At 43.2% G+C, this 288,358-nt stretch overlaps 2 protein-coding genes across 2 annotated transcripts; one reads left to right on the plus strand and one right to left on the minus strand.

Moving 5' to 3' along the window:
- Nucleotides 1-11,700: 11,700 nt before the first annotated feature.
- Nucleotides 11,701-168,730, plus strand: STX18 (syntaxin 18). The gene is made up of 11 exons (XM_030191179.1): nt 11,701-11,908; nt 43,892-43,959; nt 78,644-78,759; nt 95,936-96,013; nt 102,826-102,892; nt 106,099-106,214; nt 116,042-116,130; nt 126,621-126,679; nt 139,116-139,185; nt 163,118-163,198; nt 166,883-168,730. Exons 1-11 carry the CDS (start codon nt 11,756-11,758, stop codon nt 166,976-166,978), a joined length of 993 nt encoding a protein of 330 aa, XP_030047039.1. The 5' UTR covers nt 11,701-11,755; the 3' UTR covers nt 166,979-168,730.
- Nucleotides 168,731-169,501: 771 nt separating this feature from the next.
- NSG1 (neuronal vesicle trafficking associated 1) lies at nt 169,502-215,329 on the minus strand. Its single transcript, XM_030191180.1, has 5 exons — nt 215,099-215,329; nt 214,621-214,780; nt 212,894-213,010; nt 173,740-173,850; nt 169,502-171,220 (listed from the first exon to the last, which is right to left on the minus strand). The coding sequence occupies exons 2-5, from the start codon at nt 214,747-214,749 to the stop codon at nt 171,020-171,022; spliced, it is 558 nt and encodes a 185-aa protein (XP_030047040.1). The 5' UTR covers nt 214,750-214,780; nt 215,099-215,329; the 3' UTR covers nt 169,502-171,019.
- Nucleotides 215,330-288,358: the final 73,029 nt, after the last annotated feature.

Consider the following 288,358-nt stretch of genomic DNA (forward strand, 5'->3'; position numbering starts at 1 on the left):
CAAATGGAACTTGCTCTGAAGAAAAGGATGTTGTTAGTGGAGTACCGCAGGAATCGGTCCTTGGGCCGGCTGTTTTTAACATCTTTGTGAGCGATATTGCAGAAGGGCTGTCTGGTAAGGTTTGTCTCTTTGCAGATGATACCAAACTCTGCAACAGAAAAGACACCCTGGAGGGTGTGAATGACATAAGGAAGGACATAGCGAAGCTGGATGAATGGACCCATATTTGGCAACTAAGATTTAATCCCCAAAAATGCAGGGTCATGCGTTTGGGTCACAAGAATCCGAGGGAACAATATAGGGGGTGAAGAGCTTCTGTGTATGAAGGAAGAGCAGAACTTGGGGATGATTGTGTCTGATGACCTTAAAGCTTCCAAACAGGTAGAAAATGCGACGGTCAATGCCAGAAGGATGCTTGGGTCCAAAAAAGAGGGATGACTAGCAGGAAAAAGGAGGTGATAGTGTCATTATATTAGTCTCTGGTGAGGCCCCATTTAGAGTACGCAAATACGAAAGTGCAAAACCCCTACGAGAGAAGCTACACTGGTTACCACTCAAAGAACGCATCACATTCAAGGTATGCACCCTAGTGCACAAAATCATCCACAGCGAGACCCCAGCCTACATGGCGGACCTGATCGACCTACCACCCAGGAATGCTAAAAGATCGTCTCGCACATTCCTTAATCTTCATTTCCCTAACTGCAAAGGCCTAAAATATAAACTAATGCACGCAACAACCTTTTCCTATATGAGCACGCAATTCTGGAATGCACTGCCACGGAACCTAAAAGCGACCTATGAAGTGACCAACTTCCGCAAACAACTGAAGACACGTCTCTTCGACAAGATATACCACAAAAACCAAAACTTGTGAAATCCCGACACATATCTAGTAATGTAAAGAATGCCTTATGTCATGTTATTATCTTGTTTTCCATTACCATGCTACCCAAACTACTTCTGTAACATCAAATGTCAATTCTCCTCTCATTTCCACTATCCATGATTTATTGTAAGCCACATTGAGCCTGCAAAGAGGTGGGATAATGTGGGATAGAAATGCAATAAATAAATAAATAAATAAGTACTGTATGCAGTTCTGGAGACCGTACCTACGAAAAGATACAAACAGGATGGAGTCGGTTTAGAGGGCGACTACAAAATTAGTAAGCGGTCTTGAACACAAAAAATATAGGGAGAGGCTTATGAACCTCAACATGTACTGTATACACTGTAAGAGAGGAGGGAGAGAGGAGACGTGATAGAGACGTTTAAATATGTCAAGGGCATTTATGTACAGGAAGTGAGTCTTTTTCAACTGAAGGGGAGCTCTGGAACGAGGGGGCATATGATGAAGTTAAGAGATATTAGGCTTAGGAGTAATCTAAGAAAGTATTATTTCACGGAAAGGGTGGTGAAGGCATGGAATGGCCTCCCAGCGGAGGTTGTGGAGTCAAGAACTGTGTCAGAATTTAAAAAGGCATGGGATAAGCATATGGGATCACTTAGGAAAAGGGTCAGGGGTTACAGAGGATGGGCAAACTGAATGGGCCATATGGCCTTTATCTGCCATCATCATCTACTATAATAAAAAGCACCTCCAATGTTCTGAAGCTGACTCCGTGGCAGTGAAGGGTTTGAAGGGTTCGTTCTGCCTGCTGTATCCATCTCCTTTCCTGACTTTTGTGTGCTTCTTGGTTTGTCACAACCAGCAGTGACCAATCACTGGAAGGGAACGCTGCAGAGTTGCCAGGCAAAGGAACGCAACGTCACATACATGAGGGTGTCGTCGTCCCTCCCTTCCAGTTCCAGGCCCTTTCCCTCCGAATTTTAAAAGTCATCTTCACTTACCAAGTCGGGTTTATGGCGCCCATCAGCAGCGGTAAAAGGCGTGCAGGCTCGGCCCTTCTCTCTCAGCTCTGGTCTCGCCCTTGCGGAAACAGGAAATGAGGGCGGGACCAGAGCTGAGAGAGAGAGAAGGGCCGAGCCTACACACCTTTTACCACTGCTGATGGCCACCGTAAACCCGACTTGGTAAGTGAAGATGACTTTAAAATTTGGAGGGAGGGGTGCTGGAACTGGAAGGGAGCGAAGGAGGAAGGGAGGGACGACGACCCTGGAATTGGGAGGGATGGGGACCCTGAAATTTGGAGGGAGGAAGGGGGGAACCTGAAACTCAGAGGGAGGGAGGGAGAGAGGGGGGAACCTGAAACTCGGAGGGAGGGAGAAACCTGAAACTCGGTCCCCTGGAACTCAGAGGGAGGGGATGACCCTGGAACTCAGAGGGAGGGAGGGAGGGGATGACTTGTCATTTTAATTACTGTTATTAATAGTCAGGGCCGCAAAGAGACTGAGCTGGGCCCGGTGTAGGGCAGCTGCTGCTGCCCCCCCCCCCCCAGGACTGCTACTGCCGCCCCCTCCCCGGAACTGTCACATAGCCAGACCACAAAAATTGGGGAGGCCAGAGCCCAAAGTGAGGGAGGGCACATTTTGCCCCACTTCCCTGCCCCCCGCTGCAACTTCACATACTTGGCTGGTGGGAGTCCATTTTTTTACGTGTCCGCTATGCGTGTCTGAAAATATTTTTTATTTTTGGACACGCAGCGCTAACCGGGCGGTAATCGGCAGTGCACCCTCGTTGATGATTACCGCCCAGTTAGCGCTTGAGACCTTACTGCTAAGTGAATGGGTGGCGGTAAGGTCTCAGACCCAAAATGGACGCGTACCAATTTTAATTTTGCCGCACGTCCACCTTCATCTCAAAACAAAAAGGCATTTTTTTACAGGAGCACTGAAAAATGGATCTGCGCACATCCAAAACACGTGCCTACACTAGTGCAGACAATTTTCAGTGCACCTTAGTAAAAGGACCCCTTAGCTGCTTAGTTTGGCCAACAATTCAGTTAAAGTTAATTAGTTAAAATTAACCAGTAATCTGTGCCACTCAGCAGCATAGTAAAAAATGACCCCTTTTATATAGTACTGTCCTTTAGTAATTGAAGTACTTTCATCCTACTATTCTGGAGAGGTTTGAAAGAGACAAAAAAAATCAACAACAAACAAAAACATGCACCTACATAGAGATGATGTTGGGCGTTTAATTTCTTCTTATTTTTGTAAACAAGGGCTCTAATATGCTGTGCATTTGCCACTTTCTGAGGAGGGAATGATAATATGCCAGTGTTAAATTAGATCAATCATATCTTTATGCCTTTCTACCCTACTTTTAGACATTTACAAAAAGAGTAATTTCCTCATCTACGAAGTTGTCGATTTGATTCTGCATGCAGTCCAAGTAAAATGCATGAGGGATTGGCTCAGGGATCCTGGAAGCACATACAAAACACATTTTTTCCGATCTGATGAAGAAGGGCAACCTTCGAAAGCTAATCAGAAGGTGGGGCCAGCGCAGAGGAAGCAGTCGCAGCAGGCAGCATACAGATAGCCTTGGCAGCGCGCAGAATCGCAAATCCAGAACCGCTGCAGATAAGCAGCAGAAGAACGAACAAAGATGACAACGGAGCCGGAGGGCAGAAGTAGCGGCAGGACGGAGACGGACCCGGTGCCGTGCAGCTCTGCTCAGCTGTAGCGTTAGACTGCAGCGCTGCCCGAAGGGGAGGGAGGGGAAAGAAGGCCTGTAGCCAGCGTGCCAGTCTGTGGCTGAGGAAAGGGAGGGAAAAAACCTGTGTGTGTGTGTGTGTGTGTGTGTGGTGGGTGGGGGGGTCGGGGAGAGACAGGAGCACTGTTGGGATGAGGGAGTGATTGTGAGACAGAGTAGAAGTAGGTGGGGGGAGGGACGGAGAGATGCTGCAAGGGGAAAGAGAGGGAAAATTGTTGGATATGGGTGGGATGGGGAGAGAAAGGGCATGGGAGAAGAAAACGTGTTGGATATGGAAGTAGAAGGGAGAGGAGAAAGAGGGAAGATGGATCCAGGGAGCGAAGATAGAAAATGGATGGTAGGGAAGAGAAAGGGAAAAATGCTGGACAATGGGGGAGGGGAGAGAGATAGGACAGGAAGATGCTGGTGGTGGGAGGTAAAAGAGATAGGGAAATATCAGGCTACAAGGGTGAAGAGGGTAGAAAGAGAATACAGATGCTGGGCTGGAGGGAGACACTGGGAATGGTAGAAAGTATGGGGGAGAGGCCCAGGGAGTGGAGATGGCAAGGAAAAAAATGAGAGAATAGTGATCACAGGGGGTAGAAATATGGTAATGGTGTATAGATCGAAGATGGAAGGGAATGGAAAGCTGCGGAGAGAGATGGGGAATGGGAGAGCTAGTGGGTGAAAGGAGATGGAATTGTGATAGATATCTGAAAAGTAAAAAGAAGGAAAAGATTTTGGCCAGTCCTGGTTTTGGCCTCACATCTCAAAGCATTGTGGGCTTTGTAGTGCCTGATTCTGCCCATTGAAATCAGTGCTGCAAGTCAGAAATCCAGGACTAGCTCACTTTTGGACTGATACTAAGAAAACTTGATTAATGCAATTCTTTATACCATGGTATTCCAGTGCTTTGCAACTCAGTCAAAATGCAACTAGCTGTCTCCTTACTGGATACAAATGGTTTGACCATATGTCTCTACACTTCAAGCTCTAAATTGGTTTCCCGTAAATTATAGTATTATTCAATATAAATTATTTTATTAGTACGTAAAATACTCCATTCAGATATGCCCCTATATTTGTTTTGTATGCTTATCCCGGCTGTTGGCATACATGAGACATAATCAATTTACTTGGATCAACTAATTTTACCATCTGCCTTATGCACCACGTGGAGTGCATGGGACAGTCTTGCTTTGCATATTTTGGCCCTCACTACTAGAATTCTCTCCCAACCCAAGTTATGATGTGAATTGAATTGTTGCAAATGAAAAAAATGCATTCAAGACCCACACCTTGCGAAGGATGTAAAAAGAATTAAAGCGGTGCAAAGAAAAGCTACGAGAATGGTAAGGGATTTGCGTTACAAGACGTATGAGGAGAGACTTGATGACCTGAACATGTACACTCTGGAAGAAAGGAGAAACAGGGGTGATATGATACAGACATTCAAATATTTGAAAAGTATTAATCCGCAAACGAACCTTTTCCGGAGGTGCGAAGGCGGTAGAACGAGAGGACATGAAATAAGATTGAAGGGGGGCAGACTCAAGAAAAATGTCAGGAAGTATTTTTTCACGGAGAGAGTAGTGGATGCTTGGAATGCCCTCCCGCGGGAGGTGGTGGAAATGAAAACGGTAACAGAATTCAAACACGCGTGGGATAAACATAAAGGAATCCTGTTCAGAAGGTATGGATCCTAAGGAGCTTAGCCGAGATTGGGTGGCAGAGCCAGCCAGTGGTGGGAGGCGAGGATAGTGCTGGGCAGACTTATACGGTCTGTGCCAGAGCCAGTGGTGGGAGGCGGGGCTGGTGGTTGGGAGGCGGGGATAGTGCTGGGGAGACTTATACGGTCTGTGCCCTGAAGAGGACAGGTACAAATCAAAGTAGGGTATACACAGAAAGTAGCACATATGAGTTTGTCTTGTTGGGCAGACTGGATGGACCATGCAGGTCTTTTTCTGCCGTCATTTACTATGTTACTATGTTACTATCTATTTACCTCGGCACATGAATCATCATTACCCCAGGACTTGATGGGTCAGTTTAGCTAGTGAGGTTTCATGGCCCTTCGTTTTACTTGTTTTTCTTTTTTCTTTTCTGAAATTATTTTTCTGATTGTAAACCACTCTGTTCTGCTGTACAGTTTGACATGTAGTAAATCAAGAAATAAATTAAACTAAATAGCTTTGAAAATTGCCCTCCCTTTGCATAAACTGCAGGCACAGGCAGCTCCTTGTGACTCTGGGCAAGTCACTTAACCCTCCATTGCCCCAGGTACAAATAAGTACCTGTATATAACATGTAAGCTGCATTGAACCTGCTATGAGTGGGAAAGCACGAGGTACAAATAAAAAAAAATAATAATAATAATAAATTAGAAATACTTGCATTTCAAACCTAATGCTCTGCATTAGAGGAAGAAGTTTAACATCAGCCAAAAGACTACTTTTGAGAAGACTTTTTATTTATTTTATGAGATTTGTACCCCACATTATCCCAAACAGATTCGGGTTCAATGTGGCTTACAATCAAGTAGAACAATTAACAGCAAGTTCAAGTTCCATTAAATATACTGTTAAGAACTTGTGCTAATGCACTGTAGTAACAAAGAATGTAGTAGAATCAGCAGGAAGACTCTGATGAATCAGTTACTTTTGTCAGTTAGAAATGATCTTACCAAGTGAGTTTTTAGCAATTTGCAAAATATGAAATAGTCAGTCGCTTGGGAAGGGGACTCCACCTCTTAGTACATTGGTAAGAGAAACCAGCATTGTGAATTGTTTTATATTGGAGTTTACTGCAATTTGGGAAGTGTAGAACAAGGAAATCTCTAGAAGAATACAGTGCATTGCGTTTTGGCAGTTCAATGAGGTTCTGCATATAGGATGGAGATATGTCATATATTATTTGATAAGCAAATACCCATAATTTGAATGTGATGCATGCATTTATTGGAAGCCAATGTAATTTTAGTAGTATGGGAGTTGCTTTAGAATAGCAGGGACCCCTATGTAATGGAAAAATAGCCTAGTGGTTAGAGCACCAGTCTTGTAATCCAGAGGTGGCTGGTTCAAATCCCACTGCTGCTCCTTGTGATCTTGGGCAAGTCACTTAACCCTCCCTTACCACAGGTACAAACTTAGATTATAAGCCCTGCTGGGATAGAAAATTATCCAGTGTACCTGAATGTAACTCACCTTGAGATACTACTGAAAAAGGTGGGAGCAAAATCTAAATATGTAGGTTTGGTCTTTATGCAGAGTAAAAGAAATCTGAAAATATGCTATCAAACAAACAAGACCTAGAGCCTGTCCTCTTCACATTTATGAAATCTATTAAAAAACATGAAACACTTTTAAGAACTTGGGGCTCTTTTACACAGGTGTGGCAAACCTACCGTGGGCTTGCCATGCACCAATTCAGCACTACCAACGGGCTACTGCAGGAGCCCAGCAATAGTTCCTTCCCTCCACCATGTGCCATTTCTGGCGCTTGGAAAAATATTGTTATATTTTTATTGCCAGGGGCTTACCTGGCAGTAGCAACGCTGCACGGTTACTGCCAGGTTAGCACAGGAGCCCTTGCCACCTCCTAAATAGGTGGCGGTAAGGGCGCCTCCGGGAAATGGCCGTGTGGCATGTGTTTAACTTACTGCACGACCATTTCCTTTTTTCTTTTTAAAGCCTTATACCCACTGTGGTAAAAGGGGGCCTTGGCATATGGCAAATCCATGCGCCAATGCCACCACAGGGCCCTTTTTACCGCAGCTTGGTAAAAGGGGCCCTTAATTTACCAGAAGCAAATTCCAAACTTTATTAAACTGAATTATCTGAGTTTTTCTTAACACATCTTGGGGCCCTTCTTTACTAAGCAGCAGTAAGCACTAGCACATGCTTCCTGCGTGCCAAAATGCACTACCATGGGTTGCGCTCAGGTGCCCCGCGGTAGTTCGAACATCTACACATGCTTCCCCAGCATTAAAAAATACTTTGTATTTTATAGCACTGGAGGCACGTTTGGGGAGTAGAGAGTTGGCGTGCCCAGCCCTAATTGGTTAGTGCAGCTACATTATCTCACACTAACCGATTAGCGCATGGTTAGCATGTGAGCCCTTTCCACCCAGGTATGTAGCCAGACCTCAACATGGGGGGCTACGAGGTGGGGAGCACATTTTGGCCCACCTCCACACCACTGCCGCCTCACATACCTTGGCTGGTAGGGGTCCCCAACCCCCGCCAGCTGAAGCATTTGACCAGCACTGGTCTCTGCCACATTGCCTGCCCTGCTCTTCCCCTCATGTCGCATGCAGGCTTGCTTTAGTGAAACTGAGCATGCGCGATTTCGCAGACAAGGTAAGGGAGCAACAATGATTTGTGTACCTGGGAGCAATTATATGAAGTCCACAGCAGAACCCCCTAAGGTGCCCCATTGCTCTCCTAGGTAATCTAGGAGACCAGTCTGCAAAAATGCTGGCTCCTCCTACATCTCAATGGCTTTATTTTCTACAGTTTTTACGTGTGCATTTTTTAAAAAATGGCTTGAAAAGATAAACGCACAGAGCACAAAACCTTGTTACAAACGGTATTAAAAAAAAAAAAAAGATAGACGTTTTGATTTTTCAAAAATGGTTACATTTGCTATTCGGATTTGGGATGCTTAGCTCAAAATGTCCAAAGTCTGACTTAGATGCAATATCAAAAATATCCCTCTATATGTATATCTGAAGTCTCATGGACAGCCTGATTTACCCCACCTCTATGTAGGTTGATTAGACTTCTTCCAGATTGCTTAGATCATCAGATTCCCACAGGTTAATACTTCCTGCACTCAAATTTGCCCATCTAGAATCAACTAGGTATTCAACCTTTCATTTCCTTGGTCGGCAATATAGTTTCCCTGAAACTGTTCTCTTGCAGATCAATGATGCTTTCAGAATGATGAAGTAACTGAAGAAGGCAGGCTTGGGAACCTGCAGTGAAGTAACTGAAGAAGGCAGGCTTGGGATCTGTAGGGGTATGTCCCTGTGTCTCCCTTGCTGGTCTTGGCCTATTCAAGCCTATGACATCTTGTTACTAGAAGATGACTGCTGCAAACCTCTGACCTGCACATCTCTGTGTCAGAGTCAGCTTCAGTTTGTGGAAAATCACTGACAGGCTTGCTGAAGCCAAGAACACTCTGTGCTCCAATTATTCCCCTTCTATCTCGGAGATGATGAGAAGGGAGGCATGCATGGTACCAGAAGTTACCATTTCCAAGGTCACAAAGAAAAAACAAGAGGATAATTGGTATCACCTGACCGAGAGGCGCTGGAAGAGCGGGAAGAGTTGGGGAGTTAGTTAGTTGGAATCCTTGGAAGAAGGTGGAGGTGGAAAGAAGACCAGTGACCTAAGAAGGTCCACAAACTGATGAACTGTGTATCTGGAAGAGTACTCCTACAAGGTGTGACCTGTGCCTTTGCTGACTGCTGCAGAGTGCCTGTCGTGGCTCTGACGAAGACTCGCTGATCTCTCAGCTTGAGTCTGGGAAGTAACCTGTGCTACTCCTGAGAGGCATCCCCGGAGGTTGCCTGGTGAGAGACACAGTGATCTATCTCCTATTAGTCTGGGTTAGCGAGTGGTGATTACCTGAGCATAAGGCTGGTGTTAGTCATAACCTTGGTCGGGAAAGAAGCTGCTAATTACCATACTACCTCGTAACATAGTTATTGCATTCTAATCAGTTGTGCAAGTTTACCAAGCAACCAGTAAGAAATGTGTGTAGTGTGAGAATATAGTTGTAAGAATTACTGCCAGTATTTTTGTTCAGCCAAAGCTTTGCCAAATTTCTATTTTGTATATCTTTTTTTTATATTATCCATAATAAAGCTAATATATATATCAGCCTGATTTCTCAGCTCTCTCTCTGACCGAAATAGTGGCATGTAGGGCCATAGTCAAGGTTTTCCCCCTTCCCCTAGACAGAGGACAGAATATTTTGCTTGCGGATAGTTCTGTTGGGAAACCTTGTTTCAGGTAATTTATTATCTGGGAAATCCGCCTACAGATCCTACAGTAAATAAACCCACAATCAGGCTTGGGATCCTGCAGTAAAGATACCCACCCTTGGATGTTACTGCATGGGTATTGGGCGTGGCCCCTATGGCGATGGGGATGCTGGTTTCAATGTGATAACCAGTAATGGCTCAGCCATCATGGACCAATGCAATACATCGCACACACAAAATATAACATACTTTGACCTGAGTAAATGGCTACATAAAGGTGGCATTGCAAAACAAAAACATATCAGTGTTGTAGAGCACAATTTTCTCTTTCAGATGATACTGTTCACAAGCTGATTCAGTCAGACTCTTTTTTAATAATTGACTTTGAACTTTGGTACATTTTACCATTTGCGCTGACAGTGCCAACTTTGAAGAGATCCTGCAGGGTGGTTATAGATGCTGGTTAGTTGCAAATCTGGCAGTATTATGTCCAGCACAAGTATAATGCTTGTTCAAAATTTCAAGTCCATATCTTTGTTTGCATGGAAGTAGTTGCGGTCCAAATATGTTCCGATGAGTCGCGACCAATTTTGATGCACACTTTGAGTCAACTTGTTTGACTGGATTTTGCATCCATAATGATAAAATGTATTTCATCGGAATTAGCATCAAAAACTGTACAGAATTTGAATTTTTTAGCCATTCTTATAAATGTGTTTGGATTTTATTAGACCCCCCAAAATGGCATTTTGGCAGTGGCGTTCCTAGGGGGACTGACACCCGGGGTGGATCGCCGATGCACCCCGCCCCCCGGGTGCAGCGACCCCCCCCCCCCCGGCGAAAGAACCCCCCCAGGTGCACGCCACTGGGGAGGTGCCATGTGCCTGTGCGCTTCGTTCGTTTCCATGCTCCCTCTGCCCCGGAACAGGAAGTAACCTGTTCTGGGGCAGAGGAAGCACAGAACAAACGTAGCGGACAGGCGCGCGACACCCCCCCAGCGGCGTGCACCTGGGGCGCACCGCCCCCCTTCCTTGGTATGCCACTGCATTTTGGTAAATGTCGCACGGTCATGGACTGACAACCTTTCAGAAAAGGGGATCTAGATCTGCAACTATTGCAGTTAGAGACCTCAAATTTTGGGAAACTTCGTTTAACACCTGACTTGCGCAACAGATAAAATTTGAACAAAATTGGAGAACATGATGGTGGGAACTTTTTTAAATTTTAGACCACTTGGCATGGAATGACCCTAATGTGACTTTGTGAACATGGGACTATTGTAATTCTTTGTATGGAGGTCTAACACCAAAACTGCTTCATAGATAACAGTTACTTCAAAATACAGCAGCAAGATTAATTCTGAGAGCAGATTTGAGTGAGTGACTCCTCTTCTTGATAGATTTCACTGGCTTGTACTTCATTCTCATATTAGATTCAAAATTGTTTGTATGGTTTTTAAAAGTCTGGCAGGGCAAAACCCAGTTAGTCTTTCAAAGTATTTAATTTTATTGTTTACAGGGCAATGTTCTTTCTGCATCTACTATTTGGGGGTAAAAGTTTGGAATAACATACAGCATCAGATTAGGTCTATTCAATCGTACTTATTATTTAGGAAGCAGCTGAAGGTTTCAATGTTTTCAGATATAAATTTAGTTTAAATTTATGAATATAAATCCCGTAATTCCATTTATTGAGTTGCTTCATTTCTTGTAATCCGCAATGAATCCTTTTTGGAGATATAGCGGAATATAAATTATGAATAGAATATATGTTATGCAAATTGTTATTCTGCTTAGTATTATTAGTAATAGACATGATCTCATCCTTTATACCCCAGTATGTTAGTGCCAAAGACTCATGATGCTTTTGCGTGCATTACTCCAGAAACTCTCCGACGCTATCACGTAATCCCATACTAAGAACCTATCTTCGTGAACTGCAGCACTTCTCCGGCTCCTCCCCTGGAGGAGGAGCAACGCTGAGGCGGACATCCCCAGCTGGCAGGCGCAACCAATGACTGGGGGAAAGAAGGAAACCGGAAGAGGGGAATGGCGAATGGGAGAGAAGCTTCTCGCTCGAGTTGCTGACGTCATAGCAGCAGACGTGGAGACTGGTGGTGGTGGTGACGTGTTGTGTAGGTGCCCACGCGCTGGAAGCTGGTCGCTATGGCGGTGGACATCACATTACTGTTTAAGGCCAGCGTGAAGACTGTGAAGACCCGCAATAAGGCTCTGGGTGTGGCGTTGGAGCCGGCGCGAGAGGAGCTCTTTCGCAGGAGCCGTGACAGGGGCGAGTTCTCTGGCAGAGCTCGGGACGTGGTGAGTGAGAAAGGGAGAGAGACTAATCGGGCCCCCGATTGTCCCCAGCATCAGCTCCAAACTGCTCGAGGCTGAGCCTTGGCAACCGTGCCCTGAGCTGCCGCCCTTACTTTGCACAACGTGCTAACGACAACCAAGAGAACCGCTTTGTAAAAACTAAAGATAGAACGTATCCGGAAAGAAGTTTTCAAGATTATGAAAGTGGGAAATTAGTTACTACCTGGGCTTGTTTTCTGTGCCGTAACATGCAGCCGGTACTTTACATTTTAAGGGACACGTTGCCTTGTTTTCACCTGGGATTTTTAACTGGTCTTGTTTGAAACCGATGGATTTTATTAACTCTAAGATGTTTCTTGAGTAGTGAGTTCTTAGTTACAAGTTAGAATTTTGCAAATGCAGGAAGATAATGCCCTGTAGCTCAGTAGAAAGGTGAATTAGTATTTGTAATTTTTTTTTGACCGATGTAATGAGTCATGTGCAATAATACTTTTTGGATCCCGGTACAATTTCTATGCAAATTGATGTTGCTTCAAATCATATCTAATGTAGTAGAATGCACACACGTTTCATTGGCAGTTGGTACACTGGCCCACACTTCCATGCACATTCTTTGCACACGCAAGATTATAGATTGATGATGATAATGCATGGTTTTCTTTATGATAATTGGTAAATTACTGCAAAGCTCCTTAACAATGCTTGTGCTAGCAGTTAATACAAAGCAAACTGCATGTTACATGCGTAACATGGTTTTGTAAAAGGGCCCCTAAGAATTCCAAAAGAGTCTACATTCAGATGAGTGGAAAAGAAGAGCAATGTGGTTAAGTGGAGAATAAAATTAGATAGTATGCTTCAAGTCAGCAGTCTTTATTGGCTATCCCTTCTACACAGAAATGATGTCTGGATAAGACTTAAGAAATTAAAAAAAAAAAAGAATCCCACAGTAATAGCACAAAATCGATGAAAGCCCAGAAACATTACTGATGTAGCAGAAAATCATGAATAATCTAAATAGAGGACCTTCATAGAGCTTCAGACAATCTGTCTTGATCAAGAGCTCAACTCTGGTTCATATAATTTGTCCAAAACACTTTTCAGTCTATACAAAAGTGACAGTTCCAAATTATCCAAACAATTGAATACGAAAACTAGTTCAAAATCTGTGAATCCAGAGCAGTCAAAATTTCACTTCTCATCATTTTTATGGAGTCTGTATCCAAACAGGTCAGCTGTATCACAGTTATGTTCTCACTATATTCCTAATATAATAATATTTTGAGCTTAAGAGCTTTGCATCAAGGAAATCGTCAAACAAGATCATCAGCCACACTGTGACTCTCCAAAAAAAAAAAAAAAGTGCTTCACCAACGCTTAAGTCCAAGCAAATCTGAAAATCAAAATGGCATCAGAATATATATTTATAGGAAAAGGTTTGAACCTGTGTTACTGTATAGTGAATCTCCCACCCTGTCCCACTAATTTCAAAGTAGAAATAGTACATTAATTCATAAGAAACAGAACCTCACACGTCCCAGTAGGGATAAGTATCAACAGTACTAATACATCCACTACTATTCTAGGGAACAGGGTAATATCATTGGTTCTTATCAATCATGGAAAAAGGAAAAAAGAATCAACTGCAAAATCTCAACCTTAAGTAGAAACGGGTGGTTAAAAAAAAACAAAAACCTTTATTCCAATCAAACCAAGGGACAAGTGAAAAATTCACTCAGCAGTAACAGAATCCTGGAGTAAAGACAGACCATGCTACAAAACTTCCAAAAAAGGCTACCCTACTGCCTACTACATCATAAATTTGAAAATATCCCCCCCCCCCCAAAAAAAAAAAACAAACAAACAAAAAAACAGGGGTTACAGAGAATCATCAAAAAATATTTTACATGGGCACTATATAACCATTATTGGAGCCTATAAATATGGAAACAGCTAAGTCTCAGGTGGTTCCTTGTATCCTGAAATTCTCCAATAGGTTGTCTCAGTGTCTATAATCAGGAAACACTGGAGAGCAGACAAATTATGTTTTCCAGGATTAGCATCTTATGATATCTTTTGCCCATAATCATAGTTTACAAGATAGACTAAGCTTTTCAGATGTATGGACAGTTAAACAATCCAACCAGAGGCAACATGTTAAATGCGGCCACTGTTCTATAATGATTGAAAGTTCTGTTTTTACCTTGAAAAACGACACCCAGATCACTTTACAGCATAACACTACATGTGATTCAACTAACATAGTGTACATATTTCGTTGCACACTACACGCAAATTCAAGATGCAGGTAATAGAACATCGTCATTGTATATCCCAAATAAAATTGGAAGCACCGATGGCTAAACATTGTCAACAGCTTAAGCATCAGTTTGAACATTTATGGTGCATGATAATTGATCAGGTGGTTATGAGTAAGCGAGGGGGGGGGGATGTAAAAAAAAAAACTACTTTGGCACAAAGAGCAGCAATGGATTTACAGATTTGAATACGGTGAATCCTCATGGATTGAACAGAAGTACTGAGTGGAATGCCTATTTCTAAACAATAGGGGGTGGTTTGGTTTAAAATCACCCCCTGTTTTTTTGAATTGGACTCGCCGGCTGGCTGGTGATTGGTTAGCCAGCTGTCTCAGCTCTTTAAATTGTGGGCGTCTGTTCTCTTCCCAGCGCCATTTTTGAACCGATGTGACATGTTGCAGTCTCTTCCCCCTTTTTTGATCAGAATATATATACAATGCACAGCCATCAATCAAGTTCAAAACAACCAATCCAAGCTAAAATTATACCAGTGAATTGCCCTATAGTTCTAAGTTCAAGCCCACTAGTTGTACACTACACAGTTTATGAATTCAGAATTGCATTCTCTAATGGATTTGGTGGGAATGGTCCCCTCCCTCAAAGTGGGGAGGAGGGGGAAGTGATCTATAACATGCCACCCACGGTTCTCAAGAGTCTTTCAAACAAGAATATTCCACCAGTGGAGCTGAAGCAGTTTTATTATTCATTATACAACTATGTTCATTAAGATGCATTCTCGTAATTTGACTGGTCTTGCCCACATATTCAAGCTTACATGGGCACAAGTTATAAATAACAAATGTAGAGTTAAAAGATATATTGTTCTCTATATTTTGGATAAATCCAGGATGGTCCTTCAGTTGTAGAGGTGCACCATGAGCTTGTATACAAGCTATAGTTAAATATTAGCATGTTCTTCAACCCTTTTAAAGATCCTCCTCTTATAATATACTAAGGATAGAAATATTGGGAACTGCTGACCTATACTAAGCCCAAGATAATTAATACATCAGCCCAGAAAGAGAAGCAGAGTTCTCAACAAGTCCCTCAACCAAAGTCTTCCTGGGAGGGTAACAAGATGGTGCAGCAGGACCAAAGGAAAGCATATTAGTAGGTATGACTAAATTTCACCTTCCTTAGTGTCCAGCTGCACCATCCTGTAGGATTGGGATGTATTCAAGCACAAACTCGCTGGATGGAGAAAGACAAGGCCCCTCGATAGCAGCTCTGCCAAAGTCTGACGAGGCTCTGGCTTGCAAATCCAGTCCATAATACTTTTAAAAAAGAATGGAGTAATGATCAATTTGCCTCTGTATAGATATTCTCTAGCTCGGGCCTCCACCCAATGACATCACCTGAGCATGAGTCAAGTGCACTTGCAGGCTGGAAGACACCTGTTTATTCCTGCAAATATAAGCAGCCTCACTGGCCCAAATGCCCTGGCATTGCAGGTGAGCCACAACTATCATCACCTTGGAGAAGATGCAACGAGAAGTCACCAGACCAAATGGAAGATCCCAAACTGAAAGTGGCAAACTAGGACATAAAAGCAGAGGTATCTCCAGAACCAGGCAGGTTTTTCAGGGTGGGGTCTTTTCGTGTCTCCAAAAGAATTTTATACCCGGTTGGGCTGCAGGCTCCAGATCTTCCCAATAAGAATGTATCAACTTGAATAGGGGGCAGATTTTCCCTCTTCAGCCATGAGTGGGCCTGTATTATCTCTGATTAATGGGCCCTCAAGGTGGTCAAACGGATCTATGCCCTAGAGTTTTCTTGTCCGGTGCCCAATGTCTTTTATGTTCTTGCACTGTGATTCAGCTATAAAGCAGAAGGAAGTTGCACTCACTTTGCAGCGCCTTCTGGATCCAGGAGCAGTGGAGCTAATGCCCACTGTGAGGCGGGGGTAAGGGTGTTAATCTATTTCGTGTCTCAAAGAATGGAGATTCTTGACCTCAGAAGAGTAAATGCCTCCCTCAAAGTTCAGTACTTTTGAATAGAGACATTTCGCTCATTAATCGCTTCAGTCTGTCTAGGCGAGTTGACCTCCTTGGATCTTTTGGAGGCCCTTCTACATATTCCAGTCAAGGTGGACCACAAATGCTACCTCTGCTTTTGTGTCCTAGTTTGCCACTTTCAGTTTTGTGCTCTTTGGTCTGGTGACTGCTCCTTGCATCTTCTCCACAGTAGTTGCTGCTCAGCTGCGATGCAATTACAGTTGAGTAATTTTATTTCTATTCTGCTTAAACCGAGGCAGACTACATGATAACATACACAATTAAAACATCAAACTACAAATAAAAGATCATTCAAAAGTATAGAGAGTCACGTTACAATGAAATATTAGAAATCAGAAAGATTACAATAACAGAAAAATTGATATACATCTATGTTGACCACTTGTACAGATAGTGTAACAGATGATATTTTAGAACTCAGTAACTGTCCTCCCAAAGTACTGCATAGTCAGCCTACAGTGGTAACCACAAAATGCCTCAGTAGATAGTGATATGTTAAGCTGCTTCTTGAACAGCACTGTACCCTCTATAAACCTAAGAGCACTGGGTAACTTGTTTCACTGAGCTGCATCTACAGTTGAGAGAGAGATTTCTGTGTTATGCAAAGATTGATCGTATCAAAATCTGCAGAGATGTTGAGCATAACCACAAAATATAGAAAACAGTAGTCACGTGGCATCCAAGGTAGACAGCTGAAGTGTTTTTTACAGTGATATTTTACAAGACCTGTGTCGATAAAAGTTCTGGTAATCTACCATTTTTTGCTTACATATTTGCTTGATATAATACCATCTTTTCTTTCGCTTTTGTAATTGCTGGTAACTTGAGGAAGAAATTCTTTAATATTTTGCAAGGATAGAAGGTTCCAATGATTCATTCTTAAGCAGCGTTCGAACTATCATAATTTCAGTAGGGCAGGCATTTTCCCAGCACTGAGAGATGAATTTATTAATTGTGTAAGGTCTGGGACAGTTTCCCTTTCAGCTGCCCTAACTTTAAAGAGGAACAGGGATCATGTTATGATAAAGTTGTTCTGTCTGCTTTCAGCAGCCATGGTCTCCTTCAAGCAGTCGTCTGAGCATTTGAAAATAGACATTTCACTCTTACAAAGCAGGAAAAGGCTATAAAAGAAATCTCTAAATGCTTTCAGCTAGCAATTTCAGATGTCAGGCATTGTTTAGAAATGAAAGTTTAAGTTCAGCTATTGATGTCAAGAAAAGATCTGAAAGACCAAGAAGAATCTTTGGTAGAATTGTCACAAAACTGTTCACATCTGCAAACAGAATTTATAATTGCTGCAAACAACCTGCTGAACAGTTTAGCCAACTATAGAGTAGTTCAAAGCTGCGCTGTTCAGCACTGTATACAAGGGTGTTCTAGACGTGAGAATTGTCAAAAGGAAAGCTTTTCTATAATCTCTTTACAGAAGTCATTGTCTAAAGTAAAAGAAAAACAAAGAAAAAAAGAGAATAAAAACAACAAGAACAAAAAACATCGAGCCTGAAATTTTAGACTGATGAAAAGTGGACTAATCAGCCACAACCAAAAGGGGAGACAAATTTAAAGAAAAGAATAGCTTTCTAGCTGTTAAATATGGGGGAAGATCTATTATGCTTTGAGGTTGTGTGTCAGCCAGTGACATTTTTTGTTGTTGAGTAGAAGGAAGAATGGCTTCAGTTAAATATTCCAAAATTAATGTGGGATAGTGTAGATCATTTTTTGATCTGTTTTTTCACTCTCTCCACCTATTAAAAAAAATATATCAACCCAGTTGATACAATATATCAGTGTTGTAGAGCACAATTTTCTCTTTCAAATGATACTGTTCACAAGCTGATTCAGGCAGACTCTTTTTTAATAATTGGCTTTGAAATTTGGTACATTTTACCATTTGCGCTGACAGAGCCAACTTTGAAGAGATCCTGCAGGGCGGTTATAGATGCTGGCTAGTTGCAAATCTGGCTGTATTATGTCCAGCACAAGCATAATGCTTGTTCAAAATTTCAAATCCATATCTTTGTTTGCATGGAAGTTGTTGCGGTCTGAATATTGGTCCAAATGTGTTCCGATGAGTCGCGACCAATTTTGATGCACACTTTGAGTCAACTTGTTTGACTGGATTTTGCATCCATAATGTTAAAATGTATTTCATCTGAGTTAGCATCAAAAACTGTACAGGATTTGAAATTTTTAGCCATTCTTATAAATGTGTTTGGATTTTATTAGACCCCAAAAATGGCATTTTGGTAAATGTCGCACACTTATGGACTGACAACCTTTCAGAAAAGGGGGTCTAGATCTGCAACTATTGCAGTTAGAGACCTCAAATTTTGGGAAACTTTGTTTAACACCTGACTCATGCAACAGATCTACCAGAAGCTCTCTTAACTCCACTGGAAGGGAGACATCCATCTCTTCATGTATTGTGGCCTCTATGCTGCCAGGTCCCGATAAGGATTCCCCTCCTTGCTCAGGGTGAAATCCATAAACCCCAAGACACCTGTCCCTTCTCCCCTCAGTTGAGTCCAATGGGTTCCAGTTCTCCAGTCCAGGACCCTCATGGGCCAATGGGGTCTGGTTTCCCTTCTCTTAAGGTTTTGAAATAAGTCCAATTCCCCAGGTATCTATTTTAAGCAAACTATATGTTAATTAGTCTTCAGTTCAATCTCCCGTGTTTCTCCTTCTCCGCATTCCCCCTGACGATATTGAAATCTCCTCCCTGGAATGGGTTAGTCCTCCCCTGCCACCTCCTATGTAGTCTTCTCCAACCATCTGCTACAACCCCAAGCAGGGTCCCAGGTGTTAACCCTAACTGTGGTAGTAAGGACTATACCCAAGTTGTTTTCTTATAGGCAGTTGGCGTTAACCCTTCTGTTCCAGGAGACACTTTCCCAGTGATGGGATATAAATCCCATCACAATATTTCAGCAAAACAATCATCTAAAACATACCTCAAAAATCAACTATGAAGTACCAACAGAAAAGAGAGAGACATTTTGGAATGGCCTTCATAGTTCCCAGATTTCAATATTTGAAAAATATGGGGAGATTTGTGATGCAGTGTATGCAAGGAAAAATCAAAATATTTAGTTCTCAGAATGAAAACTTTCTGCAAGGAAAAGTGGTGGGAAAATGCCAAAAGCAAGAATAGTGGCTCAGCAAACAGCTCTACTTCTTAACCAGGGCATCCACCTTCAGGAAGACCTAAAACTTCTCAGCCTTTTTAGCAAAGGCATAGAGATGCTCAAGAGCCCCAGCCACCCTGAGGGGACCATCCAGGAACTCCCAGTAAGCCATCATCATGTAGATGAGGGCCTTATGGAGTGGAAAATGCTTCGGGGCCCATTGTCAGAGGCTTAAGGATAGCCAAGGCCCTCGCAACCTTGACCAACAGACAAGACAGCTCCTCACGACAAAAAGTTGTAGCCCATGGGACCATTCTACAGCCTCCTGACAGGGAGGGTCCTCATAACCAAACCCTAAAACAGAGTCCCCACCAATCCCCTTTGGACCCCCTACCAAAAGGATGAGGGCTAGAGCTAGGATTGGGTCCCAAGAGGGTACCTAAAGGGCCTGCTTAATCATCTTGAGTCAAGCTCTGCAGAGGTACTAGGGGTGAGCAGTAATGATAAAGCCTGTCAGATGATCAGGGATTTATTCTCTCGTGAGTGGATTGAGAGAGGAGGGAGGATTCTAACTGCCAATTTGCCTTGACAGGAACACTGAGAAATGTGTCCTTAAGAATAGCCATACCGGGTCAGACCAGTGGTCCATCAAGCCCAGTATCCTGCTTCCAACAGTGGCCAATCCAGGTCACAAGTACCTGGCAGAAACCCAGATAGCACCAAGATTCCATGCTGTAATCCCAGGGCAAGCAGTGGCTTCCCCCCATGCCCATCTCAATAACAGACTATGAACTTTTCCTCCAGGAACGTGAACTTTTTAAAACCCAGATAAGCTAACCGCTGTTACCACATCCTCCAGCAACGACTTCCAGAGCTCAACTATTCTTTGAAAAAAAATGTTTCATCCTACAGTATTTGTTTTAAAAGTATTTCCATTTTGATTTTAAGGGGGGAGGGGAGGAGAACAGCACATGTAAAATGCTCACTGACAGAAAAGATACTGACTGAATGAGCATATTTACATACTATAAAATTAATCCATTATCCCTCCTCAGCTGCTGGTTCTACAGACTGCACAGCTTGTACCGGCCAGCATGCCCTAGAATGCGGCAGCCACACCACACAAGGACTTGCCTGATTGCCTTGGCCTTCCTCGGTCCAGGGTTCCGGCATATCGTCCCTGTCTCTCTCGGTGCACCTAGAGGGAAATTTCCTACTTTAGTTCTTTACAGTAGCATTAGCCTCTGACAAAAGGCACAAAGCTAGCCAGGCCAATTAAAGTTTTTTTTCTATATATGTACTGATGAAACAAACACTTTTGGATAGCCTGGGAGCTGCAGGGAGGCGTCTGTAGGGAGCGGTGAACAGGCAAGAGGGGTGGGGGATGGGGTCCTGCTACCCTCAGGCAAGACCCTGCAGGACTGAGCCAGAGCTTTAGATAGTGGCATTAAGAAGTGTTACTGGGACTGTGACCTGGGAGTGGCTGTTAAACTCAACCTCGCTGTGCGGCGGTGGCCAGTAGAGCAGGAAGCAAGACCACGGACAGGAGCACCGTCAGCACGACCTGCTTACTACCTGCTGAAGCTAGAGAAAAATACTGGATTGTTTCAATGACCACCTCTGTTTATGCCGGTGATATCACTGGCAGAATCCTTTACCTCCACTTACTGGTAGGAAGGGATAGTGCCCATTTGGGCAGAACGGTGGAGCTGATTTTGAGAAAAGTAATTGCAGCATGCTGTATGCAATTATTATGCAAATTACTACAGCATAAATATCGTGGCAGTAATTCACAGCTCATTGTGAAATGCCACCCTTCTTGTCAGTGTGTGAGTGGTGATTTGGATCATGCATCGACACGAAGGGTGACTTTTAAAATTTTTATTAATTTATTTTTTAACAGTAAGCCGTTGACATCCTGACCTAGCCTTCTGCACGGGCCTCTATCTCTGCCCCCAACATAATCCCTGGCAGTTTAGTGGCCTTCAACTCCTGACTGTGTTTAGAAAAAAAAAATTCCCAGGTGTGTAGTGGCACGTCTCCTGATTCACCTCTCCCCCGGTCCATACCTTGAAAGGAGGCAGGAACGATGCCCACTCACTTCTACTTCCAGCACCACCTTATCCCTTGTGGTGCATCCTGGGTTGCCTCAGTCAGTCATATAAGGTCCCCCCCCCCCTTATTTGGTAGTCTCCGCCTACTGTACTGCATGGTCATGCATTTGCCATTTTGAATGATGGCAGCACTGGAGGCAGAAATAGGTGGCCATAACTCCTGCCTCCTTTTAGGTATGTATGGGAAGGGGGTGGGGGTGCCACTACACCAGGAAACTTTTTTTTACAGTCATGGCAGGGGGGGGAGTCGTGTGTGGGGGAAGGGGGGCACTAAATGGGAAGTTTTGTGTTTTAATGTGGGGAGCAGGGGGTCAAATTGGAGGGGTGTGACGTGCCCTTGATTACCTGGGAATTTGTTTTAAAGTAGAAGGGAGGTTTAGTGTGTGTGGGGTGGGAGATGGTGCCACTAGACACCATGGGCTGATGCAGAAAGGGCAGGGGACTCAGGTCAGGCTATTCTGCCCTGGCCCTGATAAAAATATTCTTAGCAGAAACCATGTGCCAAGATATTACTATTCTTTAACAATACAGAAAAGAAAACAAACGGCTTCCCATGTATTCATTTGTGCGGCTATGTATTTTGCATGAGTTAACACCTGTGCTTAATCCCTTTCTGCATTGCTTTGTGTGTACAACCCACATACAACATTGGTAATCATGTGGTTAGTCTCATGGTAGCTTTCTGCACTGACCCCTTAGTTGGCTACAAGAAACATTTGGAAGCTGTTGTTCCTGGAAAGATGTACTAAGTGAAAGAGCGTCCAAACTTTTTTTTTGCATTTCTATATTTTGTGTTCTTATTTTGAATCTAAAAAAAAAAAAATCCAGATAGTAATGCTTGTTTCAGTCAGGATAGCAAAACATAAAATATATAGGGCCAGATGCACTAAACTTAACGAGCTAGCAACGTGGTTTTTAAACTGGTTCTAGCCAGTTTACCATGCAAGTAGTAAACCGGGACATGCACAAAAGGGTTCTCCGAGCCATTTTCCTGTCACGGTAGCAGCTAACGAAAATGGAATGCAAATGAGCCAACTACTATTATAGTGTGAATATGCACTACCGTTTCCGACCCCATGCACTGTGGAAAACCTAAAGGGGGGGGGGGGGGCTGCTATGAGCAGGACCCATGCAGAGGACGCCCATCGCAAAAATCGGAAGAAAAAAAAAGCCCAAGTGCTCGGCAGGGACGTCCTTTCAAGTGCCTAACACTTGGACATCCTTCACTCAAAAAAAAAAAAAAAAGGACGTCCCTGACGAACACTTGGGACATTTTTTTTCTTCAGATTTTGTGATGGGTGTCCTTCTCTTGGACGTGTTTTTCTTACGTGCTGGAGAGAATCAGGGATTGGGACGTGTGAGGACACCCAAATCAAAACTATTTGGATGTCCCTTTCGATTATGCACCTCTAGGTCTCTCTCAGCCAATCACAGCATGTTTAGCTGTCACTGGTGTCAGCTAAACGTGCTGTGATTGGCAGAGAGAGACCTGGAGGTGCATAATCGAAAGGGACATCCAAATAGTTTTTATTTGGGCGTCCTCACCTTGGTTTTCTCTAGAACTTCGGATCCTTAAACGCAAAGGATGGAAACTGGAAAGATGGCAGCATAAATCTCACCTGAAGACGGGCTTAACTGTAGGAAGCACACGACAATATATCGTCAAGCCTTAACAGCAATCAAAAACAAGCAGCTGTTCAGTATAGTAAACAGCCTACTGCAACCCCCGCAACAGAACCAGCCTGCCCAGACAAATCTGAACAATGATTTTGGTGCATACTTGCCAACAAATTAAGTCTCCACCAGGATTTACAGGCAGTCCCACCCAGTCTCCAATCAGTTAACCAGGAGTGCAGAAACTAGCCCCCTCCTGACAGAGACATATGGGATACTTTTAACCCATTAACAGAGGAGAGCCTTGACAAAATCCTAAGAGACCTTTGACCAACTACCTGCTCCCTCGACCCCTGCCCATCAAAAATAGTGCAGCAGGCAAGTATGGGCCTCATAGAAGGAGCCACAAAAATTGTGAACTCCTCTCTTTCTAATTGGCAACTACCAACAGCATTAAAAAAAAGGCAGTGGTTCACCCTTTGCTAAAGAAAAACAAACTTATAGAACAAACAATGATTGGCTAGAACAGAGAAACTGGCTAGATCTGTGTCAATCTGGATTCAGACCTGGTTATGGAACATAAACTGTCCTCATATCCCTACTAGTTGATCTTCACAGAAACTGAGACAGGATTTGCCTCTGGGTTAGTACTGCTAGACGTCTCCGTAGCTTTTGACACTGTAGATCATGATGTCATGCTAGCTCGACTGGCAGAAATAGGTATCAGTGGAGCAGTACTTGCTTGGTTTTGGTTCAGATCCTAGTCAACAGTCCATGTTGTTTGGCAGCACCTCATCGCTACCATGGGCACTGACCTGTGGAGTACCAGAAGGATCGCTACTCTCACCTATTCTGTTCAATATCTACCTAAAGCCACTTGCCAAGCTGATTCGGTCAAGGGACACTCGGTTCTACATCTATGTGGATTATGGTCAGCTACTCATACCCATTGAACCTTACTTACCTACAGCCCTGAATAAACTGATTACCTAACATCAATTCAAGAATGGTCTAAACACAACAAACTTGCCTAAACCCAAGTAAAACCGAGCTTCTCTTGGTCCCAAATAAGTTGATACATACCTCACATTAAAATCTCTTTTGGGAAGTACGAACTCCCCCTCAAAACACAAGTCAGGAACCTTGGAATACAATTAGATAAAAGACTTACTCTGGTTCCCCAAATCCAAGCAACCTTCAAGAGCTGCTTCTACTATTTGCGAAAATTACACTGCTTTCTCCAAGCAACCTTCAAGAGCTGCTTCTACTATTTGCGAAAATTACACTGCTTTCTCCAAGCAACCTTCAAGAGCTGCTTCTACTATTTGCGACAATTACACTGCTTTCTCCAAGCAACCTTCAAGAGCTGCTTCTACTATTTGCGACAATTATACTGCTTTCTCCAAGCAACCTTCAAGAGCTGCTTCTACTATTTGCGACAATTACACTGCCTTTCTCCAAGCAACCTTCAAGAGCTGCTTCTACTATTTGTGACAATTACACTGCCTTTCACCAAGCAACCTTCAAGAACTGCTTCTTTTATTTGCGTAACTATGCTGCCTCCATCCTTACATCAAGAAGGCAAATCTTAAACCAGATGTGCATTCCATGATAACATCAAGACTGGATTACTGTAATGCACTCTACACTGGTCTGACTACAAAGGGTCTGCACCAACTCCAGTTGATTCAGAATGCTGCAGCAAGACTCAGAGAAGTTGCAAGCGACGTGACTACATTAACCGTTTTTGCAAAAACTTCACTGGCTACCAGTACAATACAGGGCTAAATTTAAAACTCTGTCTGATCTTCAAGGCCCTTGGAAATGGGCCCGAGTACTTGAAGAACAGGATGACCCTCTAAACACCTCCAAGGACATTTAAGGTCCTCCCAAGTGGTATCCCTAACTCCACCCTCTCCAAAAGACATTACAAGCGAGCCTTCTCTGGATTAGCCCCCACACTCTGGAATGCACTCCCTGAAAGGCTCCACTTAACATAAGACCATTCAGGAAGCAGGTGAAAGTTTGGCTCTTCAAGTAGGCCTTTAATGGAAGAAGTAACTAACTTGTTAGTCTCGCTGACATACACAAGGAGTGACACAGACTGCACATACTGCAGCAGGACATGTCTATCCACTTCTACCCTACTGAGATAACATTTTATCATCTCTCTGACTTCATTTGCAACTTTCTTTCAAGTAGTCACATTATTTTCTAACTCCTCTTACTCTTACCTATCTATATGCTCCTCCTTTGCTTATACCTTACGCTATTAAAATGTATTATGTACTGTTGACGTAAGTAGTGTACTATACTGTACTTTGAATATTTTTACTGTTGTAATTTTCTATTGCTTATGTTTGATTTAGTCTTACTGTACACTACCTTGTGTGAATTCTTTCAAAAAAGTGATACGTAAACCCTAATAAATAAACTGGTTGAAAACATACAGTATGTCTTTATTTGCAAGCATGCTGTAATACTTGGGGGCTCATTTTCAAAGCACTTAGCCTTCCAAAGTTCCACAGAAACCTATGGAACTTTGGAAGGCTAAGTGCTTTGAAAATATGCCTCTGTGTGTACCTTATGCCTTGTTCAGTACATAATGCTTTAAACTGGCTTGGGAACTGGAGCTTGCAGTTGTGAGTCTGGAATGCCCTGTAGATGATTAAGTTGTGGTCAGACTTTGGAAAAATGATAAAATTCTCAAACTATGATTTTATAAACAGCTTACAATAACATTTCTTTATGTTTAACAGTTTCTTATAGAAAACTGATACTCTCTTGAGGCATTGATTAAAGGTAAAACATCAAGAAAGAAAAAATATTAAATTAAAGCTTCACTTAGAATGTTGACAGTTGGCTTGTAATATTAAACAGATGTGCTCTCGCTCACTGATGCTCTTCATTTCAAACCTAGTTTCAAAGGTTTTTTTTTTCATCGATGGCTACAAATTTTTGATCATGGCTAATTTTGAATCCTTTTGTTTTTATTCTTTCCATCCCAACAGAAATTAGAACTTTACTAAAGAGTTGAGAATGTCTTTCTGTTCAGGAACAAAATAACTCTCTGAAAATTTAATGGAATGGGATGAAATTTGCCATGAGGGAAAAACCAATGGAAGACGCAAGTTCAAAATTGGTCCAAATCAGATTTGGGATTCTAGAGAGATAAGCCTCCCCGCCCCTCCCCCCCCCCCCCCCCCCCCCCCAAAAAAAAAAAAAGACCCAGTGTGTTTCTATGGGAGAAGTTCCAGCTTCTGTAGCATAGAAACTGGTAGTGAAATGTGACAATTTCAGAACAGGGCAAGGCAGTTTAAAAGGTGGAATTCCCTATTCTTCCAAATTTCCAGACTAACTCACCCTCATGCTTAAACCCTCCTAGTAACAGCCTCATCCCTAAGTACATCATAATCGCTTGTAGTCTGCCAAGTTGTCAACCTTTAGAAATAGGATATTGCATAAATGTTCTGTACTGGTGTTTTCATTGCCATCTGACCCACTCGCTGTCCACTAAGTAGAGTAATTTCATAAAAGACCAGTCTTCATGGATGATGGAAAATGCCATATTGACTTCAACATGTAATTAAACTCTGGAATTCGTTGCCAGAGAATGTGGTAAAGGCAGTTAGCTTAGCGGAGTTTAAAAAAGGTTTGGACGGCTTCCTAAAGGAAAAGACCATAGACCATTATTAAAAGGACTTGGGGAAAATCCACTGTTTCTGGGATAAGCAGTTTAAAATGTTTTGTACTTTTTTGGGATCTTGCCAGGTATCTGTGATCTGGAATGACCACTGTTGGAAACAGGATCCTGGGCTTGATGGACCTTTGGTCTTTCCCAGTATGGCAATACTTATGTACTTATGTAACAGTGTTCTGTTTCTTCTCCTTTTTAAGACGGCTATACGTAAACCAAATAATGGAAATAAATACAAATGACTTAACCATAGCAGGTTGAAAGTCCTTTTTTTTTTAAAATTTGTTTTAATGTTATACTGCAGTAGTAGGAACTAGCCGTTGACATAAACTATGAGCATACCTTTTATGCAGTAATATCATTGAACTTTAAGTTGTATTCCTTCATTGACATCAGCTGCCATGTATCCACTAGCAAAATACTATTGGAATTAACAGCAAACAGCACACTGCAAAGTTTGTTTTCTTGAGCCAGTTGGCACATAAGGCAGATAACACATCTTCCACGTTTATCGGTCTAGTTTCATCAACTGTTTCTGAGCAATTGAGGATGTTGTTTGATGCCACGTCTATCTTGGCCTTCCTGGATCTCGTTTCCCTTCTGGTTTCCAGTTCACGGCTTGCCTTGGGCTATCATTCATTCTTGGCAGGTGCCCAAACCATTTAAATCACTGTGTTGTTGTTCTATCTTACTAGCTGTTTAGTTGTTTCTTATCGCTTTGGTTTTAACCTTAACTTGACACTTGACATGAAGAATTCTTCTTAAGCAGTACAAATTAAAAGTCTAGTCTTTTAATTTTTTTGTTTTGAGAGTTTTCATTTTAACTACCGCGTTTTTCACTGTATAACAGAGTGGTATCACAGTGCTGTTATACACATGCATCTTCGTTCAAGTTGTTAGCTTCATATTGTCTCTTACACAGTCTGTTCATGACTCTTCTGATTTTTATTTCATTTTCAGTTAACAGACTTCCTAAAAAGGTGAATTCTAGGCACTTTTTTAGTTCAACATATTTTTTAAATTTCATTGCTATAATTTTTTAAATTATTTAATTTATCTTTATTCAAATCCCCACACTAGGCATCATACCTGGGAGAAACAGGCAACTATCGTTGCCTTTGTGGGCTTAGATGCACATCAACTCTGCAGCATTCCCAATCCCAGGCAGCTCTAGCAGATAACTGGCATGTACTTAAGTCTTCTGCACTCTAAAATATAGTGTTACAGCCTAAGTCATATGGAGGGGCATAATCGAACGTCGCCGACGAAATAGATCGCCGGCGGTGCTACAGCTGGCCGGAACCGTATTATCGAAAAAGATGGCCGGCCATCTTTTTTTTTGATAATACGGTTTAGCCCGGCCAAATGCCAGAGTTCGCCGGGGTTGAGATGGTCGGTTTTGTTTCTCAGCGAAAATTGGAAAAAAATGCCGGCCATCTCCAACCCGGTGACATCCAAGGCATTTGGGCGTGGGAGGAGCCAGCATTTGTAGTGCACTGGTCCCCCTCACATGCTAGGACACCAACTGGGCACCCTAGGAGTCAGTGCGGTGGACGTCAGAAAACGCTCCCACATGCATAGTTCCCTTTGGGTGCTGAGCCCCCCAACCCCCCCCCCCCCCCCAAAACCCACTACCCAAAAATGCACAACACTACCGTAGCTCTTAGGGGTGAAGGGGGCAACTACATGTGGGTACAGTGGGTTTTGGAGGGCTCCCATTACCAGCACAGGTGTTACAGGTAGGTGGGCGATGGGCATGGGTGCGCCTGCCTTAAGTGCACTACGGTGCCCACTAACAGTGCTCCAGGGACCTGCATACACACAGGCCTCTAGGACTTGTTGCTGCTGTATAACCTTGGCACACCAGTTGACACCTGAAGTCTAATCTGTTTGAAAAAGTCCTTTATTTGATTAAGCACGTTTACTCACAATTAAGCACGTTTACTCACAATTAACTGCAGATCAGAGGTTGTGCCCCACTGGCAAAGAGTCTCCCTGGTACTGAGATTAGCAGTAGGTCAGAGCTGGCAGAATGGTGTACAATGCCCTCTTTCAGCAACATTCAAGGTAATAACTAAGTTCTCTAACGTGGGTAACACATGAAAGGGATCTAAAATTGGCTTACAAAAATGGCCACTACTTCATGGACTACCGGAAACAAAACAGGGCACACTCTGACCCAGTTAGCAGGGGGAAAAGCACCATGGGAGTAGAGCCCACTTCCCTACACGCACCACAATGCATTGCTGATGTGACTCTGCAGTGCACCTAACAGAGAGCCACATCATAACCATGGAAAGGCTGTTAGAGGATAGAACACATTGTGCTCTCATGGAGGTGGGTACGGCATTTGAGGCTGGCATAGAGGCTGCCAAAATATGTTTATAATTGTGTTTTGTAGGGTGGGAGGGGGTTGGTGACCACTGGGGGAGTACGGGGAGGTCATCCCAGATTCCTTCCGGTGGTCATCTGGTGAGTTGGGGCACCTTTTTGAGGCTTGGTCGTGAAAATAAAAGGACCAAGTATACCCGGCGAAATACTGCTTAACGCCGCTTTTTTTTCCATTATCGGGGAAAGCTGGCCATCTGGTAGCCACGCCCATGCCCGCCCATGTCCCGCCTTCGCTAAGCTGCCAACACCGCAGCTTTTTAATATATATATAAATGATTTAGAGATGGGAGTAACTAGCGAGGTAATTAAATTTGCTGATGACACAGTTATTCAAAGTCGTTAAATCGCGACAGGATTGTGAAACATTACAAGAGGACCTTACTAGACTGGGAGACTGGGCGGCTAAATGGCAGATGACGTTTAATGTGAGCAAGTGCAAGGTGATGCATGTGGGAAAAAAGAACCCGAATTATAGCTACGTCATGCAAGGTTCCACGTTAGGAGTTACGGACCAAGAAAGGGATCTGGGTGTCGTCGTCGATAATACACTGAAACCTTCTACTCAGTGTGCTGCTGCGGCTAGGAAAGCGAATAGAATGTTGGGTATTATTAGGAAAGGTATGGAAAATAGGTGTGAGGATGTTATAATGCCGTTGTATCGCTCCATGGTGCGACCGCACCTTGAGTATTGTGTTCAATTCTGGTCGCCGCATCTCAAGAAAGATATAGTGGAATTGGAAAAGGTGCAGCGAAGGGCGACTAAAATGATAGCGGGGATGGGACGACTTCCCTATGAAGAAAGATTAAGGAGGCTAGGGCTATTCAGCTTGGAGAAGAGACGGCTGAGGGGAGACATGATAGAGGTATATAAAATAATGAGTGGAGTGGAACAGGTGGATGTGAAGCGTCTGTTCACGCTTTCCAAAAATACTAGGACTAGGGGGCATGCAATGAAACTACAGTGTAGTAAATTTAAAACAAATCGGAGAAACATTTTCTTCACCCAACGTGTAATTAAACTCAGGAATTCGTTGCCGGAGAAAGTGGTGAAGGCGGTTAGCTTGGCAGAGTTTAAAAAGGGGTTGGACGGTTTCCTAAAGGACAAGTCCATAAACCGCTACTAAACAGACTTGGAAAAATCCACAATTCCAGGAATAACATGTATGGAATGTTTGTACGTTTGGGAAGCTTGCCAGGTGCCCTTGGCCTGGATTGGCCGCTGTCGTGGACAGGATGCTGGGCTCGATGGACCCTTGGTCTTTTCCCAGTATGGCATTACTTATGTACTTATGTAACACACCCCCTTGAACTTTCGCCGGCGAAGGGACTGGAAAGCGCGCTGTCAAAAATGCCGCTTTCGATTATACCAATTTCGCTTATTTTAAGAAATCGCCGGCCATCTCCCAATTTATGTTGGGAAATGGCCGGCGATCACTTTCGAAAATAAGCTCCATGGTCACCTGAAAGCAGTGGTGTGTTGGTAAATTTTTAACAACAGGCTCTCTCCCCAGTCCACCTCTGTGACCCCCAAAATTGCAGAGCTGGCAATAGCCGGGGAGGGGGGGGGGGGGGCAATGCATTACTCTCCAGGAAAAAAAATTAAATGATCCCAGGTTCCAATCTAATTCATTTTAATATGGGATAAAATGCCATAAATAAGTAAATAAATATAAACTTTTAACGTTCAGCACCTGATTCTCAAAGTGGACATATTCCAAACACTATAATGAAAATAAAATTATTTTTTTCTACCTTTGTTGTCTGGTGATGTTGTTTCTCTGATCATGCTGGCCCAGTATCTGATTCTGCTGCTCTCTATCTGTTCCCTTGACTCCGTTTCCAGGGCTTCCTTTCCATTTATTTCTTTTCTTTCCTCCTTTCTTCTTCATTTCTGGTCCTCTGCAGACTTGACTGTACAGTGGATCCAGCTTCTGCCTATTTTCTCCATCCATGTGCAGTTTCTCTCCTCACTTCCTTTTCCCTCATCTAATCTTCCTCTATCTTTCCTCCATGTCTAGCATTTCTTCTCTCTCCCTTCTCTCCCCTCCATCCATGTCCAGAATTTCTCTTGCCCTCCCCTCCATCCATGTCCTGACTCTCCTGTCTCCCCCGCCCCCCTCTATCCATCCATACCCAGCAATTGTCTTCTCTCCCCTGCCCCCCTACCCATCCATGCCCAGCAATTCTCTTCTCTCCCCTGCCCCCCTCTATCCATTCATGCCCAGCAATTCTCTTCTCTCTCCTGTCCCCCTTTACCCATCCATGCTCAGCAATTGTCTTCTCTCCCCTGCCCCCCCTACCCATCCATGCCCAGCAATTGTCTTCTCTCCCCTGCCCCCTCTACCCATCCATGCCCAGGAATTGTCTTCTCTCCCCTGCCCCCCTCTACCCATCCATGCCCAGCAATTCTCCTCCCTCCCCTGCCCTCCCACTCCCAGACATGTCCAGCGATTGTCCCTCGTCCCCACCCTCCCATCCATCGTTTTTTATTACCTCTCCATTGAAGCGCCGTGTTATTTAAAGCCCTGCTGCCCGTCTCCAGCCTTCCCTGTTTGCTTCTGATGAGTTCGTTCGTGCCCTTAGTCCCGCCTTCTGGCGTCATACTCTGCTGCCCGTCTCGTCTTCCGCCATGGTCGCTTTACTCAATACTACCCCTCTCCTCAAGTCGCTTCACTGGCTCCCTATCCGTTTTCACATCTGTTCAAACTTCTTCTACTAACCTATAAATGTACTCACTCTGCTGCTCCCCAGTATCTCTCCACACTCGTCCCTCCCTACACCCCTTCCCGTGCACTCCGCTCCATGGGTAAATCCTTCTTATCTGTTCCCTTCTCCACTACTGCCAACTCCAGACTTCGCGCCTTCTGTCTCGCTGCACCCTATGCCTGGAATAAACTTCCTGAGCCCCTACGTGTTGCCCCATCCTTGGCCACCTTTAAATCTAGACTGAAAGCCCACTTCTTTAACATTGCTTTTGACTCGTAACCACTTGTAACCACTCGCCTCCACCTACCCTCCTCTCTTCCTTCCTGTACACATTAATTGATTTGATTTGCTTACTTTATTTTTTGTCTATTAGATTGTAAGCTCTTTGAGCAGGGACTGTCTTTCTTCTATTTTTGGGCAACACTGCGTACGCCTTGTAGCGCTATAGAAATGCTAAATAGTAGTAGTAGTGGAATGTTGTATTTGGTGAATTGTCCTATGTTTTGAAATAGATTGAATGCATTAATTATTGTGGTGGGCTTCCTAATCGGGGGATGGGGGTGTTGGAGGAGGACCTAAAGGTGTAGCATATTTAATAAAAGGGAGAGTTTTGGAGGGAAATATCTTTCCTTCTTTATGTGCCTTCCAGAAGCAGCCTAAATGCCCGGGAGCCAAGGGGCTCAGACCTAGTGGAGGATTTGAGAGCTGAACAAAGGCTCTGACTAAGGCCCATGGCAGCAGCAAAAAGGGAAGTTTTTCCCCTAGTTACCCGAGTTCCTGCTAGAGAATGACATGGGGATAAAGTTTGTCCCCGTCCCCACGGGCTCTGTCCTCATCTGTACAAGCCTCAAACACTTATGATTTAATATTTAAATCTTTTTATTTAAAAAAAGGAACTATATTTTGTACAACTGTTTATAAATCACAAATAGAAAACAAGAATAACAATGAGCAACAAACTACCCCAAAGAACCCTAATCCGCCTTGTTAAAATGGCCAGGAGTACAAAATACAACCCACTCTGTATGCCCTATTCACTGTTATGATTTTTTAATCTGTGGATGAATAATGTCATCAACAGTCTCAGGTTTTCTAGCTGTCCTGTCTTCCATAGTCCTTCCCACAATAGAAATGTCCTTTTCAGCTTGGAAAAGAGATGGCTGAGTGGAGATCTGATTGAGGTGTACAAAATCCTGAGTGGTGTAGAATGAGTAGAAGTGAATCGATTTTTTTTTTTGTTTGTTTGGGTTATTTATTTATTTTGCTCTTTCAAAAAGTGCAAAGACTAAGGGACACTCAATGAAGTTACATGGAAATACTTTTAGAACAAATAGGAGGAAATATGTTTTCACTCCACAAATATTCTAGAACTTGTTGCCAGAGGATATAGTAATAGCGGTTAGCATGTCTGGGTTTGAAAAAGATTTGGACAAGTTCCTGGAGGAAAAGTCCATAGTCTGCTGTTGAGACACACATGGGGAAGCCACCGTTTGCCCTGGGATTGGTAGCATGGAATGTTGCTACTATTTGGGTTTCTGCCATTTACTTGTGACCTGGATTGGCTATTGGAAACCAGATACTGGGCTAGATAGACCATTGGGCTGACTCAGTATGGCTATTCTTATGTTCTAGAATTCGTTCTGGTAGCAGGAATGCACAGGAGACCCCCATGCCAGTTTTAGCCAGCACTTTTGTTTGTTTTTCTAAAAAAATCAAACATTGTCGTCTGCATTAGGGAATGACACGGGAACAAAGTTTGACCCTGTTCTCAAGGGCTCTGTTCCTGTCCTCATATCATTCTCTAGTTCCTGTCTCCCAAGAACTAGTAATAGATGTAAGGAACAGAAGCCCAGAGAACTGTTGATGATTGATCCTTACTAATCTAACCCAGCTAAGAGGAAAGATATTGAGATAGGAGAAAGTTACCTTAAAAATGGTAAATGTTTGTGCCAGAAAGTGTGCCTACCTGTAAGTGCTAACATACAGCATGGAAACCTATACAGCTGGTATAACCAAATCCCAACTGGAAGGGATTGGCCACAGGGAAATTTTACTTACACTGGGACTTTTATTAGCCTCCATCAAGGATTTAGGGGTTTGGAATTCTGAGCAGGGAGAATGCCACCTGTCCTGCTGGGGACCTGCTGCTGTGTATATATTTTATGTAATCAGTGGGCTTATATATCTAGGTTGCAACACTCAAATTGTACCATTTAGTGCCAGGCTTCCCAATTCTGGGCTGAGGATCCCATAGCCTGTTCTAGTTTTATGGATCTCCACAATGAATTTGCATGAAGTATGTTTGTATTCATATGTAGACGTTTCTTATATATATTCATTGTGGTTATCCTGAAAGCTGGACTGGCTGTGGGGTGCCCTGGATAGGTTTGAGAAGCACTGTTTTAGTGTTCATGTCTTGGAGTTGGAACGCCTAGGGATTAGGGATATGTATTTGTTTGAAACAATATGGGAAAGATCAGTGACATTTCCTATGTTTTTTTTTGTGTTCTGCCTGAAACACAAAATCGCCCCCCAAATTTTGTTTTTATTTTGTTAATAGTGTGTATTCTTCTGAAAGAGGGCACACTACTAACAATACTGTTCTTGTAATGAAAAAAAAAAAAGAACTGAACAAAATGAAAACTTCTGTAAATATGGAGCAAAACCTTTTGGATTTGACACCCCTAGTAGGGATATGGAGAAGAGAGTTCCCTAGTTAGCTGTCAAAAGCAAGCACCTTTCCAAATAGGGCCATCAAAAATTTGTCACCACTTAGAGGATGGCCCTTAGAACTTCTCTGTGAGAAGGCAATCAGAACAGCCAACAGACCAATGAGAGCAGGTGAAGCCATGAGGAGGGTGCTAGACTGCCTCAGTTCAGGAATTCTCATGCCAGATGGCCCTGGTCTATATGATCCTTGTGAAAAGGAAGCGATTGATGCCATTTCTCATTTAGAGCGACAGCAAAGGGAAGATATTACACAAAGTGCTCAGCATGCTTTAAGACTTGCTGCTTTTGGTGAGCTTCACAAAGTGCTGGGGACGGAACCACTGCCCACAAAGTTACCCAAGAGACCAAAAAGAAAAGCTCCAGTAGATTATACGGGGCAAGACTGAAGCAGAACAATAAGCAAGTTTGCCTTGATCCCAAGTTAAAGTGGATTCAGGAATACCTGGAGAAGGCTTTAAGCAAGTAAGAAAGATCACAGGACGTACAGCTAAAAGCATACAGCAAATGAGAGGGCTTTACGTAAGGGGTGTCCTTCACATTATGGACAAAGTAAGAGATGAAAGTTAAACTGTGATTCCAGATCCCATTGTACCGACAGAGCCTTATTGATCATACAATAAGCACATTGCAATATGGTTTGTTATAAAAAGGTACATTGGTAGTTGAGGGAAACCTTCACATTTCTTTCATAATTTTTCAATGAAATTATGTAGTCTCTTATAAATGTAGTTAAAAGAAATCTTAGTGTATTCCTATGCCTTACTACATTTGCTTGTTAAACTACAAATATATAGTAACATAGTAGATGATGGTAGAAAAAGACCTGCACGGTCCATCCAGTCTGCCCAACAAGATAACTCATATGTGCTACTTTTTGTGTGTACCCTACTTTGATTTGTACCTGTGTTCTTCAGGGCACAGACCGTATAAATCTGCCCAGCACTATCCCCGTCTCCCAACCACCGGCTCTGGCACAGACCGTATAAGTCTGCCCCGCCTCCCGATCTTGACTAAGCTCCTGAGGATCCATTCCTTCTGCACAGGATTCCTTTATGCTTATCCCACGCATGTTTGAATTCCGTTACCGTTTTCATTTCCACCACCTCCCGCGGGAGAGCATTCCAAGCATCCACTACTCTGTGAAAAAATACTTCCTAACATTTTTCTTGAGTCTGCCCCCATTCAATCTCATTTCATGTCCTCTCGTTCTACCACCTTCCCATCTCCGGAAAAGGTTCGTTTGCGGATTAATACCTTTCAAATATTTGAACGTCTGTATCATATCACCCCTGTTTCTCCTTTCCTCCAGAGTATACATGTTTAGTTCAGCAAGTCTCTCCTCATACGTCTTGTTCTACCATTATCATATAACCCATGTTCCTTCTGCTATGCTAAATGTATATTTTCTCCACTATTCATGATGTATTGTAAGCCACATTGAGCCTGCAAAGAGGTGGGAAAATGTGGGATACAAATGCAACAAATAAATAAAAATAAAAGTTAGTTCCTGTCTGTGTTCTTTTACATACTTTGCACATGAAGGCCGAACCTGGGAGCTAGTTATACTACTACTTTTTGTTCAAAGTGTTTCTGGTTTTGGCAGAGTCACTTGTGAGCTATACGTTGCTATTGATTTTTTTTTCTCATTTTGGCAGAACTTAGAATAAACAATTATAGATTTTTATTTATGGAAATTAGTTTATGAATATGAGTGGACTGCGCCTTTTTAGTGAGCTGTTGTCTGTTTTTTTTCCGTAGTGTTTAACTGTTATGCTATATTTGTGTGTGTGTGCAATCCTGCTAGAGCAGAAACATCTAAACTGTCAGTGTGCTCAGCTTATATATGTACAATAGTAAATGTTTTCAAATAAAGCAATGCTACCACATCCCCCTACACTTCCTCTTTCCCCCAATAAACTATTCTGATATAAAACAGAAACTGAACAAGGTAGCAGTTTTGATGTTGAGATTAGAGGTAGCCAGGCTGACTGTCTCCTAGCTTTAAGCGCCCTCCTACATCAGAGAGCCACCTTGGCCCTATCCTATTGTTTAGATATCGCTCTTTCTTTAGAGTTTCACATTACTAGAGCAATTGGTCTGTGTGACCCCACTTAAGAACCTCAACTTTGCTTTGGAAACTTGAACTGAGTGTTGGACCCTTAGGAGACAAATCATTGCAAAATGAAGCAGTTGTCATTTTGATGGATTATTGTAATTTGACCACGCACAGAAACACAGCTAACAGCACCGCCTGGTGGAATAAAACCTAGTTCAGCAATAGAAACTGAATTTCACCTGAATTTGATATGGACAATGCCTGTCCTTGAGTGTTGCAGTATGGACTGCGTTTTATAATGTACCAAAAGAATTTGAGCTAAATATGACTTGCATCTGTTTGATTTTGGTTTGTAAAAATGAGGATAGTTTTCTTAGACATATCAGTTAACCTGTGATCCTAACCACTATGTCTTGTACTTAACTGAGCTTTAGGTGTGCTTTTGTAGGAAGATGATTCATTTATACCAAACAGCTCCCAGGAAAGTTTTGGGTATTAATATTTCAGTTTAGCTATGACCTGGGGGGGGGGGGGTCTGGAATGATTGCATATTACCTTTTCCCTCTTAAGAAATGAGAATAAAGTGGACCTATTTTGAATCTTTTGGTTTTAACTGGAATTTTTGAGAGTTACACTGAAGATGCATTCATACCTGCTACACTTATTTTTAACCTAGTATTGGATTCAGTTAGAAAAAAAATATCTAAGAAACTTTCTATCATAGAGATGTTCCTTTTTGTGATCTCTAATAAGGATCTTTGTAGGTAGATCACTAGGGCAAAGAGGAAGACATTTCTACTTTTATGACCAGTACCACTTTAACTAAGGGTTTTAAGGGCAATTCTCTAAAGGGCAACTAAATTAAAGCGCCAGTTGTGCACACCAGTTTATAGAGGGCTGTAGTTCTGCAAGTAAATGTTGTCACAAATTGGCATTTACATGCATATGAGCTAGACACTATTCTATAAAATGACGCACTAGTTGCATAGTGTGTAACAACAAATGGGCTGTGCCAGTGGACGAAGAATGGGTGTGTCGGCATTCCACCTTGCAATGTGCGTATCTTATAGAATAGTATCAAATTCGCCAGCTGTTGACCTGGTGTAGTTTGTGTTGCTTAAGTTTTTCACACTGAAGTGGTTGCACTGCTATTATTAGGCTCGTCTTAATGCGTTATAGAATTGATGCTAAGCACACATCTTTGTTGTGACTAACACTTAGGTGCCACTTTTTATGGAATTGCTCCCTTTGTTTTTAGTTGCATTTACATATAAATGTATAGTTATATAGTAAAATGTGAAGTATGTATTTTATGATCTGACACACTTAAACTAGCTTCTTATCGCTGAGTCCTGTCCCAGTGTTGTGGTGTAGAGTTGCCCACCCCCTAAGCCCCCCATATGTTAGAAGGAGGAGGGTCTAGCACTCCCTCCCTCCTGCAGGCATCATCTCAAAATAATTGCAACCTGCCTGGTTCATCCTGGCTTAACTTCCATATGGAAGTTGGATGCGCTGGGCAGGATTTAACTTCCATATGGAAGTTAAGCCAGGATGCACCGGGTAGGGTGGTGCCTGCAGGAGGGAGCGTTAGTCCCTCCTACTTCTAAGGTACGAGGGTTTTGGGGGGTGGCCAATGCTAGACCACCAGGGCTAGCCTTTGGTGGGCAGGAGTTCAGGTTGGTGCGTTTGGCACCTGGAAAGGGTCCCTGGAAAGGGCCCCACTGGACCACCAGGGTTATATGTTTGGGGGGTGAGTGATCTGGTGGTCTACTGGACCTCCAGGCCCTTGTGCTTGGGGTTGTGGGAGGGCTGGATTTTTATGCTAATGGAAGGGGTCTCACCATTCTTGCTAATGCTAGCTCTGAGCTGGCATAAGGTTTGCTGCAGGAGCAGCACTCTTGTTTGGCACGCTGCCCACTGAGCTTTGGGGAGGAGTAGTGATGACCTTGTTTAGCAGGCATTTGCATGCAGTTAGCGTTCAGAGCCACGAGCTCTTTGTTTCATGCGCTCACCGGCTCTTAACATCCCACAGGAGCTAGTCTGGCGCTAATGACCTCTAGCGTCCACATTTGCTTCTGAGCATCTGCTCATAAGAGTTGATATTGAGCTTGAAACTGAGGGGGGGGGGCTGTTGCATGCGGGAAGGGTCATGTGTTCTCAGAATTTTCTTTGGTTCGGAACTCTGAGAGAGTTCCATCCGGGTATAGGTGGATGATGTCATCCACTTGTTTGCCTGATTTTATCTTACTTTCTACAGAGACTACCTGATAATAGTTTGGCAACTTTGCTTTTTTTGAATGAGCCTCTATTTGCTTTAATTTCCCAGACACTTATTCTAATCATTCCATAACTTATGGCACTTTTGAAAGCAAACCTGTACCAGGCAAAGATGTTAATATAGCAGCTTTTCTCAGGCGGGCAGGCAGTCAGGCAGGTGAACAAAGTAAAACCATGGAAACTAATGCTTTTTCCCACCCTGTTGCAGATTGGGTCATTGATCAGCAGAGTCCAGAGAGATAATTAAGTGATGCTCACCTTTTATCCCTAGAGAGCCAATTCAAAAAGAAACTCTTAGTAAAAACCATTGCTGTGCTTACTTGATATCTCAAAAATGTGTAAGTGAAAATCTTAATGAAGTACTACCTGTCTCAAATTAAGTGTCTCTAATATTTAATTTGTTTCATACTTTAGAACATGCTGTTTCTCTCAAGAGTGATTGTAGAAATTAAGGCTAGCTATTAACATCATTGTACCGTAATGTACTATTTTAGAAGTGTGATGATTGTATAAATATCTTGGTATTCAGTGTCAGTCATTTTAATGTGAAGAGCCTCATTAATGACGATTCCTCATTAAGTATGTTGTAATGAAAAAAAATTCTACATGTACATATTGTATGTTGAGGTAGATTCTTACATGAGAAATCAAAACTACCACAATTGTGTTATTATTTTTCCAGAAAGTAGTGTAGCAAAAAGTTGTAGGTGATAATCTTTCTTTGGACTACTTTCATACATTTCTCACTATCCAGTAGATTTCTTCCCTCCTTTGACCTGATGAAGGGAGTGTAAATTTTAAAAGTTAATCAGAACTGTATTAAGGTGGTCCAAAAAAAAAAAAAAGGTATTGCCTCCACCTTTTTTAAATTTCTCTTTGTTTTCTGAGCAGTTGCTACTTCTATAGAATAAACTTATGTTGCCATCTGGTGGCACATTTTGACTTTCAGCTCACTGGTACTCAGTCTTTTCTGTTATCATGGAATCAAAAGCCTTCTTTTAAAAGTATGTGGGCCATTTCCTAATTTTTAACATTCTGTTCTTCACTCTGGTCTGGGGTATCTGCTGAAGTAATTTTTGAACCAGGTCATCAATAGAAATAAAACATGGAAAAGAAAATAAGATGATACCAACTGAATACATTTCTTGATTAGCTTTCAAAGGTTGCCCTTCTTCGTCAGATCGGAAATAAGGTCATAAATCATGATGCTGTCCTGAAAGTAGGACAGTTTGACCCTATATTTTCCCCATTAATATTTTTTCTGTTGTGTTGAGGCCAAACTCTGTTCAGTCTATGTTCTCAACAGCTTCCCTAGTCTGACTGATCCAAGATGTTTAAGCCTGGCTTAAGATTCAAGTCACCCATTCCATTCAACATCGAGAAGGAAAATCTTAACCCAGTTGTGCATGCCATGATAACATCAAGACTGGATTACTGTAATGCACTCTACAATGGTCTGACTACAAATGGTCTGCACCAGTTGATTCAGAATGCAGCAGCAAGACTCATAGAAGGTTGCAAGAGACGTGACCACATCACACCATTTTTGAAAAAGCTTAATTGGTTACCAGTACAATACAGGGCTAAATTTAAAACTCTATATCTGATCTTCAAGGCCCTTAAAGGAAAAATGGCCCTGAGAACTTGAGCAGGATGACCCTCTACACACCTCCAAGGACACTAAGGTCCTCACAAGGGGTATCCCTAACCACATCCCCTCCAAAAGACATTACACGATATACCCCCTAGCAAGCCTTCTCCGGAGTATTCCCACACTCTGGAATGCACTTCCTGAAAGGATCCGCTTAACACAAGACGCTATCTCTACTTCAGAAAGCAGGTGAAAGCTTGGCACTTCAAACAGGTCTTTAATGGAAGAAGTAACTAACTTCTTAGTGTGTCTGTCTCTCTCCCTCTCTCACAGACACACAAAATTAGTTCCTTTATTTTCTAACTTTTCTTTCTCTTACCTATCTATATGTTCCATCTTTGCGTATACCCTACACTGTCTATTAAAATGTTCTATTACGTATTATGTTGACGTAAGAAGTATACCATGCCATACTTTGAATATTTTTACTGTTGTAATTTTGTGTTTATTTGATTTATTTTTACTGTACACTGCCTTGAGTGAATTCTTTCAAAAAGGTGGTAAATAAATCCTAATTAAGTCCTAGTGTCTTGCATATTACAGCACTGCTGCTAAATTATTGGTTTAGCTTTCTGTAATATTACATATTTCAAAAAAGTGTAATATTTATTTAGTTCAAATTGTACATGGGAAAGCCCACAGCCAAGCAAGAAAAATCTTTTCAAGTAGTGACCAAGTAGCAGTAATCCAAAAAATGACTAAAATGTCCAAAATAGTGGATAATAGTCAAAAACTATATTTTCTATACATAAATCCTCTATTAACTCTTATAATATTTTTCACCGTCCAGGAAAATAAGCTGGTCAAACTTTGCTCAGTGATATGAGTCCCAAAACAGGAGTCAGTCATTGTACTTCCTCATCAGTCCATAATCACTTGCTCTATTAGCCAATGTAACTTATATCATTCAATATCTTTATTTCATGTTAGTTCTTTCAATACTAATATTAAAATTACTTAGCTTTAAACTGGGGAAATGGTGCAAAGGAATAATATTCAATAAAGATATCAAATGATATGTTATATTGGCTAGTGCCATGTCTTTGGCTGGCACACACGGTGGCATTGAACTATTCTATAAAGTATGTGCAAGAATAGAACGCCCTTGACATGCCCATGCTTCTCCCACTTTAGTACCTCTTTGCATTTACATGTTAGAGAAGTCTGGTACTCTGTTTATGGATTAGGGATTACGTTTGTTACGCATGTAATGACAAATTAGTGCCAATTAGTGCTTGATAATGCCAATTATTGATAATTATCACCAATTTAGTGTCATTCATATATATAATATATATTACTGGTCCTATTCTATAACTGCGTGCTTAACTTTGGGTGCCATTTATAGAATTTGGGGGTTAGTGCATAATTTAGGGACCCTTTTGCAAAGGCACGTAAGGGCCTACGTGCATCCAGCACGCACCAAATTTACATTACTACCCGGCTACCACATGCCCCAGACGGTAATTCTGAATTTGGCGTGCACCAAAAGCACAATATTTTCTATTTTCTACTGTGGGGCGCTTACCTGGTGGTAAACGGCAGTGGGTGTGCGCTGCATGCTTACCGCCCAGGTAGCACGTGAGACCTTACCGCTAAGTCAGTGGGTAGTGGTAAGGTCTCAGGCCAAAAATGGAAGCGCGCTGGTTTTCATTTTGCCGCACGTCCATTTTTCTGCTCCTTAAAAAGGCCCTTTTTTCAGGATGCAGTAAAAAAAAAAATGGCCCAGCAAGTGCTCAAAAGACGCGTTCGCACTGCCGCTGGCCACTTTTTGCCGCGGTTTAGTAAAAGGGCCTCGTAATGCCTAACTGTGATAACATGGCTCTGGCTTGACACTGAGTGCACGCTATTGCACGTGCTAATGGGCCAATGCTCAGAACTCCTGCGGTAAATCAGCAGCATAGAAACCATACATCTGGAACAGCGCAGAATCCTAGTTCCCCAATGCTGAAAGGAAATGGTAATTCAAATTTTATGTGCGTTGTGAAACCAAAAGCAAGGGAAGAACTTGCTTGGTGCATATGCAGAAGAGTTTTGCGGTAAGGCAAACCTAAAAGTGATACACACATTGGCATCTGTTTTCTGAGCCTTTAAATATAAGCATTTCAAAATGTTTTTTTCTTGGAAGGCTTATATTTTTAAACGCAGGAAACAGGTGCCAATGTGTGCTTGCACACGTTTGTCTCTCACTACCAGTTCTTAGGGGCTTGCACAGGCTTCTTTCTGCCTCCAAATAATATATAAAACTGGTAGATTTTAAAGAAGGAATCATGAGGAGTGGAGGAGTAGCCTAGTGGTTAGAGCACCCGTCTTGCAATCCACAGGTGGTCAGTTCAAATCCCACTGCTGCTCCTTGTGATCTTGGGCAAGTCACTTAACCCTCCATTGCCTCAGGTACAAACTTAGATTGTGAGCCCCCCCAGGGACAGAGAAATATCCAGAGTACCTGAATGTAACTCACCTTGAGCTACTACTGAAAAAGGTGTGAGCAAAATCTAAAAAAAATAAATGAGAAATTCTCTCTTCAAACACCTTGACACCTGCACCAAGCTGGTGGTGTTTTTTTTTTTTTTTTTTTAGTGTTAAGGTGGCTTTGTTTTGTGCACTGTTCTCTGAGCATTGGGAGGGAATAGGAAATGATCTCATTAACATCCATTTGATTACATTAGCATGCAATTTGTGGTAATCTTTGGCGCGCATGTTGTCTCCTGCGCTAGAAACTCTGAGCATTCTGTGCTCACTAATGCAGGCATTAGTCCGGTGCTAATCGCCTCTAGTGCCCGTGTTTGGTTCAGAGCTTCGGCCCATGTGTGCATAGCATGGAACAAGCATGGGCTATGCCTGGCGTTTGTTAGGCTCTGTGCACCTTCTTTAGCATGTTGCCGTTATTCCTTTCCAAATAAACATTGGGGATGGTAGATTCAACACCAAATAACTGCATGAAAGTGCAGATTGCAGCTTTCAATAAGGTGGTATGAGCTTCAAATTGTGTGGGAGATTGGAGGAAATAGATGGACATTGCCAGTCAAAATAAAACAAACTAGAATTCATGGATAGATTTTGTCACAAATGCTAATAAATATAAGTAAAACAAAACATGGACTAAAAAGGCTACCACATCACTAGTCACAAATGTGGACAGTTTCTTGATTTTTAGATGTGTACAAAAAGTATTGAAAATTTCAATTTGAAATCAGTCCTCTATAAATTTGTACAGGGCTCACAGGGAAAAGTTATTGGTGGGTGCAATAAAAATTATGGTCTCTGTGATTAACATTAGTTTGTTTTTATTTAGATTATTAACATTGGGAAGTTGAAAGATTTTCTTCTGGAACACAGAAAAGATTACATTAATGCCTGTAGGTAAGGACATTTTATGTACAGTTTTTGTTTGCTTGGTCCATGGATTCTGCTCTTTAGTACTGTAAATTATAAATTCTTTCCAGTTCTGGTGAAATTTTTATAATCTAGTGAGTTTAACCAATGTTCAGAATTCTCTGTCCTGCTGAAGTGCCAAGTTTGCCAGCTACAGTATATGAACCTGAGTCAGATGCACTGAGCACTTTTTCTGTGGACAGAAAGTGAAGAAAATGCTGTGGTACTTCTTGACTTCCTTACAAATTCTAAAAGTCCTGTAGAGACTTTGTTAGCCTGCCTTTTTTTTTCTTCTAGGCTGTTTCCAACCTAATTCCACTAGATGGCACTGTAACTGTTTTTGGGAGTGTGTTGACAAAACATTGGCAGTGGTGGCATAGCTAGAAGTGCATAGAAAAAAAATGAACAGTCTGTTTCCCCCAGTAATTGTCATTCAAAAGCACAGTAGCTATTTCAAATGCATAATCCTTCATGCCAGTGTTAGCAGTAGAGATGATTATTCTGAGAGTGAGAGTTTTGTCTTTATTAGTCCCCATATCATCCATTATTAAATTGTTTCAAGCAGATTTTCATCTGAACAAAAAAATAGTTTGACAGCTTTCTGATTTGAGATATTGTACTTTAGGGTGTCGGTGACAATGTGCTCAAGGGGCAACATGATAGAAAGAATAGCCATGGTGATATGGCATGAAATGTGTGACAAGGATAATAAATTTCCTTATGAAGTCATATTTTCTTGGTCAACAAGCAGGATTGAATTGGGTACACAATCAGAACAACTTTCCCAGAAATAGAGAAACATTCTGAACCTATGTGGCCCTTCCCACATTTAGCAGTTTGTTGTTTCCACTTTTGTGTAACGCAGACAGTCCTGGAGTAACCCCTTGACAGTCAGGTTTTCTGGATATCCACAATGAATATGCATGAAAGATTTGCAGTGTATGCAGATTGACTTCATGCATATCCCTTGTGGATATCCTGAAAACCTGACTAGCAGGGGGGGGGGGGTGCTCCAGGACCAACTTGGGAAACACTAGTGTAACAGATTTGAAACCTTGCAGTCTCTATCTCTGAGTATACAAGGACTGCAGATGCATGTTGTTGTGAGCCCAGAGAAACTGCCTCATTCAATTCCATAACCACTATAAAGTGGATAAGAGGTTCCTAAAAGCACAGGAAAAATATTTTAATGCAGAGATCAGCTGACTTTCTTCAGTTTAGTAGTCCCTCCCATTGCTTTTGTAAAAGGCAGTGTTATAACCCTTCAGTCTGTGATGATTTTGGATGAGACCCCTGAACCTAAGATGCAATTAATTTTAGTCTATGGTGTGGAATTTTCATGCTCATCCCTTCTGTATTGCGGTTTTTGTCTATTCTTCCACTTTGTTTTGGGTTTGTATGTTCTGCTTTATTTTGTTCTGCTTATTGTTTGCTCTGTTCCCTTAGTTCTAAATTGCATTTATGTGTCTTATTGATTGAACTGTGGTATACAAATATTCACAACAACAACAAATAAATATATTTGAAGTGGACTAAAATTATTTTTAAATTCCACCCAGCTTTTTGTTTCTTTAGACCCTACTAGAGTAGTGGATGCCACCATCAAACCTACTATTGTGTAAGGTGTTCTTTTCCAAAACAGCAGCATATTGCAGCAATGCAGATTTCTTCCATGGGGGCTGATCAATAAGTGGAGTGGAGGAGTAGCCTATTGGTTAGTGCAGCGGGCTTTGAGCCTGGAGACCTGGGTTCAATTCTCACTACAGCTCCTTGTGAACTTGGGTAAGTCACTTAGCCCTCCATTGCCCCAGGTACAAAAATTTAGATTGTGAGCCCTCTGGGGACAGAGAAAGTGCCTGCATATGACAAGTACAATGCTGTGTACATCTAGTAGCACTATAGAAATGATTAGTAGTAGTAATGCTATGAGCTGTGACATGACTCTCAAGAGTGAAACCTGTCTGGACTGGCCAATTAGACAATGGGCATTTGTTGGTGGCATCCACTACTCTATTTGGGTCTAAAGAAACAAAAAGCTGGGAAGACTTTAAAAATAATTTTACAGCTCTTCGCTCAAGTGCAGCACACAAAGCCTGACTTTCTAGCCCGCCAAACTTTTCCTAGATTTGCAGGTGGATCAGCCATGAGCAAGGTTTGAGTATTTGTTTTTATGATCCTACTCGGTGGTAATGCCAGCAGGGTTCCCAACCACCACCTGCAAAAGAGGAGAAAGGAAAGGGAGGCAGAGGGAACACTCTCTCATTCACCCACCTTCCAGGCTCTTAGGAGGCAGATGTTGGAGAAGGGAGAGAGGCAGATTATAATTTCTTTTGGCTATGACATTGTCTTAATTTCCTAAAATATTATTTCTCCGAGGACAAGCAGGCTGCTTGTTCTCACTGATAGGGTGACGTCCACGGCAGCCCCTCCAATCGGAATCTTCACTAGCAAAAGCCTTTGCTAGCCCTCGCGCGCCGATGCGCACCGCGCATGCGCGGCCGTCTTCCCGCCCGAAACCGGCTCGTGCCGGCCAGTTTTCTTTTGTCCGCACTCGGTACGGTCGTGTTTCGCCGTTCGTGCCCCGGAAAGTTGACCTCGCGCGTCGTTTTCGACTCGTTTCTTCTGAGAAGTTGAGAAAGTGTTTCGGGAAGACCCTTTTCGGTTTTTCCCTTCCCGTATTTCGAGCTTTTCGCCCCGGTAAGTTTTCTTTCGTCGTCGGGGTAGGCCTTAGTTAGGCCTCAGTCGAAATTTCTTCTCCCTATTTTTGTGGTGCCAATTTTCGCCATTTTGAGTTTTGATCTCGCCAGCGTGATTTTTCCGCCCATGACATCGAAGCCTTCCAGCGGTTTCAAGAAGTGCACCCAGTGCGCCCGGGTAATCTCGCTCACTGACAGGCACGCGTCGTGTCTTCAGTGTCTGGGGGCTGGGCACCGCCCTCAGGCCTGTAGTCTGTGTTCCCTTTTACAAAAGCGGACTCAGGTAGCGAGGTTAGCCCAGTGGAACATTTTGTTCTCGGGCTCTTCGTCGGCATCGGCACCGGGGGTATCGAGTGCATCGACGTCTTCAGCGTCCAGACCTTCATCCTCGGCCGCCAGTGCATCGAGTGTATCGAGGCATCGACCCTCTGCATCGGCGCTGAGACATCAGACGACTGTATCGACGTCGGTGGTACCGGGACCTCGTCTGCTGATGTCGTTGGACGGTGGTGCTTCGTCTGGAGTGCAGGTGAGGGCTGTCCATTCCCCTGCTGGTGGCGGTGAGCCTTCGGATGGGTCTCCCCCTACCCTGAGGGCTCCTGCGGTACAGCCCCCCCGAGACCGACCTTCTTCGGCCTCGGCCCCGAGGAAGAGACGGCTGGATTCTACGTTCTCCTCGTCGGTGCCGGGAAGCTCCGGTGACGTGCTTCGTTCCAAAAAATCGAAGAAGCATCGTCACCGGTCCCCTTCCCGTGTCGGCACCGAGAGCTCTGGGTCGCCGAGGGAGTCGGCACCCAGCAGGCATCGGCACCGAGAGGGCCGCTCACCCTCTGTCCAAGAGGTGTCGATGCGCTCCACTCTGGACAGCCCGGAACAGCCTCCACGCCCGGAACAGACTCTGACATCGACGCCTGCATCGACCTCCATGCCTTTTTCTGCAGCCGCTCTGAACGAGAGCCTCCGGGCCGTTCTCCCAGAGATCCTGGGAGAGCTGTTGCGCCCTACCCCTCCGGTACCGGGGGTGCTTGCGCCACCGGTACCGTCGAGCGTGGCGCCGACTGGTCCATCGCCCGGGGTGAGGTCTCCGGCGTCGGTGCCGCGTGCGGTACCGACTGCGGTCGCCTCCCAGGAAGGCTCCCCGACTACGTCGGCGGAGGGAGCTTCGCCGGTGCGGGCGAGGGAGTCTACCTCTCGACGCTCCCACCGTGGCCGTGGTTCCACGGAGTCGAGCCGGGCACGGTTGCAGACACAGGTTCGTGAACTTGTGTCTGACACCGAGGGTGAGGCCTCGTGGGAAGAAGAGGAGGACATCAGATATTTCTCTGACGAGGAGTCTGAGGGTCTTCCTTCTGATCCCACTCCCTCTCCTGAAAGACAGCTTTCTCCTCCCGAGAGTCTGTCTTTCACTTCCTTTGTCCGGGAGATGTCTACGGCCATCCCCTTCCCGGTGGTTGTGGAGGACGAGCCAAGGGCTGAAATGTTTGAGCTCCTGGACTATCCTTCTCCACCTAAGGAAGCGTCCACAGTACCCATGCATCATGTCCTAAAAAAGACATTGCTGGCGAACTGGACCAAGCCATTAACTAATCCCCACATTCCCAAGAAGATTGAGTCCCAGTACCGGATCCATGGGGACCCAGAGCTGATGCGCACTCAGTTGCCTCACGACTCTGGAGTTGTGGATTTGGCCCTAAAGAAGGCCAAGAGTTCTAGGGAGCATGCTTCGGCGCCCCCGGGCAAGGACTCTAGAACCTTGGACTCCTTTGGGAGGAAGGCCTACCATTCTTCTATGCTCGTGGCCAAAATTCAGTCCTACCAGCTCTACACGAGCATACGCATGCAGAACAATGTGCGGCAGTTGGCGGGCTTGGTGGATGCGCTCCCCCCTGAGCAAGCCAAGCCTTTTCAGGAGGTGGTCAGGCAGCTGAAGGCGTGCAGGAAATTCCTGGCCAGAGGGGTGTATGACACCTTTGATGTTGCGTCCAGGGCCGCTGCTCAAGGTGTGGTGATGCGCAGACTCTCATGGCTGCGTGCCTCCGACCTGGAGAATAGAATCCAGCAGCGGATTGCGGACTCGCCTTGCCGTGCGGATAATATTTTTGGAGAGAAAGTCGAACAGGTGGTAGCGCAGCTCCACCAGCGGGACACCGCATTCGACAAGTTCTCCCGCCGGCAGCCTTCAGCCTCTACCTCTACAGGTAGAAGATTTTTTGGGGGAAGGAAGACTGTTCCCTACTCTTCTGGTAAGCGTAGGTACAATCCTCCTTCTCGACAGCCTGCGGCCCAGGCTAAGCCCCAGCGCGCGCGCTCTCGTCAGCAGCGTGCGCCTCAGCAAGGCCCCTCGGCTCCCCAGCAAAAGCAAGGGACGAGCTTTTGACTGGCTCCAGCAGAGCATAGCCGACATCCAAGTGTCAGTGCCGGACGACCTGCCAGTCGGAGGGAGGTTGAAAGCTTTTCACCAAAGGTGGCCTCTCATAACCTCCGATCAGTGGGTTCTTCAAATAGTCCGGCAAGGATACACCCTCAATTTGGCCTCAAAACCTCCAAATTGTCCACCGGGAGCTCAGTCTTACAGCTTCCAGCACAAGCAGGTACTTGCAGAGGAACTCTCCGCCCTTCTCAGCGCCAATGCGGTCGAGCCCGTGCCATCCGGGCAGGAAGGGCTGGGATTCTATTCCAGGTACTTCCTTGTGGAAAAGAAAACAGGGGGGATGCGTCCCATCCTAGACCTAAGGGCCCTGAACAAATATCTGGTCAAAGAAAAGTTCAGGATGCTTTCCCTGGGCACCCTTCTTCCCATGATTCAGGAAAACGATTGGCTATGCTCTCTGGACTTGAAGGATGCCTACACACACATCCCGATACTGCCAGCTCACAGGCAGTATCTGCGATTTCAGCTGGGCACACGTCACTTCCAGTACTGTGTGCTACCCTTTGGGCTCGCCTCTGCGCCCAGGGTGTTCACAAAGTGCTTGGCTGTAGTAGCAGCGGCACTTCGCAGGCTGGGGGTGCACGTGTTCCCATATCTCGACGATTGGCTAGTGAAGAACACATCCGAGGCAGGAGCCCTGCAGTCCATGCAGATGACTATTTGCCTCCTGGAGCTACTGGGATTTGTGATAAATTATCCAAAGTCCCATCTTCTCCCAGTGCAGAAACTCGAATTCATAGGAGCTCTGCTGGATTCTCGGACGGCTCGCACCTGTCTCCCAGAGGCGAGAGCCAACAACTTGTTGTCCCTCGTCTCGCGGGTGCGAGCGTCACAGCAGATCACAGCTCGGCAGATGTTGAGATTGCTGGGCCACATGGCCTCAACAGTTCATGTGACTCCCATGGCCCGCCTTCACATGAGATCTGCCCAATGGACCCTAGCTTCCCAGTGGTTTCAGGCTGCTGGGGATCTAGAAGACGTGATCCACCTGTCCACGAGTTTTCTCAAATCCCTGTATTGGTGGACGATTTGGTCCAATTTGACTCTGGGACGTCCTTTCCAAATTCCTCAGCCACAAAAAGTGCTGACAACGGATGCGTCTCTCCTGGGATGGGGAGCTCATGTCGATGGGCTTCACACCCAAGGAAGCTGGTCCCTCCAGGAACGCGATCTGCAGATCAATCTTCTGGAGTTGCGAGCGATCTGGAACGCTCTGAAGGCTTTCAGAGATCGGCTGTCCCACCAAATTATCCAAATTCAGACAGACAACCAGGTTGCCATGTACTACGTCAACAAGCAGGGGGGCACCGGATCTCGCCCCCTGTGTCAGGAAGCCGTCAGCATGTGGCTCTGGGCTCGCCGTCACGGCATGGTGCTCCAAGCCACATATCTGGCAGGATTATGCAACCTCACGAGTGGTCGCTCAATTCCCGTGTAGTGCGACAGATCTTCCAGGTGTGGGGCACCCCCTTGGTAGACCTCTTCGCATCTCGAGCCAACTACAAAGTCCCTCAGTTCTGTTCCAGGCTTCAGGCCCACGGCAGACTGGCATCTGATGCCTTCCTCCTGGATTGGGGGGAGGGTCTGCTGTATGCTTATCCTCCCATACCTCTGGTGGGGAAGACTTTGTTGAAACTCAAGCAAGACCGAGGCACCATGATTCTGATTGCTCCTTTTTGGCCGCGTCAGATCTGGTTCCCTTTTCTTCTGGAGTTGTCCTCCGAAGAACCGTGGAGATTGGAGTGTTTTCCGACCCTCATCACGCAGGACGAAGGGGCGCTTCTGCATCCCAACCTCCGGTCCCTGGCTCTCACGGCCTGGATGTTGAGAGCGTACACTTTGCCTCTTTGGGTCTGTCAGAGGGTGTCTCCCGCATCTTGCTTGCTTCCAGGAAAGATTCCACTAAGAGGAGTTACTTCTTTCTGTGGAGGAGGTTTGCCGTCTGGTGTGACAGCAAGGCCCTAGATCCTCGCTCTTGTCCTACACAGACCCTGCTTGAATACCTTCTGCACTTGTCCGAGTCTGGTCTCAAGACCAACTCTGTAAGGGTTCACCTTAGTGCAATCAGTGCATACCATTACCGTGTGGAAGGTAAGCCGATCTCAGGACAGCCTTTAGTTGTTCGCTTCATGAGAGGTTTGCTTTTGTCAAAGCCCCCTGTCAAGCCTCCTACAGTGTCATGGGATCTCAATGTCATTCTCACCCAGCTGATGAAACCTCCTTTTGAGCCACTGGATTCCTGCCATCTGAAGTACTTGACCTGGAAGGTCATTTTCTTGGTGGCAGTTACTTCAGCTCGTAGAGCCAGTGAGCTTCAGGCCCTGGTAGCCCAGGCCCCTTACACCAAATTTCATCATAACAGAGTAGTCCTCCGCACTCACCCTAAGTTTCTGCCAAAGGTTGTGTCGGAGTTCCATCTGAACCAGTCAATTGTCTTGCCAACATTCTTTCCCCGTCCTCATTCCTGCCCTGCTGAACATCAGCTGCACACATTGGACTGCAAAAGAGCATTGGCCTTCTATCTGGAGCGGACACAGCCCAACAGACAGTCCGCCCAATTGTTTGTTTCTTTTGATCCCAACAGGAGGGGAGTGGCTGTGGGAAAACGCACCTTATCCAATTGGCTAGCAGATTGCATTTCCTTCACTTACGCCCAGGCTGGGCTGGCTCTTGAGGGTCATGTCACGGCTCATAATGTTAGAGCCATGGCAGCGTCGGTAGCCCACTTGAAGTCAGCCACTATTGAAGAGATTTGCAAAGCTGCGATGTGGTCATCTGTCCACACATTCACATCTCATTACTGCCTGCAGCAGGATACCCGACGTGACAGTCGGTTCGGGCAGTCAGTGCTTCAGAATCTGTTCGGGGTTTAGAATCCAACTCCACCCCCCTAGGCCCATGTTTGTTCTGTTCCAGGCTGCACTCTCAGTTAGTTGGTAAATTTTTTAGGTCAATCTCAGTTATGTCCTCGCCGTTGCGAGGCCCAATTGACCATGGTTGTTGTTTTGAGTGAGCCTGGGGGCTAGGGATACCCCATCAGTGAGAACAAGCAGCCTGCTTGTCCTCGGAGAAAGCGAATGCTACATACCTGTAGAAGGTATTCTCCAAGGACAGCAGGCTGATTGTTCTCACAAACCCGCCCGCCTCCCCTTTGGAGTTGTGTCTTCCCTAGTCTTTGTCTTGCTACATATGAGACTGGCCGGCACGAGCCGGTTTCGGGCGGGAAGACGGCCGCGCATGCGCATCGGCGCGCGAGGGCTAGCAAAGGCTTTTGCTAGTGAAGATTCCGATTGGAGGGGCTGCTGTGGACGTCACCCTATCAGTGAGAACAATCAGCCTGCTGTCCTCGGAGAATACCTTCTACAGGTATGTAGCATTCACTTTATTGACTGTCTGGCCAGACCTCAAAGATGATTATGCTACCCCAACACACTTGGCAAATCTCCACGGGGGCTTCGCCTATTCTCCTACTCTAGTCCTCTTAGTGATTTGAAATTTCATATGTCTTCTGAAAAGTTGGTCCCCCTGGTTTAGGTCTTCCTGCTTGTCAAATTCTGCATGAAATCTATTTTCTTCTTGCTAGAGTCATGTTGTGCGCTATAATAACCAATTTGGCATGCAATCATAGGCTCCTTTTGAATTCATTCGAATGGGTGAAGAAAAAGTTTTACATAATGAGTTTTGGTACATTTTGGCTTTTGAGATTAGTTATCACAGAGTAAGAGCTGGATTAGAACTTGGAAAGAGATTTGATCTTCTTTTCTTGTGAGCAAGTGAGTTTTTAAAACCTGGTGTTACCAGCACCAGTCCTTATTTGCTGCAGAAATATGTTTCTCTGGGGACAAGCAGGCTCTAATATTCTCACAAGTGGCCGACGCTGATCCGTGTGGCCCGGCCCAACATTTTGCCAAAGTAAAAAGTAGAGCTTTGAGGAGTGCAAGCTACACTCCACCTCACATTTGTGAGTGCCTTCTCGCCTGTCACGTAAACACAATCTCAGTTCTCTTTTTTTTCCGCGTGAGGAGAAGGTGTGCTTTTTCAGCCTCTCCTCGCTCACCCAGTTCAAAAGAGCTTTTGATGCCTTTCGGCTATTTTTTTTCCCTTAATTTTTGTTGTGTTTTTCTTATTTTTTTCCATTTAAACCCGGCCTTTATTTTCTTAGTTGTATTTTGCCTGGGTTTAAGTTTCCTTGTTTTTCAACATCATAGGACTGTTTTTTAGGCCTTGACTCCAGTCTGGTTCTTCCCTTCTTTTTTTCTGTAAAGGAGAAAACAAAAACCAACAAAGAGTGGAGAAACTGGATCCGCTACATAGATAAAAATAGAAGAACAACAAAAAAGTAGCGAGATCAACACGACACTCCCAAGACACCATGGGTACGAGCAGGGCTTTTTTTGTGCCGGTACGCACCGGTACGACGTACTGGCACCTTTTTTTCCCCCTGGCGAGTCCTGCACCCTTCCTCTCACTCCCCTACTTACTACTACGTCGGACTTGACAGCATGAACGGTGCAGGCAGCGATTGAGAGAGGCTGGCAGCATCATAGCTTCCCTCTGCGAGTCCCGCCTATGCGGAAACAGGAAGTTGAAACAATGTAGGCGGGACTCACAGAGGGAAGCTCCGATGCTGCCAGCCTCTCTCAATCGCTGCATCGTACGCGCTGCTGAGTCCGACGCTGGCAGCCTTTCTAACACTTCGCTTGCAGGCAGTGGAGAAGGAGGATGGGCTGGGGGAAGAAGAATCGCTGGACATAGGAGAGGGGAGGGCAGGGGAGAGAGGAGAATCACTGGACATCGATGGCAGGGGAGAGAGGAGAATCGCTGGACATCAGGGGAGGGCAGGGAAGAGAGAATTGCTGAACATCGAGAGGAGGGGAGGGCAGGGAAGAGAGAATTGCTGGACATGGATGGGAGGGGAGGGCAGGGACGAGAGAATTGCTGGACATGGATGGGGGGAGGGCAGGGATAAGAGAATTGCTGGACATGGAGGGGAGAGAGGAAAATCGTTGGCCATGGATGGAGGGGAAGGAAGAGAGGAAGGAGATGCACATGGATTGGAGAGCAGGGAAGAGAGGAGAAATGCTGGAAATGGATGGAGAGGGGAGCAGGAGATAGAGGAGAATTGCTGGACATGGATGGATGGAGGGGTTGGCGGGAAGAGAGGAGAAATACTAGACTTGGATGGAGGAGAGGGGAGAGAGAATTATTGCTTTATATGGATACAGGGGAAGGAAGAGAGGAGAAATGATGGACATGGATGGAGGGCAGGAGAGGAAAAAGAAGAAGATACACATGGATGGAGATGAGGGGAAAGGGAACAGAGGAGAAAAACTGCACATGGATGGAGAAAATAGGCAAAAGCTGGATCCACGTTATACCTCCTCCAGTCAGTTCCACAGAGGAGGACCCAGCTTTTACTTATGGATGTAGGGCAAGAAATGAAGAAGAAAGGAGGAAAGTAAAGAAATATATGGAAAGGAAGCCCTGGAAACGGAGTTAAGGGAATAGAGAGCAGCAGAATCAGAGACTGGGACCAATATGGATAGAAAAACAGTCACCAGACAACAAAAGTAGAAAAAATCATTTTATTTTCATTTTAGTATTTGGAATATGTCCAGTTTGAGAATTTACATCTGCTGTCTTATTTTGCACTGGGTATACTGGAGCTGTAACATATTACAGAAATTATTTATAATGAAAACAATCACGTTATTTTTTTCTCCTGCACTAGTATAATATTTTCAATGATGTCTGTTTATATGCGCCATGGCTGGTATAATGGGTGTGGCTAATGTGGGTTTAGCTATCATACGGGTGGAGCCATATGTGGTGACCCCGCCCATAATAAGTACCGGCACCTTTTTTCCTACAAAAAAAGCACTGGGTACGAGTAATAAAATGTTTTATTAAATGAATATTAAAAAAGACTCTACATGGGTAATGACTGATAATAAGGTTTTTAAAAAAAAACAGAGACATTCCGGTTTTTTTACAATTTTATACTGTTATTTATTTCATGGTCCATTTTAGAGTTTCTTTAATTTCATCTTATTAGTCATGTGATTTACAGTTTCTTTGGATGTTTATCTTTTCAATGCATGGTTTTTATGTCTCTTTTTTAAAAAAACAACCTTATTTTCAGTCATTACCATTTATATGATTGTTCTTAAGTTTTATTCATTTTTGTGTACTGCTATTTATATGACTGTTCTAGGTTCTATTTATTTGAATGTATTATAATTGTGTATACCTCTTTTGACTTGTAGACTTCTGAAGCAGGTGTTTTTCACCGAAACATGGCTCCGTGTCGAGTCTTTTTTAATTTTCATTTAATAAAACATTTTATTACTCGTACCCACGGTGTCTTGGGAGCGTCGTGTTGATCTCGCTAGTTTTTTGCTGTTCTTTTTTTTTCTGTACAGTGCCCCACCAGCTGAAAGGAGACGGTCTCCACCGGAGAGCCTTTCATTCCCATCTTTTGTCAAACAAATGGCTGATGCCATTCCATTTCCTTTAGAGTTGGAGGATGAGCCCAGGGCCAAGATGCTCAAGGTCCTTGACTATACATCTACTCCTAAGGAGGCTGTGACCTCACCCCTCCACGAGGTACTCAAGGAAATCCTCGGTCCCTGTCTTGCCCAAGAAGATAGACACTCAGTATCAGATCCCTAGCGAACCTGAGTTTGTTAGGCCTCGGTTGCCTCACGATTTCTTGGTGGTGGAGTCCACTATCAAAAGAGCCAGGAGTACTAGGACTATGCCTCGGCGCCCCCAGGCAGAGAAGCTAGAACCCCGGATTCTTTTGGAAGGAAAATGTACCAGGTTTCAATGCTCATCTCCTGTATACAGTCTTAGCTCTTCATGAGCATTTACGTACAAAACTCGGTGAGACAGCTGTCACACTTGATGGATACGCTCCCTCCGGAGCAGGCTGAGCTTTTTTGCCAGTTGGTCAAGCTGCAGAAGGCGTGTTGAAAGTTCTTGGCCAGGGGCAGTTACGATACTTTTGATGTGGCATCCAGGATCTCTGCTCAAAGTATAGCAATGTGCATACTCTTATGACTGCTTGTTTCTGACTTGGAGCATTCTGCTCAGCAGAGGTTGGCGGATGCTCGTTGCCGGGGGGATAACGTTTTTGGAGAGAAGGTTGAGGAAGTTGCTGACCAAATCAAGAAACACACTGATACCTTTTCTTCTGTCTCCTGCCGGGCGCTTTCTGCATCAACCTCCTCATCTAGGAGGGGTTTTGGCAAGTCATGGAGCGGTCTCTACTACTATTCTAGATGTAGACACACTCCTTTGGCTTGTCAATCTACTCAGGCCCAGCGTGCTCGTTCACATTGACAGCGTGTGCCTAAGGTCCCTACTGCTCCCTAGTCAAAGCAAGGGACGAGCTTTTGACTGGCTCCAGCAGAGCGTAGATGCAGTAAAAGTGTCTGCCCCAGATGACTTGCTGGTCGGGGGGAGGCTAAATTTTTTTCACCAAAGGTGGCCTCTTATAACCTCCGACCGGTGGGTATTTCAAATAGTCTGTCTCGTATACACCCTCAGTTGGCTCTCAATTGAAGAAATTTGCAAGGCTGTGATGTGGTCTTCAGTCCACACATTCACATCACACTGCTGCTTAGAGCAGGATACCCTACGTGACAGTCAGTTCGGGCAGTCAGTATTGCAGAAGCTATTTGGGGTCTAGAATCCAACTCCACCCTCCTAGGCCCATTTTATTCTGTTCCATTCTTCACTCTCATTCAGACTGTATATAGTTTCAGGTTAATCTGTAGTACGTCCTTGCCGTTGCGAGGCCCAGTTGACCTCTGGTTGTTGTTTTCAATGAGCCTGGTAGCTAGGGATTCCCCACTTGTGAGAACTATAGGCCTGTTTGTCCTCAGAGAAAGCGAAGATACTTACTTACCTGTAGCATGCATTCTCTGAGGACAGCAGGCTTCATATTTTCACAATCCTGCCCATCTCACCTTGGAGTTATCTCCTTGGTTATTTTTGTTTATTTTTTGCTTTAGTATTAAACTGAGGAGACCGTGTTCGTGTGACAGGCAGGAAGGCACTCATGCATGCATGGTGGAGCAAGCTCTACCTTTTACTTTGGCAAAATGCTGGACCGTGCAACACGAATTGGCGTCACCCACTTGTGAGAAATGAAGCTTGCTGCCCTTGGAGAATACCTGCTACAGGTAAGTATCTTCGCTTTTTTTTTTCAAGATGTCCATGCTGTGTTTGCATATACTTGGTTAAAGAACCAAGTTAACATGAGTATTTTGTAAACTCTGAAAACCAGACCTATTTCTGGTCTTAGGACTGGCATGGAGGATCACCAGTCTAAAAGCTCACAACACTTTAGCAGCAGAGAAAAGAGCTACAAGCAGGAGCTTCATAAACATACTCAACAAAGTGGGTATGTTTCTTTTGCCCCCTAACCTAGCAGACTGTGTTTTCAAGAATTGTAATTAATCATATACAAAAACTATGAAACTAATTTCACAAACTGTTAGTTTAACAATACTATTTATGGCAATAAGTATAATTTAACTTTCTACTGCTTCAGTGCTTCCCGTCTCTCCCCTATAGCAAACCAGTCCAGTGACATTTTCAATTTTACAGATCACTGGTGTGGTACGCTGCAAAGAACAGGAAAACAAAGCCAGAATAGATAATACTTTCATAAGAGCCAAACAAAATAACCACTACAGTGTTATCTGTGAGCCTTGGATCAAAACATTATTCACTTTCTCCCAATTATTTGTCTGACACCTTCATTCAGCTGCTCTAACTTTTTTTTTTTTATCACTTTTTATGAAAGTGGCACAAGCCTTGAATACTTTTCTGACTTTAAAATAGGAAACACATTTTTGTATATTGTCTGGATTGACACATGCAGGGATTATGTGGCTTGCATCATGCAGTGCTAGAGCAATGTCTGGAGAGCTTGCTAGAAAAAAATAAGATGTGCCTACTGCATTGGACCAAAGGCTGATCAAACCATGCTCGTGGCCAGTCTAGTTCACGAGCACCCAACAGGATCCCAAAAAGTAGAACCATTCTTTGTTTCAAATGAAAAAAAAAAAATAGAACGTATAAGGTGGCAAGCCAGCTCATTTTCGAAAGTGATCGCCGGCCATCTTCTGACACAAATCTGGAAATGGCCGGCGATCTCCTGAACCCGGCCAAATCGGTATAATCGAAAGCCAATTTTGGCCGGATTCAACTGCTTTCCGTCACGGAGCCACATCAAGGGGGGCGGGACAGGGGCGTGCTCACCAGATGGCCAGCTTTGCCCGATAATGAAAAAAAAAAGCCAGGCTTGACGAGTATTTCGCCGGCTTTACTTGGTCCCTTTTTTTTCACAACCAAGCTTAAAAAAGGAGCCCCAACTCACCAAATGACCACCGGAGGGAATCGGGGATGACCTCCCCTTACTCCCCCAGTGGTCACCAACCCTCTCCCACTCATGTTTTGTTTTTTGGTCCATTTTTGGAAAAAAAAAATGAATAAGTGCAAAACGTAGAGATTCATGCCATTGAGATGTACGACGAGCCAGCATTTTTAGTAGACTGGTCCTCCAGACATCCCAGGAGAGCAATGGGGTACCCTAGAGGGTACGTCTGTGTACTTCATAAAAATACTCCCAGGTACACATCTTACCTTTTGTTCCCTTTTCTTATTTATTTGGATTTTGCTCACACCTTTTTTTTCAGTAGTAGCTCAAGGTGAGTTACATTCAGGTACACTGGATATTTCTCTGTCCCAGGAGGGCTCACAATCTGTTTGTACCTGAGGCAATGGAGGGTTAAATGACTTGCCCAAGATCACAAGGAACAGCAGTGGGATTTGAACCGACCACCTCTGGATTGCAAGACCGGTACTCTAACTACTAGGCCACTCCTCCACTCCAAATTTCTTGTCCCCTTAGCCCTCCAAAACCCACTGTCCCCCACTGTACATCACTACAATAGCCCTTATGGGTGAAGGGGGCATCTATATATGGACTTGGGTTCCCCACTCCATAGTGCACTGCACCGACTCCTACACTGCTCCGGGGACCTGCATGCTGCTCTAATAGACCTGACTTTAACATCTGAGGCTTTCATAAAGGCTAGTAAGTCATATTTTTCTTCACATTTATGGGGGTGGGAGGGGGGGTCAGTGACCACTGGGGGTGGGGATTTGGGGGGGGGGGGGTCACCCCTGATTCCATCCAGTGGTCATCTGGTCATTTAGCGCACCTTTTTGTGCCTTATTCATTCCGAAAACAGGTCTAGACCAAAACATCGTAGTTTGTTTTGTTTCATTATGGCTGTAAAACATCCAAATGTTAGGCACACCCTAATCCTGCCTTCAAAACACCCCTGACACGCCCCCCCCCTTGTGATTTGAATGCACTGCAGAAGTCTACAAAATAGGTTTCGAAAATGCAAATTTGGACATTTTGAGAAGAAAAACGTCCAAATGGTACTTCATGAAACGTTTTGGACATTTTTCTCTTTTGAAAATGAGCCCCGTGGTCTATATTGGACCCTGTTCTTATAGATTTCTATTCTTATTTTTGAGAGAAGTACATCATTGGTACATATATTATATTTTTGTGATGTTGAACTGTGCAATGATTATAATTCAGATGAGTCAGATGCTGTTGCTTTGTGCAGTTTATGGTAGCCTTTTAACTTGGTATGAACATTAATAAATATTTTAAATATCTTAGTCTTGTGTTATGCTTATGAGAGTAATAAAAAAAGAAGCAAACACTGGGCCTTCAGGATTGAGAAAAAATGGAGTCCTTTAATATCACAGATACCCGACACGGGCCGTGTTTCGGCGTACAGCCACCTGCATCAGGGGTCAATAAACTCCTATCGGTCAATTTGCAAACTGCAGCGCAAGAGGTAAGTGAAACAATCGGGGTAAAACTCCCGTTGTTTTAACAGCTCGTCTCTGTTCAGAAAAACGCCTCCAATACTAACAACCGCCAAAAGTATTGGAGGCGTTTTTCTGAACAGAGACGAGCTGTTAAAACAACGGGAGTTTTACCCCGATTGTTTCACTTACCTCTTGCGCTGCAGTTTGCAAATTGACCAATAGGAGTTTATTGACCCCTGATGCAGGCGGCTGTACGCCGAAACACGGCCCGTGTCGGGTATCTGTGATATTAAAGGACTCCATTTTTTCTCAATCCTGAAGGCCCAGTGTTTGCTTCTTTTTTTGTTTACCTTGTTGTACTTGTATACTGTTTTCCCTCTCTTTTGTGCCTGCGTATGAGAGTAATAATGCATATTAGATGCAGGGTTTGTTCCTTGTTTACTTCTGACTCTATACAATCCTTAACATATAGTGCCACCCTTTATTGCCCTGTCATCCTATATAATAATTCTCACCTCCAACGTTCTAATGTGCTTGGCACCGTGGCTCCCTCGGAGGTGGTCTGCTAGGCAGCTTAGAATGCTCTGACGTCAGTGATGTCACTGACAGTTGATTCCAAGGCAAGGGGAGGAGTAGGGAAACACGCTCCGCGTGTTTCCCTACTCCTCCCCCTGCCTGGGAAACAGCTGTCAATGCCCCCCTCTCGGCGCAACACCCAAGCCCCTGCTCTGCAAAACCATGAGCCAGGCAGGGGGAGGAGTAGGGAAACACACGGAGCGTGTTTCCCTACTCCTCCCCCTGCCTACCAATCAGCTCTCAGTGCCCCCCCCCCCCCCAGGCGCAACACCCAAGCCCCTACCCCCCCTCGACGCATCACCCAAGACCCTCCCCCTGGCGCATCACCAAAGCCCCTACCCCCCCTCTCGGGCACAACAACCCCCTCGCCACCTGCAGCCGCTAATACAAACGCTGTCCAGCCGCTGCTGCTTCTCCTGTGGAGCAGCAGCGGCCGGTACAAAAAGAAAAAAGCCAAAAAAAGATTTTTAACCTGAAACGCGGCTCCGTAGACAGCCATCTGGCATTGGCTGTTGTCTCTGCAGCCGCTTCTCCTCTCCCCTCCATGTCACTGCCCCTGCAGGAAGACCCCGGAGGAGCGCAGCAATAGTTGGCTGACTTTATTTTCCAAAACTGTTTTAGAGTGCAAGCAAATTACAGTACAATTAGCTAAGTAGTATGGATATGATAATTTATTTCATCTAACAATTACTCATACTGCAGATCAGACAGAACACTCATAAAAATCATGCCTGTGCCTGGTGATTACAACAGGAGTTTCAGAGAAAATGTGAGTCTCTCCAAAATAGAAATGTCATATATTTGGTTGTTTCAGTGGTTTTTAATAAGGAACAGATTTGAGATATACTACACGATGTACCATTTCAGACTTTTCAAGTGAGAAACCAGCTTCCTAGCATTAAATTAAATGTGAGCATTGTTTGTTTGTTTTTGAGCCTGTAGACCAGACTCCTACCCTAACTGAGGTGATATTTAACCATCTCTCTTGTTATAAATAGCCCCCAGATAACAAAAAGAACGTATGAAACCAGATTTGGTGAAACAATTCTGAATTAATTTATTATTTCAAAATACACCTTTGCAAAGATGGGTGCCTCTAGAAGCAGTAGGCACACCCCTTCTTAATGTTTACAGGTTTTATACCCTTTCTTTTTAGTTACATTAAGTATCTGCCCCTAAGTTTCTCATTGGATAGTGATCACATTTACCAACCCCTAATACATCATTGTTAATTATCATATGACAGCCCCCCAAAATTTTTACATCACCCTAGCAGCTGAGCCCCTATCCATTGTTAGTTCTGCTCAGTCTGCATTTTTGTATCTTTAAACCTTTATGTGAGAACTTTGCATAGTTCAGCACATAGCATATTTCACCTTCCATAGTCTTACAGCTTCATGGTCTCATGCTTAAATACATTGTTGTTTCAACTCTTTGGGCTTCTTACCCCTCCTTTCTTCTCTCTCTCCCTGTCTCAGCATTTTTATCACTTTGCACACATTACTTTAAACTAATAGAGTTTCTTTTGTTAATGATTTTAAAAAGCTATGATATTGTGGTTTCTGTTAGAAATGGCCTACAGAAGTATAGTTCCATATCATCAAGCTGATCAATCCATAGACTGGTGGGTTGTGTCCATCTACCAGCAGGTGGAGATAGAGAGCAAACTTTTGCCTCCCTATATGTGGTCATGTGCTGCCGGAAACTCCCCAGTATGTTCTCTATCTCAGCAGGTGGTGGTCACGCACAGCAGCAGCAGCTCTGGCTAGGCCTCCAAGCCTAATTTTTAGGTTTTGTTGAGTGCCTGGGGTTGAGGGCTCTTTTGAGCAAGTGCAAACCTGGTGGTGCCAGGTCCCTCCTTTTCTCCCCCCTCCCGCTGGCTCCGTTAAAAAAAAAAAAAAAAAAAAAAATTTTAAACGTCTTTAAAGGCGTTTATTTCGACGTTTATTTAAGCGTCTATTGCAGCTACTCACTGGGACACCAGGTCGTTACAACTCGGAGCGGACAGCAGGTAATTTTACCTTTTTATAGCTGGCGGGGGTTCCCCGATTCTTCTCCTCGTGGCACATGGCGTCGGAGGGCGAGGGCGCAAAGGGTCGCTCCCCGGGTCGCTTGAGCGCTTCTAGAGGGGATGCGGGGGTCTTAAAGCCTGATTCGCCCTTGTTGGGTGGCAGTTTCGTGACCGATGAATGTCCCGGTCCTTCCTCCGGCGTGGCGGTTTTTCCCGCCATAAACGCCCATCCCCCGCTCCTCGCCTCCGCCATTTTGGCCGGCCACGCGGCTCGGACGGCTTCTTCTTGGGCCGCCCTTGAGGTTGGAGACATTAATGCCATGAACGCCCTTAATTTGGGCGACGGCACAGAAGCGGCTAAAGTTAAGAGCCGTTCTTCCCGCGCGGCTCCTTCGCGGAGTTTCGCGCCGGACGCCATTTTGGATGCGCAGCAGGCCTCTCCCCCGCTGTTGCGAGCGCCGGTTGAGAGTGCGCCTAGGGCTGTTGCCCAGGCTGCGGAAGTGCACAGTCTGGGGGGTTTCTCCCCCGAGTTTGTTTTGCTGCTGCATCAGGCCTTCCTCATGCACAACGCTGCCCCCGCTCCCTCGTCTGGTAAAGAGGTTGAGGTTCCCAGAGGTAAACGCCCTCGGGTTGATTCCCAGGCCTTGGAGGAATTTGTCTCCTCCGATGTAGATGAGGGCAGCGTGTCTGAGGTCTCCCAACGGTCCTTTGCGGATTCCTTGGAGGAGACGGATCCCCGCTCGGATGGAGCGGATGACCCCTCTGCAGCGCGGCTTTTTCGCCCAGAGGATTTGCCCAACCTGTTGTTACAGGCCATGGACACTTTGAAGATTTCCTCTCCGGAGGACGTCTCTCCCTCAGCCCCTGTTGGCTCTGCCATTATGCTGGGGACGAAGCGCCCGCCTAGAACCTTCCACGTGCATGATGCCATGCACACCTTAATTTCGGCTCAATGGGATGTCCCAGAAGCGAGCCTTAAAGTGGCTAGGGCTATGTCCCGCCTCTATCCTTTGGCTGTGAGTGAACGTGAGGCCTATCTGTGGCCTACCGTGGATTCTTTAATCACTGCGGTGACTAAGAAAACGGCATTGCCGGTGGAAGGTGGCACGGCCCTAAAGGACGCCCAAGACAGGAGATTGGAGGCGGCCTTAAGGTCGTCCTTTGAGGCGGCTGCTTTAAGTTTGCAGGCCTCAGTTTGCGGCTCCTATGTGGCCAGGGCGTGCCTGACTATGGTGCAGCGGGCTTCCCCCTCGGATCATTCCTTGAGGGATGATTGGCCAGCCCTGGAATCGGGCTTAGCCTATGTGGCAGACTTGCTGTATGATGTCTTGAGAGCCTCAGCTAAAGGCATGGCTCAGACAGTCTCTGCGCGGCGGTGGCTTTGGCTGAAACATTGGTCTGCTGACCACGCCTCTAAATCCCGCCTGGCTAGGTTGCCTTTTAAAGGCAAGCTGCTCTTTGGGGTCGAGCTGGACAAAATCGTGACCGATCTCGGCACATCTAAGGGCAAGAAGTTACCAGAGGTCAGGGCTCGGGCTAGTGCTCGTCCCGGTACCTCCAGAGGACGGTTTCAGGAAGCCCGTCGGTACCGCCCGGGCAGGTCGGGTTCTTCTGCCCCCTCTTCCTTTAAGAGGCATTTCTCCCCCAAGCAGCGTTCCTTTCGCAGAGACCGCCGTCCCGGAGGTGCTCCCTCCGGTCCTCCCCCAGGGTCTCGTACCCAATGACGGGGTCTTGGTCCACGCCCCAGTGCAGATTGGAGGACGGCTGTCCTCGTTTCTGGGCGAGTGGACCACAATAACTTCAGACGCTTGGGTGCTGGAAGTCATCAGAGACGGCTACAAGCTAGAGTTCTGCCGACCCTTAAGAGACGGGTTTGTACTCTCTCCCTGCAAGTCTCCGGTCAAAGCTGTGGCAGTGCAGCAGACTTTGGACAATCTGATCCGCCTGGGTGCGGTCGTTCCGGTGCCAGAAAGTCAGCTTGGCAAGGGGCGTTACTCCATTTACTTTGTGGTACCAAAGAAAGGAGGTTCTGTCCGGCCTATCCTCGACCTCAAAGGGGTCAATCGGGCCTTGAAAGTGCGGCACTTTCGCATGGAGACTCTCCGCTCTGTTATAGCGGCAGTGAAGGCAGGGGAGTACCTGGCTTCCTTGGACATCAAGGAAGCGTACCTGCATATTCCCATCTGGCCTCCTCATCAACGCTTTCTGCGTTTTGCAGTCCTGGGCCGACACTTCCAGTTCAGAGCCCTCCCGTTCGGGTTGGCTACTGCTCCGCGGACCTTTTCCAAAGTAATGGTGGTCATAGCGGCCTTCCTGCGAAAGGAAGGAGTACAAGTCCATCCTTATCTGGACGACTGGTTGATCCGAGCCCCCTCTTATGCAGAGTGCGGCAAAGCTGTGGACCGGGTAGTTGCTCTTTTGAGCTCCCTGGGATGGATCATCAACTGGGAGAAGAGCCAGCTGCGCCCGACTCAGTCCCTGGAGTATCTGGGAGTTCGATTCGACACCCAAGTGGGCAGAGTGTTCCTGCCAGACAATCGGATTGTCAAACTTCAGGCTCAGGTGGACCAGTTCCTGGTAGCCTCTCCTCTTCGGGCTTGGGACTATGTGCAGCTGTTGGGCTCTATGACGGCCACGATGGAAGTAGTGCCCTGGGCCAGGGCTCATATGAGACCACTACAACACTCTCTGCTGCAGCGCTGGACTCCGATGTCGGAGGATTATGCGGTGCGTCTTCCCTTGGATCCAGCAGTGCGCAAGGCGCTGAGCTGGTGGATGCAGGCAGACAAGTTGTCTGCAGGAATGCCTCTGGTGACCCCAGAGTGGATTGTCGTCACGACGGACGCCTCATTGTCGGGCTGGGGAGCCCACTGCTTGGGAAGGACAGCGCAGGGGCTCTGGTCTCCTGCAGAGGCGAAGTGGTCTATCAACCTCCTGGAACTCAGAGCCATTCGGTTGGCGCTTTTGGAGTTCATCCCGGTACTGGTGCTGAAGCCTGTACGGGTACTGTCGGACAATGCCACGGCTGTGGCCTATGTCAACCGCCAGGGAGGTACCAAGAGCGCCCCTCTAGCCAAGGAGGCTATGAGTCTATGCCAGTGGGCGGAAGCGAACCTGGAACAGCTGTCAGCGGCCCACATTGCCGGAGTCATGAATGTCAAGGCGGACTTTCTCAGTCGCCATACCTTGGAGCCCGGAGAGTGGCAGCTATCTGCTCAGGCGTTCTTGGACATCACGAAGCGCTGGGGCCAGCCGAGCCTAGATCTGATGGCGTCATCGGCCAATTGCCAAGTGCCGCGCTTCTTCAGCAGAGGACGGGACCCTCGATCCCTGGGAGTAGATGCTCTTCTCCAACAATGGCCGACACAAGAGCTTCTCTATGTGTTCCCACCCTGGCCCATGTTGGGCAGGGTCCTAGACCGGGTGGCAAGACATCCCGGCAGGATAATCCTGGTGGGTCCGGATTGGCCCAGACGTCCCTGGTATGCGGACTTGATCAGGCTCTCAATCGACGATCCTCTGCGGCTGCCAGTGGAGCAGGGCCTGTTACATCAGGGTCCCGTGGTGATGGAGGATCCCTCCCCCTTTGGTCTTACGGCCTGGCTATTGAGCGGCAGCGTCTGAGGAAGAAGGGCTTCTCAGACAAGGTCATCGCCACTATGCTGAGAGCGAGGAAACGCTCTACTTCTACTGCTTACGCCAGGGTTTGGCGTATCTTTGCAGCGTGGTGTGAAGCAGGCTCACTTTCTCCCTTCACTGCTCCAATTTCTTCAGTGTTGGCGTTCCTGCAAGAAGGTCTGGACAAAGGCCTGTCGCTCAGTTCCCTTAAGGTCCAGGTAGCGGCTCTGGCTTGCTTCAGGGGCCGCCTGAAGGGTGCTTCCCTGGCTTCCCAGCCAGATGTGGTGCGCTTTCTCAAGGGAGTTAATCACCTGCGCCCTCCTCTGCACTCAGTGGTGCCTGCGTGGAATCTCAACCTGGTGCTAAGAGCATTGCAGAAGCCGCCGTTTGAACCCTTGTCGAGGGCATCTCTGAAAGACCTGACGTTGAAAGCAGTCTTTTTGGTGGCTATCACTTCAGCCAGAAGAGTTTCCGAGCTCCAGGCGCTCTCATGTCGAGAGCCTTTTCTGCAGTTCACTGAGGCAGGAGTGACTATTCGCACAGTGCCTTCCTTTCTGCCCAAGATTGTTTCTCGCTTCCATGTGAATCAGCAGCTCTGTCTCCCTTCCTTTCGTAGGGAGGACTACCCAGAGGAGTACTCTGCTCTTAAATATCTGGATGTGAGACGAGTCATCATCAGATACTTGGAAGTGACCAATGATTTCCGGAAATCGGATCATCTGTTTGTCCTGTTTGCAGGTCCTCGTAGGGGTCTGCAGGCTGCTAAGCCTACAGTGGCAAGATGGGTCAAGGAAGCCATTGCAGCGGCTTATGTGGCCGCAGGGAAGGTGCCGCCTATCCAGCTGAAGGCTCACTCCACAAGAGCTCAGGCGGCCTCGATGGCAGAGGCCGGTTCCGTCTCCTTGGAAGAGATATGCAAGGCGGCAACTTGGGCTTCGGCCCATACATTCTCCAAGCATTACCGCTTGACTGTGGCTGCTCGGGCGGAGGCCCGGTTTGGAGCTTCAGTGTTGCGGTCAGGGATTTCTATGTCCCGCCCTGGGTGAGTACTGCTTCGGTACATCCCACCAGTCTATGGATTGATCAGCTTGATGATATGGAAGGTAAAATTATGTATAATCATACCTGATAATTTTCTTTCCATTAATCATAGCTGATCAATCCATAGCCCCTCCCAGATATCTGTATTGTTTTATTCTGGTTGCATTTCAGGTTCAAGTTTACTCTTCAGTTACTTCAGAAAGACTTCCTGTTCAAGTTTTTTCACTTGGATTCTTCAAGAGTTAAGACGAGTTTGTGTTACAGTGAGCTGCTGCATTCCTCTCCCCTCCGTTTTACGGGGCTGGATTGAGACTTATAATTCTGCCGGCACTCCCTCCCGCTTCGTGCGGCTGTAGGGCAGTTTTGTACCCCTCCCGCTTCGGCGGTGTTCGGGTCAGTCAGCTCCTCCCGCGGTTGCGGTTGCAGGATAAGCCAGATCCCCCCGCATCGGCGGGGTGGTGTCCCTCCCCCGCTCCGCGGGGATGAGCTGGACGGATTCCCCTCCCCCACTTGTGTGGGGATGAGCTGGGTTAATTCCCCTCCCCCGTTTCGGCGGTGGTGAGCTGGGCAGAGTGTCCCTTCGTGGGTGTAATTCTCTAAGTGCTGAGTCCTGCGGATGGAGCTTTGATATCGACATACTGAGGAGTTTCCGGCAGCACATGACCACATATAGGGAGGCAAAAGTTTGCTCTCTATCTCCACCTGCTGGTAGATGGACACAACCCACCAGTCTATGGATTGATCAGCTATGATTAATGGAAAGAAAATTATCAGGTATGATTATACATAATTTTACCTTATACTTCCATCCCTAAAGAGTTCCTTTCTACCAGGGCATAAGTTATTTTTGTAATTATGTTAAATGAAAAAGCAATATATTTACATATTTCTCCCATCTCTGACCTCGTGTGCACCTTTTTTTAAATTAGTCACCTTATTCTCTAACTCTTACTCTTACCTGTCTATATGTTAACCATCTTTCTGACCTTATGTTCACCTTTTTAGTCACCTTATTTTCTAACTCCTCTTACTCTTAACCTTATGTTCCATCTTTGATTATACCCTACACTGTCAATTAAAATGTTCTATTACATATTGTGTTGACATTGTAAGTAGCATATTATGCCATACTTTGTATTGTTGTTTGAATATTATTACTGCTGTAATTGTCGTTGCTCATGTTTGATTTATTCTGTAACAGGTGTCTTCCACCATCAAGCAAGATTGAGTCCCACACGCATGGGTGATATCCAACAGCACAAAGATGAAACAGCTCTCCCATGCACAGAACTAGTGTAAAGTTCTGATTGTCAGAGGACAAGCAGGCTGCATTATTCTCACATGTGGGTCGACGTCCGCGTCGGCCCAGGAATCGGCATTTTGCCATAGCAAAGAACAAAAAACTTTGCTAGAGTCTTCTGGCACGCATGCAGTGCCCACTGTGCATGCACATACTGATTTCAGTTACTTTTTTTCCGTGACGAGGTGCAGCAGGCTCCTCCTGTGCTCCTTGTTCTGGCCCGGGAAAGAGCTTTCTGAAGAGCGATTTTTCGCGTGTTTTTTCTTCATTTTTTAAATTTTCTCTTTAAAAAAAAAAAAAAAAAAAGGGTTAGGAACCCTTTTATTAAATCCTCTGGCTTTTTTTGTCAATTTTAAAATTTATTTTCTTTTTCGACTCGACCGGGTTTTCTCCTTATTTTTGTGCTCCTTTTTATTGGCACAATCAAGTCTTTTGATTTCGCTGGAGCCGTTATTCCTTCCATGTCATCAAGGACACCCAGCGACTTCAAACGTTGTACTCGGTGCAACTGGACCATCTCAGGTACCGATACCAGTATACTGGTTTATCCAGTGCCTTGGGCCCAACCACAGCCCAGCTGCTTGTGCCCTGTGTCTTCATATGAAGAAGCGGACCCAAGTAGCTTGAGAAGTCCAACGCGAGAAACATTTTGGGGCTCGGTCCGGTCCTTCGACATTGGCATCGAAATCGGTGCTGAGGTCGGCAGCGTCGACATCGAGGGAAGCATCGACGTCAGGAGCAGAGGTAATGGCTGCTGAGAGACCAAGTCACGCTGGGAGTCGTGAGGTGTCGAGTGGGTCTCCACCTGTTTCGAGGCCTCCTGCTATGCATGCCCCCTGGGACTGACCATCGGCGGACCCGACCCTGAGGAGACGTGAGGATTCCATGTTGCCCTCGTCGGCACTGCGGAGCCTCGGTGACGGGCATCGAGCAAAGGCAAAGCAGCACTGTCACCAGTCTCCTTTGACACACTGTGCCGGGAGCTCCAGGGCGCCGAAGGATTCGGCACCGAAGAAGCGTCAGCGCCGAGAGGACCGCTCCCCCTCCATACAGAAGGTGCCGATGCGTCAGCCTCTTAGCAGCCCAGTACCTGCTCCTGAGCCTCAACAGATTCTGCCTCCGGTTGCTCCACTGGCCCCGCAGTCTTCTCCGAGGGCGACTGTCGACGAGTTCATCCGGGCCCTGCTTCCAGAACTTCTGGAAGAACTGCGCCAATCCGCTTTGGTGTCGTGGGCGCTTGCGCCTTCCGCGCCACCTGCTGCAGCAGCAGCGTCTGGCCCTTTGCCTGCGGTGTGGTCCCCATCCTCCGGCACCGGTGCTGCTACCACCCAGGTCGACTCCCCTTCAGCGTCAGTGGAGGAAGCTTCACTGCAGTCCATGTGGGCGTCGGCTTCTCGACATCGCCATCGAGGACGTCGATCCTTGGCGTCGAGGCAGGCTCAGTCTTGGAGTTCACTTATGGAAGTGCTTTCCAATACTGAAGAGGAGCGTTCGTGGGAGTCAGAGGAGGATCCCAGATACATTTCCTCCAATGAGTCTTTTGGGATTCCCTCTGAACCTTCCCCTCCACTTGAAAGGAGACTCTCCTCATTAGAGTCTCTTTTACATCTTTTGTCAGGGAAATGGCTATGGCCATTCCATTCCCTATGAAGGTGGAGGATGAGCCCAGGGCTGAGATGCTCGAGGTCCTGGATTATCCCTCTCCACCTAAGGAGGCAGTGACTGCTCCTTTGCATAAGGTACTCAAGGAAGTCCTTATGCGAAACTGGTTGTTCCCTTTGTCTTCTCCCATGATCCCGAAGAAGACTGATTCCCAATATCAGATCCACGGTGAACCTGGATTGATGTCTCCGTTATCACACAGTTCCATGGTGGTGAACTCCGCCCTCAAAAGAACCAAGAATACTAGGGACTATGTTCGGCACCCCCAGGCAGAGAAGCTATGACCTTGGACTCTTTTGGGAGGAAGACACATCAGGCCACTATGCTTGCTGCCCGTATCCAATCTTACCAGCTCTACACGAGCATTCACTTGCGGAACTCGTTGAGGCAGCTGTCTTCCTTGGTCGATGCCCTCCCTCTGGAGCAGGCCGGGCCATTTGCCAGGTGGTCAGGCAGCAGAAGGTGGGTTGTAAATCCCTGGCCAGAGGCGCTTATGATACTTTTAATGTGGCATCCAGAATTGCTGCTCGGGGTATAGTGATGCGCAGACTCTCATGGCTGTGTGTCTCTGATCTGGATCATTCGGTCCAGCAGAAGATGGCGGATGTACATTGGCGGGGGGCTAACCTTGTCGGAGAGAAGGTGGAAGATCTTGTGGACCAGATCAAGAAGCACAATGATGCTATGGCTTCTCTCTCCAGCCGGGTGCCTTCTGCTACAGCCTCCTCAACTAGGAGTTTGTTTTTTTTTTTTTTTTTGGGGGGGGGGGGCGCGGAGTGCTCCCTATTCCTATGCTAGGCATAGGTACACTCCGGTGTCCCGACAGCCTGGTCAGGCTCAGCCCCTGTGCGCTCGTTCTCGTCAACAGCGTGCATCTAAGGCCCCTGCTGCTCCCCAGCAAAAGCAGGGTACGGGCTTTTGACTGGCTCCAGCAAAGCATAGCCAAATGAAAAGTGTCCGTACTGGACGACTTGCCGGTTGGAGGGAGGTTTTTTCACCAAAGGTGGCCTCTCGTATCTTCCAACAGATGGGTTCTTCAAATAGTCCGGTTAGGATACACCTTCAATCTGGAATCCAAACCTCCAAATTGCCCACTGGGAGCTCATTCATACAGCTCCCAGCACAGGCAGGTACTTTCAGAGGAACTCTCCGCCCTTCTAAAGGCCTATGCGTTCGAACCCGTTCCACCAGGGGAAGAAGGGCTGGGATTTTATTCCAGGTACTTCCTTGTGCAAAAGAAAACAGGGGATGCGTCCCATCACAGAATTTGCATATCATGTATTCCAGTTCAGGGGAAACCCCAGAACTAATTAAAGACACATGAAAAAAAACTCTTAAAGATTAGAGCAAGTCCGCCTCCTTTTTTTACCCTGTTTTGGAGAATGAAGAATACCATAACTGGGTGGATAGATGTGGGGTAGTATTGGACTATCAACTTCTGAGCTGTTATGACTGTCAAATCCATTGGTTGAGGTGATGACATTGTGTAAATGACCGTAATATAGTATACAATTTTTTGGTATTTGACTCCTTTTAAGTTGAATTTGAATACCAAGTTTTTTTTAGCATATGCAATACTATTTTTATAGGCCGTGGCAAGTTGCTTATAAATAGAAGAAGACAGTCTTTCTTCTTCCTCCAAGTTTTTCCAGTAATGAAGATGTTTCCTATGCAGAATCAGTTGTGCATTGAGCCATCGTGGTTTCTTTTTTTCTCAGTCATAGGTCTCTCTTTGGATTCCAAGGGATTGTGTTTTACATAAAGATGTATTCCAGGTGATGGCCTGTTCCTCTAAAGAGTGTAAAATAATGAATCTAAAGGAAATTTTAACATCAGATTAGTAAGATCTCTGGTAGAATTGATTTGTTTACAAAATGTAGCCTGAGATATAATGTATGATAAGAAAATTGGACAGTGATTTGTCCACAGCAAAGAAATTGTACTAAGATCTTTCACATTTGTTAATGAAGATGATGGCATAATAATCGCATTGAGTGTGTGTCCAGCTGAATGTGTAGGCTGACTCACTATTTGTAGAAATGAGAGGTCCTGAAGTCTGCAGCGAAAGGTTCTTTAAGGTCATCAAGATGAATATTTAGATCACTGTGAACGAGTGAATGATGGATGTTTGAGTGTATTGTATGAAAATGGATTGTAAGTCCATGACTATGTTATTGGAAAATGGAGGAGGAAGATAAATAGTAAATCCAGAGAAGGGGATGAGCCTAATTGAAAGGAGAGTGCCTTTCTAATAGGATGAGAAATAGATGGCCCTGATCAAATGGGTAAATGATCTAAAATTATTACTGGTAAGCCACCACCCTTCTTATCTAATCTATTCCTAAATAATGATCTGTATCCAGGTGGAATTGCTTGAATCAAATATGAAAGTTCAGTGTTGATAACCCATGTTTCCACAAAACATAAAATCTCAAGATTATAATCGATGATCTTGTCTCTAATGATGTATGCTTATTTCTAAGAGATTTGGTATTTAATAAACCTTTATGTGGATCATGATGAGAATTATGGCTAATAAGTCTTGTCCCAGAGAATAATGGAACAAAAATTAAATTACTCACCTGGCAGCAGTGTTCAAGAAAATTGCAGTCTGATCTCTTACCCCAGATGGTATATGTGAGAGAGATTCATCCTGCATGTTGGAAATTAATAAAAGGTAAAATAAAAGGCTATTAAAGATCCATAGTAAGAAATATTTGCACCCCCATTTTGTGCCCTCATGTCATGCACAAAGGAGTTCATCCTGCTGCAGATGTAGTTTTAATTTAAAGAAGAGTCCTCTGATGTCATCTCTAGTTCCAGCAGAGTAATAGGCGGGGCTTCGAGCAGCTGCATAACATGCCTGCTACAGCAGTATGGCAACAAGACAGCTCAAAGTGGAGCCTGAAATACCCAAAAAGTACAGGTGACAGTGAAACAGCACTGTTATGATTGGGGTCTGAACCCCTCTCAAACTTACCTCTTTCCTGGGGGTCAGCTTCTTAGCTGGCTTCTGTTTCTTTTCTCTGTCCTTTCTGAGCTGGCTCTGTCTCTCTGTGCTGGCAGCTTCCAGCAGCATGGCTCTAATTGTTTCACTATACTGCACCTGTGTGTGTGTTGCCTGAGTTGCTCTACCTCTCTTTGGGTATACTGGCTTCAAGTGCTTCACAGTGTTGCATTGGTGTGGGTTGGGCCTCTCTGGGTCAGTGTGCTTTTGCCTAGGTCTAGGGAGTGTGACATCATCAGGGAGGGCCTTGATAAGGAACTGGTGTTGTTTCCTTCAGGGCCTTTGCAACAGTGGTGTTTGCTTTAGGTAGGGTGGTGCAGTGTGCACTTCTGACTTTGTGTCTAGTTTCCCTGCTTGCTTTTGCTAAGGGCCAGGTTAGTGTTAGTGCAGTGTGCACTGGTGTTTGTGTGTTTAGCTTTCCTGCTTTTCCCTCTTGGTTTTGGAAGCATTGCTATGTGTAGGGCTTTGGAAGCTCTGTTGCTGATAGAAGTACTTCAGGGTTTGGTGTTGTTAGGAACACTGCAGAGTTTGCTGTTAGAAATACTTCTGGTGTTTGTGCTATTAGGAGCATTGCAGTCTTTGCTGTTGGTGTTTGGTGATTTAGAATCACGTTTGGCTTATGTGTTAGCGTCCCTGCTTTTTCCTTGTGCCTCCCCTGTCTTCCCTTTTAGTGCTAGGAGCTCTTCTGGTTGCTTGCCAGAGTAGTGCTTAGGAAGCACCTTGTTAGTTGTATCTAGCTTGCTAGAGCAGTGCTTAGGTAGCTGGTTAGTTTTGTGTTTAGCTTATTAGTGTAAAGCTCTGCTTGTAGCTTGGTGCTTAGTAGCACCTGTGTTAGCTTTGTATTTAGTTCCCTGCTCTGTTAGTTTAGGGCTTAGGAAGTCCCTTTCTTGAGCAGGGCGTAGGAGCTCCTGTTTAGTATAGGGCTTAGGAAGTCCTTTTGTCAGTTTACTGTTAGGAACACTCCTGCTAGTTTAGGGCTTGGGAGCACGTAGATCAGTTTAGGGTTAGGAGCACTTCTGTTTCCAGTCCTGGTCCCTATGTCATCCGGTATCCAGTAAGTCCTGTCGGCTACTCGAACCCAGAAGCTCAACTCCTGGGGGGCTTAGTAGCTAAGCGCAGGTGAAGCTGTGCGGACCAGTCCAGTGTGTTCCAGTCCAGTGTGTGTTCCAGTCCTGTGTCCTCCAGTCCGGGGGATTCCAGTCCATGTGTTCCGGTTCGCTGGGCAGTGCCTGCAGTCCCTGCCGGTGTGCTTACCCAGTGTTGGTTGGTGGGTTTTGCCTGCTGCTGTCGCTCCTCGGCAACAGCCCAAGGGCTCACGTTTGCTCCAGAGCCCGGCCCCGCGGGCTCTGAACCTGAGAACCTGACAAGTACAAGCTATAGGCAACACTGCAAATGTAGTTTTAATTTAAAGAAAGATCCTCTGATGTTATCCCCTGTTCAGCAGAGTAGTAGGTGGGGCTTTGGGCAGCTGCATAAGTTGATGAGACAGTAAAACTTGCACATTCCTTAACCTCTCTCCGGAACTGATCGGTTGTGCACGCCTTTCAGCAAGCAGATGGAGACTGAAAACAAAGATTCTTGAGCGAACCAATAAGAGCCCAGCTCAGCCCTATTGAATCTCAGTATTCTCAGTCTCCAGTAGGTAAAAGGCAGTGAACCCTTCAGTCTCTCTTTCCTTTGCATTATTCCTTATATATTTTAATTTTTCTTTCTATAATTCTTTTCTTTGTGCTCCGCTGGGGAATAATTGATGGCTGAGACCCTGTGGGGGTTTTCTTTTGCTTCAGGAGTACACACTCGGGTGGCTGGGTCCGTCCTCCTTATACTTACCGTGAGCCTTTCTGTGGCTTGCTTTAGCACAATTTGTAAATTACTTTAAAGGCTGGTCTACACCCCGGGTAGGACCTCAGGGAACTGCCACTGTATGTTTTTAAAAGAACTCTCCCTTTACTATTTTATTTTAGAGCACAGCAGCGGTTAAAAAAAAAAAGCTAACTAGTGCAAAACTGCACTTTTTATTTATATATTTCTTTTGCTATCTTGCTCTCCCTGCTTTCTCTAGCTGGCTGGTTTCCCAGTTAGAGTGCGGTTAGTTTGGCGGCCATGTCTCAGAAGCTTCGTCGCCTGGGTGTTGCGGCAGATGGGGTCTGCAAAGTTTGTACCTCGTCGGAAAAAGAGAAAGGGCGCTTTGAGTCCATTATGCTATGTCTGTCTGTGACCAGTTCAAGTCACCAGAAGTACCTGGCAGATCCCAAAGATTCTTTCCTTGTTGTTTACTCCCTGGGATAAGTTGCAACTTTTCCCATGTCTGATAAGTAGAATTTTTCTTCAGGAATTTGTCCAAATCCATTTAAATCTAGCTGTGCTAGATGTTTTGACCATAGCCTCTGGCAGTAAATTCCACTAACTGATAATTCATTGTGTGACATGTTTAATGAAATATTCCCTAGTCTTAATACTATATGAAAGGGTAAATAATCGTTCTCTATATATTTCTTCACCTGACTCATGATATATGTTTATAGAATCATATCTCCCCTCAGCCACCTCTTCTCAAAGCTGTAAACATAGTAAACATAGTAAATGACGGCAGAAAAAAGACCTGCATCGTCCATCCAGTCTTCCCAACAAGATAACTCATATGTGCTACTTTTTGTGAATACCCTACTTTGATTTGTACCTGTCCTCTTCAGGGCACAGACCGTATAAGTCTGCCCAGCACTATCCCCGCCTCCCGCCACCGGCTCTGCCACCCAATCTCGGCTAAGCTCCTTAGGATCCATTCCTTCTGAACAGGATTCCTTTATATTTATCCCACGCGTGTTTGAATTCTATTACCGTTTTCATTTCCACCACCTCCCGCTGTACAGCCCTGACCTGTTCAACTTTCTAGGAGAATCGTTCCATCACTTTATCATTTTGGTGGTTCTTCTTCTTTTTCTCAGATGGGTTTACCAGAACTGTACACAGATCACAATTTTGGTTGATTATTTTGTTTTATTTCCCTTTGCTTTCTGAATAATTTGTAGCAATCTGTTTGCTTTTTTGACTATGTCCACATACTAAACTGAGGATTTCAATGTATTGTTCATAGTGACTCCAGAATCCTTTTTTTGAGTGTCTGTCCCTACTAGGGAATCAAGCAACATGTAGTAATAGTAAGGATTAATTTTTCCTGCATGTGTTATTTTTAAACTTGTCCACTTCAAATGTTATCCACCTTTGAGAATTCCAGTTCCACAGCATGGTAAAATCAGTTTTGTTATCCAAATGGAATGACGTAGTTGCCGGTAAACTTCATAAGCCATGTTATTCCAGGAAAGTTAATACCAACTTCAAAAGTAGTAATTTTATTCCTCTAGAGCATCAGGATGCTAATGATGCACAAACCATTGTTTGGAGTCCTTGTTGGGGAAGATTATCATTCTACCTCCGTTGGCTATCCCGTTTGGGAAATTAGACCATTGTAGACCACTTAGTCGATCTGAATGTATTTTGTTCTATGAATCTTGTATACTTCGTAAAACAAAAAAATGTTTACTGCATTATTGGGCCATAGATCACTTACCAGCCTTTTGGCATTGGAGGAATATGTTCCATAACCTTATGGTGATGGAATTTCAGGATACTATTAAGCATAAGAAATGATTTTGGGCAATTTGGGACTTTCTTTACCATCATGAGCACATCTCTCTATATAAAACGCACCTCCAACGTTCTATTGAAGCCAGAAGCCTGAAACCAGAAGATGTAGTTGTGTAGATCGCTTTTTCCCCATGAGTGTCTGCCCCGCCCTCACGTCGGAACGTAATGACGTCGAGGACGGAGCTATGACACCGAATCGCACCGCATCACACAACCGTTCATACGCCACATAGAGGGGGGCGGTACAGTACGCGGAGGCAGAGGGAATCCTCTACAGCAGCCGCAGGTACACTGTGTGAATTGGTACTGCTACAGCTGAAGACAAGTTAGAAGGTAGAATGGCGGTAGGAACGTGGCATGAGAGAAGCTCAACCGCGGACAGGCACTAGAGTGGGGAGACGCGCTGCAGCTGGGACAGATGACGGATCGTGGGGGTGAAGGATCCCGGTTCTTTGAATGAATGTTAAAAGGGGTGCTTGGTGTGCGAGTCCATGATGTTCAGATTATCGTTGATTTTGTTGGTTATTTCTGTCAGATCATTTCTGAAGGGGATGTATATTGTAACATCATCTGCGTAAACGAATGGGTTAAGGCCTCTGTTGGATAAGGACTGTGCCAGTGGAATCATTATGGTGAAGAGTATTGGTGATAATGGTGATCCTTGAGGTACTCCGCAGACTGGCGTATATAATGGCGTATATAAAAGAAAACAAAACCAATATATATACAAATACATCAATAAAACAGAAAGTTGTATGCTTACGTTAACAAATGTATAAAAGGCCTTCCAAAGGAGAGATACAGGGGATACCCCTACAGGCTTCTGTAGCCACTGCAGTAGTGGCCCAGTTCCAGACCTCTTATTACAATATCTATTCTTGCCATGGTGTGGCCTCTCAAGACCACGTGTGGAGATATCATATGCTAGTCATTCCCTTGTTAGGCAGACTGGATTGTTTGCCTGGGTCTTCCGTGATATCAGGAATTGATTGATTTGGGAGGTGGGGGTATTTCTAGGGGGCATTCGGCTACAAAGTAGTAAATTTAAAACAAATCTGAGAAAATATTTCTTCACTCAACATGTAATTAAACTCTGGAATTCATTGCCAGAGAATGTGGTAAATGCAGTTAGCTTAACGGGGTTTTAAAAAGTTTTGGACGGCTTCCTAAAGGAAAAGTCCATAGACCATTAGTAAAATAGACTTGGTAAAACTCCACTGCTTATTTCTGGAGGAGTGGCCTAGTGGTTAGGGTGGTGGACTTTGGTCCTGGGGAACTGAGGAACTGAGTTCGATTCCCAGCACAGGCAGCTCCTTGTGACTCTGGGCAAGTCACTTAACCCTCCATTGCCTGCCGCATTGAGCCTGCCATGAGTGGGAAAGCACGGGGTACAAATGTAACAAAAATAAAATAAATAAATAAAATGTTTTGTACTTTTTGGGATCTTGCCAGGTATTTGTGACCTGGATTGGCCACTGTTGGAAACAGGATGCTGGGCTTGATGGACCTTTGGTCAGTCCCAGTATGGCAATACTTTTGTACTGAGCACACCTTGGTTAGTACTGTGAGAATGGCATGCATGTTGAGCCTGTAAGTTATTGTGAACAAGTGCCATGTGTTACCATTCAACAAAGAATCCTTTACCAAGATATGCAGAGTACTTTTGACTATATTTAAATATGTATAATTTCTGTAGTTGTAATATTTGTATTTTATGATATGTGAAAATAAAACCTGATCAAATGTTAAACATATAATTTTATTTACACAGTAATAGAAGCTATTGGTTTTAATGTCTAATTTTTTGTTTTTCCAGTCATATTGTGTCTGAGTATTCACGAATGACAGACACAGAACGCGATCAGATTGATCAAGATGCACAGACCTTTATGAGGACGTGTGCTGATGCCATACAGCAACTGAGAACTGAAGGTGAGAGAATATTGTATCACCCCACTTAAGTTATTTGTGTATCTAATGTATCAGAGACTAGGTAAAGTAAAGGGGGTTTTCAAATTCAGTAATTGAGAATGCCACTTAAGGATTTCATCATCTAAGGCTTCTGTATCTGTAATTTCTTTTCCACTTATGTTTTAGTAATTTTCATACAGGGATACACGACATAATTATTTTCAAAGTAGAATTTCATACATACAAATCTAAATTTTACCTCCTAATACATCCTCAATAGTTAGTCCCCTGTATCCATATAAAACAACAGGTAGAACTAGGTTCTAAAAGATTCTTTAAAGTCGTATATGGATTTAAACACCACTCAGTGCCCAGGTCACAGTCATTCAAAGTCATGGTGCCTGGTTGTAGCTGTTGTACATAGTCTTTTCTCTGGCACTGGGTCCTAGTAAGATCCAGAGTTGTGGTCATTCAGCTAGTATGTATCATCCTAATTTCTTTTTTGTGTGTTTGTGTGTGTTCAATCATTTTTCTTTTTATCCTGTGCCAAAAATAGTTTAATAGGGTTAAAGATCCATAACACTTGATGTAGTTTTATTGTGGTATTACTAAGAAAGTATTTCCATATTAAGTACCTGTTCAATATGGAGTCCTTTTACTAAGGCGCACTAACAGATTTAGCATGTGCTAACTGGTAGCGCATACTAAGTCTGTTAGCAAACCTTAGTAAAAGGGCCCATCTATGTTTAACAGTGTTTCAGGAGTAAACATGGGCACTTCTTGTTTGGTGTATGCATCAATACTATTTTATCAATTAAATATTTTGGCTAGGCGCTGTTCTATAACACGGCGCCTAAATGTGATGGTATGTTGTTTGAAAGTGGGCAAACACATGGGCAGAGCGCACCTAAGTATATGCGTAAATTATATAACACACTATCATTCACGCATTTAGCACTTCAGCAAATAAACTTGTTGATTGTCTTTCAAGTATTTATGTAGTTTCACAGCAATTTTCCAGCAACTGAGGAGTAGACATGTTGCAAAAGCTTTACAGCTATAAACAGGAATATCTAATTGATTATTTTCTGTCAACAACCAAGATTGATCGGGCTTACAAGTGGGTGACATCTCCTGGCTTTCTTTCTTTCTTGATCCTCACCTTCACTCATTCTTGGGGTCTTCAGTGTTCATGCCAGTGGGCCCTCTGATTCTTATGACTCTGTTTCTTGCTTTCTCCGAGGACAAGCAGGCTGCTTGTTCTCACTGATGGGTGACGTCCTCGGCAGCCCCTCCAATCGGAATCTTCCTAGCAAAGACCTTTGCTAGCTCTCGCGCGCCCGCGCGCACCGCGCATGCGCGGCCGTCTTCCCGCCCGAAACCGGCTCGAGCCGGCCAGTCTTCTTTCGTCCGCACTCGGTACGGCTGTGTTTTTGTCGTGTCGAGCCCCGGAGAGTCGAGCTCGCGCGTCCGTTATCTAAATCGACGTGTTTTTTCTTCGGAAAAGTTTCTTTTCGTTCGGAAAGTGCTCCGGAAACCCCCTTGGGTTTCGTTTGCCCCTTCCCGTATTTCCAGTTTTTGCCCTGGTAAGTTTTCTTTCGTTGTCGGGGTAGGCCTCTTTTCGGCCTCGGTCGAGATTTTTCTCCCTTAAAGTTTTGGTGCTCCAAATTCGTCATTTCGGATTTTGACTTCGCCGGCGTGATTTTTCCGCCCATGACATCGAAGCCTTCCAGCGGCTTCAAGAAGTGCACCCAGTGCGCCCGGGTAATCTCGCTCACTGATAGGCACTCTTCATGTCTTCAGTGTCTGGGGGCCGAGCACCGTCCCCAGAACTGTAGTCTGTGTTCCCTCTTACAAAGGCGGACTCAAGTAGCGAGATTGGCCCAGTGGAACGTTTTGTTCTCGGGCTCTTCGTCGGCATCGGCACCGGGGTCATCGTGTGCATCGACGTCATCAGCGTCCAGACCTTCTTCCTTGGCTGCCAGTGCATCGAGTGCATCGAGGCATCGGCCCTCTGCATCGGCGCCGAGACATCGGATAGCTGCATCGACGTCGGTGGTACCGGGACCTCGTCTCCTGATGTCGTCGGACGGTGGTGCATCGAGTGGAGTGCAGGTGAGGGCTGTCCATTCCCCTGCTGGTGGCGGTGAGCCCTCGGGTGGGTCTCCTCCTACCCTGAGGGCTCCTGCGGTACAGCCCCCCCGAGACCGACCTCCTTCGGCCTCGGCCCCGAGGAAGCGACGGCTGGATTCTACGTCCTCCTCGTCGGTGCCGGGGAGCTCCGGTGACATGCTTCGGAAGAAGTCGAAGAAGCATCGACACCGGTCCCCTCCCCGCGTCGGCACCGAGAGCTCTGGGTCGCCGAGGGAGTCGGCACCCAGCAGGCATCGGCACCGAGAGGACCGCTCACCCTCTGTTCAGGAGGTGTCGATGCGCTCCACTCTGGACAGCCCGGAACAGCCTCCACGCCCGGAACAGGTTCTGACGTCGACGCCTGCATCGACCTCCATGCCTTTCTCTGCAGCCGCTCTGAACGAGAGCCTCCGGGCCGTTCTCCCAGAGATTCTGGGAGAGCTGTTGCGCCCTACCCCTCCGGTACCGGCGGTGCTTGCGCCTCCGGTACCGTCGAGCGTGGCGCCGGCTGGCCCATCGCCCGGGGTGAGGTCCCCGACGTCGGTACCGCGTGCGGTGCCGACTGCAGCCACCTCCCAGGAGGGCTCCCCGACTACGTCGGCGGAGGGAGCTTCGCCGATGCGGGCGAGGGAGTCTACCTCTCGACGCCCCCATCGTGGACGTGGCTCCACGGAGTCGAGCCGGGCACGGTTGCAGACGCAGGTCCGTGAACTTGTGTCTGACACCGAGGGTGAGGCCTCGTGGGAGGAAGAAGAAGACCCCAGATATTTCTCTGACGAGGAGTCTGAGGGTCTACCTTCTGATCCCACTCCCTCTCCTGAAAGACAGCTTTCTCCTCCCGAGAGTCTGTCTTTTGCTTCCTTTGTCCGGGAGATGTCTACGGCCATCCCCTTCCCGGTGGTTGTGGAGGACGAACCCAGGGCTGAAATGTTTGAGCTCCTGGATTATCCTTCTCCACCTAAGGAAGCGTCCACTGTTCCCCTGCACCATGTCCTCAAAAAGACATTGCTGGCGAACTGGACCAAGCCTTTAACTAATCCCCACATCCCCAAGAAGATCGAGTCCCAGTACCGGATCCATGGGGACCCAGAGCTGATGCGCACCCAGTTGCCTCACGACTCTGGAGTTGTGGATCTGGCCCTAAAGAAGGCTAAGAGTTCTAGGGAGCATGCTTCGGCGCCCCCGGGCAAAGACTCTAGAACCTTAGACTCCTTTGGGAGGAAGGCCTACCATTCCTCTATGCTCGTGGCCAAAATTCAGTCTTACCAGCTCTACACGAGCATCCACATGCGGAATAATGTGCGACAGTTGGCGGGCTTGGTTGATGCTCTTCCCCCTGAGCAAGCCAAGCCTTTTCAGGAAGTGGTCAGGCAGCTGAAGGCGTGCAGAAAATTCCTGGCCAGAGGAGTTTGACACTTTTGATGTTGCGTCCAGGGCCGCTGCTCAAGGTGTGGTGATGCGCAGGCTCTCATGGCTGCGTGCCGCCGACCTGGAGAATAGACTCCAGCAGCGGATTGCGGACTCGCCTTGCCGTGCGGACAACATTTTTGGAGAAAAAGTCGAGCAGGTGGTAGAGTCTCTCCACCAGCGGGACACCGCATTCGACAAGTTCTCCCGCCGGCAGCCTTCAGCTTCTACCTCTACAGGTAGACGATTTTTCGGGGGAAGGAAGACTGTTCCCTATACTTCTGGTAAGCGTAGGTACAATCCTCCTTCCCGACAGCCTGCGGCCCAGGCTAAGCCCCAGCGCGCTCGCTCTCGTCAGCAGCGTGCGCCTCAGCAAGGCCCCGCGGCTCCCCAGCAAAAGCAAGGGGCGAGCTTTTGACTGGCTCCAGCAGAGCATAGCCGACATCCAAGTGTCAGTGTCGGGCGACCTGCCAGTCGGAGGGAGGTTGGAAGCTTTTCACCAAAGGTGGCCTCTCATAACCTCCGATCAGTGGGTTCTGCAAATAGTCCGGCAAGGATACACCCTCAATTTGGCCTCCAAACCTCCAAATTGTCCACCGGGAGCTCAGTCTTACAGCTTCCAGCACAAGCAGGTACTTGCAGAGGAACTCTCCGCCCTTCTCAGCGCCAATGCGGTCGAGCCCGTGCCATCCGGGCAAGAAGGGCTGGGATTCTATTCCAGGTACTTCCTTGTGGAAAAGAAAACAGGGGGGATGCGTCCCATCCTAGACCTAAGGGCCCTGAACAAATATCTCGTAAAAGAAAAGTTCAGGATGCTTTCCCTGGGCACCCTTCTCCCCATGATTCAGCAAAACGATTGGCTATGCTCTCTGGACTTAAAGGATGCCTACACACACATCCCGATACTGCCAGCTCACAGACAGTATCTGCGATTTCAGTTGGGCACACGCCACTTCCAGTACTGTGTGCTACCCTTTGGGCTCGCCTCTGCGCCCAGGGTGTTCACAAAGTGCCTAGCTGTAGTAGCAGCGGCACTTCGCAGGCTGGGGGTGCATGTGTTCCCATATCTCGACGATTGGCTGGTGAAGAACACATCCGAGGCAGGAGCCCTGCAGTCCATGCAGATGACTATTCGCCTCCTGGAGCTACTGGGGTTTGTGATAAATTACCCAAAGTCCCATCTTCTCCCAGTACAGAAACTCGAATTCATAGGAGCTCTGCTGGATTCTCGGATGGCCCGCGCCTATCTCCCAGAGACGAGAGCCAACAACTTGTTGTCCCTCGTCTCGCGGGTGCGAGCGTCCCAGCAGATCACAGCTCGGCAGATGTTGAGATTGCTGGGCCACATGGCCTCCACAGTCCATGTGACTCCCATGGCCCGTCTTCACATGAGATCTGCTCAATGGACCCTAGCCTCCCAGTGGTTTCAGGCTGCTGGGGGTCTAGAAGACGTGATCCACCTGTCCACGAGTTTTCTCGAATCCCTGTATTGGTGGACAATCTGGTCCAATTTGACTCTGGGACGTCCTTTCCAAATTCCTCAGCCACAAAAAGTGCTGACAACGGATGCGTCTCTCCTGGGATGGGGAGCTCATGTCGATGGGCTTCACACCCAAGGAAGCTGGTCCCTCCAGGAACGCGGTCTACAGATCAATCTCCTGGAGTTGCGAGCGATCTGGAACGCTCTGAAGGCTTTCAGAGATCGGCTGTCCCATCAAATTATCCAAATTCAGACAGACAACCAGGTTGCCATGTACTATGTCAACAAGCAGGGGGGCACCGGATCTCGCCCCCTGTGTCAGGAAGCCGCCAGCATGTGGCTCTGGGCTCGCCGTCTCGGCATGGTGCTCCAAGTCACATATCTGGCAGGCGTAAACAACAGTCTGGCCGACAGATTGAGCAGGATTATGCAACCTCACGAGTGGTCGCTCAACTCCAGTGTGGTGCGCCAGATCTTCCAAGCGTGGGGCACCCCCTTGGTGGATGTCTTCGCATCTCGAGTGAACCACAAAGTCCCTCAGTTCTGTTCCAGGCTTCAGGCCCCCGGCAGACTGGCATCGGATGCCTTCCTCCTGGATTGGGGGGAAGGCCTGCTGTATGCTTATCCTCCCATTCCTCTGGTGGGGAAGACTTTGTTGAAACTCAAACAAGACCGAGACACCATGATTCTGATTGCTCCTTTTTGGCCGCGTCAGATCTGGTTCCCTCTTCTTCTGGAGTTATCCTCCGAAGAACCGTGGAGATTGGAGTGTTTTCCGACCCTCATCACGCAGAACGAAGGGGCTCTTCTGCATCCCAGCCTCCGGTCCCTGGCTCTCACGGCCTGGATGTTGAGAGCGTAGACTTTGCCTCTTTGGGTCTGTCAGAGGGTGTCTCCCGCATCTTGCTTGCTTCCAGGAAAGATTCCACCAAGAGGAGTTACTTCTTTCTGTGGAGGAGGTTTGCCGTCTGGTGTGACAGCAAGGCCCTAGCTCCTCGCTCTTGTCCTACACAGACCCTGCTTGAATACCTTCTGCACTTGTCTGAGTCTGGTCTCAAGACCAACTCTGTAAGAGTTCACCTTAGCGCAATCAGTGCATACCATTACCATGTGGAAGGTAAGCCGATCTCGGGACAGCCTTTAGTTGTTCGCTTCATGAGAGGTTTGCTTTTGTCAAAGCCCCCTGTCAAGCCTCCTACAGTGTCATGGGATCTCAATGTCGTTCTCACCCAGCTGATGAAACCTCCTTTTGAGCCACTGAATTCCTGCCATCTGAGGTACTTGACCTGGAAGGTCATTTTCTTGGTGGCAGTTACTTCAGCTCGTAGAGTCAGTGAGCTTCAGGCCCTGGTAGCCCAGGCCCCTTACACCAAATTTCATCATAACAGAGTAGTCCTCCGCACTCACCCTAAGTTCTTGCCAAAGGTCGTGTCGGAGTTCCATCTGAACCAGTTAATTGTCTTGCCAACATTTTTTCCCCGTCCTCATTCCTGCCCTGCTGAACGTCAGCTGCACACATTGGACTGCAAGAGAGCATTGGCCTTCTACCTGGAGCGGACACAGCCCCACAGACAGTCCGCCCAATTGTTTGTTTCTTTTGATCCCAATAGGAGGGGAGTGGCTGTAGGGAAACGCACCATATCCAATTGGCTAGCAGATTGCATTTCCTTCACTTACGCCCAGGCGGGGCTGGCTCTTGAGGGTCATGTCACGGCTCATAATGTTAGAGCCATGGCTGCGTCGGTAGCCCACTTGAAGTCAGCCTCCATTGAAGAAATTTGCAAAGCTGCGACGTGGTCATCTGTCCACACATTCACATCTCATTACTGCCTGCAGCAGGATACCCGACGCGACAGTCGGTTCGGGCAGTCAGTTCTTCAGAACCTGTTTGGGCTTTAGGATCCAACTCCACCCCCCGAGGGCCCTGTTTGTTCTGTTCCAGGCTGCACTCTCAGTTAGTTGGTAAATTTTTTAGGTCAATCTCAGTTATGTCCTCGCCGTTGCGAGGCCCAATTGACCATGGTTGTTGTTTTGAGTGAGCCTGGGGGCTAGGGATACCCCATCAGTGAGAACAAGCAGCCTGCTTGTCCTCGGAGAAAGCGAATGCTACATACCTGTAGAAGGTATTCTCCGAGGACAGCAGGCTGATTGTTCTCACAAACCCGCCCGCCTCCCCTTTGGAGTTGTGTCTTCCCTTGAACTGTATTGCTACATACTGGACTGGCCGGCTCGAGCCGGTTTCGGGCGGGAAGACGGCCGCGCATGCGCGGTGCGCACGGGCGCGCGAGAGCGCGAGAGCTAGCAAAGGTCTTTGCTAGGAAGATTCCGATTGGAGGGGCTGCCGAGGACGTCACCCATCAGTGAGAACAATCAGCCTGCTGTCCTCGGAGAATACCTTCTACAGGTATGTAGCATTCGCTTTAACCTCCTCCTTCCATGTCCAGTACTCTTACTCACTAGCATGATTATTGCCTCTGTCTTCTCCAACTGCTCACTCTCAAATTCTCCACTTAGTTCTTTCCCCTCTAACCATCATCTGAACATAAGAATAGCCATACTGGGTCCATCTAGTCTAGTATCCTGCTTTTAGCAGTGGCCAATTCAGATCATAAGTACCTGGCAGAAACCCAGTTAGTAGCACCATTTTCTTACTTAATCACCCTCCCCCTTAGTCTCGTCCCATCACACCAACACATTTAGGCTATCTATACATTTAGGAATCTTCAGGCTATTGAACCTTGCACATTCTCCACCACTGTTTCGTCTCTCCTCTAATCCACTATGTTATCCATGTCTGTCAGTGAAGCTGTCTTTTCCTATAATAATACTATTCTCCTTTGCTCTAAACACTTTTGTTCCTCCCATTTTTATTATGTAATGCATACCACACCCCAGCGGTTGACCTCCAGAATCCACTACCTGTGTTCCCGTGCACACTGTACTGAACGTTTTTGGCTAAAATCCTGTGCCCATGCTGATGATGCATTTCAAATTCTTGCTGACCACCTTCCAGTCAAACATCCATTTGACAAACTCTTGCCTCCAACCTTGGCCATCTCTTTGGCACATTGAACTCCTCAGTGTCTCCACTTTCTACCTCCTCCCTCCACTTTCTACCCAGACTATGGCAAGGTTCACAGGGTTAATCATGAGTTCTTTACCTGGTCACTGCTATCTCCCCTTCCCCCAGTTTGTTCTCACAATCTTTCTTCAACTCCTTCCGTCCTTTCTTCCTTTTCTAAAATCACTGAAGAGGAAGCACATCTCTCCTCCTCCAAATTCACCACCTGTTCTCTGATCCATTCCCATCCATCTACTCTGCTCTATCTGTCCTATGGTCATTCCTTCTATTTATCATATCTTCAATCTATTACATTCTGCTACAAGTGCAACTGTTCTTGATGCATTCAAACATGCTGTGGTTGCTTCACTCCTTAAAAATTCTTCACTTTACCTTACCTGCCCTTCCAACTGTCATTCCATCCCATTTCCTCTTTTTCACATCCAAGCTACTTGAATGTACTGTTAACAGCTGCTGTCTTGACTTTATTTCATCCCAAGGTATCCTTAATCCACTACAATCAAACTTTAGCCTTTTACATTCTACAGAAACAGCTCTTGCCAAAGGTCAAGAAGGATGAGGATTGAGTAAAGGCCCATGGATCTGAATGGGAACAGGTCACTGGAGACTCTGTGCTGCTTTTGACACTGTTGGTCACCATCTGCTCCTTGATACACTGCCTTTATTTGCATTCTGGGGCTTTGTTCTGTCTTGGTTTTCTTTCCCATTGCAATTTAATATTTGCTTTGGTGGATTCTTCTCCTCAACTGTTATCCCAATATCAGTGTCTTGGGACCTCTTCTCTCACGATACTTGGCACATTGTGCTTTGATCTCCTCTCATGGTTTTCAGTAACATCTTTATTCTGATGAATTCCAAATGTATGAGGGTTAAATGAAAAGTAATGCCTCCACCTCCATAACTTTTGTTTAAATGATGGTATTGTAATGAATAAAAAATGAAAGTGCTTGAAATTTGCTCTTTTATTACATGTATTTATTTTTCTACGTAATCACCACAATTCGCCACCCATTTCTGCCAGTGGACTCGTTTTGAAAACCATCATGAAAGAATTGAATATCTTGTCTCTTAACCAGTTGCTTAAAACCTTTTCCATTTCTTTATTCAAGTTGAACAGATGTCCCTGAAGGTATTCCTTCAGTTCTGGAAAAAGATGGAAATTGCATGGTGCTTAGTCTGGGCTGTGTGGTGGATGGAGTAAAACTGTTAGACTCATCTTTGCAATTGCCTCTGTAATGTTTCATGCTGTGTGAGGCCTAGCATTTTTATATTGCAACAGAATTTCCTTCTTATGCTTCCAAACTCTTTTCAATCGTTCTTTCAAAGTTTTCAGGGTTTTCAATGAAACGCTTTGAGTGATCCTCTGATTTTCCTTTGTGGGCTTGTCATCCTCTCTCATGTGAGACTCGTCTGTTTCCGTCACGGGCCATTCGCTTAATTTTTGATCACACAAATCGGCCTTTCCTGGTCCACAATCTTTACATTTTTTGGTCCAGCAACGATGAGCACTCACATCAACATAGTCATCACCATAAATAACCTTCATACGACACACACACACACACACTTCTCACCAACCGAGGTTCAGAAAGAGATTTCAAAGAAAAAATGAACATGTGTAGTACGTCGGTGCCGTCCTCTGATAATTATGAAGGCATTACTTTGCATTTAACCCTTGTACCTCTTCACATCAGAAATTTCACCAGGAATCCCAGACTAAGTGTCAGCCTGCTTGTCTGACAGTGTGCCTGGATGGCTGTCCTACCACTATTTGGAATTGACCAAGACTGAACTTATTGTTCTCGGAGGACAAGCAAGCTGAATAATTCTTACAAATGGGTCAGTGATCCGCGTTGGCCCAGGAACCGGCATAAGAAATGGCAAAACCACTTGCTAGAGCCTTCTGGTGTGCGTGCCGTGTCCCACCGCACATGCGCAGAGTACCTTCCAGCCCGTGAAGGTACCACACTCCTCGGTTGTTTTTTCTCCGCATGAGGAGCAGCGGACTTTTTGCCATCGCTCCTTTATTGCGCCCGGGAAAGAGCCTTTTTGTGCCTGTTTTCACAAATTTTTCATGTTTTTCTTCTACTATTGTTAAAAAAAACAAAATAAAACAAAAAAAAAACCCTTTATAGTTTGTTTTTTGGTCCCGCATATAAGTTTTCTTTATTTTTCGTTGCGGGCCACACTTAGGCCTTCTCGGTTGGACTTTCCATTTTTGTGCTTTTAATTTTGCCGAAGCTGTTTTCACTTCCATGTTATCAAAGATTCCCAGTGGCTTCAAATGTTGTACTCGGTGCAACCAGACCATCTCTGGTACTGATACACATTCTTGGTGCATTCAGTATCTTGGGCTCGATCATAGCCCAACAAATTGTGTCTTTTGTCTTTGTATAAAGAAAAGGACGCAAATTTCCTGAGAAGCTCAGAGAGAGAGACTTTTTGGAGCTCGGTCTGGTCCTTCAACGCTGGCATTGGCATCGAGGTCAGAGGCGTCGATGTCAAGGGAGGCATTGACATTGGGAGTCGAGGAAGGGATGGCTGCTGCGAGGCCCAGAGACACTGGGAGCATGGAGGCATCGAGTGGGTCTCCACCTGTCTCGGCTTCCTGCTGTGCAGGCCCCCCCGGGACCGGCCTTTGTCGGACCCGACCCCAAGGCGACAGGAGGATTCGACATCATCCTCGTCGGCACCGAGGAGCTTGGGTGAGGTGCATCAGGTGAAGGTCAAGAAGCACCAACACCAAACTTCTTTGACGCATGAAGCTGGGAGCTCTGGGGCACCGAGGGATCTGGTCCCCGAGAAGCATCAACGCCAGGAGGATCGTTTACCCTCCATTCAAGAAGTGCTGATACATGCGTCTCTCAGAAGCTGAGATCTTGCTCCCAAGCCCCAGGCACTTCTGCAACCTGATCTCAAACCGGCCCCTCAGCCTTTACCGATGGCGGTTGTCGACGAGTGTGTCCAGGCTTTGCTCTCAGAGCTTTTGGAGGGCTTACTGCATCACTCTGCATCGGGGGTGCTTGCACTTGCTATGCCTTCTGCTGCAACTCCGCCTGGCCTGCGGTGAGGTCTCTGGCACCGGCATCGCTTACGGCCCCTGTGTCAGTTGCCACCCAGGCCAGTTCTCCTTCGACGTTGGTGGAGGAAGCTTCGCCGGAGTCGAGGCAGGACCGACTCAATGCCGTTCTTAAGGCCACAGGTCATCGATGTCGAGGTGGGCCCAGTCTCGGACATCTCTGAGGGTAGTGCTGTCCGATACCGAGGAGGAACGCTCATGGGAGTCTGAGCAGGATCTCGGGTACTTTTCTTCCTATGGGATCCCTTCTGAACCTTCCCCTCCACCTGAGAGAAGGCTGTCTCCACCTGAGAGCCTCTCATTCACCTCTTTTGTACGGAAAATGGCTGAGGCCATACCATTCCTCATAGAGGTGGAGGATAAGCCCAGGGCTAAGATGCTCGAGGTCATGGACTACACCTCTCCACCAAAGGAGGCAGTGATGGCTCCTCTGCACAAGGTACTCAAGAAAGTCCTCATTTGAAACTGGGCATCCCCTCTCTCTGTCTCTGTGGTCCCCAAGAAAATAGCCAATATCGTATCCACGGGGAACCTGGGTTGGCGAGGCGTCAGTTACCCCACAACTCCATGGTGTTGAATGCTGCTCTCAAGAGAGCCAAGATTACTAGGGACTATGCCTCGGCTCCCCCAGGCAGAGAAGCTCATCGCCTGTATTCAGTCAACTCGGTGAGAAAGCTCTCTGACTTGGTCGATGTGTTCCCTCCGGAGCAGGCCGAGCCTTTTTGTCAGTTGGTCAAACAGCAGAAGGTGTGTCGCAAGTTTTTGGCGAAGGGCACTTACGACACTTTTGATGTGGCATCCAGAATCTCTTCTCAAGGTATAGCAATGCACAGACTCGTGGCTCCGTGTTTCTGACTTGGACCATTCAGTCTAGCAAGGATGGCGGATGCCCCTTGCCAGCGGGATAATCTTTTCAGAGAGAAAGAGGAGCTCATTGACCAGATCAAGAAGTACACTGGTGCTATGTCTTCTCTCTCCCGCTGGACGCCTTCTGCAACCACCTCCTCATCCAGGAGGTATTTTGGTGGGTCACAGAGTGCGTCTACTCCTATGCTAGGCATAGGTATGCTCCTGCGGCTCGCCAGCCTGCTCAGGCTCCACCCCAACGCGCTCATTCTCATCAACAGCGTGAGCCCAAGGTCCCTGCTGCTCCCCCCCAGCAAAAGCAAGGGACGGACTTTTGACTAGCTCCAGCAGAGCATAGGCACCATAAACCTGTCCATGCTGGACAACTTACCCGGGGGGGGGGGGGGGGGAAGAGGTTAAAAATTTTTCACCAAAGGCGGCCTCTCATAACCTCTGACCGGCGGGGTCTTCAAATAGTCTGGTGAGGATACACCCTCAATTTAATATCCAAACCTCCAAATTGCCCACCAACAGCTCATTCATTCAGCTCTCAACACAAGCAGGTACTTTCAGAGGAACTCTCCACACTTTTTAAGGCCCATGTGGTCGAACCCGTTCCACCAGGGGAAAAAGAGCAGAGATTCTATTCCAGGTACTTCCTTTTACAGAAAAAAGACAGGAAGGATGTGTCCCATCCAAAATCTAAGGGCTCTGAATAGATTTCTAGTCGAGAAAAGTTCAGGATGGTTTCCCTGGGCACCCTTCTTCCCATGATTCAGGAGAACGATTGGCTATGCGCTCTGGACTTGAAGGATGCATATACACACATCCCGATAATTCCAGCTCACAGGAAGTATCTGCGAGCTCGGCTGGGAACACAACACTACCAATACCATGTGTTGCCTTTTGGCCTCGCGTCAGCTCCCAGGGTTTATACCAAATGTCTAGCAGTAGTCGCTGCATCACTGCACAGACTGGGGTCCATGTGTTCCCTTATCTGGATGATTTGCTGGTGAAGAGCACATTGGACAGTGCTCAGGAGTCCATTCATAGGACTAATCAGGTGCTTGAACTACTAGGGTTCATTTTAAACTACCCCAAGTCCCATCTGCACCCTGTCCACTAATTGGAATTCATTGGAGCCCTGCTCGATACACGAAAGGTTTGAATCTTTCCTCTTGGGGTCGAGAGCAGACGCTGTAGTCGCACTGGCTTCTCGGGTTCGAACTTCTCAGCACGTCATGGTCACGGCACTGCAGGTCACGGCACTGCAGATGTTGAGGTTATTGGGCCACATGGTGTCCACAGTTTGTGACACCATGACATGTCTTCACATGAGAGCTGCCTAATGGACCCTAGCTTCTCAGTGGTTTCTAACTACGGGGAACCTGGAGGATGTAATCAAGTGTCTCTGGAGCTTGTTCGCTCCCTGTTGTGATGGACTGTTTGATACAATTTGCCTCTGGGACTTCCATTCCAAATTCCTCCGCTGCAAAAAGTGCTGATGACAGATGTATTTCGCCTGGGGAGGGAAGCTCATGTAGATGGGCTTCACACTGAAGGTGCTTGGTCTACCCAGGAAACAGATTTCCTAATCAATCTCCTGGAACTGCGGGCTATTTGGAACACTCTAAAGGCTTTCAGAGATCGACTTTCTCACCAAATTGTACTTGTTCAAATAGACAATCAGGTTGCGATGTGTTACACTAGCAATTAGGGGGCCACCGGATCATGCTTTCTGTATCAGGAGGCCATTTGGATGTGGCATTGGGTTGTCCAGCATGGCATGCTCCTTCGCACCACTTATATGGCATGCAAAAACAGCCTGACCGATAGACTGAGCAGGGTAAATGCAACCATACGAGTTGTCTCTCAACATGGGCGTTGCCCATGAGATCTTCTGAGCGTGGGGCACCCCCTCGGTTGATCTCTTTGCCACCCATATCAATCACAAAGTCCCTCAGTTCTGTTCCAGGCTTCAGGCCCATGACAGACTAGTGTTGGATGCCTTCCTCCTCCATTGGGGGGCAGGTCTTCTGTACATTTATCCGCCATACCCCTTGTGAGGACGGCTTTGCTGAAACTTGAGCAAGACTGCGGGACCATGATTCTGATTGTTCCTTACTGGCCCCAGCAGATCTGGATTATTCCTCTTCTGAAGTTATCCTCCGAAGAACCATGGAGATTGGAGTATTTTTCTGACCCTTTTCATACAGAACGAGGAATCTCTTCTACATCCCATCCTGTAGTCTCTGGCCCGGATGTTGAGAGCTTAGAATTTGCTTCTTTGTCTTCTTGAGGGTGTCTCCCGGGTCTTGCTGGCTTCCAGGAAAGATTAAACTGAGAGGTGTTACTCTTTTTTTTTTTTTTTTAAATGGCGGAGGTTTGCCATCTGTTGTGAAGGCATGGCCCTAGATCCTATTTCCTGCCCTACACAGTGCCTCCTTGAATAGCTTCTACAATTTTTCAAGTCTGGTCTTAACATCAACTCTGTAAGGGTTCATCTCCAGTACGATTAGTGCATATCAACTTGTAGAGGGTAAGCCCATCTGTGGACAGCCTCTAGCTGTTCACTTCATGAGATGTTTGCTTTTTGTCAAAGCTGCCCGTCAAACCTTCCACCTGTGTCTTGGGACCTTTCAAGCCACTAGATTCTTGTCATCTGAAGTACTTTGATCCGGAAAGTCATTTTCCTGGTGGCTGTTACTTCAGCTCACAGGGTCAGTGAGCTTCAGGCTTTAGTACTGGATGCACCTTTATACTAGGTTTCATCACAACAGAGTAGTCCTCTGCACGCATCCTAAGTTTCTGCCTAAGGTTGTCTCAGAATTCCATTGGAACCAGTTGATTTTCTTGCCAAACATTCTTTCCCGACCTCATGCTCATTCTGGTGAGAGCGCCTTGCACACCTTGTACTGCAAGCGATCATTGCCCTTTTACTTGTAGCGGACTAAGCCTCACAGACAGTCCATTCAGCTCTTTGTTTCTTTTGATCCCAATAGAATGGGAAGGTCACTATTGGGAAACACACAGTCTCTAATTGGCTGTCAGATTGCATTTCTTTCACTTATGCCCTTGTGCTGAACCCTAGCTGGTCATGTCAAGGCTTACAGTGTGAGAGCCATGGCTGCGTCAATAGCCCAATTGCGATCAGCCTTCATTGAAGAAATTTGCAAGGCTGTAACATGGTCTTCAGTCCACACATTCACATCTCATTCCTGCCTTGAGCAGGACACCCGACACGACAGTCAGTTTGGACAGACAGTACTGCAGACTTTTTCGGGGGTATAGAATCCAACTTCACCCTCCTTGGCCCATTTTATTCTGTTCCAGGCTGCAATCTTACACAGCTTATATATAGTTTCAGGTTGATCTTTATTGTGTCCTCGTCATTGTGATGCCCAATTGACCTCCTGTTGTTGTTTTCAATGAGCCTGGTAGGTAGGGATTTCTCGCTTGTGAGAATTATAGGCCTGCTGGTCCTCTAAGAAAGCGATGATATTTGTCTGTAGCAGATATTCTTCGAGGACAGCAGGCCTTCTATTCTCACAAACCCTCCCACTTCCCCTTGGAGTTGTCTTCTCTTTTTTTCATATTGGACTTGCGGTCTCGTGGAAGTGGGAAGGCACTCATGCATGCGCAGTGGAGCGAGTCCCTCATTCCATTATATAAGCTCCGAACTGGGCAACATGAAAATATAAGGCTTGCTGTCCTCGGAAAATACCTGCTACAGGTATGTATCTTCTCTGTTCGGCATAGTCTGTCTGGGAGTAAGTTCTAGAGTGTAGAGTCCTTTCCTGAGAAGGTTTCCTGGGGGGCTTCACATTCATTGTGCAGTTTCTTTTGATGAGGGCACGGATAGTGATGCTTTTTGAGAGGACTTTAGAGGCCTTAAAAGTGTATAGAGGGCTAACTTTCATTCTTTAGGTATTTAGGCCCATTTTGGCTGAGGACCTTGAAAATCAATCAGTTTTCATTTAGCCTTGTAAGGTACTGGTAGCCAGTGTAGTTCTTGCAGGAAGGATGATGATGTCATGCTGCTTGCAGCTCTCTATAAGTCAGGCTGCAGCATTCTTAATTAGTTGGAGTTGGTGCAGACTATTTTTGATTTGACCAGTGTACAGGGCATTTTAGTAGTCCAGTTGTGATCTTGTGGTGAGACACATTTTTTCAATATATGGAGAGAGATTTCATAGTTACCATGGCTGCTAGAAACAGTTTTTAAAGGCTATTTTGAATTTGTAGGATCAAAGTAAGTGTTGTCTACAGTATACCAAGATTCCTGCAGTGTGATTTTAGGAGTAATTCATACTTCCCAAATGGTATTTTGAACTCAGGTTATTAGCATTTCTAAGGATTATTTTACTTTTTTCTTTGATACAGTCCATTAATGGTAGCAAGTTAACAAACATCACATGGAAAAAAGAAATAGCTGTTAGAAGGAGTTATTTTTCTAGATGTCTTTAAGTGTTGCCTGTTGGTGAGATAATTTACAAAATACCACAAAGGCACCAGGAGCCTTCAGAAATGGGACATGGTTCTTTATTAATAAATGTCAATTTTCCAATATGGACCCGACATGGGCCGTGTTTCGGCGCACAGCACCTGCGTCAGGGGTCTGGGGTGTTCAAAGACCAAGGCTTCTTTCCTACTAAGTAGGGTGGTAATCTGTTCGGTTAAAGGGAATTAACTCAATGCGTTAGGATAATCCAGTCCCTTCATCCCTTGTTTAGAGAGCATAATTTCTAGATTTACAGCATAATCTAGAATAGGTTTGTCTTAGTTCAGCCTTCTGGCTGCACAGAGGCCAGGTTTCTTGGATGTTTAATGAATATGCATGAAAAAGATTTGCATACCCACTACATTCATTGTCTGCAGATCTGTCTCATGCATATTCGTTAGGGATATCCTGAAAATCTAGTCTGCTTGCAGCCCTTGAGGACTAAACTTGGGCAAGCCTGATGTAGAAACAAGAGGTACCTAACAGCCCAACCCCCTCCCTCACAAAATTACATAGTTTCATTAATCATTTCACTAGATAAATTTAAGCAAATATAATGTACTAAGATTTTGATTTTAAATTTGTCAGTAAAATATTTATTGTATTCTATGTAACTAAAGATGTCTTTATTTGTGAATACATTAGTCTGCTTTTTTTTTTCTCTTACAGCCTGCAAGAATATCCATTCCCAACAAGTGAAGGAGCACAGACATGCAGTTTTAGACTTTATTGAAGATTATTTAAAAAGTATTATTTTACAATTTTCAAAAAACATGTGGCAGTAATGCAATTCATTATAGGTTCTTTGGTTTTATATATATATAATTCCTTAACTGGGGGACACTATTACTAACTCCATAGCTTTTCTAATATAATCAATATTGTTACCAGGTACCTCTAAGTGCAGCCAAGGATAGAACAATCTCCTCCAGCCACAGGCTCCTGGTACAGTCAAGAAATAAATGTCCACCCGCAACTTCAATCTTAAAGACTTTATTACATGCAGGTTTCTAGTAGACCTGATACATAGTTCCAACAGCAGCATTCACCTTCAATCTTAAGCACCATATAAGCCACCTGAAAGTGTGTGGCAAATAGTTCCCTTTAAGCAATAGGCTATCAGCGCATACCTGGATTAAATACAGGCTCACAGTCAGCTCCAGTCTGGGCTCTTTATCCAGTGTACAGTAAACAATAGTTCAATTCCAAATAGAAGCAGTTCTTTCAATTCATCATCACAGTTAAATCACAAAGCAGCAGTTTCTACCTTCTACTCTCTTTACCTTCAGGAGAGTTCACTACTTTAGGGACGACTCATACCCAAGGGATTTCACCCTGCATTAACTTCACTGGTAAATTCAGTACTTTAGGGACCTCCCTTACCCAAGGATTTTCAGCCTGCAAATACTTTTGGGACTTCCTCACACCCAAGGTTTTTCAGCCTGCAACTGCTTCTCTCTTTCTGCTTCTCTCTCCTGAAACTCCTTCCCACCTGCCTAATCAATCCCTGGCTTCTGCTCTCACAACCAATCATGCTCCTTCCATTACCTTCCACCACAACCATACCAGCTGAGTTAAGCATTAGACTAATGATGAGCTCCTGCACACAGGGTTTCCTAACTCTTTCCCCCTAGTGGCAGCCAATCTACACGTCCTGCCAGCTTACACCTATATCTTCCCCTATTGCAGCTAGGAGTCCAGTCCGGGTTCTTCATCTCACCCCCTGGCTCCTTGCCTGCAATGCCTTCTGGGACTTGTATTTCAAACTGACACTGCCTTAACCCAACTATCCTGGATGTGACTTTATCACAATATCAATCATTCTCCAGAAAATTTTGTTTTGTATGTATCAGATATTTAACTTTATTTAGCTACAATATAAATACAATATGTGCCTTAGAATCATTCACTCATCATAACTCATTTACCCCACAATAACATACTTCACACTCTTCATTCATTTTCACAATATCATAACCTGCGCTCCATGGGACTATCATTACTTAATTCCGATAACTAATACAAGGTGATTTTGCAATTTCATCAGCTCACAATATCTGTTATCAAAGTTTGTTTATTCAAACACTCCCTTAAGCTGTAAGCATTCTTTCAAAAAATAAGGAAGCACAGGTTATGATATTGTGAAAATGAATGAAGAGTGTGAAGTATGTTATTGTGGGGTGAATGAGTTATTTTGTTACATTTCTACCCCACGCTTTCCCACTCATGGCAGGCTCAATGCAGCAGGCAATGGAGGGTTAAGTGACTTGCCCAGAGTCACAAGTTATGATGAATGAATAATTCTAAGGCATGTATTGTATTTATATTGTAGCTAAATAAAGTTAAATATCTGATGCATACAAAACATAATCTTCTGCAGAAGGATTGATATTGTTTATAAGTTTTGGTTCAAAGTGGCTTACAGTTTACAGTAGTGTTTTACAGTTGTGACTTAAACAGGTCATTTGTAGCTTACGTGGTTAGCTATAGAATTTTATGAAGAGGTATGTTTTCATTTCTTTTCTGAACTGGAGTTAGATAGAGATGCTTCTTGTGGCTTTTGGTATTTCCACCATTTGGATCCCAGGTAGCTGAATCCTGCTTACATTTCTTGGTGATAGTTCTATCATATCTTTCTTTATTTATTTGATGCATTTGTATCCCACATTATCCCACCTATTTTGCAGGCTCAATGTGTTGGCTTTCATGTATACAGATGTCATAGTATCTTGAAAACGAGGGTGCTAGCTTTGAAGAGTAGTCTTGCTTTGATTGGCAGCCAGTGTAGTGTTTCGAGTAGTGGGGTAACTCTTGTATTTTAACTTTTTGAATATCAGTCTTGCTGCTGTGTTTTGGACAGTTTGTAATTATTTTAATGTGTTTTCTTTACACCCTACATATGCTACATTACAGTAGTCTAACTGATAGTATCGTCGATTGTACCAGTATCCGGAATGATTGGGGAAAATAGTCTGTTATCCTTCTCAATTTCCGTATGAAGCATTTTGATGTTACTGCTGATATTTGATTGTCCAGTGATAGATGTTTATCTAGAATAATTCCCAGTATTTTCAGTTGGTTCGATTTGGTATGTTTATTGATTGTGAAATTCCAGTGATCTGTGGGGTTGTGCAGGCTAGATAGAACCAGGCATTTGTTTTTTTTTTTCCTCTGTTTAGTTTGAGTTTGAATGTTATTGCCCATTTTCCATAAGGTCCAGGCCTGTTTTGACTTTGTTCAGTATTTCTGTGATGCTATTGTTAAATGGTGTGTAGATGGTGATGTGATATCTGCGTATATGAAAGTGTTGATGCCCATTGTCTCCAGTTTTTTGCTGAGTGGTGCCATCATTACATTGAACAGTATTGGTGATACTGGAGATCCCTGTGGTACCCCGCATTCTGGGGTCCAAGAAGCTGATGTCTGGTTTGACGTCTTTACAATTTAGAATCTGGTTCTTAGGAATTCATTGAACCATGCTGCCACTGCACTGCATATTCCCATGTTGTCGAGTAGGGTCATTAGTGTTGTGTGGTCTACTAGGTTGAACGAGCTTGACGTATCGAATTGTAGCAATAATATATTCTGTTCTTGGCATATTAAGCTTCTGAATTGCGTTATCAGTGTTGTTATGACTGTCTCAGTGCTGTTTTGTGGTCTGAAACCTGATTGGGAGTTGTGAAGGATTGAGAATTGTCAGGTATTCCATTAGCTGCTGTACTACCAGACCCTCCATCGTGTTGGTCAATAATGGTATTGAAGGTACCAGTCTGTAGTTTGTTATGTCGCTGATCTTGCTGGTTGTGTTTTTAGAGATTGGGGTGAGTACAATGTCACCTTTGTCTGTTGGTATTGTTTTTTATAAAACGTATACATTGTGAAGCATTCCCTGAACTATTCCGGTGGGCCTGTCATCATATAATATTAGGGCAGTTGTCTAGCAGGCAGTGTGCGTATTTTGTCAGTAATGTCTAAGTGAGCCTTCAAATAGGTGGGAAAATGTGGGATACAAATGCAGCTAAATAAATAAATAATAAATAAGTGTGTTTAAATTAGGTGATTTGATGGAGGACCATATTCTGCCTGCCGTGGTGTAGGCATCATTTGTTTCGCATTCTTGTAAAAAGTCTAAGATGCATGTTTGTGGTTTCTTTGGGTTTGATCTTGTCTTTGCTATTTTGTGTTCAAAATGTTGTGCGAGCTTATCTACAGTAGGTTTCAGGTGATGCGAGTACATCTTGGGTTTTCAGTAGGTTGTTCATGAGTTCAAATATTTTTTTCGTGTTTGCTCTGGGTTGGCATATATGCTGTAATATTCAGATTTAGCTTTCTTTATGTTGTGTGTATCTTAAGGCTTTTCTCCATATGGTTTTGTTTATGGCTGTTTTGTTTTTGGCCCATGTTCTTTCAAGCTTCCTACATAGGTTTTCCATTAAACCAGGGACGCAGTTGTTTTTTATTTCTTGTTTTTGTTTTAACTGGGGCTATTTTGTTTAGTATGTTTTCGCTTGTTTCATTCCAGTTTCTCATGGTGGATGTCTTGTATGGTATGTTGCTATGTTCATTTATCACTATTGTCCTTAAGGTTTGATTGTCCACCTTCCCTGTAGTTGTGTGTGTGTGGTGTTCTTGGTTCTCTGTTCTTTCCATTTTCTTTCCATTGTAGTGTAAATGTGAGCTTGCCGTGGTCTGACGATAGTACCTCTTCCCATATGTGGTTTTCTAATATGTCATTGTTGTTTGCTGAGAATCTGTGCGCTAGTATGTCTAATATGTGGCCTTTTGTGTGAGTTGAGGTGCCTTGTGTTTTGAAGTTATATTGGTTTATGAAGTTCATTAGAGTTCTGGTGTTGGTGTTTTGTTTTTCTAGGTGCAGATTGATATCTCCTAGTAGTAGGACATTTGGTTGGATTGTACAGATGTTTGATACAAAATCCATGAAATCTTCTTGAGAGTTTGATCAATTTCCTGGTTGGGTAATAAAACACTATAATACATAATTGATCAGCTAGTGTTGTGTCGGTGATTTTGCATGCCAGAATTTCAATTGCTGAGGATATGTCTTTAGCTACAGATTCTACTTTGAAGAAGGATTTGTTTATTATTGCAACTCTGCCTCCCTTCTTTTTAGTTCTGCTAATGTGTTTTGTTTTGTATCCCATGGGCAGAGGTAATTCAGTGCTGGGTCATCTTCGAGGTGTAGCCATGTTTCTGTTATGAGCAGTAATCCTAGCTGTTCCATTTCTATCCAGTCTCTGAATAATGCTGTCTCGTTAACTGCCGATATCACATTTATATATACTATGGATATCTGGACATGTTTATCATATTTGATGTTGGTGTTTAATTGTTTGTAGTTCTCTGTGTGGTCTGTCAGTTTTGGGATTGTGATCTTGTTGATTATTGTTCAGGTTTAGCTTTGTATTATTGTTGTTGGTTTTGTTGTGAGGGTTATGACTAGGCTCTTCCAGTTGTGAGCGTCATTTATTGGAATGATGTGATATATTAGGGTTGGTGATAGAGAATTGCATGAATTCACATGAAATCTGAAGAAAGGTGAATCATGGAATCTTAAATTCTCCTTCAATTTGCAGCTGGAATTTTATAAAACTGTGTTAAATTGACTAAATTTATTTAAGGAAAACATATTCTTTAAAAGATTATGATCAGGTTTGGCAAATTGTGAATTGCTAGCATTTGTTAGGAAATGGGTCATCTGGCTTGGCCAGTCTCACTAATAATATAGAGTCAAGAAGGGGCATAAAGGGCAAATTTATTTTTCTTAGAATATACCCCATGACTAATTTGAGCTTGTGTAGAGGTTTAAATTAAACCATGAACAAATGCTCAAAAGCAAAGATGTGTTGAAGAACAAAAAATAGCAGTAGGCTACACATCTTTTCCAGTATCCTAACTATTAAATGTTTTGACTTTTTGGTAGAGTATGAGTGACTTCAAATATATAAATAATACACAATTATTATAAAATTTATAGCCTCACCATCACTGTTCTGGGCAGGTACATAATCGGCCCCATTTTAGATAGGACATAGAAGTAGGACTTCAGACATTCAGATGAGTGCATTTCAAGTTTCACCAGTATTTTAGAACAGAATCTGCCGATGTACAGCCTGTACTAAAATACAGAAGTGGACATTTAAGCAACGGGTGTGTGCAGCATAAACTACCATTTTAGAAAACTATATACCAGCACATACTGGTTATCTTTTTCAACCTTAGAAACATAAATGGTTATTATCCTGACTAATTTTTCTTGTCAATTTGGCATTTGGGGGGAGGGGGGAACCACTGGGAGATAAATAGGCATTCCCCTGCCCCCCTCCCATTACTTCCAGTGGAGTGATGCTCAGTATTAGCTGTTTACTAAATCTTGCCATTTGGGGGGGGGGGGGGGGAGACAAAAACCACTGGGAGATAAATGGCTAATCCTGTGCCCTCCTCACAATCCCTCCAGTTGAGTGCTGCTCAGTATTAGTTGTCTACTAAATCCTTAAAATGCTTGGTGGCAGGTGTTAATTCTCAAGATTGATGTTTTAGGTCATAGACGTTTAGTCCCCTTCTGAGATGGGGTATAAATGTCTATGAACTTGCCATGGCCTTGTCCTGCCCAAGATGTGCCCAGACCATGCCCTCTTGCTACGTGCATGTACTTAGGTTTGATACGTTCACACCCCGGTTTTGTAAAATGGGGGACTTAGATGTTTAAGCATTTAAGTGCAGGTTTATTTATGTATTAGATGTGAATAGGGCTTGTAAAATGAAGATAAATATAAAATTGGAAACAAAATACAAAAACTGATTAATATGAAACCTGGACATAAATATAAATAAACTAGCATACTATACTAATAATGCATTCCATCCTCTGTGTTGGTCTTAAATTGACACATTCATTAAGTACCAATATTTATCCTATAATAAAAGTTCTTAAAGTGCTAAAATGCTTGCTGAAAACAAAACATGTTTTCAACTGCTTTTTAAATTCAGTAATGCTCATAGTATGTCTCAGCCTCTGCAGTAATGCATTCCACTTCAACAGGCCAGTCACTGAAAAAGTACATGCGCACGTTTCAGCAAGATGACATTGCCAAGAGAAAGGATATCTAGTTTTCAAGAACCCTCTTAATTGTAAACATCATGTGGCTTATAGATTTTTAATAGTGAGTGTATATAATGAGGAGCATCCTCACACAGGGTCCAGTGAATCAAGGTTGGGATTTTAAATTTCACCAATCAAGCTACTGGAAGCTAATTCAATCCAGCCAAGTGCAGAGTAATGTGTTCATAAATGTGGCACTCTTAATAGTAACCAAGCAGCCGCATTTTGTACCATCAGCAATGCATGTAACAATGCCTTTGTTAGCCCTAGGTACAGCAATTTGCAGTTGTCCAATTTTGTAATAACCAGTAGCACAAATTAAAAGTCATCAAATGATAGATGATCATTTGTTGAAGTGTAACAGTATTTTATCTGTTTATCTTGTATATAAGAGATGGACTTTACATATATTATTTTTTCTCATGGATTTGTTTTGTAGGAGTATGCAGGCTATACTCTGAACAACGGGCCATCCGAGTTAAGCGAGTAGTAGACAAGAAAAGATTGTGAGTACTTCTTAGGCATTAGACCAACTGAAAATCCTGGTTGTTTTTCATTCATGTTACAATGTACTATATATATGATAAGTTCTATGCTAGACCAATGTAGTTTTAAACTTTTATCCAGTCTCTTTGACAAGTTAGGGTTTGTAGAGGAACTGTGCCTGTATAAGTTTTTATAAATCCAGGGGCTTTTTTGAAGAGCAGATTCACCTAAAGGATGTGTGGAGATTAATAACTTTTGTTCTCTTCTGCCTTCGTATATTAGCATAAGAAAGTGCTCCCAGAATATTGCCTTAAAATGTCAGTAAAAATGTGTGCAAATGTTTAGCCCACATAATACTAGGCTGTAGGCTAGTGCATGAAAAAATTGAGAACACCCATTGCATAAGCTAATGATATACAAGTTCATCAGGTGTTAAACTTGAATGTAAGCTCTTTGAGCAGGGACTGTCTCTCTATGTCAAGTGTTCAACGCTGCGTGCGTCTGGTAGCGCTATATAAATGCTATTAGTAGTAGTAATGTATAAGGTTAATGTAAATGGCAGTTGATAATCTTTCTAAATGTTTGAAAAGCTTGTTACATTATATTGGATATTTTTCTCTTTAAAAATGTGCACTAAAACCACAGTAAAAGCATCTGCTAAGTTGTTCAATCATCTTGCCCATTTTTGCTACTGTTTTCAGTCTAAGAGCCATGCTGACATCCTGAACACAGTATTTTTGCCTTTTTTGCTTTTTTCTTTTAAATTTTTCTTCATGGGCAAACACAAAGGGCAGTCTCACACTTATCCTGCAACATCTGCCTTTAGGCAATCAGTGGTCCTATGGGTGATTTTCTCATTGTAAACACCAGCCAACATGTGTCAGAGGGCTCCACTATGGGATTTGGTGAGGAAAGAAGTTGCATTCTGTTAACAGTTCCATGAGATATGCTGAGCCTTGAGCTGCACAGTAGAGAATGACATGGGGATGGAGACCCATGGTGATGGGGACAGAGCCCATGAGGACGGGGACAAACTTTGTCCCCATGTCACTTTCTACTTTGAAGCCTGTTAATGAACTGGACTGTTATTTATGTTTGATGCAGACAATATTTTTATTTTTTGGAAAAACAAGCAAACAAGCTGGGCACAGGTAGCAAAATTTGCATGGGGGATCCTGTGCATCCTGCTACCAGCTCTCTGTTACAAATCCCTTGTGCATACATGTAGAATATACGAGGAAAACGCCTCAACAGACTCCTGAATTCAGCTATACAGCTTTTAAATACCTGGAGTTCTTTCTGTCATCATTGGCGAAAAAACCTCTATTTATTTTAAAGTCTCTCTTATTTTGACTTCCGTATTTAAATAAACAGCACTTATCTTTTACAGTTGCTGTGCTCGGAATGCTGCCCTTCGTCCTTTCTCTCCACAGCCGACTTTGGCCAAGGTTTCGGTTTACGTCCTGCCTCAGAGTCCGTGGGGATCTTGACTCTACAAAAAAAATGGCAGCGTTATTTAACACTCTTACTCCATATAGTATATCTCCACACAATTCACAATCCTCACTTTCCTGCAGTCTGGTCTCCTCTCCTGAAGTAACTACTGACTTTCTGTCCAATTATTTATACGTGCCCAAATGACATCATCTTGCTTCAGTGGGCTCCTCCTCTTTAATTCAGAAAAAATGAACCCATTCAATCCTTGTGTTTAATCCATGTGGTTGAACAGTTTGTAAACAAAATATCCATCTCTGCTCTTGCTGAGCTAGTACTCGTTTCCTATCACCACCTCTAGTATTAAATTTTATCTGTTGTAACACAACACAACGGAGCTCTTCAAAGTTGTGCTTTTCTGTGATACAGTGTGCCGCCAAGGGTGCTGTCAACTTCCTGATATGAATATTGCTCTTGTGTTCTATAAGCCTCGTTGTCAGCCTCCTAGTTGTCTGCCCCACATATAACTTCTTACATGGGCATTGGACACCATACACCACAAAGTCCGAACTGCATGATGTCATTGATCTCAATGTATACTCACATTGTGATTGTGGATCTTTAAAAGTCTACATGTTACATGAACCACACTTCTTGTGGCCCGTCTGTCCCCTAATCAATCCATTTGAGGGTCTCAGGCCTGCCGGGGATAATGCTAAAAAGAAACTTTTAAGACAATCCAGGAACATAAGACCTTTGAAGTCAAAATAATGAAATATTTTGACACCCACCAGACAGGACTTAACAATGATCTGGGATTTCTATCCCACTATAAATCATAAAATTATACTGCTTTGTCACTCTTATCAGCTATCCATCTCTCCCTGTCTCTCACACCCACTAAGCTGTCTTTGTTTCTCACCTAACTCACCCCACCCTCTTCCTGTGAGACTGCCATTAGAATGCTTTTGTGTTTCACTTATATATTCTGATATTTGTCAATATTTCTGATCTGAAGAAGGGCTAACTTCGAAAGGTAATCAAAAAATGTATTAAGTTAGTCTAATAAAAAAGGTATCATCTTATTTTCTTTTCTGTGTTTTGTTTTATATCTATTTATTTACCTGTTGTAACCACAGAAAGGAGGTATATCAAGTCCCATCCTCTCCCCCCCCCCCCCCCCCCCCCCGAAAATTAGGAGCATAAATACTCTGAATATCGGGCACTTAGTTGTGGTTTTTGTTTTGCTTTTGCTTTTTTTTTTTTATTTGACTCTGGTATATAAGAGAGGTTTTACAACATCATTATTTTTAAATATTTGTTTTAATATACAGATATGCCACAGAAGTTCTGAAACTTTGCTGCACGGTTTATCTTTCAGCTGTTTCAGGAAATTTGGGTAAAGGGTATTGCATTTGATATACTGCTTTTCTGTGGTACAACCAAAGTGGTTTACATATTATATACAGGTACTTTCTCTGTCCCTAGTGGGCTCACAATCTAAGTTTTGTACCTGGGGCAATGGAGGGTTAAGTGACTTGCCCAGGGTCGCAAGAAACTGCAGTGGGATTCAAACCCTGTTCTCAGGTCACGGTACTAACTATTAAGCTACTTCTCAGGAAACTTGAGGCTATGACTATAAATTAAACAATGTCTTATACCCCAACTAACTTTTTGAATCAAGCTAAAGCTTATTTTATGTTTGTAACTGGAAATATTAGAATATTTTGAAGCAATTTGTTTTTGTTTTTCTTTGGAGATCTTTGAATATCAGTATTGTTTGCATTTCTAGGTCACGACTTGAACCTGAGCAAAAAAGCAAATCTACAATATCTTCCTCTCCAGAGGTTTTACAGAATCCTGTAGAAGTATCTGAAGAAGAAGTAACAATTGCTGAAGAAAATTCTGGTTAGAATTCAGTTGTCTTTTATTTGTTGTATGTATGTTTTTTGAGTAGCAATACTGATAAAAGCAGATTGAGTGTGTTGACAAGAAGTTACTTTGCTTAGTACATATGACCAAAATGTGATGTTAAAAAGGATGCAGCACTCGACACTTCAGCAGAGTGGAAAAATAGAACCACTTTGTTTGGGGGGGGTGGGGGGGTGGAGATTTTACTCATGTAAATTGTCTGTTTCCCAGCAGTAGTAAAGCTACAGGGCTGCCCCTTGCTGTAAGGCTCAGAAGTCCTCTGTCCTTATGTTAAAGCCAGACTTTGATCTCCATGGGGCATCTTTTCCCCCCACTGTTATTCAAGAAGTCTGCAACCAATAAAATAATGGATGTGGTTCATGGAAATAATGTACCACTCAGGCAGCAGAAACAGAAAAGAATATGAAAAGGGAGGTTGGTATAAGAGAGTCATGAATGATGAATTGAAAGACTAGTTGTGATACGAGCAGGAAGCCAAATTTAAGTTAAGTAGTTTTCTTGACATGTGATCGTGACTGAAGCCCATATTCTATTTGTCAAGGCTAGTATTGCCTCTTACCCCCTTCAGGGAAAAAAAAAGTTTTGCATATTCTTGTCACACACACACACACACACAGTTCACTTATAGCGTGCTAATATCATTTACATAGTTCACAGCGGGTTTACAGCAAGACTCTAGAACACAAACCATCTAGGATGTAACAGTTTAACAAAAGTAATCCCAAGTTAAAATACTAGATACCATTTAAACTCTGTTGCCCCAGGTACAAAATAAATACCTGCATATAATACGTAAATCGCTTTGATTGTAACCACAGAAAGGTGGTATATCAAATGCCATCCCCACTTCCCTTCCCTAAAGAACTGATAATCTCCCTCCCAGTCCCCAGATCCAGCATTTCTCCCTTTCTCTTCCTTCTCTCCCTCCATCTCTTCTTTCATCAGGTCCATTATCTCTCTTCCCTTCCTCCCTACCACCCTTCCCTGTTAAAAGACTTGATATGCTGTGACCTGTGTATAGGTTGAAGCTGGGTGCCACATTGCTTCCTCTCCTCTTTCCACTTCCAGGTCCAATATTTGCTCCCTCTCTCTCTTCCTCCTCTCCCGCATTTCTCCTGCTTTTCACATACCCCCCCCCCCCCCCCCTAGACATAGCCCACAGAGTCACAGATTTCAGCGGGGTCAAAGCAGATTTAAAGCCAGAAGGAAACAGCTAAATCATTGGATTTCATTATATGAGGATTATATATTATTCCTCGCTGATAAGTCTCTCACTCCAAGTTTTGGCAAGTTCACTAAAGAAAAATGTATTTTCACAAATCACAAACATTTCCTATCCAAGGAGAGTGTTTTTATTCAGCATTTAGTATTTCTTAGCTCCCACACACATTCCTGTATCCTTTTTATCCAGAAAAAAAAAAAAAAGAAAAAGCAATTTCAATCACCAACTCTTTCAACACCATCTCAGCTGAATTTCCTCTTTGAACCTACTGCTTGAGCCATCAGCCAGTCAGATGGCTTTTAGCTGTAGCTGTGTCCAGGTCACATGATAATTATACACACTCCCCTGCAGGCATGCCCTCCTTTGTGTACATGCTCAGAACAAACTTTCAACCAGCCAGAATGTTTAGAAAATTTTAAACCATCAATACTATTTATTTTTATCACTCCCCAGTCTCCAAACCTCTTCTCTTTAATTTGAACCCTGTTCAAGCTCACCCTGAATTAAGAGTTCTTCCCACACCAGGGACATACAGTACTGGTGGTATCCTCTCAAGTAGTTTTTGCACAGTCAGTCAGTTCACCCTAATTGCATGAGGCTAGGAATAGCAAGAGTGCTATGGCAATAATGATAATGACCCAGAGTCTTACAAAAAACTTCACCATATTTTGTTAATGAAAATGGAGGCAAAGCCTCATAACACCCAGGTGAACTACCTGTTAATGAAACTAAATCATAGGCATAAAAACTTCCACAAAGCATGCATCTCTAGAATAAGTGCAACGATAAAACCACAGGTTTTCAACCCGGTCCTCGGGGCACATGCGAACTGGTTGGGTATGACTCAAGGACTGGGTTGAAAACCCCTGGGTTAAACTATCTTCACATTAAATATAACAGTTCAAATAACTTATCTTTTATAAAGAGCACTCTGCCCCTTTGTCTGACGTTTTGCCCTTACCTGTTTACCTTTTGTTTTGTTACACTTTTATAGTACAACTGTGAAATTTCTATCTGGTTCTTATGGAATGAATATTGTGTATGTTTCCTATTTTATATTGTAGTTCCTTTTCATATTTTTATTGTACACCACTTAGGTCTGCCAGTTAATGTAAGCGGTATATTAAGGCTCAGTAAACACATGCAGTGTTTCACAATCTGCTTCAGGGACTCAGGGAAATCTATGTATCAACACGGTGCTATAATCAGCTACCGGTCAAGCGAAATGAGTGACCCATAGATGAAACTACCCTGGTTAATACTTCAGTCATTACATTCTCACCCTTTAACACCTGTTAACTGCTTAACACCTCAGTCACTATATAGTCACCTGTTACACCTCAGTCACTACCTATGGCCCCTGTCCATGTTCTCTTCCTTGCCCTGTCCCTTCCTAATCTTCTTTCCCCCCCACTCCCACTGTCTACCATTAGAACTACCCGCTGCCCTCCCACCCTGCCCGCCACCGCAATACCCTCACCTCACCATCCCTCTTGTCCCCCTCCTCCTTCCTGGCTCTCAACCTTCGGCACTTCCTTCCTGCCATTAACCCATCCCCTTTCCTCCTAAGTACACCCCGTCTTCGTCGCCTTCGTCGCCCGACCTCCCCCACCCTCCTCCACACTCTCCTGCTCCTCCTCCTGCTATCCGCAGGAGACATTAACCCTAATCCATGTCCCCCCCACCTGTCCCCATCCTATCCTTGTGAACGATCCTGGGATGTCTCCAATCTCGTCTCTATTCCCCTCCTTCCCCCCTCCTCCCTCCCCTTCTCATGCGCCTTGTGGAATGCCCACTCAGTCTGCAACAAACTACCTCTCACCCACGATCTCTTTATCTCTCGCTCCCTTCAACTGCTCGCCCTAACCGAAACCTGGATCTCCCCGGAAGACTCTGCCTCAGTTGCAGCCCTCTGCCATGAAGGCTATCTCTTCTCCCACACACCCCGCCCAATCGGCCGCGGCGGAGGCGTTGGGCTACTACTATCACCCTCCTGTAGTTTCCAACCCCTCCACCTACCGCAGTCTCACTGCTTCCCATCCTTTGAAGCCCATTCCATCCGGCTATTCTACCCGCTACCACTCAGAGTGGCAGTCATTTACCGCCCCCCCCCCCCCCCCCCCCGGATAAATTCTTCCCTTCCTTCCTTACTGACTTTGATGCTTGGCTCTCTGTCTTTCTTGACCCCTCATCTCCGTCCCTCATTCTCGGAGACTTTAACGTACATGCTGATGACCTATCCGACCCCCATACTTCTAAGTTCCTCACCCTAACATCCTCCTTCAACCTCCAGCTGTGCTCCACCACCCCTACTCACCGTGACGGACATTGTCTTGACCTCGTCCTCTCCTCCTCCGGCTCACCCTCCAATTTCCACGTCTCAGCTCTTCCTCTCTCCGACCATCACCTGATCACATTCACACTTCGTCACCCCCCCCCCCCCCCCTCCACCCCATCCAACTTTAACCACCACCTCCAGGAACCTCCAGGCTATTGACCCCTCCACCCTATCATCTACTATCTCTAATCTCCTCCCCTCCATCACGTCCTTCGTAACTGTCGACAAAGCGGTCTCCGCTTACAATACTGCTCTCTCCTCTGCTTTGGACACCCTTGCGCCATCCATCTCCCGTCCCACAAAGCGCACCAATCCCCAGCCCTGGCTGACTCCTTGCATCCGTTACCTTCGCTCCTGCACCCAATCCGCTGAGTGCCTCTGGAGGAAATCTCGTACCCTTTCAGACTTCCTCCACTACAAATTCATGCTATCCTCCCTCCACTCCTCCCTATTCCGTGCAAAACAGGACTATTACACCCAATTGACCAATTCTCTCAGCTCCAACCCTCGTCGTCTCTTCACCACCCTTAACTCCCTCCTAAAAGTGCCCCCCGCTCCTACTCCCCCTCCTCTGTCTCCTCAATCACTGGCCGACTATTTCCGCGACAAAGTGCAAAAGATCAACCTTGAGTTCACGACCAAACCACCACCTCCCCTTCACCCTTTAACCCTCAACCAACCTACCCAGGTCTCCTTCTCCTCCTTTCCTGAGATCACCGAGGATGAAACTTCCCGCCTTCTTTCCTCCTCGAAATGCACCACCTGTTCCTCTGATCCCATCCCCACCAACCTACTCAACACTATCTCCCATACTGTCACCCCCGCCATCTGTCGCATCCTCAACCTCTCTCTCTCCACTGCAACTGTCCCTGACACCTTCAAGCACGCCGTTGTCACACCTCTCCTCAAAAAACCTTCACTTGACCCTACCTGCCCCTCCAACTACCGCCCCATCTCTCTTTTACCCTTCCTTTCCAAATTACTTGAGCGCGCCGTTCACAGCCGCTGCCTTGATTTTCTCTCCTCTCATGACATCCTCGATCCACTTCAATCCGGTTTTCGCCCTCTGCACTCGACAGAAACAGCACTCTCTAAAGTTTGCAATGACCTGCTCCTGGCCAAATCCAGAGGTCATTACTCCATCCTCATCCTCCTCGATCTTTCCGCCGCGTTTGACACTGTCAATCATGATTTACTTCTTGCCACGCTATCCTCTTTTGGGTTCCAAGGCCCTGTCCTCTCCTGGTTCTCCTCTTATCTCTCCCACCGCACCTTCAGGGTACACTCCCATGGATCTTCCTCCACTCCCATCCCACTATCTGTTGGAGTTCCCCAGGGATCTGTCCTTGGACCCCTTCTCTTCTCAATCTACACCTCTTCCCTGGGCTCGCTGATCTCGTCTCATGGTTTTCAGTATCATCTTTATGCTGATGACACCCAGCTGTAGCTCTCCACACCTGACATCACTGCGGTGACCCAGGCCAAGGTATCGGCCTGTTTATCCGACATCGCGGCATGGATGTCCAACCGCCACCTGAAGCTGAACATGTCCAAGACCGAGCTCCTCGTCTTTCCTCCCAAACCCACTTCTCCTCTTCCTCCACTCTCTATCTCTGTTGATAACACCCTCATCCTCCCTGTCCCATCTGCCCGCAACCTCGGAGTCATCTTCGACTCCTCCCTCTCCTTCTCTGTGCATATCCAACAGACTGCCAAGACCTGTCGCTTCTTCCTCTTCAACATCAGCAAAGTTCGCCCTTTCCTCTCTGAGCACACCACCAGAACTCTCGTCCACGCTCTCATTACCTCTCGCCTTGATTACTGCAACTTACTCCTCACCGGCCTCCCACTCAGCCATCTCTCCCCCCTTCAATCAGTTCAGAACGCTGCGGCACGTCTTATATTCCGCCAAAACCGATATACTCATAACACCCCTCTCCTCAAATCACTTCATTGGCTTCCGATCAGATATCGCATACAATTCAAGCTCCTCCTCCTTACCTACAAGTGCACTCAGTCTGCGGCTCCTCACTACCTCTCCACCCTCATCTCCCCCTATGTTCCCGCCCATAACCTCCACTCACAGGACAAAGCCCTTCTCTCAGTACCCTTCTCCACCACTGCCAACTCCAGGCTCCGCTCATTCTGCCTTGCTTCACCCTATGCCTGGAACAATCTTCCTTCGCCCATACGCCATGCCCCCTCCCTACCCATCTTCAAATCTCTGCTTAAAACTCACCTCTTCAATGCTGCCTTCGGCGCCTAACCGCTCGAGATAGATAGAATGCCCCAATCTATCCACCCTATCAGATTAACTGTTCACACGTCCTCTAGATTGTTCACTTATCTTTAGATTATTCTCTTGTCTTTTAGATTGTAAGCTCTTTGAGCAGGGACCGTCCTTCTATGTTTAAATTGTACAGCGCCACGTAACCCTAGTAGCGCTTTAGAAATGCTAGTTAGTAGTAGTAGTGGTTTACTGATGGCATTTTGAAGTCAAAATTTCTTGACTTATAGATGAGTATGGACAGTATTTTGTCAATACAAGTTCACCTTTACAGTCTTCCACTGACAATCTAGTTAATATATCAGAGACATAACTCTCCCTTAGCTTAGTGTAATGCAACACCTACATAGCAGTACTTAAAAGCTTACCTCATTGCAATACCAAAGTTATCCCCACCACTCTCAGACCACCCTTGGGAACTATAGGACTGGTGAATGCCAGATCAGCTGCAAAGAAATCCTCAGGAGAAACTAATATGGATTCTCATGGTATACAGAGCACCTCGTAATAACACATTATCTATGCAACAACTCCTAGACCTGATTATTCAAATGACCCTGAATTACTCCTGAACATGATGACAGCACTAGGATTCACACAGATGATCAATTTTCCAACTCATAAAAAGGCTTGCATACTAGACTTGGTATTCTACAAAGGGGTTGACATCCCAGAATACCAGAATACTATTATTGAAATAATACTACTGTGGACAGACCAGTTTCTAATTAATTTTTCCCTAAGTGACCACTGAAACAAATGACATCTCCCAGAGTTTGGAAGGAGATCAGAGACATGAAAAAGCTGACTGCTGAGAATTTCCTAGAGGCTTTCGACTATCCACTAAAAAAGGTGTTATGCCCCACTCACAAACACTCACCTTGCTTTTCTCTAGAGCTTTGGACACTTAAATGGGAAGGATGGAAACTGGAAAAGAGCATAAATCTCTCCTGGATGAGAACAGGCTACACTGTAGGAATTGCATGACAAAGTACCGCCAAGCCTGAACAGCATCCAAAAAGATATATTTCTCTCGATGCATTAAACAGGCTGCCAGTTCAACCAAGCACCTGTTCAGCATTGTAATTGTCCTACTGTAACCCCCATATCAGAACTAGCCTGCCCAGTCAAAACTGAACTGCAGTGACTTTGCTGCATACTCCAGCAAATTTGTCTCCACCAGGCTTTACAGGCAGTTATAATTCTATTCTATTCGAGTCTTGCATACCATCCGTTATTCCACAAAAGGATTCACAACATTTAACATACAGAGGCTCTCATACATCAGAGGAATTTCCACATAGGTAGAATATAGTTACAGTATAAACAAAGCTAAAGTAATTTTAGACAGAATAACCCATTATTTATAGGTTTTTAAACCCTTTTTTAAAAGATAGGTATGATGATAACCCTTTCAATGACAGAGGCAGTTCATTCTAATTTTCGTGCTCTATAAAAAAGGAAAGAACCTTCGGAAATTGGCTTTAATCTAATGCTTTTAAAAACAAGATAGCCCAGCTGCAATTTATGGAGAAAACACAATTCTTTTCCTAGAGAAGTCTCTCAAGTAGGTCTGTAAGCCTATCTGAATTTAAACCATAAATCAATTTGTAAACCAGTCCCACCCACTCTCCAATCAGGTAACCAGGAGTGCACAAACTGGCCCCCTCATGACACAGACATATGGGACTCTCTTAACCCAGTAACAGAGGAGCGCCTTGACAAAATCCTAGGAGATCTTCAACCAACTACCTGCTCCTTTGACTCCTGGCTATCAAAGATAGTGCAGAAGGCAAGCAGGGGCCTCATAGAATGCGCCACCTTAAAGGAAATGGCTTAGAGCAATTAAAGAACAGAATCTCCTTCTACACACCTTCAAGATCACTAAGGTCCTCCCAAGAAGCATCCCGAACCACACTCTCTCCAAAGGACATCACACGATGTGAGACTCGCAAGCGAGCTTTCTCTGGAGTAGCCCCCCACACCCTGAAAGGCTTCATTTGACCCACGACTGTCTGTACTTCAGGAAGCAGGTGAAACCTTGGCTCTTCAACCAGGCAATGGAAGAAGTAACTAAGTTGACACTAGCTGCACATACTATAGCAGGACATATGTTTATCCTCTCCTACCCTAGCTAAGATAATATTCGAACACCTTTCTGACCTCATTTGCAACTTTCTTTAAATTGGAACCTTATTTTCTTCTTGTTTCTTATCTCTTATCTATATGTTCCACCTTTGCTTATACCCTGTGCTGTCTATTAAAATGTATTGTGTTATAGAAATACAAGGAGTTCTCTTATAGTAAGCAATCATGGAGAATATTCAAGGAGGAAACGAGAAGCTCCTAGATGTGCATTACAACCTGCAGGAGCAGGACTTATTGGCAAAAAACCTCCTTTCTGTTAAAAAACAGCCCATTTAATAGGTGCCATCAAAAAAACCAATACAAAGAACTTAGCTTGGGCTGCCGGGTCTCTTCTCTTCTTTCAAACGATCTATTTGAACCGACCGTGATCAACGGTGGCAATCAGGATCACAGGCCAGAAGAATCTGTAGAAGAGAGAGATAAATCATCAATAACGGCATTTCTTTTTATACCGATTCTTCCACTCTTCTGTGCTTGATTTAATTCCATTCAAACAAGCCGATGGAGGCTGCAGAGACAACTTCCTGAAAATGGTGGCCTTCTATAAAGGTTAGGATGACGTCACACGCTCCTGTCGGAGCAACCAGTGAAAAAAATGGGTTTTTAAAAACTTGTCATTGCCGGCTCTTACCGTAAGGACATCAGCATTAGGTCATGCTGTACTTAGCTGAGAAAGCGTGCCTTAAAAAAAATGGCTCCATTCTAATTTAGAGTTTGACCAATCTAGGATTAAGGTCCACAATCTTATGATCCACTGCTGTTGTTTCTGTAGGAGGATCTGGCAACTATCCCATCTTTTAGTAGCACCAATCTGCTGCAGAACAAAACAATGTAGTATTTCGAATTCATGTTTAAACCTGGCACAATGAAGAGCTAGAGATGAGGCGCTCTTCTGAGTCTTGATCATTCTTTTATGTTCCACCAGTCTAGTATATAGTTCCTGTGAAGTCTGCCCCACATAAAGCTTCTCACAAGGGCATATAATGCAATAAATGACATGGTCAGACCTACAAGATGTGTTGACAAACAGTGTAAGTTCTCTACCAGTGAAAGGGTCTTTAAACACTTTCGTCTTCAGCATAATGTCATACATCCTACACTGATTACATTTCCTGTGTCCTTCAAAACTGTGTGGGCTGGAATGTTCTTCTGGGAGAACAGAGGGACATAAAAGCTCTTTCAAGTTATTGCCTCTACTGTAAGCAAAATGTACTCTTGATTGAGAATGATGGCCACCGGTGAGCGCAGTCAATTCGAATAGATTGTTTGAAAGAGGAGAAGAAACCCAGCAGCCAAAGCGAAGTTCTTTGTATTGTTTTTTTAATTGCACCTATTAAGTGGGCTGTTTTTCTAAGAGAAAGGAGGTTTTTTTTGCTGCTGCTGATGAAGTCCTACTCCTTCAGGTTGTAATGCACATCTAGAAGCTTCTCGAGACTTTTTCCTCCTTGAATACTCTCCATGATTGCTTACTATTTATAAGAGATCCCTTTGTATTTCTGTATTATTTATTGATTGAGTATCTCTTCCTCTTATTACTGTTTAGTTTATTGTGTATTGTGTTGACATTGTAGTGTAAGCATACTGTGCCATACTTCGTATCATTTGAAGATTTTTACAGCTGTAATTGTGTTTGACTTATTCTTACTGTACACCTCCTTGAGTGAATTCCTTTAAAAAGACGGTAAATAGTTCCAAATAAATAAAACATAAAGTTGAATACCATGGCCAGAGCTTTTTGTAAGCCTGTTTTGCACAAATAAAGAAAAGTAAAAATGCAGGGACCTGATATTTTTCTGTGTTTTATGCAGACAAGAATTTGCTGGATGCACAAAACAGCTTTGATGTATGGGAAGATGGTAAAGTAGAAGATGACCTGTCCCCTGAAGAAATTCAGATGGTACATTTTTTTTTTAAATTAAGTAGCTTTATTCAAGTTAGCCACTTAACAATTGAGGACCATTAGCCATTAGTGTATGGTAGTATAATTGTATACATATAAATGTATAATATATATGTACAAGCAAAAAAGCCTGTTTCGTGAAAAATGAAACGGGCCCTTGCAAGGCTATCATCTAATCACAATTATGTTTTAAATCTCTCTTCCCTGCCTTCTCCATCCATATCCAGCAATTCTCTCTCCCCTACCCTCCCCTCCACGTCCAGCGATTTCTCCTTTCTCCCCTCCCCTCCCCGTCCAGCGATTTCTCCTTTCTCCCCTCCCCTCCATGTCCAGCGATTTCTTGTTTCTCCTCCCCTCCCATCCATTTCCAGCGATTATCCCCTGCCCTCCCCTCCCATCCATGTCCAGTGATGTCTCCTCTCTCCCCTGCCGTTCCCTCCATGTACAGCGATTCTCCCCTCCCCTCCATGTCCAGTGACTTGCTCCAGCCCCCACCTGCCCCCCTTCTAAGCATCCAGTTCAACTCCAGCCCTCACCTGCCCGCCCTCTTCTCTCACAACAGTCCTCCGTTCCTTCCTGCCGCCCTGCCTTAAAAACGTTTATTTTACCTCAAGTCGTAGCGGTGGCAGGCTCAGCGTAGCTCGCCTCCAGCCTTCCCCCTCACTGTCCCGCCCTCCTCTGACTTAATTTCCTCTTTCCGCAAGGGCAGGACACTGAGAGGGAATGAAAAGGAAGACGAGGCGAGCCGATTACGTAGTAGCTCATTTGCATACAGTTACGAACCTAGCCAGCCAGTTGTCCAGGGACGCAGATTGAGAAATTATTATATAGAGGATGTTATACATATAAATGTATACTGTTGTATATGGTAGTATAATTGTGTGCATATAATTACACATAAATTATACATTTATATGTATAGTATACACATAAATGTATAATCTTTTCTCCAGCCGTAAGCAAAAAATAAATCAAAATAAAGAAAGGAACTTGAAGAAGATAAAATATATTTTTTAAAATGTGAACACTAAACCTAAAGTAAAAGTCCTTATTGTGGTGCATTCAATTTGTTTGTTCTTATAAATAGATTAATTATAGCTTGTAATATAAAATAAACTAATAGACTTCAAATACTTTAGTATGAATATTATTGCTCCATTATAAATTGTAAAGAAGTGAAACTCAACAAAATTAAATACTGATAGTAGTCCAGTAGCAAGAGGGGGCAGGAATATTTGGTCTTTTGCACTGAATGCTACATAGGAGGTGATTGCCACAAAGTGAGTTCCACATAGTGAGTGCACAAAGTATAGAGAGCGCCGTACTGTCAAAGAATTATCCAGGCTTTAAAAAAGGTTGGACAGGTGCCAGGAAGAAAAGTATGTAAACTGTTAATTAAGGTAGACTTTGAGAAAGATGCTGCTTATCCCTGAGAGAAAGCAATATGAACACTCTGTAGGGGGTGAAGAACTTTTATGCATGAAAGGAGGGGAACTTGAGTGTGATCATATCTGATGATCTTAAGGTGGCCAAACAGGTAGAAAAGGTGACAGTGAAAACTAGGAGGAGGTGGTGATACCCCTGTATAAGTCTCTGGTGAGACCTCATTTAGAATACTGTGCACAATTCTGGAGACCACACCTTCAAAAAGATATAAACAGGATGGAGTCGGTCCAGAGAACGGCTACTAAAATGGTCAGTGGCCTTCCCATAAAGTGTATGGGGACAGACTTAAAGATCTTAATATGTATACTTTGGAAGGTTATCAATAGAAATCAAACAAAATAAAACATGGAAAAGAAAATAAGATGATACCTTTTTTATTGAAACCCTGACTGCATCCTTCAAACAGAAAGGGTACAACCCCAAAATAATCTCCAAGAATATTGCCTCCTCCCTCAAAACACCCAGGGAAAATCTGCTACAGTACAAAGAAAAAAAAGCCACAGACAGAATTCCCCTTGTAGTGACATACAACCCAGAGCTGGAGAAACTGAGGAAAATCATAAGAGACCTACAGCCACTACTCCAGGAAGATGAATTACTGAAAGAGATATTCCCATCCCCACCAGTGATGGCCTTCCGACAGCCACCAAATTTAAAACACAAGCTGATCAGAAGTAAACTTCCAACACAGACGGAAAAAGAAAAGGGCACGTTTCCCTGTAACACGGCCAGCTGCAAACTATGCCAAAACATTTCACAAGACCCCACAGTCATTCACAAAGGAAAAATATTCAACATAAAGGACTATTTTACATGCTCATCGTCCAATGTGGTATATATCATTCAGTGTAAAAAATGTAACGAAGGATGCTATATTGGAGAAACAGGCCAGATGCTTAAGACAAGATTCAATCTGCACAGACATCACATGAAAATAGCCGGTGCCAGTCAAGCCCCCACCCCTGTGGGCCAACACTTCACCAGACCAAAACACTGCACCAGTGATTTCACAGTAAGAATACTGAAAGGTAATTTTAAAACAATACAGGAACGTAAGACATTTGAAATAAGAATGATTGAATATTTTGACACCCAACAAACAGGACTTAATAAGGCTCTGGGTTTTCTAACCCATTATAAACCATAAAGCTGTATTTCTCTGTTTATTTCTCTGTTTATTACCCTCCTCTCACCTACCAACACCCATCCTGTTAGAATATCAATGAAATGCTTTGATGTCCCCATGCATACCCCACCCTTCCACTCTGTCAGACTGTCAAAGTAATGCTTTGATGTTTCTCTTATATATACTATTTGCTACCACATTTGCTTATTTCCGATCTGACGAAGAAGGGCAACCTTCGAAAGCTAATCAAGAAATGTATTAAGTTATGTCCAATACAAAAGGTATCTTTTATTTTCTTTTCCATGTTTTATTTTGTTTGATTTCTATTGATAACCTTTAAGAGTGGACTAACACGGCTACCACACCTCTATACTTTGGAAGAAAGGCAGGAGAGGGATGATAAGTTGGAGACATTAAATACCTATGTGGCCTAAATGCACAGGAGGCGGAGTCTCTTTTAATTGAAAGGAAGCTCTGGAACTAGAAGGGCATAGGATGAAGGTGAAAGGATATAGACTCAGAAGTAACCTGAGGAAATACTTCTTCATGGAAAGGTGGTGAATTCGTGGAACGGCCTCCCAGTGGAAGTGGTGGAGACAAAAACGGTATCTGAATTCAAGAGAGCTTGGGTCAAATACATAGGATCTCTAAGGGATTGATAGGGAGAGTAGATGGCATGTATGGACAGACTGGATAGGCCCATATGGTCTTTATCTACCTACATTTTTATATATTTCTATATTTCAATACTGTTCCAGACTGGGATCACATAGCAGATTAGCCTTGGATATTTTTCTACTCAATTGCAGGATGGACCTTCTGTACATGTATCCTCCAGCCCTTCTTAATAGTGAAAACGTTTCTAAAATTCATACAAGACAGGGAAACCATGATTCTCGTTGCCCTGTTTTGGCTGCTTTAGATATGGTTCCTCATGCTGCTGGATCTAGCTTGCTAGGATTCAATGGAGATTGGAGTACTTCTCAACTGTCATCACTCAGAATGAGGAATCTTTCTTGCATCCCAGCCTTCAATCCCTAGCCCTCATGACTTGGATGTTGAGAAGCTAGAGATCGATTCCTTGTGCCTTCCAGAGGGTGTCTCCCAGATCTTGTTCGCTTCCAGGAGAGACTCCACTAAGAAGTCATATGGTTTCAAGTGGAGGAGATTTGCCATCTGGTGTGAGGGCAAGGCCATATATCCTTTCTCATGTCCTGCACGGAAACTGCTTGTGTACCTTCTACACCTCTCTGAGTCTGATTTGAAAACCAACACTGTAAGGGTTCACTATAATCAACTGAAACTTATCACAATGTAGAGGGTAAGTCCATCTCTATTTAGCCTTTAGTTGCTGTCTTCATGAGAGGCTTGATGTTACTAAAACCCCCTATCAACTTCCCCACAGTGTCATGGGATCTCAACGCTGTTCTTTTCCAGCTAATAAAAGCTCCCTTTGACCCACTGGACACTTGTCATCTGAAGTACCTGACCTGGAAGATCCTATTTTTGGTGGTTACTTCAGCACATAGTGTTAGTGAAGTCCAGGCTCTAGTAGCTGATCCAGCTTACACAAGATTTCATCACAGTAGAGTAATTCTGTATGTGCATCTCAAGTTCTTTCCTATGGTAGTGTTGGAGTTCTATCTTAACCAGTCAATTGTTCTGCCAACATTTTCCCCAAGACCAAATGTCCATCTTCGTGAAAGCGCACTGCACACTTTAGAGTGCAAGAGAGCCTTGCCCTTTTCTCTGGAGTGAACTAAAACCCATAAACAGTACATCCAGCTTTTTTTTTGTTTGTTTTTGACACCAACAGGATGGGGGCTGCCATCAATAAAAATACCGTATCCAAATAGCTAGTATACTGCATCTTCTTCACTTTTATGCTTAAGCTGAGCTGACTCTGGAGAATCATGTCGTAGTTCATAATGTTAGAGCCATGACGATGTCAATAGCACATCCGAGATCGACCTCTATGGAGGAGATTTTCAGAGCTTCAATATGGTTATCGATCCACTCATTCACATCTCATTACTGCCTAGAACAGGACTCCTGATGCACAGTTGGTTTGGTCAATCAGTCCTTCAGATTCATTGTTTATAGCTCCTGCATGGTTCATAGGACTTGCCTATTGCAGGCCATATTGTTCCACTTTTTCTTTCTGAACAGCCTTTTAGGTAGGGATTCCCATCAGTCAGAATACTGCATCCTGCTTTTCCTTGAATAATGCAAGTTGCTCACCTGGATCAGCTATTGTCCAGTATTCTTGGTGCCACATCACCTCCACTTGGAGTTGCAGTCTATCAGCTATTATATTAGACTGCTTGGTCCTGCGCAGTGATGGTGGGTGGGAACACATGTGCATTCATGGTAGGATGCTTCTAAAAGTTTCTAGAATAGAATGTTGGGGAGCCACACTTATCAACTGACTGTTCTACACGTGCCGTGGTGTTTTCCCTACTGAGCTGCACGCAAAAAGTCCATGCAGCTCATTTGCATGTGATTTCTGTTGAGAATCGCTTGCTATTTCCACCTCTGTAATTTTGACTGAGGTGGAAATAGCGAGTGGTTATTTCCAGGGACTTTTGTACATTGGCCCCCTAGGTCTTTACTTCCAAGTAGAGTGTGTCTGTCAAGAGATGAAGTCTAATCTCAAAACTGAGTTACATTCAGATACAGAAGATGTATCCTAGGCCCCTCAAGACTAAAATTTGTTTCTACCTGAAGCAAGAGTATGAAATTAGTTGCTCATAGTTACAAGGCATGTCAGGGGGAGAAGTGGTTTGAACCCTGGCTTCTCTGGTTTTCAGCTTGCTGTTGTAATAGCCAGACTGCTCCTCCATGCCACGTATGCTCATCAGCAGATGCTATTCTTTTTGTTGTATGCTACAAAACAAACAAACAAAAAAAACAACCCTGTATGCAGTAGGAGGAATCTTCTCCATTGATTCACCATTCTTGATAAACAGCTATTGACTTGCTTCATTAACAATGGTATACTCGATCATAAAGCATTCAATCATGTCTCTCTGGCTGGTGTTCACATTAGTAGAAATCTTTCCTAGTTCAGAGAACACAGGTGTTTTATTTTTTAAGAAGGAGAAACAATCTATTGGCTAGCATAGCATATTGAAAATCAGGAGTGACAGTTTTAATTCTAGTACTTCCACTGACATTCTTTGTGACATTTGGGCAAGCCACTTAACCCTCCACTGCCTGAGTAAAAACTTAGGACTAAATTTACTAAAAAGCTTTATTATTCATTCATTAATGTACATTAATGTATATTACACAGTGGGACTGAAATGTTAAGTAGTAGTAGGGACTGATTTACTAATAAAGACACTAATGGTCTTAGTGTGTGCTAATGCAGTAGTGCATTTTTGTAAATCTAGCCTATAGATTATAAACCCTATGAGACTGTACTGTACCGGATTGTATGTTGCCTGTAGCTTTAGATTTAAAATGGTGAAAAATAAATAGAAACCAAATCGGAGAGTTTGCTGGAAGCTTCCAGCTCCTATGTAATTTAAATAGGTCTTGTTTGTAGATACTATTTTGGCAAAAGGTTTTTGAAAGCTTTAAAAGCTAACACTGCTTCAATGTATTCATGTAGTTAATTTGTGTTTAAATTCATTGGAAAGACATTTGGAGAATGCATTATTAAAAATTTGCCTCTCAGTAAATTAAACCGGTCTCCCTCTGTTAATGTTTAAATACATCTTAAAATAATTTTGGTAATAAAACAGCAGGACTATGAAAATAAATTTTGAGGCAGCAGTTCTAGGAAGATTGCTCAATTACCATATTGTCTGCTCTTGCTCTCTAATGTTGTTGTTTTTCATCTTATCTTAAGTTTCCTTTTTCTTGGTCCTAATATTTTTTTTTAGCCTATTTCTGACAGTTAATCTCTGAGGACAGCAGATTTAATCAAGGGAAAGGGAATGTGCCTTTCTGTGTTTTGTTCTGTTTTTTTTGCAACTACATTGAAAGAGGTTTACATAGTATATACAGGTACTTATTTGTGCCTGGGGCAATGGAGGGTTAAGTGACTTGCCCAGAGACACAAGGAGCTGCAGTGGGAATTGAACCCAGTTCCCCAGGATCAAAGTCCACTGCACTAACCACTAGGCTACTCCTCCACTCCAATGAGAAATGTATCAAAGGAGAGGAGGAAAGAATTGTGACTGGTCAGCTGCTGTCTTCAGAAGGTGTTTGTTTGAAGGTAAGCAAATTTGCTTTCTTTATAGATAAACTGCTAAACAAGCAGAGATGGGATACTTGCATCATGTACTTGCAGCATTCCTCGATGAGCTGAGGTCCATAAATTGTGGAGTGAATCATGTCCAGATCAGGAACCTGGAATCACTGTAGCTACCAACTGGAAGCAGGAACAAAGCTAGAGAAACAGCATGTCATCTTGTTTTAGTTATGTATGAAAAGTTAAACAGCTGATCCTGATTTAGCTGTTCTACCCTACTCATAATTTTACAAGATTCTATCATATCCCTTCTCAGGAATCTCTTTAAAGCTGAAGAGCAGCAGCCTGTCTAGCCTTTCATTAAAAAAAAAAAAAAAAGGTTTTCCATCATCTTTCTAATTTTTGTCACCTTGTGAATCTTTTCTAGTTCTTCCATATTCTTTTTGAGATGGAGTGATCAGAACTGTATACAATATGGTGTGGTTATACCTTGGACCTATACAGAAACACAATATTTCTCAGTTTTGTTTTCCATCATGTTCAAATGATCCCTAACAACATCCATGGCACACTCGCCTGTAAATTAAAGAATATTTCCACGATGACACTGATATATTTTTCTTGAGCAATGATGCATCAATATATATAAATGGCGAGTGTCGTACTCACTCGCAAATGCGCAGTAGAGACCCTCTGTGCCCCGCCCCTGCGTCAATACGTGATGACGGGGCCGGAACAGAGAGGGTCTGTACTGCGCATTTGCGAGGGACACCGCCGTCGCTAACGCCCCCCCCCCCACCCGGAGTCGCCGCCGCCACCCACCTTCCACCCGGTTGGGCCCTCGCTCTGCTATTGAAACAGCGAGGGCATGCAGCACACAGCTCTGCTGAGCTGCCGTCGGCCTTCCTTCTTCTTTTCTGCCTGTGTCCCGCCCTCGACGACGTTACGTCACACGAGGGCGGGACACAGGCAGAAAAGAAGAAGGAAGGCCACGGCAGCTCAGCAGTAGAGCTGTGTGCTGCGTGCCCTCACTGTTTCAATAGCGGAGCGAGGGCCTGACCGGGTGGAAGGTGGGTGGCGACGGCTCCGGGGGGGGGGGGCGAACTCGGAGGGGGAGCAGCAGCGGCGAACTCGGCGGCGGGGTGGGGGGCCTTTCAACCCCCCCCCCCCCCTTCCTATACTAGCCCGGTTTTACGGGCTGAATGGCTAGTAATTCCATACTCAGCATTTTGCACCTGTATGAATCTTGCCCACATTCAATTTCATCTTCCCAGTCTCCTGGTCTCACATGATCTTCTGCAATGCCTCACAATCCTCTGTTTAATAACTCTAAATAATTTTTTGTCATCCACAGATTTGATCACCTTTTCTGCCTCTCTGCAGATCAATTATGAATGTATCGAATAGCATAGGACCCTTTGGGATACTCCACTATTAATCCTTTTCTATTTGAAAAACTGCCCACTTAGTCCTACTTCGTTTCTTATCTGTTAACCAGTTTAGAAGCCACAAAAGGGCATGACTTACTTCCCAAGGAGTCTGTCATGAGGGACTTTCTCAAATTATTTATGAAAATACAAATATATCATTTGACTCATCTTTTTCCACACAGAATTTTAAAAAGTCTCTAAGGACTGTTAAGGCTATGCGATAAGTGCCACATGGGCCATAGGTATAAAATAGGGTACTCGGCATTTAGCACATGTTGAGTGCTACCTGTAATTCTTCCTTGCTTGACTTTGAGAGATGGTTGTTGCTATGCTTGGAGGTGGGGGAGAGGGGCAGGGGAAGGTAAAACATTGATGCTGATGTGCACAACAGTAAGATGATTCTTTCCTTGCCACTATTTCTTAGAGGACAATTCAGAACTTTGGCAGACTGAGCATAGCTAAGTTCTAGCAGTTTGGAGAAGTCTTCTGTCTCTCTCAGTTCATTTCTCACCTAGTCCTAGAGGTACTCTACATTTTTTTGCCAAATTTCAGGACACCTGTCCCCCCTTCCCTTTTTGCCTCTATGGGTCCAACTGCCATACTCAACACTGTTAGTGTCTGCCTATAGGGGACAGCAGCAGTAAACAATTTAAAATCAGCTATTCTTAATAGCAGTAGATTATAGGCAGGCAAAGGAAAAGAGAGGCAGAAGCAAGACTACAGGTAATAACTAGAGGAGGAAAGGTGCCCATGGGCTGTTTTAGCTCTTGGACCATGGTTGCCTACCACTGTCCTAGACCCTTCTTCCACTGAAAAAAGCTTACCCTCCTGTGCAGGCATCACTAATGTCTGTAACGTATTTGAATGCCTCCATCTTATCTCTCCTGCCTCTGCTATCCTTCCAAAGGTATGGCCTTTAAAACTGGAAGCACTCCAGAGAAGGTCTCACCAAGGACCCATATAATAATACAATCACTTTATTTTTACGAGTGGTCTCTCCCTATGCACACACATATCCATTTGCCCGGCTAATGTCTTGCCACGTTGCTACCTTAAAATCAAATATAATCACCATTGATCTTTTTCTGCTTTCACTAGGGCTGTACCGAATATTTGTATTTGATTTGATTTGGCTGTGAATAGTGCCCCAAATACATTATTTGTATTTGGCCGAATAGGGATGTAAATTCAGATGTGAATAATCCGGGGCTGTGTGCTAAACCCTACACATGATCCCTGATTTCATGATGCTTTTATTATTTGTTATATTAAAGCTCAAAGCCCACTATTCGTATTCGCCCAATGTTTTTAATCATTAGTATTCATTCATTTCAGTATTTATATACCACTTAGACCTAAGCGGTTTATAGTTTCATTTTTATAAGTACTGTTTCTGTCCCTAGTGGGCTCACAATCTAAGCAGTGGCATAGCCACAGGTAGTCTGGGTGGGCTGGGGCCGACACATTTATGGCTCAGGCCCACTCAACAGTAGCACATGTTTAGTGGTAGCTACTGGGGATCCCAAGCTCTGCCGGCTGAAGACTTCCCCCTGATTCTAATGCAGATGCTACTCTTCAGGATACCAGCACCTGCACATGCCTGCTGCAGACTGCCAAGGTGGAAAGAAGCATTTTCTTGCCAGCTGAGAGTTGTTGTTTTTTTTGTGGTGGGGGAGGGGGAAAAATACTTGTTGCCCATCCACTTCTTGCATAGGCCCACCCAAAATCTGTTGTCTGGCTACGCCCCTGACTAAGTAGTACATTATAAAATATGCTGTTCAGTACAGCTCTATTTGTGACTCGCAGTATCTTGCCACCTCATGTTTCGCTCCCTTTAGTTTTTGCTCCCAAATCCATAATTGCATTTTCAAGCAGCAAACCATGCCTTCAGTTGTGTTAGATTGCATCTTAATCTGCTCATTAACATGGGTGCAGTCAGTTGGAGTCACCTGCTAAAAGCCAAACTTCTTCCTCCTCATCTCTCCACAATATTGCTTACAAAAATGTAGAAAAACATTGATCACAAGACTGATCTCAGAGGATATAAGATAAAACTAGAGTTCTGTTCTTTCCTAAGGCTGCTAACTCTAGGAAAGACTAGCTTTGGTGGATAACATTGCCGTTCTAGAATGTCATTTGAAAAGTAAATTATATTTTGTAGATACTATTATCAAGTCACTATAAACATGATAATGTCATTGATGACATCTGGTTGTGTATATTAATATGTATTCCATTATAGCATAAATTGGGTTCTTTGTGATCTTTTTTTTTTTTCTTCTAGTTTGAACAGGAAAACCAGCGTCTTGTCAGTGAGATGAACAGTATGTTTGATGAAGTAAGGTATGCCTCCTCTTTTTCTTTTTGTTTTTTCCAAATGATTTTCCCAGTATTATTTGTCAATAAACAAAGGTTCACAAGCATTCTCTAAGGACAAGCAGGATAGCAGTTCTCACACAAGATTTCGTCATACAGAGTCCAGGTTGAAGTGTTTATTTAAAAGCTGCCAGAACTTTCTAACATACCCTACTGAACATTCTTCTTAGCCTTTTCTTAATGCTCATCATTGTCAACAGGAGCTCACACCAATAAGCATAACCCTTTGCCTTGTTTGGATGGGAGGAGCTAGATGTTGCAACATAATAAAGAGCCAGAAATCATAAGGAACTGCAGTGGGAATTGAACCCACTTCCCCTGTGTTCCAGAGCCCTCAGCCCTAACTCCTGGGCCACAACCCTTACACAAAACAACTGATGTGGGATTTGAACCTGGGTGCTGTGGTTCTCGGCCCACTACTCTAACCATTAGACTACCCCTGTATTTCCCTGGTTTCTAGTAATGTTTATCCCATGCATCTCTATAGCCCTTTATGATCACTAGTACCCAAATGCTTAGCATTGGTGGCACTGACTGCAAAAGGCTCCAGAATGCATAGGATAAACACCAGTAGAGACCAGGGAGATACAGCCATCCTCTAGTGTTTTCTATAATCTGAAAAGGACTTATATTCTGCCCCCTCATCTCTGTCAGAATTATCAAGGATCTTGCTCTCATCCCGGACAGTAAAGGGCCTCCAAATACAGCCAGCTCGTCAGACAACACATGAGATTGGAGTTTTGACTGGATCCAGGGTAACATAGTATCCATTCCAGAGAACTTTCCTGTGGCATGAAGGGTGAGGATTCATGTAAACAGTTGATACAGTTTAACATTATCAGGTTATCTGTTTGTTTGTTTGTTTGTTTATTTTTATTTATTTATGGTACATTTCTACCCCACATTTTCCCACACATGCAGGCACAATGTGGCTTACATAAGATTAATAAAATAAATACACAATACAGTAAGAGATATGGTAAGAGACATTAAGCAGGGAAAGGGTATATCTATATCAGAGAGAAGCAAGTGGAGTCATTAATCGGTAAGAGTATAGGGGGAGTAGGTTAAACCAAATAGGTGAGTTTTCAGCAGCTTCTTGAACAGTTAGTGATCCAATTGCAGTTTTAAGTATTTCGGCAAGGCATTCCAATTCTTAGCACTGGAGTAGTGGAAAGACGAAGCGAAGATCGATTTGTATTTGATGCCTTTACAATTTGGGAAGTGCAGGTTGAGATACGAACGCGAGGTGGTCACTGCGTTTCTGGGTAGGAGGTCAATAAGGTGAATCATGTACTCCGGAGCTTGCCCATAAATGATTTTATGAAATCATAGAAAATACAGATTTTATTTACAACCCCTCTAAGTTGACATTCACATCTAAATTCACATCTCAGCACAAGAAACTGCTAGTGAAGGAAACTCACCTCCCTCATATTGTTAAAACAGTGAAACACATTCCACCACAGGAAAGAGGGTGTGGATATTATTCCAAGTATTTCTGGATTTCAAAGAAAACGGGAGCATTCTTTCCCATCTTAGTAAAGGAAAATTACAGGATGGATTACCAGGGAAACTTAATTCGCTTTCTGGAAAAGTTAACTGGCTGTTCTCCCTGGGTTTGAAGGGTGCTTATAGCCAAATAGAAATGTATCCAAGTCACAAGAAATATTTTTGATTTGTAATGGAACACCATCTCAAGCACTGCATATGCCATTCAGCTTATCATGGGCACAATCCCCCACATTCTATAACTTTAGTGCCTAAAGTTAAGTGTTATATTTGTAAGTTATGGAACATTAGCACTTATGTGCATGATTGCTACAGTTAACGTGCACATTTGGCGGCATTTATTAACATTGGTGTACATGTAATTGCAAGAGGAATACACATGGGTGGTCCCATGTTTGTACACATTATCTTAGGAGTTACATGGTAAGTGCCACACTTAGGTGCCTGTATTTACACCTGCTGTTGACAGGTGTAAGTTGGTGTGTCTATATGTTGGAATGCAGATACCAACAAGATCATTGTTTACTTTTGGATAATATAGAACTCAAAAATGGGCTTCTTTAAATTTCTTAAAACTAAACACCATCAAAACTGTTATAATTGTTATATTTTGCTAACTCGACTTCAGATATTCCTAAGCCTATAAAATTAAAATTATGGTTTATTCGGAATTCTGAGCTAACTGTGGAACATCAGTTTAATAATTTGAGTAGGAAGGTTTTTTATAAATTTCGTCAGCTAAGAACAGCGAGGTCTTTATTTTTTCAGGAGGATTTTTGGGTCTTAGTAAAGGCACTGATTTTGTCAAAACTCCACCAGTGTCATGGGATCTCAGCGTCGTTCTCACCCAGCTGATGAAAGCTCCTTTTGAGCCACTGAATGCCTGCCATCTGAAATACTTGACCTGGCAGGTCGTTTTCTTGGTGGCTGTTACTTCAGCTCGTATGGTCAGTGAGCTTCAGGCTTTAGTAGTGGATGCACCTTATACTAAGTTTCATCACAACAGAGTAGTCCTTCACACGCACCCTAAGTTCCTGCTGAAGGTAGTGTCAGAGTTCCATCTGAACCAGTCGATTGTCTTGCCAACATTCTTTCCCTGACCTCATGCCCATCCTGGTAAAAGCAGCTTACACACCTTGAACTGCAAGAGAGCATTGGCCTTTTACATGGAGCGGATGAAACCCTTCAGACAGTCTGCCCAGCTTTTTGTTTCCTTTGATCCCAATAGATTGGGGGTTGCCATCTGGAAACACACCATATCCAGTTGGCTAGCAGATTGCATCTCCTTCGCTTATTCCCAGGCTGGGCTGACTTAGGAGGGTCATGGCAAGGCTCAGAATGTTAGAGCCATGGCTGCCTCAGTAGCCCACTTGAAGTCAGCCTCCATTGAAGAGATTTGCAAGGCTGTGATGTGGTTTTCAGTCCACACGTTCACATCTCACTACTGCCTTGAGCAGGACACGATAATCGGTTTGGGCAGTCAGTGTTTCAGAATATGTTTGGGGTCTAGAATCCAACTCCACCCTCCTAGCCCATTTTCCAGGCTGCACTCTCATCTAGTTTGTATATAGTTTCAGGTTAATCTATGTTAAGTCCTCGCCGTTGCGAGGCCCATTCTGACCAATATTTGTTGTTTTGGGTGAGCCTGGGTGCTAGGGATTCCCCAGTTGTGAGAAGAAGCAAGCCTGCTTGTCCTCGGAGAAAACAAAGATATTTACCTGTAGCATGTGTTCTCCAAGGACAGCAGGCTTCTTATTCTCACAATCCTGCCCACCTCCCTGAGGTGTTGTCCTTTTATATTTTTATTTGGTATTTTTTGCTTTTGTATTAAACTGAACTGGTGTGTTCGTGCTGCGGGCAGGAAGGCAGTCGCGCATGCACACTTGAGTGCTGCTCGCGCTCCAAAAAGCTCTCGATTTTTCTGTGGCATATTTACCGAACTGGGCGACATGGGATGGCGTCTACCCTGTTGTGAGAATTAGAAGCCTGCTGTCCTCTGAGAATACCTGCTACAGGCAAGTATCTTCGCTTTATTAACCTCCCCTCTATAATATTTAAGTTACTGTTTTAGTTCTGTACTTAAATTGGGATTTCCATTGGCTAAGAATATTAAACTGAAACGATTTCATGTAAACTTTTTGTTATCTGTCTAGTAAGATTTGGAATATGGTACCTTTGCAGATTGGATGTTTGCCTAATTATTTTCAGTTTCGCAAGGATTTAAAAACCTTTCTTTACAGTAAATTTTATGATCTTATTTAGTGAATTTTATATGTTCTTTTCTTATGGCAAATTAGCTACTTTGGCATTTGTTTTATGTTACCCACTTTGATTCCTCAGTAGATATAAGTGGGATATAAGCACTAGAATAGAATAGAACTAACAGTATTCTTCTATAATGGAATCTGAGCACCCAGGTGCTACTATAGAATTGGTGCAAAGCACACTGCACCTCTGGAACCATCTGTAGAATTACTGCCCCCCTTCTCCATACAGTTCAGAAAGAGAGCAATTTTAAAAGGTATTTCCATGGGTATAAAAATATTTTATATGTATAAATAGGCTTTTATAATATCCACCCAATATACATGTGAACTTACCAACACACAACCTGTATGGAGTTGATTTTGTAACAGAACACCTATGGGAAAAGTCAAAAAAGGTGCCTGTTTTAAGTCTGTGCCATTATTAAATAGGATGTCAGATCGGTCCCAATAGTGCACAAGTGCAGACGCACTATTTACACTTTTCTGAAGAAGGTGTAAATGTGTGCATGTACTTTGCACATGTACATATGTATTTTATAAAAATATGCACGTACAGAGCATTTCTGCTTCTGCTCTGCCTAAAATACATCCCTGGGAATGCCTACACAGAGATCATATAAAAGTAAGCAGTTACACTGTTTTATGAAAGCCCCTTTCTGCTTTTAAAACATGTTTTACATGCAGAAATCTCTAAACACCTCCTTGCCCATGGGAATGTCTCCACTCAGTCTAGATAAACGTATGCATATAGAGGGTAAACGTTTACATGTGTACTTTATATTAAAAAAAATACACATCTATGCATGTAAAATGACATAGGAAATATGTGTGTTTTGAGGAGCAGGTGTAAATTTTTGCACATAAATGCCTTTTTGTTTTGAAAATTTGTAACTACACAGAATTGTGCACATGGTATAGTTATGCATCTTATCTGCCCATTAATAGAATAACCCCCAAAATGTGTAGCAGTGGTGTGTATGCATGCTCACAAACGGAGTGAATATATTTCCATATCTTGATGATTGACTGTTCAAGAGTATGTTTCAAGGAGGTGGCAGAGTATTATTAAAGGCAGTTTATTAGATTAAATGAAATTATGAGGTTTGTACAAGTCGCCCCATAGCTTACACGAACCTGGCATTTTAATTAAGATATATAGGAGCTTGCTAAACACAATTGTGGTGAAAATCATCCTTCCACAAAAGGATTACCAATTTGATAGTCTGTTGGGGAAGAAATATGAAAGAGTTGGTAGGTATGAGCATAGCGTATGATGAGGATATTGGGGCTAATTGCATAATCGGTACGTTTATTTCATTGTGACATTACAAGGCAGGTACAGTGGATCTTTTTGATTATCTGGCTGCAAGTTCATCAAGATAGCACTTAAATCATTCAGCAGTTCAGGGTGGCTAGATCAAATCTGGCTAGAAACAAGTCCTTCCAAATTCATTGCACCCCAAATTGTTCGAAACCGTGGACAAGTTCATCCTGCGCTGGAAAGCTAATGTAGAGGGGTGTAGCAGCCAGGGCTTATGGTCTGCTTTGGGAAAAACTTCAGATAAATTTCTTAGAACTTTAGACAATTTGGAACACTGTAAGGGCTTTCAGGGCCAGCAGAAGTTTCCTAATTCAAACTGAGAATAAGATAAGTGGGTTCTACTTGAACATGCAGGGAGGTACAGGTTTGTATCACTTGTGTTGGAGAGGCTGTCAGAACATTGAAATGGACCCTCTCTCAAGAGGTGACCTTAAGATCCACATACCTGCCAGGGAGACTATTCTTAGTGGAAGAAATGTCAAAACTTAACCACATGAATGATCTACAAACAGGAGAGTAGCTGATATTCTACAAATGGGAAACACCTGCGGCAGATCTGTTTGTATCTCTTCTGGTTCTGTAGTTCTGATTGAGAATAGGTTCAGAAGACAAACTAGCTTTGGATGTCTTTCTCCTAGAGTGGGGAAAAGGCCGCCTGTATGTCTATCCTCCAGGTCCTCTGGTGGCGAAAATTTCCACAACAGTCACAGCAAAGTCCTTACTTACAAATGTTTGACCATCCATATATGTCCTCTGAAATGATGCTTTATTCCTTACTGCAGTTCCAAGCCATACTACAGTGATGGACATAAATACACTGCAGGTGTCCCTTTGTTTCTCCACTGGAATACCAATATGCCATAAGATATTTTCAGCATTAAGAAGGGAGCTCACAAATGATTCTCACCTCACTAGGCATAGAGTAGAAGTCTAAAAGACTTCTTCATATCAATCATCTAGAGTCTTGAACAATATTTTGTCCTTTGAGACATTGTCCATCTTCTCAGACAACTAAGTTGCCATGTTTTATGTCAACAAACAGAGGCATGGTATTCCTCCTCTGCTTCCACCAGAAAGCAGTAAAAACTTAGGGATTTGCCAATCCCGATCACATTAAAATATATCTGGCCTATCACCCTGGCATTCAAATTCAGATAGCTGACAAGCTCAGCAGAATTCATAAACCAAGTGAATGATCCCTAGCTCAGAGAACTCTGCAGAAGATCTTCAAGTTTAGCTTCTACTTTATACTTGTTCCCCCGTTACATCATAGCACGAATTTTAACAGACAGTGAGCAGCATGATTTTTCATAGTGCATATTGCTCCTGTCTGAACTGGTTCCCTCTGGGCTACCTTCTCCATTCCAATCTTGGATTGTTAGCTGTTACAGTGGGGAAATTCAGCAGCACTTCATCTCCACTCTTGCACTTCCATAGCCTATTCGACACACCTATTCTTTTAAGTGGGAAAATGTTTTCCATTTGGTGTTTCACAAATGGCCACGTTGTTCGTTGTCAGCCTATTTATATAATCTCTGTCTTCTGGGACTTCAATTATCCTCCATCAGAATACTTCTTAGAGGTCTGTCACCTGTCATTCTCCAGTTGATAGCTTCCAACTTCCAATGTCTTATCATTTCTCATGTTTATGGAAGAGTTTCTCCATGTTAAGCCACCATTATAGAAGTCTCCTGTGTCATGAGGTCTCAGTGCCGTTCTGACATTGCTTATGAAGCTGCTGTTTGAGCCAGTGAACTTTGGTTCCTTTACGCATGTCACCTAAAAGATACTGCTCTTCCTAGTATCGGTTACATTGGATAAAAAAATAATCATCAGGTCTTAGTTGACTATGAATCATACATTCAGGTTCATCACAATAAGATGATTAAAAAAAAACTAATTTCAGGTTTAAGCAAAGTAGTTAACCTTTTCCACGTAAATGAGAGAATAGTTCTGCCTATTTTATGTTCAAAGCCTCAGCTCTCCACCCCTATATATTCTGGAATGAAAGCCAACTACCCGAAAAGTCTTCACAACTTTTTGTCTTCTTTAACTTCAGCAAAACTGGCATTCCAGTCACCAAATTAATTCTAGCAAATTGACTACCATCTAGCAAATTGACTACCATCTAAATCTGTTATGAGCAAACCAGGGTTCCTCTAACCACCCAACTTCAAAATTTCATCAGAACAAGGCCACTGCATCTACCATGGCTTGGCATGACTCGATACTGTTTGTAAAGCAGCAGTCTCTTCCTTGCTTCATACCTTCAACTTGCACTTTGGCTTGGATTAATCCACAATAAAAGATGGGAATATTTTGTCAAGCTCTGCATGCCTGTCTATCTGGTGCTGGGCTGCTCGTGAACATGTGACAACACATAAAAAGAGGAGTAGCCCTAAGCTTGGGAGTTACACTTTACCTGATGTCATCTGAGAATTGCTGATCATGGAAGGAGTTGCACAAAAATTACACAAAGTTCTGAGCTCTGAGAGGTCCTCTGTGTTCTACTACTACTACTTATCATTTCTATAGCGCTACTAGACGTACGCAGCGCTGTACACTAGTGTCCTGGTAATATGCATTGTTGTCATCCACTTCTGTGCCTGATCAGTCTCCTGCTATGTAAGGAAAATACCTATTACAGCAAGCAGCAGTGCTTTGTAGTCTTTCCTTTGTTGACGCTCTCATTAGGATTCACACCTTGCAATTGGCTGTACTGTTTTAACCTAAAGGCCCTGTGTATTGTCAGTGTTTCTTGTCCATCTGTCTTATCAGATTGTAAGCTTCAAGAAGCAAGGTCTGTCTGTTACAGTGGTGGAAATAAGTATTTGATCCCTTGCTGATTTTGTAAGTTTGCCCACTGACAAAGACATGAGCAGCCCATAATTGAAGGGTAGGTTATTGGTAACAGTGAGAGATAGCACATCACAAATTAAATCCGGAAAATCACATTGTGGAAAGTATATGAATTTATTTGCATTCTGCAGAGGGAAATAAGTATTTAATCCCTCTGGCAAACAAGACCTAATACTTGGTGGCAAAACCCTTGTTGGCAAGCACAGCGGTCAGACGTCTTCTGTAGTTGATGATGAGGTTTGCACACATGTCAGGAGGAATTTTGGTCCACTCCTCTTTGCAGATCATCTCTAAATCATTAAGAGTTCTGGGCTGTCGCTTGGCAACTCGCAGCTTCAGCTCCCTCCATAAGTTTTCAATGGGATTAAGGTCTGGTGACTGGCTAGGCCACTCCATGACCCTAATGTGCTTCTTCCTGAGCCACTCCTTTGTTGCCTTGGCTGTATGTTTTGGTCATTGTCATGCTGGAAGACCCAGCCACGACCCATTTTTAAGGCCCTGGCGGAGGGAAGGAGGTTGTCACTCAGAATTGTACGGTACATGGCCCCATCCATTCTCCCATTGATGCGGTGAAGTAGTCCTGTGCCCTTAGCAGAGAAACACCCCCAAAACATAACATTTCCACCTCCATGCTTGACAGTGGGGACGGTGTTCTTTGGGTCATAGGCAGCATTTCTCTTCCTCCAAACACGGCGAGTTGAGTTCATGCCAAAGAGCTCAATTTTTGTCTCATCTGACCACAGCACCTTCTCCCAATCACTCTCGGCATCATCCAGGTGTTCACTGGCAAACTTCAGACGGGCCGTCACATGTGCCTTCCGGAGCAGGGGGACCTTGCGGGCACTGCAGGATTGCAATCCGTTATGTCGTAATGTGTTACCAATGGTTTTCGTGGTGACAGTGGTCCCAGCTGCCTTGAGATCATTGACAAGTTCCCCCCTTGTAGTTGTAGGCTGATTTCTAACCTTCCTCATGATCAAGGATACCCCACGAGGTGAGATTTTGCGTGGAGCCCCAGATCTTTGTCGATTGACAGTCATTTTGTACTTCTTCCATTTTCTTACTATGGCACCAACAGTTGTCTCCTTCTCGCCCAGCGTCTTACTGATGGTTTTGTAGCCCATTCCAGCCTTGTGCAGGTGTATGATCTTGTCCCTGACATCCTTAGACAGCTCCTTGCTCTTGGCCATTTTGTAGAGGTTAGAGTCTGACTGATTCACTGAGTCTGTGGACAGGTGTCTTTCATACAGGTGACCATTGCCGACAGCTGTCTGTCATGCAGGTAATGAGTTGATTTGGAGCATCTACCTGGTCTGTAGGGGCCAGATCTCTTACAGGTTGGTGGGGGATCAAATACTTATTTCCCTCTGCAGAATGCAAATAAATTCATATACTTTCCACAATGTGATTTTCCGGATTTAATTTGTGATGTGCTATCTCTCACTGTTACCAATAACCTACCCTTCAATTATGGGCTGCTCATGTCTTTGTCAGTGGGCAAACTTACAAAATCAGCAAGGGATCAAATACTTATTTCCACCACTGTATATGTGTCTGTAAAGAGCTGTATACACCTGGTAGCACAAATGTTTATTATAATTGTTCTGGGACCTTGCTACTATAAGGGAAGCTGTGCCATATCCTTTAGGACACTTCTCCATCCTACAGTAGCAAACAGCATTCTAAGAGGGTGAGGTAATACTGTGTGTACTAGTCCTTGTTAGCATATTAATTTGTTCACAATTTACAGCGGTTCCTTACATTAAAAATTATAGTTTGGTTAATATGTCAATGCATTGTGTTAACTTGCTCATATATACTTAAAAAGAAAAAAAAGGTACCTAGCATTCTAGTTAACAGCATTAGTTAGCACACTATCCGCCTTATTTTCGAAAGAGACGCCCATATTTCGACCCAAATCGGGAGATGGGCATCTTTCTCCCATGGGCGGCCAAATCGGTATAATCGAACGGCCATTTTGGGCGTCTTCAACTGCAATCTGTCGCGGAAATGGCCAAAGTTGACGGGGGGGGGGGGGTGTCGGAGGCGTGTTTATCGGCCGAGGAGAGATGGGCGTCCTCGGCCGATTTTCGAAAAAAGAAAGGCGTTTTTAGCGCAAATTTGGGTCACTTTTTTTGGACCCTTTTTTTTCCACGAACAAGTCCCAAAAAAGTGCCCTAAATGACCAGATGACCACCGGAAGGAATCGGGGATGACCACCCCTGACTCCCCCAGTGGTCACTAACCCCCTCCCACCCGAAAAAAAACAATTTTAAAAACTTTTTTTTTCCAGCCTGTATGCCAGCCTCAAATGTCATACCCAGCTCCATCACAGCAGTATGCAGGTCCCTGGAGCAGTTTTAGTGGGTGCATGCACTTTAGGCAGGCAGACCCAGGCCCATCCCCCCCCCCCCCCCCCACCTGTTACACTTGTGGTGGTAAATGGGAGTCCTCTAAACCACCCCCAAAACCCACTGTACCCACATCTAGGTGCCCCCCTTCAGCCATAAGTGCTATGGTAATGGTGTAGAGTTGTGGGCAGTGTGTTTTGGGGGGGGATTTGGGGGGCTCAGCACCCAAGGTAAGGGAGCTATGGACTTGGGAGGTATTTAAAAAAAAATTTTTAATTGTTACAAGTGCCCCTTAGGGTGCCCGGTTGGTGTCCTGGCATGTGAGGGGGACCAGTGCACTAGGAATCCTGGCCCCTCCCACGACCTAATGCCTTGGATTTGTTCGTTTTTGAGCTGGACGCCTTCAGTTTTCATTATCGCTGAAAACGAAACCGCCCAGCTGAAATCCGCACAAATCCGATGCACGCCCATTTTTTCCGAAAATACGGTTTGTCCTGCCCCTTCACGTACCCGTTCTCGGAGATAGACACCCATGGAGATGGGCGTTTGCGTTCGATTATGCCCCTCTTTGTACTACAGCCCACTGTTTAACCTTAGCTGACCAAGCTTCTAGCAGTTTACTTTCAAGTAGAAGTAAAAAGAACAAAAAATATCTTTACTTCCTGCTCCCCTACTCAATCAAGTACATGGACCCCAATCTTCCTGATGCTGTGACCTTCTTGTCCGGAAAATAGCATTGCTCTCGTTTGCACTGTGTGTGTATTTGGCTTGTACCTATGTACTCGGGGGAAGGAGAATGATTATATGGCAGGACACCACAGTGTGTCCTCTGTGTTCAGACAGAGGAACATTCTGAAGTCCCTGTTCATGATTTTAGCCTGCCCACAGTGAGGTAATGGAGGATGGGAATGTTTGATGGTCACTAGTCATGAAATGTCTCCTTGATTGCTTTGGGAGTGAAGAATACAAGGGACCTAGAGCGTTCCCTTCCTCCACACAGGTGTCCAAGTTGGTGGGTGGGGAGTGGGGACTGGCTAGGTCAGTCCAAAAAGAGAATGCTATTACCCCTAATCCAGCTAAGCTTAACCACATCTAAGGACTAATTAAAGGAAATTGGAGAGAAAAGTAGAAAAAACCCAGAGGGATCTAGGCTGAAGAAGCAATCTAAAGAGAACCCAGGAGCTGACATTACCAAGAATTAAGCTTAGGAATCCCAGAAAATCCATCTATGCTAGGAATGATTTTTTTTCCTTTCATAAGATAAGTGTGACCAGTAAGGTACATCCCATCTCCATCTCTGAGAGAACCAAAGCTGAGGTGCCAGGAATTAAGTCACCTAAGTGCATCTCAAACACCCAGTCTTGTTTTAAGCTTTATGTAGTTTTGAATTTTTCTCCAATTTACTCTTGGGTAGAGAGTACATATTCCCTTTTTTATATCTCCAGTCCTGAGATATGCTGTAGTTTTGGTTTTTGTGTGATAGCCCTTAGCCCAGACACTTAAGTGTTCCTGCTTAAGGTACTAAAAGTTGGGAGTTTTGTACTACATGGAATTGGAGAGAAGAGGAGAAATCAAGAGGAACTCCTTCATGTCTCAGGACTTTGATTTTACCTTGATTTTCATATTGCTTTTTTGTATTGCTTATACTTAATTTTGAGTGGGATCATCAATAAAGGTGTTTGATCTGAAGATGCCTTTGATGCCTATGTGTTTTCTTTTGAGAGTTTAGATCTTGAGGTTCTGCCTCATCTGTTCCACCAAGGCTCGTTATTTCTTTGTAAGTTTCATATATTTTCCCTGTTCTCCTAACTGCCTGTTTCTCCTTCCTTTAGGGAGAAACCTCCTATAATTGAAATAGGGAGAGTGCTATGTTCAGTTACACTTATAGACCTCTTTTCTTGAACAACATTCAGCCCAAAGAGGTTTATAAGAAGAATAATACAAGAATACAGTATGTACAAAATAGTGCAATATATAAAATTCTGTGCAGGCAGTATTAACATTTTCATTGAGTCCTGTCTATTTAATATGTTTACACTTGGTAGTAAATAATGCTATTGTGTTAATAATCTTTTCTTCTTGTTTTTCTAAAGGCAGATAGAAGGAAAAGTGGTAGAAATCTCACGACTTCAAGAAATATTCACTGAAAAGGTCTTGCAACAGGTAAAGTTACAGCAATTCATTTTAGAAAATACTCTCACCAAGATTGAAACTCCTAGTGGTAGTGTGATGTTTTTCTCCAAGGGTAAATATTTTCAGTAGAGTCACTTTGAAGGAGTTTATAGAAATGTAAACATTGCCACTTTCAAGGTGTAAAGCTGTCTACCATTTAACTCTGTTCCTTTATTCCTATACTCCCAGCAAATTGTGACCTGGTCTAATATTCCATTATTTTGTTTGTTTTAGCATTAGTTTCTTCCGTCTGTTTAGATATGTTTTCTATGGGGCTGGTTGACTAAAATTTGTTACCAAGTGATTAAAGGGATCTTCCCAAATTCACTGGGATTGATTATGCTAATCCCTCTTCTCAGAGATGAAAGGAAGTATCTACACTTTTCTTCGGGTTATCGCCTGATTACTAATATTCCTTTCTTAGCAAAAATCCTTGAAGTAATGATAGTCTCTCAATTACAAGATTATTTGTGAGATTTGTTTTTAGCACTGAAATTTGTTTACTGACTATAACTAAAGAATAGAGAGAAGATTTTAGATGATGGAAAACTGATTTTTTTTTATGCAGTTGGACTTAAGTTGTACACTTGTAGATCAATAAAATATCATGATGTCATTAAATTCTGTTGGAATTGCAAGCACTGTCTAGTTGTGGTTTTCTGTCTTTTTAAAGAACAGGTCTTACCTGGTGCTTAGAAATGGGGACGTTTCTAAGATCTGTAACCATTGTTGCAGTGTTCCCAGGGATCCACTTTATCCCCAATTTTTTTTAATGTCTATTTGAGCTTATTGGGAATTATATCCAACATCCCTTTTCTAGGGAATCTTAACTGTATTCAACTCCGTGATTGGCTAGAAGAAAGAAGCTGACTAGATCCTTGTGAAACTGGACTCAGACCCGGTTAGATGATCTTTACAGAAACTGAGACACGGGATTCGTCTTGATGTTAGTACTGCTAGATTTCTTAGCAGCTTTTGACACTGGATCATGATATAATGCTAGCACAACTGACAGAAACAGATATTGATGGAACAGTACTTGCTTGATTAGGTCTTATCTATCAGACAGGCAGCAATCCATTATGTTTGGCAGCAACTCATCACCACCATGGGCACCGAACTGTGGGGTACCACAAGGATCAATACTATCATCTATTCTGTTCAGTGTCTACCTCAAGCCACTAGCCAAGCTGATTTGGTCAGTGGATACTCAGTTCTACGTGACTTACCTACAGCCCTGAATAAACTGATTGCCTGTCTAACATCAATTCAAGAATGGGCTAAACGCAACAAATTTTGCCTGAACCCAATTAAAACCGAGCTTCTCTAGGTCCCCTATACAAGTAGATACATACCTGACATCAAAATCTCTTCTGGGAAGTTTGAACTCCCCCTCAAATCACAAATAAGGAACCTTGGAATACAGTTAGATTCAACACTTAATCTGATTCCCCGAGGACAGGAAGATAAGACAGGGAAAGCTGGATACAGGAGCCAGGGGAAGAGACTGGGCCACTCAGGATATGGAGGATGAGGAGAGGGGGCAGTGCACACTATATGAAAGTGAAGAGAACCAGAGCATTGCACTACAGGGAGGGGAAAAGATGGAGCAATACAGGGTATAGGGGGAGACAAGGCAATAATAGATGGTTGGGGTGGGGGAGAGAGAGGTGGGGCATTGATGGATGATGGTTTTGTTTTTTGTTGTGGGGAAAGGACGAGAAACAGAGTGATGGTAGATGGGGGGGGCGGGACTAAGAGACGGGATAATGTTGGATGGTGATGGTGTATGAGAGGGAAGAGATGGGTGATACTGACCAGTGGGGGAAGAGAGAAAGAGATGTGATCCTGGATGGTGAGAGGAAAGAGCAAGGTGAGTCGATGATGGTTGATGGAGAGAGGAACAATGCTGGATGGTTGGGGAAAGAGGGAGAGAAAGGGGTGATGCTTGATAGCAGGGGAAGAGAGGAAGAGAGAGATAGATGTGGAAATGGGGGATGAAAAAAAGAAAGAAGGGAGATGGTGGACCTGAACAGAGAGTAGGAGAAGGGAATAGGGGGGAAATGCACATAGATGGCAGGGAAAGGAAGAGAAGGGAGGATTTGCAGCCTATGGATGGAGGGAAAGGGAAGAATTGGAAACTGGATAGACATGAGAAGGATGCAGAAAAATGGAAGAAAGTTGGACGTGAAAAATGGTTATAGGGCAAGGAACGAAGAAGAAAGGAGGAGAGAAATATATAGTGAATGGACAGGAGATCCTGGAAATAGAGTTCAGAGCACAGAGACAGGGAATAAGATGATTAGAAAAATAAAATCAATAGACCATAACGGTAAGAAAAATGATTTTATTTTCAGTTTAGTAATTGAAACATGTCCGTTCTGAGTATTTACTACTTGCTGTCTATGCAATTAAGCAAGTGCGCGATTAAAATTTTTTAATCACTTTCAATTGTGCGATTAAACATTTTGATCAGTGAACAGCCCTAGTTTTTATTTTTCCTTTCTTTTTCTTATAGGGCTGTCAGTGTTCCCATATTTGTTTTCCATTTCCTATAATATCAAGCTTTGCCTTTTTTCCATTATTTGAGCTTTAGGTTTGATTCTTCCCAGAATAAATCTGGTTGAAACCATTAGCTGATAGCCTCTCATATTTTATCAAATACTTAAAGCCAGCAAGTGTTGATAATCATGTCACATTCCAAAAAAGAGAGCCAGTGGTTTCTTCAATATTGCATTTAGCAAACATTTTGGTAACTTCATACCCTTTTATATATGAACGTTTTGGTTTAATGTACTACCTTGGAATAGATGTATTGTGTTGACATGGTAAGTAACATTCTATACTATATAATGTATTTTTGAATATTTTTGTGCTATAATTGCTGCCTATATTTGGCTAGCATAGTAAATCACGGCAGATAAAGACCTGAACGGTCCATCCAGTCTGCCCAATAAGATAAACTCATTTTACATGGTATGTAATATTTTATATGTATACCAGAGTTTGACTGTCCTTGCCTTTCTCAGGGCACAAACTGTAAAAGTCTGCCAGCACTGTTCCTGTACTAAAAGTTCTAAAGCCAACGCCGAAGCCCCTTAAAATTTACACTCCAGCCCCTCCATATCTATTCAGTCACGATCAGAGCACAGACCGTAGAAGTCCGCCCTGCTCCAGTTTTATTCTCCAAATACCGGCATCGCCACCCAGTCTCCGCTAAGATTCCATAGATCCATTCCGTCTAAACAGAATTCCTTTGTGTTTATCCCACGCATGTTTGAATTCCATTACCGTTTTCATCACCAACACCTCCCGCGGGAGGGCATTCCACGTATCTACCATCCTCTCCATGAAAAAATACTTTCTGACATTACTCCTGAGTCTGCTCCCCTTCAACCTCAATTCGTGACTTCTAGTTCTACCACCTTCCCGTCTCTGGAAAAGGTTCATTTGCGAATTAATACCTTTCAAATATTTGAATGTCTGTATCATATCACCCCTGCTTCTCCTTTCCTCCAAGGTATACATGTTCAGGTCGGGAAGTCTCTTGTACGGTTTGCAACGCAAATCCCATTCCATTTTTGTAGCTTTTCTTTGCACTGTTTCCAGTCTTTTTACATCTTTAGCAAGATACAGCCTCCAAAACTGAACACAGTACTCCAAGTGGGGCCTCGCCAACGACATGTAGAGGGGGCATCAACACCTCCTTTCTTCTGGTTATACCACTCTCTATGCAGCCTATCATCCTTCTGGCCACGGCCGTCGCCTTGTCACGTTGTTTTTTCACCTTCATATCCTCTGACACCAACACCCCAAGGTCTCTCTCCTGAGTTGAGCTTACTAATATCTCCCCTCCTATTCAGTATCTCTCCTTTGGGTTTCTACAAAACTCCATTATCCTTGTTTTCGGTGAGCCTGGTAGCTAGGGATTCCCAAATGTGGGAATAACGTGGCCTGCTTGTCCTTGGAGAAAGTAAAGATACTTATCTTGTGTTCTCAGAGGACAGCAGGCTGCTTATTCTAACATACACTCCCACTTCCCCTGGGAATTTTTTGGTTGTGCTTTTCACCTGACTGAGGAACCCGTGCTTGAGCGTTAGGCAGGAAGGCACCAGTGCATATGTGGTGGGACACTACTAAACCTTTCTCTAGTGCTAGCGACTCGGCATCCACACCAGGGCTCCTTCGAATGGCGTCACTCATATGTGAGAATAAGTGGCCTGCACCAGCTACAGGTAAAGTATCTTTGCTTTATATTTCTGATACTGTTTCATGTTTATTTATTTATTTTAGAACATTTGTATCCCACATATCCCCAACATAGCAGGCTCAATGTGGTGAACAACATAATAATACAATGGCGGAATAGAGAGCAAGGAACTTTTAGGGGGGGGAAGACAACAGGGAGGACAAATGCGGTACAAATGTTAGTCCTATTTCTAGGATTCAGTTTGCCATCTTCAATTTTACCTCACTGAGGGGCCCTTTTACTAAGCCACATAAGCGTGTCCTACACATGTCAATTTTGAACTACCACCTGGCTACTGTGTGGCCCGGGTGGTATTTTTTTACGCATGTCCACTAAGTGCAGCAGAAATTTTCCCGCACGTGGCACTAACCAGGCGGTAAGCATTGTATTCGCATAGACCATTACCGCCCGGTTAACGAGTGAGACCGTACCACTAGGTCAGTGGGTGGCGGTAAGGTCTCAGCCCAAATGGACGCGCGCCAATTTTTATTTTGTTGCACATCTATTTTTGGTCAAAAAAAGGCCTTTTTTGCAGGTGCACTGAAAAATGGACCTGCGCAAGGCCAATACACGTGTCTACACAAGCGCAGGCCATTTTTCGGTGCACCTTAGTAAAAGGACCCCTGATTGTATTTGTGTGTATATTTGGTTATTTTTGTATTATGTTGTTAACAAAATTGTACTTAACTGTACCTGTTGTACACTTCTTTGGGTGAAATGTTTCCTGAAGGCGGTTAATAAATCTAAGTAAATGAATAATTTCTTGTTGCTTTTAAGTAATTAGTTGAAGTGATCCCTGTTTTCAAAAAAAGAACAAAAACTCCACTAATTATTTTGCCACAGCCAGCCCACTGGCAGCTCCCAAGAGGCCTCATTCCTTGTAACTTCTCAGTTACCTCTTCCTTAGTTAAACAGGCATAAGCAAATTCCCAAACATATCTCAGGTCTCACAAAATGTACTAGAAGTTACGATCCTAGATTGAATAAAGGTTCACAATTAAGAAGGTTCATAGAAAATTTAGAAGGCTCTCCTAAGTTGAATCGTGCATTTGCATGGAAAACTCGAATAGTAGTAACATTTCATGCTACCAGTCCCAGAGTAAGCAGTGGCTTTCAGTGGCTTCCCCATGTTTACCTCAATGGCAGACTACGGACTTTCTCCAGGAACTTGTCCAAACCTTTTTTTAAACCCAAATAAGCTAACCGCTGTTACAGTATCTTCCATCAACAAGTTCAAGAGCTTAACTATTCATTGAGTGAAAAAAATATTTCCTCCTATTTGTTTTAAAATTATTTCTATGTAAATTCATTGAGTGTCCCCTAGTCTTTGCACTTTATGAAAGAGTAAAAAATTGATTCACTTTTATCCATTCTATACAACTCAGGATTAGACATCGATCATATCCCACCTCAGCCGTCTGTTTTCCAAGCTGCAGAGCCCTTATCTCTTCAGCCTTTCTTCGTAAGAAGTGTTCTATTTCCTTTATCATTTTGGTTACCCTTCTTTGAACATTTTTTTCTTTCTTTTTTTTTCATACTTTGAATCTCTTTATTGCACTTCTCAGATTGTGGGTTTAACTATTTATTCATTCATTCATTCACATTTATATACCATTTTGCTGATCAAATAATCATTTAAAACAATGTACAGAGCAATAAGAGTCCAGAAGAAATAAGAACAGTTGAAACAAAAACATTAGAATAATCAAATAACCTAAATGTCCTTTATAATAGCTATAAGCTCACACTTAAAAATCCTAAAAATACCACATAACAAGGAAAAGCAGTCATGTTTTCAATTTCCGACTAAATGCAATAAGATTTGTTTCCTGTCTCAAGTTTATTCCAGAACTCTGGACCAATAATTCAAAAAGCTTTCAACCACCATCTTGCTTTCCTTCCAGTGTAATTCCATTATATCTTTTTTGAGATATGGCGACCAGAACTGAACGTAGTACTCAAAGTGAGGTAGCACCATGGAACAACAGAGGCATTATAATATTTGTGGTCTTATTTATCATCCCTTTTCTAATAATTCCTGGCTCCTATGTGATTTTTTTGTCTACTGGCGCTGCACACTGTGCAGAAGATTTCAGTGTATTGTCTACATGGACACCTGGATCTTTTTCTTGAGTGCTGACTCCCAAGGTGGTCCTGAGCATTAAGTAACTACGCTTTGGATTATTCTTCCCAATGTGCATCACTTTGCATTTGTTCACATTAAATTTAGTCTGTCGTTTGAATGCCCAGTTTCTAACTTCCTAAGATCTTCCTCCAGTTTTTCACAGTCCGTGTATGTTTTAACACTTTTGAATAGCTTTCTGTCATCTGCAAATTTAATCACCTCACTTGTTCCAATTTCCAGATCATTTTTATAAATTATGTTCCATATCATCAAGCTGATCAATCCATAGACTGGTGGGTTGTGTCCATCTACCAGCAGGTGGAGATAGAGAGCAAACTTTTGCCTCCCTATATGTGGTCATGTGCTGCCGGAAACTCCTCAGTATGTTCTCTATCTCAGCAGGTGGTGGTCACACACAGCAGCAGCTCTGGCTAGGCCTCCAAGCCTAATTTTTAGGTTTTGTTGAGTGCCTGGGGTTGAGGGCTCTTTTGAGCAAGTGCAAACCTGGTGGTGCCAGGTCCCTCCTTTTCTCCCCCCTCCCGCTGGCTCCGTTTAAAAAAAAAAAAAAAAATTTTCAACGTCCTTAAAGGCGTTTATTTCGACGTTTATTTAAACGTTTATTGCAGCTACTCACTGGGACACCAGGTCGTTACAGCTCGGAGCGGACAGCAGGTAATTTTTACCTTTTTATAGCGGGCAGGGGGTTCCCCGATTTATCTCCACGTGGCATATGGCGTCGGAGGGCGAGGGCGTAAAGAGTCGCTCCCCGGATCGCTTGGGCGCTTCTAGAGGGGATGCGGGGGTCTTAAAGCCTGATTCGCCCTTGTTGGGTGACAGTTTCATGGCCGATGAATGTCCCGGTCCTTCCTCCGGCGTGGCGATTTTTCCCGCCATAAACGCCCATCCCCCGCTCCTCGCCTCCGCCATCTTGGCCGGCCACGCGGCTCGGACGGCTTCTTCTTGGGCCGCCCTTGAGGTTGGAGACATTAATGCCATGAACGCCCTTAATTTGGGCGACGGCACAAAAGCGGCTAAAGTTAAGCGCCGTTCTTCCCGCGCGGCTCCTTCGCGGAGTGTCGCGCCGGACGCCATTTTGGATGCGCAGCATGTCTCTCCCCCGCTCTTGCGAGCGCTGGTTGAGGGTGCGTCTAGGGCTGTTGCCCAGGCTGCGGAAGTACACAGTCTGGGGGGTTTTCCCCCGAGTTTGTTTTGCTGCTGCATCAGGCCTTCCTTATGCAAAACGCTGCCCCTGCTCCCTCGTCTGGTAAAGAGGTTGAGGTTCCCAGAGGTAAACGCCCTCAGGTTGATTCCCAGGCCTTGGAGGACTTTGTCTCCTCCGATGTAGATGAGGGCAGCGTATCTGAGGTCTCCCAACGGTCCTTTGCGGATTCCTTGGAGGAGACGGATCCCCGCTCGGATGGAGCGGATGACCCCTCTGCAGCGCGGCTTTTTAGCTCAGAGGATTTGTCCAACCTGTTGGTACAGGCCATGGACACTTTGAAGATTTCCTCTCCGGAGGACGTCTCTCCCTCAGCCCCTGTTGGCTCTGCCATTATGCTGGGGACGAAGCGCCCGCCTAGAACCTTCCACGTGCATGATGCCATGCACACCTTAATTGCGGCTCAATGGGATGTCCCGGAAGCGAGCCTTAAAGTGGCTAGGGCTATGTCCCGCCTCTATCCTTTGACTGAAAGTGAACGTGAGGCCTATCTGTGGCCTACCGTGGATTCTTTAATCACTGCGGTGACTAAGAAAACGGCGTTGCTGGTGGAAGGTGGCACGGCCCTAAAGGACGCCCAAGACAGAAGATTGGAGGCGGCCTTAAGGTCGTCCTTTGAGGCAGCTGCTTTAAGTTTGCAGGCCTCAATTTGCGGCTCCTATGTGGCCAGGGCGTGCCTGACTATGGTGCAGCGGGCTTTCCCCCTCGGATCTTTCCTTGAGGGCTGATTGGCCGGCCCTGGAATCGGGCTTAGCCTATTTGGCAGACTTGCTGTATGATGTCTTGAGGGCCTCAGCGAAAGGCATGGCTCAGACAATCTCTGCGCGGCGGTGGCTTTGGCTGAAACATTGGTTTGCTGACCACGCCTCTAAATCCCGCCTGGCTAGATTGCCTTTTAAAGGCAAGCTGCTCTTTGGGGTCGAGCTGGACAAAATCGTGACCGATCTCGGCACGTCTAAGGGCAAGAAGTTACCAGAGGTCAGGGTTCGGGCTAGTACTCGCCCTGGTACCTCCAGAGGACGGTTTCAGGAAGCCCGTCGGTACCGCCCGGGCAGGTCGGGCTCCTCTGCCCCCTCTTCCTTCAAGAGGAACTTCTCCCCCAAGCAGCATTCCTTTCGCAGAGACCGCCGTCCCGGAGGTGCTCCCTCCGGTCCTCCCCCAGGGTCTCGTACCCAATGACGGGGCCTTGGTCCACGCCCCAGTGCAGATTGGAGGACGGCTGTCCTCGTTTATGGGCGAGTGGACCACAATAACTTCAGACGCTTGGGTGCTGGAAGTCATCAGAGACGGCTACAAGCTAGAGTTCTGCCGACCCTTAAAAGACGGGTTTGTACTTTCTCCCTGCAAGTCTCCGGTCAAAGCTGTGGTAGTGCAGCAGACCTTGAACAATCTGATCCGCCTGGGGGCGGTCGTTCCGGTGCCAGAAAATCAGCTTGGCAAGGGATGTTACTCCTTTTTCTTTGTGATACCAAAGAAAGGAGGTTCTGTACGGCCTATCCTCGACCTCAAAGGGGTCAATTGGGCCTTGAAAGTTCGGCACTTTCGCATGGAGACCCTCCGCTCTGTTATAGCGGCAGTGAAGGCAGGAGAGTTCCTGGCATCCTTGGACATCAAGGAAGCGTACTTGCATATTCCCATCTGGCCTCCTCATCAACGCTTTCTGCGTTTTGCAGTACTGGGCCGACACTTCCAGTTCAGAGCCCTCCCGTTCGGGTTGGCTACTGCTCCGCGGACCTTCTCCAAAGTAATGGTGGTCATCGCGGCCTTCCTGAGGAAGGAAGGAGTTCAAGTCCATCCTTATCTGGACGACTGGTTGATCCAAGCCCCCTCTTATGCAGAGTGCGGCAAAGCTGTGAACCGGGTGGTTGCTCTTTTGAGCTCCCTGGGGTGGATCATCAACTGGGAGTAAAGCCAGCTGCGCCCGACTTAGTCCCTGGAGTATCTGGGAGTTCGATTCGACACCCAAGTGGGCAGAGTGTTCCTGCCAGACAATCGGTTTGTCAATTTTCAGGCTCAGGTGGACTAGTTCCTAGTAGCCTCTCCTATTCGGGCTTGGGACTACGTGCAGCTGTTGGGCTCTATGACGGCCACGATGGAAGTAGTGCCCTGGGCCAGGGCTCATATGAGACCACTACAACAATCTCTGCTGCTGCGCTGGACTCCGATGTCGGAGGATTATGCTGTGCGCCTTCCCTTGGACCCAGCAGTGCGCAAGGCGCTGAGCTGGTGGACGCAGACAGACAAGTTGTCTGCAGGAATGCCTCTGGTGACCCCGGAGTGGATTGTCGTCACGACAGACGCCTCTTTGATGGGCTGGGGAGCCCACTGCTTGGGAAGGACAGCGCAGGGGCTCTGGTCTCCTGCAGAGGCAAGTGGTCTATCAACCTCCTGGAACTCAGAGCCATTCGGTTGGTGTTGTTGGAGTTCATCCCGGTACTGGTGTTGAAGCCTGTACGGGTCCTGTCGGACAATGCCACGGCTGTGGCCTATGTCAACCGCCAGGGAGGTACCAAGAGCGCCCCTCTAGCCAAGGAGGCCATGAATCTATGCCAGTGGGCGGAAGCGAACCTGGAACAGCTGTCAGCAGCCCACATTGCCGGAGTCATGAATGTCAAGGCGGACTTTCTCAGTCGCCATACCTTGGAGCCCGGAGAGTGGCAGCTATCTGCTCAGGCGTTCTTGGGCATCACGAAGCGCTGGGGCCAGCCGAGCCTAGATCTGATGGCGTCATCGGCCAATTGTCAAGTGCCGCGCTTTTTCAGCAGAGGACGGGACCCTCGATCCCTGGGAGTAGATGCTCTTCTTCAACAGTGGCCGACACAAGAGCTTCTCTATGTGTTCCCGCCCTGGCCCATGTTGGGCAGGGTGCTAGACCTGGTGGCAAAGCATCCCGGCAGGGTAATCCTGGTGGGTCCGGATTGGCCCAGACGTCCCTGGTATGCAGACTTGATCAGGCTCTCAGTCGGCGATCCTCTGCGGCTGCCAGTGGAGCAGGGCCTGTTTCATCAGGGTCCCGTGGTGATGGAGGATCCCTCCCCCTTTGGTCTTACGGCCTGGCTATTGAGCGGCAGCGTCTGAGAAAGAAGGGCTTCTCAGACAAGGTCATCGCCACTATGCTGAGAGCGAGGAAGCGCTCTACTTCTACTGCTTACGCCAGGGTTTGGCGTATCTTTGCAGCGTGGTGTGAAGCAGGCTGACTTTCTCCCTTCACTGCTCCAATTTCTTCAGTGTTGGCGTTCCTGCAAGAAGGTCTGGACATAGGCCTGTCGCTCAGTTCCCTGAAAGTTCAGGTAGCGGCTCTGGCTTGCTTCAGGGGCCGCCTGAAGGGTGCTTCCCTGGCTTCGCAGCCAGATATGGTGCGCTTTCTCAAGGGAGTTAATCACCTGCGCCCTCCTCTGCACTCAGTGGTGCCTGCGTGGAATCTCAACCTGGTGCTAAGAGCATTGCAGAAGCCGCCTTTTGAACCCTTGTCGAGGGCATCTCTGAAAGACCTGACGTTGAAAGCAGTCTTTTTGGTGGCTATCACTTCAGCCAGAAGAGTTTCCGAGCTCCAGGCACTCTCATGTCGAGAGTTTTTTCTGCAGTTCACTGAGGCAGGAGTGACTATTCGCACAGTGCCTTCCTTCCTGCCCAAGATTGTTTTTCGCTTCCATGTGATTCAGCAGCTCTGTCTCCCTTCCTTTCGTAGGGAGGTCTACCCAGAGGAATACTCTGCTCTCAATTTCTGGATGTGAGACGAGTCATCATCAGATACTTGGAAGTGACCAATGATTTCCGGAAATCGGATCATCTGTTTGTCCTGTTTACAGGTCCTCGTAAGGGTCTGCAGGCTTCTAAGCCTACAGTGGCAAGATGGGCAAGGAAGCCATTGCAGCGGCTTGGGTGGCCGCAGGGAAGGCCCATACCTTTGCCAGGCATTACCGCTTGACTGTGGCTGCTCGGGCGGAGGCCCGGTTTGGAGCTTCAGTGTTGCGGTCAGGGATTTCTATGTCCCGCCCTGGGTGAGTACTGCTTCGGTACATCCCACCAGTCTATGGATTGATCAGCTTGATGATATGGAAGGTAAAATTATGTATCATACCTGATAATTTTCTTTCCATTAATCATAGCTGATCAATCCATAGCCCCTCCCAGATATCTGTACTGTTTATATTCTGGTTGAATTTTAGGTTCAAGTTTAGCCTTCAGTTACTTCAGGAGGACTTCGTGTTCAAGTTCTTCTTTCACTTGGATTCTTCAAGAGTTGAGACGAGTTTGTGTTACAGTGAGCTGCTGCATTCCTCTCCCCTCCGTTTTACGGGCTGGATTGAGATTTAAATTCTGCCGGCACTCCCTCCCGCTTCGTGCGGCTGTAGGGCAGCTTTGTACCCCTCCCGCTTCGGCGGTGTTAGGGTCAGTCAGCTCCTCCCGCGGTTGCGGTTGCAGGATAAGCCAGATCCCCCCGCATCGGCGGGTGTGGTGTCCCTCCCCCGCTCCGCGGGGATGAGCTGGACGGATTCCCCTCCCCCACTTGTGTGGGGAAGAGCTGGGTTAATTCCCCTCCCCCGTTTTGGCGGTGGTGAGCTGGGCAGAGTGTCCCTTCGTGGGTGTAATTCTCTAAGTGCTGAGTCCTGCGGATGGAGCTTTGATATCGACATACTGAGGAGTTTCCGGCAGCACATGACCACATATAGGGAGGCAAAAGTTTGCTCTCTATCTCCACCTGCTGGTAGATGGACACAACCCACCAGTGTATGGATTGATCAGCTATGATTAATGGAAAGAAAATTATCAGGTATGATACATAATTTTACCTTAAATAGCTTCCCAGTACAGATCCATGCGGCACTCCACTACTCACCCTCCTCTGTTGAGAAAAATGGCCATTTAAACCTACCCTCTGTTTTCTGTCCACTGACCAATTCCTAATCCACAACAGAACATTGCCTCCTATCCCACGACTCTAATTTTTTCAGGAGTGTCTCATGAGGAACTTTGTCAAAAGCTTTCAGAAAATCTAGATACACTACATGTTTATTCACACCTTCAAAGAAATGAAGCAGATTGGTGAGGCAAGGCTTCCCTTGGCAGAATCCATGCTGACTCTGTCCCAATAGACTACGTTTAACCACATTCTCTGGCAATGAATTTTAGAGTTTAATTACACATTGAGTGAAGAAATATTTTCTCTGGTTTGTTTTAAATTTGCTGTTTAGTATCTTCATTGCATGCCCCCTAGTTCTAGTATTTTTGGAAAGAGTAAACCAGCAATTCACATCTACCTGCTCCACTCTCATAGACCTCTATCATGTCTCCCATCTGGCATCTCTTCAAGCTGAAGAGCCTTAACCGCTTTAGCATAGGGAAGTTGTTCCATCCCTTTTATCATTTTTGTCACTTTTTCGTACGTTTTCTAATTCCCCTATACCTTGTTTTGATAATGCGGTGGCCAAAATTGCACACAGTATTCGAGGTGCTGTTGCACCACAGAGCAATACAAAAGTATTATAATATTCTCATTTTTGTTTTCCATTACTTTCCTAATAATTCCTAACATTCTATTTGCTTTTCAAGCCACAGCTACACACTGATCAGAGGGTTTCAATGTATCAACAACAATGACACCTAGATCCTTTTCCTGGGCGGTGACTCCTATTGTGGAATCTTGCATCACATAGTTATAGTTTCAGTTCCTCTTTCCCACATGCATCACTTTATTTATTTATTTATTTATTGCATTTGTACACCACATTTTCCCACCTCTTTGCAGGCTCAATGTTTTTTTTTTTTGTTTTTTTTTAATTACATTTGTACCCCGCGCTTTCCCACTCATGGCAGGCTCAATGTGGCTTACATGGGGCAATGGAGGGTTAAGTGACTTGCCCAGAGTCACAAGGAGCTGCCTGTGCCTGTGGCTTACAATAATCATGAATAGTGGAAATATATTAGAAAATAGACACATAGTGTTGCAGAAGGATCTTGGGCAACATGATAATGATAAGACTTGATAGTAGTATAACAAGCAGAAATTGTAAGACAGTTCTGACTGTATGTGGAGGAGTTGTGTATATTCACATTGGTTGATCCTTGTGGTATGCCTTGTTAAAGAGATGGGTCTTCAGTAGTTTGCGGAAGTTCATTCATTCGTAATTCATTTTTATGTTGTGCGGCAATACGTTCCATAGCTGTGTGCTCAAGTAGGTAAAGTTTGACGCATGCGTTAGTTTGTATTTCAGACCTTTGCAGTTAGGGAAGTGCAGATTCAGGAATGTACGGGATGATCTTTTGGCATTCCTGGGTCTACCAGATCTGACATGTAGGCTGGTGCATCTCCGTGAATGATTTTGTGGACTAGGGAGCACACCTTGAACGTGATGTGTTCTTTAAGTGGGAGCCAATGTAGTTTTTCTCGTAAAGGTTTAGCACTTTCATATTTTGTATTTGTTCACATTAAACGTCATCTGCCATTTAGATGCCCAGTCTGCCAGTCGCATAAAGTCCTCTTGCAATTTTTCACAGTCCTCTTGTGATTTAACAACTTTGAATAATTGAGGCTTCCTGTGCCTAATAGCCGAGCTTTATATTGCTATATTGCTATAGTAACTGTAAAATAGCCCCCTTAAATGCTAGCTGATAGAACTGTAACAGAGACTTTATATGGTAAGAAAAATTATTTCTTAAACTCTAATGCTAAGTGAGCAGAGTAACTAAAAATAGTCTGTGAGGTTACCTATTTAATTCCAAGTCTACCTTTTCCCAAGTTTAAAAACAATTTCCCAGAAAATTCTCACCAGTGAAGATCTCTCCCTCGCTGGGAATCTTCTCGTAGCACCTCTTATGGATGATTTTTAACAAGAGGTTACAGGTCACTAACAGCAGATCAGCAATTTCATGTTTGAATTCTTTCAGTACCCTAGGGTGCTTGCCAGATACCTCACCAAAGTGAAACAAACAGAGTAGGAATATTTGCAAGTGGACGATAATTACTACAAAGGTTCATCAAGGGTAAGGTTCATCTCCCTTCAGCGAAGGTCTAAGAATGATGACTCCAACATGGTGCTATGCTTTGCTAGTAAGGGGCTTCTTTGGGAAGGACTCAAAAACAAAGGAAAATCGGGAGGGGGGGGCCCTCAAAATAAAAAGTCAACAATTTTCACAAAAAGTGTATAATCTGTAAATGTAAAAATCAGTTCAGGGCAGCAAGGAATGCTTCTTTGAATATGCTGCTGCACCAACACTCAAACTGTAAAGACTGGAGCAGAACAAATGAGTATTCTTGGACTTGAAACCCCAAGAGAAGCAGTTAATTGGTTGAAATCAATAGAAAAAAATATCCTGTTCCTTCACTCACTTTCCTAACTTCAGCCTCCTTCAGTCCTTTTTTTCTTGCCTCCCTACTGCATGATTACCTCTACCCTTTCATATCTCCATCACCAGTTTAAACTTGGTGATCTTAGAAGAAAAGTGGCATCAATTTGGGCCATTTTCCCTTCCCCTGCTCACGGGGCCTGGAGTGTCATGTTTTGAACGATGCAGTTTAGATGCCCTAGGCAGCAGAGGAAGCACTTCAAAGTATTTTGTTAGTACTGTCCTTTTCTGTTCACCAATCCTGGATCAGAGTGGGGAGAAGGAAAGACTAATGAGGAGCTGCAGATACCACCACTGTTTCGCATTTGATCCAGCACCTGATTTCCTGGGCTGATTCTGCAGGGAGTAGGGAATTCTATGTCAAGGACTGGATTTTCTACCTTTTCCTATGGAATTGTGGGAGGCTGGCATCCCTCCCCACCCCCTTTCTAGAGTTGCATATTTTATTGTAATCCGCACTTTTTAGCACCTTGCAATCCATCTAATGTATCAGGGTCAACAGCAAAGCAGTAAATCTGCAGCATTGCTCTTGAAGCCCTTGGATAGAATTTTGTGCAGCAAATGTTATAACTATGCCCAAATTGAAATAGGGGAGAAATAACAACAGGCTCTGACATGTGAATGAAGGCTCTTGTAGTGGGTCTTCAGCAAATGTTGCTACTGTGTAAGTGAACATACAGTATAGCAAAACTCTCAAACTACATGTATACTCATGGGGGTGGTATAGAGGGGCATAATCGAATGGTGCCGGCCATCTATTTGGCCGGCGCCGCAAAGAGCAGTCCCGAACCGTATTATCGAAAAAGATGGCCAGCCATCTTTCGTTTCGATAATACGGTTGGGGCCGGCCAAATGTCAGAGATGGCCGGCATCGGTTTTCGCCGATAATAGAAACTAATGCCGGTGATCTCAGACCCGGCCAAATCCAAGGCATTTGGTCGTGGGAGGAGCCAGCATTTGTAGTGCACTGGCCCCCCTGACATGCCAGGACACCAACCAGGCACCCTAGGGGGCACTGCAGTGGACTTCAAAAATAGCTCCCAGGTGCATAGCTCCTTTACCTTGGGTGCTGAGCCCCCCAAAACCCACTCCCCACAACTGTACACCACTACCATAGCCATTAGGGATGAAGGGGGGCACCTGCATGTGGGTACAGTGGGTTTTGGGGGGGGTTTGGAGGGCTTAACATTTACCACCGCAAGTGTAACAGGTGGGGGGGGGGGATGGGCCTGGGTCCACCTGCCTGAAGTGCACTGCACCCACTAAATACTGCTCCAGGGACCTGCACACTGCTGTCAGGGAGCTGGGTATGACATTTGAGCTGGCATAGAGGCTGGCAAAAAAAAAATATATATATATTTTTTTTTAAGGGTGGGATGGGGTTGGTGACCACTGGGGGAGTAAGGGGGAGGTCATCCCCGATTCCCTCCGGTGGTCAGTTGGGGCACCTTTTTGAAGCTTGGTCCTGAAAAAAAAGGGACCAAGTGAAGCCAGCGAAATGTTCATCAGGGCCGGCTTTCTTTTTTCCATTATCGGGCGAGGCCGGCCATCTCAACCCACACCCCCGTCCCATCCCGCCTTCGCTACCCCACCGTAACGCCCCCTTGAAGTTTGGCCGGCTCCGCGATGGAAAGCAGTTGGTGCCGGCCAAAATCGGCTTTCAATTATACCGATTTGGCCAGGTTCAGGAGATCGCCGGCCATCTCCCGATTTGTGTCGAAAGATGGCTGGCGATCTCCTTCGAAAATAAGCTGGATAGGCAGCTTTGTGAACTTGGAGCTCTAATAAAATGTTGTTCCCTGCTTGTCACAAGATCTTATCTTCTCAAAAACTTGATGCATTGTCAGTGCCTGTCCTGACCTATAAATACAGTTGCTGATGAATGAAAATAGAGGCAGTATTTTCTTTATTAAGTCGTTGCTATCTGGTACATCAGACACACTTGCCAGTTATAAAACAACTTCAGTAACTATAGTTACCTCGCTAGACATCTTATGGGCAACATTTTCCTGAAATAATAGAGCCTTTTACATTTTCATGGATTCTAAAATAATTTACAGATTTCGGATAACATTTCTGAATTATGATTTAAGGCTGCTTAAATTCAGGATTGTTATAGTAGTCTATTACAGGGTCCTTGAATTCTGATTATTTTCAGAAGATAACAGGAGAGTATTTGCCAGAGCCATTTCTGATAGTGCATAAGTACTGAGAAAAAATTGTGAACTACGTAGGATGGTCTGCATTTTAGCACAAGTTATAAACAAAACACAGCTAAATCTTAATCTACATCAGTAGTTCCCAAACCTGATCCTGGAGGCACCCCAAACATTTTTAAGGATATCCACAATGAATATTTATGAAAGGGATTTTGCATGCAGTGGTGGCAATGTAATCAGATATTTCATGAATGTTCATTGTGGATATCCTGAAAACCTGACTGGCTGGGGTTCCTCCATGATAAGGTTTGGGATTCACTGATCTACATAAAATAAGCCATGCTACCACAGATAGAACAACCAGAATGGCACACAACAGTCGAGGTGCAGTGACACCATAAAGCAGTACAAAGGTCTTATGATACCTTTCTTTTATTCTTCATTTCTTAATCTAATAATTCCTAACATTCTGTTTACTTTTTTGGCTGCCACCACACACTGAAATTTCAATGTATTGTCCACAGTGACACCTAGATCTGTTTCCGTGGTGTTGACCCCTAATGTGGAAACTAGTATCATGTAGCTGTAATTTGGGCTATTCTTCCCAGTTGTGTATCACTTTGCACTTATCCACATTAAATTCATTTGTCATTTGGATGGTCAGTCTTCCAGTATCCCAAGGTCGTCCTGAATTTCTCGCAGTCTGCAAGCGATTTAACAACTTTTAAATAGTTGTATCATCTGCAAATTTGTTCACCTCACTCATTGTTCCCATTTCCAAATCATTTATAAATATTTTAAAAAACGCCAGTCCCAGTACAGACCTTGTGGCACTTCACTGTTTACCTTCCTCTATTGAGAGGGCTGACCATTTATTTATTTATTTATTTATAGCATTTACAGCATTTATACCCCACATTTTCCCACCCAAGGGCAGCCCAATGTGGCTTACAGTAATTTACAAAAGCATACATCAAATCTTCAACAAACAGTCAACGGCATTGTATTTAACCCAATTCTGTTTTCTTTTCTTTTTTTTTTTCAACCTGTTACCAGTCTACATCAGAACATTGCTTCCTATGTCATAGCTTTTTAATTTTTTCAGGAGTCTGTCATGAGAATATTTGTACAAAGCTTTCTGAAAATCTGGGTACACTACACTAACTGGCTCACATTTATTCATGCCGTCAAAGAATATATAGGAAATTGGTGAGGCAAGATTCACTCGGCTGAGATTGTGTCCCATTAAACCATGATTTGTCTGTGTTCATTAATGTTGTTGTTAATAATAGTTCCAGTTATTTTGCCTGGCACTGACATCAGGCTTTGCCAGTCTTGTAGTTTCCTGGATCACCTTTTTTTTTTTTTTTTTTAATTGGCATTACATGGCTCTTTTTCTTCCCTTATGATCTAATGGTCCAGTTGAGGCTTTCTGCTTCTAATGTATCCGAAAAATGAGTTTTTGCCTATACGGCAAGCTTCTTTTCAAATTCTCTCTTAGCCTTCTTTATCAGTGCTTTCTATTTAACTTGCAAGTGCTTATGCTGCTGGGGGTTTTTTTTTCTTTCATCAGGATCTTTTTTCCATTTTTAAAACATATTCTTTTAATTCTAATAGCCTTGTTCACTTTAGCTTTTAGCGCTGCCAGCTATTTGGCCTGCCTTCCATTTTTTTGACACATGGAATACACATGTGGCATGGGTTTCCAAGACGGTGTCCATACCTGCTTTGAACTCCTAAAGTTTGCAGCAGCACCTTTTAAAAGATGTCTGTACTGGGACTGGTGCTTTTAGCTTTATTTTTAAATCATTTTCCTCATTCTATCATAGTTGGGCTAACTGCTGACACAGATTTCCTTAGTGTCTTCACTCCAGTTATTAACTTAAATTTGATAATGTTATGATCACTTTTAGTAGGCAACTTGACGTCTTTTTTTTCCCTCATGTCAAGTTTCATCCCATTCTGTTAAATTTTTGAGAGTTATTTTTTAGAGCTGTACCGCATTGAGCTATAACATAGCAAATAATAAAAGAAGCAACGTGAAATCAGAGATGGTGTTTATTTCAGGAGAATTTGGCACAGTAGAGCCCCGGATTAATCTTATTCAAATTTAAACCACTATTTGGCTGAATACAAATAATGTATTTGGGACACTATTCAGGGCGAAATTGATACAAATATTCAGTACATCCCAAGTTATTTTACCCCCAGACAGACTTTCTCAACCATTTTTTTGTGTAATTCTTTCCAACTTCCATTGGGGTGGGAAGAATTATTAAAAATACATAAATATATATATATGGAATGACCTCATTAGAATCCTTAGTTGTGAGGAATTGAAGATAACTGTAGGTTGCAACCCCAAAACCCAAATTTGAGGTCATGACCTGAGCAGGCTAGAACTAAACCACCTCATCAGCCTGTGTTAAAATAGGTCTGCATACTCCACAGAAGGTAGAGGGTGATGGCAACATCAGCTGCGATGCTGGCATGGGGCTGCCAGCAACAGTAGGGAAGAAGGTAGTCCTCTTGGTGTTGTCTAGAAGGGACATCACTTGCAACACCTATCAATGGTCTTTATAGAGACCACAACTTCATTTTTAAAGATTCATTTTTGAAGACATAACAATAAGGATTGTTAGATACATTTACTAAGACTCCTGAAGAAGGCACTTCTGGTGCTGAAACATGGTATTATTAAAATTTACTATCTACATTGAGCGTCTTTGGTCTGTTTTCGAAGAGCCTAATTCTGTTTCCACTCGCCTTCTTTTCCTGTGACTTCCTGTGGGACATTGGTGTTCTTTCCACTTTCATGGTTCTTTTGCATTGAATTTTGTTGCCCAAAAAACTAGCTTCCCTGTAGAAATATTGCTGAGTGTTGAGACAGATTCAAACAAACATCAAAAATGTAAATAACACAACATTCCATGTTAATAAATTAAAATGTAAGCAGTGTGTTAAATATTGAATATGGAAGCCCTCAGCGTATAAGAAAAGAAGTAAGTGGATAGATCCTCAATGTTGGGCACTCAATGTTCAATTTGCAGGCAGTATTCAGTGAAATAGATTTTGTGCGCTTAAAGATGGCAGACCAAGCGAGGACATCGACTCTACTTCCTTTGGAAAAAGAGATGAGTTTAGTGATGTCATCAAACCAAGCTTTATCAAAACAGCAAAAAATGTTGATCTTCACAAAGTAGTTTTCCATTCAATAGCATCAATGAGACCTTGCAGTTTAAGAGCCTGCAACTTGAAAATCCAGAATTGTTTACAGAGTTGCAGGCGAAACAATCTGCAACCTCAAAGTCTTAGGAATCTGTTCAATAGTGAGCTATTTTAAGTCAGAAAAGATGTGATCACATGCAATGCAGCACCATGGGAGAAACAAGAGTGAGTGTTCAGAAAGCTCTGAAGTTCCAACAGACATACTCTGACAGCACGAGTGGTTGACCCATATAAATCTTGAGACACAGGTGCCCTATCACACCGAGTTGCTAACTTGTATGTGTCAAAATTTGAGGAAGATTTATACAGTTCTCTAAGGTTTTCTTATATTAAGGTCTGGATGAGATTCATTGATGTATCCTTTGTTTGGACACATACAGAATCATCTTTGATTGCCGTCTTGGATTGGCTCAATTCATTGGATCCTCATCTGTGTTTTTGTATGACCATGAGCAGACATGTTATTTCTTTATTTAATGTAAAAATGGCTAGAAATGGACAGATACCGGAAACTACAGTTTACAGGAAATTTATTGAGAACATCAATTACTGCAGTATGACAGTTGTCATCCTTTCTGATTAAGTCAAGGTTTGCCTATCGGCCAGTTTCTATGCATCCATTGCATATGTTCCACTGATTTGGACTATAAGAAACAGGCTTGTATCCTTAAGCAGCATTTTTTTTTTTTAGAAGGGGTTGTCCATACAAGGTCCTCAAACAAGTGTTTTTATGAGCCCTTTATGCCAATCCTTACCTGTTACAGGAACAAACACCGGAACCCTTGGAGAAACAAGTGTGTGTTCTTAAGATTCCAACAAGCTCCCCGATGTAGCTGGGAGCATACAGGAGTACTGACACATCTTGGAACTACATCACATTTTTAAACAGGGACCTTATATTGTATACACCTGACCAAAAATTCTATTGGATATGATAGTACATTCTTATTTTATGTCTACTCCTAGTGTTATTCTACTTTAGGAAAACATGGCCCCTTGGTCACTGCATATGTGTAACACCTTGTTGTCTTGTATTAAATGGACAAACCTCATCACATGAAAGACATACAGATACACTCGGTGACCACATATGAATCCGCCTGTGTCCTAAGATTTATGTGGGACTCGTGCTGTTGGAATACATCTGTTGGAACATCAGAGTTGTTTGAACACTTGCTAAATTTCTCCAGTGGGTCCGCATTGCATTGCACTGCACTTGATCATGTCTTTCTGACTTAAAAGGCTTGTTATTGAACAGATTCCTGAGATCATTTGAGGTGACAGACTGCTTTGCCTGCAACTCTGAACAATTCTGGATTTGAAAGTTGCAGGCTGTTTAAAAAAAAAATAAAGTCTCGATGATATTGAATGGAACACTATTTTGTGAAGATGTTTTGATAGTTGCGTCCTCGTTTTGGTCTGTCATCTTTGTTTAAGCACACAGGATCCACTTCACTGAATACTTCCTGTAGATTGGGGTTCCCAAAGATGGATTTCATTTTATGTAATGGAACTCTGTTGGACCTTTCTGCATATGGGCATTGGGCAGCCTTGATTCAGATAAGTCCTTTTATGAATTTTACTAATGAGATGATGGGGAGATAACCTATTGTGCTGTCATTTGTTTTGTATTTATTTGAGACCATTATAATACTATCACTGCATTATAAACACTGAGCTTTCAACCCTTAATAAATTTGAAAATTCTTTTGCACTTAATTGCATCACACAGCACATGTTATGGGAGCCTGGCAATATACAGAAATCATTGCATGCCCAACATTAAAGCTATTCATTTACTTCTGCTCTTATAAACTGAGGTCCTGATGATTAGAAGCAAACACGGGTGCTAGAGGCTGTTAGTGCCGAGTTAGCGTCCGTTTTTGCTCCTGCCCCATGATCAGAGCCAGCGAGCACTTGAAACAGGGTTTGCAGAGCATTAGGGAGGAATTAGGAGCCCTGCCAGTATGCATTTGCATGCTTACAGGCCCCCCACCCCCACCCGGACTCAGGGTGCTACTACCTCCTCCGTTTCTAAAGATACGGGGGGCACTAGACCACCAGGGTGGGTTGGGGGTAGGGTTGGCCACTGGGCCACCAGGGAAACTTGTCTGGGGGGGGGGGGGGGGTAGAGGGAACCTCCAGCCTGGTCTGTTTGACAGGTCCAGGCTTTTTTTTTTTTGACAGCCCAGACCTGTCAAGCTAGTTCTGCGGGGGGATTGTGCCTTACGGCTTCCATACTGACTAGTTAACTTATTGCTTACATTTTACTTTATTAACACAAAAGCACTCGTTTTTTAAAGAGAAAAACGTCTCAGAAACAGCACAAAGAGGCAGATGGACATTTTTCTCACCAAAATGTCTAAATCGTGATTTTTGAAAAGGCAGAATTGGGACCCTTTTCACTGAGTTTGTCCAGATAGCAAGGAGGTGTGTTGGAGGCATGTTTTGAGCAGGGCAAAAAAAGTACATTTTTATCTAGATCTATTTCAATCATGAGTAAGTCAGAAAAAGATGCCCTAACTGACCAGCTGACCACTGGAGGGATTAAAACATGATCTCCTCTTAATCCCTCAGTGGTCACGGACCTCCTCCCACTCCTCAAAGATATGACAGTGACAATAGATACCAGACTCTCAGAGCTCCAGATATTATGTCCATTCCTAAGAAAGCAGCAAGCAAGTGGATGGAGTAGCCTAGTGGTTAGTGCAGTGAACAGGACCCAGGTTCAATTCCCACTTTAACTCTTAAATGTCAGTACAATTATGTGAGCCTTCCTGGAACATAGAAATACTTCCTCTACCTAAATATATAAGTAACCTGGAAGCCTGTGGGCTATTATAGTAGTGGACCTTTAGGTACAGTAAGTTTTATGTTCTTGGAGGGCTCATCATACAATATGAAGGGGTTTAGGTGGGATTTGTACCAGGGTCCCTTTATTTGAAATCCACTGCACTGAGCACTAGGCTACCCTCTGCTCTGCTGGGATGTGTGTTTGGCCAGTTTACTAAGATTGCTGCCAGACAGATGTCCTTATGACTTGTTTTTCTACATTTTCCCTTGCCCCCCCCCCCCCCCCCCCCCCAAAAAAAAAAAAAATGGTATTTACACATGGACTTGTTGAGCATGAAAATGTAGCTCAAACCATAATTGAACCAGAAATGTAGATGTTTTTCTGGTTCGGTTATGGCTGTGAGCTACATGTTTTTTTGAGACATTTTTGGGAAAACGTCTCAATTCGGACTTAGACATCATATCAAAAATGCCCCTCAGAGTGGTGTTTACATTTTTGATGTTTTAATGTGACTCAACAGTCAATGATATTTGCATAGGGAAGCTAGTGGGCAAAATTTTTTTTTTTTTTGTCTCCCTATTCTTGGATTTATCTTTGTTTGAAATATATGTACCTGCATAAAAAAATTTTAGCTTTAGGTACCATATTTTCATAAAGGCCCAAATACTCTGTTGTAGTGGCACAATAATATGCATATGTATATGTTTATGGATATGTGTCTATATATTGTCTACTGCCCAAAAGAACAGTGCAAACATTTTTTGCTTTGGAATTTATATATACTATAATATTTGTCCCACAGGAAACAGATATTGACAATATTCATCAACTAGTTGTAGGTGCAACTGAGAATATCAAAGAAGGAAATGAAGACATACGAGAGGTAATATTTCTAAACAACACTTTTCTGTGGATAGTTTAACTCTGAGCAACATGACAAAATGGCATGTGTGTAAAATACCATTCAGAGAAATAAAGCTGAAAAATAAATGCAGAAATTAATTTAAAATATATTCAGCTGCATTTATAGATATGTAATTTCATGTTACTATGTTCTTAAATCAACATTTTCTGTATAATGGCTTATAATAAAAACACCATTTAATATTGTTAAAATTTTGTAAAAATTGTGTTTTGGGTTTTTTTGGTTTGGCTATTAGTATCTGGATATTTGATGCAGTGCAGGAGGGTGTGGTGTGTTCATGATGTAATTTTATAATATGGATTAGTATGTGTTGTGTGTGTGTCTGGCTAACCCTCTCATTCACACACACATATACATATAGAGCAGATTTGAGAATTATAGAAAACTAAGGCAAAAATTAGTTGCTAGAATCTACAAGATAGCTTATTCAGACAATTTTTAAATTGTGCATCTGCTATGATACGTATCCTGAGTAGAGCTCAGATTTTGTCTCAATGATTTCCATTAACTAAAATCTAAATACACCACATCTAGTGCTCTCCCTCAATACAACTCTGTGGTCACCCAGTCAAAGAAATTAATCAGATTTGTCTGACAAGACCTGCCTCTAGTAAAACCATATTGCCTTGGGTGCTGTAATTAATTGGATTTCAAAACCTTTACTGTTCTCCATTTTAAAAGCATCTCCATTAATTTACGTATCACAGAAGTCAGACTTACCAGTCTGTAGTTCCCAACCTTTTCCTTGTCAATAGAAAATTAGTATATATACATATACTATATATGAAGAATTTTTTATGAATTCAAAAATCCCCAAAACAAATGGAACACAGCAGTATGGTGGCATACACTAGTTCAGAGATGCCAAGGATGAACCATCCCAAAAAGTGAGATTTACAATGCCAAGGAACGAGATTGAAGACCAAAGAGATTTTTCAGGGGGTACATCGAGGGTATAAATCTAGAATGATTTAAGTGTAGTATTGCTTTGCAAATGAATTAAGGCAGCATTAAATTACATTGGGTTTTCTTTGGAGCCCCTGAAAGAATAGGCAAAGTGGAAAGCAGTTTGAGTAAATTTTTTGAGCTTAAAATTGTCTTCCACCCAATAGTTAAACATATGTACTTTGATTTCAGAGCATATATACTTGCATTGCAGAAAAGGGACAGGGCAAGGCAAGCAGTAGGTAGTGCATATCCTGTATGTGCCTCAGAGACAGGAGTAGCCTTCTGGAGGTCTCCTGGGGGGTGTGGACCCTCGAGTAAATCATTACTACCCCCCAGGCAAGAAAAAAACTCTGGCTACTAAATAAGTACTAGATTCAATAAATGTTTATTCAGAGAAGCCCATATAAAGAAGCTAATAAGCAATTATTCAGATATTAAAGTAAATAAAAGCCCCAATAGAGTATAATATGTAGCAAATAGAGTTTTCCCTGGGAGCTGTCAATATATCCACCTACTAGTGTAGACACACTGAGCCCCCCCCCCCCCCCCCCCCACCCTTAGCTATTTCCTCTTATACATTTTCTTTCCTCCTTCTTTATCTTAATTACCCTTCGTACTTAATGAATATGCATCTTTCCAGAACATTCTATTCCTTTTATGGTAAAATCCTGTTCCAGCACATTCTATCATATTCCAACTTCTATTATTTGACAGTTTAAAACCTGTCATATAAAGCATAAGATTTCATTTGATATGGGTTGACCTATGTCCTTCGTATGCACAGTCCTCATACTAGCCCCCTCCACCCTCTTGCTGAGCCTACAATTTTACCCACACCCACTTACTTCTTCTTCTGATTATCTGGATACAGCAGGTGTCCTTAGTCATAGAAGTCTTTGCTGACCATCAACTTATCACAAGTTAGCATAGGCCAAATGTCAAACCACAAATTTCTACAGCCTTAGATAGTTACCAAAAAAAAAGCTGTCTTGCAATTCCAGATCTTTTCCCAGCTCAAGAAAAGCAAAATAGTAATATTAAAATAAAAACTAGAAATATAGAGGGTTTGCACCTTGCTATGGCCTCTGTGATATACAGTAGGAAGGTGTGCTCTAAGGCTTGCCTCTCATGAAAGTAGTGATCAAGATCAGTTAACTGGTACTGAAGTTCTAATGAGTTGAGAAATAGGGCTCAAAGAGTGAAAGAGTAAATAAGCTTTCAAATGAGTGTGACATACACCTTATGAGTGAGACTTGGCATCGCTGTAGTTTTGTGAGAATGTGGGTGTCAATCAGTTTCTTCCATCCACTTTGTACTCCCACAGAAATTTGGGAGCTACAGGCCCATTCCAGATTTGGAAAAAAAATCTGATTTGCTATGTGCAATTTCTTCATTTTCCAATTTAAGCATTGAGACCAGGGAAAATTCTGTGTGCTGTAAACCAGCAGTATGTTCAATCTGCACAATCCCATTGCCCTAACTCATCATAGGTACTCAAATTTCTTCTAAACCAGACAGTAAACTGACTATAAAAAAATTTCTTTTTGGTTTGTTTTTTGCTTAGTAGTTCTTTTGTGCATCTAAATGTTAACTGCAAGCAGCGTACACTGATATCCAACTCATAGTACTAGGCAATTGTTTTCTACCTTTTGTCTTTTTTGGCCCAGGAGTTTTCTCTCGCTCCTTGTGCTTCCAGTTCAGTAGAAATTAGTCTCATTTGGGCCATGGTGCCATTTTCCTCACATGGGGTCCTTTTACAAAGCCGTGGTAAAAAAAAGTGGCCTGTGGTAGTGTGGGTGTATGTTTTAGGTGCGCGCTGGACCATTTTTTTTACCGTGGCTGGGAAAAGGGCAATTTTTTAATGGGCTGGGAAATGTGCCTTTGCTAATATTAAAACTAGCATGCACCTATTTATGGACTGAGCCCTTACTGCCACCTATTGACCTAGCGGTAAGGGCTCATGCATTACCCATGCAACATGTGCCAGTGTGGATGCGCTGCCGGTTACCGCTAGGAATTCCCCCACGTTAGAAAATAGAAAATTATTTTCTACTGTGCGATTCAGCATGCGCCAAAATCAGAATTACTGCCGGGCGCATGCACTACCCCAGCAGTAGTGCTGATGGCGTGTCCTACCTGCGCATTACCTCTCTCGCGCCTTTGTAAAAGGGTCCTTTAATGCAGTCTTTTTAGCAAGTCCTAGGTTGTGCTTCACAGGTTCTTCCAGAATGCAGTAATGTGGACCCTGAGTAATGGCTGGGAGATGCCTTTTCCTCATAGGGGCTGCATCCTGGCTCAAGAATTGAACTTAGGTCCTCTATATCACAATACTCTACTACTACTACTACTACTACTACTACTATTTAGCATTTTTGTACTCAATACTGAGCCAGCCCAATTTTTTTTTTCTGTTTAGGCAAGAGATTCTAAAACAGGGGTTCTCAGCCCACTCTTTGGGACTCACTCAGTTAGTCTAGCTTTCAGGCTACCCACAATGAATATGGATGTTAGATTTACAAGCAGTGTTTCCACAGTATGCAAATCTATCTAATGCATATTCATTGTGGATATCCTGAAAACTAGACTGGGTGAGGCCTGAGAACTAATATGGTAAAAAGAACATTTTGACCTTGAGCATTCTATATGATTTTACAGGCTATTGTAAATCTGAATTTTTTTTCTGTCTCATTACAGGCTATAAAGAATAATGCTGGATTTCGAGTGTGGATCCTTTTCTTCCTTGTGATGTGCTCATTTTCCTTGCTTTTTTTGGACTGGTATGACAGCTAAATTAACAAAGAAAGAAATTCCCTACTATGCACTATAATTATATACAAATATTTCAGAAGACTGAAAGCTAGATATGTTCCACCCAGTTTTAACTTTTGTGGCAGAATCATCATATGTAGGCCACTGTATGTGTGTATGCAAAGCCACACAGTATTTGGAAACAATTCAGATTAAATCAGAGCCACCAAGTATGAAACAATGCCAGATGGACTGGGAAAGGTGTCTCAAAAATGATATTGGAGAATAGCCTTTAAGTAACACATGTACATTATAACTAGTTTCAATCTATGTATGAACAAGAATAAGATAAAATGAGCACAATATATTCACTCTTTTGGTAATAGGAAAATATTCCAAGGAGACAAAATGTAGTGAAGTTATGGCTATGACTCAAAGAAAAAGTTCATTAGAGACCCAGAAAGCATTTAAAACATCTCAGCCTTAAAAGCTTGCTTTATTAAGACTTTTTCTTCCATTCTGAATCTATAGAAAAAGACCACGATGATCCAGGCCCTTACCATTTTAATTAAGACTGGCCTAGATCTTGGTAAGATAAATCCAGAATCTGGTTAGAAAATGAAACATGTTAGTGATAAGAATTTTGATATCAAGAAGATTGCAGCCTATTTTGAAGCTAAGAAAGACAAGAAGTTCGGTAGAAATTCTGGAATTTGCAGTATTGGACAGTTTTTAAATATTTTCAGTTTTTTAATAGCTCATTCTAATCACAACCCCAAAAGAAGAATCTTAAATGTGCTGGACTGCAACTTGGACCTTGATCATACAGAACTATTTGTGAATACAGAATCTTAATGTTGATTCAAAAGAAACACAATTTACAATCTGTAAGATACAGTTAAGTACTACATGCACTACACAGTACATCAGTATACTGCTTAACAAAAAATGTATGTAGCAATATGTAAAATTACATTTTCAAAATATTGGCAGTGATTTTAATCTAATAGTGTACAATTCAATGTGAGTGATTTTTTTTTTTCTACTGCAGTTGTACCCTTTGTTCAGTGCATGGTTTGAGTAAAAGTAAGGGGCCTATGATGGTTGAATAGAGAAGTGACCACCTGTTTTTAATATAGCGCTTTCATTTGAATTTGTGACATTGGTGGACCTAACGTTAGGCGCCAACAGTTATGTCAAGTCAATGACAGTTGTAAATGTTGGCTCCTAAATGTGCCCTGAAGTGTGCATAATAAATTAATGTATATATATCTCAGAGACGTGCACACAACTTTGCCCACATTCTGCTTGTATGTGCTCCTCCCTCCAACTACACACTAATCAATTTTGGCACATATGTTATATAGAATAAGGCCTAGCACTTAGGTGTGTGTATACCAATTTGTGGCATCTATCATCCATATAGTGCTGCTATTCTGTCAGCTATGCACCCAGGTGGTCTTTTACAAAGTGGCAGTAAGCCCTATGTGGGCTTACCATTCGCTAATCCGGCGCGGCTGCCGGTGGTAGTTCTGGATGGAGCGGGTGCCATTGCCAGTGCTCCAGAATTTTTTTCTGTAGTGCGGCACTGACCCGATGGTAATCGGGCATCGCCGTGTGTTGCCTGGTTACAGTGGGAGCCCTTACCGTCACCTCAGTGGGTACTGGTAAGTGCTCCCCACCACATGGCCACGCGGTAAGGGTTATCTTACCGCTTGTCCATTTTTTGGGCACATTTTACCCGCTGCAGTAAAAAGGGCCCTGGAGTGTGGGGAAAAACAGCCCCCACCACTACTGCAGGGCCTTTTTCCTGCAACTTAGTAAAAGGACCCCCCCAGTTGGCCCCCTATCTTTAGGTGCCAATTTATAGAATCAGCCTTCATGTCTAAACTGATTTATGTACTGGAAAACTAAGTCAACCATTCCAGTTACCAGCTTGGTCTTTTTCCTACATGTTTGCTAGCCTTCAAAACCCAATTAACTAGTTTGTACTAAGTCCAATGAGATTTATCTTGACAGTACCCACAATGTACTCCATAGTCTTGTATATCATTTTCTGCATGATATCTTTATTAATTGTTTTTTATTAGGATTTACCATTAAACAAATTGTGCCAAGTCTGCCCCCAGCAACACCTGAATGCACTTTGTGGTAATTATTAATTCAAATCTGTTGTACTTATGGCATGTATATTGAAACATTCAATAGAATGTATACAGCAGGCTATATTTTAGTTTCGTTTTTTTGGTTTGAAAATGTTAGTTGCTGTACATGTACACTAAATAAACTAAACTATATTTCTGAGAAAATAAACATGGACATGCTTTTATAATTGTTTACTAAACTTATTTATTTTATAGGACAAAATAATTGCTGCATAACTTATCCCCTTCTTATGCAGATCTACTTCAGCATCTATAAATGATGCACTCAGTTGTATGTTTTTTTTACCATATTTACCAGATAAGAAATTTTACTAGTTCTATTTCATTTCTTAGTCTTCTATAGTAAGCATTGTGTGTAAAAACTGGAAGTCAAAATTAGAGAGGAATTGGTTTGATTTACGTGATATTCTGCTTCCCAGCAAAGCATCACAGCTTAAACACACACTAATTAGCGATATATCAAGCAAATAACTCACTCTTACACTCATAAAAATACATGCTTTGTGCATTACTGCAAAGAAAAGAAAACCCTGCAGCATTTTAATGCCAATCCTTTATTTTCATATGATAAAAAAATTGTGAAAGTTTTTTGACACTGTCCACTGAAAAAGTTAAGTTACATCCAAATAAGAGCATGAAAGGAAATTGCAAGGTACGGATTATACTAAGTGCTTTACATACTATAGAGTTCTAAAACCAACAAATTAAATTGCTTCTATGTAATGCTGGTTTAAATGTTTATAATTAAAAAAAAATATTGAAACATAGTCTCTTTACAAAGAACAAGATTGAGAAAGTTGCATGTTTTACAATAATAGCTTAAATCGGCTCTTTTGAATATAGAATAATGTGCCAATTGGTTTTCATTGCCTTTCAGTCTTTGCTGTCCACAGAGCGCCTTATTCATTCTTAGTTTTAGATTTGCGATTTTTAAATTTACCATGTATAATATCACATTTTTAAGCCATACTACCGTTTTTCACCTTTTTTGTTACAGCCTTATTCAGTGATGTGGATTAGTTTTTCTATAGATGAATGACAACCCAGTATGGGTATTTAGTGTCTTGAAACTGATAGCTACATATATATTTTTTAAAGTTTCTACCATTAACATAAAAAGAGAAGTGCGGTTTAAAACAAATATTAACCCCTGTGATGGATCATGAAAATATGAGTGAAACCACTATCTACAGTTAAGCATTTGTCATATGTTCTTTATTTAGTTTAGCAAATGAGAGTTCATTAAATGTCAGCATCAAATGCCATCTTCTGAATGTATTGGAAATGAAATATTTCTACTGTGTGTTGCTATGTTTTCTTAGTATCTAATTTGTAGCTCTGTGAGTATCTTTACCAAAGATGCTAAAAGCTACAATGGAAATGCATGTAATTTTGTTGACAATCATAAATAACATTGAGCATGCCTTGTTCCAGAGAACTTCATTATCACTTACAAATTAGCAACAGTAAAGAAAGTTACACCCAAGAAAAGATGATGCCTGACAGTTTTCCTTTCTATCTACCAGCCATTACATTTTGTCCTAGATATCAGGCTTCTCTGAGCTGCTAACAACGTCTAGGTACAATTCTTGGCTAAACAGGAGATAGCTCTACTTATGGCTACTGTGTTCCAGTTTGCAACGTGGCTAGCTGGATGCTGTAAAAAAAAAAAAAATTAAACGTACCAACCAAGATCTTGAAATGCTTAAATTATGCTAATGCTTATACACTGGAAATGTATTTCCATTGATGATCTGTAACCAGGTCTTTATGTGCACGGCCCTATCAGCAAACGGAAGTAACTGTACCATAAACATGAGTAATCTCTACAGTATTCTTGAATTATATTTAAATGTAAAGTTCCTTCTGTTCCCTGGTTAATTTCATATTACATATTGCAAACCCTTTGTGATGGGTATTAAGCGGTTTTCTGAGCTGCTTCGGTCTCCTGTTCTGACAGTTTCTCTTCTGACAGCACCGTCATCCACGGGGATACAGAGCGAGTGATCGTTTGCTTGGCCATGTTGTAGTGGTTTATCACCGTGTAAAACTTTCCTCGAGCACTGGAATCTTGTTCGGGGTAGTATGTCTCTAATCCAACTGGGATACAGCGATTATCCTGTAAGGATTAGTACATATGTTTATCACTTTAAAAATGTGCAAAGTGTGTTGTTAAACATACATAAATGCATTCATTTTCACTTATCTAGACTACACATTCTTCAAGGGTAAAAAAACAAATTAAATGCCAGTAGTCGCCCATTTAGATATATAGAAATCAAACCTTGTGGAAAATAGCTCGTTTTGAATCAACTTCAATACATTTGAGAGTAGTTTTTGACAACTACTTAGTAACGTAGTAAATGACGGCAGATAAAGACCTGAACGGTCCATCCAGTCTGCCCAACAAGGTAAATTCATTTTACATGGTATGTAATACTTATATATATATATATATATATATATATATATATATATATATATATATATATATATATATATATATATATATATATATATATATATATATATATATATATATCCGAGTTTGATTTGTCCCTGCCTTTCTCAGGGCACAGACCGTCGAAGTCCACCCTGCACCGGTTTTATTCTCCAAATACCAGCGTCGCCACCCAATGTCCACTAAGATTCCACAGATCCATTCCTTCTAAACAGGATTCCTTTGTGTTTATCCCACGCATGTTTGAATTCCATTACCGTTTTCATCTCCACCACCTCCCGTGGGAGGGCATTCCACATATCCACCACCCTGTCCGTGAAAAAATACTTCCTAACATTACTCCTGAGTCTGCCCCCCTGTAACCTCAATTCATGTCCTCTAGTTCTACCACCCTCCCGTCTCCGGATCCCTAAACTCTGAGAATGACCAAATTTTATCTGGCCCATGGTGGTGGCAGGTGTATGTTCCACCACTTCTATGCACTTTAATTCACTCAGCATCATGACCAAGAAAGTGTGCTCAAATTTTGCAACCAGCATTGCCTCTCTTCACTAAGCTTGCAATGCATGAGATCAGCCAGGAGCAGAGCTGGTTGTAAGTTCTGAATGCGTTCGCAGCCACAGAGTGAGTAGCAGCAGTGGAATGCATGCGCACTGCTTGTCTCCCAAAGAGAATCAAAGTTAATGCATTCCGTTTTTGCACCATACCTGTAAACCTTAGCGTTTCAATTATTGAAGCCAACATAGTATTTGCACGCTGATATTTTCTAAAACTTAAAAGAAGATTATACCACTCCATATTATTTACTGCATGCAGTCTCGTGGCATAATGAACTTTAAGAGAATACAAAGTGACTATGCATAACATTGCCATAACAAATTTCATTTTTTGTTTTATTTTTTTTTCTTTTGACTTTCGTTCCAATTCTCTTCTGTGATAGGTATTAGATTCATACACAGTCTATATTATTTACATCCAAACCTTGGTAAGAACTTTAGTCATAAATTCATTATGATATTATCCTCTATTAAATACTTTCATTGTGAACCAGAAATATTTAAAGATCATACATAAAAACTTGCCATCAAGGTTTGTTGCCCTATGAATTTATATGAACACATCAAAATAACAATCTCATGAATATGTCTCATCTAAAATAGATATAAAAAAGCAATATATAAAATTTATCAATAAGATCAATTGATTCATAAGTAGATGCTAACACAATACTCACATTACAGTTTCATGAAACTTTTTGAAATTACTGTCCAGTGTATTGTAAAATGTCTTGATTAGGTTCCAATATGACACATTTATAAACCATATATATATGTTTACATGTAATCTGTTTTACATTGAGTGCTTTGGAAACATCTGAAAAGTACATTATTATTTCAATATGTATGTTATTGAATATGTTTTGATATACATGTATCTTTTTCATAGATTTTATAATTTCTAATTATGTAAATTTTATACACAAGTGTTCTCCCTATTGTGGATTGTTCAGATAGTCACCACGAAACTATATAGACATATAGATATATATATATATATATATATATATATATATGTATATGTAATTTACAGTGATGTTTTCTCATTATATTCTCTAATACATTTTATAATCTATTTTATGAATGTTTTTAATAATATCAAATCTATGTTTTTCAATTTGCTTATCGTTTTTTAAGGTGATTTATATGTTTTTATGTTTTATTGTTAGACCCCTGAAGCAGGCGTTATTTATCGCTGAAACACGGCCCCGTGTTGGCTCATTTATCAATAAAATACTCCTGTTGTCTCAGTCTTGAAGACCCAGTGTTGCTTTTTTTGTTTGTGAAAGCTTACAGCAATGAAATTTGACACTGTTCAGCAGTTTCACTGTGTCTGGGATTGCTATGGAGGGCACGCTGTTCTTGATAGATTATTGCCGATTACTTCTGTTAAATGAGGGCTGGTTTGTTCAGTTGGTGGTATATGTATTCCCAGGTTTGCAATAAGGAAGGGGGGGTGTTAGGAGATTTTATTGTTAAGCTTTCTATGATTTTGCATTGTAACTTTTAATTTTAAATACAGAATACAAGAACCTTAAAAGAATACAAAACAGCAGTGATTGAGCAGTGAGCTCTTTTAGTCATCTCATTACGACAGTGGATAACCATTTTTGTTTTTACCTTGAATGCAAAGCCCTCAGGACAGCTATGGTCATACTTGTAAACCTTGTAGACTACCAGGAATACCACACATGTTAGACATGCCAAGGCAAAGAGCACCAGAACAGTCACCTGTTAAGGGAAATTGCAGAATAGGTATGATTAGGTAAGATAAACATCAACTGTACACAATGAGGTTACATTTTCAAACAGATCTAGTCAGATAACTATCAGGTTACAAGATTACATTCATTCTCCCCCCCCCCCCCCCCCCCCCATGGCAAAAACTCAGAGCAATTAACAATATGCACATCCTTTCACAATATGTGAAATGAGGAGGGGGTGATTAAGTATTTCAAAACATGCATATAGGATTAGCTTCCCATTCCTGGGTCAAACAAACAGCAGGAGCACAAGTACTTCAGCCCTTTTGTACCTGTGTGGCCAATGAGATTTCTAAGAGAAACTATCCACATACCATATATACCCTAATATAAACCCATCTGCATATAAACCGAGATAACGTTTTCCCCCACATTTTTAAGGGAAAAGTTTTAACTTGAATGTAAACAGTTTATATTCAAGTACTGGTAATCTTCTGTCTTCCTTCCCTCCTCCATGGCATCCGGTATTCATGCCATGGTGTCCTGCTGCAGCTGGCTCTGCCCCCAGCCCTCCCAACTGGAAACGCTTATTCCCTCCTTGTAAATAGAGCATCCCCCCTCCTGGATCCACCATAGCCCCCTCCCCTGTCATATTTTACAGCCCTGGTAGATAAGAGGTGAGCTGGGGCAGGAATGATCTTTCTACGCTCCTGCCCATGCAATCTCCATAGACAAAATGGCTGCAGTGAGTTCCCGCCATCATTGGGTGTGGACTCAAATGTAAACTGAGATCCCCATTTTTGGGAGTGGCCTAGTGGTTAGGGTGGTGGACTTTGGTCCTGGGGAACTGAGTTCAATTCCCACTTCAGGCACAGGCAGCTCCTTGTGACTCTGGGCAAGTCACTTAACCCTCCATTGCCCCATGTAAGCCGCATTGAGCCTGCCATGAGTGGGAAAGCGCGGGGTACAAATGTAACAAACATTAAAAAAAAAAAATATATATATATATATATGGCATTTTCTCTTTGAAATAACACTGTAGTGGGCTTACTGAAATTGTATGAAAGAGGGGCCTTCCGAAATGCATGGAGATAATATGCATCGATACCAAGTCTCTTAGCCATCCCTGATCCCGACATGCCTTGGTTTCACTAGTCAGCAAGGAGGCTCTACTACCTAAAATTCACAGAATATCAGCTTCTCCGGGTTTAGGTGGGGGGGGGTTGTCTCTTTCTCTTCTTGTTTAATTCTATGCATCCTGCTTATTACTGTCATAAAGCACACCAACTGTCTACTTTCTAAAGTTCACCCTTAACCTGCTCATGCTGTGATTTCCAAACTGCAAGTCTAGAAGGCATAAAAGCAGATCCTAGTAAAGCCCCAGAACAGAAACTCAAGCAAAAAAAATAAATAAATAATAATAAAAATTCAAGAATTAAAAATTATTTAGTACATTGCATCAAGTTTACAGTGTCACTACTGTGAGAGCAACCACATTTAATTTTATGAGTTACAAGATTGATTTAAGAATAGAAGGCTTGGGAGTCACAGCTTTACTTTTATCAGTGACTGCCCATATGAGCTTCTGCTGAGGATCAGCACGTTATAAAGAAAACCAAAATACTTAACCCCCTCTCCCACCTATGTAAATTCTCATGCAGATGACCCTAGAGAAGGAAGAATGGTACAGAACATCCACAAGCCAAAATCCATGCCTCTTTCCCTTACTCAGTCTACAGAATACCCCACCCTTGTACTGCTGGTAGGATCTCACAATTCCCCATCCCCAAAGGCCAGCAAGAAAAGGTTTCATTTCTCTCACCCATGCACAAGGGTTCCTTCACTGCATCAGCAACCCTGAATTGCTGGCACTTTGTCAGTATAGAGGAGGGTGCCTGCCTTCATCCACCAAACCCTGCAAGAATGCTCCTTCCACAGCACAGTCAGAATATTGACTTGCACAACTGTTATCATACAGGCCATCCTGCTTTGCAAACCTCCTGCTCTCACTGCTCAGAACAGGGGAACAAGTCAGTACCCTTGAAGGATACGAGACCCTATGCCAGTGGTTCTCGACCCAGTCCCTTGGACACACCCAGCCAGCTGGATTTTGAGAATATCCACAACAGAGCTACACACAATAAATCTGTGTATTACGAAGGAAGATCATGCAACTCTCTCATATGCATCTTTGTAGATACCCTGAAAACAAGACTGATTGGGTGTGTCCCAAGTCAGTGGTGTGCTGGAGCTGGCTCACACAAGCCTGTTGTTAAATTTTACTGATTTCTGCGAGCCGGTTGTTGGAGTCAGGCAGCGACACAAGCATCTGGTTTTTTTTCTCCGCCTCTCTCCCTCCTCCCCCGGCTTACCTCATCATGTCATCCCTTATGTTCATCATCCCCCCCCCCCCCCCCCCCCCACCACTGCCTGACCAACCCGGAGCCTTTTCTCTGCCGGATCCCACCCACAGGAAGTTGCACCAGCGGGGCTGTACACTACTCGGCAGAGACAAGGCTCCGGGTAGACCAGTGTGGCTGAAACAAAGAAATTGAAGCTGTTTAGGTTAGTCTGATTCCCCTTCCTGCGCTGGCCGTTGAACCCAAAACAAAATCAAGCAAACTTATGAGGCTGCTGCATCTACGTTTGTCGTTCTTTATTGTTGGTAGCATTTAATTTCATCTCACTCATATTTTCAAACATGCCAGCTTGTGCAGCATACGGATGAACACAAAGTAATTTGTTATAAATCATGCTCGGTATATCATTTGGAGGGGCTGGTTATAGGGACACCTTCTTGCATGTATTATATTTGTGCAGAGATTTTTTTCTCTTGGTAAAGGGCCACTAAAACAGATATGTTATAAGAATCAGGTGCTGCATCCATGTTGTCGTTCTTTATTGTTGGTAGCATTTTAATTCAATCTCGCTTATATTTTCAAACATGCCAGCTTTGGCAGCATACAGATGTACACAGAGGTCACAGAAGTATAGTAATGGAATAACTTTTGATAGAGTAATTTGTTATAAATCATAATCTATGTGTCATTTAGAGGGGCTGGTTATAGGGACACCCTAGCATGTATTATATTTGTGCAAGAGATCTTTTTTTTTTTTCTCCTGGTAAAGGGCCATTAAAACAGATGTCATATTATTAGGATCAGGTGCTCAACATTCAGAGTTTCTATCTATCTATTTATTTATTTATTTATTTAGTTACTTATTTAAGACATTTAACCCTGTTACTGGTGCAGAGATTTTTTTTCTCCTGGTAATGGGCTTCTAAAACAGACATCATGTTATGGGAATCAGGTTCTCAATGCTCAGAGTTTCTATCTATTTATTTACTTATTTATGGCATTTTATCCCACGTTAAAGTTGAATTAGATTGGAACCTGGAAGCATTAAAAAAAAATTCCCAGAGTAATGCATGACACCCCCCCCCCCCCCCGGCTCTCTCCCTGGGTATAGCCAGCTCTGCAATTTGGGAGGGGGGTGCAGAGGTGGAGGGGGGGGGGGGGGAGGAGGCACAGAGTTGGACCGGGGAGAGAGCCTGTTGTTAAAAACTTACCAGCACACCACTGACACAAGTAGAAGCTAAAGAGGACTGCTATCACTCCCCTGTAGTCTACAATATGAAATCATGGAAGAGCATAAGGTAAACCGCTACCCTAGTTGAGAGCTGGAAACGGTATAAAAATGCAAGCAACACCTGCTCTTGCTCACTCCTGCATAACAGTCAATAGTGGTTAGCACCCAGGCTAACAACTTAGCCATCTGCATTTCTCCAGTTGGTCCTCCAGGTTCAATACTGAGAGGAAGATTCCTCCTACCAACTCTAATATGTCAGTTATGTCTTATTTCCTGTATTTCTGCAAAGGGGTAGGGTCTACAGGCATCATTGATGGGCCTAGTGCATGTTGCTAGGATGCAAATAAGATTTTTCTCTAGAATAATGTATTATTATAGCCCACTTATTAAAAACTAAAATAAATCACATTATAGGCAAAGAACATAAGATGTTTAAAACAGTTATCCCAAAACTAAATTAAACACAACCACTCAAATAGAAAGCATATACAAAGATTAAAATGATAATTATTAAATTCAAATCTCTTAAGATAAACTGCATGAAGGTTATTCAGAGTTCAAACTCTCTCTTTAAACTGGTGCTGTCAATCCTGTTCCCAAGCAACAGACAGCAACTGGTCTGAAAATGGCAGAGTGCTGTGATCTCTCTGGAGGAGGGGAAGGGGGTTGTTACATCCCACCCCGTCAAATACCATCAGCCCACAACCAGTGTTGCCAGGTGGGGCGGTTTTTCACGCCCAATTGGGCGGGTTTTCCGTGACCCACCGCAGGAAATTTTTGCCCGCGGCGGGGTTGCGGTTTTTTGGGCTTGTTTTGGGTCTTTCTTCTGCGGTTTTTGAGTGGTTTTTTTGGGCTGCGGGGGCGGGGCTAGTGACGTTTTGGGCGGGGTTAGTGACGTTCTGGGTGAGGGCCGATGACAGGGGAGGCGGGGCCGATGACAGCGGGGCGGGGTTGATTAACGGTGGGGGCGGGGGTTGATTGACGGGGTGGTGGGGGTGTCAGGGGCGGGGTTTGACTTTGGGCGGGTTTTTGGGCTGGATTGGGCTGATTTGGGGGGGGGGGGGGGGGGGGGAATTTTCCACCTGGCAACCCCTGCCCACAACAGCTTATCATACAGGTCTCACACTGCTCTGAGATGGGCAAAAATGTTTAAAGATTTGGTATATGTATTTTCTTTTAAACAAAATAAAAGGATTTTTTTTTTCTCATTAGTACTTTTTTGTGACCTTTGTAGTTAGGTAGTTTTATTGGTGGGTTTATTCAAGTAGCGAGTAGAGGTTCGTGCCTGTCTACAGGCTGGATCACAATGGTGTACACTCGTGAGACTTTGAGGGAGACAAGGCACATACTTAAGAGACTTGAGCCATATGTAGAGGACTCTCCATGCTGCTTTTCTGGAAACAAGCATTGTGTTGTGCTGCAATGAGTCAGGACTTCCTTTTCAAGAGCAGTGAGAGGCAACAACCACAAAAACTAGACCTGTTTCAAACTCTTCCTTTTGGGTTGGAAAGGGAGAATGTGTGAGATGCCAGCTGCCATGCTTCTCTATGCACAAAAATAGAAATAAATTAATTTCCCCTACATTCTATACTATAGGAGGAAAAGTGAGTAGGGCTAAGTTTATTTGGCGCTAGAGAGGTGCAGAGGGTGAGGTAGCTGTGAATGGGACCACTGCCATGGCAGAACTCAATAATGAAGAGTATAATCAAGTTCCACCTTCTGTGCACACCAATAACTGTATTTTTTTTTGGTGGGGGGGGGGGGGGGGGGTTATGGCCCTTCTGAAAACCTTTTAGAAACATCTTGCAAAATATATTTATAGAATTTCCCCCCCTCCCCCGGTGCCTAAGTTTAGGTGCCCATTTTTGAAGTAAGGAGTATATGTATAGTAGCTATATCCAGCTGCTGTTGGGGCATAGCCAATAGAAGCCAAATACCTGCTTTTATAGCAGTAGCTATACCCTGTCCAAACCAGAGTGGGTATATGACCCCCTTATTGATACAAGGTGCTGAGTGTATGATATGATGTTTTGACTTCAGTTCCATAAAGTATGATGGAATCTGACAGCTAAATAAATGATTATACTTAAAATGCATATGCTAATCTGGGAAAACATCTCACTCAGACCATATTTGGCAAAGCACATAAAATACACAGTATCTGGTTGGGAAGGATGCCAAAAGAAGTGATGGAGTAACCTCAGAGTTAAGTATGAGGATCAGCTTTAACTAGTTGGAATCGATCCACCCAGTCAGTATGTCACTTATGTGTCTGTTGGTGTCCATCACTTATTTATTATTAGGATTTATTTACCACCTTTTTGAAGGAATTCACTCAAGGTGGTGTACAGCAAGAATAAGTCACACATAAGCAATAGACAAATATAGCAGCATTGTGTCTGGGGACTTTTAGAATTTTATTTTTAGCAGCATTTTGAAAACTCAAATCCACTGGGGTTATCCCTTCTGCTAATCTTTTTATAATTTTTAAAGATAACTATTACCTTTTTTTTTCCATGCTTGAACCAGGAAGGTATTTCTTTACAGGATTCCTTTTGTATTAGTATAGATTCTTTCACATCTGATATGATACATAGAAATAAAGTGGACTAGTATGGTAACCAATCTATTATCTGATGCCATTTTGAATTCACTATAATAATGGGCCAGATACTCAAAAGAATATATATCCACAGAACAGCCAACGCTATATGGATAAATTCCCTATCCATTAATATGCAGCAGCACTATAAAGACAGCAAAGCTGAAATTTTTCTTCTGCTCTGGCACTACCTGTGGAATAACTAAAAACCATGCAACGCAAATGCACTGCAGGACAAACTGTGCCTTAAACAAGGATCAACTTAATTATCTTTTTATTTATATTTTCATCAAGTTTTTTTGTTATATTTGTTTTCATGGGCTTTTTGTGGAGGAGAAAAGGCCTCAGAGGAGTTGTGCAAGATAGAGTGAGGGCATTTCACTCAGCTTTACAGATAGTAAGTGTGTATGCAGTTTAAGTGAGGACAAAGTATTGCTGTTCACATTTACCACTTACCTATATTTATTTATTTATTTGTAGCATTTGTATCCCACATTTCCCCCCTATTTGCGGGCTCAGTGTGGCTTACAATAAGACTTGAATAATAGAAATACATTTGTTACGACTAGGTTATAGAATACATTGAACAGAGTTGGTGCGAGACATTCGAATATCCTTAGTAGTATAGCAGTGGGACAACAACATAGGGACATTAGAAGGCGACAATGAGAGAAAAAAGGGCATTAATAGGCACCTAGAGATGTACATAGTTCCATGGATGAATGTGTGATTGACTGGATAAAGGGATGATGGATCAGATGTGGATGTGTATTGCATTGTGAACAGTCAGTAGTTTCTATGTGTTTTGGCTCTTTCCGTAGGTTTGTTCAAACAGGTGTGTCTTCAGTAGTTTACGGAAGGAGGTTTGTTCGTTAATCATTCTTAGGTTGCGTGGTAATGTATTCCAGGACTTCGTGCTCTTGTAGGAAAAGGTTGACGCGTGTATCGTCTTGTACTTCAAGCCCTTGCAGGTTGGGTAGTGGAGGTTGAGGTGAGTTCGGGATGATCTTTTGGCGTTTCTAGGTGGGATGATCTTTTGGCGTTTCTAGGTGCACCGTAAATGATCTTATGGACTAGTGTGCAAGTTTTAAAAGTAACGCGGTCCTGAGTGGAAGCCAATGTAGTTTCTCTCGTAGGGTTTTGCCCTTTCATATTTAGGTTTTCCGAAGATGAGCCTGGCTGCTGTGTTCTGGGCTGTTTGAAGTTTCCTCAGTATTTGTTCTTTGCAGCCTGCGTATGTGAGTTGCAGTAGTCCAAGTGGTTAAGGACGAGGGATTGCACTAGCTACGGAAGACGAATCTTGGGAAGAATGGTCTAATCCTTTTCAATTTCCACATGCTGAAGACATCTTCTTGGTTATGTTATTTGCGTGAGTTTCGAGTGTTAGGTGGCGGTTGATAGTCACTCCAAGGATTTTTAGCGTTTCTGAGATTGGAATTTTTAGGTTTGGGTGTGTTTATCACGTTGACTCAGTTGTGTTTTATTGGGAGGTGAGTATCAGGCATTGGTTTTTTTTTCTTGCGTTTAGTTTCAGGCGGAATGCATCTGCCCATGTGTTCAGATGTGTAGACTTTGATGATTTCGCTGGAGATTTCTTTGATGTCTTGTTGAATGGGATGTATATGGTTACATCATCGGCATATATATACGGGTTGAGGTTGTGGTTTGATAGGAGTTTTGCTAAGGGACATCATTAGGTTGAATATAGTTGGAGAGAGAGGTGATCCTTGTGGGACTCCACATTCAGGTATCCATGCCTTGGACGTGGTTGAATTTGATGTGACTTGGTACGAGCACAGGGTTAGGACCCTTTGAACCAATTCAAGACATTTCCTCCGATGCCAAAGTATTCAGTATGTGTAGTAGGATTCATGGTCAACCATGTCGAAGGCGCTGGACATGTCAAATTGTAGTAGGAGTATATGTTGCCGGTTGCAATTATTTGTTTGAATTTGGTCATAAGGGTGACTAATACTGTTTCTGTGCTGTGATTCGAACGGAATCCTGATTGGGCATCGTGCAATATTGAATGTTTGTCTAGATAGTTTGTGAGTTGTTTGGTAACCATACCTTCGGTTATCTTGGTTATTAGTGGTATGGCTGCAATGGCCTGTAGTTTGGTTATTTCGCTCGTGGTTTTTCTTTGTGTCTTTAGGAATTGGTGTGAGTAAGATTTTTCCTTTTTCTTTTGGGAAGAGTCCATTTTGTAGCATGTAGTTTATGTGGTTTGTTAGGTTTATTATGAATTGTTGAGGAGCAGTTTGCATGAGGCTGTTTGGACATATGTCTAGTTTGCAGTTAGATTTGGCATATTTTTTGAGAGTTTTAGAGATGAGTTCTTCTGGTAATAGTTCAAATTCGGTCCAGGTTCTGTCTGCTGGGTGTGTTCCTTCTGCTGGATCTAGACAGTCTAGGAGAACGGTGTATTCTATAGGGCTTGCGGGTATTTTGTGTCGTAATTGTACAATTTTCTCCTTGAAGTATTTTGCAAGGTTGTCGACACTTGGTATATCTTTGCTGTTGGTTGTAACAGGTGTGGTGTCTAACAGTTTGTTTATGAGGTTGAAGAGTTTATGTGTGTCTTTGTAGTTTGGTCCTATTAATGTTTTGTAGTGTAGTCTTTTTGTCTGTTTGATGGTGTATTTGTATTTTCTTCGAAGTTGTTTCCAGTCGTTTAGTGTTTGTTCATCTCTCTTTTTGTTCCAGGCTCGTTCAAGTCTCCTGACTTGTGTTTTCAGTTTTTTCAGCTCTTCATTGAACCATGGATTTTGCATTTTTTCCTGTGTGATGTTCTGGTTTGGGCTGGGGCGATTTTGTCTATGTGTTATGCTTATATCGTCCCATTCTTGGAGGAATTGGATGGTGCTAGCGTTTGTAGTCCATTCGCTCTGGTAGATCTGTTGCCAGAATGTTGTGGGGTTTATTTTCCTCTCGTTGTGTAGGTTGTTCGCTCATGTTTGTTGATGTGTTTGGTTGTATTTTTGCCAGTAAAGGGTGACATTTGCTTATGGTGGTCTGACCATAATGTGGGTGTCCATTTTGTGTTGGTGAGTGTGATAGTTGAGTTCGGTTCGAGTCTATTTGTTTGATATCTAGTGTGTGTCCTTTTTCATGTGTTGGTTGTAAGTTGGGTATTTGCAGATCCCAGAGTTGTAGGAGTTCTTTGAATTCTCGTGTACTTGGTATGGTGTCATCTTCTAGGTGCAAGTTGATGTCACCTAGTATGAGGATGTTTGAGGTTGATACGCAGGTATTCGAGATGAAATCCATGAGTTGTGTTTGGGCGTCTTGCCATTTTCCTGGTGGCCTGTAGAATAGGATTGTGTTAAGGTGTCCTATTAGGCTTGGATGGTTGATTCTTGTCGAAGCAATTCAAGTTGTGGTGAGGTAGATTCGCCTGTGATTGTGATGGTGAATTCAGGTTTGTGTATTAAAGCTATTCCGCCTCCTCTTTTTTCTCCTTTCTTGTCCAGTGCGGTGATTTTGTATTCTGGTGGGCACGTTTGTAGGATGGCGGGGTCCGTAGGACTATGGAACCAGGTTTCTGTGATAATAAGAGGTCTAGTTTGTCTGTGGTGATCCAATCTAGTATGTCTATCGAGTTGCTTACTGCTGATCTTGCATTGACGTATCCTAGTTGGATTGGGTGATGTGGTTCCAAGGTGGGGTTAGATGTGTTATTTTTATTAACTGTCTGTTTTTTTCGTTGGTGAGTCTGTTGTTTTTCATTGTTTTCTTATTTCGTCGGTGGTGTACATATTCGGGGTTTGTTCCAGTTGGTTGGTTGTTGTTGTGTCTTTGATTTGGTAGGTTGTTTAAAGGTTGTGCATGGGATTGGTGATATGTAAGTGGGTTGTTGTTTTGGGCGTGCATGGTGTGTGTGTGAGTGTTATGCGGATTGTGAGTGGTGAAGTTGTTGTTGTCTAGGTTTTGTGTTTTGTTTGCGTGTACGAATATAATGAGACACTGGATGGTTATGAGTGTATTGCTGGTGTTCATTTCTGTGTGTTGGGTGCTGTGACAAATAAATAATTGGTGTATATTTGAGCGATACAATGTTTACAATTGCATTGAGCTTGGCTACAATTCACGCGGAGTAGTGCTAACATTTTCAATTAAGCTTAGCAACAGTTTAGTTCAAAGCTGGCAGTAAGCAAAGCAAAGCAAAGCAGGGTGAAGCAAGGATTTTAAATTATGTAAAAGCTAAAGCTTGCTTGGTAACAGTTCGCTATTATGCATTGGTCTTAGCAGCAATTAAATTAAAGCTTGGCAACATTTAAGGTGCTATATTGGCCTAAGACACAGTTGCATTCAGTTTAGTGTGAGCAGAGTATAGCGAGGATTTTTAAATCATACTAAAGCAGTGCATGCATGCATTTAAGACGAGCAGGTATTTTATTACTCAGTTCAGCCTCGGGAGGTAGCTTCTGTTCCTGGCGGCCACGGGGACCAGTGGCTCGGTTGTCTGGTGCTCGGTGTCTCTAATGCAGCCACCACAGGACTTGTGTGTGGCTCAGGAGTCGCCGTCGCTTTGCCGCACCTCAAGCTGGTCGACTCTTGTCTGTCTGCGCTCCGACGCTTGGAGCAGTCGGGTGCGGGGTGCGCCTACTTCCCTCAATCCGCTTGTGGCTCCTGGGCAGCAGTCGGACGATTCTGGAGCGTGCCACATTGGGGATAGGCCGCTCCTGCTTTCCAGGTCCTCAGGCCAACCAGGCCGGTCGGCGCTCTGCTTGTTCCGCGGCCTTCCGGGCTTCGAACCACTGTCCGGTCAACTTTCCACCGGTCGCGTAGTCGGCCGGATCGTTTCCGGTGCCGCGTGTATATATATATATATATACACACACACGCAGCCAGTGGCATAGCCACCAGGGAGCCTGGGTCTCAGGGCTCCTCCCCCAAAACTGCAGTACCCTGAATGGCTGGCAGGGATGCCCAAGCCCCACTAGCTGAAGAGATCTGCAACCCCAAACCTCCCCAGTATGAGGAAGTCAGCAGCGTGCCTTACAGCCGCCAGGTTCAGTACTCTTCACACACACACTCAGTTTTTGTGAACTGAGCATGTGCAAGGAGTGCCAGCTAGCACGCCGCCGAGTTCTTTGTACCAGGGTAGGTTCAGTCTGTGGAGCTCTTCAGCTGGCAGGGCTTGGGCATCCCCACCAGCAAAGGTAAAATTTTTTATGGGGGTGGGGAGAGACGAGAGAGAGGAACGGGTGGCCCTCCTCAGTCCACTCCAGTCTCCCCCCTCCTCCCAAAATTGGGTGCTGGCTATGCCCCTGAGAGCAGCCAAATATTACTACTATATACATACCCCCTAATTCTATAACTGGGCACCCTAAACTTAGGCACCATGGGGGAAATTCCATAAATGCACTAAAAGTTAAGCGCCAAAAAACTGGGTACTAACAGTGGTCTGGAATGGCAGAGTTGGGCACCAAATCTGTAATAGAATATTAGTGTAAGTCCGTAGTATGCGCTAAACTTTAGGCACAACCACTTATTCCAGGTCTATGGATGGTGTAACTGCTGACACCTAAAATCAGCATTTTGGAATGTAAAATGCAACTATTCTATAAAGTGGTGCTCAGGAATAGTCAGAACACTCTTGCATGTGAGAGAAAAGTTAGGAACTCAGTTTACAGAATAGGGGCGTAAGTCAGTTACACACACGACTGCTAATCAGTGCCAATTAGTGATTAACACTTATTATTGATACTTATCTCCAATAAGTGACAATTTAGCACCAATTTAGCTAGTTATATTAGGCACGTAACTTACCCTATTCTACAACTGGATGCAAATGTAAGAATCTAACTTTAGGCTTCCATTTATAGAGTTTTGGGGCATTTGTAAAATACGAACACAAAATGCATAGAAGTGTGACAGCAGTGTTGTATAACATGTACACAACCGCCTGAGAGCCCTTTTTACTAGGCGTGCTATTGTTTTTAGCGCTCACTAATGGTAGAGACACCCCATATATTTCCTATGGGTGTCTCTTGCATTAGTGTGCGCTAAAAACAATAGCACGCCTACAACGTGGCTTAGTAAACAGGGCCCTTAGTGTGTAATTTAAGAGAGGCACGTGTGTAGAGCATGAGCGGGGGTATGAGCGTGTCTCCCACCTACATGCACAACTTAAAAAATACTAAAAATTACACGCATTAAGTGCCAAGCCTTGGATTGCCCATTTACACCTGCCACAGCCATTATTTGTACACACTGACCAAATCATACAGATGTTTGCTTTTGTTATGAAATATGAACTATAACTCCCTATATCTCTCTTCGTAAGGTGCTTAAGACGTATTCTTTACTAGACAAGAGTCTTGAATTAGTTAATAATGAGATTTTAGTATCTTTCATTGTTAAGTCTAATGAAATTACTTATGTAAGTTCCTTCTGATTGGAAGTTTCTTATTATGTACTCCGCTTTGAACCATTGGGTTTAAAGGCGGATCATAAATACCCGAATAGAATAGAATGGGACCAGGTGTAAGTGGATATGCATTTCTACCAACTTATGCTAGTATTCTGAATCAAAATCTCAATATGCCCTCTACAATATGCATTCCCTGGGCTGCATTTGGGTGCGGAAAACAGAGGTACCCAGTTATAGAACTGCCCCCATAGTGACTGTAGCGAGCACTGTCTATAAATATTTTGTGTGCTGAAGAACTAAATTTCGTTTATGGACATCTAGCTCCTGACTCAGTCTGCACCAAAACTCAAGTCGGGCATTCACCAGCATGTTAATATTGCTGACATTTTAATACTGTAAATTTCACAGCAAAAAGCGTTGTCAGCATTGCTTTCAAGATCAATAACTACACCAAGAGAAGCATATACAATAATTTGATTTTGTGAATTAAAGTGAACAATGAGTTGCACAAGCTCATGGACTGGACCAGTGATTGATGATATGAGTGAACTATTGGCTATAGTTACACTATGAGGTCCATTACATTCAATAAATAATATAATTTTTGGTGAAAGTTAGCATATTGTGTTGTTCAGGCTATTGCAGTTATGAAGCGTGATTAATTCTTTGGCTACTGATCCTGCCACCCCCCCCCCCCCCCAGCTTTTTTTTTTTTTTTTTGTTTTGGGTTACATAAGACCAGCTGAGACATGTCTTTCCTTTCCCTATCCATACTGTTTACTCCAGGAATATTCTGCGCAACAGTGCAAAATTCACATAGAACTCCCCTGCCCTGCAGAATGCCAGAATTCTGGTCAATGTCGGCATCTGGTCTCTCTTCCCCCTTCCACCCCCGCCGAGATTGCACGGCAGGAGGAGGAAGTGAACTGCTACACATTGGGTCACTCCCTCCTCCTCTGCTGGCTACACCAGACTGTTTATGTGAACTATGGGGGTTTTGTGGTTAACATAACCAGTTAAGTCTAAGCCAGCAGAGGAGAAAATGACTCGATATGCAGAGGGTCACTTCCTCCTTCTCTGACTGCCATGAGATCTCTGCAGAGGAAGGGGAGATCCAGCTTCAAACATACAATGAAAGTAAGAGACAGCGAAATGTGACTGTGCCATTGGGGAGAGGAGGGAGGCTGGAGCTTGAAGAGGTAAATAGACATTTCAGGCTTTAAAATGGGGAAATTTTGTGCAAAAATGTTTTTAAAACGTTACAGCGCAGAATTTTCAAAACTTTGGTGCAGAATTCCCCGGAGTAATTGTTGTATTAGTTCCCACTCTTGCGTTCCTCTTTCTCATTCTTAGCCCCATGTGGGACTGAGTATACATGGATTTTTAAAAAATGCCATAGCTGGCATTTTAAACAGATGCCCACCATGGTGTTTAAAATTAACCTGGATAATGTTTAAAAATTCTAGACATTGTTAGGGTTCTGAGCAGATCAGGTGAACAGCAGCTGACGTGGGAGGAATTACTTGCAAACAGTCAGTGACTGCTAAGTGTGCTTGACAGTACTTGATTCCCACCATATAAGCATCAACCAGAAGAAGCTCTAAGCCCTGGCTGCAGCTAGGCATGAAAGAAAAATACAGTTACACTTTATAAGTTGCTATATCGCCAGGCTAATAAAACAAGAGGGAAAATTAATTATCTGATAATTTTCTTTCCTTTAGTCCCAAAGGATCAGTCCAGACTAATGGGTTGTGACCATCAGCCAGCAGGTGGAGATAGAGAACTCTAATGAGTTGTGCCTCATAAGCTCCTGTGCTTAGCAAGCAAGCCAGTATTCGATAACAAAGCAGTGAAAGACAGTGACTTCCAGAGAAAAAACTGCAGCCTCTAGATAGAAAAAGAACTATGAAATAAAGCGCAAAACTCATGCTTTAGAAATAACGGAATCAGAACAATACAAATACCCAAAATACATAGAACCTGGAAAAACCAAAACCATCACAGAAGGATCGGCTCTGGACTGATACTTTGGGATTAAAGGAAAGAACATATCAGGTAATTAATTTTTATTCCATTATGCTCCAAGGATCAGTCCAGACAAATGGGCTGTACAAAACCAATCCTTAAGCAGGGAGGGATATCCCTGCAGCTAGAGCCATGACCAAAGGAAGCATCTGCTCGAGCAGACACATCCAACAGTAATGCTTAACAAAGGAATAAGAAGAAGACCCACGTCGCTGACCGACAGATGTCCATTGCCGAAATTGCCCACGACTCTGCCAAAGAAGTTGCCAAGACCTGGTAGAATGTGCCTGGACAGGCTCTGACGTGCATGGGAGTAGATCTACCCCTCAGAATGTAAGCCCAAGAATAGCTTCCTTAAGCCATCAAGTCACTGTCGCTTTGGAGGCTGGAAAACCCTTCCGGGGTTCCGCACAGAGGACAAAAAGATGATCAGACTGCCTGAAATTGTTGGTAGCGTATTCTGCAGAATAGACTCCATGGAAAAAGAAAGAAGAAACACAGTCTGACATGAAAAGGAGATGGCAATCTTCGGCAAAAAGGATGGAATTGTCCATAATTATAAATCTCGAGTCAGAAAAGCAGGAAAGGGACCCCTGCATGAGACAGCTTGAAGCTCTGAAACTCTCTGTGCCAAGGCTATACCACTGCAATCCATTCCTACGGAGTTTTTCCTCCCTGAAGCGGCTGTAAAATCTGTGTCTTGCGCATTAATGGATGCCATGAGGTCCAGGACCGGAAGGCCCCACTGTGTGGAAATGAGGTAAAATGCAGTCTTTGACCGTTGCCATTCCCCCTGGACCAGAGATAGTCTGCTGAGGAAATCCGCACGTTCATTGAGCTATGTGAGAGTCTGAAATCATTGCAATGTTCCATTCCTCCCACTGAAAAAGAAGACGTGCCTCCTGGCTAGAGATACACTCTTTGTTCCTCCTTATCTGTTAATGTAAGACAAGGCTGTGAAATTGTCTGAGAGCATGTGCACCAGCCTCCCATGAAGAAGAGACACAAAGGCTAGTAGAGCTTTCTAGAGAGCTCAAAGTTCCAATCTCTGATGGACCACGAAGCCTCCACTCTCAACCAGCAGCCCTGTACAGAGTGGGTGGAGATAATGGACTCCCGATCCGAAGAGGCTGGCACTGGAGGTGAGAACACACTAACTGGAAGTCTGTAAGTGACAACCTCGCCTGAACGTGCATAGGAGAAGCCACCAAGTCAGACTTCATCTGGCTTGAGGCATCCATGGCACCAGTAGTCGTAGGTCCCTGAGACCAGAGACCACCGGCGTCAACAGACGACTGTAGGGGTCGCATATGGAACTTTGCCAAGGCAAGAACATCCAAAGTAACCACCATAGAGCCAAGACCCTCAGGCATAATCCCCTGCCTGTGGGCAGGGAAGAGAGAGAAGCCTGAGTATTTGCTGTTTGAGCTTCAGCTGACAGTGCTGAGGCAGGAAAAACTTCCCTGCCTGGGTACTGAAGCACACTTCCAGAAACTTCAGGGTCTGGGTGGGGGTGAGAAGAGACTTGCTCTAATTCATCACCCAACCCAGCGCAGGACTGTCCTGTGTACTGTGAAGGCTCTCTTGATAAGAATTAGCCCAATCGTCCATGTAAGGGATGTACTAGGATCCCTTCTCAGCAAAGAAAGGATGCCACCAACAGCATACCTTTGGAAAACGTGCAAAGGTGCAGTGATGAGGCCAAAAGGCATGGCCTTGAAATTAAAAAATGGTCTCCCAGGATCGCAACCAGAGAAATTCCTGTGAGAAGGCCAAATTGGGATATGAAAATAAGCCTCCTTTGAGGTCCAATGAGGTGAAAAAAACACACCTGGCTGGACTGAGGCTATGACAGAACAAAGAGTCTCCATGCATAAGTGTAGAACTCTGACAGACTTGTTCATCCCTCTGAGATCCGAACCGGGTGAAAAGAATCTTCTTTTCTTTGGGATGACAAAATAGATGGAATATCGAACCCATGCCCTCTCTGCCACAAGAACGAGCTAAATGGTCCCCCAGTTGCCTTAAAGAGGTTACGGAATATTAGCACTGCCTGACTCTTTGCAGAGCTGCCACAAGGGGACAGCATGAAAAGATCTGCGAGTGGCTTTGAAAATTCAGCTTGTAGCCATGGAAAATGATTATTAAGGACCCATTGCTGATTCTCTGTTACTTTCTAATATATATTATCTGCCTCAAAAGAAAATTGCTGGTAATCCTGAGGGTGCGAATATGATGCGCTTAAGGAAATCTCAGAAATAGATCTAAGTTTTTGGAATCTTCACAGGAAGACTTCAAACAACAAGCCCAACTCTTGGTGACCTTAGTTTGTGAAATTGATAAATGTATGATACTTAGAACATATTTTAGAAAAAAAAATGAGAATTTTTGTGGTCAGAATTGCAGATTTTCCCTGATGTGGCTAGAGCCATCCAGGTGAAAAGGAGAAATTTTTTGAATTTAAAAACCAAGAGAGCTTCTTTTTCTTTTAAACTTCTGTGCAAGTGTTTAATTACACTCCAGAATGTTCAATATGTTTGTTTGTTTTATCATGGTCAATTACAGCAATTTATTTTAATAACAAAACATAAGAATATAAGCAGTGCCGTACTGGGACAGACCAAAGGTCCATCAAACCCAGTATCCTGTTTCCAACAGTAGCCAATCCAGGTCACAAGTACCTGGCAAGATCCCAAAACAGTAGAACAGATTTTATACTACTTATCCATAAGCAGTGGATTTTCCCAAGTCCATTTTAATAATGGCTTATGGACTTTTCTTTTAGGAAATTATCCAAACCTTTTTAAAACCCCTTTAAGCTAAAGCAAAAATATTTAACTGTAGCAGGTATTCTCCAAGGACAGCAGGCTTCATATTCACACAAGTGGGTGACGCTGATCCAGGTCGCCAGGTCTGACATTTGCCGTAATAAAAGAGGGAGATTTGTGGAGAGCCGCACTCACAGCGCATGCGCGAGTGCCTTCCCATCAGTCACTTAAATGCGGTCTCCTCAGTTTAATACTAAAGCAAAAAATGAAGCAAAAATAACCAAGGAGACAACTCTAAGGGGAGGTGGGCGGGATTGTGAGAATATGACGCCTACAGTCCTCAGAGAATACCTGCTACAGGTAAGTATCTTTGCTTTCTCAGAGGACAAGCAAGCTTCTATTTTCTCACAAGTGGAAAATCCCTAGCATCCAGGCTCACCGAACATAACAAACAGTGGTCAACTGGGCCTCACAACGGCGAGGACATTACACAGATTAACCTTAACTATATACCATCTGAATGAGAGTGCAGTCTGGAACAGAATAAAATGGGCCTAGGGTGTTGGTGTTGGATTCTAGACCCAAACAGATTCTGCAACACTGACTGACCAAACCGACTGTCGAGTCGGGTATCCTGCTCAAGGCAGTAGTGAGATATGAATGTGCGGACTAAAGACCACGTCGCAGACTTGCAAATTTCTTCATTGGAGCTGACCACAAGTGGACTACCGACGAGGCCATGGCTCTGACATTATGAGCCATGACATGACCCTCCAAGGCCAGCTCAGCCTGGGTATAAGTGAAGGAAATGCAATCTGCCAGCCAAATTGAAATGGTGCATTTCCCGATGGTGACCCCCATCCTGTTGGGATCAAAAGAAACAAAACAACTGGGCAGACTGTCTGTGTAGCCTTGTCCACTCCATGTAGTAGGCCAATGCTCTCTTGCAATCCAAGGTGTGCAACCTGCTTTCGACACAATGGGCATGAGGTCAGGGAAAGAATGTTGGCAAGACAATCGACTGGTTCTGATGGAACTATGACACCACCTTCGGCAGGAACGTAGGGTGCGTGTATGCTCTGTTGAGATGAAACTTAGAATAAGGTGCATCCACTACTAAGGCTTGAAGCTCACTGACCCTACGAGCTGAAGTAACAGCCACCAAGAAAATGACCTTCAGTGGCTCAAAAGGAGCTTTCATCAGCTGGATGAGAATGACGTTGAGATCTCATGATACTGGTGGAGGTTTGATAGGGGGCTTTGACAGAAGCAAACCTCTCATGAAGCGAACAACTAGAGGCTGTCCAGAGATGGGCTTACCTTCTATATGCTGAAGATAAACACTAACTGCACTAACGTGAACCCTTACAGAGTTGGTCTTCAGACCAGACTGTGATAAGTGTAGAAGGTATTCAAGCAGGGTCTGTGTAGGGCAAGAAAGGGGATCTCTAGGGCCTTATTCTCACACCAGATGGCAAACCTCCTCCATTTAAAAGAGCAACACGTCTTAGTGAAATCTTTCCTGGAAGCCAGGAAGACTCGGTGACACCCTCTGAAAGACCCAAGAAAGCAAATTCTAGGCTCTCAAAATCCAAGTTGCGAAAGCCAGAGACTGGAGGTTGGGATGCAGAAGCAACCCCTCGTTCTGTGTGATGAGGGTCAGAAAACACTCCAATCTCCATGGATCTTCGGATGATAATTCTAAAAGAAGAGGGAACCATATCTGCCGTGACCAGTACTGTGCGATCAAAATCATGGTTCCATGGTCTTGCTTGAGTTTCAACAAAGTCTTTCCCACTAGAAGTATTAGAGGACATGCATACAGAAGACCTATCCCCCAACAGAGGAGGAAGGCACCTGACACTAGCCTGTCATGGGCCTGAAGCCTGGAACAGAACTGAGGGACATTGTGGTTGATTTGAGTGGCAAAAAGATGGCCTCCTGACACAGAGGGCGTGTTCAGGTCCCCCCCCCCCCCCCCCCCCCCCCACTTGTTGGTGTAATACATTGCAACCTGATTGTCTGGATGAGAATAATTTGGTGAGATAGTCAATCTCTGAAAGCCTTTAGAGCATTCCAAATCACCCAAAGCTCCAGGAGATTGATCTGAAGATTAGTTTCCTGGAGGGGCCAAGCACCTTGAGTGTGAAGCCCATCTTCATGAGCTCCCCATCCCAGGAGAGATGCATCCGTCTTTAGCACTTTTTGTGGCTGAGAAATTTGGAATGAAAGTCCCAGAGTCAAATCAGATCAAATTGTCCACCACTGAAGAGAGCGTACAAGCTCTGGGGACATTTGGATGACATCTTCTGGACTCCCCGTGTCTTGATACTACTGAGAAGCCAGGGTCCATTGAGCTGATCTAATATGAAGACATGTCATGGGTGTAACGTACATTGTGGAAGCCATGTGGCCTAATAATCTCAACATCTGCCGAGCTGTGACCTGCTGAAAGACACGAACCTTGGAAGCCAGCGAGACAAGATTGTCTGCTGTCATCTCCGGGAGATAGGCTCGAACCCTGTGTGTGTCAAGCAGAGCTCCTATAAACTCCAATCACAGGACAGGATGGAGATGGGACTTGGGGGAGTTTAAAACGAACCCTAGTAGCTCAAACACCCAAATAGTCATTCGCATGGACTCCCGAGCACTGTCCTCTGAGGTGCTCTTTACCAGCCAATTGTCGAGATACACATGCACTCCCAGTCTGGATAGCGATGCTGCAACTACTGCTAGACACTTCATGAAAACCCTGTGAGCTGATGCAAGGCCAAAAAGCAACACGTGATACCAAAAGTGAAGTGTTACAGCCGAAATAGAAGATACCTCTGGTGGGCTGGAAGTATTGGGATGTGTGAGTATATGCATCCTTTAAGTCCAGAGAGCATAGCCAGCCGTTTTTCTGAATCATTGGGAGAAGGGTGCCCAGGGAAACCATCCTGAACTTTTCTCAAACTGGAAATTTGTTCAGGGCCCTTAGGTCTAGGATGGGACACATTCCCCCTATCTTCTTCTGCAAGGAAGTACCTGGAATAGAATCCCTGCCCTTTCCCCCCTAGTGGAACAGGTTCGACCACATGGGCCTTTAGAAGGGTGGAGAGTTCCTCTGCAAATACATGCCTTTGCTGAATGAACTTTCAGTGGGCAATTTGGAGGTTAGAGATGCCAATTGAGGATGTATCCGAGACAGACTATTTGAAGAACTCACCAGTCAGAAGTTATAAGAGGCCACCTTTGGTGAAAAGATTATAGCCTCTCCCCGATCGGCAAACATTCAGGACAGACACTTTTACTGCGGCTATGCTCTGCTGGAGCCAGTCAAAAGCTCATCCCTTGCTTTGCCTGGGGAGCAGCAGGGGCCTTACGTGCACGCTGTTGACGTGAACGAGCGCGTGGGGCTGAGCCTCAGTAGGCTGATTGTACCTATGCCTAGAATAGTAGTAGGAACTGTTCCTTGGCATGCCAAAAATCCTCCTAGCTGAGGAAGTAGACGCAGAAGGCACCAGGGGGAGAGAGAGAAGCGATTCTATCAGTATGCTTCTTGATTTGGTCAGCAACCTCCTCAACCTTCTCTCCAAAAAGGTTATCTCCCCGGCAAGGGGCATCCGCCAATCGCTGCTGAACAGAGTGTTCCAAGTCAGAAATATGCAGCCATGAGAGTCTGCGCATACTTTGAGAGGAGATCCTGGATGCTACATCAATAAGTGTCATTGGTGCCCTGACCAAGAATGTTCAACATGCCTTCTGCTGCTTGACCAACTGGCAAAAAGGCTCGGCGTGCTCCAGAGGGAGTGCATCCACCAAGTCCGACAGCTGTCACACAGAGTTTCGCAAGTAGATGCTCGTGAAAAGAGGGTAGGATTGTATAGGGAAGATGAGCATTGAAGCCTGGTACATCTTCCTCCCAAAATAATTCAGAGTTCTAGCTTCTCTGCCTGGGGGGTGGGGGCGCCAAGGCACAGTCCCTAGTATTCCTGACTCTTTTGGAAGCGGATTCCACTACCATGGAATTTTGAAGCAACTGAGGCCTATCAAAACCAGATTTACCGTGGATCCGATACTGGGTGTCAATCTTCTTTGGCATAACAAGGACTAACAGAGAGAACTCAGTTCCTGACAAGGACTTCCTTGAGTACCTTGTGGAGAGGTGCAGTCACAGCCTCCTTAGGAGCATCCAGGCTCACAAGGCTCCCTCGAGCATCTTGGCCCTGGGCTCATCCTCCACTTGCAAAGGAAATGGAATGGCCTCAGCCATTTCCTTAACAAAAGATGGAAAAGAAAGGCTCACTGGCAGAGACAGTCTTCTTTCAAGTGGAGGGAAGGTTTCAGAGGGTATCCCATATGACTCATCGGAGGAAAAGTATCTGGGATTCTCCTCTGAATCCCATGAGCACTGCTTCTCAGTGTCGGGCACTATCTCCCTATGGGACTGCTGAGACCGAACCTGCCTTCTTGCCACGGAACCATGTCTTCGAGAGCAGTGTCGAGAAGTTGACTCTCGCGTTGACTCCAGCAAAGCTTCCTCTACTGACATCAAAGGGGTGCCAACTTGGGTGGCAGTCGAAACCAGGGCCGCAAGCGGCGCCAGCATCAGATGCCGCACCACAGGTTGCGGGCCAGGTGGGGCCGCAATAGGGAGGTAAGGTAGGCACAAGCACCCCTGATACCAATGCACACCATTGCATAAGGCCATCCAGCAGCTCAGGGAGCAAGGCCCAGATGAGGTCATCGAGGGCCGACACCAGGAAAAGCTGGGGTGCCGGTTGAGGCGCAGGTTGCAGAACCGCTGGGGTCGACGTGGGAACGGGATCTCGGCTGCTTGGAGGCAGACACATCGGAACCTCCTATATAGAGGGGGACCGATCATCCCGGCACCGAAGCTTCTCAGGTGCTAAATCCTTCAACGCCCTAGAGCTCCCAAACCATGCGTCGAGGGCGACTGATGACGATGCTTCTTGGTTTTCGCTCGAAGCGTGTCACCAAGGCTCCTTGGTGCCAAGGACGACGTCGAATCCTCACGTCACCTCAGAGTTGGGCAGTAGGCCTCGAGACAGGTAGAGATCCACTTGATGCTTTACTGCTTTCAGTGTCTAAGGGTCTAGAAGCAGCCATGCTTATCAATGCTCCCGATACTGGTGCGATGCTCGACGTCTATGCAGATGCCTCTGACTTCGATGCCAAGGAACCAGACTTGGCTCCAAAAATCCTATCTCTTTCAGCCTCTCAGAAACCTGGGTTCTCATCTTCATGAGAGGACAGAGAACACAGTTAGTAGGGCTATGATCGGGCCCAAAACACTGCAGACACCAAGAATGGGCGTCTTTTCTTGAAATAGTCCGACTGCACCGGGTACAGCGCTTGAAGCTACTGGGAGTCTTCCTCCTCCTGCTATCCGCGGGAGACATTAACCCTAATCCAGGTCCCCCTCGCCTGTCCCCGTCCTATCCATGCAAACGATTCCGAGATGTCTCCAATCTCGTCTCTATTCCCCTCCTCCCCCCTCTTCCCTCCCCTTCTCATGCGCCCTGTGGAATGCCCACTCAGTCTGTAACAAACTGCCCTTCACCCACGATCTCTTTATCTCTCGCTCCCTTCAACTGCTCGCCCTAACCGAAACCTGGATCTCCCCGGAAGACTCGGCCTCAGTCGCGGCCCTCTGCCATGGAGGTTATCTCTTCTCCCACGCTCCCCGCCCAGTTGGCCGCGGTGGAGGCGTTGGGCTACTACTCTCGCCCACCTGTAGTTTCCAACCCCTCCCCCTACCGCAGTCTCACTGCTTCTCATCCTTTGAAGCCCACTCCATCCGGCTATTCTACCCGCTGCCACTCAGAGTCGCAGTCATCTACCGCCCCCCTGAAAAATCCTTCTCTTCCTTCCTCACCGACTTTGATGCGTGGCTCTCTTTCTTGAACCCTCATCTCCGTCCCTCATTCTCGGAGACTTTAACATTCACGTTGATGACCCATCCGACCCTAACACTTCTAAGTTCCTCACCCTAACATCCTCCTTCAACCTCCAGCTGTGCTCCACCACCCCCACTCACCGTGACGGCCATTGTCGACCTAGTCCTCTCCTCCTCCGGCTCAGCCTCCAATTTCCACGCTTCTGCTCTCCCTCTCTCCGATCATCACCTGATCACATTCACACTTCTTCCCCCCCCCCCCCCGCCCCGTCCAACTTTAACCACCACCTCCAGGAATCTCCAGGCTATTGACCCCCCACTCTATCCTCCCCTCCATCATGTCCTCCGAGACTGTAGACAAAGTGGTCTCCGCTTACAATGCCGCTCTCACTCCTCTGCTTTGGACACCCTCGCTCCAACCACCTCCCGTCCCACAAAGCGTACTAGTCCCCAGCCTTGGCTGACCCCTTGCATCGGCTACCTTCGCTCCTGCACCCGATCTGCTGAACGCCTCTGGAGGAAATCTCGTATCCATTTAGACTTCCTTCACTACAATTTCATGCTATCCTCCTTCCATTCCTCCCTATTCCTTGTAAAACAGGACTATTACACCCAACTGACCAATTCTCTCAGCTCCAACCCTCGTCGTCTCTTCACCACCCTTAACTCCCTCAAAGTGCCCCCCCCCCCCCGTTCCCACTCCCCCTTCACTCTCTCCTCGATCACTGGCCGACTACTTCCGCGACAAGGTACAAAAGATCAACCTTGAGTTCACTACCAAGCCACCTCCTCTTCAGCCTGTAGCCCTATCCAACAACCAACCAACCATGGCCTCTTTCTCCTCCTTTCCTGAGAACACTGAGGATGAAACCTCCCGCCTTCTTTCCTCCTCGAAATGCACCACCTGTTCCTCCAATCCCATCCCCACCAACCTACTTAACACCATCTCCCATACTGTCACCCCCTCCATCTGTCGCATCCTTAACCTTTCTCTCTCCACTGCAACTGTCCCTGACACCTTCAAGCATGCCGTTGTCACACCTCTCCTAAAAAAAACCATCACTTGACCCTACCTGCCTCTCCAACTACCGCCCCATCTCCCCCCTCCCCTTCCTCTCCAAAATACTTGAACGCGCCGTTCAGTCGCTGCCTTGATGTCATCCTAGATCCACTTCAATCCGGCTTTCGCCCTCTACACTCGACAGAAACAGCACTCTCTAAAGTCTGCAACGACCTGCTCCTCGCCAAATCCAGAGGCCACTATTCCATCCTCATTCTCCTCGATCATGATTTACTTCTTGCCACATTGTCCTCTTTTGGGTTCCAAGGCTCTGTCCTCTCCTGGTTCTCCTCCTATCTCTCCCACCGCACCTTCAGAGTACACTCTCATGGATCTTCCTCCACTCCCATCCCACTATCTGTTGGAGTTCCCCAGGGATCTGTCCTTGGACCCCTTCTCTTCTCAATCTACACCTCCTCCCTAGGCTCACTGATCTCATCTCATGGTTTTCAGTACCATCTTTATGCTGATGACACCCAGCTATATCTCTCCACACCAGATATCACCGCGGAGACCCAGGCCAAAGTATCGGCCTGCTTATCCGACATTGCTGCCTGGATGTCCAACCGCCACCTGAAGCTGAACATGTCCAAAACCGAGCTCCTCGTCTTTCCACCTAAACCCACCTCTCCTCTTCCTCCACTCTCCATCTCAGTTGATAACACCCTCATCCTCCCTGTCCCATCTGCCCGCAACCTCGGAGTCATATTCGACTCCTCCCTCTCCTTCTCTGCGCATATCCAACAGACTGCCAAGACCTGTCGCTTCTTCCTCTTCAACATCAGCAAAATTCGCCCTTTCCTATCTGAGCACACCACACAAACTCTCGTCCACGCTCTCATTACCTCTCGCCTTGACTACTGCAACTTACTCCTCACCGGCCTCCCACTTAGCCATCTATCCCCCCTTCAATCCGTTCAGAACGCTGCCGCACGTCTTATATTCCGCCAGAACCGATATACTCACATCACCCCCTCTCCTCAAGTCACTTCACTGGCTTCCGATCAGATACCGCATACAATTCAAGATTCTCCTCCTTACCTACAAATGCACCCGGTCTGCAGCTCCTCACTACCTCTCTACCCTCATCTCCCCCTATGTTCCCGCCCGTAACCTCCGTTCACAGGACAAATCCCTTCTTTCAGTTCCCTTCTCCACCACTGCCAACTCCAGGCTCCGCTCATTCTGCCTTGCCTCAACCTTTGCCTGGAACAATCTTCCTCAACCCCTACGCCAAGCCCCCTCCCTTCCCATTTTCAAATCACTGCTTAAAACTCACCTCTTCAATGCTGCTTTCGGCACCTAACCTTTCGTGAAATATAGTATTCCCTATCAGACTGACTCTACACGTCTTTAGATTGTACACCTGTCTTTTAGATTGTAAGCTCCTTGAGCAGGGACTGTCCTTCCATGTTAAATTGTACAGCGCTGCGTAACCCTAGTAGCGCTTTAGAAATGTTAAGTAGTAGTAGTAGTAGGATATGGATGGAAAAACTTTGTTGGCTAAATTAAACAATTCTATGGTGCCTGAAAAAGGGGCAAGGCACAGAGAAAAACAAAGGAAGAGACCCGACCAAAGTCAGGGCCTAAAAGCTGCTCGATGATAACGGAAAAAAATAATAACACTTAAAACTGGGCAAAACGATTTTAAGGAAATTAAAGGAAGGGTAAAAAGGGTCCAATAAAAGCAGCCAAAAAAGAAGATGTAGAAAATAGCCGGAAGGCACAAAATCTCAAAAAAATGGGTGAGTGAGGAGAGGACAAAAAAACAGCACCTTCTCGCGCAGAAAAAAAAAGAACTGAGGAGACCGCATTCACGCAACGGGCAGGAAGGAGCTCGCGCTCCACAAAGCTCTCTCTTTTACTATGGCAAATGCCAGACCGTGCAATGCAGACTGGTGTCACCCACTCGTAAAAAGACAGAAGCCTGCTTGTCCTCGGAGAACTGCTTTTACCACATTCTCTGGCAACGAATTCCAGAGTTTAATAATACACTGAATGAAGAAAAATTTTCTATGATTTGTTTTAAATGTATTACTTAATAGCTTCATTGCGTGCCCCCTAGTCTTAGTATTTTTGGAAAGAATGAACAAGCGATTAACGTCTACCCATTCTACTCCTCTCATTATTCTCTCCCTTCAGCCGTCTTTTCTCCAAGCTGAAGAGCTCTAGCCGCTATAGCCTTTCCTCATAGGGAAGTCATCCCATCCCCTTTATCCTTTTTGTTGCCCTTCTCTGTACTTTTTCTAATTCCACTATCCAGCTTATTTTCGAAAGAGATCACCGGCCATCTTCTGACATAAATCGGGAGATGGCCGGCGATTTCCTGAATCCGGCCAAATCAGTATAATCGAAAGCCGATTTTGGCCGGCGTCAACTGCTTTCCGTCGCGGAGCCGGTGAAAGTTCAAGGCAGGGTACAGAAGGCGGGACGGGGCCGGTCTACGAGATAGCCGGCTTCACCCGATAATGGAAAAAAGATGCCTGGCTCGAACAAGAATTTTGCCAGCTGGACTTGTTCCATTTATTTTTAGGACCAAGTGGCAAAAATGTGCCCCAATTGACCAGATGACCACCGGAGGGACTCAGGGATGTCCTCCCCTTACTCCCCCAGTGGTCACCAACCCCCTCCCACCCAAAAAAATATTAAAAAAAAAAAATTTGTTGCCAGCCTGAAATGTCATACCCAGCTCCCTGATAGCAGTATGCAGGTCCCTGGAGCACTTTTAGTGGGTGCAGTGCACTTCAGGCAGGTGGACCCAGGCCCACTCCCCCCCCTACCTGTTACACTTGTGGTGGTACATGTTGAGCCCTCCAAACCCCCCCCCCCAAAACCCACTATACCTATATGTTGGTGCCCCCCTTCACTCCTTAGGGCTATGGTAGTGGTGTAGAGTTGTGGGGGTGGATTTGGGTGGCTCAGCACACAAGGAAAGGGAGGTATGCACCTGGGAGCAATTTTTGAAATCCACTGCAGTGCCCCCTAGGGTGCCCGGTTGGTGTCCTGGCATGTCAGGGGGGCAGTGCACTAGAAATGCTGGCTCCTCCCATGACCAAAAGGCTTGCATTTTGCCGGGTTTGAGATGGCCGGGCCCGGTTTCCATTATGGCCAAAAACCAAACCCGGCCATCTCTAAACCCGGCGATCTCAACATTCGACCTAAATGTTGAGATTTAGCTGGTGCCAACCATATTATCGAAGGAAAAGATGGCAGGCCATCTTTTTCGATAATACGGTTGGCTCCACCCCTTTACGGCACCGGCCACATAGATGCGGTGACCAGAATTGCACACAGTAATCAAGGTGCGCTTGCACCATGGAGCAATACAAACGCATTATAATGTTCTCATTTTTGTTTTTCATTCCTTTCCTAATACTTTCTAACATTCTATTTGCGTTCTTAGCTGCCACTGCACACTGAGCAGAGAATTTCAACGTATCATCAACGATGACATTTAGATCCCTTTCCTGGTCGGTGACTCCTAATGTGGAACCTTGAATCACGTAACTATAGTTTGGGTTCCTCTTTCCCACATGCATCACTCTGCACTTGCTCACATTAAATGTCATCTGCCATTTGGATGCCCAGTCTCCCAATCTCTTAAGGTCCTCTTGCGACTTAATTTTGAATAACTTTGTGTCATCAGCAAATTTAATTGCCTCACTAGTTATTCCCATTTCCAGATCATTTATAAATATGTTAAAAAGCAGCTGTCCCAGCACAGACACCTGGGAAACCCCACTATCTACTCTTCTCCAGTCACGATACACTAATGGTGTTATTTTCTTCTTTTTTTTCTCTCCTTTTTTTGTATATATCTGATGCAGTTTCCTTGATGTGGGCTTGGAAAATGTATTTGTGTGATTATTAGTGAGGATGTTGGTTCCTCTTTTTCTGTGTTATTTCTTTGAAAATGCTTTTCTATTTTGAAAAAAAATAAAAAATAAATTGGTTGACTGACAGATGACAGAGAGGGTGGTGATAAATGAAATTTGCTCGGAGGGAAGAAAGGTGAGTAGTGGAGTGCCTCTGGGATCTGTACAGGTGCCAATTCTGTTCCTTGTATTTGTGAGTGACATTGCTGATAGGTTAGAGGGAAAAAAACTGTGTCTTTATGCAGATGACACAAATATTTGCGACAGAGTGGACACCCTGGAAGGAATAGAAAACATGAGAAGAGATCTACAAATGTTAGAAGAATGGTCTAATGTTTGGCAGTTCAATTTAATGTGAAGAAGTGCAGAGTGATGCACTTGGGAAGAAAAAATCCAAAGAAGCTGTATGTGCTTGAGGGTGAGAAGCTGATTACATGGACCAGGAGACCTTGGGGTGGCAATGTCTGAGGATCACAAAGCTGTAAAACAATGTGACAAGGAAGTGGCCATAGCCAGAAGAATGCTGACCTGCACATAGAGAGGAATCAACAGAAGAAAAGGGAGGTGTTAATGCCCTTGTACAATTTGTTGACAAGGCCCCACTTGGAATACTGTGTTCAGTTCTTGAAGCCATAATTTAATAAGAACATAAAAAGACTTGAAGCGGTCCAGAGGAAGACGACAAAAATGATAACAGGACTGCACTGAGATACATATGCGAAGAGAAACTTGATGATCTGAATATGTACACCCTAGAGATAAAGGAGATATGATAGACGTTTAAATACAGAAGTTTAAATACTTGAACGGTATCAATCTACAAACAAACCTTTTCCAGAGACAGAGAAGCAGTAAAACTAGAGGACACAATTTAAGGTTGTGGGGTGGCAGACTTAAGAGTAACGTTAGGAAATATTTTTTCATAGAGAGGGTGGGGAATGCCTGGAATGCCCTCCCAATGGAGGTGGAGGAGAGAACAGTAACAGAAGTCAAAAAAGTGTGGGATAGACACAAAGGATCCGTTAATAGAAAGAGGATAGTAGTATAACAAAACTTAACACATCTACAGCTATAAGTTAATTTATGATAGGAAATATTGGTGCTTAAATGGCAGGTCCAGCAGTGGGGACGTAAGGCCAATGCTAGACAGATTATTACAGTCTGTGTCCCGTATACAGCAAGACAGATCAGGATGGGATGAAGTGGGATTCAACTGCAACTCCAGTAGATGGTAAGTAGGGCTAGTGCAGGACAGACTTTTTTACGGTCTGGGCCCTGAAAATGGCAAGGATGGATCAGGATCAAGAATGCTTATTTTATGCCATATTCATATTGTATGCTATGAGTGCGAGTGCTGTATATCTCAGTGGGAGAGGAGGAAGAGATTGTAAAGAGGAACTTAGCAAGTAAAATGCTGTAATAATACTACTGGATGCTGGTTCAATGACGATTTGATAATGAATGTGATTGTTGGGCAGATCAGACGGACGAGGCAGGTCTATCTGCCGTCATTCACTACGTAGTTATTACCTTCCTTTACCTGCTGGCTATTCCTCTCCTTAGGCACCCAAGCATGCTGCTTTTGCTGTCGCCTTTCCTACTTGTTTGGCCATCTTACTTGACTTCCATATGTAATCCTTGGGTTTTCATCAGCCCAAATGCATTATCCTGTATATTCAGGATTAAATATTAGCTGCCAATTTCTGTACCATTCCTTCAGCTTTGTTAGATCCATCCTCCTGTTATTTATACATTCCAGGGTGTCTACCCTCTTACAGATTTTGGTATCATCTGCAAAAAGGCAAACCTTTCCTGGCAGCCTTTCTGCAATAACGCTTACAAAAAATGTTACAGGTAATAAATAGAAATAAAACAAAACATAGAAAAGAAAATAAGATGATACCTTTTTTATTAGACTAACAATACAATTTTTGATTAGCTTTTGAAGATAACCCTTCTTCATATCTGAAGAAGGGTTACCTTCGAAAGCTAATCAAAAAATGTAGAAGTATTGAAACAAGCAACGAAGTGAGAATTGTATATAACCCAAGGGAAGACACTTTGGATTATCCCTCAAATTCTATATAGTGCAACCTAAATGTCCCTCCACATCTAGTGCTCACTGATCCAACTTTCTGTTACCCAGTCAAAGAAAATTGATCTGATTTGTCTGCCAAGGCCTACCTCTAAGTAAGTTCATGTTGCCTCAGATCCTGTAATCCACTGGATTCCAAAAATCATAGTATCTTCTGCTTTAACAGCATTTCCATTGATGTACTATAGTTACCAGCCTCCTTTTTGAGTTCATTTTTGTAGAAAGGAACCACCCCCACCTATCTCCAGTCCACTGGGACCAATCTCAACTAACTAAGTAAATAAATAAATAAATAAATAAATCACTGTAAAGGCTTGACAGCAAAGCCAACAAAATTTCTCAAAAGGTTCCTTCAGTGTGCCATCTAGCCCCATCTCTTTATCTGCTTTTAGTTTAGCTAGATTCTCACAAACACAACCTTCTGAAAATCATTGAGGCTACCTCACTTCTATTCTTACTTGTATGTTTTCTGCAGTCACGCTCTCGGTCCTTCATCTCTGAACACAGAACAGAAATATTTGCTAAGCAATTCTGCTTTATCCTTCCCAGCTTTACTTGAGTCTCATAATGCTTGTCCACCCCCTCCCCCACCAACACACACACACACTTTTCCTCTATTGGCTATTTGTTCTTCACCTTATCTTAGTTTTTGAAATTGTTGCCTGTCGTCCTCTTTATGTGATCTCTTGTAGTTTATAAGCAATAACCTCCTTTTCCTTACACTTGTACTTCCCTTGAAAACCACATTAGCCTCCAACTTGTATCTACTTTCCTAAAAGATTAGTTATTCTTAAAATATCTCCTTTCAGTTTTGCTCATTGCTTTTCTGGTTCACCCAAATATTACCATGCTGCTAAGGATTCCTTGATGTAATCCCCCATCTTGACAAAGCTTATTTTTCTGACATCTAGGCCCCTCAGTCATTGCCATTTGTGTCTGGATCAAATTGGAGAGAGGGTGGGGCTGTATCTTAAAGAGGTAATTGAGTCAAACAAAATAAACATTCTGCATGAAATATAGCAGCATGGAATCCTTATGGATAGAAATTCTATGTGTGAAGGGAAAGAATATAGTGGTAGGGCTATACTACCATGTTCCAGGACAGAACTAACAGACAGATGAAAAATGTTAATTTAGGAAAGCTGGCCAAATTGGGCAATAGTATAATAATGGGTGATTTCAATTACCTGCCTCCAATTAGAACCCCCCCCCCCCCCCCCCGACTTTTTTGTTAAACTTCAGGGCTGCAAAAGAGGGCTTTAGAATCATATCAATATAAACAGGTGTTTTATTCTCATTTCCTGATTAACTGGTGGGGGGGAACAATGCCTCCAAATGGGTAAGTTTTGTGCACAGTATGATAGTAATAAACCTTACTCATAAACCACGGCACAAAGAGTTTAATCTTAATCTCTCCAATTTATTGTTTACACTTGCCATAGTACTTGCACTGTGCCAACAAAAACTTCCTTCTGTAGTTTAAGATGTAATATGTACAGGCAACCTATCAAGATATGTTCAGGCCTGTGGCACCCAATCAAATGGGAATTATTTCTTTATCATTCTGTCACATTTTCTTGAACTCTGCCTTCTAAATCCTGCAATTCTGTGGCTTCAATATTTTCTATATATAGTAAACCACTCATCCTCTCTTTCTTCCTACCCCTCCCTTTCTGAATAGATTATAACCAAGTATAGTATATCCCAATCATGGTTCTCAATGCACCATGTCTCTATGATCACCACTATATCCAAGTTAGCCTCTTCCATTATAATCTCTAGAGGAAGTTTATCTTTCCACATTACGAGCATTAGTATACAGCTTTTCAGATATCACCCTTTTCTCCCATTTATATACAAATGTTTAATGTTTTACTTCCTAAAGGCTTTTACTTAGCTGGGGGTTATGTCCCTTCACTCCTGATGATCCTATTTTAAAGTTCTTCTCAGTAGATTAGCAAGTGTGTTGCAGAAGACACTTTGCCCCTTCTTCTATAGGTGGACACCACCTCTGTCTTTGGAAATGATCTAGGGAGCCTAGATGATCTCGGTGACATCATCCATGAAGCCATTGAGGAGAATAATCCCTGAACACCTATCTGTTCTCTTTCCCACAGCCACAAAGTCACTTTTTATACATTCAGCAGAATATCTAGCAGTATATTTGATAACTGTCTATAATGTCTCTGCTTCTAGGACATCATCTCTGGCTGGTAGATGGATGCTTCCATATTCCTCAGAATTCAACCAACCACCACTACCCTTTGCTTCCTAAATGGAAGAGCTCAGTTCTTCTTGTTCCTGAAATGTTTTTGCCTTTTTCATTTTCAGGTATTTTGATTTGAGGTAAGGTGGAGTTTGGGTGTTTTGAGTATACAGGCTCTGGTAAGCTGTATCCAGTGTTATCTTTCAGTATAATTCCATCTTCTCCTCTGCTGGCTTGCTCCTGGAATGCTTTTGCCTTTTTCAGTTTCAGGTTTTTCGATTTGAAGCAAGGTGGAGTTGGGGTGTTTTGAGTATACAGGCTCTGGTAAGCTTTATCCAGTGTTATCTTTCAGTACAATTTCATCTTCCCCTCTGCTGGAGAGCTTGAAGGCCTCAAGAAACATTTCATCAGTACAGTTGTCATTATCACAGAAGCTTGTCAGTCTCATCACCTCCTTTTTCAATCAAAGAAATTCTCTCAGCGGTTAGCAATTTAAACACACAAAATCATATAATCCATAAAATATGAGACACCAAACAAAAAGACTAAATATAAGTTTACAACAACAAAAAAAGATTTAAAAAATTAACCAATAATATCTACTTTCAACTACATCAAGAAATCTCTAGCTTAATCTATCCTATGAGCTTCTAGGAAAAGGACTGCCTTAAGTTTCCTCCCCACAAGGAGTTGCACAAGAAAGGCATTCTGCCACTGTACACTAACCCAATTCTATAAACGTTGGCAAAAATTGCCCAAATTGTGTGAACAATTTAATTGAATAGCGAGCTAGTGCCAATAATTTCTTTTTAACAAGCAATATCGGAATTAAATTTAATTGGCACTTACACACCTAAATTTTACATGCAAATTTAAAAAAGGCTCATGGAGATGGGGTCATGGGTGGAACAGGGGTGATCCTAGCATTTACTCGTGTTGTGAGGGATATGTACCTAATTTAGGCACATACATTTGCACCACATTTCATTTGGTGCAAATGGCCATGCCTAAAGTTGGGTGCAACTCTCGGGCATAAGCACTATTCTATAAACCACACCTAACTTTAAGCTTGGCTTATTTTTCTGCACCAATTTTTTTTTAGGCACCATATATATAATCTAGCCCAAAGTAGAGAAAAAGAGCTACAGTGACTTTTCAAAAACAATTAATAATATTGAGTTGTATCTTTCATGTCATCCTTATTTTCAGTAAACCAACCCCCCATCATGCCCCTAAAAAATAATTGCCAATTATCTGTTTTACACACATGCCTTAAGAATCAATATTTGTAATACAGCTGAATTCTATTTATATTTTAGCAAGAAAGAAAAGTAGTTAACTCCTTACAGGCAACCAAATGGATTTGTGCTCAAAACTCAATAAACAGGTTAGTTTACAGCATACTTTGCTGCTCCAGACTAACCCGGCTACCCTATGTATATTTTCTATACAGCCCTCTTTGCAAAACAGCCTCTCTTTGACATGTTGATCCAAGCTATTTTCGTGCCAGACAAATTGTGACAAACAAGGGCTATATTCATAGTGAAATACTGGTTTGGGTCTTCTAATAAAAAGGGGGGAAAAAACTCCACACACTGCAGTACATCGCCAATAAAGTTCAAGCTGGGCCTTGAACTCAGTTGACAGCAATGAAACTAGCAGACCAAACTCCGACAGCACCTCAGGCATACCAGTTAAATAATGCTGTTCATAATTATGGCAAATATTTAACTTTCCAACAAACATCTTACTCTCTTGGAATCAACATCAGCAGTAAATACAATGCTTTTCCAGTTAATAAGGCCCCCAGAGAATATGCCAGACAGTCACCTCTTAATCTACATATTTATGAACCACTGTCACTTATTCATGATAGCGTGAAGGAAGGAAGGAAGGAAGATGTCAGCTATCTCTATTGGAGAAATTATCCATCCCTTATGAAGGGCTCTCCACTCAAAGACTTCATCTTGTAGCAGGAATACAACCACACCATCTAGTACTTGACAGAAAATGCATGCATTTTCTAACTTAAAAAATAAATAAGTTTTTAAAAGCATCTTGTGAGCACAGGGCTCAAGTATGATTCATCTTAAAGTCCCAGGAGATGCAACATCTTACAAAAAAAAAAAAAATCTAGCTCTGATGTAGCAGTTACCTAGCAGCACATCCTAGCAACCCAGCGTTTCAAATTAATCCCAGAGCAAGAACAACATACCAGCTAAAAAAACAGTTCCAAATATGACATCAAAAGATATTTTAATTAAGTACAATAAATCCTTTTAATTTACATTTTTGTACCTTATCTCCCAACAAAGCAATCCAGCATCTCATTCCTCTAATTTACTCTCTCTTGGTCCCTCAAAATGTAGCTGGCTGTTTTGGTGTATTAGAAATGTCTAGTTTACACAATCTAGAATTCCCCTACTGTATTTGAAGGCGGGGGGCATTAAATACAGTTTACTTGGGTGCAAAGCAGGCATCTGCTGACTTATAATGGTTTGCAGTTTTTCTCTAAGGAACAAGTCATAAAGCAGCAAGAAGTAGGCAAGTCATTGAAAAGAAAGAGGAAGAGAACACAAAAAAAAGCAAGCATGCTTTACTCCAACCAGCAAGTTTTCAGTCATTTCTCCTGTTGTGGTATTATAATATTACAAGAAAAACTGAAAAGTCCTTACCAAACACTCACTGCAGCAGTCTTAAGTGAGGAGCGAGAAACAACATATTGTTGCCGAGTGCCATTTTGGGCACAGATAAAAAGGTTACAGAATACTACACGGAGCACAGACCCAATTTCAGTTACATCCAGCAGCTTGGTTTCTCAATCACAACATGGCTGAGTATACCGTTACAACACTTTAAGGAAATGTCATGCTATTCACCTTAAGCTTTTACATAAAATGCAATACCATATCAAGCCTGTTCATAAAAGACAAGAGTCTCTAATGTTGTCTTTTTTTCCTTTTGTTGCAAGGGGTTTAGTCTCTTACTTTACTACTTACCAGTACACAACTTCCAACTACTGGGCTCCAATAAAGATTACAACAAAAACAATATATTCTGCTCAAAACATATAACTTCAAAATAGCAGGGCAATTGAACTGTTCTAGAGAATTCCTCTGGCAGTTCCAGTTTATCTCTCATTCTTGAGAAAGTACACGGTACTAAGACTTTTGAAGGCCCCTCTCATATAATTACTCTTGCCATTCGGAACCTAAGAAACTGGGGTGCTGCTATGGCATATCTTACTGGAACCACCTATGAGGACGACACATACATTTTAAGCATGAATACAGCTTCAGCAATAGAGAATGAAATTTTTACAATCAAAATTTAGAAAGTGCATACTAGTTGTATGCCCTTTTTTAAAAAAATAACAGTATTAAAATAATTTTAGGGGCAAAAAATAAAGAAGGCCTAGGTTGCAGTATGACCAATAGGGGTCATAATGGTGTCAAAACGCAGTTAGTACTGCTTTTTAAGGAGACTTACTTGGGAAAGTTGCACTAAGCATATTTCCCATGATGCCAAATGGGCAATGCCCATTAGTTCATCTGGCCCTCCACCAGCAAGTCCCACAGATTAGCAAGTCCAAGGCAAGGTCAAAAAGCACAATAACACCAGGAAAAAGCAGAAGGTATGAAACGATAGACTTGAACATCTATGAAGAGGAAAAGTTTAAGGTAAGGTCTTAAATGTCCTATTAATAAGCACAGAATGAGAAAAAGCCTTTAACAAAAGACGGAGCACTTCATATGTATAGATTAGAATGGAGTGTCCAACCTCGGCCCTCACCCAGTTAGGTTTTCTGGATTTCCTCAATGAATATGCACGAGATCTATTTGCATACAACAGAGGCAGTGCATGCAACCAGATCTCATGCATATTCTTTGGGGAAATCCTGAAAACCCAACTGGATTGTGGCCCTTAAGGACCGAGGTTGGACTCCCCTAGATCAGATAAACATAAAACCACACTGTTGTCAACTTTTTTTCAGGCACCAAAGAGACAAAAAAACAGGGAAATGACCAAAGAGGTTCCAAAATAGGAATATTTATTAAAATCAACTCAAAACACATAAAAATAAAAAACATATATAAATAAAACAGACTCGATGCAGTTCTACGTTTTGGTGCTCACTGTGCCTGCCTCAAGAGTCTAAATGCTTCAATCTGAGTTGACATTACGATATTGTCCAGTGTACAATCCAAAAGGTATTGACAAAAACACCATCAAAGGTGATTCTAAATGTAATACCCCTGTACAGTCAAAATGTGCTCACAAAGTTGACTGAAAAAGACAGACGCTGAACTGTTCGCAGCAGGGTTTGTTACTCTTGGCAAGACATCATGCAGCATCTGGCTTTTTCAGTCAACTGTGTGAGCACATTTTGACTGTACAGGTGTATTACATTTAGAATCACCTTTTTGATTATACACACTGGACAATATCCTAATATTAACTCAGACTGAAGCATTCAGACTCTTAAGGCATGTGCGCTGATCGCTGAAACTCACAACTGCATCAAGGCTGTTTTATACATCTGTGTCCTGAGCTGATTTTAATAAAAAATCCCTGTGTTTGAAACCCCTTTGGTCATTTCACCCTTTTTTTTTTTTTTGTCTTTGGTGCTTGCTTGTTCCTTCAGAAGGTGTCTTGTTTTACCTTTACCACCTTTTTTTCAGGCTGCAGATGGTTTCAGGGCCCTCTTGAAAAGGTGAGGTTACACCAATATTTTTTCCCAAACTTTGTCATTCCCAGGGCCTGCTTAAGAGTCAAGCCAGTAAGGCACTGGCTCTGGGCACCAACACATATGAGCATCAAAAGCCAGACTCACTGGATCGCCCCTTCACAGGGGTAGGCACATATCCTTCTCTCCTGCGGCTATGCTGCTCATCTTCCTGAGGCTACCCTGCCAATTTGAAATGTGAGATTAGGTACTTCCTGTTTCTGGCAAGAAACAGGAAATGCCTTGTTTCATATTTCAAAGTTGCCCAAGGAAGAGAAGCAGCACAGCTATAGGTTGGAGCTGGAGAAGGGGGCTAGAGGCTGATGCAGGGGATTGGGAGATGATTCTGGAGAGCGGAGGAAACGATTCAGTGAGGGAGGGAGAAACAAGAGCCTATGTAGAGGAAGATGCTAGGGAAAGAGTGAAATAAGTATGGTGAAAAAGGCAGGGGCAATGACTACCTTAGAAGGGGGAAAAAGTGGCAGATTTGAAGACATAGGGGTGCAGGAGAGCAGGGACTCAAACACAGGTAGACTCTAGGATTGGGTGACAGATCAGAAGGCAGCACATTATAAGAGTTGCTGAATACTTGGAGTGTACGTGGGGACTCAGGGCTTAGATAGGATGGAAGAGTAGGGCAAGGACTAGGTGGATGGACAGTGGAGACTAAGAAACTGAACTGGGATTAGGAAGGTGGCAACTAAATGATTGGGTGAGGGTATGAATAGGGCTGTGGGACTCAGTGCAGAAAAATCAGACGAGATAGTTTGAAGGACTTGGAGGGATTGAGCTGCAATTGAAAAACTAAGGAAAGGGTGAGAGAAAAAGGAAAGAAGGTGTTTGAATGAAGTCAAAGGAGGGAATAGGAGTCTGGCTGGGGCATACACCATAAGAAAGGAGGTGAAGAGGGGATGAATGACAGGGAAGTAGCTGATGTTGAAAGTGCAAATGGGGTACTAAGAAGCTGGTGAAAGATGAAGGGAGATTGAGAATGAGACAGAGGTGGGGAATGGGGGAGACAAGAGAAGTAAGTAGAAATTGGAAGGTGGCAAGGAGACTGAAAACTGGAGAGGGTGGACAAAGAAGAATGAAATCTAGCTATATATCTTTTGGTACCCTCGGATGTATGCCATCCGGCCCTATCAACTGTCCACCTTTAGTTTAGCCAGCTTCTCACAAACACAGTCTTCTGCAAATCGTTCATGGACTAGCAACCTTCCATTCCTATTTGTAAGTAGACAAAAAAAAGCAGATGAGAGATACAGAGAAAGAAATTAAACAAAAATATCAATATAAGAGACAGATGTAGGGGGAGAAGAGAAGAAGACAGGATGAGTAAAGAAACAGAAAATGGAAATGATATCCTGGAAAGTACTTAGGGGGAAACAAACAAGAGTACGTGGTAAAGAGCAACTTGGATCAACCCAACCAGAAAAAATAAAAATGATGGGACAACACAGGTACCTTCTAATGTCGGGCCATTCTCATGGTATAAGCCCTATACCACAAGGTGGAACCCAAAATGTGGCACCCTCAGCCAATTTTTACTTTTGCGCCATCAAGCCCTTGAGCTAACCCCAGTCACTGTGTGAATAATTTCTGTACAAAGTTACATTCCTGCATTATTTTTAGCCTCTAAATATCTGAAGCAATAGTGTTGTTTTAACTCATTTTATTCTAAATATTCCAAAGGTGAATATGAATCAGAAAGCCACAAGATGGCATATTACACAAAATCAAATCCATTCGTGGAAAACTTCACTTCAGTGAATGACGTTTTCAGTGTATGCACGATACACTTTTGCCACTGAAAATGTTCTAATTATAATAAATTTAACTTACCTTAAATCTTTCAGACACCCCTTCAGTGATGCTGATGGTAAATTCAGCTATATTAGGAGTGCGAAATTTCCCTTTCTTGGGATCACGTTCGTACTCCGTTTTAGTTTTCACCACAACCTTGCAAAAAAGTATCAAAAGGATGGGTATAAATAAACTGTCAAAGGATATCTAAAAACACACACGTGTTCTAACACAGGAAGATCGTTACACAAATAACCAGAATAAAATGCTGGATTTTGGCTAAAGAAATTCAGATGTGTACTAAATAAAATACAGGACAAAAGACTCAAAATTCAGCAAGAGAGCAGAATATCTTCTGAGGCAGCCCAACTATCATTTTTGCACAATGCCAAAATAAAAGGCAGTGGACTGAAAGCTGATAGATATTCAACCATTTGTATAGCTCAGAAAGTCTGCAGATTGGAAGCCATTCTGTTTCACTTAGGTATCTCAAGATAGTCAATCTTAAATTACGCATGGGGTGTGTATACATTTAGAAAACGGAGGCACCATTGCTAGAAACTGGTAATTTTTTTTCAATTTGCTGATGTGGTCAAAATACTACTAACAGCACATTATTCACTTAAGCTCATCGTTACTCCATGAGAAACAGGCACAATGAAACTCATCTGCTAAGGAGTTCATTCTCTATTCCAATTACACTGGAGGTTTACTAAGCTGCTAGAGCGGCTGACTGTGCGCTAATGCCGACACAGCCCATTCACTTTGAATGGGCTGTGTCGGCAATGCCGTGCGGAAGCCGCTAGCATGGCTTAGTAAACAGACCCTTTAGGGCCCTGTTTACAAAGCCACGCTAGAGGCGCGTTAGTGTTTTTAGCGTGCGCTAAGTATTATCAAGCGTAAATCGTGTAGATGCCCATAATATTCCTATGGTTGTCTTCAGTTAGCGCGTGCTAATTTTTAGCACGTGCAAAAAAACAGGGCCCTTAGTGTGCAACCCAAAAACTGGCAATCCTTGTCTTTTTTTTTTTTCTTCTTTCCTCTCTCCCCTCCCTTTAGCACTTTATACTTCCCACCAGCAGTAATCCTTCTCCCCCATGTCATTTTTTTCTCCCTGCTGATTACCCCGCATCACCAATTAAATTGTTTGATGAAAGGTGTTCTCTCATATTGTGTAACTGCCTCACATATGAAACAGAAAATAGACTTATGGAAAGCAGACACGATCTATACATATCCACTTCATTGAAACCTTGCATCAACTTCTCATATCACACTGTACCCTAACATTAAAACATAATGTGCCTTATTCAATAAAGACTGTTGCCATGGCCACAGAAAGGTGAAACGTCCTTTTTGCACAGTGCCAATAAGTGTACGTATAGGGAAATATTAAATACTTTTTCATGTAGCAATATGTCATTCAAGATATGCAATTTCAATTGTCTATATTTTGCTCCAGGTCAAAAAATTAACACGTAATCTAGCTAATTTTGTCGCCCACTTCCAAATGTGTTAGGCTTTATGCACTTGTTTACTCAATGCAGGTAAGGAATGCAGCCACTGGGGTGGGGAAGCAGCTGAGGGCTGATGGTTTCTTCGGTCACGGTCAGGGGTTGAGAAGATCTGGTACTGCCAGCTTTCTAGAAGGCCGGGGGCTAAGGTTTTGCATTGCAAGTTCTTACGGGGGGGGGGGGGGGGGGGGGGAATAGCTTAGAAAGCTTACAACATTCCTTACACAAATACACACTACCATACAATTTTACCTTATCCGGGGGCGGGAACTGCAACTGATTGACATCCAGGGGGGTCATCAGAGGGATGGTGTCAAATCCATCCTCAGAGCCTGGAGGCTTACTGCCCTTCTCACTAAAATTGTTCCCCAGCTTTACCATCCTTCCTGGACCACAAAACAAAACAGGATGCCTAGAACGGGGGATGGAAAAAAGGAGAGCAGTTTGCATCAGGCTTTTATCCCCTAATTCATTTTAGCTGCCACACATGCACGTGTTTCCATCCCAGGGCTCGAGCGTCCGTGCGAGTTTGACCTCCCCCGCCCCAGCCCTGCACATTGCGGGATTTTGTACACAGATTGCAAAGCAGGTTATAAATGCGCAGCCCTAAGCAACAACGAGCGCACATCAGAAATCAGGGGCAATGGATGCAGACCACAGCACCTCCAACCCCCCTCACCTGCTCAGTTACCAGAGGACAACGGACACCCGCAGGCGCTGCGACACTCACCAGACAGGAGCAGCTGCAGATAGGGACCGTTACAAAGAGCAAAAGGAGAAGGAGGGGCGCGAAGCTGCTTTTGGCGCTGGGGAAGATGGCGGTGAATGTGGATGCGAGAGGCTTTGTGTGTCACGGCTCGGCTCTGCTCGCCTCTCTCTCTCTGCTCCGCTCTCCTCCGGCCGTGACGCAGCTGTGCTGTGAGGTTTCCCACCGCCGCTGGAGGAGCCACCGCCTGCCCTGCGCCCGAGAGGAGGAGGAGGAGGCGCAAATGAGCCCTCTGGGGGCTCTGTGCTCACTCAGCAGCACTCCCACCTCACTTCAGCCCTTCCTGCTCTTCTTTGTACTTCTTCTTCTTGTTGTGTGTCTGGCTGCTCCCCCTCCTCTACCTTTTGTCCCGTCTCTTCTCTTTGTTCTGCTTATCTCACACATCCCTACGCCCCCCCCCCCCCCCACCACCATTTCTACACTGTGCTATTATTTGAAATGCCTCTTACCGAGCAATGCATCTCCTTGGATAAAGCCTTGCCTATATCTCTTTCTCTATAGCTTCCATGTTAGTATTTGTTGCCTGCCTCTCTCACCAATCATAATTAGGAACTGATAGAAACCGTATCAGTTCTGTTTATACTTATAACAGTGGGTTTGTGGAAGATCAAATGGAAACCTGCAAGGGAAGAGGTGAAAAGTGAGGTTCAGGCTGTGTAAAAGAGTAGCAGGTGCAACCTGAAGGAAAAGTGTACAACGGGAAGAACAGAATATGGAAGTGAAGAGATGGAGAACCAGCAGCTGGGAGAGGGAGATTAATGTATATTCATCTAGTGTCACAGAGAGGGGTAGATGAAAAGGAGTATGGGGCGGGGAGGATGCGAAGAGCAAGAAGCAAAGAGAAGCCTCATGAGGAAAAAGGAAAATAGATGTCACCTGGGAGAGTGGGGAGGAGAAGCGTTACCAGGCAAGTATATGTTAGGAAGTTGGAAGACTGGGTATCCACATTAAATTTCATCTGCCAAGTGATCCACATTGGAAAGAATAATCTGAATCATAGTTGCCTGATGCTAGGGGCCACCTTGGGGGTCAACACCCAAGAAAAAGATCTAGGTGTTGTAGATAATATGCTGAAATCTTCTGCTCAGTGTGCAACTATAGCCAAAAAAGCAAACAGAATGCCTCTGTATCATTCCATGGTGTGACATCACCTTGAGTATTTGTTCTGTTCTGGTTGCCATAGCTCAAAAAAGCTATAGCAGAATTAGAAAGGGTTCATTAAAAAGCAATGAAAATGATAAAGGGGATGAAACTCCTCTCGTATGAGGAAAGGTTAAAGAGGTTAGGGCTCTTCAGTTCAGAAAAGAGACGGATGAAGGGAGATATGATTGAGGTCTACAAAATCCTGAGTGGTGTAGATCGAGTAGAAGTGAACCAATTTTTTTTTTACTCATTCCAAAAATGCAAAGACTAGGGGACACTTGAGCAAGTTATATGGAAATACTTTTAAAACAAATAGAAGGAAATATTTTTTCTCTCAACGAATAGTTAAGCTCTGGAATTCTTTGCCGAAGGATGTGGTAATAGTGGTTAGCGTATCTAGGTTTAAAAAAGGTTTTGGCAAGTCTGCTATTGAGACAGACATGGGGGACTAATGTTTGCCCTGGGATTGGTAACATGGAATGTTGCTACTAATGGAGTTTCTGCAAGGTAGTTGTGACCTGGCTTGGCCACTGTTGGAAACAGGATACTGAGCTAGATTGACCATTGGTCTACTACTACTTAACATTTCTAAAGCGCTACTCGGGTTACACAGCGCTGTACAGTTTTACAAATAAGGATAGTCCCTGCTCAAAGGAGCTTACAATCTAAAGGACGAAATGTCAAGTTGGGGCAGTCTAGATTTCTTGAATAGAGGTATAATGGTTAGGTGCTGAATGCGACATTGAAGAGGTGGGTTTTGAGTAGGGATTTGAAGATGGGTAGGGAGGGGGCTTGGCGTATGGGCTCAGGGAGTTTATTCCAAGCATGGGGAGAGGCAAGGCAGAAAGGGCGGAGCCTGGAGTTGGCGGTGGTGGAGAAGGGTACTGAGAGGAGGGATTTGTCCTGTGAGCGGAGGTTTCGGGTAGGGACATAAGGGGAGATGAGGGTAGAGAGGTAATGAGGGGCTGCAGATCGAGTGCATTTGTAGGTTATGAACTGTATGCGGTACCTGATCGGAAGCCAGTGAAGTGATTTGAGGAGAGGGGTGGTATGAGTATAACGGTCCAGACGGAAGATAAGACGCGCAGCAGAGTTCTGAACGGATTGAAGGGGGGATAGATGGCTAAGTGGGAGGCCAATGAGGAGTAGGTTACAGTAGTCAAGGCGAGAGGTAATGAGGCAGTGGATGAGAGTTCGGGTGGTGTGCTCAGAGAGGAAGGGGCGAATTTTGCTGATGTTATAAAGGAAGAAGTGGCAGGTCTTGGCTATCTGTTGGATATGCGCAGAGAAGGAGAGGGAGGAGTCGAAGATGACTCTGAGGTTGCGGGCAGATGAGACGGGGAGGATTAGGGTGTTATCGACTGAGATAGAGAGTGGAGGGAGAGGAGAAGTGGGTTTGGGTGGAAAGACAATGAGCTCGGTCTTGGCCATGTTCAGTTTCAGGTGGCGGTTGGACATCCAGGCAGCAATGTCAGATAAGCAGGCCGATACTTTGGCCTGGGTTTCCGCAGTGATGTCTGGTGTGGAGAGATAGAGCTGAGTGTCGTCAGCATAGAGATGATATTGGAAACCATGAGATGAGATCAGGGAGCCCAGGGAAGAGGTGTAGATTGAGAAGAGAAGGGGTCCAAGGACAGACCCTTGAGGAACTCCAACAGAGAGCGGGATGGGGGTAGAAGAAGATCCATGAGAGTGTACTCTGAAGGTACGGTGGGAGAGATAAGAGGAGACCCAGGAGAGGACAGAGCCCTGGAATCCAAATGAGGATAGTGTGGTAAGGAGTAAATTGTGATTGACAGTGTCAAAAGCGGCGGACAGGTCGAGGAGGATGAGGATGGAGTAGTGACCTTTGGATTTGGCAAGGAACAGGTCATTACAGACTTTAGTGAGTGCCCAGTATGACCCAGTATGGCTGTTTCATCCTTAATATTCACAATCTCATACACGTCATTTTCTCATTTATTGACATTCATGAGACATCTGGTTTGCGTCAATACATTTTGACAGTTTATTTTGGCTCGATTTTTGTTTTACTCATTGATACTGGGCATCTCGCAAGAGACACATTACTAGCATGATACTACTGCGAGGTATGTTTGAAACATTCCCTTTTGTGTAATTGTAGCATGTTTTGAATATATATTTTTATTTTTAGCACCTTTGAAAACCTGTCTGTGGCACAGCTGTTTCTTCCATAAATTTTAGGTTTTTACCGTATGTTTTATATCAGTTTATAGTGCGCTGATGTCATATATATTTGGCTTCTAATTTATACCGCGCTATATGTTTGATGTTTTTTGACATTTGGGTTTTTCTTTTTAGAGTACATATATTACATGGCTACGTTCCCTCGTTTTTTTGTACCTATGATGGTTGCTGGTATACAGATTTCAATGTGAGTTTACAAAGAGGGGCATTTTCGAAAGAAACGTCTAATTTGGAATTTGGACGTCTTTATAGAACGTCCAAATTCTGAGGCAGGGAAAAGGTCATTTTGAAAAAGGATGGACATCCATCTTTGTGTTCAAAAATGCCTTGGACATCCTTGATTTTTGGCCATTTTCAAAACCAAAGACATCCAAGTCTAAAACATCCAAATTCAAGCCATTTGGACATGGGAGGAGCCAGCATTTTTAGTACACTGGTCCCCCTGACATGCCAGGACAGCAATTGGACACCCAAGGGGCCACTGCAGTGGTCTTCATAAACTGCTCCCTGGTACACAGCTCCCTTACCTTGTCTGTTGAACCCTCCAACCCCCCCCCCCCCAAAAAAAAAAAAAAACCCCACTACCCCCAACTGTACACCACTACCATAGCCCTTACGGATGAAGGGGGACACCTAAATGTGGGTAAAGAAAGTTTCTGGTGGGTTTTGGAGGGCTTGCTGTTTCCTCCACAAATGTAACAGGTAGGGGGGGTGGGCCTGGGTCCACCTGTCTGAAGTGCACCGCACCTACTACTAAACTACTCCAGGGACCTGCATGCGCTATCATGGACCTGAGTATGACATCTGAGGCTGGCATAGAGGCTGGCAAGTAATATTTTTAATCATGTTTTTTGAGGGTGGGAGGGGGTTAGTGACCACTGGGGTAGTAATGGGAGGTCATCCCCGATTCCCTCCAGTGGTCATCTGGTCATTTCAGGCACCTTTTTGTGCCTTATTCGTAATAAAAACAGGTCTGAGTGAAAGCGTCCAAGTTTTAGTCCTGAACGTCTTTGCTGTTTTTCCATTATGGCTCAAAGACGTCCAAGTCTTAGGAAGGCCCAAGTCCCACTTTGACCTTGACCACGCCTCCGATACGCCCCCTTGAGATTTGGAAGGGCTTCAGAGAAAGACGTCCAAAATCGGGTTTCGAATATACCGATTTGGACGTCTCTGTGAGATGGCGATTTATGTCACTTTTTGGACGTCCATCTCTTTCGAAAATGAGCCTGAAAGTCACTATTATCATTTGATATATCTATTAAATGATAATACAGTGACATTTCAAATATTGTAGTTGCACAAGATTTTCTTTTATTTTTATATAATGTTCTGTGATAGTGCATCACTTTCTAAACGCTACAGTCCGTGTATCCGGTTTAATTGATGGCACGCTTATTTGGGTTTGTTTGATACCCATAGTGCTACTGTAATGCCATAGTAGAATCTATGATTTACGTTATAAGTATTTGTATATTTGCGTCATTCTTTCTTTTTACAATTTATTTGCCACTTTTTTCTCTTTGTAGCATATTTCTTTGACTTACTTTCGTTTTTACCATTAAAAAGCTTTGAAGTCTGCAGTTTTGGCGGTATGAATATTCAGTTACACTCTTCACATATACACAAGAATGGCACAATTGCACTGACACGTTTTACCATTAACTTTCCACATTTATTATCACATATAATATATACTAAAGAATTTCTAGATGTTCCACTCTTAGTCTGACTCTCACTTACGTAGTTAATATATGCAAATGTTTTATGTTTTCACTCTTTTTGTTTAAACGTTTTTTATGTGTACACTATTTTTACTTTACTTTTTTATTTTATGTTCTCTTTTTATATCACTATTTACCTTGTCTCTGGTCTCGTATATAGGTCCCTGTTTACTAAGCCATGCTAAAGGTGCATTAGCATTTTTAGCGTGCACTAATAGTGTTTTATATTCTATGGCTGTTTTCTTCTTTTTTATATATATTTTTATATATTCCTTTTTTATATTTATTTACTTATTTACTCATATCACATTTCATTTACAAATTATATTATATTTTGTTGTAGACCCCTGAGGAAGGCTTTACACCAAAACGTAGCGGAAGCTTGGACTTTGTGTCTATTTCTCCTGGAACATTTATCCTCTTTCACTCTGTTTTGTGCGTATTCTTATGTTCTAAAAGTAAGATTAAGATTATCCTGCTACACAAAGAGCCGATTTTCTATTTATTTATTTTAGAAATGCACTGTTGCTCATGGTAGCAGTAGCAGCACATCATTTTGGGCTTTAGAAAGCTCCAGATTGATAGTGATTTTACGTTGACATATAGGCATCTGTTTTAAAGTCACAGACCCCTGACACAGGCAACATATGCTGAAACATGGTCTTGTGAAGTCAGTGTGATTTTAATTTTCAATAAACTGTGATGACATTCAGTTGGACTTCTCAGTTACTTTGCCACTTCATTTGATGATCACTACTGTCCTGCATCTGGAGCTAGTTATAACATTTAGCCTTATTATTATGGTAGTATAAAGGAAAGTACAAATTATTTTGGGCTAAAAATGATAGCGCTCCTACAGTGTGGCATAGTAAACAGGGCCCTTTGTGTCATAACCTATTACCCCCCCCCCCCCCCCAAAGAAAAAAGGTTCTAAGGTTATTAATTTCAGCCCATCACTTTGCTCCTGTTTCTTAGAGCTTTCCTTTCTAAAATACAGCACCACAAACCTTCAACTATTTGGGGAGTTTCCTCTGTTTTTGTATTCCCCAAATTAACTCATCCCTCACAGAGACAGCCTTTGGTCAGGTGCCATGAAAAATGTACCTCCCTCCAGAACCCGTAAAAACCTCACAGTCCATATATTTCCAACTGGTAGCTTCATCGAGGTTCACAGAGCAAAAAACAAGCAAAATTGGCTTGGGAATTAGGTCAAAAATCAGCTTAGTAAAGAGGGCCCCTTATTATTTAGGACCCATAAACAGAAATACAAACCAGAAAACAAAAAGTATTAGAGGGAAAACAAAAGAATTTTGGTACTGGAAGCATCTTCTGTACATTTTATCTTCCAGATGATATAGATTATTTTATCCCTATCTCGACAGTGCTTTTTCATGAACTGTAAAACACTGTTGGGGTGATTGTTTTTTTTATTATTATTATTATAGCTCAGTAAGTGGGAACCTTTTTGCACTCCTGTACCTTAAAGTGCCATACACCTGGAATTACTGAGTTGGTAGGTGCAGGCATCAAGAAAACCTCATTCCATCAGCTGGGAGCCAGCAGAGAGGTATGATGACTTTCACATAGGAAAAAAAACAAGGCAGATGAAAAATGTAGAAGACCAATGCAGAAGGACCCTTCCTTATTCGTGGAGTTACTAAATGATGATGTCTTACATAGGTACATAAGTACTGCCATACTGGGTCAGACCGAAGGTCCATCAAGCCCTGCATCCTGTTTCTAACAGTGGCCAATCCAGAACACAAATACCTGGCAAGATCCCAAAAAAGTAGAATACATTTTATGCTGCTTATCCTAGAAATAAGCAGTGAATTTTCCCCAAGACCATTTTAATAATGGTCTAAGAACTTTTAGGAAGTCATCCAAACCTTTTTAAAACCCCACTAAGCTAACTGCTTTTACTACATTCTGTGGCAACAAATTCCAGAGTTTAATTACACGTTGAGTGAAGAAACCTTTTACTCCGATTTGTTTTAAATTTACTGCTTTGTAGCTTCATCGCATGCCCCCTAGTCCTAGTATTTTTGGAAAGAGTAAACAAGAGATTCTTGAAGACAGTATTTTGGGGGGCTAGCTCTTATGTAAGAGAAAAAAAAATTTGCCATGTCATTTTCAAATAATCTTCATTTTAAAGATTTGTTTATTGTGCTTCCATGTTAGACAATAAGGAAGAGTTGTGAAATAGGTGGCTTCTCCTCCTCCGTCACCTCCACCGTCTTCAGCATCACTGTCATAGAAACAGAGAAAAATGTAGGCAGGGGCCCTTTTACAAAGGCGCTTAGGCACCTACACACATCCAATGCGTGTCAGATTGGCACTACTGCCTGGCTACCATGTGCCCCCGGTGGTAATTCCATTTTTGGCGCATGCCCAAAACATGCAGTAGAATGTATTTTCTATTTTCTACCATGGGGCCCTTACCTGGCAGTAATCGGCAGTTGGCGTGTGCTGTAATTGGCAGTTAGCGCATGAGACCTTACCGCTAAGTCAATGGGTGGCGTTAAGATCTCAGGCCGAAAATGGACGTGCGCTGGTTTTCATTTTGCAGCATGTCCATTTTCCAGCACATTTAAAAAAATCCCCTTTTTTCCAGGTGCACCCAAAACATGTGCCTACACCAGCGCAGGCCACTTTTGGGCACGCCTTAGTAAAAGGACCCCATAAAGACCATATGGCCTATCCAGTCTGCCCATTCAAGCCATCTGCTCTCCCTATCACTCCCTTACAGATACTATGTACTTGTCCCAAGTTCTGTTGAATTCAGATACTGTTTTCATCTCCACCACTTCTACAAATTCAGCACCCTTTCCATGAAGAAGTATTTCCTCAGGTTATTTCTGAGTTTATCCCCTTTCATCTCCATCCTATACCCCCTCATTCCAGAGCTTCCTTTCAATTTAGAGACTTGCCTCCTATAGATTTATGCCACAATGGTATTTAAATGTTTCTATCATATCTCCCCCCTCCTGGCTTTCTTCCAAAGTATATATATTGAGATCTTTAAGTCTGTCTCCATACACTAAATGACAAAGACCACTGACCATTTAATAGCTGCCTTCTAGACCAACTCCATCCTGTTTATATCTTTTTGAAGGTGCAGTCTCCAGAACTGTACATTCTAAATGAGATCTCACCAGAGTGTTATACAGGGGCATCATCACTTCCTTTTTTTACTGGCCATTCCTCCCCTATGCACTCAAAGCATTCTTCTAGCTTTCACCGTCACCTTTTTCTACCTGTTTGGCCACCTTAAGATCATCGTATAAGATCACACCCAAGTTCCGCTCCTCTTTCTTGCACTCCCTAAACAGTACCATTCCCTCGGGTTTTGCAGCCCAAGTTCATGACCTTCATTTTTTAGCATTAAATCTTAGCTGCCAAATTCCAGATCATTTCTCTAGCTTTGCTAAATCCTCCCTCATGTTATCCACATCATCAGGCATGTCTATCCTATTGTAGGTTTTGGTATCACCTGGAAACAGGCAAACCTTACCAGCCTTTAAGCAATGTCGCTTACAAAAATGTTATAAAGCACCGGCCCAAGAACCGAACCTTGCAACACATACTGGTAACATCCTTTTGAGCTCCATTTACCTCTACCCTCTTGTCGCCTTCCACTCAACCAGTGCCTAACCCAGTCAGTCACTTTAGGGCCCATACTGAGGGCATTGAGGTTATTTATTAGTCGTCTAAGCGGAACCACGTCAAAGGCTTTGCTAAAATCTAAATACACCACATTTAGCTCTCTCCCTCGATCCAACTCTCTGGTCACCCAGTCAAAGAAATTAATCAGATTTGTCTGACAAGACCTGTCTCTAGTGAAACCATGTGCCTCGGGTTCTGTAATTCATTGGTTTCCAAAAACGTTACTATTCTCTGTTTTAAAAGCATTTCCATTAATTTACTTACCATAGAAGACAGACCTACTGGCCTGTAGTTCCCAACCTCTTCCTTACTTCTGTTTTTGTGGAGAGGGACCACATCTGCTTTTCTTAATCCCTCCAGGACCACTCCCGACTCTAAAAATGCATTGAAAAGGTCATCCAGTGGAGCCGCTAGAACTTTTCTAAGTTCCTTTGGTACCCTCGGTTGTATGCCATCCGGCCCTATCGCTTTGTACACCTTTAGTTTAGCCAGTTTCTCACAAACACATCCCTCTGAAAATTGTTCAGGGACTACCACCCCTCCATTCCTATTTGTGTTTGTCTTTTGCTGGTCTTCTCCCGGCCCTGCAGCTGTGAACACAGAACAGAAATATTTGTTAAGCAATTTAACATTTTTGTTCTCTTGTGGTACTATATTCTGGAACAATTTTCTCTTTATTGTGTTTCTATGGCATAAGCCCTTAGTGAATAAGTCCCTTGGTGAGTAAAGCAATTAAATCCTCTCAGAAAGTGTTAGCCTGCTGCCTATGTATTTCTATTCACATCTCTGCAGCTGTAATTAAATCTGGAAATTCAAATTGCAAGATGTAGATTTTTTACTGCTGGCCAAACGATACATGCATGCTTCAGCTGAAGGAATTCACCACTACTGCCTACATTGTACTCAAACTAGAATGAATGAAGAATTGCAAGAAATGTGTATATTTCCTTTTAAGGTTAACAACACGTGTAATGAGGTGTGTGATAAGGTGACCTGGCAAGGAGGCGTGGATCTCTCAGAAAACACACCATAGGGCAGCGTAAGGTCAAAAAGGAAAACTTTATTACTATGCCAAGGGAAATAAACAAGCCTGTTTCCTCACAGCCAGGTTCAATACTCTTCAGTACTCATAATCATAGTTCAGCAACCAAGGGATTCTGAGCCTACGTTGGCAGTCTTCTATCTTACAAGCACTCAACCCTGGAATTCCTTGAAGCATAAGCTTTATAGACTTCTTCTCACTCAGCATACAAGGTCTGAGCTAGGGCCACCCTTCTTCCCTGGAACTCCACCAGGTACTGTAGCCTATGCCAGATTACATTGTGAGGATCCTTGCCCTTAGGACCTCTCCTGGAGTAGAGGCGTAGCCAGATCTCGATTGGGGGGGGGGGGGGACCGAGACAGCAGAAGCCTTCCTGTAGCAATACTCGGCATCCTGCTTTCCTGCCCTGGCGCACATGCTCGGTTTTAGTGAAATCGCGCATGCTCAAATTTTATTAAAACCCAGCATGCATGTAACATAGTAGATGACGGCAGAAAAAGACCTGCACGGTCTATCCAGTCTGCCCAACAAGATAAACTCATATGTGCTACTTTTTGTGTATACCCTACCTTAATTTGTACCTGTCCTCTTCAGGTCACAGACCGTACAAGTCTGCCCAGCACTATCCCCGCCTCCCAACCACCAGCCCCACCTCCCACCACCAGCTCTGGCACAAACCGTATAAGTCTGCCCAGCATTTTCCTCGCCTCCCAACAACCAGCCCCGGCACAGACCGTATAAGTCTGTCGAGCACTATCCCCGCCTCCCAACCACCAGCCCTGCCTCCCACCACTGGCTCTGCCACCCCATCTCAGCTAAGCTCCTGAGGATCCATTCCTTCTGAACAGGATTCCTTTATGTTTATACCACGCATGTTTGAATTCCGTTACCGTTTTCATTTCCACTACCTTCTGTGGGAGGGCATTCCAAGCATCCACCACTCACTCCGTGAAAAAATACTTCCTGACATTTTTCTTGAGTCTGCCCCCTTTCAATATCATTTCATGTCCTCTTGTTCTACCACCTTCCCCTCTCCAGAAAAGGTTTGTTTGCAGATTAATACCTTTCAAATATTTGAACGTCTGTATCATATCACCCCTGTTTCTCCTTTCCTCCAGAGTATACATGTTCAGGTCAACAAGTCTCTCCTCATACGTCTTGTAACGCAAATCCCATACCATTCTCGTAGCTTTTCTTTGCACCGCTTCCATTTTTTTAACATCATTTGCAAGATACGGCCTCCAAAACTGAACACAATACTCCAGGTGGGGCCTCACCAACGTCTTATACAGGGGTATTAAAACCTCTTTTCTTCTGCTGGTCACACCTCTCTCTATACAGCCTAACAATCTTCTAGCTACGGCCACCGCCTTGTCACACTGTTTCGTCGCCTTCAGGTCCTCAGATACTATCACCCCAAGATCCCTCTCTCGTCTGTACCTATCAGACTCTCCCCGCCTAACACATACGTGTCCCTTGGATTTCTACTCCCTAAATGCATCACTTTGCATTTCTTCGCATTGAATTTTAATTGCCAAACGTTAGACCATTCTTCTAGCTTCCACAGATCTTTTTTCATGTTTTCCACTCCCTCCGGGGTGTCCACTCTGTTGCAAATCTTGGTGTCATCCGCAAAAAGGCAACTTTACCTTGTAACCCTTCGGCAATGTCACTCACAAATATATTGAATAGAATCGGCCCCAGCACCGATCCCTGAGGCACTCCACTACTCACCTTTCCCTCCTCCGAGCGAACTCCATTTACCACCACCCTCTGGCGTCTGTCCGTTAACCAGTTCCTAATCCAGTTCACTACTTCGGGTCCTATCTTTAGCCTGTCTAGTTTATTCAAGAGCCTCCTGTGGGGAACCGTGTCAAAAGCTTTGCTGAAATCTAAGTAGATTACATCCATAGCACGTCCTTGATTTAATTCTCCGATCACCCAGTCAAAGAATTCAATGAGATTCGTTTGGCATGATTTCCCTTTGGTGAAACCATGTTGTCTCGGATCTTGCAAGTTATTTGCTTCTAGGAAATTCACTATCCTTTCCTTCAGCATCGCTTCCATTACTTTTCCAATAATCGAAGTGAGGCTTACAGGCCTGTAGTTTCCGGCTTCTTCCCTATCACCACTTTTGTGAAGAAGGACCACCTCCGCCATTCTCCAATCCCACAGAACCTGTCCCGTCTCCAAGGATTTATTAAACAAATCTTTTAGAGGACCCGCCAGAACCTCTCTGAGCTCCCTCAATATCCTGGGGTGGATCCCGTCCGGTCCCACTGCTTTGTCCACCTTTAGATTTTTAAGTTGTTCATACACACTCTTTTCCGTGAACGGTGCTATATCCACTCCATTCTCACATGTACTTTTGCCAGTCCATCGCAGCAATCGAAAAGCAATTTCAAGCAATTGAAAGCAATCGGTGAAGAACTTTTGGAGATTTAAGATTTTGAACAAACGAACATTTACATTTTTATTTATATAGATTAGGGTTTACTTACCACTTTTTTGAAAGAATTCACACAAGGCAGTGTACAGTAAGACTAAATCAAACATAAGCAATAGACAATTACAACAGTAAAAATATTCAAATAAAGTACAGTATAGTACACTACTTACAACACAGTACATAATACATTTTAATAGCGTAGGGTATAAGCAAAGGAGGAGCATATAGATAGGTAAGAGTAAGAGGAGTTAGAAAATAATGTGACTACGTGAACAAGTTGCAAATGAGGTCAGAGAGATGGTCTTGTGTTAAGTGGAGCCTTTCAGGGAGTGCATTCCAGCGTGTGGGGGCTAATCCAGAGAAGGCTCGCTTGCAGTTATCACATCATGTAATGTCTTTTGGAGAGGGTGGAGTTAGGGATACCACTTGGGAGGACCTTAATGTCCTTGGAGGTGATAAGAGGGTCATCCATTTCTTCAACTACTCGGGCCCATTTCCAATGTCCTTGGAGGTGTGTAGAGGGTCATCCTGTTCTTCAAGTACTCGGGCCCATTTCCAAGGTCCTTGGAGGTGTGTAGAGGGTCATCCTATTCTTCAAGTACTCGGGCCCATTTCCTTTAAGGACCTTGAAGATCACACTGAGTTTTAAATTTAGCCCTGTATTGAACTGATAGCCAGTGAAGTTTTTGCAAAAATGGTTAATGTAGTCACGTCGCTTGCAAACTTCTATGAGTCTTGCTGCAGCATTCTGAATCAATTGGAGTTGGTGCAGACCCTTTGTAGTCAGACCAGTGTAGAGTGCATTACAGTAATCCAGTCTTGATGTTATCATGGTATGCACATCTGGGATAATGTGAGGGAGGGGGAAGCAGGGCAGGCAGCTTGGCAGTAAGTATCGCCACAGGAAAGCTTCTGTTGGTAGGGCTTGGGGACCCCGCCTGCCAAACCAGCAAATTTGGGTGGGGGGCAGGCCCCCCTGTGGCTATGCCACTGTCCTGAAGACCTCTTGACGTGGGGCCTCTCTGCTCCAGGGCATTTAACCACCTCCTGGCCTGAGCCCCACCCCTCTAACTCAGCCTCTGACATAAACTACAACCTTAGTAAAAGAATGTTCCTAGGGACACCTGCTGCTATACCACCCACTCCCTTTCAGGTGAAATTACTTTTTAGGCTGAGATTTCCCCAGGTAGAAGTTGATGGGTTAATTTTGGAGGCTGCAGCCTAAATTCACCACAGCGGCATCTGGGAACAAGTTCTTGGTGCCAGCTATTGCTGGGAGGCCTTGGACTTAATAAAGGAGAAAGGAAGAAATTTTGGATTTAGCTCATGTCTTTTTCAGTTGTACTTGAAAGTGAGTTACCTTCAGGTACAGTAGATATTTTTTTATCCCAGAAGAGTTTTACAGTCTAAGTTTATACTTGAGGCAATAGAGGATTAAGTGATTTGTCCAAGATTTACGAGGAGCCGCAGTAGCATTTGAATCCAGTTTCCCTAGTTCTCAGCCCACTGCTCTAATAATTAGGATACTCTTCACGTGGTTAAGTTCACTCCACTCCAAAATAGTCCACAGGCCACATTTCATTCCAAACCAGAGACACTGGCAAAAATCATAAAACAACAGATGGTAGAAAAAAATAGGAAGAAATTTATTCAAAATATGACCCGACAAGGGCCGTGTTTCGACATGAATCTGTTAGTGTCGGGGGTTAGAAACATCCCAATAGTCATATTTGAATAAATTTCTTCCGTGAAGGCTCTTGTGTGCTTTATTTGTTCTTGTTTGATTTGTGTACCTTGGATCCCTCTTTTGTTTTCAGAAAAAGAATAGGAACATCAAATCTGTAAAATCCACAGTTCAAGATGTCAATAATGCACCACCACTAAAATTAGTAAAATCTTATTCTCCATCAATAAGCAGGACTGACTTGGGTACACAAATGTGGTGACATCAGTAGAACGTTTCTCTTGGAGCTCAAATCTAATGTAAAGCTCCCAGCATCAATGGAATGGCTCTCTCAGAGTTCAAGACTAGTTTAAAGTTCTCAGCATGCATGGCCTTTCCCAAACCCAATAGTCTCCTTGGTCCACATAGTTTTGTTTTTTCCACTCTGCCAAACGTATGTGTAACACTGGGAGAAATTCAACAGAGTAGCTTTGTGACTTTATCCCTGCTGTTCCAGATTTTAGGGTTTTTTTTTTTGTGCCTGTGTGCCTATTCCTATGTAGCTTTTTTTCTGTTTTAGGTGTCCAGCCAATGAGAGCAGGTTGCCTGTAGATTCTGGCAGTATTTTGTTTCCAGGTTTTTTTTTTTCTTCTTCTTCAAGCAACTCTAGAGATCTTAGATTGCCCCTTTAGCGATTTTTGTTTCCTGCACCTAATTGGAAACTTAGACCTTCTGGCACAAGAACCTTCCAGAGACTTAGGGAAGTCAATGGAAGGGAATGGAAGTAAAGGAGGGGTTTATGCAGCAGTGAACTCCCTCAAATAACTTTAAACTTTTTTACCACCAAAGTTGTTTTTGATCATCTCCTGACTCTGACCATCTCATAGGGAGTGCCCCTATTTTTTCCTGCCATGTCTGAATGGGTATTTTAAACTGCAAGGAATCAGCCTACCTATACCAGGGGCATAGCTACAAGGGAGCCTCGGGGGCCCAGCTCCCCCAGTCGGGTGCACAGGCATAGAGTTTGGGATCTCTCCCTCTCCTCATGTGAACCGGTATCTCCCTCCTCTCACGCAGCCTGGCACCTGTCACCCTTCCCACCACCTGCCCACAGTTAACATCTTCCCCTTTTCTCCCTGCCCCCCCCCCCCCCCCACCCAGTGCTGCAGTCTTCTGACCATTCCAGCAGTATCACAGATCAAGGCAGCCTCGTTGCCTGCTGGTCCGGAAGTCTTCCCTTTGCACAACATCCTGTTCTGCATAGGCAGGATGATGCGGAGGGAAAGCTTCCGGGGTCAGCAAGCAATGAGGCTGCCTTGATCTGCAATGCTGTTGGAATGGTCAGAAGACTGCAGTACCAGAGGACAGGGAGAGAAGGGGAAGATGCCAGACCGCAGGCGGGTGAAGGCAAGGGAAACAGATGCGGGGCTGTATGGTGGGTGGGAAGAGAATGCACCCATGGAGGGTTGGGTGGAGAGAGAGGTCCAATGCACCCATGAGGGAGGGAGATGGATAATGCGTATGGAGGGGGGAGGGAAGAAAAAAGAAGTGCCAGATTGGGGGGGGGGGGGGAGAGCTGAAATGAGGGTATGGGGAAAGATGTTGAACCCACAGAGGGTAAGAGAGAGGGAGAGAGAAGATGGACCTGAAGAGTGAAGGGGAGAGAGAGATATGGGGAGGGGACCGGGTAGAGATTTGGGCTGTAGAGGATGTAGAAGATAGAGAAGGGGAGGCACAGAGGACATAGAGAGATATGGTCAGAGATGAAAAAACAGTCAGGAGACCCTGGAAAGAGCAGAAAATGGATGTTACTTGGGGGGGGGGGGAAGAAGGGGAACAGAGTAGAGGATGGTACTTGGGGGGGAGAGAAAGGGAATAAAGTAGAAGATGGTTGAGACTGGGGGGAGAACAGAGCAGACGACTAGGACAGGGATAGGAAAACAGAGCAGAATATGACTGGGACTTGGTGATTAAGTGGGAGAGTGTTGGGGAGTAGAGCAGGGAATTTTGACTGGGAGAGATGGAGTGAGAGTTTTGAGGATATAGTGAGTACTTGGCAATTGATAGGTACGAGTGTGTGTGTGTTGATGGTCTGGGAGAATGAATGAGGGGATGAAGTGTGGGAAAAGGTTGACCTGGAAGAATGGAGAGAGGATGAGATGCACTGGAAAGGGATAAGCAAACTGGGGTGGGATATAAGAGGAATGGGATAGGTCTTTGAAGGGGTTGAGAGAGGGCAGAAATGTTGCTGAAAGATGGTGAAAGAGAGGCAATAGGAGATGGGATACAGAGTAAGAGAAGAATGGTCTGGATGCAAGAGAAGGAAGGAGAGACAGGGATGGAGCTGGGGATGAGAGGGTGAGTAGTACAGAGGATGAAAATGGGGGACTGGGAAGTAGGTGAAAGATGGGGAAGGAGAGGGAGGGAGTACTGGGGAGAGGATGAGAGGGAAATGGGAAAAACTAGTACATGAGATGTGAAAAGGAGGAGACTAATGACTAGAGGTTGAGAGAAACGGAGAATGAAAGCAAAATTAAATGGGCAGATATAAATGCAGAGAAGAGAAAAGTGAAAAAAGTAACCCATAAAAGATCAGAGCCAGATAGATATAGAGAAGGAAAGGAAGAAGACAAAGGAGAGAGAAGAAATGAAAAGGCAAAACTGGGAAAGAATTTAGGAGAAGATGGACACAAGGAAAGTAGAAAAGAGGCTGGGACTAGCCCAATTAGAAAAATAAATTGGCCAGGCAAGGGGGAGAGGAATATAATGGGTACAGTGGTGGGGGGAGGGGGAATTGCACCTTTGCTTATTTTTTATGTTTTTTTGTCATAGCTGTTCAGGTTTTGAAGTGAGTTCACATCAGCTAGATGCTCACAGAAAGAATATTTGTTTTGGAATTAGTTAATTCTGTTTTCTGATCCCAATGATTAGCTGGTGCGAGGAAGTACAACAGTTTTGATGTTTAAGAATTATTTAGTTGATAATAAAATTAAACTGTAGAGATTAGTAAAACAGTTTGCTAGCAAGAATTTCTTACATTAATATATAAAATAGCTGTTCTGTATGATCACACAATGTTGCAACAATATCAGGCCCAAATCAATAACACTCGTTGCATCTCTTTTCTCAGGCAAGCCTTCTTGGCTACTACTGGAATGGCTGAATTATCAGATACGTTTCAGGGTTTTGTTTCTCACACCTTTTTTAGTTTCTCACTTTGTAGAAATGATTCTTTTCTTAAATTTTGTTTTCTGTTTTCAGGTAAGGAACTTCCGGATCACACAGGGACAGAACCCAATCCACCCAGGTAAGTATAAGCTTTGTATCGGTTCTTTACATGTGATTATGTCAGTCTTCCTTCTCACATACACAGTCTCTGGAAGTTGCTTGGCTTGGCTTGGCTGACTCAGTGCTCTCTTACAATGGCTAGCTTTTCATCCTCTGGATCCAGGGTCTGTCATCTTTCGTCTACAGCTGCAATACTTTGCTCCCTCTGCATCTACTTCCTTACTTGAACAACTCAAAGAAGGAAGACCTACCAGCTTATTTTCAAAAGAGAGACGCCCATATTTCGACCCAAATCGGGAGATGGGCGTCTTTCTCTCATGGGCGCCCAAATCGGTATAATAGAAAGCCAATTTTGGGCGCCTCCCACTGCACTCTGTCGCGGGAACGAACAAAGTTGACAGGGGCGTGTCGGAGGTGTGGTGAAGGTGGGACTGGGGCGTGTTTATCGGCCGAGGAGAGATGGGCATGCTCGGCCGATAATGGGAAAAAAAAGGGCGCCAGAAGTGAGAATTTGGGTCACTTTTTTTGGACCCTTTTTTTCATGAACAAGTCCCCAAAAAGTGCCCCAACTGCCCAGATGACCACCGGAGGGAATCGGGGATGACCTCCCCTGACTCCCCCAGTGGTCACTAACTCTCTCCCACCAAAAAAAAAGAACTTAAACATTTTTTTTTCCCAGCCTGTATGCCAGCCTCAGATGTCATACCCAGCTCCATCACAGCAGTATGCAGGTCGCTGGAGCAAATCTGAAACACAATATGTTATCAAAATCTCAGAACCTAACAAACAGATCCCTATTCAGACACTTGGCCTTGCAGTCACACATGCAGAACAGAGATAGCTGCTCAGGCAAAAATTAACCTGAAATCCTAAAAAGCTAGACTCTGCATGCAGCACAACACCAGGAAAACAGAAAAAAAAAAACACGTTTTCTCCTATACAGTGCAAAATAAGACAGATGTAAATTCTCAAATTGGACATATTCCAACCAGTAAAATGAAAATAAAATTATTTTTTCTACCTTTGTTGTCTGGTGACTTTGTTTTTCTGATCATGTTGGTCCCAGTCTCCGATTCTGCTGCTGCTGCTCTCTCTTTCTCTCTCTCTCTCTCTCATAGTAACATAGTAACATAGTAGATGACGGCAGAAAAAGACCTGCATGGTCCATCCAGTCTGCCCAACAAGATAAACTCATATGTGTATACCTTACCTTGATTTGTACCTGCCTTTTTCAGGGCACAGACCGTACAAGTCTGCCCAGCAGTATTTCCCGCCTCCCAACCACCAGTCCCGCCTCCCATCACCGGCTCTGGCACAGACCGTATAAGTCTGCCCTCCACTATCCTCGCCTCCCAACCACCAACCTCTCTTCCCCCACCTGCTCCGCCACCCAATTTCTCTCTCTCTCTCTCTTTCTCTCTCTCTCTCTCTGTTCTCTTAACTCTGTTTCCAGGGCTTCTTGTCCATTTATTTCTTTACTTTCCTCCTTTCTTCTTCATTTCTTGCCCAACATCCATAAGTAAAAGCTGGGTCCTCCGCAGACTTGACCGGAAGAGGTATAGAGTGGATCCAGCTTTTGCCTAATTTCTCCATCCATGTGCAGTTTTTCTCCTCTCTTCCCTTTCCCTCATCTCCATCCATGTGCATCTTCTTCTTTTCTTTTCTTTTCTTTTCTCTTCCCTCCCCTCCATCTGTGTCCAGCATTTTTCCTCTCTCCCATCCCTTGCATCCATGCCCAGCATTTCCCCCTCCTCTCCATCCATGTGCATCTCCTTCCTGTCTTCCCTTCCCTCCATCCATATCCAGCGATTCTCCTCTGTTCCATGCCCTCCCCTTCATGCATCCAAGTCCAGCAATTCCCTTCTCCCCTGCTCTGTTCTCCATCTATGTCCAGCAATTCTCCTCTCTCCCCTGCCCTGTCTTCCATCCATGTCCAGTAATTCTCTCTCTACTGCTCTTCCCTCTATCCATGTCCAGAAATTCTCCTCTCGCTCCTGCTCTTCCCTCCATCCATGTCCAGCAATTATCCTCTCCATAGGAGCCAACTTTTCAAAATTATTGGGGGTGCTAAGCCCAATGGAAATTACCCCTCCCTGGACACATACAAGGAATTTTCTCAATATTGGGGGTGCTCAAGCACCCACAGCACCCACAGAGTTGGCTCCAATGATCCTCTCTCCCCTGCTCTCTCCTCCATCCATGTTCAGCAATTCTCCTCTCTCCCTTTCCTCCGTGCCCGGATCAGGTAAACATTTCTCCCCTCCCCGTGTCTTTCTCCTGTGCCCCCGCCCCCCCCCCCCCCCCCACTTGCCAGTGTCAGGTAAACATTTCCCCATGCATTCCCCCCATGTACCTTTCAAAGCAATTTTCCCTCTTTCAGCACTGACAGCAGCAGCATTTCACATTCAGCTGCCTGTCCTGCATCGGCCCAGGAGTCCTTTCTCTCTGCCGCGTCCCTCCCTGTTTGTCGTAACATCCTGTTTCCAGAAGGGTGCAGCAGAGAGAAAGAAAGACTCCTGGGCTGATGCAGGACATGCAGTTGAATGTGAAATGCTGCCTCTGTTAGTGCTCCGAAGGGGAAAATCATGTTGGAACAGGTATGGGGGGGAGGTCGGGGGGAGGGGGGGAGAAGCTCAGGACAGCTACCATTGCTGGCAGCGGTGAGAGAGAGAGAGAGAGAGAGAGAGAGAGAGCAGCTCAAAATCAGGACAGCTGCAGGTGAAAAAAGGTGCAGGTATGCTGTACCGGCGTGTACTCGCACTAAAAAAGCCCTGACTAAATTGCACTCACACTTGAACCAGTACCTTGGTATCTCCTGCCAACCTCTGATACAACTAGAATCACATTTAAAGGTGTTTTTAGCCTTGACAGGAGACCAAGATGTACACATCCACTCACTCAGTTACTTCCCTCCCAACTATCACCAAATGGCTCCTGAGTCCTGATAGAATGTTTACCCTGTAGGTGCCAGGGCAACACAGCTATATGCATGCCTGCACCAACATTCTTCTCCTGTCCTGTACCTGCAATTTCTACCACTACAGCAGCTATGCAAAACGTTTAAAAAATAAATTATTTTTCCCCAATAAACCCCGTACCTTGCCAGGGTCCTCAGTGGTGAATTTCCTCCTTTCCGCCACCTCTCTTTCTCTTCACGTGCTAGCCATGAGTCAGCACTCTCTCCGCTGCACGGCTGTGTCTTGTGCAGCCTGCAACAGACCAATCCCGCTGCTCCGTACATGTGCACACCCTCTCACCTCCCCGACTGTCCAGCATTGCCCCCCCCAAATCTTTAAACGGGCCAATGCAGGCCTAGAAATAAGCCCTGCTTCTCCTGGCGCAAGCTGGCACCGCTCAAGGGCGCGCACATGATCCTGACACCACCGCAACATGCGTGTGTGTGGTGATGTCAGCACGCACGCTCCTTGAGCTTCAGGGATCTCGCGCTAGTGGCACTTAAAACCACAAACTTTACTCCCTGCTCCACCTCCTCCCCGAAGTGCACACAGCAACCCTGTTTGCTGCAATCCCATGGACTTAGAGTGCCTCCTCCTCTGTACTGTCAGGGTCACTTCCGGGTGCACTTCAGCACCACCTCTGATGGCCCAACCAGCAGCACTCATCAGTACTCCGGGCTCCAACACCCTAAGAAGCCAAGAAGCCTCCCCAGAGCCCACCAGCTGGTCAGCTTTAAGCATTGCTGCTCTGGACTCGCTCTCTAATTCTCTTTCCTATGATATGATGTACTTCTTTTCCTACTGTAAACTGCTGTGAAGAACACTCTAAGAGGCCCTTTAAGAAAGGCACAGTAGGGCTAGCGCGCGCCAAATCAACCCACCGGATTAGTGCAGGAGCCCGGCAGTAGTTTCAAAGTTGGCGTGCGCAGTTTCCAGCATTAGAAAATAATTTTCTATTTTCTACTGTGGGTGGCGTTCACAGCGGTAATCAGCAGCAAGGCCACATTGCTGCGCGATGCTCGATTACTGCAGGATTAGTGCATGAGCCCTTACTGCCACATAAATAGGAGGCGGTAAGGGCTCACACACTAAATGGCCAGGCACTAATTTTGGACTTTGAGCCTGGCCATTATTGTCGAAAGTAGAAATTTGACCTTTTGGCAGACGTGCTAAGAGGTGGCCTGAGCACGTGGGAAAATTAAAAGTAGCGCAGGCCACTTTTTTTTCCCCAATAGATTTTATTAGTTTTATGTTTCAACAATTTTTATTGAAGGTACCAACAAATTATAGATTGTATTAGTTTTAAATTGCAAATGCAAACAAGTTGTGAAGTAACATAGTAACATAGTAACTGACGGCAGATAAAGACCTGTACGGTCTATCCAGTCTGCCCAACAAGATAAACTCATTTTACATGGTATGTGATACTTTAAAAGTTTGAGACATTATAATATCACTAGTGAAAAAGTCAGTATAACAAATAATAACAGTAGAGTATACATGAGTATCAACCAAGAGCTCAATAACGGAGGATAATATTAATTAGAGAAGTAAGCATCTAAAGATTTCCACTTAGCAAATTTGCGACTTTTCTGTGGACTTTGAGAATCTAAAACATTTTCATATTTTTTATAACAATAGCCAGTTCCACCACATATGGTAAGACATATGTGAGAAATCTTTCTAATGGGTTGCTATCATCTTGAGAGCCACAGAGATCATGAAATCGAATAGGTAGTTATCCTCCTGTGATAGGCAGGACCCTTTTTAACCTGCCTTTTGTAAAAGGGCCCCTAAGGGCGATGTATCAAGTACCATTAAACTTGATATTCAGCAGCATTATCCAAATAACACCACTGAATATCACTGACAGGGCCCAACGAGCATTAGTTATCCAGATATCAGGTACTGCTACCAAGATAACTAGTTTTGAATACTCCTTCCTTCCTTCCTTCCTTCCTTGCTGGGCTTGATGGGCCTTTGGTCTTTTCCCAGTATGGCATTACTTATGTACTTATTCATGATTTTAAAAACTGTCTTTCAGCTGTTAATGCTGTGTTCATGCATTTTTGGCTCTGGTAAATTAACTAAGGGGGTCTTTTACTAAGCCGCAGTAGCGTTTTTAGCCATAGGAATATATGGGTGTCTCTAGCATTTAGCACATGTCAATCAGCACACGCTAAAAATGCTACCATGGCTTAGTTAAAGATCCCCTAAAGTCTTTTGGCCCATTTTCTGTGCATGAGGAAAATATTTATTCTATGGACCCCTTTCTGCTGTGCCTATAAGGGGCTCTGATAAGTAGAGGCTCAAGCACCTAGAGTCTGCTTGGTATCAACAGTATTGGAAGTGGCTAAATTAGAGGACCATTCAAAAACTTTCAACAATAATTAAAATTAATAAAATTCAGATCAGAAAAAAAGGATTTATTGTTACTGGCTTATCTAAAAATGTTTTCTATCATTTTCTTTAATATAGGGATGGGACTTGATATACCGCCTTTCTGTGGTTACAATCAAAGCAGTTTACGTATTCATTTTGTACCTGGGGCATTGGAGGGTTAAGTGACTTGCCCAGAGTCACAAGGAGCTGTAGTGGAAACTGAACACAGTTCCACAGGATAAAAGCCCGCTGCACTAACCACTAGGCTAGTCCTTCACTACTGGAAGGTAGTTAGGGTTATGTTAGGGCACTAACTTGTGTTATTTGCCCCTTAACATGTACTAAAGGGCTGGTTGCAGTGCCCTAATGTAACATTAAATAGGTCACCCCCCCACTGCATAGTAATAAGCTGCAAAACATGTAAATACATGTAAAACAGCTCATTACTATACAAATATAGTGATGTGGCTTGAGGGTTGCACTATTTTATAGCGAGCCCTTTAAATTGAGGGGATATTGTCGGGGCAGCACTATGGAGGAGCTTTGATTAAGGAAATCCAAGAGAGGCTTACAGTTCGGAGGGGGGAAGGTATGTTAGCCACTAGTACTGGCCCCTGTACATGCGGCTCGGGGTACAATGTTATTCATTTATCAATGGTAGTCATCAACCCACGGTACATTTGCCTTTTAACGCATCTTAATAACTCCCCCCCCCCCCCCCCCCCCCCCCCCCCCACCTATTATGACTAATTCCACAGATAATGGGGCAAACTTAATCCTTGAACTAAAGTTCCATGGTTGGTCTTTTATGTGTTTACCAATGAACTAAATTTAAATCTTGGATTATCTATGTATGTGTAAAATGACAGGAATTAAATAATCCCTGCCTGTGTGTCCCCCTCTGTGCTCATTTCTGCACAGGACTGCTAATGAAATGCCTCTTACAGGGCTAAATACATTTCTCAGGATACAGCCCTGGTGGGCTCTCTGTCCCTCTCTTTCTGTATAGCTTCCTATTTGTCTCACAGATCATAATTATGAACAGGTAGAAACAACACTTGCCACTTCTGATATTGGTAATCTGGAGGATCATATGGAAGCCTGTAAAAATACCTTGAACAAGGTTAGAGATTAGATATACTTTAATGTACCCACTAGGTGGCACCAAAATGTTAAGGAGTAGTTTTTGTTCAAATTGTTTGATCATTGCAAGTTTGATATTCCATCAAAAAGTTACTATAACATTAACAATTTTTTAAATGACAATTTTAGTTTTATAAAGATGAACATATTTATTTAAATACAAAACATTTTTCTTTTGGACCCTCAGGGAAAGTATGCTTCAGAATGATGAATAACCAGCTAATATAAAGTGTTAATTGAATTTAATTTGGGCATTTATAATCTGCTTAATCCATTAGGTTCTAGGCAGAGTACTTCTTCTTTGCTGTGGCTTTGCATAATGTCTCCTTCCTAATCTTTTTTTTTTCAGGTCCATGTACATATCTCTGATGATCTGTGCATGTGAAGTTTCTTGTTTGAGTTTATATGAAATGTATTGGCTGCATTCTGCCAGTGTATCTCTTTAGCATCACCATCATCATTATTCTTGATCATTCTGTCCCCCTAGTCCATGTGCATTTTCTTTAGAATCTTATAAAACCGGTTATATCCATCACATGCTATACAGGGACTTCTTCACATAAACAGGCCATTGGATTATATATTTTGTAGATGGGCAGAGGGATAGAACAGGTAAGACAAGATATTACCAGTTCTTCAGTTCAAACTCAGAGGCCATATGATTCTGTAGGAAAGGGCTGATGCCCCTTTATGCTCCTAATATTCAGTGAACTTCAGTTCCATTAAGGGAAGTTGTGATGACCGTAGGGGTGGAATTGGATTCATTTTTTTACATTCAAGACCCAGATCACAACAGTAACAGGATTGTGATATTTTCTTTTTGTGTAAAATTAGAGCAATCAACCATTGTCTTGTGACCAAGGATCTTCAAATACAATTGCAAATTTTTATTTTAAGTAAAATCAATTGCTGCAATGTATTGTATAATGGTCTCAAGGTTGCATTAATTAAAAGGTTACAACTGATACAGGATACCACTGTGAAATTACTCTATATAATGCTCAGAAGTTTAGTCATGCCATCCTGCTTCTGGCAGAGTGACATTAGCTTCCCATTTTAGTCTAGAGGCTGACCGAAGCTCAAACTGTCTGATAGCTTTCAGACGAAACAAAAACTGCAGCCGAAGCTGAAACCAAAAACTGAAAACTCAAGTTTGGTTGTGTGAATGTGAATCAGTGAGGGCCAATGGGGAATGTCAGAACTTGCAGTCTTCATCTCTCTGCTAAATCTTTATGCCCATATCACCCCTCTCCTGAAATCACTTCACTGGCTCCCTATCCGTTTCCGTATACAATTCAAGCTCCTCTTGTTGACCTATAAGTGCATTCACTCTGCAGCCCCTCACTACCTCTCCACCCTCATCTCTCCCTACACTCCTTCCCTAAAACTCCGTTCACTGGGCAAATCTTTCCTAATTGCACCCTTCTTCTCCATCACTAACTCCAGACTCCGCTCCTTCTATCTCGCCGCACCTTATGCCTGGAATAGGCTTCCTGAGCCATTACGTCTAGCTCCATCTCTCGCAGCCTTCAAATCCGGGCTAAAGGCCTACCTATTTGATGCTGCTTTCGACTCCTGACTTGTAATTTTTATCTTATCCTTATGTGTCCTTCTGTCTGTCCTTTCCTTCTCCTTTTTGGTCCTGTCTGTTTGTCCTGATTTAGATTGTAAACTCTTTTGAGCAGGGACTGTCTTTCTTCTTCATGTTCAATTGTGTACGACTGGTAGCACTATAAAAGTGATTTATAGTAGTAGTAGTAAACCCACAGTATTCAAGCCAGAATATAATAATGTAAATCTTTAGTTAACGGTAGACTTGCTGTAGGTCTGGTATCCTCCCAATGGAAGACTGCTGTTGTGAGACCTATTCTAAAGAAACCTAACTTGGATCCTATTATGCCTGTACATTATCACCCAGTTTCCAATCTCTGTTATCTGTATAACATGTTCAAAAAGGTAGTTTTTGTCCAGCTTTATCAATTTACAGAAAAGGTCTTAGTGTTACATCCCCACCAATCAGGCTTCAGGCCATTGTAGTACCACGACCATCATTACATCCGCTCACCAATCTTTTAAAAAATATTTAATTGAATCATCACAATGATCATAAGACGTGGTGTAAGGACCAAATTCTGAGGCATTTTTAAGCAAAACATGCCGGCAAACGGTCCTATGAACTATTAAGCCTGAGTTAAATACATCATTTGATACCAGTTTGGATATAATATTTTTAAGACAATAGTAAACTCAAATTAATACAAAAGTAGCATTGTTCAAATAAAGAACTGTTGGACCAATGAAGAACTGGGTGATTCAAAAGTAAAGTTATCTCTTGTTCAAAAAGCCACTACTACTGAGGTCCCATATATACATATGCCAAAATACAGATGAATTTTGCTGTACGATTCAATTAAGTATTTTTGTTTTAATTGGTGAGCACTGGGTATATATACTTCTTATGTACTTCAGGAAGCAGGTGAAAGCTTGGCTCTTCAATCAAGCCTTTAACGGAAGAAGTAACTAACTTGTTAGTCTTACTCACACACACAAGGATTGACTTGGGCTGCACATGCACATGCTGCAGCGGGACATGTTTATCCACTTCTACCCTAGCTGAGATAATATTTAACCATCTCTCTGACCTCACGTGCAACTTTCTTCAAATCAATCACCTTACTTTCTATTTCTTCCTACTTTCTTACTCATCTATATGTTACAACTTTGCCTTACCCTTCACTACCAGTTATAATGTTCTAGTACATATTGTGTTGTCATTGCAAGTAGTATACCATGCCATACTTTGTATTGTTGTTCGAATATTTTTACTGCGCTAATTGCCTCCTGCTCATGTTTGATCTACTCTTACTGTACACCGCCTTGAGGGAATTCCTTCAAAAAGGTGGTAAATAAATCCTAATAAATAATAAAAAATAATTTTGCCCCGCCATACGATAACATTTGATTTTGGCATTACAAGTTGATTTATTATAAGATATATTCATATGTACATACTTTATGTGCTAAGAAAACAAAGGGGCAGACGATCTGCAAACTCCAAGATGGAAACTGTACAAAGCAGATCGTAGATAAACCAAAAAATATATTTATTGATATAGTAAAAATCAAAATAAAATATGCATACAGTAGATAGCCCGACACAGGCCGTGTTTCGCCCGACTGGGCTGCTTCAGGGGCTAAGAAATAATAATAAATAAATAAATATATAAATAAAAATCATATAACAATAATATTGTAAGAAGATATCATACAAATCATATAACTTCTTAAAGACAACAAAATTAATATAACTTCTTAAAAACACCAAAATTAATAATAAAATAATAATAAAATCCCACAATATTCAAATTATGATAAAATCCCACAGTACTAGAATTGTAAGAAAATATATATATATGTGGTAAAACAATAATAACTACTAATATATCTGCGACATATATATACATATATATTACAGAAATGCAAAAATATATTTTGTACCAACATCTAAAAAGGACACATAGAAAAACAAAGATAATTTCTAATTATGAACTCAAAAATACCATATGTACCAGACAGCCATCTTTTACAATATACCATACAAAACACCCACCTAAAAAAATGATTCCTCATTACCAAGCAAGGGATATGCTTTGGAAAAAGCAACTATAAATACAAAAGGAAAGAGAAAGAAAAAATGATGAAAGAAATAACATATAATGAAAAGATCTCTTAAAAAATGTATATATAAAAAAGACTCACGTGTATGAACAAAATCTTTAAAAAACGGCTCATTCAGAGATATAAAAGCAAAGGATTTGTAAACCTGCATGAAATAAAACTTGAATGTAAGAAAAACTGTTTGAGGCAGACGGACAGCAACTGCATCGGGGGACAAATACATCGGGGGAATACTATGGAAGGCTATATTATTAAGCATAGGTCTTCTTACTTAACTGAAAGGGGTTAAATCCCAAGCCGTGAACCTCCGTGGTAGTATAACAGCGTCTGCTATCGGGAGTATAGTGACTATGTTAACCTATTTTAAAGCGATGCCCCGGTGACGCATTATTTTATTTAAACCGGGCTTAGTGTCGAAAGGTATAGATCCCGTGTTATAATTGTGAAAAAGTAGAAGTAGTAGTCAAGGAAAAGTAAATAACACTTACCTAGAATCGTATGAACAGTCTCTAAACTCTGAGTTTGCCGAAAAAGCTACGTCGAAGAACCGGAAGTGTATTTAAAGGGAAGTGGAGGTCAAAAGTCAAAAGTCAAATGTTATGTTCTAAAAATATTCATTATTCCGAATGCAAGTCATGAATAATGATCACCCATGAATAAGAATATTAATAAGTACTTATATTAAAAAATACTAACGTTAGAAGGACATAGAGGTATAAACAAATAGGCAGGCTTAAAGAATAGCCAATCAGAATGGCCGCAATGACTCAAACAAACGGGTCATAATTTGAACCGAAAAAAATATATACATGTGTAAACTAAAAGAGACAACTTATGTGGTGGAAAATTTAATACAAAAGTCAATGGACACCACGAAAAAAAGGGGGGGGCCACGAAAAAAAGGGGGTTATCTCATATTTAAAAATTTTTTTGGCAGCCACGGAGGTAGGGGTTAAAGGTCATCTTGTTTACTTGCACATGTCTATTTAATTAATGGGAAGGCACAAATCGTCACTATGTTAACAGACAAATAAAATGGGGGACAATATAATAAATAAAATAAATGGATAAGGAATAAAAAAATAAAAAAAAATATATAAAAATATAATATAAAAAGAGAAATAAAATAGTAATAGTGATAATAATAATAATAAACAACCAAGGGGCACTGGAGATTAAATAAAAAATCGAAAATAATATGGTATAGTATATTGTATATTATAAAGATGGATGTCTAATGTACCTACTTGTATTTAAAATCATAAAAATACAGAATAATCCGTTTCACCATTTAGACCATATGGATGGAGGGTATTTAACATGAAAATAAATTCTTGTTCTTTCCGTAATAGATACATATCAGTCGGTCCACCTCTCCATTTGCTTTTATATACAAAAATTGCACAGAACCTATAGTCATCAAATTTATGACCTAATGATATTGAGTGTTGTACTAGTGGTTTGTCTATTTGTTTTCGTTTAATTGCACTTCTGTGTTCAATAATTCTAGTATTAAGTTTCCTTTTTGTTTTTTCCCACGTACACTAATTTGCAAGGACACATAGCAATATATACAACGTTGCTAGTTTGGCAATTTGAAAAATGTCGAAGATGAATGTCTCTATTTGCTGATGGTATATAGAGATTCTTGGTCTTAGTATTAACTTTACAAACTGAACATTTCCCACAAGGGAAATGACCAGTTGGCAATTTATTTAGTGTATTGGGAACATCAGGTAATGCAGAGGGAACTAAAAGGTCCCTCAAATTGCGTTCTCGTTTGTATGCAACTATTACTCTCTTCTGATGAAATGGTTCTAGACCTTCTAACAGATGCCAATGTTTTTTAATAATATTGACTATAGAGCTGGACATACTGGTAAATGGTAAGGTACAAACTATCTTATTCTCATTTGTTCTCTGGATTGGGTTGAGCAGTGATTCTCTCGAATTATTGGATGCTTTATAGAATCCTTTTTTAATGCATTTTGATGGGTACCCTTTCTCTTTAAACCGTCTGGACATATCCTGGGAGCGAAGTGTATATGTTCTTTGTTCTGAACATAGCCTTCTTAGGCGTAGAAATTGGCTGTATGGTAAATTAGCTTTCAAACTTCTACTATGACAACTTTCATAATGCAGAAATTTGTTCACATCCGTGGGTTTGCGGTATATGTCAGTAGTGAACTTGTCTCCCATTATGTTTATGTTGATGTCTAGGAAAGGGATTTTTCTTCCATCAAATTGCATTTTAAATTTTAGATTGATATCCAGAGTATTTAGCCAATTATAAAAATCTTTGAGCTCCTCTTCTGTACCTTTCCATATCATAAAGATATCATCAATATATCTTTTCCAAGTGTGTATATGATCTATATATTCATTCCTTACAATGAATTTCTCTTCAAATTGGGCTACATACAGATTAGCAATTGATGGTGCGAATGTGGCGCCCATCGCTGTACCTTTAGTCTGTTGATAATATTTGCCATCAAATGAAAAAAAGTTTTTTGTAAGTGCTATTGTTGCAAGTTCAACAATGAGTTGAGTCGGTATCCTAGGTCTTAGATTCTGATTTGCCAGTTTTTCTTTGATAATTTCTATTGATTCTTTCTGTGGGATATTAGTGTACAAACTCTCTACATCAAAGGTTACTAATAACATATCTTTACTAGGTGTAATCTTATTCAACATATTAATAATATCTGAAGAATCACGTGTATAAGAAGGGATGCTGTGAACCAGAGGACGTAAAAACTTATCGGTAAAAATTGATAACGGTTCTAATAAGGAGCCACAGGCAGATATGATTGGTCTACCTGGAGGTTTAGACAGAGATTTATGTATCTTTGGGAGAATATATATAGTAGGTATAGTGGGTTCTTTAACCACTAGAAAGCTGGCTTCTTTTTCAGTTAAATACTGTGCTTTTCTTCCTATTTCAACAAGAGAGGAAATTTCATTTTGAATATTAGTTGTGGGGTCTTTATTCAATACCTTATAGAAGGACTGATCATTGAGTTGTCTATAAATTTCATCTATATAGTCTTTCCTATTCATGACTACAACGGCTCCGCCTTTGTCTGCCGGTTTTATAATAATACTATGGTCTTTCTGTAATGTTTTAATAGCAGTATTTTCTTCCCTTGTTAAATTATAGAAAGTCCTCTTATTACCTTGTTTCTCTAACGTTGCTATATCTTTAAGTACAACAGTTTCGTAGGCTTGTATTAGATGATGGGTGTTGGCAGGCGGGAGCCATTTACTATTATTTTTGACAATTGATTGGTCATTATACTTGGATGATTTTTTTGAAAAAAATTCCATGATTTTTAGTTTGCGTATAAACTTAAAAAATTCAATTCTTGTTTTAAAAGCATTATATTTTGGCGTGGGTATAAATGACAAGCCCTTACTCAAAACGTTCTTCTCTATATCTGTTAATTCTCTATCTGAAAGATTATATACTGTATCTAATACCCATTTATGTTTCCCTGTCCATATCTTTGTTGAAAAATACCACCTCTTCCTCTACCTCTACCACGTCCCCTACCTCTATATGATGAGTATCCCCGTGGGTATTCTGAAGTGGAGTTGCCTATGTCAGATTTTTTCCTCCAAAGTTGACCCAAATGATGTACCTGTTTGTCAGCATTCATTCTCGGGGGTGTGGTATAGAGGGAGGCTGATGGATCAAATACATCGTCTTGGTCGCTCCTGGGTCGTTTTCTTTCTCTTACGGTTTGTGGACTAGTCTGAATGTTATTACCTATCATCTTATTATATTGAGTGTTATAATTTATAGTTCTACGAGGGTTATCTGTCCGTTTAGTTTGGTATTTATAAGTGCTTCTATTCCTCTGATTCCTTTGTCTATGCCATGGGTATACATTATGGTATTTATAATCCTGATCATCTCTTCTAAATTTCTCAAACTTGATAAGTCTGAGGTCACGTTCGAATTGGGCAGTACTCTTTTTGAAATCTTCATGTAATATGTCAAAACAGGTGTCATTCTCTTTCAAGAAAATTAATTCCTTATCTAATTCTTCCTTTACTTTTTGCTCTTTTTCTTTACAGGTTTTGATAAGCAGGATCATAAGATCTAGTGAACATTTATTTAGAATAGCTTCCCATTGTAGCATAAATGTATTATCATCGGTAAACATAGTGGATGCCTTATTAATACGTAACCCTCTTGGTATCCTTTTATATCTACAATATTCTAGTAGAGACGACCCATGAAGTTCTGTTCTTTTCCATCTTTTACTTAATTTCACCACTTCTTCCCAGTGCTTAAGATAGTCCTCTAGAACATCTGGCTCTTTGAAGAAGGGATCTGGTGGTAGCATATTTTGTTTAAGTTTATACGCAAACTAAAAATCATGGAATTTTTTTCAAAAAAATCATCCAAGTATAATGACCAATCAATTGTCAAAAATAATAGTAAATGGCTCCCGCCTGCCAACACCCATCATCTAATACAAGCCTACGAAACTGTTGTACTTAAAGATATAGCAACGTTAGAGAAACAAGGTAATAAGAGGACTTTCTATAATTTAACAAGGGAAGAAAATACTGCTATTAAAACATTACAGAAAGACCATAGTATTATTATAAAACCGGCAGACAAAGGCGGAGCCGTTGTAGTCATGAATAGGAAAGACTATATAGATGAAATTTATAGACAACTCAATGATCAGTCCTTCTATAAGGTATTGAATAAAGACCCCACAACTAATATTCAAAATGAAATTTCCTCTCTTGTTGAAATAGGAAGAAAAGCACAGTATTTAACTGAAAAAGAAGCCAGCTTTCTAGTGGTTAAAGAACCCACTATACCTACTATATATATTCTCCCAAAGATACATAAATCTCTGTCTAAACCTCCAGGTAGACCAATCATATCTGCCTGTGGCTCCTTATTAGAACCGTTATCAATTTTTACCGATAAGTTTTTACGTCCTCTGGTTCACAGCATCCCTTCTTATACACGTGATTCTTCAGATATTATTAATATGTTGAATAAGATTACACCTAGTAAAGATATGTTATTAGTAACCTTTGATGTAGAGAGTTTGTACACTAATATCCCACAGAAAGAATCAATAGAAATTATCAAAGAAAAACTGGCAAATCAGAATCTAAGACCTAGGATACCGACTCAACTCATTGTTGAACTTGCAACAATAGCACTTACAAAAAACTTTTTTTCATTTGATGGCAAATATTATCAACAGACTAAAGGTACAGCGATGGGCGCCACATTCGCACCATCAATTGCTAATCTGTATGTAGCCCAATTTGAAGAGAAATTCATTGTAAGGAATGAATATATAGATCATATACACACTTGGAAAAGATATATTGATGATATCTTTATGATATGGAAAGGTACAGAAGAGGAGCTCAAAGATTTTTATAATTGGCTAAATACTCTGGATATCAATCTAAAATTTAAAATGCAATTTGATGGAAGAAAAATCCCTTTCCTAGACATCAACATAAACATAATGGGAGACAAGTTCACTACTGACATATACCGCAAACCCACGGATGTGAACAAATTTCTGCATTATGAAAGTTGTCATAGTAGAAGTTTGAAAGCTAATTTACCATACAGCCAATTTCTACGCCTAAGAAGGCTATGTTCAGAACAAAGAACATATACACTTCGCTCCCAGGATATGTCCAGACGTTTTAAAGAGAAAGGGTACCCATCAAAATGCATTAAAAAAGGATTCTATAAAGCATCCAATAATTCGAGAGAATCACTGCTCAACCCAATCCAGAGAACAAATGAGAATAAGATAGTTTGTACCTTACCATTTACCAGTATGTCCAGCTCTATAGTCAATATTATTAAAAAACATTGGCATCTGTTAGAAGGTCTAGAACCATTTCATCAGAAGAGAGTAATAGTTGCATACAAACGAGAACGCAATTTGAGGGACCTTTTAGTTCCCTCTGCATTACCTGATGTTCCCAATACACTAAATAAATTGCCAACTGGTCATTTCCCTTGTGGGAAATGTTCAGTTTGTAAAGTTAATACTAAGACCAAGAATCTCTATATACCATCAGCAAATAGAGACATTCATCTTCGACATTTTTCAAATTGCCAAACTAGCAACGTTGTATATATTGCTATGTGTCCTTGCAAATTAGTGTACGTGGGAAAAACAAAAAGGAAACTTAATACTAGAATTATTGAACACAGAAGTGCAATTAAACGAAAACAAATAGACAAACCACTAGTACAACACTCAATATCATTAGGTCATAAATTTGATGACTATAGGTTCTGTGCAATTTTTGTATATAAAAGCAAATGGAGAGGTGGACCGACTGATATGTATCTATTACGGAAAGAACAAGAATTTATTTTCATGTTAAATACCCTCCATCCATATGGTCTAAATGGTGAAACGGATTATTCTGTATTTTTATGATTTTAAATACAAGTAGGTACATTAGACATCCATCTTTATAATATACAATATACTATACCATATTATTTTCGATTTTTTATTTAATCTCCAGTGCCCCTTGGTTGTTTATTATTATTATTATCACTATTACTATTTTATTTCTCTTTTTATATTATATTTTTATATATATTTTTTTATTTTTTTATTCCTTATCCATTTATTTTATTTATTATATTGTCCCCCATTTTATTTGTCTGTTAACATAGTGACGATTTGTGCCTTCCCATTAATTAAATAGACATGTGCAAGTAAACAAGATGACCTTTAACCCCTACCTCCGTGGCTGCCAAAAAAATTTTTAAATATGAGATAACCCCCTTTTTTTCGTGGCCCCCCCCTTTTTTTCGTGGTGTCCATTGACTTTTGTATTAAATTTTCCACCACATAAGTTGTCTCTTTTAGTTTACACATGTATATATTTTTTTCGGTTCAAATTATGACCCGTTTGTTTGAGTCATTGCGGCCATTCTGATTGGCTATTCTTTAAGCCTGCCTATTTGTTTATACCTCTATGTCCTTCTAACGTTAGTATTTTTTAATATAAGTACTTATTAATATTCTTATTCATGGGTGATCATTATTCATGACTTGCATTCGGAATAATGAATATTTTTAGAACATAACATTTGACTTTTGACTTTTGACCTCCACTTCCCTTTAAATACACTTCCGGTTCTTCGACGTAGCTTTTTCGGCAAACTCAGAGTTTAGAGACTGTTCATACGATTCTAGGTAAGTGTTATTTACTTTTCCTTGACTACTACTTCTACTTTTTCACAATTATAACACGGGATCTATACCTTTCGACACTAAGCCCGGTTTAAATAAAATAATGCGTCACCGGGGCATCGCTTTAAAATAGGTTAACATAGTCACTATACTCCCGATAGCAGACGCTGTTATACTACCACGGAGGTTCACGGCTTGGGATTTAACCCCTTTCAGTTAAGTAAGAAGACCTATGCTTAATAATATAGCCTTCCATAGTATTCCCCCGATGTATTTGTCCCCCGATGCAGTTGCTGTCCGTCTGCCTCAAACAGTTTTTCTTACATTCAAGTTTTATTTCATGCAGGTTTACAAATCCTTTGCTTTTATATCTCTGAATGAGCCGTTTTTTAAAGATTTTGTTCATACACGTGAGTCTTTTTTATATATACATTTTTTAAGAGATCTTTTCATTATATGTTATTTCTTTCATCATTTTTTCTTTCTCTTTCCTTTTGTATTTATAGTTGCTTTTTCCAAAGCATATCCCTTGCTTGGTAATGAGGAATCATTTTTTAGGTGGGTGTTTTGTATGGTATATTGTAAAAGATGGCTGTCTGGTACATATGGTATTTTTGAGTTCATAATTAGAAATTATCTTTGTTTTTCTATGTGTCCTTTTTAGATGTTGGTACAAAATATATTTTTGCATTTCTGTAATATATATGTATATATATGTCGCAGATATATTAGTAGTTATTATTGTTTTACCACATATATATATATTTTCTTACAATTCTAGTACTGTGGGATTTTATCATAATTTGAATATTGTGGGATTTTATTATTATTTTATTATTAATTTTGGTGTTTTTAAGAAGTTATATTAATTTTGTTGTCTTTAAGAAGTTATATGATTTGTATGATATCTTCTTACAATATTATTGTTATATGATTTTTATTTATATATTTATTTATTTATTATTATTTCTTAGCCCCTGAAGCAGCCCAGTCGGGCGAAACACGGCCTGTGTCGGGCTATCTACTGTATGCATATTTTATTTTGATTTTTACTATATCAATAAATATATTTTTTGGTTTATCTACGATCTGCTTTGTACAGTTTCCATACTTTATGTGCTAACATTTGTGATAGTATTTTATTAAAAAAAAGTACATACTACGGCAGTGTTCTTCAGTGCAAGGCCTGGGGGCCAGTTGCTGCCCCTGGAGACCTCTGGGGTGTCCCCCATTGTCTTACTGTTTTTTTTTTCCTGCTACTCTGCCTCCTCTACCTGGACTCAGGATAAATGGGGGGGGGGGGGGGGGGGGGAAGAGCTGCATGCTTCAAGGACAAGGTGTTTCTTAATAGACAAAAGAGAATACATTTGGAAATGCTCACAACCTTGATACCCACCAATGAAGTGTGAAGATGAGCTGGTTTGGATGGATTTCATTGACACACACACTGGTCAGGGGTGTTGCGGCCCCACATGGAAGATATTTAGTGACTCTCCTTCAGCTCATTAGAATCCAAAGTGACCCCAGCCTAAAAATTAATGAAGACCACTGCACTATCTGGTAAATCCTATATAGGCTGCTTGCAGGCACCAAAAAAATGAGCACTATAATGGGTTGTGCACCAAATCTGTTACAAAATACTGCAGTTACATGCCAAACTTTAGGTGCAACCACTTATGCCATGTTTATGGCTGGCATAAATGGTGGAATCTAAATGCTGCAGTTGGGCACATAAATGCAACTGTTCTGTAAATTGTGTGCCAAAATAGTTGGAATACCCCTGACTTGCCCATGCACCTCTCATCTTAATGCCCCTTTTATATTTGTGCACGAGAGAAGTTAGGCACGCTTTTTATAGGGCAGGGTCATGTCTGTTATACAATACAATTTCAAATTAGTGCCAATTAGTGCTTGTTAATGCCAATTATTGGTATTTATCACCAATTATTTGCCAATGTAATGCCAATTAGTGCATTATGTTAAGCGTCTACTTGCCCAATTGTGTGCCTAATTTTGGGTGCCATTTATAGAATTTGGGGGTATGTGTCTATAAAATAGGCTAAAAAAGACACCTTCATGTTCTATTAAGTTAGGTGCCCTGTTTTAAAATGGACTTTGTATTAGCACAGTTGTACATTAATGGGTCAATATTGAGCAAGTTGAGGTTAACATTTCTATAAAAGCTGATTGCTGTTACCTAATTTAGACCCAGATATTCAATGTAGTGTTACATTTGGGCACTGATATGTTATGTTGGTATGGCTGATATTCAGTGCTGTACCCACATAACTAGGCAAAGATAGGACCACAGATATCACATCTACTGAAGACTGTTCTTTCTCTCTTTGTCATCTCCGTACCCTTTGTAATCTTTTCTCTCCCACTGCTTTACATACTCTTGTTCGGGCCTTCATTACTTCATGACAGGACTATTGTAACATGGTCTATGCAGGTATTACAAAACATCAGCTTTGTAGGCTGCAGACACTTGAAAACACAGCAGCTAACTTTCTTAGTCAGGCTCGCTGGGAAGACCATGTAACCCCTCTTCTTCGTTCTTTACATTGGCTGCCAGTATCCTATCGATCCCACATCAAGACTCTTTGCCTGGCATTCAGAGCTTATCACTAGGAGACTGTATCTTATCTCACTACATCTGTTATTCCTTACACTCCCCGTCGGCTCCTCTGTTCAGTAGACACTCATCATCTTGTTCTTCCATCTCCAAAGATGACCCACTATGAATTCACTTATAACTCTGTTTTCTTCTTTTAGCTCCCAAATTATGAAATGCTTTTCCTCCAGTTCTTCACTCTAGAACTTCTTATCCTTGGTTTAAAACTTTATTAAAGACACATTATTTTGATCTGGCCTTTAATATTATTAATCAGTAAAGATTTTTAAGAGGCTTCCATTTGTCTGGGAGACTGGAGTAGTTTATTGTATCTTGTTTTCTGTCCTATTATTAGACTGTTCGTCAGAATTTGGCAGTATATCAAACTGAGAGGGTCTTTTACTAAAGCTTAGCTCGAGTTATCAGCAGCAGGGTCCATTTACTAAAGCTTAGCTCAAGTTATCTGCTACAGGGCCCAATTTATTCCTATTCAGACAGTGGGATAAATTTAAACATAAAGGGACTGATATTCGGACAGTGGGAGGCAGCCCAGCTAATTCCTGTAGTCAGCGATGAGACTGGATATTCAATGCCAGGCCGTTTCCAGTGACCGGTATTGAATATCTGGTTTATTTTTGGCCAAAAATAGGCCTGCTATTACGGTGGCTCAATTTGGCCCTTCAAACTTAGCTGGCGATGCACTGAATATTTTTGGATTGCCGGTTATATCACACGATATAACCGGTTAGCTGCTAAGCACTGACCGCAAATATTCAACGGGAGATAACTGGCTATCTCTCGTTGAATATTCACAGATAGCCGGTTAAGTGCTATTTAACCAGCCAGGAGCCATTCCTGGCCGGTTAAATAGTGATGAATATCGTGAGGAAACTATTTATACTGTCCTACTTGCTCAGTTAGCTATGTAGGTACCAGCATCGAATGCAACCAGGGCCCATATAACTCCCAGGTCTGCCCAGACTCTGCCCCTGGACTGCTCAGCATTGGCTGCACAGAGAGTGCCACAGCAGTCAGATGGGATATTCAGTGGCACTGGCCACTTAAGTGCCGTTGAACATCCCTTCCTGACCTGCTTAGAGTGATTTAACTGGTAGGGGCTTCTCCTGCCTGGTTAAATCATTTTGAACATTGGATCCTATATTTTCTGAGTAACCTTGTAGGACTGAAGTGTTTTGCGGCAGCCATTGGCTAGCCTTTGTATTTCGATGCTCATTATAGGTTCCACCGTGAAAATAGTGCGCACCTTGAAATCCAGTAGCAGTGACTTTGGTTGACGTTCTCCTTTAAGATAGAGAATGTTCCAGCTTTGCTCTCTCAGTTGTTTATGAACAAGCAGGTATTCCTGCATGCCAGTGTTTGGCTGTATAAATCCTTACTCTAATTCCCACCCACATGACAGTAATTGCATTTATTTTTAGAATGGCACAAAGAATGTGTACCTAAGCCATTTTCATGAAATAAGAAAACTGATCGTGATTATGGTTTGTGTGTAGAGTACTTTCCTGGTTGTTCAGTGGGCAGAAAATTGCTGTTGTCTTTCAACACATAAGTGCATTGCGTCAGACCGTAGTAATCCATTTTCTCTCTTTTAGACAGAAAGTGTAATTTTGAATGTGTTTTTCACAAAACCTGTTACAGCTGTGTGAAAATGAAGTGTTACTTTAAAAAAAAAAAAAGATTTCTCATAGTTTTTTCAGTAAATAATATGCTGGCTTTTTAATAGATTCATTGGAATTTTGATGCAACAACTAGAATGTTAAGTCTGTGTTTTGTTTTATCTGCAAGGCCCAAGAGCCAGTAGAGGCTTCCATCAACCCTAAATATTGTTCCCTAATGTTTTTCCCCCAACACACTAATGCCCATCACCTTCTTCAGAGATCTCCTGCTGGTTCTGCTTCTGCTGATAGTTGTTAAGTAGTGTCTAAGAGAGTTTAAGAGAGGTTAATAACAACCATGTTTTCATTGGTGCAAATGACAGCACCCAAATTTACACATGACCTCTCCGCTTAAGTGTTATTCTATAAACTGTGCTGAACTTTAGGAGCAGTTTATCAATACCACTTAAGCGGTTTTTGTGGTGCTGATTTTTTAGGTGCCATTTATAGAATTCATCCTTAAGTGCTAATTTTAGAATGGTATTTGGGCACCTAGAATGCTAGCGTAAATCGACATTTACCCGCCAACATTTAGGCGCATCCACTCACGCCATGTCAATAGCAGGTGTAAACGCGCATGCCTAAATGTGGCATTTTTGTGTGTAACTTACAGTATTAAAGTAAGTTACACGAATAAATGTGGGACCCACCTATGCACCCACCCAAACACCTCCTTTTGCACCCCCCCCGATATTTCCATGCTAAGCAAGTTGTGCACTAATGTTATAGAATAGCATTTAGTATCCAACTAGCACTTATACACATAACTGTAACATACGCACAGGTAAGTGCTAGTATTCGCTGCTCATAAATTTAGGCCTGCCATTCATTAGCCTATGTAACACTGATTTACCCCTCAGTCAGGGCTGCCGAGTCAAGTACCCAGGACCAGGGTCCACAAAAACAGATTGTATTTCTGATGAACTGGGAGCAGGCTAGGGTCAGGCTAAATCCTGGAAGGCTGAAAAGTAATTTTGTTCTGGAACCAGTCACAGTTCACTTTCACACAAACAGCCAGGAGTCCACAGGGTAAACTTTGAACTCTCTTTACTGAACAGTTATTTGAAAACAGTTCATAGAAAAAAAAAATACAACTCAAATGTACAGTTCAGGGCATTTGATGATCACAGAACAGTTTCAGACAATCCCCTATATCTCCAGGCAAGCAACATTCACAAATCGGTATCATCATACTCTTTACAACTCTGTCCCATCCCAGATTAGGATCCCTTTGAGCACCAGTTAAAGTCCCGCCAGAAGTGAGGCTCCTTTGCCCCCACTTGCCCCACCTGCGGTATCCTTTTCCCCAAACAATTCCTTCCCTTAAGATTTCCTGCTTTGGGAAATAAACTGCAGGCACCCTTCACTCTGTGGCAAGGGTCTCATTAACTGTGCACTAAACATTTCCCCTCTGCAGTTCCAAGATTTCCCCCTCGGTGCTTGGGTTTCGGAAGGGATGGGTACCCAAAGACCACATTTTCACAAAGTCAACCTCTTTTATTATCTCCTGGACCTTACCTCTAGGGCTGGCCCTTCCCGTGTCCACCCACCAGGCTGGCAATCCCAGCCCCTGTTGTCTTAGTGACCACAGAAAATCCTCCCACATTCTACCTGCAGCAGAATACTTATCCTGTGTGTGGGGGGGGGGGGGGGGGGGGGGGGGAGGGGGGAGGAGACACACCTAAATTTAAGAGCCTAATTTAAATCAGTGCTAAGCTCTTCTTTTCCCTGTCTAAATTCATCCCTGTTGCCATCCATTTTTTATACTTCTAAATTTAAAAGTTTAGTGAAATTTTGAGTAAAAATTTATGCACTCAGCCCTAGTAAGTTTTCAAAAAGGCCAATTTATGAGCATAACTCTCAGAGTTGGAAGCATAAATCTTTTGAGTAGCGGGACCTATAACTTTAGTGTGCAATTGGAACCTAACTTGTAAGTGACCTGTTTTAAAATGAGGGTTTTTTTTTTTTTTAAATTACGGACACCCTTGGAGACTACAGGAGCAGGTTGGAGTGATAACAGCCTTTTAGGACATAAGGGCTATACCATACAGAACTTTCGTCCTTGATACACAGAAAAAAGATGATTCAACTGCACAGCATAAAAAAGGCAGCACAAAAAAGGCAGCACTTATTACAATGAAGAAAAACGCCAGAAGCATAACCACTTGCATAAAAACAGCATAATGCAAATAGAAGGCTACATTTCAAAATTCACACATCCCTCCGAGTTAAAAACAAGTACAAAATGGCAAGTCAGCTAAACAATCCTAAATAGTGAGATTCTGTTTCTTTCCCAACTTTTAAAGAGCAAGTAATTATTTCTTTCCTGTAGTTTTAAATATCAAAAGAGCAAACTGCAGCCACTGCCTGCCAAGTTATAAAATTGATTCAGAACCTTTAAGTGCATAGCCTTGAGGTTCAGGAAGTACCACGCAATTATGTACTGCATGAAACTGTACACAAGCTTTGGAATTCACAGCCTTGCGCCTGTTCATAATTCCACTTTTCAAAAACATCACTTTTTCCTCTTCTGACGAGGTAAGGAAGCAGCTCAATAGAGACCCAGGCATGTCCCATGCACCAGGATATCTATCTACTATAATAAAACTCACCCTCAACGTTCTGAAGACAACGTTCTGAAGTCACTCAGTCACTCCCTGAAGGGTTCATGGATTCATGGTGGTGAAGCCACAACACTGACCATGTCTCTCTGTCCCGCCCTCGCATGACGGACCAATCAGAAAAAACACCCTCAACATTCTGAAACACAAAGGACCATCACAACACCGTTCCCAGGCAACACTAGGCAACGTAAGACGGACCAATCAGAGGAAACTACATGACAAGAAGGGAGGAGCATTCCCCAGCAGAATGGCTCATTATCTGTGCAGCACGGAGAGCACAGAACCACCGCTGGAACGAGAAAAGAATATTCCTGCTGTGGGTATGTGCAAAAATAGACCGGGGGGGGGGGGGGGGGGGGAAATTTTTAAATGCCTAATGCCAGTACTATATTTGGGATCGCTTGACATGGAGTCAGAGGAGCCGGAAAACAACGTGCCCGTCACCATCTGGGACGTGGGCGAACAGGACAAGCTGCGGCCCAGCTGGAAGGATTACCTGCGACCCAGCCAGCAGCAATCAGCGACCAAGGAAGGGGGAGGAGTAGGGAAACACACGGAGCATGTTTCCCTACTCCTTCCCTGCCTAGGAATCACTGGAGACTGGCTGCCAAACTAACGAAACAACCGCACACCGACGCACCACCTCCATCATTCAAAAGGCATCCACTCTTTCTTCAACAGAAATGCAAACTAATAATACAAAACAAAGAATACCCGTTTTCTCACGCTGCTACAGGTAACTCCCCACCCCCTTCCTCTTCCCCTTTTGCCAAAGCGACCGTGCCCAACCATCCCCAGCCTCAGGCAAGCCGTCTCCCACCTCGGGGATTCCCCGAGCACCCGGAAAAAGACAGTGCAGCTTCCCGTAGCGCATGTTCCAGCATTCCCCTGCAGCCGGCCTGAAATGGACCGACCATACCGGATCACCACCCGATGGCCCGAGACCGTGCTCCTCTCCCTTCTGCCAACTTAAAACAACCATCCCCGTCCTCAGGCAAGCCGTCTCCCACCTCCAGGATGCCCAGAACCCCAGCCCAATGGAAAAAGACGGCGCTGTTTCCCACAGCACATTTCTCTTCCAGTGTTTCCCTACAGCAGCCCTGAAACGGCCAAAAAATACCGACAGACCAAGAACGTGCTCCTCTACCTTCCGCCCATCTAAAACAACACTGCTGCCTCAGCACAACACAAAAAAAAAAAAAAAAAAACGGAAAAAACAATCCACCACTCAGCAAAGGCTGACCCCCCTACAACCACATTTACATTTCACCAACAGAACGACCCCCCCTCCACAAACCTCCTTGACAGACAAAACCACACACACACACACACAATACAACAGACACACACCCTCAAAGCCACACACCAATCCATCCCACTTTGCCAGCATAGCACAGCACATCCCCCAACCCCCAAAGCAAAAAAACAAAACAAAAAAAAAGACACACATCAACAACCTGCACACACACCCCACCCACACACACTCACACACACACAAAATAACTCTGTGACACATACACACACACACACACACACACAAAAAACCACATGCTAGCGCCCGTTTCATTGGTTTTGGAAATGGGCCTTTTTTACTAGTATTAAATAAAAACACAAAACACATTTGTATATGGTATTTAAAGAAATTCCAAAGGACAAGAAAGTCTGGTTTTCTTACATCCTGCTTTTCTTCAGTTGGATTGGGAATGTCCCAAGTGATCAAACCTTTTCATTCTCTGTAATTCTCTTTGGGGTCCGCTGAAAAATGGCTTGCGGTAGTGTAGGTGCGGGTTTTGTGTGCATGCTGGTACATTTTTCAGTGCGCCTGTAAAAAAGGCCTTTTTAAAATTTTTGCCAAAAACAGACATGCGGCAAAATCAAAATTGCTGCGCGTCCATTTTGGGTCTGAGGCCTTATTGCCAGCCATTGACCTAGTGGTAAACACTCATGCGGTAACCGGGCGGTAATGACCTACATGCATCAAGTGCCACTTGGCGTGCATCCGATACACGCATCTGAAAAGAAAAATTATTTTTCAGACTCTCGTATCGGATGCACTCCAAAAATGAAATTACCACAAGAGCCATGCAGTAGTCGTGCAGTAACTCCATTTTGGTGCACATTGGACACACGTAGACACTTAAGCGGCTTAGTAAAAGGGTCCCTTTATGTTGCAATCCCAGTTATAATGTTTCTAAGTTGGTCAAAATTCAGAATAATTTAATTGGGCAGGAGATGTTCATTAAATTTTTCTGCCTGGCCCGAATGCTAATATTCAGCGAGACTTAACTGAAGAGTTCTGCCGAATATTAGCTCTCACTGCCGCAACACTCTCCAGTTAGTTCATTCCAGGGGTAGAATTGAGGTGGATCTGGAAGTTATCTGGGTACCACTGATATTCAATGACAGTGCCTGGATAACTAACCAGGCAACTAGGACCACATAAAGGGCTAGATTCAATAAATGACACTCAAAAATTGGCACAAAAAAAAAATCATTACTCAATCTTATTCTATTATAGAATAGCATTGGGTGCCAGGACTTGGACCAGCTGAAACCAGGTGTAAATCCTGGCACCCAATTTGGGCACACATTTCTGATATTCTGTAACTCTGCGCACAAATATTACAAATGTCCCTGACCCGCCCAGCCACCTCCCATGACCTCACTCCCTTTTGGGTTGCACTCTATGGGATTTGGGTGCCCATTGTTATAGAATAATGCATAGCAACATGTGCGCCCAATTCCAAATCGGTGCTGATTAGTGCCAATTAGCACCCAATGATTGGCACTAATTGGCTCCTTAGACAATATAATTGGCACAGCTTTTTTCAAAATAAACTTTGCAGTTAAAGTCCGGATGTTGGTTTTTTTTTACCACATCTGGATTACTGTAACTCTCTGTACATAGGATTAAGTGTTAAACTTTTGCATAAACTTCAGCTAATTCATAACACCGCAGTTCAACTGATCTTCCATTTAAAAAAATATTTGACAGCGTATCTCTATATTTCAAGAAACTACACTGGTTTCCGCTGAAGGCACGTATTACTTTTAAGTCCGATTGAATAATATTTCATGTTTTGTATGGAAATACATCTGGATTACTTATTCAAGTATTTTCAAATCTCTTTTTTTCTTCAACTAGATTGTGTGATTCCTTCTAGTTAGTTTCCTGCATTTAAAGATATTTGATTTAAACGACATTTTGATGCTTTACTCTCTTATCGAGTACTTACAATCTGGAATGGCCTGCCTAGGCAAATACGAGTTGAGCAGAATTACATGAGGTTTTGAAGAAAACTTAAAACTTCTCTTTTTGGAAAATTTTAGTTTAATACTGTAATATGTGATTTGAGTAATTAATTCCTCAATAATGGCCCTATTTACTAAGCAGCATTATAGGCAAATTAATATTTTTAACGTGCATTAACCATGTACACGCGTTAACCATGTATGTGCCTATAATATCCCTATAGGCGCCTACATGGTTAACGCGCACGCTGAGTGTAGGCGCGCTAAAAACACTAATGCACCTTAGTAAACAGAGCCCTAAGTGATGCGTAATCATAATATTAACTAGTTTGAACCTTCCACTGGGAAAAGTGCGGTCTACAAATTATAGAATAGAATTTATTGGATTGGTGCCCAAAATATAGAATCTGGGGGAAAATGCAGTCCTGACTTTACTCAGTTAGGTGCCCTTTTACTAAGGTGCGCTGAAAAATGGCCTGCACTGGTGTAGGTGCATGTATTGGATGTGCACAGGTCAATTTTTCAGATGCCTGCAAAAAAAGTCCTTTTGGGGGGGGGCAAAAATGGACGTGCGGCAAAATAAAAATTGGCGGGTGTCCATTTTGGGCCTGAGACCTTACCGCCACCCATTGACATAGTGGTAAGGTCTCACACATTAATTGGGCAGCAATCGTCAGCATGCATTCACTGCTGATTACCGTCCGGCTAGCATCACACGGTAGAAAATAAAAAGTATTTTCTGCTGCGTGTATTGGATGTGTGTAAAAATTAGAATTACTGCCCGGGGTACATGGTAGCTGGCCGGTAGTTCTAATCTCAGGTGCGTTGTATGCACATAGGTGCCTATGCACCTTAGTAAAAGGGCCCCTCAGTTATCCGAGTACTGGTAATTAATATTGGCCAGACCCAGATAACTTTCAGCAGCTGAGAAAATATTCAGCTCTAGTAACTGGATTAGACCTAGCACTGAAGCTCCGAGTCTAATTCAGCCTGAAGCATTCAGCACTTAAACAAAAAAATCACACTGACTAGCACAGGCTAAATACTGACCCCTTTTAAAGTCTCTAATGAATGAAACAGGCCACTGTGAAGTTCTGCCATCAGAACTTCACAGCCAGCTATGAGATGAATGACTGTTTCCAGCTGTTTCTTACAAAATCCACAGATGTCTGTTGTACCAGTTTTTCCTATGCTTTCTGTGAACCATCTTATTTTATTTATTTGTTTGTTTGTTTGTTTGTTTGTTTGTTTATTAGGATTTATTTACCATCTTTTTGAAGGAATTCACTCAAGGTGGTGTACAGCAAGAATAAGTCAAACATAAGCAATAGACAATTATAGCAGTAAAAATATTCAACCACCACCACAAAGTACAGCGTGGAGGGGCATAATTGAACGAAAACGTCTATCTCCATGGGCGTTTATCTCCGAGAACGGGTCTGTGAAGGGGCGGACCGAACCGTATTTTCGAAAAAAAATAGACGTCCATGTTTTATTCGACAATTTGTGAGCTGGGCGTTTTTGTTTTTCAGTGATAATGGAAAATGAAAGCGCCCAGCTCAAAAACGAATAAATCCAAGGCATTTGTTCGTGGGAGGGGCCAGGAGTCGTAGTGCACTGGTCCCCCTCACATGCCAGGACACCAACCGGGCACCCTAGGGGGCACTTTTACAAAAACAAAAAAAAAGGTAAAAGAGCTCCCAGGTGCATAGCACCCTTCCGTTGTGTGTTGAGCCCCCCCAATCCCCCTCAAAACCCACTGCCCACAAGTCTACACCATTACTATAGCCCTAAGGGGTGAAGGGGGGCACCTACATATGGGCACAGTGGGTTTGGGGGGGTTGGACGACTAAGCATTAAGCAGCACAATTGTAACAGGTAGGGGGGATGGTCCACCTGCCCGAAGTCCACTGCACCCCCTAACAACTGCTCCAGGGACCTGCATACTGCTGCCAGGGAGGTGGGTATGACATGTGAGGGTGAAAATAAAAAGTTGTGAAACATCATTTTTTGTGGTGGGAGGGGGTTAGTGACCACTGGGGGAGTCAGGGGAGGTCATCCCCGATTCCTTCCGGTGGTCATCTGGTCATTTAGGGCACTTTTTGGGGCCTTATTCGTGAAAAAACAGGGTCCAGGAAAAGTGTCCTAAATTCTAGCTAAAAACGCATACTTTTTTTCCATTATCAGTGAAATGCGCCCATCTCTGTTCGGCCGATAACCATGCCCCAGTTCCGCCTTCACCACACCTCTGACACGCCCCCATCAACTTTGTCCGCATCCGCGACGGAGTGCAGTTGAAAACGTCCAAAATCAGCTTTTGATTATACCGATTTATTCGTTTTGGGGAGATAAACATCTATCTCCCGATTTGGGTCGCAATATAGGCGTTTTTCTTTTTCAATTATAAGCTGGATAGTATACTATATTGCAGTGTCAACAGAATATGTAATAAAACATATTCATACAGAGCCTAAAGTATAAGCAAAGACGGAACATATAGACAGATAAAATAGAGTAACAGGAGTAAGGAAATAAGGGGATTAATTTAAAGAAATTTGGAAATGAAGTTAGAAAGGTTCTTGCCATCTTGTCTGTAATTCTCTGCCCTAGGTTCCAACTATCAATTGCTCAACCATAGTTTTCAATTCATCTCTCCTTAATCATTCATGGTCTGGTTTTGATAAAAGAATGGTTCCTGGAGTAACATTTTGTATTTGTCATTTGTTTTTCCTCAGTTGCTGATCTAGTATTTGAAGAGGGGTTTTTTTTCTCTTCCTTTGAAAATTCTGTTATTTTCTTCCCCTTTGTGAACTGGTGAATTCTCACTCATTCTTTCTACTTTTCAAAATGCTTGTTTAATGTTGGAGATGGATTATGAACATTTACCTTCATATTTCAACACCTTTTGCATATTTGAATTTGATGATGCTGTTAAGTAAGCTGGGGGGGTCTATGACAGTAGTTCAATAGGTATAATCTGTTTCTATGAGACCCATTCCTCCTTTGAACCGGGACATGTTCAGTTTTGGCATACCCTGATTCTTATAAATGACCTCATGGGCATGGAGGAGTTTTCTTGATCATACATCTTGCTTTTCAAAATCTTTAAGAGGCCAGTCTGTCTTCCAAAGCTGTATGAGACAGCGGGAATTGCCAGTTGACTAATGGCTTATATCTTATTCTGTGATGTTATTGACCTCCTCAATATCAATAATTTTAGTCTATTGTGATATTCATTGCTGTTTTCTCTCAGTGATTTATGCTTGATTGTCGCTCCTTCCGCCAATCCTAGGTATTTATATACACACCTTCCTGTTCAAGTTCCTTTATTTCTCAGAGGGATGTTTTCAGTTTTGCTCAATTTTCCTCTAAGGAAGGTTGCCTTAACACATTTGTTCAGGCCAACAATCATCTTGATGCCATCTGAGAAGCTTTTCATTAAGCAGAGTTGTTCTAATTGTTGGTCACTGAACTGTAGATCTTCAATCATCTACAGTCAGTAAGTGTGATGTAATCTCTGGATCATTACCATCCTTAGGATTAAAGCTAAACTTATAACCCAAAGACTTAATAAGGCTACTCAGTGGATTAAGTGTCATACAAAACAAAGTGGCACCAGGGAGTTTCCCTGAAATATTCTTTGCTGAATTTTAATGCTAGGAATGATGGACTCTCCATCTTCATACTTCAGATGGAGTACTTTCATGATAAACTTGATATACTCAATCAATCAAAGGTTTACTTTGTACATTTTAAGGCAATTTATTATACAGGAATGTGGGATGCTATCAGTACACACTGTTCTTAGATTTCTGCTTTTCTTAGCACTGGCTACAAAGGCTTTTTTCAGCATTAACCCTCAGATTCCATATATGGTGACTCAGTGGCATACCAAGGGGTGGGGGGCGGTGGGGGCGGTCCGCCCCAGGTGCACGCCGCTGGGGGGTGCCGTGGCGCGCGCCTGCTCCGAGTTCGCTAAACTTCTTTGCTCGTTCGCTGCAGCTCCCTCTGCCCCGGAACAGGTTACTTCCTGTTCCGGGGTAGAGGGAGCTGCAGCGAACGAGCAAAGAAGTTTAGCGAACTCGGAGCAGGCGCGCGCCGCGGCACCCCCCCAGCGGCGTGCACCCGGGGGGGTGTCATTTCGCTGGAGGGGGGGAGAGGTGTAATTTAGTGTGGGGGGGTGCATCGGCACTCCGCCCCGGGTGCCGTCCAGGCAAGGAACGCCACTGTGGTGACTAAATTTGAATGCACAAATCAGCGTGCATTGACAATTTGCAGGTGCAAGTTAATCAATTAATGAGCCAATCAGCACCAATAATCGGCTGCTAACAACCAATTATTGGTATTAATTTACCTTATATTTCTGCATGCATCATATTCTATAATGATATGCATGGAAATCCTGTAGCACGTAAATTCAAGGGGGACATTCCCAGAATTTATGCACATTGTTACGGAATACTCAATCAGCACCTAACTTAGGTGCTGGCATTTATACCTGCTTTCAGCAGGAATAACTGCTGGTGCCTTAAGTTAGACACCATTTATGCACGAAGCCACTATTCTATAAAGGGCACAGATCCTTTATAGAATACTGCTCAGTGTGTACATTTTTCAGCACCAATTTCTCAGCATCATTTATAGAATCTAGTCCTAACTGGTCTTTGGTTCCATATGCTTCTTCTTATTGATCTTTTGCTCTATAGCCATGGTGTTATTGAAATCGATGTGACTGTATATTCTATTCGCATCTATTGCAGTGAGTATTTTATAAACTCTAGGTAGATATTTTATGGGTTTGTAATTTTGAGGACATTACTTGGATTTCCCTTTGGAAGAAGTGTTCTTATTAGCCATTGTGGTGTTCAGTCTGGCTGCTTGACCAATTATTTATTTATTGTTCACTTATATCCCACATTTTCCCACTCATGCAGGCACAATGTGGCTTACAAACATTAAATAAAATACAGAATAGGAAAACTTAGAAGAATATACAAGGAGTATGCAGGGGGAGAAGCATCTAACAGGGCGAATTAGCAGGGTAGGAGCCAGGGAGGGTGCATCAAGCAGCGGTATAAAGTGAGGAGTAGGTCTTGGCAAAGAAGTAGGTCTTCAACAACTTCTTGAAGAGGGCATGGTCCGCTTGAGTTTTAAGGTGTTGCGGGAGAGAATTCCAGTGCTTAGGACTCCAATAGCGGAAAGATGAGGCGAAGATCCTCTTGTACTTGACACCCTTACAGTTTGGGAAGTGAAGGTGGAGGAAGGAACGAGCAGCAGGGTTGGCATTCCTGGGCGGGAGGTCGATCAAGGGGTGCATATACTCCGGGGCAAACCCATAGATAATTTTATGGGTCAAGGAGCAGAGTTTAAAGGCAATGCGCTCCTGAACAGGCAGCCAGTGTAATTTGAACCGTAAGGGTTCGGCATGTGCAAAGCGTTGCTCTCTCAGGATGAGTCTCGCAGCAGTGTTCTGAACTGTTTGGAACTTTTTCAACAGAGAGGCCTGGCAGCCCGCGTAAATTCCGCTGCAATAGTCCAAGTGGGAGAGGACAAGCCAGTGGACAAGTGTGCGGAACAAATCTCTAGGAAGGAAGTATCTGATACGCCGAAGCCTCCACATGGCGTGAAACATTTTTTTTTGGTGACCAAGTGCACATGAGTGTCCAGTTGGAGGTGTGTGTCCAGTTGCACTCCTAAAAGCCGCAGGCTTATGGCAATCGGAAGGACAGAGCCCAATACTGGGAGCACCGTGTCAGTTACTGGAGTGTGGATGGACGAGAGGATGAGACACTGTGTTTTGTCCTTGTTTAATTTGAAACGGAAGACCTGAGCCCAATGTTCTAAGTTGGAGAAGCAGGCATCAATGAGGTGAACAATTTCTGACACGGTGGTGCGAAAGGGAATGTAGACTGTAATATCGTCGGCATAAATGAAAGGGTTAAAGTCCAGTTTTGCGAGAGCAGCAGCTAAAGGCATCAACATAATTAGGGGTCGATATTCAGCCAGCTGCGGTAAGTATTTTTAAACTACCACCAGCATTATTCCTGGATGTTCAGTGCTGACCCATGTCCGGGCACTGGCATTGAATATCCGGGTTTATGCAGCCGGCTATCTCTTAAGTGGTTTAGGGGCTCTTTTACAGCAACCCGGAACTACCGCCAGCCCAACACGGCCACCAGCGGTAGTTCCACCTCGAATGTGCACCATTTCCAGCATGACGGAAAATAATTTTGTGATTTATAGTGCGGCTCTAACCCGGCGGAAAGCAGTGCTGCCTGGTTACCACTGGGTTACCACAGGAGCCCTTACCACTATCTCAGTGGGTGGTGGAAAGTGCTCCAGTGGCATACCAAGGGCAGGGCGGTCCGCCCTGGTTCACACTGCAAGGGGGTGCAGAGAGCTGCCATGTGGCTGTCGACTCTGCCGGTTCTCTGCTCCCTCTAATGTTACTTCCTGTTCCGGGGCAGGGAACCGGCAGAGATGACAGCCGTGCGTCTGCTCCCTGCACCCCCAGGAGGTAAGAGCGATGCGCTTGGGGGGGGGGGAGGTGTGATTCGCTGGGATAAGAATAATCTTACCACACGGTCATGTCTTTTTTAGGAGCTTTTTACCGCTGCAGTAAAAAGGGCCCTGGTGAGCAGCAAAAATGGCTCCACTGCTACCACAGGGCCTTTTTACCCGCAGCTTGGTAAAAGGACCCCTAAGTGCGATATACAGCACTTAACCACATAAGTGACACTGCATAAAGATAGAACTGGCTGATATACTGTCTGATTTGACCACTAAACTTAGGCAGTTAAGTGCTGAATATCAGCATTTAACTACATAAATGCCGACTCCACCTCCGGACTGCCCACAAAATAGCCAGCTTTGATATTCAGCTGCACTAAGCGGTTAAGTGCCACTGAGTGGATAGCTCCGTACAAGCGATTTAACCAGCCAGCGGCCATTTCTGGCTGATTATTGACTCCTTAGTTTTTTGCAGTTTGCCAGATATTGGTGGAATGAGGTACTGTTTGAGCCATAAATTGGTCTCTATCTGGGCCAGTGCTCTTCCAGTTTGAGGTTATTTTAGCCTGTTTTTCTATAACTTTGACGTTTGCCCTTTCCAAATTCTCTCATATGTAGAGTAACCATTCTGCTTCTCAGTTGTGCTCTACTTTACATTTCATTAAACTTCTAGTCTGCCGGTACCACTAGATGGTTTACAAAATTAAAAAGAATAGGCTGAGACAGAATTATAATAACATCATAATATCAAACAAATCATTAACATACAAATCTTTTAAAAAGAGTAGTTTTCAAGTGTTTGCAGAAAAGGGCATAACTATGCAGATCATATAGCTATAGATCTAGATCTCTCCAGACTTTTGAAGCCCGAAAGACCAGCAACTGCTCAAATAAACCAAATCTTTTATCCCCTTGGAAGAAGGAAGTGAAAAGGGTGAAGAATTATTAGCTCTTCTATTCCTTTGAGGAGTCACAAATTCCACATGTGATATTAAATAGTTTGGGCAATCCCTAGTTAAAATTTTAAACAAAACACAGGCAAACTTGAGTAAAATCCTCGCCTCAACCGGCAACCAATGTAACTCTCTATAAAACTGAGACTCTACAGGGTCCTTATTTGAGTGTCTGTTTACTTGTCTTTCTAGATTGTAAGCTCTCTGAGCAGGGACTGTCTTTTTTATGTTTGGTGTACAGCGCTGCGTATGCCTTGTAGTGCTATAGAAATGTTAAGTAGTAGTAGTAGTGAAGTGCTTCTGTGTATGAAAGAAGAGTGGGACTTGGGGGTGATTGTGTCTGATGATCTTAAGGGGGCCAAACAGGTAGAAAAGGCGACAGTCAAAGCCAGAAGGATGCTTGGGTGTATAAGGAAAGGGATGACCAGCAGAAAAAAAAGAGGTGATAGTGCCCTTGTATGTCTCTGGTGAGGCCCCATTTATGTGCAATTATGGAGACTGTACCTACACAAAAATAAAAACAGGATGGAGTCAGTTCAGAGGGTGGCTACAAAATTAGTCAGCAGTCTCTGTCATAAAACATATATGGACAGGCTTATAAACCTCACCCTGTATTTCACTGAAGAGAGGGGAAATGATAGAGACATTTCAATACTTCAGTGGCATTAAAAGGTGAGCCTTTTTCAGATTAAGGAAAACTCTGGAATGAGAGGGCATAGGATGAAGGTAAGAAGAAATAGGCTTAGGGGGAGTCTAAGAAAATACTCTTTCATGGAAGGGGTGGTGGATGCATATAACGGCCTCCCGGTGGAGGTCGTGGAGACAACGTAAGAAAACCTGGGACAGGCACGTGGGATCTCTTAGGAAAAGGAGTTAGTGGTTACTGAGGATGGGCAGACTGGATGGGCCATTTGGCCCTTATCTGCTGTCATGTTTCTATTAATTTGGCAACATGCAGCGGAGCCAGCTGTGCAGATGCAGTGGGTGCTGACCACCTACGATATGGAGCAAGCTCCTTCCTTTGTGTCCACAGAGGAGTAATTTGTATTGTGTTTGGCACCCCCAATCATTTTAAAATTGTGGTGCCTATAGCAACAAGTTGTCATTCGAATAGGTTTGTTTCAAACTTTATGTACTGTATGTAGTTGCAGCTTGTTACATAAAAAGGCAGGGCTTTCATCGCCATCTAGTGGTGAAAGGTATCAGTGATGCATTATATAAATGGAATAGAGAATAAAGAGGTTTAGGCTTTAACCCCCCCCCCCCCTTTTTCCCATTGTAGTGCAAAGTGAGTTATATTCAGGTACAGTAGATATTTTCTGACTCTGGAGGGCTTACAGTCTAAGTTTGTACCTGAGGCAATACAGGGTTAAGTAAGTTGGCCAAGATCACAAGACAGCACAGTGGGGTTTGAACCAGGCTTTGCTGGTTGGCAGTCTGTTGCTCTAACTGTGAGGCTAATCATCTACTAGGCTCCATGAGGCGTATGTCTGCAACCTTAAAAAAATATGTTTTAAGCGGTATTCTGTAAATATGCATCCACTTGCAATGGTACATACCCTAGGGGTGGGTGTTCACATGAGTAGAGTTTAGGAGAAAAGGGAAAGGGAATGGGAGTTGATATACTGCCTTTCTGTGGTTTTTGCAACTACATTCATGGTGGTTTACATATTATATAGAGGTACTTATTTTGTGCCTGGGGCAATGGAGGGTTAAGAATCACAAGGAGCTGCAGTGGGAATTGAACTCAGTTCTCCAGGATCAAAGCCTACTGCACTAGCCACTAGGCTACTCCTGCACATACTTATGCACCTAGATTATAAAATCCACACACAACCTTTTGCAAATTAGGGCATAAGCATTTACACCATCTCTATTGCTGGTGGAAGTGTTAGTGCCTTAAGTAAAGATGCGTTTCAGTCACTTATGCTAGCATTCTATAAAGAAAAGTAGGTACTCACTGCTTCAAATAGGCAATTTCCTAGTGCCTAAATCTAGACACTCCTTTACAGAATTACCCTCAGTGTGTCCAGCTATGGAACATGAGTGTATGCAATGACAGCAAAAGAGTCTAGGTAGTCAACAGAGTGAAACAAAAAAAGTAACCCCCTAGAGTCTTTTGCCATTTTATCAACAACTGTTTTGAATTTCTATGAGAAACTGTACATACTTATTTAGTCATCATACTTACGTATTACTATTAAATAACATTTAATTATCTTAAGCTATGTTGAAGTTACTGACATTTTAGCATTACTATCTAGAGATTTTTGTGCGTTAAAGATGTTCGAGCTAAAACATAGTACAATAACATCATTCAAACGATACAATTAACAATGTAACTGTGAAAGCTCAAAGTGTTCAACCCCTGCTTTAACATAGGCCTTCAGTTACTTTGGGGAGTTCTTAACAGCCTTGTCAACTGGTTTCTGTGGCAGGCTATCCCAGATCATCTGCAGCACTTCCACGAGTTTGGCGATTGTTTGTGGCTTTGGGTGTTGCTTGTGATAGGCCTCCAACATTACTCCCCAGTCAAAAGTCTACATCACTGTGATGTCATTACAGTAAGCTGGTAGCTATTGTTGTTTTTTTTTTTTTAATAATGGTAGTTTTACAGAGTAAACATTTTTGAATGCATGAAGATTATCTTTAAACACAGGAAAGTTACAATCTCATTCCACCCAGCACATAAACGTAGATATTAACAACAAATAAAGCTGTAAAATTGCACATTGAAATCCCAAGCAGTTGCTGAAAAAAAAAAAACAGCAAAAAAACTCTAGGGGTTACTTTTCTTTTGCCTCACCCTGTAGATTCTGCCTTGCTTTTTAGCCTTCTTAATCTTTTAAGGTTCAATGCAGTAGAATGGATGATGTTTCTTTCCAGATGTATGGTGGAGCAGCCAATGAATCAGGGAGCTGAATCAGCTTTCTTGCTTTAATTTGCATCTCTTTGCTGCTACTTCCTTGATGTTTTGTAAGAAAATGCAAGCACATTTCCAGTTCCTATTTCCATTCATGATCCCCTTTCTCCTTAAACAAGGAGTGGCATCCACATTCAGGTCTTATTGACATAATGCTAACCAAACCATAAAGTTTTTCCATCTGCACACGCATACATTATATAGCTTATGGATGTCACCTTTGGCATTTACAGTACTGTTCAATAAACTAGTAACCACAGTGGCTGAAGAGTCAAAAAGAAGGTGGTTCAATGAACTCTGTTTTCATTGCTCCTCTTTCCATTTGTCCCTTTTCCCTCGCCACATAGTACCCTGTTCTACTCTAACACATCACTACACGTGGCAAGATTACTTCCTTCTATTGTCAAGTGTCATGGTTACTGGATGGAAATACCTCGGAAGTATCTTGTCACTTACACTTATTGCTCAGTATTAAAACCCTTTATTTATTATAATAAAGCATTAGAGGGTAGGCAAACAGGGTAGTTGTCCTGTGCCCCCATGGCACGGTACCATTATTCTGGGTGATTTTGCATAATTCAGAGTCTCTGAATACATCTGCCATTGCTGCCAACATTGTCTAATAAACAGCTTTTCCATTTTTATAATAACATCAGAGCCTGATGTCTATTACTGTCAGTATGTGTAAGGTATCCATAATCTGGACTATTGTGAATAAGGATTGCGAGTGAGAAATCTGTGAGGTAATCTGGAGTGCTATGATAAAATTCACTTCTCATTCTTTGTCAACCCTCTCCTAAGGTTTGGTAAACTGTGATTTGTCCCTACAGCTGGAAGCAGGATACTGGGCTAGATGGATCACTGGTCTAACTCAGTTCTTATGAATAGGAGACAATGCCCTTTTGTAGATTGCAAACTGGCTAAAAGACAGAAAACTGAAAGTGGGACTAAATGGCCATTTATCCGAATAGAAAAGGGTCAGTAGTAGATTGCCCCAAGGGTCTTTTTTGGGACCTGTGCTGTTTAGAATATTCATAAATGATCTGAAGATAGGATTGATGTGATGAAATTTACAGATGCCAAGGAATTATTAAAAATAGTTAAACTGCTTAGTTTTCTAAAGACTTGCAGGAGGATCTTATGAGACTAGGAGACTGGGCATCTGAATGGCAGATGAAATTTAACGTGTACAAGTGCAAACTGATGCACATAAGTAAAAATAATCTTAAGTACAGCACAAAATAGTGGGCTCTGAGTTAGGCCTCATCAGGGCTGGTGTTAGATAAGCAGGAGCCCTGGACAGAAATTGTGAAGGGGGGGCCCAAAGCCCATCTGTAAGCTCTGCCACCTTCATCTTCAGGCAGGCTTGAGGTCCCCTGTGACATGAGGGCCCAGGACACCTGCCCTGTTTGCCTACCTTCTAATGCCAGCCCTGGGTCTCATCACCCAAGAAAAACATCTTGGAGTCAATGCACACAATACATTGAATTTTTAGCCCAGTCTTCTACAGCTCCTGAAAAGCAAATAGAATGTTAAGGATTATTTGAATAGAAATAAACAAAACTGGGAATATCATTATGCTTTGTTTAGAACCCTGATACAACCACACCTTGATCAATGTGTGCAGTTCTGGTTCCCCTATATCAAAGAGGATGGAATGGAACAAGAAAAGATTCAGAGAAGGGCAACAACAATGTTAAAAGGGATGGAATGCCTTCCTTATGAAAAAAAGACTAAGAGGCCCTTTTATTAAGCTGTGTAGGTTCGTATGTGCGTCCTATGTGCATCAATTTTGATCTACTGCCTAGCTACTGTGTGGCCCGGGCAGTAATTTCATTTTGTATGTGCGTCCACTAAGTGTGCCGGAAAATATTCGGCACATGGCACTAACCGGGCGGTAATCGGCATTGTAAACACATAGACCATTACCGCCCGGTTAACATGCGAGACCTTACCGCTAGGTCAATGGGTGGCGATAAGGTCTCAGGCCCAAAATGGGCATGCACCAATATTTATTTTGCCGCATATCCATTACCACCTGGTTAACGCACAAGACCTTACCGCTAGGTCAATGGGTAGTGATAAGGTCTCAGGCCCAAAATGGGCACGTACCAATTTTTATTTTGCCGCATGTCCTTTTTCGGCCAAAAAAAGGCCTTTTTTGCAGGTGCGCTGAAAACTGGACCTGCGCACGTCCAATACACACATCTACACCAGCGCAGGCCATTTTTCAGCGCAGCTTAGTAAAAGGACCCCTAAAAAGATTAGAGAAATGGTGACTACGATGGGATATGATAGTTTTCTGTGTACACGGGATAATACGGACACCCTAGATTTGTTCTGGTGTGCAGGCTATGTGTTTAGATGTTCTCTCTCTAGGTTGTAAAGGGTTCCAACTCTTCCGCTCTGGGTGGTGATCAGAAGTTCTGTTCCGTGCACAGGTTTCCAGTGAAGTTCAACACTTTAATTCGGATTTATGACAAAAACTTTAATCTGAGCTCAATTCCACAAACACAATCCAAATGCAGTTCCAATGAGTTCAGGTCCAGTTAAAAAACCCAGTCACTATTCAGTTCCCACAAACAAGTTCAGGCCCGGTTAAAAGAAAACACAGGCAAAATTCAGTTAGATTGCTCCCCCCCCCCCCCCCAAAGGCCAGGTGGGGGTTGCCCTCTTCTTTCCAGGACCCGACTCCCTGTTACCATAGGAGCCGACTCTGTGGGTGCTGTGGGTGCTTGAGCACCCCCAATATTGAGAAAATTCATTGTATGTGTCCAGGGACAGGTTATTTCCATTGGGCTTAGCACCCCCAATAATTTTGAAGAGTTGGCTCCTATGCCTGTTACAGCCATTGGCTCAGTTTGCTGAATTTTTTTCTTTTCGTAATTCTTAATCTAATGAGCTCCTGCATAAGTTAATGATGCCCACTGATTTTCCTGGGAATATAAAAAGATACTACTTACCTTAGGTAACAGTTTGTATGCCAGTATTATTCATAATTTTGGCATGATACATAGGATTATGTTAACAGACAAGAAAAAAGACCACCTATTTCGTTTTATACATTACATTAGATAAAGATTTGGCATAAGCATTAGGATGAATGTTATCATTGGACCTTAAACTTTTATTCTTGACCAGTGATCAGAGAGATGACATTGTAGATGTTAGCAAGTTCAAAACATCAGAACATAATTGATAATACTGGTGAAACTAGAAACAAAATGAGTGTGGTCTTTAATTTTTTTTATAACTGCTATGATCACTATAGGGTCTACTTACTAAGCCGCATTACCTTTTAATGTAGCAATTAATACACCCTAAGGGGCCCTTTTACTAAGCCGCATAGGCACCTACATGCACCCAACATGCGTCAATTTTGAGTTACCACCTAGCTACTGCGTGGCCCTTGCGGTAATTTCATTTTTGATGTGCATCCGCTAAGCGTGCCGGAAAATATTTTTATTTTCTGGTGCGCGGGCAGTAATCAGCATTTTATGCGCGTAGACCATTACCACCCCGCATGAGATCTTACCACTAGGTCAATGGCATGTCCATTTTCGGCAAAAATTAAAAAAAGGCATTTTTTACAGATGCACTGAAAAATGATTCTGCGCGCACTCAAAACACATGTCTACATACTGCAGGCCATTTTTCAGTGCGCCTTTGTAAAAGGGCCCCTAAGTTATATGGACACCATGCTACTGGTTGTAGTATCATAGACCTTAGCAGTAAATGTGGTAATCTCTGCATTAACAACTAAAGGGGAATGGAACGGAGAATGGGTAGATAACGAGCAAGGACTAAACCTTATGGGTGACACTGAGAAAGTCACCATGCATTAACTGTTAACATGACATATCACTGTGTAATTTAATGCAAGCTGAATAGGTGTGGCTAACTGCACTGCAGTTAAAACTTGATAAAGAACTTTTCTCTGTGTCAACTGTATGGAAAAGATCTGGGAATGCTCCCAAACGTTAACACATAGGTTTTGCAGTTTCTGTACCTTAATATTGACAATGACCTTGTGGGAAATGAAAAACATTACTACAGTTTAATCCATATACTCTAAATGCCACCCCCCCCCCCAAAAAAAAAAAAGCAGCTCACACCTCTTTCAATAGTAACTCAAGGGAAGCGCTACATTCAGGTACCATAGGTGTTTCCCTATCCCCCGAGGGCTCACCATCTAATGTTGTACCTGAGGCAATGGAGAGGTAACTGCCTTGCACAAGATCACAAAGAGCAACAGTGGGATTTGATCCTGACTTCCCTGGTTCTCAGCCTGTTGTTCTAACCATTAAGCTAGTCTTCCACTCCTCCATAACTTACCTATGGACATTATGCTACAGGGTATTAGGCTACACACAGAGTTTATTTTCCCCTTAATATCTATCATTTATAACAATAGGACGGGCAGTGGCGTACCAAGGGGGGGGGGGGGCGGTCCGCCCTGGGTGCACGCCGCTGGGAGGGGGGCCGTGCGCCAGTCAGCGTTGTTGGTTTCCATGCTCTCTCTGCCCCGGAACAGGAAGTAACCTGTTCCGGGGCAGAGGGAGCATGGAAACCAACGACGCTGACCGACGCGCGGCACCCCCCCCCCCCCACAGCGGCGTGCACCGGGGGGTCTTTCGCCGGGGTGGGGGGTGTCCCTTCGCCGGGGGGGTTGCGCTGTACGGGGGGGTGCTGCACCCGGGGGCGGGGCGCATCGGCGATCCGCCCCAGGTGTCAGCGCCCCTCGGAACGCCACTGAGGACGGGTTCTTTTACAAAGGCATGCTGAAAAATGGCTTGCGGTAGTGTAGGCGTGGGTTTTGGGCACGCGCCAATCCATTTCTTCAGCGCACCTGTGAAAAAGGCCTCTTTTTTTTTTGCCAAAAATGGACATGCGGCAAAATCAAAATTGCCGCGTGTCCATTTTGGGTCTGAGATCTTACCACCAGCCATTGACCAACGGTAAAGAATCCAGCTGGTAATGACCTACGTGCGTCAAATGCCACTTGGCGCACGTTCATTACATGTCTGAAAATAAAAAAAATATTTATCAGACATGCGTATCGGACAAGTGCCAAAAATGAAATTACCGCAAGAGCCACGCGGTAGTCGGGCGGTAACTCCATGTTGGCACGCGTTGGGCACATGTAGACGCTTACACGGCTTAGTAAAAGGACCCCTGAATTTGTGAAATCAATGAGCCCAATTTTAAGTGGTGATACTTTAAGAACATAAGCACATAACATAAGCCATGCTGAGTCAGATCAAGGTCCATGGGCTAAACATTCCGCCTCAGAAAGCGAACAGTCTGGGTCACAATTACCTGACAGATCCCAAAACATAGATCAGTTTCTTGTAGCTCATTTCCAAGGAAAAGTGATGGCATCTTCAAGGCTAGCAATTTTGTATGGATCTTTTCTTGCAGGAACTTGTACAAACATCTTTTAAACTTTGCTGCAGGTATGCTAGTCACTGTGACTTCGACCACATCCTGTGCATCAGATTCCACAGCTTCACTGTACACTGCACAAACAAATACATTCTATGATTTGTTTTCATTATGCTGGTTGATGATTTTATAAAATATCCTTTTGTTTAGTGTTGTTTGAAAGGTTAAAGAACTGTCCAGAATGTAACCATTCCACCTGACTTATAAGTGTATAAACTTCTATCACATCCCTTCTCATTCTTTTTTCCAAGCCGAAGAGCCCTAACCATTTTGGGTTTTCTTCTTTTATTTTTTTTAAAATTCTTTTTATTAACTTTTTCTTACTTAACAACCACATAGCTAAACATATATATCGCAAAACTTTCTCATATATATATCATCAACATCCCTTTGGGTTTTCTTCTTTTAAAACTGTATCTTTATTAATATTTTTATGCCTCATATAGTTTAACTTTTCTTAATAAGATAGGTGTTCCATCCATTTTATCTTTTTGTCACCTTCTTTGAACCTTTTCTAGTCCCACTATATCGTTTTTGAGACAACGTAACCAGAATTGCAGACAAAACTCAAGGCATAGTTGTACCAGGAACTGATACATGATCCATTAAATCTGCCTAGGAAGGTTGTTGGGATTGTACTAGAGAGTTGCACAGGGACAGAAATCTTACCCATCCCCACCCGTCCCCACTTGAATCTTACCCATCCCCCACAAGAATTTAACCTGTCCCCACTCAGTCCCACAAGAATTCCAGTCGACTCTCTCTCTCTGGGTTTGAGCCGCAGCACTGCAGGCAAGGAAGGAACGGAACTTGGAACACTCTGGTTGGCACATATAAGACTTGTCTCTGACTCACTGGTACAGTGTGCTCTAGAAGTCGCCACATGCACGCACCAGTAGGTCAGGTGACATCTTGATGCACAACTTGGGCACAAAATCCCCATATTCTATAACACTGTGCCTGTGTCAGAGCTGAGGTCTGCGCATCAGACTGAGAGCAGAGAGGATTAATAGTAACATAGTAAGTAATGGCAGATAAAAACCTGAACGGTCCATCCAGTCTGCCCAATAGTCATACTCATTATCAATTTATAATTAAATCAACAATGAACGTGATATTATATAATTGATTATGGTGTTTCTTTGGTGTTTCTGGGACATAGACCATAGAAGTCCACCCGACCCTATCCTTATGTTCCAACTGCTGGAGTTGCCATCGAAGTCCACTCCAGCCTATTTCTCTTCTCATTTGCAGGACACAGACCGTAAAAGTCTGTCCAGCACTCTCCTCATGTTCCAGTCACTAAAGTTGCTGTCTAAGCCCTTTCAAGCCCATCCTAAACCAGATTGCCATATATGAGATACAGACCATATAAGTCTCGGCCCTAGTTCATCACAGCCAGACTTACCATCTAAGCATCACTCGACACATCCACACACATGCAACCATTTAAGTTTAGGTTTTTTATAACTTCCATTTTCTAATTAGAAATCCTCTGTGCTCATCCCATGCCTTTTTGAATTCCATCACCATTTGTGTCTCTACCACCTCCTTAATGGAGACTTTCCACATCTGTGCTGTTAAAGCAAGGAGGAGGAGGAGGAGACAGAACTCAAAGAACTTGGTACTCAGTAGGTGATAGGCTGGCGCAAGTGCAGCGTACACTTCCACAGAAACCCCGCAGGAATTGTTTCAGTCCCCAAAGGAACCCCGCAGAAACTGCTTCAATCCCCACTGGATCCCTGCAGAACTGCTTCCGTCCCTGCAGGAACCCCGCGGGTTCAGCGGGATTCCAATGAACCCTGTTCCTGTGCAAGTCTCTAGATTGTACCAGCCATGCAATGCAATTATTGTATAATTTGGTTTAAAATATTGTAATTTCCGATGTTTGTTCAGTTTTTGTCTGTTGTTACCTGCAATGAACTTTTGGTATTGTGCGGGTTATAAGACTATAATAATAATAATAACAATAACATACTTTTCAAATGATTTGTTAGAAGCGAAAAAGGCACCACATACTGTAGATGTTTTGAGGTGAAATGCTCTATGCTTGGTTTACAATGGTCTTTGGCACGCAATTATCAGCAATAAGGACCTTAACTGTTACTCTCTGTGCATTTAGGAATTAGTGCATGTAGTTGGGGACTAAGAAAGAAAAGATTAGAATGAGGTAACTCTCAGACTCATGACTGTTAAAGAGGGTCAGAAAACGTGTTAAGTGGATGCCAATATATTTTATGTATAAATCTGGACTCTGAAACCAAACATTCAAATGTGCTTCCGATATGCAATAATGCTTGCTGGGGCTTTAATCTAATTGATCTACTTGACTGAGTTTCCTAATTACAACGAGGAACATCAAATTCAGTGTGTCAAACAAAACAGGGTTTATTTAGGTCTGAGTGCTTTGTTGGCACTGCACAGGGCATTAACTTTATGTTCATTTCAATGCAATACATCAATACAATTACATTTTCTAACAATATGATTAATTAAGCACTGTTAAATATTTTGGCACCTATAAACTTAACATTCAGTCTTACAAATACAATAACATTAAAAGATGTAGAAAGGAAATGAGGGAAAAGCTGAATTGATTACAAGTATTCTGAGCTGTTGAAGTGTCCACAGTTCAAAACTATTCTAATAAGCTTGAATAAATATTTAGACAATGGTTAGAAAAAAAAAGTTGCAGCTAAGAGGTATTGGCCTATTTCATGTGCAAGTGATTGGTGTTACAAATGAGTTAGGACAACAAGGGACATGGACATCTTTATGGCAGCATTGGAACATAAAGGGGTAGATTCTATAAAAGGCACCAAAAAAAATCTGTGCCGAAAAACCCAGCTGAGTGCTTTTCTGTAAGTCATGCCTAAAGTTAGGCACAGTTTATACACTAGCTATTAAGTCACAGGAGTCATGCTTCCATTTAGGTGTGTCCATTTGCACGAAAGAAAATGTAGTTCAAATACCTGTCCCTAAATTTAGGCGTGGAGCTCCCTTATTCTATAATTGCATGAATAATCAAAAACCACACTCATGATCTAAACCGAACTTCCAATTTCCATGCCTCCTTTTTCAGGACAAGTGTAAAAGTTAGGCACGGATCCTGTGCCTAAATTTACACGTGTAAATGCCAATTAAATCTTATTAAAAAGCCAATTATTGGTGCTAATTAGCTTGTTATTCAATTAAATTGTGCACACAATTTTGGTGACATTTACTGAATTAGGGGGGAAATGGCCACACATATATCGGTGTAGAGGAGTACCCTAATGGCTAGAGCAGCCACCAGAGAACCAGATCAGAGATCTAGAGGTTGCTAGTTCATGTCCCACTGCAGGCTTTACCAATTTTTGCTTCTTTTTTTTTTCCTAATTGTGAGGCTTCCAAGAACAGAAAAAACACCTACTCTGACTTCCCTAACTCCATTCAGTGGAGAACTGCTCAATTGGCACACCTTTCTGTAGCCTGGACATGCCAAGTACCAAGTTTAAATATGGATGTCCCTTCCCCTTCTGCATTCAGAGTTGGACATTCATCTTTTGGCCTCTCTGTAGTTCAGACCAAAATACAACCAGACCACACCTCCTCTCCATATTGATGTATAGCCGTTTTAGATGTCCATATTGGCATTTGATGTTCATGCAATATGGATGTCTAAATGCTGGCTTTCAGAAGCCCAAAACACAAATACAGCTGCTAAAATAAACACCACTGTACATTAGGGAAAACAATTAAACAGCTTCGTAGGACCACCTAGAACCAGTCTCACAAAGAAGGATCCTAAAAAAAAAGTCCACTCAATAAAAATCTATAATTAAAAGTTTCATTTGGTATTGCCTTCACCAGAAAACCAACCAGAATCTCCAGAAGAATTACTCCAACAGCTCAAAAAGACCAAATAGTGCTGGTCTGACTTACAAGCAGAGCAAAGCATGCCAGTCACAGAGTAAACACATGCAGTTTTGCCAAAAAAGAATTTAAATATCCTCAAACTCCAGGGAGCAGAAAGGACACTCATAACACACTTAAAAATGCTTTAAAAAATCACACAACAAATATCACAATCTTAAAGAGACAGTATATAAAAGTTTACATATTACAGAAATGAAAGTAAAAATGAAGGAAGCAAACCAGTGCCATAAAAAGAATAAAAATAGCATTTTTAGCATCACAAAATCACCAAATTCATTACATTTGCATGGAAACGATCAAGCACAGCTTATCTTCTTAAAAAATGGCAGAAATGCTCCAAAATGTCAGCGTATCCTCATGTGGGGTGAAAATTTTAAAACAAGCATAAAATATGCAAAAAAAAAAATTAAAAACAGAATTCTTTAAAAAAAAAAAACAGGACACTCTTTTTAAAACAAAATATAAAGGATTCATTTTATTATACCTATGGTCTTCTTAGCAGCTTCCATCAGTGCATGCTAAGCTTTAGTAAAAGGGCCCCAAAATAAATAAATTTAATAAATAAAAATAATCTGAAACAATAACAAATAAACTAGAACAGTAAAGGAAAAAATATTAAAATAATCATAATTTTTAAAAAACAGAAGAACAACCTATACTTATGCCTGTATGTTCCATCAAGCTACTTAGTGCCCCTTTTACCTGGCTGTGGCAAAAGGGGGCCTGCGCTGGTATCCGTGCGTGTTTTTGACGTGCGCAGAGGCCCTCATTTACCAAAGTTAAGTCTTGATTTTCTGCAGGAAATGGCTGTGCAGCCATTTCGGGGGGAGCCCTTACTGCCACCCATTGAGGTGGCTGTAAGGGCTCCTGTGCTAACCGGCGGTAATCAGGCAGCGCGTGACACTGCCCAATTACCGCTGAGTACACACCAGCACTAGAAAAATAAATATATTTTCGTAGCACCAGATATGATGGTGCACTGGGGGTGGGAAGTACTGCTGGGCTGTTGCGGTAGCCTGGCTTACTGCTGCTTTGTAAAAGGGGCCCTAAGGGACTTGCAATGATACAAAACTGACAAAAGGGGCTCCAAAGATTACCAGACAGAAAGTAAAAAAGTAAAAACCCAGTCAGTGTTAATACCTTAAAGGCTATAGGCATAATCAAAATCTGTATAGTCCAAAGAAAGCACCCCCTCCCCCAAAGGCCTGAAAAAGACTAAGGGGTCCTTTTACCAAACTGCACTAGAAAGTGGCCAGTGCTGCAAAGTTTGCTGTGTGCTCCAGCTACTTTCTAGCATTGCTGAAAAAAGCCTGCAGTCTTTTTCTTTTTTTAATGGCCACGTGCTAATTTCTCCATTAGCATGTGGAAATTACTGCCAGGAGCCCTTACCACCACCTAATTAGGAGATGGTAAAGGCTCCCATGCTACTCCTGCACTAATCGGGTAGCGCATGGTAATGTGCCCGTGCTACCAATTATAAAACAAAAGTTACAATTCCCAGTTCAACCTCTGGAAGAAACTCAGTAAGTATGAGTTATGATTTCGCCTTGAAGTGGAAAAGTATTGGGAGGTTCCCACTGTTGGACGGTGATGTTTTAGGGGACTACAATGCAATTTGCATGAACCTTGAGGGATTACAACTATTGAGGAACCTCTTCAGGATCACAAAAAGATGTCAAGTTAGGACTACAAAAGACGTTAAGTGCCTTAATTTAACATTCTGCATTTTTCTCATATTATATGATTGAGCACATGTTATTTTGAATGTGCATTGAGGTTTTTATTGGAGTTAGTGTAGGAATTGACTTATTTAGGCTCTAAGTTATTTAGGCTCTTTATAAATATTTGATTGGCACGCGGGTGTGTTTAAAAGAAAAATTTATATATAAAAATACCTTAAGAGGAGTTCTATGATTGAGAAGCTTATCCACCCTCAGAGGTGCTACTTAATCTAGTGGCACCACGCTTGGGTGAGTTTATAACTCTGAGAACACCTCTATTATCAAACAGATATATTATAAACTGTTATTTGTTTTGAACTGGGTTTCACTGGGTCAATTCCTTCACTTAGGTATCTCCTAAAGAATTTTCTCTGGTCTCATACTTATTAACCAATTATAAAACAGCATACAACCATAAAAATGCAATCTTAAAAATACTGTTAAATCTAATGCTTGGTTCAAACCATGTGGTTGAACCATATTAAACTCAAAGATTAATCTTTGCTCTTCTTGTAATAACCATTAATCAAGATTACCGCCTTGCCAAGACACAGATATCACAAGTAACACACAGATTTTCAGTGTTTCAAAAGTATGCCCCATTTATTTGCAATGATCTACTATCGGCATTTCAAATGGTCACATTTCAGGCAACTTTTATGTTTGGCAAGCATGGATACTGGATAATAAAAACAACATTGGAAGTTGAACAATTTGAAAAATGATGTGACTTCCTGCCTCTAAAGTGGTCAGTCACAATCACTGGTGGACAGAAGCTGCATTTTCCATAGTTGAAATGACCAAACTTACGAAAATGTGATTGTTCTTGGATTGATGGTATAGAAGATGGTACTCAGTTGCCTCTTAAATTGGGACCTCTGGTGTGTGCTAGAAGCAAGCTGCTATTTTGGAAACATTCCACACTTTGTATTATGTGCTAGTGTTTCCTTAAAGTCTTTCTTATATTTTTTGTTAGGTAGAAGAACTGGATGGCACATACCATGTGAGTTTTATTACTATTGTCTTGTTTTTGCTTAATAATTTTTCAAATTTTACATAGTCTGCCTTTTTATAACTATCAGTAATGTGATGGGTTGGGTAGCCTTTTTCATGAAATCTTTTCGCCGTATTGGCTGCTTGTACCTCAAATTCCATTGGAGAGGAACAAAGTCTTTTTGATCTAAGGAACTGACTTCTTGCATGATAACTTTGTTATATTATCAATGTATTTATGTTGGTAGACTTACAGAAAATAGTAGTTTTAAAAGGCTACCTCGGTTTTACTGCAAGTCATTTGAAATTTCTGATTTCTGTCACATTGATTCAGCCATGTGAAAAGGCTTCAAGTTGCTGGCGATCCCCTCACCATCACAAGAACACATCATCAATATATCTTTTCCACATAAAAACAGTATTACAAAAGTCATGATCTTGTAAAAAACGGTCTCTTTGGTTTGCTGATAAAACTGTCCTTCAAACGTGAAGTAATTTCATGTTACAGCCAGATTGGCTAGTTCCATAATAACACTTGTGGGAATGCTCATAATGCCTCTTCTGTTAAAAGACAGACTGTACAACAGATAAGGCTTCATGTTGAGGATAGTTGGTGTACAAGGATTCTATATCCATTGTGATCAACAAAACACCAGCTAAATCTTTATCATTTAGAATATTCATTACAATGAGCAGAATCTCTTATATATGATGTCATTTCTAGCACAAAGTGTCTCAAAAAGTATCTATGAATTGGGACAAAGGCTCCAAAATAGATCTAATGGAGGTGGTGATGAAAACAGTAACGGAATTCAAACATGCGTGGGATAAACATAAAGAAATCCTGTTCAGAAGGAAGGGATCCTCAGAAGCTTAGCTGAGATTGGGTGGCAGAGCTGGTGGGGGGAGGCGGGACTGGTGGTTGGGATGCGGGGCTAGTGCTGGGCAAGACTTCTACGGTCTGTGCCCTGAAAATGGCAGATACAAATCAAGGTAAGGTATACACAAAAAGTAGCACATATCTGAGTTTATCTTGTTGGGCAGACTGGATGGACCGTGCAGGTCTTTTTCTGCCGTCATCTACTATGTTACCATCGGGCTTATTTTGAAAGTGATCGCCGGCCATCTTCCGACATAAATCGGGAGATGGCCAGCGATCTCTCAAAAGTGGCGAAACAGGTATAATTGAAAGCTACTTTTTTGACACCATCGCCGAGCCGGCGAAAGTTCAAGGCAGCGTGTCAGCGGCGGGACATGGGCAGGCATGGGCGTGGCTACCAGATGGCCGGCTTTAGCGCATAATGGAAAAAAAAAGCGGCATTAATCAGTATTTCACTGGGTTTACTTGGTCCTTTTATTTTCACGACCAAGCCTCAAAAAGGTGCCCCAACTGACCACCAGAGGGAATGTGGGATGACCTCCCCGTACTTCCCCAGTGGTCATGAACCCCCTCCCACACTAAAAAAATAAAAATAAAAACCTTTTTTGCCAGCCTGTATGCCAGCCTCAAATGTCATACCCAGCTCCCTGACAGCAGTATGCAGGTCCCTGGAACAGTTTTTGTTGGTTGCAGTGGACTTTAGGCAGGCAGACCCAGGCCCACCCCCCCTACCTGTTACACTTGTGGTGGTAAGCGTTGAGCCCTCCAACCCCCCCCCCCCCCCAAACCCACTGTACCCACATGTAGGTGCCCCCCTTCACCCATAAGGGCTATGGTAGTGGTGTAGAGTTGTGGGGAGTGGGTTTTGGGGGGATTTGGGGGTCTCAGCACCCAAGGTAAGGGAGCTATGCATCTGGGAGGTATTTGTATATATATTTTTTAATTTTTAGAAGTGCCTCCTAGGGTGCCCGGTTGGTGTCCTGGCATGTCAGGGGGACCAGTGCACTACAAATGCTGGCTCCTCCCACTACAAATGCTGGCTCCTCCCACTAGCAAATGCCTTGGATTTAGCTGGGGTTGAGATGGCCGCTTTTAGTTTCCATTATCGCTGAAAAACAAAACCGGTCATCTCAAACCCGGCGAACCGTATTATCGAAAGAAAAGATGGCTGACCACAGTGGCGTACCAAGGGGGGGGGGCGGTCCGCCCCGGGTGCACACCGCTGGGGGGGGGGTGCCACGCGCCGGTCAGCTTCGTTCGTTTCCATGCTCCATCTGCCCCGGAACAGGTTACTTCCTGTTCCGGGGCAGAGGGAGCATGGAAACAAACGAAGCTGACCGGCGTGTGGCACCCCCCCCAGCGGCGTGCACCCGGGGGGGGGGGTTCTTTCACCGGGGTGGGGGGTGTCCTTTCGCTGGGGGGGGATCGCGCTGCACCAGGGGGGGCGCTGCACCCAGGGGGCGGAGCGCATCGGCGATCCGCCCCGGCTGTCAGCCCCCCTAGGAACGCCACTGGCCAGCCATCTTTCTTGATAATATGGTTCGGCCAGCTGTTTGCGGCACCACCAAAATAGATCGGCGGCAATCTATTTCGCTGGCGCCGTTCGATTATTCCCCTCTTTGTTACACAATAGTATGTAGAGGGTTCTTAAATGATTTGTGTATCTTGAGTAAGATATATATAGTTGGAATAACAGGGTGTTCATTGATCAGAAAATCTCTTTTTTTCGTGAGGTAACTGGCCTCAAAGCCAATTTCTACTAAAGTTTTAACTTTTTACTAAGGTCTGGGGTAGGATCTTTTGCAATGAGGAAATAAAAATTGTTGTCATTGAGCTGGTTCAATCTCTACAACATATTTCTCTTGATCCATAACCAAACTACTCCACCTTTGTCAGCTGGTTTTATAAACAGCATTGTGTCATTTCTCAGGGTAGTGAGAGCTTGATTCTCTTCTTCTGTGAGGTTATAATAAACCCATTTTTTTTTCTTTTCAAGCATCTTAATATCTTTTAGTAAAAACTTATGATAATACTGTAAAGAGGGATCTGGAGGGCCTGGAGGAAAACTTATATAAGGAGATAGCAAACTATATCTATGATAACAAAAACCAAAAGTAAATGTTTGTTAAAAGATTACTTCTAGTGTCATACAATTCCACACAAAATAGGATTTAACAGGAGGAAACATGGAACCTCAAAGCGCCCCAAGACTGGTAGGAGGTAAAATTCAAGTTCACACAGGGGTCTCCATTCATATCAGTGGTTCCAAATATTCCTCATAAAAATAAACCTGTTTTCAAAAAAACAAACAAACCACATGGATACTCTTTGAACACAACAGTACTCAAGAAGGGTAACACAGAGTAAGTCCATCTGAATCATCTTCACCAATATCATCAAATAGGGGTGGCTGTTGTAAAGGTTTTTTTAAAAATGGTCATCTTTATATCTCAAAACATAGTTCCACACCTTGAAAGTCATAAGTAACCAAATGTACAAGAAAAAGAAAGGCAACGAGTGGCTGCAGCAAAGGTTGAGTCCAGAGAAAAGAGCAGTACAACAGCAACCAGCGGCCGTAGATAAAAGCAGCTTTTATTCAAAAAGCAACCTTTGTAAAATGGTGTGTAGATCACAATGTCCAATGGTTCAGATGTTAAAAATTACACCAGGCATGTTTCAGCATATATAATGCCTGCATCACATTTATTCAATGCCATCAAATACCAATCTTAAAAGTATATAAACATGGTGAAAATGAGTATGCTGAAAAACAGGGACCCTCAAAACTTCTTTCAAGCCTTATGCAACAACTTAAATTGTTGCCTTAATGGGTTGTCCCAAAATTGTAATCATCAAGTTCCTCAACTGTACATTGCTATCATTTGCATCACGTATCATATATTGCCACAGATCAAAGTCTATATAAGGCTGATAACAGTGCCACCATCTAAATCAGAAGACAAAACAAATGTATAGCAGTCAGCTTAAAATAAACTTATCTTTTGCACTGCTGTGTTTTTTTTTTCTGTTGCTGTGCCCTTCTTTCTTAATATCCTCTGACACCCAACTGTGCAGCTGGTTTCAGTGATCCTGCATCAGGGGCTTGAATTATTCACTTCAGATAGAGAGCATGCCAAACCAACAAGTGAATCAGTGCCTAATTGCTGCCAATGAATGTCCTTGGGAGGGAGGGAGATTGTTGAGAAGAAGTAGGAATGTAAGAAGCATGGAGTAAGCGTGAGGGGGCTGTACAGGCTGTCTCCAAAGCCTCATGCAAAGCTCAGCTTCCAACACAGCACTTGCAGTTCCTCCCCTCCTCCCTGTGACTAGAGTAGCCTTCCTACTGGCTGGATCCCACCACAGACTCTGCACTAGAAAGGGAAAGAGTGAACAGCTCTAGAGGGCCAAACTACAGTTAGCCATCATTCTGGCTTTAAGACAATTAATTGAAAAATCTGTAGAATCCTGAAAAAATTGATAAACGAGGACAAAGAGAATATGAAGAGAAACTTGACAACGAGGCAAAAATTCATAGGAATAACTTTTTCAGGTATATCAAAAGATTAGATTGTAAGCTCTTTGAGCAGGGACTGTCTTTCTTCTATGTTTGTGCAGCGCTGCGTATGCCTTGTAGCGCTATAAAAATGCTAAATAGTAGTAGTAGTAGAAAGCCTGTGAGGGAATCTGTGGTACCATTAGATCATCAAGGAGCAAAAGGAGCACTCAGGGAGGACAAGGCCATAGCCAAAAGACTGAATGAATTCTTTGGTCTTTACTGAAGACGATGTAAGAGATCTACCTGTACCAGAAATGGTTTTCAAGGGTGTCAATGCACTGAACCCGGAAGACATACTGAGCGAAATCGACAAATTCAAGAGTAGCAAATCACCTGGACCGGAGGGTATGCACCCTAGTATACTGAAAGAATGCAAACATGAGATTCCTGAAAATTGGAGGGTGGCCAACGTAACATGGATTTTTTAACTGGTTCCAGGGGTGATCTGGAAAAATTACAGACTGGTAAACCTGACTTCAGTCCCGGCAAAACAGTAGAAACTATTACAAAGAATTACATTACAAAACATAGACAAACATAGTTTAATGGGGCAGAGTCAGCATGTATTAAGCAAAGGAAAATATTGCCTCTCTAATTTGCTTCATTTCTTGGATGTGTGAATAAAGGTGATAAAGGTGACCTTGTTGAAATAGAGGGGCATTTTTGAAAGGGATGTCTAAGTTGCGATTTGGGCATCCATGCAAAATGGCGAAATCCAGGGGCAGGAAAACCCGTATTTTCGAAACAAGATGGACGTCCATCTTTCGTTTCGAAAATACCATCAGGGACGTCCAAATCCTTAAATTTCACCGTCCCTAGATTTGGACGTCCCTAGACATGGACATTTCTGACTTTCAGCGATTTTCAAAACCAAAGACGTCCATGTCAAAAACGACCAAATGCAAACCATTTGGTCATGGGAGGAGCCAGCATTTGTAGTGCACTGGTCCCCCTGACATGCCAGGACACCAACCAGGCACCCTAGGGGGCACTGCAGTGGACATCATAAATTGCTCCCAGGTACATAGCTCCCTTACCTTGTGTGCTGAGCTCCCCCCCCCCCCCAAAACCCACTACCCACAACTGTACACCTTACGGGTGATGGGGGCACCTAGATGTGGGTACAGTGGGTTTGTAGTGGGTTTTGGAGGGCTCGCTGTTTCTTCCACAAACATAACAGGTGGGGGGGGGGATGGGGATGGGTCTGCCTGTCTGAAGTGCACTGCATCCACTAAAACTGCTTGCGCTGTCATGGACCTGAGTATGACATCTGAGGCTGGCACAACATATTTTTAAAGATGTTTTTTGATGGTGGGAGGGGGTTAGTGACCACTGGCGGAGTAAGGGGCGGTCATCCCCGATTCCCTCCGGTGGTCATCTGGTCATTTCGGGCACCTTTTTGTGCCTTAGTCGTAAGAAAAACAGGTCCGGATTAAAACATCCAAGTGTTCATCAGGGACGTCCTTGCTTTTTTCGATTATGGGTCAAGGACGTCCAAGTGTTAGGCACGCCCAAGTCCCGCCTTCACTACGCCTATGACATGCTCCCTTGAACTTTGGACATCCTTGCGACGGAGTGCAGTTGGAGACGTCCTAAATC

Source organism: Microcaecilia unicolor, chromosome 2, assembly GCF_901765095.1.
Source record: "Microcaecilia unicolor chromosome 2, aMicUni1.1, whole genome shotgun sequence".
Classification (NCBI taxonomy): domain Eukaryota; kingdom Metazoa; phylum Chordata; class Amphibia; order Gymnophiona; family Siphonopidae; genus Microcaecilia; species Microcaecilia unicolor.

Coding starts and splice junctions, on each gene's coding strand:
- NSG1 (XM_030191180.1), bottom strand. CDS start 214,749: ATGGTAAAGCTGGGGAACAATTTTAGTGAGAAGGGCAGTAAGCCTCCA. Junction 213,011..214,620: donor AGTTCCCGCCCCCGGATAAG/GTAAAATTGTAT, acceptor CTTTTTTGCAAG/GTTGTGGTGAAAACTAAAAC. Junction 173,851..212,893: donor GGGTGTCTGAAAGATTTAAG/GTAAGTTAAATT, acceptor TTCCCTTAACAG/GTGACTGTTCTGGTGCTCTT.
- STX18 (XM_030191179.1), top strand. CDS start 11,756: ATGGCGGTGGACATCACATTACTGTTTAAGGCCAGCGTGAAGACTGTG. Junction 43,960..78,643: donor GATTACATTAATGCCTGTAG/GTAAGGACATTT, acceptor TTGTTTTTCCAG/TCATATTGTGTCTGAGTATT. Junction 106,215..116,041: donor AATTGCTGAAGAAAATTCTG/GTTAGAATTCAG, acceptor TGTTTTATGCAG/ACAAGAATTTGCTGGATGCA.